General features: G+C 47.2%; 7 protein-coding genes, 3 long non-coding RNA genes and 1 other non-coding gene across 12 annotated transcripts in view; 8 read left to right on the plus strand and 3 right to left on the minus strand.

Moving 5' to 3' along the window:
• The window catches only part of LOC144095286 (putative ammonium transporter 3), an 8,073-nt gene extending 7,785 nt beyond the window's left edge, over positions 1-288 (plus strand). Inside the window, exon 7 of the mRNA XM_077629065.1 lies at positions 1-288. This exon is cut by the window's left edge and continues 33 nt beyond it. Within this exon, the coding sequence (XP_077485191.1) occupies positions 1-288 (288 nt within the window).
• Positions 289-3,930: 3,642 nt separating this feature from the next.
• On the plus strand, positions 3,931-4,885 carry LOC144094723 (uncharacterized). Its single transcript, XR_013306550.1, has 2 exons — positions 3,931-3,986; positions 4,569-4,885. It is a non-coding gene; the product is annotated as an uncharacterized LOC144094723 (long non-coding RNA).
• A 2,747-nt stretch (positions 4,886-7,632) lies between these two features.
• On the plus strand, positions 7,633-24,176 carry LOC144094725 (putative ammonium transporter 3). 2 transcript variants are annotated; one of them, XM_077628637.1, is made up of 10 exons: positions 7,633-8,039; positions 9,259-9,802; positions 10,856-10,927; positions 15,218-15,277; positions 15,372-15,445; positions 16,287-16,606; positions 17,878-18,075; positions 20,231-21,773; positions 21,894-22,421; positions 22,459-24,176. In XM_077628637.1, the coding sequence occupies exons 1-8, from the start codon at positions 7,955-7,957 to the stop codon at positions 20,453-20,455; spliced, it is 1,578 nt and encodes a 525-aa protein (XP_077484763.1). In that variant the 5' UTR covers positions 7,633-7,954; the 3' UTR covers positions 20,456-21,773; positions 21,894-22,421; positions 22,459-24,176. The 2 variants fall into 2 exon arrangements, with proteins under 2 accessions (XP_077484763.1, XP_077484762.1); XM_077628636.1 differs by having other exon boundaries at positions 7,699-8,039; positions 21,894-24,176.
• A 7,620-nt stretch (positions 24,177-31,796) lies between these two features.
• On the plus strand, positions 31,797-66,619 carry LOC144094365 (putative ammonium transporter 2). The gene is made up of 8 exons (XM_077628346.1): positions 31,797-31,926; positions 56,580-56,806; positions 58,219-58,541; positions 60,803-60,874; positions 62,565-62,624; positions 63,451-63,527; positions 65,213-65,529; positions 66,160-66,619. The coding sequence occupies exons 1-8, from the start codon at positions 31,797-31,799 to the stop codon at positions 66,547-66,549; spliced, it is 1,596 nt and encodes a 531-aa protein (XP_077484472.1). The 3' UTR covers positions 66,550-66,619.
• On the plus strand, positions 61,392-62,180 carry LOC144094724 (uncharacterized). Its single transcript, XM_077628635.1, has 2 exons — positions 61,392-61,587; positions 61,643-62,180. Exon 2 carries the CDS (start codon positions 61,645-61,647, stop codon positions 62,071-62,073), a length of 429 nt encoding a protein of 142 aa, XP_077484761.1. The 5' UTR covers positions 61,392-61,587; positions 61,643-61,644; the 3' UTR covers positions 62,074-62,180.
• Positions 66,620-68,620: 2,001 nt separating the features above from the next.
• On the plus strand, positions 68,621-101,488 carry LOC144093537 (glyoxylate/hydroxypyruvate reductase A-like). Its single transcript, XM_077627062.1, has 11 exons — positions 68,621-69,076; positions 69,463-69,609; positions 70,780-70,817; positions 73,105-73,235; positions 76,595-76,677; positions 79,256-79,349; positions 86,687-86,804; positions 90,338-90,405; positions 94,579-94,663; positions 98,436-98,480; positions 101,249-101,488. Exons 1-11 carry the CDS (start codon positions 68,971-68,973, stop codon positions 101,333-101,335), a joined length of 1,002 nt encoding a protein of 333 aa, XP_077483188.1. The 5' UTR covers positions 68,621-68,970; the 3' UTR covers positions 101,336-101,488.
• Positions 79,942-84,609, minus strand: LOC144094366 (uncharacterized). The gene is made up of 2 exons (XM_077628347.1): positions 83,935-84,609; positions 79,942-80,067 (listed from the first exon to the last, which is right to left on the minus strand). Exons 1-2 carry the CDS (start codon positions 84,607-84,609, stop codon positions 79,942-79,944), a joined length of 801 nt encoding a protein of 266 aa, XP_077484473.1.
• A 31,679-nt stretch (positions 101,489-133,167) lies between the features above and the next one.
• On the plus strand, positions 133,168-141,644 carry LOC144094726 (uncharacterized). Its single transcript, XM_077628638.1, has 5 exons — positions 133,168-133,300; positions 136,173-136,245; positions 137,170-137,249; positions 138,385-138,480; positions 141,047-141,644. The coding sequence occupies exons 1-5, from the start codon at positions 133,289-133,291 to the stop codon at positions 141,191-141,193; spliced, it is 408 nt and encodes a 135-aa protein (XP_077484764.1). The 5' UTR covers positions 133,168-133,288; the 3' UTR covers positions 141,194-141,644.
• Positions 141,645-144,775: 3,131 nt separating this feature from the next.
• Positions 144,776-149,901, plus strand: LOC144094727 (uncharacterized). Its single transcript, XR_013306552.1, has 2 exons — positions 144,776-144,864; positions 149,816-149,901. It is a non-coding gene; the product is annotated as an uncharacterized LOC144094727 (long non-coding RNA).
• A 4,641-nt stretch (positions 149,902-154,542) lies between these two features.
• LOC144094729 (uncharacterized) lies at positions 154,543-186,976 on the minus strand. Its single transcript, XR_013306553.1, has 3 exons — positions 186,859-186,976; positions 165,070-165,201; positions 154,543-154,925 (listed from the first exon to the last, which is right to left on the minus strand). It is a non-coding gene; the product is annotated as an uncharacterized LOC144094729 (long non-coding RNA).
• A 5,934-nt stretch (positions 186,977-192,910) lies between these two features.
• Positions 192,911-192,992, minus strand: TRNAS-GCU (transfer RNA serine (anticodon GCU)). Its single transcript has one exon. It is a non-coding gene; the product is annotated as a tRNA-Ser (tRNA).
• Between the last annotated feature and the right edge of the window lie 95,366 nt (positions 192,993-288,358).

The following is a 288,358-nucleotide window of genomic DNA, read 5'->3' on the forward strand; positions in this document are numbered from 1 at the left end:
GAGCTGGAAGAAGTTCTGGGCGCGGATCTCATGGAGCACTCTCTCAGCTACCCCGACTACGACTACGACGCGTTGCTGGCCCAGTTCAGCAGTCGGGGCATCGAAGTGGGCCACGTGCCTGCCATCGTGCACCGTGGAGACTGGGACAGGCGCATCTTCGACGAGTACCTCCTGGGCAAGGGGGGTCGCAACAAGCCGAAGCCAGACGGCACACTGGCAGCCTACGTCAGGAACTACGTCAAGGAAATGCCGCGGAAGTATAGCTATCGCGCATGCGTGATTGTTTGAGCTCCCTGACCTGTAGAGTGCGTACATGAGTCGCATATAAAGCAACGTCATTGCAACGTTATCACCGTGTTGGTGTGCTTTTATTTTAGTCATGATTTCAAATCAGTGACGTTTAATGGCTAGAGCGTATGTACAGTATGGTACACTGTTAAAGGGAACATGCGGTCGCGTGAAGTTGACTTTCCGCGAGGCGCTGCCGCGGAAAGCCGGAAAGAATGCCGAGCTGGTTATGGTCCGGAGTTTTTTTCGGCATTCTGTCCCCTTGCATGGATCTCATTTTTCACACCCACAACGCATCGATTACCTCTTCTCGCTGTTGAATTTGCTTCTTCCATTCTCTGGTCGCGTTTCGTGCGAAATAAGCAACATTTTCTGCGGACTAGATTATGCATTTGTCAGTGCCTTGGTTCATATGCCACTCGCCGTGTACTGTACGCGTTGTAGCTGTCGAAACACCCAGCACTGATCTCGAGTAGGGGCACGCTACATGATGTCAGTATAATAACTCTATGACCGGCATGCCAAACACACAGAAATATATATATATATATATATATATATATATATATATATATATATATATATATATATATATATATATATATATATATATATATATATATATATATATATATATATATATATATATATATATATACCTTTTGCTGCTGATGACGGCAGCAAACAAAATTAGCGCCAAAACTCGTTTTATAAGAGGGACGAGAGTTGATTTATGGTCCCCGATATCGGATATGAAGGCAGGGTTTGCTAAACATGGCTGAAACCTTTCGCGTGGCCCAATCTTGGAGGTCATATGTATGAGCACGATTATCGCCACCACACGAAAGGTCCGCTTCGCGGCGCCAGCTGAGCCCTTTCACGCAAATACCAATCGCGGCAGCATGCTGTATTGCATCGGAGTGGGCCCTGTTTTTGCAACAGTCACCGAAAAAAAAACAAAAACTACAGCGTACCTTATTCGAACTTCGAGCCAATTTTTCGAAAACTATTCGAAAATGTAAGAGTAGATCCGACTGGTTTCGATTATTTCACACACTCATAGGCACAAGCTTTCCCCTGGCCGGGTGCAAGGCTTCTCCAAGATTATATGTTTGAAAAATGAGTCTTCGGCCTTCACGTTGTCTGCACCAAAAAATCTTGATGTGTTCACTGAAGTGTTCACTGATCTGACAACAAATGCGCATTGCGAACATGTATGCACGGCATGCCGAGCAAGTTCATGGTCAACTGGAATACCACGAGCAGATGACGGAGAGTGACAAAGGCTACGTGACGAGCGCGCGTCCCGTGATTTTCTTCGTTGTTCGTCCTCTGTTCTCACTTTTCGCTCCACCACGGACTGCTAACGACTCACCCAAAGGTAAATTGCCCTATAAAGATTACAATATATCTGCAAAAGGGAGGATTGTTGGGCCAGTTGGTTCATGATTCAAGACTGAAAACGGCGCGAAAAACGGGACAAGATAGAGAGAAGCAACACACACAGCACCGAACTTACAACTGAGCGTATTTCATGCGAGAGCGCAATAAATGCAGGAAGTACACATAAAAACTAAAAGAACATCATAATATAAGATTGATGCTATTGCAGGTCAATATCTAAAAAGGCTATCTCTTTTATGGATAAGCGAAGAGACGGCGCGCTCAAGCACTTGTCACACCTCGTGTGGATGACGAAAGCTTCGTACAGTTCTCGTTTTTGTTGTCTTGCGTACGTGGGCAACACTTTGCTTTTGTTGAACTGGGGAGTGCATTTGCACGTTGTCACATGCTTGGCGAGTGTGATCCCTCTGCCTACGCTGACATCATTAGCGTGCTCTCTTAATCTGTCATTTAAGCAGCGGCCAGTCTGGCCAACATAAGTGGCACCGCATGACCGAGGGATTTCGTAGATCACCTTGCTTTGGCAGTGAAAATATTGCGTCACGTGCTTAGTGCCGCACGATCCCCGCTTTTTCTCTGCCCCGTTTACTCTCCTACACAACCTGCGCAACCTGTTGGGTGCCGAAAACACTACACACACACCGCCTCGTCCCGCAATCGTTTTCAGTCGATGGCTGACGCCATGGACATAAGGGATGGCTGCTGTCTTGACCAAACTTCGCTTAGGCTGCTTATAGTCCGCAGGTCTACGCAGTTCATGAATGAACTGCGTAGACCTCGCATGAAATACACTCAGTTGTAAGTTCGATGCTGTGTGTGTTGCTTCACTATCATGTCCCGTTTTTCGCGCCGTTTTCAGTCTTGAGTCTTGATAAAATCTATCGTCCACTCTCTTCTTTCGCTTTCCGTTTCCTTTATCCACTGTGTACAGTGTGCACGCTTGCGTGCACAGTGGACATCTTACATGGTTCGCTTCTGTTTCATACGTGCCTAACCACACGCCATCCTTCCGTGCTATTTCCCAAAGTCTCTGTGGCTTTCACAGCAGCGAGCTTTCCAGTAAGCCTCTGAAAGCGGCTAGGCTGAGGTAGAGAAATTATGTATTTTGTCTTCCGGCAGGACAGTCAAACACAATGACATCAAAATGTACACTTCACACTGACCAGTGTGCACCTGGACGTCTCAGTTTCTCGACTCAGCTGCGCCATTCCTTTACACCGTAGCACGGTCAATGCCAGATCGTTGGCATTTCTTTCCAGAATCCTGTATGGCTGGATTCGATCGGACACGTAGACTAGTTTATTCGGTTCTTCAAGCGGTTTCTTACTACCGAATTTTTAGTTCTCGATTGATTGTACCACGCCAGGATATACTTTTACGGATAATGCACCACGGGCTTGTAGTACGCATGACAAATCCTTCTCCAGAGAGGTCGTCCACGTGTCGAGAAGCGGTTCTGACAGAACGACGTCAGGCGCGGCAATTACGAGAGCAGGTCGACTCTGACAGTGCTGCATCGGCAGGCACGGCCGCGACAAGGGGGCGCCATCGGTGTCGGCGTAATTTCTATCATTTGCCGGGCGCGTAACTTATGCGCCACACGCTCGAGCGCTTTTCTCGCTCACAGTCTGGGGCCGTGAAACAAGCGCTACACGCTTCCTCGGCAGCGCGGTAAAAAAGCTCAGCCGGCGTGTGAAAAGAAATGCAAAAATCAGGAAAAGAAGCGTCACCATGGGCCGCTATCCTTCTTGCTTTTGTGCTTACTTCGAATTCTTTTTGAATCTTGCCACCCACGACCTCTTTTTCTTGTTCTCTTTATGGCTGACGGAAGGTGCGCAGACTATACTTGCGCGATTTCCAGACGAACTCTCTTGCGTTTTGCTGCTTCGTGTGCGCCACGCAGCGTGGGAGAAACGATTGAGTGAAAGCTTGCGACACGAGACACTGTTGTCTGCGAATGCAAGGGCGGTTGTGCAGGACTTCGGCGTGGAACTGGAGTCACGGTTGCTTGAACAAACCTTTTCTGATGCTCTGCAGCTAACTGACAACGGTCGCATTGCGCCCCATTGTCCCTCTGGTTTTCTTGCTACGTTGATGCCGTCGCGCGTGCTGGCTTAGCTGTCAAGTTCTTTCCTACTCGAATATTTGTCTCCAGTCACGTGGTGCACGTCACGTGACTTTCAGGGGCTTCTGGAGGTATATATACCTCGAGCCACGGCTCTGCCCAGCATCGCTCACCTGTCTCAGAGCAGCAACACCTCCACGGGCAGCACTATATCCGAGGAGTTAACATGGTAAGCCGAAAGCCTGGGTGCAGAAATTCACGTCATCCATTTTAAGGGCGGCTTTGACGCGCTGCAGAAACTGCTCTGTGTATATTGAATTTTGGAAACCCTTCTTTCCGGCTGTAGTCAGCTGTATCGCCTGCCGCTGTCAACGAATACTTAAGTTTTAACGACAGTTATGCTATGCACAGTACAGCAGTAATTTTGAACGGCAAGATAGACTAGGCTCTGCGATGCTGTTCGTTCATGCATAATTTCTTGAAGTGTGAATATGGGTTTGAATTAAAAGGCGGGTAAAAAAGCCACCGCTGAGATCGAAACTGCAACGCGTAACGCATCGACTTAGTGAATGTGCTCTAAATTTTCCGATTTTCTAGAAAAGTTGCAGTCGTTACGAAGTTTTATGGAACAAGCGTTTTTCCCATAGAGCTCTGCTGGTTAAGAAACTCAGTTCTTCACCCTAAAATCGTACAGTAGGCTATTCCGGAGGCATTATACTTATTTATATTGCTTATCTTATAGCATTTCTTTACCTTAGTAACCTCAACTATAGACATACCTGAGCTATACTTCACCGCTTATTTCCCACAGCGCTTCATCGTGTACATCGCTGTCCTCGCTCTGGCGGCGGCAGTCGCCCTTGCCGGATACCACGGCCACGGAGGCTACGGTGGATACGGCGGACATGGAGGCGGAGGCTACGGAGGATACGGTGGCGGACATGGAGGCGGATACGGCGGTCATGGTGGCGGTGGATACGGTGGTGGACACGGCGGATACGGCGGCGGCCACGGAGGATACGGCCACTACGGAAGGCGGTGAATCAAATCCGACATGCTCTGTCCGGGCCTCATGAGTGCAATGCGAAATAAATTACAACCTGTGCATGTGGCCAGGAAAAAGCACAACCTCGAGTCGAACTTTCCTTGTTTTTCACGGTGACAGCTGCAAGTGACGTTTTGACCGTGTTAAAGAGTGTCACGCCGTACTATGCCGTAACTGAAAAAAAAAAATGTGGCCATTTAAGCTATGGCTTGACGCGGTTAATTCAGCGAGAAGCTGTCGCAGGGACCTTAGCTTGATATCTGCTTTAGCTATTGGGTTTTGCCTTAGACGAGCAATGTGTGTACTGGTTAAAAAGATGTTCATTCTTCACTTTCCCCCTCATCGTCCACCTCATCAAGAAGCGACTAATTACAGTGGCGGCTATTACCGGATGATGTCTGTTAAGCAGCTTCTCACTGCAAAATTTGCCGAGCTTACCTGCTGTGAAATCAGGATGTTATGACGAAAAAAAAAAGGGGGGGGGGGGCTGGCGAGCGTACAAGAACAGTTTTGGAGCAGTTCAAGACAGCCCAAGCGAGGCCGGGTTGTCTTTCTTTTTGAACAAAGCAGGCACAGTAGGGCCTATTTCTGTCTGCGCGGGTCTGATTGGCGGACGCCAAGTAACGAAGGAGGGCGTCGTCACTATACTCAACTGCTGGAAATCTGAAACGAGCGTAAACCTGGGTACCATAAAAACTCCCAGACTCTCGCCGCCTCCGTGGTGGTGAAGAAACATTGGAAATTATACATACCAAGCAGCGCTCAGCCCATCAGAGCGTCCCCTTCCAAGCCTCGCATTATATACGTCCGCATTAATTATGCGATCATGCGATACACTTCAGTTGGATACAACTCAAGAAAGAAGCGGCAGATGCCCCTCAAAGGAGGCCATCCAGCCAATGGCGTGGAGTCATTTTAATAAGGCCATGGTTAATCAAATTAAGGCACGGTTGTTCCCATTTCATTTTCCGCCCCTGCAAAGTCACTCTAGCAAGTCTAAGGGGATTTTTTTTTTACTTCGACTCTTTACCCAGCAATTCTAGACAACAGTATTCTTCAAAGGGAAATAATTTATGAACGCTACGTTTTCATATATTGTAAGATTTAACTATAACATTACATCCGCACATCTCCCCTCAGCAGTCTTGCATTTTTTTGCTATTCACGGTTTTTGCGATCGTCAGAAACGTACCTCATTGGTTTTCTATGGTAGTCTCAACCACTTGATGCAAGCGATGGAAAAAATTTAGAAGAAAGATATTGCTACACATCGGGAGAATGGATCATTAGCTTAATATTTCCATAACAATACCTAAAAATATTCCAATATTCAAAAATGTTTATCTAAGAAAGCTTGTCTTGTTTAGAACCCACAACATCATGACTCAACGCACAACGCACGAGATAATGAGAATCTGTCGACGACATTGTCTGGAGGGCATCCTTTGAGGGAAATCTGTCGCATCGTTCTTGAGTTGTATCCCACTATACCTCACATTCGTCCGCTTCTGCTGGTTACTCGGATGAAATTATTTTTAGCCGACAGATGAACGTGGCAGTTTTAGGGTTAAGAAATACAGTGACACCGTGGGCGGCGTTCATTAGTGCACAGAACAGCGTCACCGCTTATTCCAGGGATTAGCCCTTTACCCCGGCTTACTGCTGTGGTTGTAAAATAACTGGCTTGTTTTGTTACCGTCAATTGCTTGAAAACTGCTGTCTACGAATGCCGACCGCTCGTTAACTTCGGAGGTTGTAGGTGCACGAATTTGTTGCGAAGCGCTCCTCTCACTATGAGATCTCCATTGCAACCTTTGGCTGACTGATGTTTGCAGTATCGAAAGAACATAATTAGAATATGTAGCTAATTAATTAAAAGTTAAATCAGGGAATAACTGTGTTGCGTGGTGTTCAATGTGGCTGATTTCCTCGCTTATGTCCTTACCGTATTTGCAAACCATGAACGGTTTTTATGGCTGCCGTTTCACTTTATTCAGTAAAATTAGCACCAAGTGATACTCTCGAGCCATAGCATACAGGTGTAACATAGAGGTGTGCACTCTGGACGAGCACAGCCTAAACAGGCTACTTCAATCCTTACGGTAAAGTGCCTCTCAGCTTTTCCAACTTGAACTCCACTTTCTGCGCTCACATTTTGTTTTGGCCTGCATTTTACAGAATGTTTGCTCTCCTAAAATAGTAACGACACCGCTTAGAACAATGAAAACGCACCGGTACCAAAAAGATTTAGCATTTTAGCAGGTAAGCGGTGTTCCTATCTTTGTCGTCGTATGGTATCTCCACTGCCGTGGTTCACGCCTTTGTCCTCGCGAGAATCAGTTCTGGAGGCTGAAAGTCGCTTCCTGGCGTCCGTTTCTTTCTGTTACGCTAATATCACTCCGGAGACGTTATTTGACCATCTCTCCGTCTGGGCAAACCCACCCACGTGTCAGTGAAAGGAGAAAGCCGCAGGAAACGTCCACACTCATCGGGCCCGTTATTGGAACCGCACATGCCGCGCTCCGGCGGCTACGACCTTCGCACGGGTGTGTCATCATTGCGCTGCAGCCTACTCCTTCAGATGCGCGCGCGGTGCTGTCCTAGCAACACCGAGGCCGTGGCGGCACACTTCGCTCCTGCCCGATCCCTTCCTCCTTACTCGCCTCTTACCCCCCATCTCTCTCTTTCTCTCCACTCCCCTATTTCCTCTCCCTTCCCTCGAACCTTGCGAGAGCGCGTGCCGTCGTCCCGCGCTCAGCCTCCCAATATCCCGTTCACTTCCTGCTCCAGCGCACTCGTCGGCTCCCCCGAGGCCCGGAGCCGTCGATGCAGACGCCCGGCTGCGGCGGCAGCGGGCAAACACCACGCCACGACGGCCGGCGAAGGCTCGCCTGTTGCCTCCCGCCAGCGCGCGCGCGTGGCATTACGGCTGCGAGAAAGACGCGAGGCCACACTGGCCAGCACGCCGAGCTTAAGCCTCACAAAGAAAAAGCGCGCCACCGGCCGGGGTCGCCTCGAGCGAGAAGGCAGCTACGGAGGTCAAGGGTGTGCGTTCGTGTTTGCGTATGCGAAATTTTGAATTTTCGTGTTGAGTATACGGCGTTCGAGTGTAAACTGTCGAGTAAACCATCATAGTTAAAACGACAACAGCCATGATTGTGGACCCCAAGAGCATGAAGCCCGACGATGCGACGTGGGTGCTCACGTCGTCTTTCGTCATCTTCACCATGCAGACAGGTGAGTGCATGGGCCGCGCTTTGGCCGGACTGTCGGCTCCAGATGTAGTCCGTGTATGTTCGAAGGCATTGCGTGCTGTTTACGCATTCATTAGCTGGACTGCCTCGTGTTCCCCTCTCATTTGTTTATTGTCGTTCATCGGGGCATTGTCTCGGTAGAGTTTTAATGACAAGTACCAGAGGGGGATGCAAAAGCTGCACGAACGGCACAAGAAATAATCGTTTCTACGAAAGCTAACATATCGCTCTGACGTCTGAAAAAAGGTTTGGCTGATTTGTTTCTCCGCTTTGGTGTTTGCTTACTGTTCGAGAACTCAGTTTTGTTCAGATACCTAAATTAAATAATATGGTAAAAAGCTCGTCAGGAAGCCGACGCAAAAGCGGCAGGTTTCGCATTGTCACTAAAGAACCACTCTGATTTTCCCTTCCTTCTGAATACAAATTTTCTACAAGGAACTTGAGTTGTTTCGCAGACCTAGAGAATATTAATACTCTTTTTATCGTGTGTTTTTAGCTGTCATAATACTTAATTTTGTCGCAACTGCAAGTATAGGAATTGTTTTAATTATCAAACGTGTTCTAATGATGTTGAGTGCGCAGGAACGTACGTGCTGACTTTTCGCATTTTTTTGTGCAGTTTAAGTCTATCAAGTTCGAGAACAAAGCATATCTATTTGTCGGCTGCACATATGGGTGCTCACTTCACAATCAGGAGTTCAAGAAATAAAACTTGAGCCATATGCCGAGTGCCTTAACAAAAGCGCTTACCGAAAGGCATGGACGTCTTCACGACAGTCTTCAACAGGCAAAAACAGACTTTTTAAGAAAGGGTGTGCACGTCTCAGAAATGAGCCTAATGTGAAAGGTAATAAAAGACGCTTACTTTGGCCTTTTCGTGTAAGGCATTTCAGTAAAAGAAAAGGGCGGGGGGGGGGGAGATTGATTACTCGATCTCAGTCGTTAAGGTGTTCGCAACACCTCGTTTGTGATAAAGCCTTTTACTATATTTCATTTTAGTCTAAGTACAGTAGTTGCAATGTGTGACTAATAGATCGTTTGTGTTCTTGCGCAAGCAGCTCTGGGTAAAGAAACCCTCGATATTGCGCCTTGCGAAATGTCACTACCCCTCTGTTCCCGGAGACTTTCTGTAAGGCTTAGTACAACAGCGCGTGTCAGGCCCTTTCTCTTGCGCAACGGAGTCGTCCTCGTTGCGTGCATAGGCTTCGGACTGCTCGAGTCCGGCTGCGTGTCCAAGAAGAACGAGGTGAACATCCTAATGAAGAACGCCGTGGACGTGGTGCTGGGTGGCCTCACGTACTGGAGCGTCGGCTACGGACTGCAGAACGGCCGCGGCCCGGGCACCAACCCTTTCTGCGGCGTCGGCTCCTTCTTCCTGGATGCCAGCTCCGAGGTGATGGGCGAGGAGTTCGCCATGTTCATCTTCCAGCTGTCCTTCGCCACCACCGCGACCACCATCGTGTCCGGCGCCATGGCGGAGCGCACCAACTTCCACGCGTACTGTCTCTTCTCGGCGCTGAGCACGCTCATGTACTGCATCCCTGCCGGCTGGGTCTGGAGCGGACACGGCTTCCTGAACCGCATCGGCGTCATAGACTTCGCCGGTTCGGCCTGCGTCCACCTGCTGGGAGGCACGTCGGGACTCGTGTCGGCACTGGTGCTCGGGCCCAGGCTCAGCTGGGACCGGCACAGCAGACCGCGCATGGGAAACCCCACCAACGCCATGATCGGAGCGTTCACTCTCTGGTGGGCTCACTTGTCGGGATCTTAAGAGATGGGGCTTGAAGCAGTGTTCGCTGATGCTTGCTCACCCTTTGTATGCTTACACACAACAGCTTAGGTGCTGATCAGCATATCAGCAGTTTCATCTACTCATACAGTCGCAGTGAAAGAGTTTGGACTGAATTAATCTCAAAAATTGGTAATTGCTTAACATGATACATTGGCCCGACAACGCCTGGAAAGTGCCTGTTTTGAAAATTATGAAGAATGTGAAATGTAATCGAAAAGATTCCCACCAAGAGTAGAAAATGTGCGGCGAGGTGAACATTGGGGTCTTTCTGTCCGCTGCATCAACCTGACCTCCAGTGTCACCGCACAGAACTGAGTAGCGAGGTCTGGATATCGAACTGGCTCTCATGTGCGCCATGAAAGGAACGTCCTCATCTGTCTGAGGCGCTATGGGGAGAACGAATGACCGATCTTCGCAAGTGCAATAAAAGTGGCCAAAGGCCATCAAGTACAGCCTATAGTTAAACCGAGCGAATTTGAAGGAATTTAAGCGGGCCCACCCTTTCCGAAATAACAAAGATAATGGAGACTGCGTTTGACATTGCTCCTCAATGTGTGCTTTGCAGATGTGAGGGCGGGCGCCAAAACGCTAAAAAGGAAACAAACAGAGCAGACGTGTAAAAAGTGACAACCTCTGCATTACCTTGGTAGAGTCCTCTTCAATAAACCGTGTGGTATGCCACTCCATTCCTCGGCCCCGCACTTTCGCGTAAACACGCTTGGCTGATCTTTGCTGTGCGTTTCACCTGCGTATTTTTGTTTATTTTCCTATTAAGTGTTAGACCCAGAAAAGCATGTTGTTATGATGTCCTTAGAGAAGAGCCACTTTCATAACATGGTATTTCAGGCGTATAGCGAATAACGACACTTCCTATACGTAACCATTATTTTTGGCGAAACAGTCATCAATTTGGGCAATCCTCAATCACAGAACGGTAAATAAGAAGTAATTGTATTCTGATATGGGACATCATCCCATGTTACTTCAACCATCGTTTCTTCCTCAAGGTGGGGTTCCCTCGTCTTCAACAGTGGCAGCACATTCGGCATATCGGACGAAAAATGGCACTTCGCCGCAAGGTATGTTGTCTCACGCGCTGCCACTTTCGTTACGGACGTGTAACTGTGTGTTAATTTCACGGGATTGCGTTCTGTTGCGTCATTTGTGGTCATCGAGTTCGCCGGGCGTCAGCATACATTGCTTTCCAAGCACACGCCAATAGTTAGCTTTTCTCGGTGACGTAAAGGACTTGAAAAACTACACACCGATCGATCCGCTTACTGCACATTACCTGTAAGGTATTTTTTAGGGCAATCGCTAATATAGAGTCCGGAAAACCTCAAAATTCAATCAACCAAATGATCAGGCAGGCTCTAGTAAAGGATATTCCACAATAGATCATATTCACACTATCAATCAGATGATAGAGAAATGCGCAGAATATAACCAACCTCTATATATAGCTTTCATTGATTACGAGAAAGCATTCGACTCAGTGGAAACCTCAGCAGTCATACAGGCATTGCAGAATCAGGGCGTAGAAGAGCCTTATGTGAAAATACTGGAAGATATAATGGCTACACAGCCTCCATAGTCCTCTATTCAGGAATAAAATTCCAATAAGGAAGGGTGTCAGGCAGGCAGACAAAATCTCACTAATGCTATTCACCGCCTGTTTACAAGAGGTGTTCAGAGGACTGGGCACGGAACGGTTGAGAATAAGGTTTAATGGAGAATACCTTAGTATTCAGGAATTCGCTGATGACCTTGCAGGTCACCCAGGAAATGAACTGTAAAGCATGATCAGTAAGTTGGACAGGCAGGGCGAACGTTGGGTATAAGAAGTAATGTACAAAAATCAAACTAATGTTCAACAATCTCGCAAGGGAGCAGCAGTTGACAATTGGCAGCGAGGTGCTGGAAGTGGTAAGGGGATACGTCTACTTAGTGCAGGTAATGACCTCTGATCCGGATCATGATAGAGAAATAACAAGAAGAATAAGAATAGGGTGGAGCGCATATGACAGGTTCTCTCAGATCATGAATGGCAGTTTATCGATATCCCTCAAGCGAAAAACATATAACAGCTCTATCTTACCGATACTCGCCTATGAAGCAGAAACAAGGAAGCTAACGAAAAGGGTTCAGCTTCAATTGAGGACAACGCAGCGAGCTATAGGAAGAAAAGAATAGGTGTAACTTTAAGAGACCGGAAGAGGGCAGAGTGGGTCAGTGAACAAACACGGGTTAATGACATCGTATTCGATATCAATATGAAGAAATCGGCTTGGGCAGGGCATTTAATGCGAAGGCAAGATAACCGATGGTCCTTAAGGGTAACGCACTGGATTCCAAGAGAAGGCAAGCGTAGCAGGGGGCGGCAGAAAGTTAGGTGGGCGATGAAATGCTTTATTGCAGAAAAATTAACTGCTCTTTAACTGCCTTGGAAACCAGCGTGCCAGTAAATTTGTTCGTTTCATCAAAACAAATAGTTATCTATATTACGTCCCTATCGAAAAACACAACAGAATATTTACTTTTGGGACAATAGAATTTTTGTAGTATTCTGGGACATGATCCTGTAGTAACTACAAAATTTTTGTTAGTAATGTGCGGTTATTTGTTATAGCGACAGAACTAGAGGAAAATACTACAGTACTAAAAATATAGTAAAATAGTACACAGAAAAATCATTGATTAAGACAGGAGGACAAAACATTTTTGTCGTGTTTTTCGCATGAATCTGTCGTATTTTTTCACATGGACGGTAAAAGAATGTGCATCTCTCATTAACCTCGAGTTGAGGCTTATTTCCCATAGGCACCAACACCTTCGTGCAAAGGACAACGTACGGGTTTATTCTTGAAACTTTGCAGAAAATATGAATTCTTACAGTAGGTTGCGGAAATGGAAGTAAATTTTGAGATCTTTTGAACTTGTTGTATCGCCTGGATGCACGCAGTGGGGCCGGTACACTGAAAAACCTTTGAAAGCGACCTTGACTGTTAAAAATATGCTTGGCAAATCAATTGTCCAACCTGCATCATTTCTTTCTTTACCTCTGCATATATTCTCAGTTTCTTTTCCACGCCAACATGTATCACACATAAGGTTTCTGTTTGTGTGCAGGTCTGATGCTAGGCCTTTTCTTACGCACATAAGAACGACAAAAGCGCGATTCCGAGCATTTTTGCCTCCCAGTAACGCAATGCTTCATTTATAATTTTTTTCTTGAGGCTGTATATTCATCTTGCTACGTGCTCTGGAAGCCTATTAATGCTCCTTTGGAACAGGATGAGAGCAAAAATGAGCATGCAAAAAGGGCTACGAAGCATTCAACGCTCTTTTGTTAATAATTAACTTACTTTGAAATATTTTGTGACTTCTGTAGCCAGAAGGCGAAGAAATCTATTCAGCGTCGTATTTGCCTTTGAAGCAACGTATGCGTGGGTACATGCAACATGTTTTACAGGACGGTGGAAGCAGAACGCACCGTGCTATGTTTCTAGAGCTCTTTCAACATCTCACGGACATTCTAAGCGAAATTATGCTCAGTAATTATGTTGTTACGAGCAAGACCTAGGGTACAGTCTTAGTCAAAAGTCTCCTGGCCATCCGAAACTGTGTGATGGAAACGTTACGCCACCCCTGGAGCTCCAAAAATATGAAGGGGTGAGGACCACAGTTCACCCCATGGAGACATTGCTCAACTGGAACGTGTTCAGCGAAAAGCAGTTCGTTTTATTTATGGGAAATATAGAAGGATAGACTCTCCAACTGCATTAATTCGGAAGAGTAATTTACAGTTCTTGGCAATAAGAAGAAAAGTTACCCGTCTAGTACTGCTTCATAATTACATGTCTGGAAATCTGAAGGCAGATCTTCCTGATTGTGTGAAGCTGGCGAGCACTAGGAGAACACGTCATGTACATGAGCAGTCATTAGCACCAATTTTCGCGCGAACTAGTGGGTTTAAGAACAGTTTTTTTCCGAACACTGTCGCGGAGTGGAATGGCCTTCCTTCGGGTCTATGTAAGTCTAGGAATTTTGAGAAGGAGCTCAAGAACTTATTGTATGGCTCCCAGTATCTTGTTTGATGACTCTGGTTTTGTGTCCTGTTTACTGACTCGCGGTTTTGTAGCTGGTGCTCTTTTAGAAATTTTTTTTAGTTGTATGCCCCTCCTGCTTGGGCCAACTCTGGCTTGCAGTATACTGAAATAAATAAATAAATAAATTCGGGACCTCGGGGTTGCCAAAAGTGTCATACACTAACTAGCCCAGCAAGAGGTACTGTTAAGTGTCATACCACACGGTTCATAAGCAGATCCTGTGGATTGGCACCTTTTGTTCAAGGGTGCGCATGCTTCTGGCTACGTATTCGTGTTAAAGCTGCAGCGAGGATTTCGGCACACACTGTGACCTGGCATGTGCTTTCGGATATCCTGCTAAATGTTTTCCCCTTACGTTCTACGAACCCAGGACTGCTTATTATGAAGTAGCTGACAGTAAACGCCTGTAAGGACCGTATATTCTTTCATTCCAGAATATCACTACGCGCTCCAGAGTATCTAGGTTAACTCACTAGTGAAACGAACAATGAACGGGCATTTTATTTTCCAGCTTGTTAAATACAAAGTCACACCTGAGACAGCCTGATAACACAGCAAACTTACAATCTGTATCCGCACAATATATTGTGACGAATCCTCTTCCAATTCATTCTTTTCTCCCTCAACCACTGGTCGTCCAACCTTTGATAATGCCTGCGGCTCGCAAAGAAGAGCGTCCTGGGGTATGCATATGTTCGTTTCATAATTGGCAAGTGAACAAACAATCACCTCGTGGAAAAACCAGTAGTTATGGCTAGATTGTAACGGCAGGCTTCACAGTTGCTACTACGACCGTTTTTCCTTGTACACATTGTGCAGTTTGCTTCAAATGTTCATTTCAAATGCTCCATTTGAGGGCCTGGTAAATGCCAGCCATTTTGGTGCCGTACTTCGCCGCCTCGGGAAAGCTAGGGAAGAAGCTTTAACGTGCTGGTGTTGGACCGCAAAAATGAGACATTGGGTCATTCGGCCCCCCGAGTTTCGCGGCCGGGTCCCTGGGCTTTACAAGCGTATCTATGGGTTTTACTGGAGAGAAGGGCCTTTACGTAACCGTTCGCTGTCGTTCGGTTTAGTGTCGGCACTGAAAGTGCCATGAGTGCACAGCCCTTCTCCTCCTACAAGATGATTATACATGAGCCCGTACAATCACCGCTTATGTGAGCACATCTCTCGATGTAGCACTCCGTTCGTAATAGGGGGATCTGTGCCTTCGGCTACAGTGTTACAGGAATAACCGCACCGTTTTCTTGCTTTCTTTAGGTCGGCCGTCTCGACAATCAATTCTTCCATCGGCGGAGGTCTCGTGGGTACAATTGCAACGTAAGATTGCCTTTTTTTAGTTAATCTTTAAGACATTGAAATGACAAATATTTATGTATTTCTACATCAGCATTTTTTTTTATAATTCTTCCAGCTACTTGGTCCACAAAAGCTTCGACATTGAAGACATCATCACTTCTATTCTCGGGTCACTGGTGTCGATAACAGGTAAGACTGGACACGGATTAACTAGCTTACTATAGAAATAACAAAACTGAGTTTCAGCGTGCGTTTCTCATGCTTTTCCACAGTACCAAACCAGCGCGACCTGCAGTTTGCGTGTGTAAGGTTCGACGTATAGAGGCTTCTGGGCATCTTGAAGCACGTATGGTAGTCACCTACTGGGTGGTTTGAGAGCAGAGCAAAAAAAAAAATTGTAGGGGACAGTTAAGCTCCGCCATATGGGTATGAGGCTGTGATGTGATAGCTTAATGGGTTAATTCCCATGTATGCTCAATGTCAATCTCCACTTTACATTCATAGATCCCTGGGAGTCCCCATACCCCGCCTGGCGCAGTGGTGCGGCGGTTAAGCGATGCGCCACTGCACTGCGAAGGCAGGTGCTCCCAGTGGTGGGCCTTGTGCGACCCAGATTGATCTTCCCGAGCAACCAATCATTAATTTAACTGCCGCCTGCAAAGGTGGGCAGGGTGTGGTGACGCCGCAAGGTGTTCTATTTTCTTGACTCACTGGTGCCATATATTTATTTAACAGATTTATGCAGTTTTAAAGAAACAAAGGGTAGACGCGCATACAATGATACCATGTCCCCTCAAAGGTGATTGCCGGAAAAGCTAGAGACATGCCACCGGGGACGTAGGTGGGGTCGTCTCGCTAGGGGGTGTCCTGGGCCTTCGGAGTGATAGAGGAACCCCATGAACTGGTCCCAGAAGAATTATTTCCGCTATCCTCTTTCTCAGCCTGGTCTGGGTAAAACAAAGATACCGTAAGTATCGGTTCAATAAAAGTTTCAATAATCAATCACTATACGATGGCGCGGCCCCCCTAGCCGGCTCGGCCTTCTACCGCTCCTGGGAGGCGCTGCTCATCGGCGCCGTGGGCGGCCTGTGCACGACGCCCGTGCCGTCCCTGCTGCGGCGCTGGCTGAGCGTGGACGACCCGGTGAACGCGGCGGCCATCCACGGCGTGGGCGGCCTCTGGGGCATGCTGGCCGTGGGCCTCTTCCTGGACACCACGCGCTACCAGGGGCTGCGCCATCACCGACGAGGCCTCTTCAAGGGGGGCGGCGGAAGCCTGCTGGGCATCCAGCTGGCCGCGTGCCTCACCATCGTCGCCTGGAGCGCCGGGGTCACCTTCCTCGTGCTCAAGGTCACGGCTATAGGCAACTTATTCGCTCAAGTAGATCGCGAAAGACGGCTCATCAAAGAACTGTACAAAGCATGGAAAGAAAAGACAACCGGAAGTTTAGCTTAAAGGATTCGGAAGCAATCAAACGACAAGATGCAGTGAAAATGATGCAATTCGGTCATTTTGGCTGTCTTTTAAAGGAACAACGTGACCTAGGCACTGCCGCTTTATTTTGCTGTTGGAAACGATTTTTCACCCATTTGAGACGGATCGAGTAGCCCGTAAAATCGCTTAAACTTATGCCGTCGCAATACAAGCGGGAGCTCCAGAGCGTACGCCTTTCATGCAACCGGAGGCACAGATTCCAAGTGTTGCTCTGCTTGTGAAACGTTACGCAGACCGAAAACTTCGTGGAGAACGTTATTCAGCAATGGTTTCATCACTAGTACACTTTGATCGTGCTCTTAAGTCACGCTGCTGTCACAGTATAAGAGGCACACGTAGCACTCTCACTGTTTTCGAGTGCTTGCCATTTCAGCGACTGCTGTGACGATGATGGAGCAGGTTTTTTAAAAGGTTACCTAGAGGTCACACTAACGCGCTTTCAGTAGTTGCTTCCGCGAGCGTTTACACGTGTAAAAGTTGGTCCAGAAAATGGTCTGACGAATTAGCTGCTAATGCAACCTTTCTTGCACCTGAGGTCGGCTCTCTACTCGAAAAAAGTTGCAAGCACTCCAGACAGAAAGGAGCAAAAAAATAGTAGACCGTGAAAAGAGCCTAGGAAACCTGAAACTGAGTTTTGACCAAACGATGATGTCACGACAGACCGTCCTATGACGTCACAGACACTGATAGGCCAAGCCGGCGACTGCAAGTGAGAGCTTGGGCCACTATCGTCTGAAATGACCACAAGCCAGAACGAAATTCTGTCCTTCAGCAAACGTAAAGGGAATATCGACGGTCGTGCGTCCAGTGACGTCACGTACGGAAGGCTGTCCGTAGAATCCTCCCCGATTGAAGCCACGAAATTGAAAATTTTAAAATTATTTTGCCCAATAACAAAACACCGTCCCCGTGCGAAATTTGGCACACAGGGCCGGAAATCTGCCAAGGACGTACCGTGATGGTTTCAGTAAAATCAGAGGAGGCAGAAAAAACGCCGGACCTGACCTTTAAGACGCACATAGCGTTCCGAGGAGGAAAGGGTTACGACCGCTGAAACGAAGCATAAAAGTCTGTGTTATTCTCGTCCGGGATTAACGCGCATGAACGAATTATATTTTCTCCTGCAGTTCATCAACAGAGTGACTCCATTACGGATGCGTCCAGGCGATGAGCTCTTGGGTGCAGACTTTGTGGAGCACTGCATCGATCATCGGGACAGTGCTGAATCGACGACACCCCACCTTCACCGAGACACGAGTGCTGAGACCGAGCCCGCTGATACAAGCCTGCTACCCGCGGAGGATGACTGCATGGCTTACCGCAAGGTGCTTAGCAAATTAATTACCAGGTTTGCGCGTAATAATAATCGGTGCAAGTCACAGACACATTTAACAGGCGCAAATTTGTCCGCTGTTATTACAATCAACAGCCTAGTAATTTCGTGCTGCAAGAAAAAAATCATCCTTAAATCTTTACAAATGATTTCGTCTTACGTTAACCCTCTCTCTGATCAGTATCAACAGAATAGCAACAAGCAATAAGAAAGCATGCGGTAAGTTCACGTAGATCCGTCAGGTTAGCGAGCTGTGTACACATAAAATCGCTAGGCCACACGCTTCTGATCCAATAGGACAAATTTTGCGTTTATAACAGCGGAACCATTGCATTACGTTAACTTTTGGACAATTTGTGCCATTTGGTAGTGGTATGACGATCACACACAAGAGGTCAGCTGAAAAAAAAAATCTTCCTTATAATGCTTTAGGGCAGCGCAAAACACGCATGGTTACGTGTTTTCACGTGCGCTATGTAGAGAGTCCTGAAGGCGCGGGCGTTGCCATTTGGCCAGTTGAGCCTCAAATTGTGCCACTCCAACTGTCCAGCGCTGAATCCCGCGTTACTTTGGCGCAACAGTGGAAACATTTTTTTCTTTTGTTTCTTTTTTCCCCTTCGTACCTCCCTTTCGTGCTAAATTTTCTGTTTTTAACAAAGCGGACGTTAGGGACTGTTTCGTAGGGAGTTTCCAAACTTTTTCCGGCATTCTTTCTCTCATATTTAGAATGTTTTAATGTGAAAGCATTACATGGCTCGTCGGCAACGAAACCCGTTGTTGTTGTTCAGACGTAACAGTCGGAAAACTCTAATGAGGTCACCATGGTTCCAGACTGGTGGCTCTAAAGCCGGGCGGTGACGTAAGGTTACAAGTTCAGAGATTCAACAGACGCCCGAATGTGTACATGGACACCTAAAGTCTTTTAGGTCAAAGCCCTAAAGAATGAAGGCCTTTAGGTCGAATGCCTTTAGGTTAAAGGCCTTCAGGGCGATGGCCTTTAGGTCAAAGCCGTTTGACATTAAAGGCGCACTAAAGAGGAATATGAACTCGCCTTTTTTACCGCGGGAACTTTACACGTTCCGGGCACTCTTAGAAACTTAGAATTATTGTCCTGTGCGGCCAATTGGCCTTATTAAATCGGATTAAACACTCCGGCTCCCGCCTTTTTTTTTTTAACTGAACACGGTAGGTAGGAGGAGTCAACCAACGCGTCAGCCAGCCCCGTGGCGACTTGCCGCTCTGCCATCGGCGGAGTGATACGTAAATCAGAGTCCACGTGAATTTTTACTTCCGTGGGCCTAATTTGCGGCTATATTGTCTGTGACTGAAACTGTTTATTCACGGAAACCTAAAAAACAAAATAAAAGCGAAAGCGAAGCCGCCACTGGACTGGCTGAAATGGACTCCACACGTTGGTTGACTCCGCCTACCTACCGCGTTGAGTTTAAAAAAAGGCGGAAGCCGGGACGTTTAATCCCAATTTAATTAAAGCAATCGGCCGCACAGGACAATTATTCGGAAATTCTAAGAATGCACGGAACGTGTAGACAGAGTTCCCGCGGTAAAAAGACGAGTTCAGATTCCTCTTTAGTGCACCTTTAAGGTCTTCACTCTAAAGATCTTTGACTTAAAGGCCTTTTTCTTAAAGGTCTTCACCAATAGATATTCAACATAAGAGCCATTGACCTAAAGGCCTTTACCCCAGATGCCTTTGAAACGTTAGCACTTGTTACTAACTAGTAATAACTAGTAAACTGATACAGCTAACTATTTAATATTAATAATAATAATAATAACTTCTTTATTTCCATCAGTGATGGAGGAGACTGCGAGTAAAAGTCGCTTTAGATGCAAGCGACTTGACTAGAGCCCGCAGCCTCCTTTACAAGGCAAACAGCGATTGAGCAGGAGATATACATAGCAATTGACCACATGTGAAATTTGCACAAAAAATAAACGCAAAGACACAAATTACCTGAAAAACGTTCTTCAATTATTTAAGAAAGATTGAGTGCCATAGTGTTGACGTAAAGCTCGTACATCAGTTATATCAGTTATATAAATATCAAGACTTGATTTCAGAAACAAATTTAAAAGGGTTGGTAGTGTGTATGATATCTTATACGAAATCTGCCCTGCCCGTCCAGGAGGACAACCCGGCCGAGTGCAAGCGCATGGACAGCGCCTCCAGCACGGAGGACGCGTCTCCGGTGCGCGTCCCTTCGCCCGACTTCCGGCGCAGCGCGGCGTCCCCTTTCTGGGAGGCCATGGGCGCCGAGTGCCGCGAGGCGCTCGACAAGGACGCGCTCGCCCAGCAGGAGATGACCATCCGTCTGGTGGCAAACTACCGGAGCAGCTGCGCCATCGCCTAGCAGGGCGCCGCTGCAGAGGCTGGCTCCGGCCGGCCTCCTAATTAGCCGCACGGTCGCGAACTCGGCTCAGGGCTCCACGAGAAAATACGGCGCTTACCATATATCAGGATTCGTGGGGTCAGGACTAAATTGGTACACTTATTGATTGCTCTTGCTTAAAGGGATGCTGTACTTTATGCTCACCCAAACATGCGTTACTTTAACTCTCTACCGAGCACTCTGTATGTAGTGTCTAGTTGGATTTGGAAGATTATTTATGCTTATCGATGCCCCGTTGTGTGTATTTTCAGAAGGGGGATAGAAGTTTAAGCGAAATAGGCAGCTCGTAAGCAAAAGTCAAGGGCAGAGTGCTTGCAGAGGGAAAGGGAAGAGCGTTGTTCGCTGACGCTGTACAACTTATGAACACGATAGCGATGTTCCGTGTTTGTCAAATATAACCAGACAGCACGATTTGCTTCTTACTTTTGTAGTGGGGCCCTTACGGCGTTCCTGAAGCTCAAAAGGTCTTCAAATAGAAGGGCAAGGATTCTACTTACCTTGCAGAAATTTAGAGCTTGTGGGGTGGCGTAAGTATTCCACTATACCAATGAGAACCAAACCATACTACCCGGTTGTTTTGGAAAACACGGCGCGTGTCGGATAAGGAAGTGCCATAAAAAAAAAAGAAAGTTCAATGCCCAGTGATTTGAAAAATTATTCTAGATAAGACGTACAGTGCACATCTGAGATTTTCAAGCGCAATGCTAATCCTAAACGGCGATGTGCAGCCTAAGCTACTGTCTGGAGCTACAGTTTCTCGCCATTTTCTTTAGAGCAAGCTTTCTCAGAACTGAGAGGAATAAAGAATGACATGTTACGACAGTAATTAAATCAGATGCATCGGAGAGGCCTCGGTCATTAGGTAGTTCTGGAGGCAATCGTTGTGGCGAGACGACTTGTAGCCTGGTACACTTTAAAAGAACTTTTTTTTTTAACTCTCCGTCCACGAAGAGACTGTGCCCTGAAATGTGACACATTGTTGGCAGTGTCCGTGGCTCCGCCCGCGCAATTTGACAAGCTAACTGTGGGGCCTCTTGTGGTTACAAACGCTTGCGAAGCGCGTGGTTCATCCTTAGAGGCGGCTTAGGCCAGCCAGTTTAAACTTTAGCAGCAAGTTATGCGCTCTCCCGCCTCATTTTTCCGTCCAAGAGACATTACGACACTTTGTCTTCCCGCCTTTTTCGACTTCCTGCAGGTTCTTTGTAAATAATTTTTACTTTTATCGGCATAATCTCCTTGTTTATCTTGTAGAATACTTTCTGATTGGTGTAAAAACACCGTAGTTGCCTTTTTTAATTGGTTTTTGGGGAAAGGAACTGGCGCAGTATGTCTCATATATCGTTGGACACCTGAACCGCGCCGTAAGGGAAGGGATAATGGAGGGAGTGAAAGATGAAAGGAGTTGTCTAGATCAAGAATGTTGTTTTGTATATCTTAGAAAAAGTATGAGGAGTGCACTTATGTTTCTTGAATAATCTTAATTTTTTTTGTTATCAGCGGTTGAGAATTTTTGATCATTTAGGCGTCCTGAATTTATTACATTTACTTAACGTAATTACCAAAGGGTGAAATACAGACAAAGCAGATAACACAAATCGCCCTGCTTTTCCCAGGTTGTTTATTTCTGCGCACTGTTACCGATGGCGAATGAAATGTTTGCACGAGTATACCGTAGGAAATTATTGACGCCGCATTCCGCGCGACCACAGAATGCGCAGCAACGACCACAGACAACTGCAAAGGTGCCAGAGCAAACGCTTTGCAAAACTAAATGAATTGTGCGGCTGTTTACCACCTCGCTGTAAGGATCCCTGTAAGCTTCTGAACACCTAAACTAAAGCACATTGCCAAAGCAAATGATAAATTTTGCGGTAATGTCACGACCATCTCTAAGGTGTACTTCGCAGAAAAGCCGGAAATCCAGACTGTACAAAGTAACAAGTAGAGACGGCTGGTGTTCACAGCCCTCGGTGACATGAAGGTTGTGTGCATATTGTGCACGGTGACCTCCATGAATCACGCACTGCGAGAATCAAGCGCAGATCTCTGACTAAAGTATAACCTCATAGCTCGCAACCGCCTCCTTCCCTCACTATAGACTTTTCGAATAGGGGGTCCCTATCGGTTAGGGGACAAAGGAATAGCGGGACGCCAGTGCGCATGCGTAGAACAATAATCCGAGGGCGATTATATGCCTGCACATTGGCACCTCGCTATTCCCCTATCCCCAAAACCGAAAGAGTTGCCCTATTCTAAAGGTCTGTATTCCTTCACCGTCCATACGATGCTCGCCGGAGCACACAGCGGCATGCACTTGTTCCGTCCTTGTCGAACTTTTTCTAGGCCGGACTCTGCTGAAAAGCGGCCTGCTGTTCGTGTGTATTTTGCTCTTTTTATATGATTACGCTGGATTACATGTTATATGTGTAACTGTACGCAGTATAGAATAGCAGCTTCCTGATAATGGCGTGAATTTATGACTGTTTCGTGACTGCTGGCTTCTTTCGTATGCATGCAGTGGAGAAGACAGTCAAATGCTGCGAAAGTTTCTTGAACCAACTTTGTCATGGAGTAAAAGAAAAACAGCTGAATTGACGGTACCGCGCGTGTCTCTCTGAACGGAACGCGTTGTTCTGCTGGTGCTACTTTTGTGCCAACGTATAAACTGCTTCTGCACCGAGAGTTAGTAGCACCCTCTTACTTTAACCTGTTGCCGAAACCGCTCCTGCAGCGTTTGTGTCAAGCTGTTGCACGCTCCTGCAGAGTTTGTTGTGAAAGTGCGTGACCCAGTATTTGCCATTTTATTTACTGCCATTTCCCCATTGCCAGGATTTCGGGACAAGCGCCCCTAGTACCTTTGGCTGCCACATTGTGGCGTATGGTTTTGAGTACTCAAACTGCGCGTTGGCATCGTTGGTGACGTAACAGAGACAATGACCGAGTGGATAGCATGACAGGCCGCGACACTCTAAGCAAAAAGGAGTAAAAGGCAGCAAGCTGTCCTCCAGAGCATTCCCTTTTATATAAAGGCAGTGCGCTAGAGGCCAGCTTACTCCCTTTCTTACTCCCTTAAAGGTGTATTCGTGTTTAGGGTAGGCTTAGAGGCAATGCCCGGGAGCTGTCCCAAATTCCTGGTAATGCTTTAGGAATACTATTATCAGAAATGTGTTGTGTCATCGGTGCAGTAGTTTTTGATAACGTCTGAACCTTTTATGCTATGCTATGTCCAAAAGTACAAAAAATATCAGAACTTTTTTTTTATCTTGCCACAATATGTGCATCACATTTTGTGCACATTATACAGTGATGATCCAAGGTTAAGATAGCACGGGCTAAAGGTGATTTGGCAAAGCCGTGTAAATTTAGAGTTTTTGGACAATCGTTGCTTGACTGTGAGGAAGTTTAAACATTAGCCACGAGTCACGCCATATCATTGTAACTCATACATTTCACCAGTAAATGTATACACGCTGTTAAGCCTTCTGCATGCCATTTATATTTAATGTTCTGACTCCGTATGTTGTAGTTATAGCTGAACGTCCACATGAAGCCCATGCTTTTTTGAACCTGTTCATTAGATATCCAAGTAAAGTGGCGCCCCATAACGTGTTTCCCGCAAGCGTATTTTCTCGTGCCAATATATGCGATCTCAATGTATTTTGCTGTATTAAAGAAAATTACCAAAACAGAGGTGTTCTGCTCACGTTTTCTTGTTATTATGATGACAATCTAAAATAAATGAAAAATACCTCGTGCAACGCAAGCAGCATTACAGTTGTGAGGCGGGGTTCAGTCCAGGGCATGACCCTAGTACATTACACAGTCAACAATGAACTGAACTATGATAACATGCTAGATACGCACAAGTCTAATATTATTTTTGCAGTCAAAATGCAGGTTTAATAAACTTTAATCTGCCGACTACATAACTGATCAGATGTCTATTCGGTACATTTCAGACTCGGAAAAGACTACTGCTGGAAGGCTAAAAATTTCTAAATCCGGAAGGAACTAGTACCCCATTGCTTCTGGCTTCGTGTAAGAAATGTGTCGACACGGCAAAGTGTTCTCTTTCTGAGGTACGCATAGCAATTAACGTTGCAATAACGGGCGTTCACATTCCGCTTGTTGCGGCTGGTTGGCGCATTTTCATAAATTGGTTCAAGCATCAAGCTGTCGTTCGGACGTTTACAACATGCAGGCTTGTCATAGCCTATACCGGATAGCGTGAAAACAAATATTTGCTCAGAATTTATGCTTGCGCCCTGCACGCCTACGGCACAATTTTAGGGAGAGGAAGGAAAAAGCAAAATTTTGAAAGCTTAGTCACTATTGCCACCTATGCAACTTGTCTTCGGAATGTCATAGCGGGACGTCATACAGGGACGCTGAAAATGTTTACATGACCTTGACAACAGAATCGCGTTTAAAATTGCCTCCATTCTAACGACGGGAGACATTCATTGAGAAGCCTACTTTCGAATTAAAGAAAAACTAGCGCCAAACCATGCACACCACCAGAACAGAACGAAGAGACGAGACACAAGCGCTAACTCACAACTAGTTCTTGTGGTGTGCACTTCTTGTGTTCTTTTCTTGTGGTGTGCATGGTTTGGCGTTAGTTTTTCCCTAATTCAAGTATGCACCAACTAGCCCTAAAAAAGGTGGTAATGCAGTATCCTACTTTTGAAAATGCGAAAATGCGATCTTACGCTCTGCAATCTTTTAGTATAAGGTGCTGAACGAGATATTTTACACAACAGCTGGCCTTGTCTTCGGAAATGTTTATTTAATACAGAACTGGAAGGAGGTCACTGGGGACAAGGCACAGAGAATGGGCAAGGTTGGTGCCAACATCAAATCGGCACCCCTGTAGAGCGTGTTGTGCTGCAAAGGGCGTGTGGTCTGTGGAGTCATCAGAAGGAGCAATATATCTGCGCACGTCTTTCGTCGGCCTTTGTCTTTGAAGGCACCATGCAGCTGGATCACCGCTTGAGCACAATAGGGACCTGCTAGTTTTGGTGTGTATGCGCTCAGTCAGAAGAACATACGTACTAACCCTCTAAAAATGTCGTTTTGTCCTCTACTGCAGAGGCGCCATTGAATACAATGGGCCATTTTGGTGTGTATGCGCTCAGTCAGAAGAACATACGTACTAACCCTCTAAAAATGTCTTTTTGTCCTCTACTACAGAGCCGTCATTGAATTCAATGGGCCATTTTGGTGTGTATGCGCTCAGTCAGAAGAACGTACGTACTAACCCTCTAAAAATGTCGTTTTGTCCTCTACTACAGAGGCGCTATTGAATCCAATGGGCCATTTTGGTGTGTATGCGCTCAGTCAGAAGAACATACGTACTAACCCTCTAAAAATGTCGTTTTGTCCTCTACTACAGAGGCGCCATTGAATTCAATGGGCCATTTTGGTGTGCATGCGCTCAGTCAGAAGAACATACGTACTAACCCTCTAAAAATGTCGTTTTGTCCTCTACTACAGACGCGCCATTGAATTCAATGGGCCATTTTGGTGTGCATGCGCTCAGTCAGAAGGATATACGTACTAACCCTCTAAAAATGTCGTTTTGTCCTCTACTACAGACGCGCCATTGAATTCAATGGGCCATTTTGGTGTGCATGCGCTCAGTCAGAAGAACATACGTACTAACCCTCTAAAAATGTCGTCTTGTCCTCTACTGCAGAGGCGCCATTGAATACAATGGGCCATTTTGGAGTGTATGCGCTCAGTCAGAAGAACATACGTACTAACCCTCTAAAAATGTTGTTTTGTCCTTTACTACTGAGGTGCCATTAAATTCAATGGGCCATTTTGGTGTGTATGCGCTCAGTCAGAAGAACATACGTACTAACCCTCTAAAAATGTCGTTTTGTCCTCTACTACAGAGCCGCCATTGAATTCAATGGCCCATTTTGGTGTGCATGCGCTCAGTCAGAAGAACATACGTACTAACCCTCTAAAAATGTCGTTTTGTCCTCTACTGCAGAGGCGCCATTGAATACAATGGGCCATTTTGGAGTGTATACGCTCAGTCAGAAGAACATACGTACTAACCCTCTAAAAATGTTGTTTTGTCCTCTACTACTGAGGTGCCATTAAATTCAATGGGCCATTTTGGTGTGTATGCGCTCAGTCAGAAGAACATACGTACTAACCCTCTAAAAATGTCTTTTTGTCCTCTACTACAGAGCCGCCATTGAATTCAATGGGCCATTTTGGTGTGTATGCGCTCAGTCAGAAGAACGTACGTACTAACCCTCTAAAAATGTCGTTTTGTCCTCTACTACAGAGGCGCTATTGAATTCAATGGGCCATTTTGGTGTGTACGCGCTCAGTCAGAAGAACATACGTACTAACCCTCTAAAAATGTCGTTTTGTCCTCTACTACAGACGCGCCATTGAATTCAATGGGCCATTTTGGTGTCCATGCGCTCAGTCAGAAGAACATACGTACTAACCCTCTAAAAATGTCGTTTTGTCCTCTACTGCAGAGGCGCCATTGAATTCAATGGGCCAATGGGAATTGTGTTTCCAGGCAAGCATTTTTTGTTCGCTCTCATAGTCGCAGTAGTAGATACAGGAAACCTCAGTTCCTAACCATCCATAAAGGCATCTCTAGTCGGCAGTAGTCCTGACAATTTTATGAGAACAATCAACCTGATTTTTTTTTTATTTCAGGCTTCCACAGTTTGAACGTCCGAATTAAGTGAGCTGACCCTGGATATACGCAAAAGCTTCTGCAAGGTTATTTCCAGGTTCCCAATGTTATGCCCGATTCCATAGCAAGTGAAGTATCCCTACATGCCTATTAGCCACAACCACTATGAAGAAAATTTCCTCAGTGGTATTCAACAGAAGCGATATGCTTATTCGTCGCCTTACAAAGACGTCCTGCCGTTAGTTAACACATCTGCCGAACTTCTGACCGTATGGTACGAAGGTGTACTGCTCCCGAAAACATTCCTCATGCACCCACGAAAGCTCTTCGCCATTCCTTCCTCTGTTCTCGTAAACATCACGGCATGATGATGCTTCATGCTGCCCTTCGCTTCAGGTTCTCTCACATAGCGACGTTCAAAGAGATCTGGGCACCTTATTTGCGGAGACGTCCCTATTCTGGCCCCGATCGAATAACACACAAGATACAAATAACCCGCGCCTAGAAGGATGACGTAGAGAGAGAAACAAAAGAACGGAGAGGCAGCCAGGGAGGTTAACCAGGCGATGCCCAGTATGCTAGCCTACACGTGAGGAGGGGAACAAGGAAAAAAAAAAGAGAAGAGCGGCAATGAAATTAGTTTTTCACTGTCCATCGACCACTACGACAAGGGGACTGAGGGCGCACACTTAAAGCTTAAAGTTTATAGTCGGGAACTCAGCCCCGAGTCCTTTTAAGAACTTCGAGAACGCCCTCACGACTGTCCTTTGTGATGAAGGTTTTGTCCAAGGCCCCAGAATCTTGGTTTCTGTAAAAGGACGAGAGTCCAAGCGGCGGAGTGTAGCAGCTGCAGGAAGGCACGCTCCCGCTCAAAACGAGGGCAGTCACAGAGCAGAAGGATGACGTAACATGCAAATAGTGTTGCAACTTTGTCAGGCCCTTGCGTTATGGTTAGGCTTAGCAAATAACAAACGCCCCTCGTGGAGCTCCCTCTCCCTCATTCGCTCAGTAAGCTTCTAACACGCGAGCTCTATCACCCTCTAATAACTTCTAGCAACAGAGCCCCTTGTAGGCACTCCAAGCCAAGGTGGGATCAACCTCCTCTTACTTCCCATCCCAGCACTTAGAAAGAAACAAAGATATAAAAAGAAAGCAGCGATAAGGGAAGACGAAAGGGTCCCAAAGCACACAGGCTGCCAATGTTGTTCCTAGCAACAATCATGCCGAGGTGACTTCCTGGGCGTCGGGGCTAAATCGAGTGCGCCCGCCATCTAGACGTGACTCGGCGGAGGCTCGCAGAGAAGAGGGAGAGGGAGTGCGGGAGGGCGAACGGAGCCCGGGCATCATTTCCGCCGCGGGGGGACCTCGGACGACGCCAGCCCGGCGCGGTGCAATGAACCTGTTGCGCACGTCTCCCGGCCAGTGTAGCGGTACAGCACGGCTACACGAGCCACGCTGCGTCCGAGTCGGCCATTAACGAGGCACAGATCGCTCCGATCATTTAGCTCGTGGGCCGCACCTCGTGTTTAATATAAATGGGGAAGGAATCGGGAAACACATCGGGACGGTGTGGGGAGGTGAAATGAACGCACGAAAGGGATGAGCCGCGAACCGGAGGTTTAGGAAAGCAACGCGGGGTGTCGCCTGGACCTCTAGAGCGAACAAGCATTGCGTGGATAAGGCCATAAAGTTTGCAGTTATTCCCTAGAGGGAAAGCTGGCGCCACCGTCTATGCCAGTTTCTTAAAAGAGCACTTCGTCCGCCGCGGGAATGCCGGGAAGACGATGTTTTGTGTTTGGCTTGGCTAGTGTTTGGCGAAAGCGTGGATTATACCTGGAAATTGGTAGTTGCGCCGCGATTTTCTACACTGCGCGCAGATTAAGTTATTTCAGTACTGCATTTTGCACTTCTTCATAGATTTTAACTCAAGTGAAAGTTGGTGTTAGGTTGGTATGGAAACTTTCACAGCGTTTCTTCGCGGCTTGCTTCTAGCAGAGCCGTATATTTGCGGCCGAATCCGCGTTTTATGCTCAACAATAGCCAAGCTAAGTAAGAAAGCTCGTCTTCCCGGCATTGCTGCGCCTCTCTATGGTGGATGAAGTGTAGCGCATCCAGCTTTCCTCTATTTATACTAAGAAACTCTATGGATAGGGCGGCTTGCACCCGATCACGGTGCAGTAGAGATTCTGCTCCTTGCAAACTAATGTGATAGTATAAAAACAGCCCGCGTCCAGTGGACGTCACGTATGTAATGAACAGTTAAAAGAGGCTTAACTAGGGGGGACTACTCGCCATGACGTGATTATCGCACTACTAAATTAGTGGGCCAACCACCAAACTTTAATGCAGAAAGTTACAATTATCCTGCAGACAGCAATAGTTCCTTGTAACTGCGAAGCACATGCGCAGTTTGCAATTGAAAAATGAAAGACGTTGTCTTTGTGCTGACTAAAACAGCAGGGCCCCTGTGAAATGTTGTGGATGCGCTTGCGGAAAAAAAAAACCCTTCAGCTCAATTTATTGATATAATTTTTTTGCGCAACTATCAGAACTATAGTGTGAGTATGCGAAACTGACGCCGTCATCGCTGAGGAAAAATAGGTGGTATAGTTGCACAGTTGTGCGCGTGAAGTAGATATGTCGAGAGACTATAGCGAGTGCAATTGTTGCTACTCGACACCTAAGCTGCGAAATTGAGGCGGAGATTTCAGGTTCCACTAGCTGAGGAAAGCATCCCTTCGGTTTAAGCATAAAGCTGTGCGGCTCAACATGCGGCCAAACTGAATGAAAGTATTATTGGGGTCTGTCCTCAGGTTCGGGACATTATATGACATATGCTCGTGCCGAATAAACCTCGTAAGTCCAGAGGAAGTCGACCAATTTTTGACAAGTCCCACGTGCGAAGAGTTATAGCTAAGCTCCCCATCGAGGTTCTCGGAACCCAAAGCGGCCGGCCGCGGCCGGAGCTGCGACGCTAGCCCGTGCGACTGTGGAGACGCGTCCACGGTTGTCGCCGGGGCAACCGAAGCCAGAGCCCTCCCCTCAGGGTGCGGCTTCTCCTCGTGGCAACGACTGGAGGAGGGGGAGGGGTATCGAGAAAGAAGAGAGCGAGAGGAATCGTGACGTCATGACGTAGTCTTCGGAGTCATCTAATCAATCATGATCACGAAACAACCGCGCGCGCGGCCCAAGTCCGCGCGATGGCGCGCCGCCGGAGTTGCCGCGGGAATCGCGCGACGGTCCCCCTAGTCGGAGCGCGCTTCTTAGCGTTCCGCCATTTGCCGGCGCCCATCGCGAAAGGAATGTGATCCGAGTTTTGCATGTGTGCTGCATTTCAACGCTGCGCACAGGTGGCACGTCGTCCAGTGGTTTATCGCTGAGAGGCGTCTACGGCACAGGTGTAGACAAGTGCAACCGCGCTCGGAGATTGACTAAAGTAAGTGACCTTTGTCCTGTTGCATGACCGCGTGTTCCGAGGCCCACGCTGAGGTAAAAAAAAAGAAGAAGACAAATGTAGTTACGTCACCCTATACCACCGGGCGCATCTAACTGCGGATTGTGCAGTGATGAGATGTACTTCAATGTTTGACCCCAGGACGTCATGCCATCATAAGAGATGGCATGACATACAGATGTGCGACATTTGTTTATACTTTACCAAACCCACCTTGCAGCGTTGGCTATATTTCCTATTGCCTCATTCATTTTCTCATTTATTTAGCCCTGCACAGTCCATGCCGTCGGCCTCAAAATTTTGTCAAATTTGGCGCTGACAAAGGAGTTTAATTTCTTCTTGTCAAAGGTGGAATGCTTGACTTTCAATGACGCATTGTGTACTTCGGACACTCTGCACTGCTCTAGCTTGTATCTATTGAAGGCTGAGTGTACAGGAAATGATAAGATCCTTTTTTTTCCAATTTCCAATATTCTGTTCTATAAACTTCAGTCTGCAGCTTCACATCACTTAGCGCAAAGTGGGCTAGCTTGTTTCCTCAAAATGCTCGGGCGTTCAAAGCATGAGAAAAGACATGGCTTAAAGAGAGAATTTTTACATAGGAAAATCACCGTGAGCCCCATTTTTTTCGGCAAAGAAGTCCAGCAAACAGTTGGTTCAAATGGGACCATGACCCACAAATCCGCCCGTGAGCGACCAACAACGAGAGACTAGGCTAATCTGCACATATCTAAAACTCAGGTTGCTGTGTGCCTGTTGTACATGTATATGAAAGCTTTTTCCACTTTTGCCAGGAATGCCCTACGTGTGTTATACAGGGACTGGAGCGCTGCTAATTCGAGAAGGAACGACCGCGCTAAACGTTAAGCGGGTATCCCTCCACATCTTCATGAATAACAGCCGTACGACCCTCCTCCCACCTTGGAAAGAGCCATTCCTACAGCTACCGCTTTAAAATGAATGTTCAAGAAACGAACGTTACAGCAGTCCGGTCAGCCACGTACAAAGCGCGAATGTTCGCATTTCTTTCAGATGGTGACTTAGCAACGACCACGAAGGCTTCGCTAGCCTTTGGAACCCTAAACGTGTCTAAACGCGGGGTTCTTCTTCTGGTCACTATTTACACCAGCGCCAGAAATCGCTTGCCTCCACTTTGCAAATACCAATCAAGCATCATGACGTCGTGGGCGGACTCCAACAACGCCACAAGCGATGGCTACGTTGGCCACAGCCACCAGGACATATCGTGGGACGACGCCACGTGGATCATGACAAGCTCGTTCATCATCTTCACAATGCAGTCAGGTGAGCGACGTGGGGCCACTCAGTTGCTGGTGGAAAACTTGATAAGGGACTTGAGAGCCGGCAGTCATAAAATGGCAGAAGTTTCATCATCATCACCACCACCATCATCATCAGCCTGAATACACCCACTGCAGGACGAAGGCCTCTCCCATGTCTCTCCAATTAAACCTGTCCTTTGCCAACTGCGCCCACCCTAAGCCTGCAAACTTCCTAATCTCATCTGCACCCCTAACCTTCCGCCGCCCCCTGCTATGCTTGCCTTCTCTTGGAATCCACTCCGTTACCCTTAAGGACCAGCGACGGTCATTTTGCCTTCGTATTACAATCCCTGCCCAAGCCCATTTCTTCCTCTTGAATTCCAGACGTTTAGCTCACGATTAAAAGAACCGGTTTAGTTGAAAGGATGTTAGAACAATGAAGTTCCAAAGAGCTGTGCTCGTTCACACAAAGACACGTACGTGCACAATGCAGTCCGTGCACGATATGCTATCAACTTAATACCTTCAGGTTGTTGTGGACATTCAAAACGGCCTACAACACTCAAAACGACCGCAGTAAAAGGAAATAGTAATGACAAGTAAAAAAAAATCAAAATGCAGAGCAAGATGCAAGTACTCTGCGTAATCTATTGGAAGGTTATTGATTGCCCCTTATTATTAAGGACTGAACGAAATGAAGTCATGTTCGTGATATAATTCGAAACCAATCGGATGGCGGGCGTCTACTTAATATGGTGTGTGAATACTCTGACTACAGATAAGGCGCACCTGTCTGAGTGGCGTGATTTATAGAATTCTTGGAAATGCATTTGCAACTAAAGAAAAACAAAAGAAGACAGGTGAAGCAGAAGAAAGACAAATTCTAATTCTCTTTCCTGGATTTCGGCTGCTGTTACACAAGCTGTTAACGTTCGCAGCCTGCACGTGTTTTCATTCCAACGCCACAGGTGGGCACTAATTAACTTGGCCTATCTGAAGACGGCCATCACCCCCATCAGCATAATAATGATTGTCATCATCATAATCAGATTGGTTGGGACCACCGACGGATAATTGGGCTTACACTTTGCTGGCTCAGCAGTTGTACATCGTTCGTAAATGCACTATGGATGCATGCATGGAGAAAGAGAAAAAGAGTTAAAAGGTAATAACAATGCTAATCTTGACTTTTTTTGGTCTCGACGAGATGCACCTAGAAAACTGTTTTGTGAAAGTGCGGAAGTTCAGATATTTTCCACTCTTGGAACAAAATTATCAACGGTAATACACAAGATCTACTTGAAGAAAAATCACGGAATTATCGCAGTTTTATTCTCTATGATACGCAAGAATACGCTGAGGTGTACAGCGGTTCAAAAATGAATCATTTTCCGAGACAAAGTAACAAGCATATTGCTCCCCTGACAGAAGCAATCGCTTGAATCGCTTGTACAGGAAGCGATAGCGTTCGTACAGAGTCTATTGATTTAAAAAAAAAGCACTACTATTTTCAATATAAGAATAATCCCAGCAGTCATAAAACAACACGAGATACTGTGTATTCCTAGCGCGTTGCAAACCGCTTCCGCTTAGAGTGCCAGATACCCGAACACATTTCCTTTGGCGTATGTAACGGCTAGAGTGCGCCCTTTAGTAGGCAGCTGAAATCTTTGAGTCTGTTCACCGAAGCGCGTCGATATAAATCTTCTCGTAACGCGTACATTCTCTGTGACCTTCAGCATGAGCACAACCGTGAAATCATGGAGACGTGAGCAGGACTGATGCGCCTTTGGGCGCTTGTTTTCTCCTGGTGTGCTGTGCCTTCTTCCGCACGATTTCGTAGCTTTCTCGGGCTTCCGTTGCAAGTATGCGAACTTCATCGTCGCATCTCTTCCTCATAAAATGAGATCGGTGGGGCAAGTTTCTTGCGTTGTATTTCTGGAGATTTATTCGTTTTTCAGTACGGCGTCTGAGAAGCGGCATATTTTTTTGTTCACGGGTGAATGTTATCGAAAGTTTTTTGTTTGCTCTGGTAGCAAATATTTTCATTGTTCTTCATCTAAACTGAACAGAGCCACTTTTACTGGATTTCGAGCGAAATGGTGAACATTCCTGAAAGGCACGTTTTATGAATCCGATTTGCTCGAAAACGATATGTTGGTCCTTAAGTTCTGTGAGCGAGCGAGCGAGCGCGCGCGCGCACGCGCACGCACACGCGCGCACGCGCACACACACACACACACACACACACACACACACACACACACACACACACACGCACACGCACACGCACACGCACACGCACACACACACACACACACACACACACACACACACACACACACACACACACACACACACACACACACACACATGCTGCAATGCGGGCAACAAAACGCATCCAAGGATGCTTACTGCTCATCAGCTTTATGAACATATAAAAGAAAAAATAAAACCGATTCATTTACTTGATTCCGCTTACTTATTTCGATTTCGGTTCGAAGCTAGGGTTTCAAGGTCAGGCTTCAGGCAAATATCGGCGAGATCGGTGACTGGGGACCTTAGCGGTAGCGCCCTATAAAATTTTGGGACCGCTTAGCGCCCCTTAAATGAGAGCAAAACGGCAACGCGATAGCGGTGTGTTCTAGATTCACTGCACACGGATTACTTTTTTTTTTGCTTTTCGTCTCCATCGAAATGTGACCGCTGTGTTGTGGTCTGGTACGGCCCTTGAAGCAGACTCGTTCTTCACACTCATCTTCCACCAGATTTCACAAAGAAAGCACAGCACCGTCATCTCACATCTTCTGTGTCTCCCTATTTCCACTTCGTCTTTTCCGAGGGTGCAAATTTCAAACCCAACGCGTGCCAGACAGACCTTGCAGAGCGTCACCACACAGGGAAAACTGTCGATAACTTGAACTCTACGGCCCATGCGGATTACGTTCTCTTTGAACAGCAGCACAGCGGTTCTCAAAATTACCCCTAGAGACGGATGGTATGCCACAGTCGACGCGAGTTTCTTGAAGAGCGATTCGTCCAGCGCCGGGAATGCTAGGAAGTATATACTCGGTATATAGCTTTGTGTGTGTGTGTGTGTGTGTGTGTGTGTGTGTGTGTGTGTGTGTGTGTGTGTGTGTGTGTGTGTGTGTGTGTGTGTGTGTGTGTGTGTGTGTGTGTGTGTGTGTGTGTGTGTGTGTGTGTGTGTGTGTGTGTGCGTGCGTGTGTGCGCGCGCGTGTGCGTGTGTGCGTGTGCGTGCGTGTGCGTGTGTGTGTGTGTGTGTGTGTGTGTGTGTGTGTGTGTGTGTGTGTGTGTGTGTGTGTGTGTGTGTGTGTGTGTGTGTGTGTGTGTGTGTGTGTGTGTGTGTGTGTGTGTGTGGCGCGCGCGCGCGAGCCCCTTTCGGTAGGCGGGCCTTGGTACCACGCGGATGAATGTAAAAGGCGCAACTAATATTAATTCCGTTAAATTGAGTCCAGCCGTAATTAAGGAAAGAGTGCCTGACTCCGATCTGTGATGGTACAAGCACATAATTTCTCTCAGGCTGATGCTTGTTGGCTGACCTTGTGCAGTGTGTAGCCTTTGCCACGTATGTGGGTGGTGCTGGGTTTGAATTCAGCGCAGCATAATGCTCATGAACGCATGTGCGCGTGCTTTTATGTGTGTGTAAGTGTGTGTACGCCACCTTTACGGACATTATAACCATTTGTCAAGCACTCAACGCAGAATATGCTGACACAGGAAGCGCAAAACACCAAAACTTGAGATACAGAGAGAGAGAAAAAAATTTAATTATGGGCAAAGGTTGGAGGGAGGTCCCAAGAGGTTGGAGCCCCATTTAGCGTTGCTATATGGGTGGCCCGGGCGATCACTTCGCGCTGGTCGTCCAGGGGTGTTCTATAGAGGACGGCTTCCTACTGGAACGGGGAGTGGTATGGGGGTGTGTTGAGAAAGTATTGGGGCATTCCCATGTGGGATGGTAGAGGATTGGGTGTGCGCCACAAAAAGGGAAATTTGTGGGGGGGTGAGGTGCGCCTAAGAGCAAAATGGGGGAAAGTTGACTAAAGGAGGCCGCCTCCTCTCGACAGAGATTTTTGCGAGGCGGTGACTATGTTGTGCGGGAGAGTCGGTAATGTTAGAGCATGTGCGAATTGGCGAGTTTGACGGGCTCCGCTTCCCCTGGGTTGGTATAGACTTTCACTGGTGCCCGGAGGATAACTTCTCGGGCTGTCACATGAACGCGCTCATTGCCAGGGAGAGACGCATGCCCTGGCGTCCAGACGAGGCGGGTATTCGGATGTGATGGGTTCGATCTGAGGCACCATTCGAGAATGGAAAATGCATGCCTGTGCGTAGTTCTGTAAGTAATTTGCGAGAAGGATGGTAATTATTGATTGATCCGGTGGCATTGTCCGTAGTTCCAGGGCTATGGCACATTCCTCCGTCAGATTTTTAGACGGCGCATGCGCAACAACTGTTGGGACTTTTCTGAATGAGAACGCATGATTGCCCTGTTTTTCTCTATCACTGAAATTCTTTCACGTTTTTCTTCGCAACGTGTCCACTGCGAACAGTGAAATGCTCTTCAAGGAGCTTACTATGAGCCCAATGTAACTGTAGCGCCATTTTTATGCAGTATGCACTAATGATTTTCTTTATTAGACGGTTTTGAGTGACTACGACGTTGACTTGGTTTCAACACTCAGTACTGTGACCAACCACTGCAGAAAGCTACATAAAAACGGGGACTATCTGAAAGCTAGCGTGAAAGGCTCACATGCCATGGATGTGCTCACTCGCAGACAAAGAAGTTAAGCTCTTTAACAGCATCAGGACCGAAAAGGTACTTGAGTAAGAAAGATGTGAAGAAATCCCAAACACAAAGGGCTCACATACATTATTCTGTTCTCAGATGTTTTGTTGCGCTAAAGTGTCAGTGTCTTCTAGTTTCTGTGTCCACGTCTTCTGTCTCGAGTAAGACGCAAGACATTCAAGCGTCAGGGGGCCACTGGGGTATCGATAGAGCCAGAAAAATTGAAATTGGTTTTTGAGGAAAGAAATTGGCGCAGTAATTGTCTCACATATCTCGGTGGGCACCCGAACCGCGCCGTACGGGAGGGCAGGAAGGTGGGAGTGAAAGAAGAAAGGGAGAAAGAGGTGCCCGCAGTGTAAGGCTCCGGAATAATTTCGACCACCTAGGCATCTGTAACATGCACTGACATCGCACAGCACACGGGCGCCTTTGCGTTTCGCCTCATCGAAATGCGGCCGCAGCGGTCGCGATCGAACCCGGGTACTCCGGCTCAGTAGCCGAGCACCTTAACCACTGAGCCACCGCGGCGGGTCACACAGCCGGCGTTGTCGCTTCGGCGGACGCGATTGTTGTGACGCGCGTCTGTTCTTTCAGTCTTTGCTCTCACATCTTTCAACTCTCCTCTGCCTGCACGTGGCAGCGATTGTGGCTCAGCTCGAGCCCTCCACTATGGCACTTCTTCCTCTCTTTCTTCTTTCACTCCCGTGCCTAAATTTAATCTTGTTAGACCCCCTAACTACCGGTAACCACCTCTGTCAAGGAAACTGAGTTACCCAATTTTTTAGGTCATCCTATGCTTGGCGCATGCAATCTGCAATGAAAGTATAGCCAAAGTTATGGCCAATCCCCCTTGTGGCTATGTTTTGTGGGTATGTGTGTATATGTATGTGCCATTTTTTGAGGCAAACAGCAACAACTCCCAGCTTCCTCCCTTCACTTACGGCGCGGTTCGAGTGCCCACCGAAATGTGAGACAATTACTGCGCCATTTCCTTCCCTCTAAAACCAGTTTTCTTGTTTAGGCATAACCTGATTTAAGTGTGAGTCGTTGTATTGGCATTCTGTTGGGTGGTGCAGGTCGCATCGAGCGAGCGCCCATTTCAAGCCTCGTATCCTTTTAACACTGGGCAGTGAAGATTTGCGCAATGTATTGGACAACGTAATCGCAGGCACGACAGTCATGGATGTATATTCAGCGCTGTAATATCAGGAACATTTAGAACCTGTGCTGCTGTCTAGAAAGCATGGCCAAAGTCGTATCAGTTTGTGTTTGGGTTTATGGGGCTTTAACGTCCCAAAGCGACTCAGGCTATCAGGACGCCGTAGTGAAGGGCTCCGGAATTTCGACCACCTGGGGTTCTTTACCGTGCACTGACATCGCACAGTGCATGGGCCTCTAGAATTTCGCCTCCATCGAAATTCGACCGCCACGGTTCCTTTCTTTTTAGGGGCCTTCATACAAGTGTTAATCAGCGCGAGCATTTTTAACCGTAGCGGCAAAAAAATAATGATAAAGCAAACGGATTGACGTGCACTTCAGCAGGCGGCAAAACACTTATTAGCATTTGTGACAGCGCTATCAACATTTTCGTTGAGCCGTGACAGCCCTAATTTTCTTCCATACTCCAGAAACTTCCTTTTTTTAATATTGGACATTTCCCAGCACACAGCTAAAAGCTAGAAGGAATAAAAGGTACTTCAGTCGTGTCTTGGGCCCAAATTATCTTATCCTAAACATTCGAAAAAAAAAATCATAACGCAATTGGCACTCATAGTTTAGAAGAACTTCTATTTGGGCTAGATGGTTCATTGTACTCGAGAAAAGAAAACAACAGCTTCAAAAACACACACATAGCAAAAGAAAGACGTAGGACAAGCGCTTACTTCATCTGACTTTATTCTTTGAAAAGCGAGCAAATATACGGAAAATCTAGGCATGCGCAGGAAGAAATCTTATGCGCGATCAACAAAACCGTTCAAGATATGTAATCCCGGCTTTAAACAGGCTCACAGATGTATCGCTGACACAACCTTTTCCCCTTTTTCTTATGTGGTACGCCTCTAAAACCTAAAGCGCTTGTCCTACGTCGTTCTGTTGCTGTGTGCGTATTTTTCGGCGCTGCTGTTTTCCTTTCTCGAGTGCAATTGGCACTCCAGGTCTCAGGAGGATTTGGTTTTCTTGGGGCAACGAAGTTGCCTAAATTTTCGCTAATTGCATTTGGCCTTACTTTTTCAATACTAATTGTAAGTGCTTCTTCCCCCTACTCGCAAAGCAGCGGAGTCCGGTAGGCAAAGTCGCCGCCCTTTACAACAGCCACCACTTCGCAAGCCCAACGTATATTTGGAGATTTATGGAACCTGTGTATGAATAACGCCCAACAGATGATACAAAGAACTGCACAAGATTCTGGGCTACTTCTCGCCTCTTGCGCGCAGAGAACGATGGGAGTAGCCGTCCTCGCTACACCTTCTCAGGCACTGCTGCTTTAATTAAACCCTCAGACGCGTGAGACATGGAGCGACCAACCACTGCCAATCCAGGCAAAAGATAGAAAGACAAGAATAAAAAAAAAGACCGGGGTGGGGTTGGGGGGGGGGGAGGCAATTGGTTTCGGTGGGTTAAAAGAAAAACAAAACGGGTGCGCAATCTCGGAGCGAGTCGGTACCGGAGGCGATGAAGCGGAAATTTCCCGCTCACTTCCTGGAAGCAACCGGCAGCTGCCGGGCACCACTCGTTTGCTCCCCTCGGTCGACCCTCGGCGAGTTTAGAGTAGGCCGAACCCGCTGTCATCGATTTTCGAAACAAACTGGAACAACGCGGCCGATGCAATGAGCCAGGAACAATAGGACCGAACAGCAGGGCCCAGAGCACCGCTACCTTTCGCTGTTGCTGTGGCATGCGTGAGCTTTTGCTTTGGGCGCGTGGGTTCGCGCGCGGGCGTACGTTTTGTTTCTATTCTAACCAGATAACAATGGCTCAAGGCGGTTGTGAACTTATTGCAGAAAAAAATAATCAGGAAAGATTCGAATTTTCAGCTGCACCGATCCTTCGTTGCGGCTCAGTTGTTTTGGCGTTCGGCTGCCGAGACCAAGGTCTCGGGATCGAATTTTGGCCGCAGCGGCCACATTTCAATGGAGGAGAAATGCAAAAGAGGCCCGTATCCGCTGTGGATGTCGGTGCAGGCTAAAGGACCCCAGGGGGTCGAAATCGATCCGAAGCCAGAATTCACTACAGCATCCCTCATAGCTGCATATTCTCATTCAACTTAATGTGGTAATGTGGTACTGGATGCGGCAGGGGGGAGGAGCGGGGGGAACTTTCGAAGTGATTCACCTAGATTCACCACAGTATCCCTCATAGCTGGGTACTGGACGGGATAGGAGAAGGGTGGGGGGGGGGGGGGGGGGGCTTTTCGAAAGGATTCACTAATGAGGAATTTACTACAGTGTCCATCATAGCTGCTTGGAAGCTATGAGGGACACCGTAGTGAATCTCTCACTTGTGACTCCCTTAGAAAAGTTCGTCCCCCCCCCCCCCCCGCCCCATTCAGTGCCATATTAGGCTGCAACGAGACCGCGGAGTTTGCGAGACCTATGGCACAACGCGATCCTTATCATTAAGCAGAGAATGACCACCTAGCTGTTGGCACCTGCTAAGCCATTGAGGTTGTTTTATGAAAAAAGAGGAGCACAAGTTGGCGGTTGTTAAAAAGAGACACTGGGACACCAACAGAAACAAACTTGCTATATTTTAGTTCTTTCCCCGTTGCAAGGTGACAGCGATAGGTCTGCTGCAACTCTCAACCAATGAGAGCGTACACAGACGGGCCAAATCGCATCAAGTGATTATTGGTGCTCATTCCAGAGACTACCTGTGCACACCAGCCCGCATGGCCTTTACGCCTCAAATTTACCCGCATAATTTTCCAAAAGGCCAGCAGATGAACGGCGCTGTTCGGTTACAGCATGCTTTAACGATGGTGAGTGCAATGGTGTTCAGACCACAGAGACCACATCATAGATTACAGTAACACGGCGAGTTGAGGGAGTTGGTACATACTGGAACAAAAACTTGCGCAGGAACAGGGACAAGAATGAAGATGGGACAAGCGCTGACTAGCAACTGAAGGTTTATTTAAAAGGAACATTTACATTATACTCACCTTACAACCAAGAGCGAGCATGAGCTGTACCAGCAACTCTGATAAGCTGACAACTTCAGCCATGGGGATCGAGATACAGTAGTTCACAGTCATGAACGAGGACGGATGGGACGCTTACGCATGTGACGCGCTTCTTGTGGATATGAAACGCTTCACTGATTTCTCTAGTTAGTTTATCTTTGTGAATGTACAAGATCTCAGAATTGTTAAAAAGGGGAGTACATGGTTCCTCATTAGGCTTGGTGTTACGACGACATTCTTTGTAGTGCAGGGATAGATTTGAGGAAGGGGCCGCCTGCAAAGAAATGTTGTGCTCATAGGCGGGTATTCAGGCACCTTCCCGTCTAGCCTATATAGCCTGTATCATGGAGCCGATATCATATATCATCACATATATCATAGCATATATAATATAGCCTATATAGCCTATATCATTGAGCCATTCTCATTAACGAAGAAAGGACATCGGAGTCAATACATCTGGCTTTGTAGTCAGACTAGTTTACCTTAGACCATCATCATCAGCCTGACTACAGTCACTGCAGGGCAAAGGCCTCTCCCATGTCTCTACAATTAACCCTTACCTTCTATGATCAAACCAATTACCTTAGATGCCCGCAGTCAAAATCCCCGAATATGAACGCGTCAACAGCACCGCAAATAAAGATATACTCTGGCACCTGTTTGCACATCGTGTAGCTCAAAGCAGCATCTTTGCGCTTATAAACACTTTCCGCCGTCAAGTTGTATAATATATACCGCCGAGAACGTTTATAATTTATTAACAGTTCGTTTGTGCCTATGGATTACTCGCTCATTCAGATTTTAACGATGGAGCTTCCGGACTGAGTTACGCAAAGCACCTCGAAGAAATGTGCAGCCCCAGTCAAAAGTATACAGCCCAAGGGGTTTGCTTGTGAGGCCTGCTGCATGCCTCGTTATGCATCTAAGCGACCGTAATCTCTCGAAAGAGGAGTGGCTTCGAGTCCTCAATCCTCCCAAGCTTTGGACCGCTAGATGTGCTCGGGAGCCCCGATAGACAGCTTAGAAGCAATCCCCTCCTTTTGACGAGGGTTGTACGGGACGCCCATCAAAAGCTAGTCTCGCCGGCTCCAGCTTTATTAATGTATAAATCCTTACACCGTAGACAGAGGTTAGAAGGCCCCAAGGACATATACCTGCCTCTTTAACAGTACATCAAACGTGTAACAATTTTTTTGAGTGCATCGTTAAGAAAGAGCTTAGTTCTTGAGTGTGTATGAGTGATCGAAGTTCGGCCGTTTAAATAAAAATCTACGATTAAAGAAGGCAAATAGTAGCTGAAGTATAAAGGAGCGACCCTAATTAAAAAAAGCGATAAAAAAATTAAATAATTAGCAAAATTACTCTATAACTGCCAGAAAGGGATATTGTCCTCGTGGCTATCGCAAAAAAAACAATAAAAAGCTAATTTTCAAGATCCCACTCTTGTCTTCAAACTCTAGCAGACAGTGGAATTCGTAGTGAATTCCTTAGTATGATTACAAAAAAAATGTCATCGAAGCGGCAATTAAGAATTCGTTGCTGTAAACTTCGTTACTGTAAGAGCTGCGTTTAGAACGCAGAAGTGGTTTACTTCATGGTGGATATATTTTGAAACATCTAGAATCCTGTTTAGCCGAAGACAGCGACTTCCACTCTGAGAGAGCATTTGATGACCAGTTCATGCTGCTGTGGAGCAGGAACAACTACTCACCACCAGCACAACACTGGGCATTTTTTTGAAGAAGCATAGGCGGCAAAATTCTATTCAGCAACTCTGGCGCACAATACAGAGTCGAATTCGGAATTAGCCAGCATTACGCTATACAGTTTGCCACTGGCTAAATCTAGATGGACTAATTATCGGCCCGAATGCCGATCATTAGTCTCTTTCGGAAGGGAGCTGTGCTGCGAAGCACGAATTCAGACACTCTGGTGGTCACGCAACGAACGGTGTTCACTGTGGCGTGAAAACTCTATGTGGAGTAAATGATTTATCGAGCAGAATTTCACTGCTTATCAGGTTTGTCAAGTGTGGTGAGTGTAGTGAGTATCTGTTGTAGTATCTGTAGTACCCGTGGTAACTCTCGCGAGTCAGAAGGTATTACTGTAATATTCATTACTAATCATAGCAATACAACCTGTTTCATTCGCATATTTTCTTCCCATTGAAAAAATGACGTGTTACATTTCATTTCGGATGTTGGCTTTAGGACCTAAAATTCTGAAAATTCCGTCATAGTAAAAAGTGTACCCTGTTTTAGGTGGTTAATGCGATCCGTAACAACAGCAGTTGAGTGCTGCAAACAACTGAACTCCAAGTCACTCCATCTATTTGCGCGTGGGATTTGATATAACCCTTCGAAAACAATACCATCGTACTTGAGGTGCTCACTTATTCTTTGCAAAATGATCATAAAAATTGCTCACCGCAACAAAGCTGCGAATTGCTTTTGTAACTCGTTTGAAACAATATTTTATGCCACGTTTAAAAAACTTAGGCTCCGTTTCAAATATCGCGTGTTTCTCTTTTTTTTTATCAGTATACATAGATTTTAGATGGATGTTTTTCACTTTATGAGGTCCATGATAGGTCTGCTGACAAAGACATACGAACTGATAGCTTGAGGCCTTTTTTTTTCTTGTCAAGGCACGGCTGAAAAATAATTTTGGTATCACAGAGCGAGCTGGAGCGTCAAAAACACAGATTCTTCTCCTGTGCAACGAGCGGTCTTATCGACTGTTCAGTGACGCAAAGGAAAGACTACAACATTAGTTTTGCATCATTTGAGAATGCTCAGCCAGCTCCTAAAGACAATTAGCCGGCGCACAAGGCACGCTTGCAGCGAACATTAGGAAACTCCTCTTTGCCTGGCTTCGCTATAGAGACATCGATCCAGTGAACTTCGGGCCACTAATGCCAAGCTATTCTTTCGTCAAATGTAAAGCATCGAAGAAGCTTCTTTATGAAAAAAAATTATACCAAATAAACATGTTCAGAGAAACTCAGCCTTAATATAAGAATAATTTTGATCAGTTCCTGAGTCGTCTGTTTACTTGTTTTTAAGCAGCGGCGCCGTAGATCCCGTTAGCAGTATTATTTTGTTTTTGTGCTATCAGCTGTTAACAGATACAATAAAATACTTCAGCAGATCAATACACATTAGCTTATTAGCTATTTGATTTTATGTTGCCATATCATGTGTTTACTGCCAGTGAGAACTTAAGAATAGCACCAAATTCATTGTCATTTGCTTCATCGTCATCGCCTGCTGCCCTTAATAAGGGAGTAATTACTCATTAACATCCACCCAAGCTCTGCCATATGGCTACAAAGGAAAAGCTATGCAGTTTTCACAGAAACCTCGTGGTTAAAGAAAGATTCGCTCGGACCAGAGTGAATTTTTCTTTAACTATGAACTTTCTGTGGAAGCTGTATACGTTTCCTTTGTAGCCATGCGGCTGCGCTTGAGTGGATGTCAATGAGTAATTACTCCCCTATCACAAACATACTCCACCATGGGGGATTCCCCTATACATTTGTCCAACACTTCTTCCACTTCGAGTTATTGATCAATTCGCTCTCGCCCTACCATGGGCTATCAGTCCCGGTTAGCTCAGTTGGTAGAGCGACTGCTCCGGTGAAGAGCGAATTTTTCTTTAACTACGAAGTTTCTATGGAAGCTGCATAGCTTTCCTCTGTAGCCGTCTGGCAGCGCTTGGGCGGATATTAATGAGTAATCATCTTAAAACCAGCCAAAAGACGCAACACAGGAGAAAAGTACACGAGACAAGGCTAGACAACCAAGTGAAAATTTAATGAAGGGAAGAGGCAAAAGAAAACTCGCACAAAGATGCGCGCGCGCATAACCCAAAGCAGTGGGCTGATAACAAACTGAAATCAACGTTGTGCAAGTACACCAACCAAAAAAGCGAATTCCTTATGGTGAAGGTTACCAGACGGCTTTGTCACGCACGTATACCTAGCCTTAGCGACATAGTATGCCTCAACTATCTCTCTACTACCTTGTCTAGTGTTGTTCTTTTTTCCTGTGTTGCGTCTTTTGGCTGGTTTTAAGATGATCCAGGGCCAACTGGCCCAGTCGTCCGCCTTGTTGACATTCAATGTATAATTACTCTCCTTTTAAAATATACTACATCTTGGGGGATTCCTCTAAACATCTGACCAACTCTGCTGTCCTTCCGTGGTGCCTTATAGCGCTAAAAAAAGTTAAGCTTTCTAAAACACTTGAAGCAAATTCAGCGCTCTTGAATAGTGACGGAATGTGATGGGTGGCATCGACGTCACGAAAAGCAAGGAACATCAATGATAAGAATATTTTCTAATAGTTTATATAAACAAAAAGCCTATCACGGCGTCGTTCCGTCTTAAAGGAGTATAGACACCTAAATTTTGGGTGCGTGTTTCCTTGTTTGTAGGGATGCGTAAGACATCATTATACATAGATTACCACCTGGCATTCTCCTACGATCGCTAAATAATTTATCATCGCATTTCTTTTTCGTGGTGTTTCGGTTTCCAGAGCCGAATGAGCACTGTGACGTCAACATCCACTTGCAGGTAACGTGGGACATGAAAAAAACGTCCATATAATTGCTGTTTCCACATTGGTTGTGTCATTCCTGCTCTTGAGGAAGGCTGACTTCAGCACTGCAGTAAACTGAAATGATGAAGTAGCGACTATATGGACGTTTTTCTATGCCTCACGTGACACAAAAGCACACTCTGACGTCCCAGCCATCGTTCGGCTCTTGAAACCGACACCGAAAAAGCATGACAGAAAAAATTCGATTATAATTGTTTAGCGGTCGTAGCCGAATATCACGTGATGATTCATGCGTAGTAGTGTCTTCCGCATCATTGTAGAGAATAAAATATGCCACCAAAATTAGGTGTCTATACTCCTTTAGGTAACACTTTCCTCATGCTGAACATGCCTACGGCGAGAAATTACGTCACCGCCTCCTGCGTATACCGGGTCGTATCATAACTCGTTCGCCACTTTCTCTTCGTGAGCGAACGCACACAGCTATGCTCTCCTCTACACCCCGCGAAACTAGAGGAAGAAAAAATAGTTACAGAGCTCGCCACGACCCGCTTTACGACGCATGCGCCCTATACGTTACCGCGCGCACTCCCCGTAATCTTCATCAGCGCCGCCCGAAGACGATGTCGTAAAAGGGAGCGGGCAATGTGCGGCGACTGCGGATAATCCACGCATAAGAGAATAAAAGGAACAAGAGAGACCGCAGAAGAAACAGCCACGGGGAAAGGAAGGAGGGCGGTCAAGGCAAACAGCTGTCGTAAAAACCACGGCCCCGTTGTGACTCTCTGCCCACGCCTGGGGCTGTCTTCCCATTTCCCCCTTCCCACTTTCCCTATAAGGGTGCACGACGGGAACAGAGAACCTGCCGGACGACACGTTTTCGGAGCTTTCCGCATATTCATACACATATGAAGAAAAATGGCCTTGCCACAAATGCGCTTAAACTTCGTTGAAAAAAAAAATGAAGGGGGCGTGAAGCCCCTTCTTTGTAACCATAGTTTCGTTACAAGCATACGTATAATACGAACACCAATTATCGCACCAGAGACGCCGCATTGCTAAGGGTAAACCGATGTCGCAATAACAAGCTGTGCCAAGGTTTAGAGACTGCGATCGAGACGAAACTGCGAAAATGAGAATTTCGCTACGCGATACAAGAAGGAAGTTTGGAAATAGTAACGCCTTATTATAAACGTCACTAAATGCGCAGCTTGGCTGTCGTTCTTGGTGTGAGCTCCTACGCTGAAAGATTAGTAATTTTTTTTCTAGTCCAGTCCAAAGCGAAAGAACTCATTCCAAGCAGCGGTTGCTGTACGAATACTTTGTTTACTTAATAATTTTCTGAAGGGAGAGGAGTATGATTAACTCATTGGAAAAGTTTTCGTTCAGAGAACACGGTGTTACATACAGGGTGATCGAAATTAAGCTTTACAGACTTCTTATAATTGTGCACCGGGTGGAGCGTGAAATGGGCCTCTGCACAGACGTTAAGCGGCCAGGGGACTCAAAGGGAGATGATAATTGTCGCCGTCAGGCACGTGATTAACTAAAATGTGTTTATCAACTTTTTAGCCACTGCAGCTAGCGTGAATGTTTATATTAGAAGCGTAGAGGCGGTAATATTTTTAGACTATACTTCATTTCGTAAAATTCTTCTATAGCCGGCGTATTCAGAAATATTCGCCCCCAAAGTTTCCATTGATTTCGCGTAATTACGTATGCATACGTTTGCAGTCGACGCTAAGCTTCTCCCTGTTGTGAAACATTTCTTCATTTCTTCCACTTCGATAGCCGAAAGGGAAAGGGAAACAGTTATCAGGTTCTCCAGTCGCTCGACGTTGGCAGACGAAACACCGCGTCTCGTCCGGAGGAGTTTCGCGCCGATCGTCACCGCCCTTCATGCGAAATTACGCGAATTGAGCTGAAAATTTGGATTCGAATATCTCTGAACGCACGTTTGCTTTCTACCAAATGGAACTTGGTTTATGGTTTATGTGGGTTTAACGTCCCAAATCGACTCAGGCTATGATGGTTTGACAATGTATTGAGAAGAGGAGAGCCCTTCGTATACAAGAAGCGAATGCAGACAGAAACTAGAGGGAACAGAACGTGAGCTGCCTTAAGCAGCAGTAAGGAGACAAGAGGAAGGAAGTAAAGAAAGGAAGAACGAACTGAGAGTGTGCGAATATTCGTAATTTTCAAATGGCGAATAGAACATCTTTATATTCGATTCGCTGAACGAATCAAAAAGTGTATGTTCAAAATTATTTAAAACTATTCGAATGTATTTTGAAGCTTTCGAATATATGAAAAAACTACGGAGGGCACTTAAGACTGCTTAGGTGCGTTGAATGCCAAAGTATTATTTTTATTTTTATTTTTGCTTTAAATTTATTTTTAATTTTTATCTCTTCGATTCTAAAGACACACCTACTCATTATCACACGGGCGTAAGGCAACGCACATACTAGGTTCACCTATTTTCGCAAAAAGAAACGAGGTCCCGTAAAGAGTTCATGTAAATAGCACATATGTTCAGTGTAATAAATGTCATGTAAAAAATAAAGCGGTTCTGTAGGCTACGGATTGCGTGCTCGCCTCGCAGTCTGTGAGTCCTTGGTTCGATTCCCCGCACCCCCGGAAGGAATTTAATTTTTCTTTGATACCACGGTGACGTCATCTGGGATTTTTGAGACCACTGCAGCTGGTCAACGCCGGGTTTCGTTTCCGATTAGCCGTATAATGCACAGAATGCTGCCGCAGTCAGTTTACGCAAGCAGAAAGGTTCAGCGCCACGATGCGATCCATTCGCGTGGCAGCGTTCATAATCCCCATACATGGCCTCCAAGATAGGCCGACACAGCAGGGTTCAGCCAGGTTTAGCTAACCCTGCTGTCGCTCCCGATCTCCGAGGCCATAGCTCATAGTAGTCATAGCTCGCGCCCCTGTCATATACTGACACGTGGTGCTAGTTAATTCGCTGTCCTCAGCAATAAGAAAAGGTAATTTTGCTATCCGTGTCACATGGTGGTCATAGGGCTAATATACTGACTATGTCGCAAGGGTGGCCTAGACCTCAAGCCGTCCGGGTACAGGGCTGTCCCTATAGTGCTCTCAGATGGTTCTACGTCACGCAGCTTGGCCGAGCGCAGCTTGTTGAGTTAAGGATGGCGTCTGCTTCCAAGCTGTGCGATGCGACGCAGCCTGTCTTGTTTTAGCGGAGGCTAGGCTCAAGTCGAGCTGTTCTGTAACTCATCATCATTATCATCAAGGGCAGCAGAAGCAGCAGCATAACTATGCCCACTGCAGGGCAAAGGCCTCACCCACGTCTCCACAATTAACCCGCCGTATATGCGAAATAACAATGGCGTTAGTCTGACCGGTTACTATTATTTCTTGCATACATTATTGGCCCAGCACAAGGACGTCTCGAACAGTTTAAGAACATGTAGACTGTACCAAGGCAAACATTGCTGCTGAGTTTAAACAATTTTACCGCACGGTGGTATGGGATGCAGTTATGCTTGAGGACTAGCTGTCTTGTAGGCTATTTTTTAAAACTTGTCTGTGCTTAGACATGCGCGTCAAAGGTTCTTTCAGCTGCTATTCGAAAAGTGAAATTTGTTCCGAAATTGCATAAAACAGCGATCCTGCTGGCCGGACAGCTTAGCGAAGAATCTAACCCAAGTCCAACGTCAAAGATTCATGTGCCTTCTGTAATTGTTCCCTGAATTAACTTTCAAAGGATTTAGCTTGTTCAGATTCTGATACAGACATACGGGCACCTCTATTTTTAAGCAAAAATTTTTTCCTGGACTTAGCCGTGAAGCTACTCGCAAAACGAACGTTTTTTTCTCGTTATTTTGTTTTCGACAAACAAGTGTTTTTTTTTTTATTCAGGTATGCTTACGTCAATGTTTTTAGGCTCCGCAATTTCGGCAAACTTGTGCACTGAGACATATATCGGAACAATGAGCTGTATCAAAAAGCCGACCCAAAGGCGATCAACGTCCCTTAAGAAACGAACAAAAATATCGAAACAGAAGAAAACGCATCCTTCACTGCCTTATGTGTAAAAATGCGCATCAACGAACTGAAGCCAAATAATAAAATTTAACACAGCGATCTAGGAAACTATAATGGTTAACATAAACCACTGAGGGTTAATTGGTTTGTTCATGGAAGGTTGTGGCCAAGTACTGCATCAGGGTGGAAAATTTCCTGTTATGGTGAGGGAGTGCGTTGTCAGTTCTGGTCACCGAGATCAGGCTGCACCCCAGACCTGCTTATGCAATTTCATCGACGCGCGGAGTTTTTTTTTTTTACAAAACCGGTGGAGAATTGCGCGACACCTGGATTCGAACCCCGGTCCTCTTGCAAGCGAGGCGGACGCTGTGCCTCTACGCCATCGCTACCTTTTCCATGGAAAGGATGAGCCATGGAAAGGAAAATGATAGGTATAACGTTAAGAGACCGGAAGCGGACAGAGTGGCTGAGGGAACAAACGCGTGTTAATGACATCATAGTCGAAATCAAGAAGAAGAAATGGGCTTGGGCAGGGCATGTACTGCGAAGGCAAGATAACCGCTGGTCCTTAAGGGTAACGGAGTCGATTCCAAGAGAAGGCGAGCGTAGCAGGGGGCGGCAGAAAGTTAGGTGGGCGGATGAGATTAGGAAGTTTGCAGGCATAGGGTGGGCGCAGCTGGCAAAGGACAGGGTTAATTGTAGAGACATGGGAGAGGCTTTTGCCCTGCAGTGAGTGTAGTCAGGCTGATGATGATGATGATGATGATGAAACCACTGAAGGTCAATGTACCGCCATGGCCTAGCTTGGACTGTTTCGAGTGTTGCCTATCTTTAAAGTTGTATGGCCTTTTATTTATTGCCTGGTGAGATTAAGGTTATACGATGGAGAATAAGGAGGAATAAACGCCTATTGAATTCGTAGGTTTTCGTCGAAGTTGGCGTCCTCAGTCCATGACTCCATTGGGTCTTGCTGCCTGCATCCGTGGCTCTGAATATCAGATTTCGCTGTGTTTCCAGCTCAGGCCTGGTCAGCGTGTCCTCCCACTGTACAGGTCCCGGATCGTCTGTCCTGGAGATCTGTGGGTTCTCTTGACATGCCCATACCATGTATTATAGGTTTACACGTTCGTGGTAATACTTGCATGTGTCTTGACATTTGTCCAGGGTGATTTTGCTTCTTATGCTGTGGGGCTGGTGAACTTGTGGGCTTGCAGTCTCCTCTGCCTTGTTGAGGTGTTTGTTTGTTTTCTGGTCGATATATTCTTCTTACCTGTCTGTAATGCTTGAGGATGTTTCTGTAAGTGATTAGATCGAGGCTCCCCTAGTTCTCTTCCGTCTGCAGGGACCGTTTGGCCACTTATGGGGCCGCGGTGTGTGCTACCGCATTCCCTCACGAGGAGCAGTGGGTGGGGATCCAGGTGATTTACATCTGCTTTTTAATCTTCCGGGATATTAGATAATCTTGCCTGCAGCTTTCGAGATTCTGCCGTCGCCATAATTCCTGACTGCTTGTTGTTACCTTTCCCTCTGTCGTGATAGGTTCTACAGAAATGTAACGTCAATTTATTCGCACTGCTTACTTCTCTGTATCCTCTTATCTTAACTGATAATTGTTAGTTCTATCGTCGGCATGTACACAGAAATCTTTATGGCTTTATATATATATATATATATATATATATATATATATATATATATATATATATATATATATATATATATATATATATATATATATATATATATATATATATATATATATATATATATATATATATAAAGACGCTGCTAGTCACGTGGATGCTGCCTTCACTGAGCGGGCTTCGGTCTCGGCGGACACAAGATGACGACGTAGCGGTCATCGTTGCGCGACTAATCATTTAAAATTGTTAATGACCTTTTAATTATCAGTGTATGGTGCATGTTGCAACCGTAGCCTTGAAGACCGTGTTGATTCGTGAATAATTCAGTTTGCAAAACTTGCCAAAGTGCAATAGGTCCTGAGGTATCATCAATCAATTCCCTGCTTTTTCTCAGCCTGCACGCTCTCAGTTTCGGCGCTCACTCAGCTTCCTGCTACTTAATGAGGTGCGAAAAACAGGAATTTTATTAATAAATATCTCAAGACCTATTGCACATTGACAGGTTTCGTAAATTGGATTATTCTCAAATAAATACAGTCCTCAAGACTGCATTGCAACATGCAGCATTAAGCGATTATGTAAACAGGTTAATTAACAAATTCCGTCTAATTCGTCGCATAGCCATGACCACGATCTCGTTACCTTGTGTCCACTGGGCCCAACAGGCACTTAGTGAAGGCAGCATCCACCGGACCATTAGCGTTTTTCTTTTATAAAGCTAGAGAGATTATGGACGATCCTCTTGTACATCGGCATCACCGTAAACACATTTAGGGAAGTCAATTATGTATAAAGAAAATTTAAAAAAAAATGTATAGATTATTGTGGCTATCCGAGTGAAGTGCTGAGAAATCGTAGGTGCCAGTTTCTATAAGTGCGCTTTCTTGGAGCTCTCTTCACTTCAAGAAAAAAAAAATTAACGTTGCATCACTAAACCCGGCCACATCCAAATTTCAATAATAATAATTTATGACCACATTATCGAAATCCTTCTATAGGCCTAACAATCAAGCAATCACTGTTCCTTTTGCATGTAAAATATATCGCTTCTGCAATTTACGCGTAAATGACGGTTGTACTTGCCTATTTGCTCGGCCGCAAGCCGTGTTGATTGCGTACAATATTATATTTTAATAACAACTTAGTATTGTTTTGCCAGGCGTTTGACAAACGATAGCAGACACGGCAAATACTTTTCGCAACTTTTCTAACGGGTTTCACCGCTATATTGATATGAAAACGAGATGTTTAGGCTTTTTTACGATTGCCATTCGTGTCAGTGCGATAAGCAGTGTAAAATGCATTTTGTAGGAAAGAAAAGTAATTCTAATCGGATTTGGGAAAGTGTGCTCATACGGCCTGGCATCACATCAGAAAACTTTACCGGCGGGTTCTGAACATACCAGGGACATACTTTACGCGAACGTTACGTGAAAAAGAAAAGTACAAACGCACGCACGATAGAAACCACCGGTAATATTCCTCAGTCATTTTCCACCTCTAGCTTTAATTTCAAAAGTGGTCTGGTGGTTTGGTGGATTCACCTCCCCGCATTGCTGTGTTAATCACGTCCTGTAGCTTTCAATTTTTGTTTATCTGTCAAAGTAATTATATTGTAGTGTGCCTCCTTGCTTCAGCGTAATACTGCTAGAAGTTTGTTCTCGAAAAATTCGGGCTAATTTTTGACAAAAAAAGGTCTGTTCATTTTGAAGCGCATTGAAATGCGCCTCATAATAAGACTAGAATAAATGCTGCAACTGGGTTTGTCTTCTCGCAGTCTAAATTTAATTAAACTGGTCGTGACATACTTGTGACCAGTCAAGAATATATAGCCGAAGACTATTATAACAACAGGATAGCCTGGCTGCAGGATAACGAGGTCAGTGAAGTTAACGGATGCCTGAATGTACTAGATAGATGATTTTCGGTCGCCATTGTTGCTTTACTAAAGTGGCGGCGCAAGGTATTGGAGCAGCTGTAGCAGCGCTCGCTCCCACCTGAGCGATGACGTAAGTGTCACGTGAGAGCAGCGATTGACCGCTTTATACCCAAATGGTGCGAGGTCTATGCAGGTCTATGCTACCCATGTTACATCCCCATAGTAGAGATCAATGCCACGTCTTTTCAAAGCTATAGCCTTAACACTATGAGTTAGAGGGCCCCACCGCAACGCCTCTGCTAGCGCTTCGCTGTTCTGGCTGAGAAACCTCAAGTCGAATGGGACACTCGTACTAAATTCGTACTCGATTCTGTCCTCTCAATATTCGATTTATTTCACTCACTATTCGATTCGTACTCAATTAAATTATTAGCTACGCTTATCCGTATTCGATTCGCCTATAAAGGTGTCATATTAGTATTCGATTCTATTTTAAAAATTGTATACCACCCGCACACCTTAAGAAAGAGCTTACCTTAAGAAAGAGTTAACTGATGGCCTAGTTGGTTTTCAGCCATTATATTAATCTCATTTAGCGCAAAGCACACGCCAGACGAAACAAAGAAACGCACAAGACGAAACACGCACAAGACGGAGCGCTCAAAAGATCTTGCTGATAAGGAACGCACGCACCTTGCGGACCATCGCATGCATTTCTTGCACCAATTGTACACCACGTTTCTGTTGCGCAAGAATCCTAGGCAGAAGTAGGCAACAAAAAAAAAACCCGCTCGCCGAACATTGGAGGCTTATTTTATCAGAAAAGCGGGACAAGATTGTGTCAGTGATACTTCACCAGCTTGCTCACTACGATAGGGAGATAAATTTTCGTTCACATCTCATCTGCCAACTTCCTGCGTACTCAATTCCAAGATCCCTGGTAAGGTGGCGTCTGCGCAGGTCAGCGAACATATATTATATGCTTCGATATTTCCTTGAATAAATCAGTTTTGAGTAGCGCCTGTGTTTTGTCTTGTGTGTTCCTTTCTTTCGTCAGGTGTGTGTTTTGCGCTAAATGAGGTGAATATAATAACTTCTTTAAAGTTCTTGTCTTGATTGATTTTCTTTGTCTTTGTCTCTTGCATCAGTTTCATTTTTCTTGATCGTGCTCTGCAATGTCGCAGCTAGTTTGATGGAGATAAAATATCTGGCGATATATTTTCATTTCGATCGAGCAGCATCAGTGCTTTGCGGCACAATTTTCTCCCATCAAAGTTGCACTGTTTTACACATGAATGCGAGCAGTGGGAAAAACAACCAGCAGACAAGGGATATATAAGAGCTCTCTAGCCTGCACCAGGATCACCCGAGTCGCGATATTGGCTCTGCACTCCCATAAACTATGCGTGAGTCCTGCGGAGCGGGCACGTTTAATTATTAACCTTAACGTGGGTAGACAGAATGTTCTCCCACTTGTTTTTCTCTCTGCTCTCTAGGTTTCCTATTTACATGTACATACCCGACAATTCTGGACAAAAACATTTTTGAATAGGAAAGAGTTTATGAACGCAATTTTTTTCGTATATTGTAAGAAATCACTATAACAATCGATATATCCGCAGATCTCCCTTCGACAGGCTAGCAATTTTGCTGCTATTAATGTTTTTGCTATCGTCAAAAGCGTTCCCCATTGGTTTTCTATGCCTGTCTTAACTGTTCCATGCGATGGATGGAAAAAGTTTAAAATAAAGATTTTGCTACACATCGGAAGAATTGACCATTGCCTTCAATATTTTCATAATAGTGTCTAACAATTTTTCTATGTTCAAATTATTTTTTTCTAGAATGTTGTGCATGAGTTAGGCAAAGCTCGGACCTTATACGCGAGTTCTATCGGATTAAAAAAAAACTTAAATGGGAAAAGGGAGCTGGAGAACTGCAGTTCCTTCATGGTCTTTGACAGCATCGCAGGGGACGAGTCTAGGTATACCAATACTGACTGAATGTGTTTCACTGACATTAAACAGCGCATGTTTGAGTACTTTGTAAATTCAGGGGAAGACGCTCGACAAAAAGCAGATCGGTTGACAAAACATCGCTCACGGCACGCACACCCTACATTGGTCCAAAGCTTAGGGAATCCCCCCAAGTTTGAGCAGATTTGTTGTAAGGGAGTAATTACCTATTAGCACACATACGGTTACAGAGAACAGCTACACAGCTTCCACAGAAACTTCCTAGTTGAAGAAAAATTCATCCTGACCCGGGGTTCTAACCTGGGACCACCGCTTTACCGGGGCAGTAGCTCTGCTAATTGGGCTATCCGGCACGGCAAACATAAGGTACGACGACAACGAACTGATCAAAAACTCGAAGTGGGATGGTATTGGTATTCATCTACGAAGTTTCTGGGAAAGCTGCATAGCTTTCTTTTGTAGGCGCATGGCTGTCCTTTGGAGGATGTTAATGAGTAATTACTCCCTTAATGATCTACATTCGGTGCCGCGCCCTTCATTTCTTCCTATATAGTTGTTGCTTCCTCCAATAGTCTAAATTATGACCTCTCAACTCAAAGCTTGTGTGAAAGATGGGAACAAGTGGCATACAGTCCAGCAACACTGAGCGACTCTCATTATATTTCGTCATTGGTATTTAATTTCGTCATCATACGCCGAGCGCAAAGCACGCGCCTCGGACGTTCGAGCAATAAAATAAATATTGCGCGTGCACTTCACGGGTCTTTCCTTTACTCGCCGTCCTCACACGGTCCTCGATGCACGACACAAAGGAACTCTTCAATTGTGGTTCCGTTTTCACCAGAGAACGGTGGATCTTTATGGTAGCGAGAGAGCAGGGAAGATGCGCCTCTTGGAAAACACAAGATCAAAACAAGGGTAGGGAGGTGGGGAGCCTACACCTGGATTCCCAGCTCCCACTCCTTGTCCTTCTAATGTTTTATAAAAGGCTTTTCTCTGACATCTAATAAGGGTTAGTTTCTGCCTACTTTTTCTTTTTTTTCCTTCAATTACAAACGCGTTTACACAGTTCTTAATGCCAGTTCCACGCTTCGTGTTGTCGCACCAAAGAGGGAAAGGATATGTAACGGTTCGTGCGCGCGCTCTCATCGGCGATATTAAGGAATTAAAGCGGCCCGAAAATGACATCTGTACGTGCGAAGTGCCGCTGCGGACACTGAGCAGCACACATCAATGATTTCAAGAGGCCGGCTCTCCCGTCTCTTGGTGATTACTCCGACCAGGCACGTTGCTGCAAGCGGATTCTCAGTCTGCTATAAGCATTCATTGCTATAATTGCTTTTTTCCCGAAAGGTGATTAATTTCACCAGTCCCATCACACCTGCTCACGCATACGCTGCTAGCAGCGTTGTTGTTGTTATTGGCCTCAGGACGAGTGGCACATACTCACAGTGGGGGATTGGCCAAGGTGTCTTGCACATTGAAACTTATTGAAGCAAGTAAGGTCGACGTGAGCGCAATTTTGTGTGAAACCAAACAATCGGTTAATGATTGGTTCTTTGTCCTATCGCACCGTTGCTCCGTGCCAGGCTTCGGACTCCTCGAGTCGGGCTGCGTGACGCGTAAGAACGAGGTGAACATCATGGTGAAGAACGCGGTGGACGTGGTGTTCGGCGGTCTGGGCTACTGGATGTTCGGCTACGGCTTCAGCTTCGGCCAGGACCGTGGCACCAACCAGTTCATCGCCTTCGGCAAGTTCTTCCTGGACAGCGACGAGAAGGAGATGGGTGTCGTCTTCGCCACATACATCTTCCAGGTGCGAAGGCGATTTTACCAGCTCATGCGACCGCGAACAACTCGCGAAAAAATGCAGCGATACCTCTCGCATGCGCTCCAGGGTGCTCGTGGGAAAAGTCTCCTAAGCTATATACTGACCCTTTATTTGAGACAGCGCGCTTTATTCGGTTACAGTCTCTGCTCTAAGAAAAGAGAAGGCCAACACACTCATGTGTTCCGGCTCAGCCTGCCGCTGGTAGCATCGTTTCTTTTTTTCTAGGAACGCATCTATTATTTCCGAATGTCGAATGTGTTTTGTATCGTTTTCTTTTGTTTTGTTTTGTAAGCCTTGATTTTTCTTCAAGGATGCTCTATTACACTTTGGCGCTTCTGAATTTCTCAGCTACAGAATTGATGGTACAGTGCTGACAACAAACGCTGGCGATAAGCTTGTGTCTTTCACACTGTTGTTGTTGTTGTTGTTGTTGTTGTTAGCCTATCAAACACTGGGACAGCCTAGCATGGGGCTTAGGAACGAAAGCAAGAAAGCAGATCACGCGAGGAAATTTCTTTTCAGTTGGGAACCAACATGCGATTCATAAATTGTCAGAGCCCCATTCGGCTTTAAGCTGCGTCGTCCGCAAAACTACCTGGGTCAGCAGAGTTTTATTATTGCGCTTGCAGAAGAGAGAACGCAATCACTTTGCGTTCGTGCTGTCGCGTTCGACACTGTGCGTCCATCGTATACGTGCGACACGGGGCGGCTTTTTTACGCGTTCGCCATTTTCTAGGCCTAGCATGTGACGCTAAGACGTAATGCGGTTATCTAACAAGCGCGCTTTTTTCTTAAATGGACACTGAATACATATTGAAATTCACTTGATCGATAGACTATACGGCATTATAACGTCAGAGAGACCACTCTTGACGAAAACAGAGCTTTTAATAAGCTACAAATGACCAAAAAGGCAACTGCAGGTGTCGCCATCACCGGCCGATTTCGCAATTTAACTGCGCGCTTAGTAATCGAATTTTTTCGCTGATCCCGGAGGCTATGCGACATCGCCATTCATTTCGAAACGACGTGAATCGAGTGGCCAGAAGAGTTAAGAAATTTTCCCAGCCTTAAATGTTTTTTTTTTTTGGCTTCCAGAAAAACGTTAACATGCTCAGACAGAGCCACAGAAACCAGGTTTTGCTGAGAACACTAACTTGATGGAGTCTTCCTCAGTGTCCCTTTAAATGAAGTTTTCAAGGCTGCAGCTCTACCGTCACGACGCATGTAACATACAGATAGTAGATGAGTCCAAAGAGGTGGACTCCCCGTTCCACTGCTGTACCACGGGTGCATGTAACATACAGTGGTATTAGGGCACTCAACTTTCGCCGCAGCATTTTAAGCCCAGCGTCAAACAGCAGACGGTCACCATGCTTTGTCGGGCTCCGCGGCAGCTGTCGTTCGCGACCACGGCGACGACCATCGTGTCGGGCGCCATGGCGGAGCGGTGCAATTTCGTGGCCTACTGCATCTTCTCCTTCCTGAACACGGTGGTGTTCTGCCTACCGGCCGGCTGGGTGTGGGGTCAGCACGGCTTCCTCAACAAGCTGCGGGTTGTGGACATCGCCGGCTGCGCGCCGGTCCACCTGGTGGGCGGCGCCTCCTCGCTGGTGGCCGCCGCCATGCTCAAGCCCCGACATGGCCGCTACGACCGCGGCACCGAACCGCCACCCATGGGCTCGCCCACCAACGCGCTCGTCGGCATGTTTATGCTGTGGTGAGTGGCGAAGTTCGCCGTCCACAACACCCCGCATGGGTGGGCATGTTGTGAGAATCATATACTTACCGTCAAGGTGACAAATCTCCCCGTCCCCTACGCAAGGAGGAAACCCATGACCGCCTATCTGCCCGCTTGATTGTGTCTGTCCGTCTGAGCCGGACATTGTTGTTAATGTGATAGCATTTAGGCTGTCGTCTCACAAAAAAAATTCCGACTTCTCCGTAACAAAACTGCCTGATTGGTTAGTTACCTGATGACTTCATCGGGGTCAATTGTCCACAATTGACGAATCACACAGCACCGAAAAATTTGAAATTCCCAACGAAATTCCCTGATTGGTCGAGGGAGATTACGTGACCTTGTGACGTAATCAAAACTTGCCCACCGTGCAAGTGGCTACCTGCTCACCGGATTGCGAGCCATCTACCCATCGTTTCCAAGTTCAGTGCAATTGCCACCTGCCCACCGTGGCGCTGCGCATGGGCTTTGCGGGAACTAGGGAGGAGCAACCTGAGTCTCACCAGCCCCACCAGATCATGGCTGTGCATGAAATAGCCACCTGTCGAAGTGACGTATCGCTTAACCGCTGCGCCACTGCGCCAGCAGGGTAGTCCCCGAGATCGTGACGCCATCAACACCGCGTGACCACCAGTGTATCGATCATAAAACACCGCCAAAGTTGAAAATATGGAAACATTAGACACCAACATAAATGCTATCGCATTTTCTTCTATAATAATGTGTTTAAGGCGGCCCCCAAGTTTTTAATTTTAGTCCTTTTTATAAGACCATTCGAAGCTGGCAAAGGACAGGATTAATTGGAGAGGCACGGGAGAGGCCTTTGTCCTGCAGCGGGCGTAGTCAGGCTGATGATTATGATGATGATGATTCTTTGCCTGCTTGCTATGTCTGTCTGTCTGTCAGTCTCATAATGCTTCGTGCTAAGGACCTGCAAGTAAATAATCGGAATGGCCTCAGGGAGCCTCCTTGATCAATGTGGGGACTATTAACGCAAGACTGTGCGCATAGCTAGGCGGCCTGCTTGTTCTATACGCCCGTGCATGTGCATGTGTGCGTGTTTCAATTTCGGCCTGAAGCAGCTTGCAGAGCGAAGGACACGCGAGTGAGTCCCTGCTTTAAAATTTATCAATGAGATCTGAAAAACAGTCTTTTTTTTTCTTCAAACGTTTCCCTTGCTTATTCGTGACGCTTCTTCTTTGCCGGTTTTTAGCACGGTTAGAGCCTGTGTGTTTTTTTTCTTACGACACTCAAAACCCATGTGGCTTAATTTCTAAGAATGCCACGATGTCACCATGCGCGATGCCATGCATTGTCTTCCTGGAACTGCACAAAGAAATATTGCTGTGAACGGACAGCGTTTATTGATTCCCATGTTTCCGAAGGCCATCTTAATTTGTTGAGCAAACTCTTTCAGCTGTCCAAGAGACAGGCAGTTACGCTTTTCCTTCACGGCGACTGTTTCGGGGACAGTTCAGCTCATGAGAGCGATCGGGCAGTGAACTTTCAGGGACAAAAATAAATCTTTAGGGACACATCGATCGGTGAGGCGCCTTTGATGAAGTGTCCTTCGACGATGTGCATTCCATGAAACTACGTCGAAAAGAGCAATCATTGTACGTATCGGTGTTGCATCTATTACCAGAACCCGGGCGCAGCAGCGCCAGTGAATGTTTGCGTCAGGCTACTAAAACTCAGTGTCCAGAGCAAGCAGCGCGCAAAACTTAAGGCCCGTGCGTTCTTTGGAACACCAAATAGAGTTTGAGACGGAAAAACTAAGGCCGAAATAAATCAAGTCCTGCTGGGTCTTTGGCATTGTGCGCCACGCCTATTGATTTACCTGGTTTCTCTATTTTCCAGCTATCCTCAAGGATACATGGAATGAGCCATTTTCAGCGACTCGCGTGTACCGTAAACTTTTGACGCCGGGTGTACATTTCTGCCGATTTTTATCTTCTGACGACCTGTAATAGCCATTGCGGGCGCCCTAGACGCCGTCATAACTTTTGCACTAAGTTACCGCTCTCTACGTGTCCTATAAACGTTCGAGCACAGCTTGCACAGCTTGCATAAGGGGGTGGAGGGGGGGCAATGTGGTACAAAATTTGTCCCCCCCACCTCCCCCATTTCCCACGTCTTTTTATGGGGCCACTTGCTACCTTGCCACCCATTTGCGCACGCCTATATGCTTTCGAAGTTTTCCGCAATTCATGTGTGCCCCATACCTCGCTCTCCAACAGGTGGGGCTGGCTAGGCTTCAACTGTGGGAGTACTTTTGGCGTCTCCGGTCACAAATGGAAGTATGCCGCGAGGTGAGAGAAACTTATTTTCCTTTGTTCCTGCTATTCACGGTCATGCCACCTACTGGCAAAGAAAGCGCAATTTACAAATTTAAGTCATCACGAACGAATTAATTTCCATTATTTTGGGCATCTGTTCCAGCTGCTTCCTTCTGTGAAAAATGGCAATGTTTTCTGCGTTCGTGTGTTCTTTCGTTGCTTAGTGGAATAACTACAATACCAAGCCAATAAACTCCTTTTGGATGAGCCGATATCTTCCTCTTCTTTGGTGGCAGGTGCCGACCTCTGTTGGCTGTCCTCGTCACCAAACTGCTTCTTCTTCTTCTTTTTATTTAAAGTTACTTTTTTAAGCGACTTTTCATAAACGTGATAAAATACGGCAAGCTGGATCCACTGCCATAATTAACTGCTTGCACCTAACTATTTCCTTGCTCAATCTGAATCAGTATTGCAAGACCTTTAGAGGTATGGCGTGTTGTTTTGTCTTTTTTTTTCTTTTGTGGCGCCGGTCGCCGCGCGAGCTCCAACAATTGCGTTCTCGGCCCACGCTCCACGCGCCAGCGGAACATTCTAAACCCGCCGTGGCCTGTTCGGGAGGCTTCCTTTTTAGGCTTACCCATAAGCGGCTCATGTAGGTCAGACGCTTCGCGCTCCTCCGCCGTGTCGCACGTCAAGTCAGCCCCGCAAGCCTACCAGGCCCCGCCTTTGACGACAACAGCCGTTCAGTGAGTCATCCGGCGCCGCTGCGATCACAACTGCTATACTATACTACCAACGCAGCCATGACCGACGCTACGGAAGGCATCGCCCAGGTCGAAGCCCAGATGATCAAGGACATCGGAGACCTCGCAGCGTCGCCCATCAAGGACGAGCAAGGTGACGCGAAGGACACCGCGGCCGACGAGGGTCACATTGAAGGAGCACAGGCCCGCGCCAAGAACGTCCAGGCTAAACAGCGTCAGCCGTCCGGGGAGCTCCAGAACGAGACCGACAAGGCCACGTCCACGGTCGAGGCGGCGCCAGAGAAGGCCGAGGCAGCGGCCACTGGCCAGGAGGGCACGCAGGCCAACGATGCGCAGGGCGAGCAGACGATAAACGACAGCTCGAGCGACGAGGGCGAGTACGACGATGAGGAAGACTCGTCGGACTACACGGAGGATGCGACGGAAACTGACAGCGACGCAGACGAGGGAAGCGACGAGTCGGACTAGTGGCCTCCGCCCTCTGCGCCACCAGGAACCAGGAACCGCGATCGGACTGCGCCTGCGCCCGGCCTACCTGAGTCAAATAAAGATTCTGCCATTTTGTTGTTCTTTCACTGATACGCTCATTTCTTTGTGACCCGTAGTCTTCTTGGAGGCCTTGCGGTAGAACGGCACTATGCAGTATGACTGCCTACCGCCATGTGTCACGCATAGTGTGCAGCGATTTTAAGTAAGCAAAGGCCACCACACTTCACCCCACGCCAGCGGCTTGCGCGGTGTTCTCCAAGCCGCTGTGGAAGCATTAGGAGTCTATTACATGGGCGTTGACGCAGTGACGAAGCCTTCTAAAATGCCAGCTAACGGCGTAATCCTTGTGCCTCGGCTTATTAGCCGGCTGAAGGCAGCAGTTTCTGGACTTGAGCAGTGTATAGTAGCGTGATGTCTGTTGCGGCAGCCGCTGTGATTGTTCTTTACACGCGCGCCCTTTCTTTGTGCAGGTCTGCTATAGTGACAATAAATTCTTCAGTAGGAGGCGGCATCACTGCGCTCATTTTCAGGTAAGAACTGCCTGTTGTTCGCTCCACGTTCTTTCCCCGCTTAACTGCTGCCCGTGTGCCGCGATTGAGGTCATATAAAAGTTAAACCTGCTAGCTTAACCGCCGCATTATACTGATCCTTGTAATCTTAAACGTCACACGTGTTGTTCGTGCTGCCACCAGGCGGAAGCATATTCCAGGTAAAGAAATAAAAGACGAAGGTACACATCTAACTCTAAAGGTCAAACAACAGGAAAGTATTTAGCTCGTGGCATGATGCTCCAGCGGATTGAGGTGGTATTGTCTTATTTTTAACCTTATTGATCTGTGGTGTCGACTCTGGAAAGAATGGCGATTTGATATATCACTGGCGCCTGTAAGACGTGCAGCTTACGTACTATCAGCAACAAATGAAACTGAAAAATACAACTGAAACACAAACAGCGAAATGAGAACATCTTAGCCAGGGGTACCCCGATACTTGCGTAGGTTAATTTCACTTTGAAAGCGCGATGACTGCCCTATAGAAGTGTTGATCAACATCGCTTGTATTTCTTGTCCAAGAGGTAATATATGTTCGTGCTTGTACATCTCAGTTCTCTTGCTCGCATTTCGATTGTTACTAATAGAACATTATTGCAAAGGCGACCAGTAGGTGACGTAAAGGTACGCAAACGCCGTCACATGCTATTCCTACTGAAGCTCCGACATGAGACGCTTCGCTTCTACCTCGTACTGGCGTAAAGGCCCGCCGACATCAGTTATAAGGTCGCGACCGTACTGCGCTACTGCCTGGACGTGAATCAACGACGACGGTGCCCGTTTTTCTTTTTTCTTCTGCCACCAGTTACGCGGTGAACAGCCGGAAGTTTTCTGTGATCAAGCTCATCAACGGGATACTTGCCTCCCTCGTGGCCATCACAGGTGAGCCTTGAGTTGACTTCCAGTTATTCCGGGCGTTACAATAAACGTTTTGCAGCATGCCTTCTAGGGCGTATATGGCAACGATCGCTTGCCTCGTTCGCACACTTTGTGGCTGGTGGATATAATGGCAAGAACAAAAACACAGTCCTGGGGCTTCTTAGAGCTAGACCTATAGCCATACCTATTGGGAGATCGAAAAGACAAATTCCGTTCTTGGCTACAGCTGTCAGATTCTTGAAGCAGAATTTGTACAAAACCACTGCTGTGGGCCGGTATTTTGGTGCCTGCCAGGAACTTTTGCAGCGGTCGAAGCTTACACTGAGCAACGAAGCTATCTACTGCACTATCCACCGTCATATAGCCCACCCAGCTGTTACAGTTGAACCTCGCTGTAACGAAGTTGAAGGGGCCCAGCGATTACTTCGTTATAGCCGTAGCTTCGTTATAGCCGCAGCTTCGTTATAGCCGTAGCTTCGTTATAGCCTATTTTGACCGAGCTTCCAGAGAGAACCGTCACTCTTTCGTAATATCCATTATTTTGTTAAAACTGCTTCGTTATAATGAGGTTCGACTGTATTTGATAACGCCGGTGACAACGATACTTGTATATCTTTTTTTGGTCTTTTCTAGCTTATAATAGCTCCTATTTCGACGACAGTGGAATCTTTGTGATCGGAAGGTGGTACCCAATCGATACGCGCCAACTTCAGTTTGTCATTAGTGTCCCTTTAGAGGAAGTTATTAAATAATCTGTGATACTGCGGCCAAACAGTGTCTGTGTGGCGAGGAGCTCTCGATCAAATAGCCGTCAGCTTAGTTGTAACCATGTTTTAATGTGGTAGTATACATAGCTGTCCCTCGACGACTACCGAGCACGTTTGTTGCTATCGCCGCTCTCGAGTTGTTCAGTTCTTTGTGGGCTCGTCAGCCCAATAAAAAATTCGTTTCAGCGCCACCTTAGTCTGCTCCTCTGTTGTTCACACCGTTGTCACTACCACGTGACACCTGGCAATAAGATGGAAGCCCCTAAACTGACATCTTAAATCTGCCGCGTCATCGGAGAACAAAAAAAAAATTGGAGGCGGCAGTTGAGTAATATGGCGCGATAGTGTTAATGGATTAATGCCTATAATGCACAGCTGGTCATTTTCTACTTTACATTCATAGATCCCCGGGAATCCTAATACCACTCCTGGTGCAGTGGTGCAGCCACTGCCCTGCGATGGCAGGTGCATGCTTCCACCGGTGGTGCTTGTGAGACCCAGGTTGCTCTTCCCGAGCAACCTCTCGCGATCAATAATTAATTTGAGTCACCTGCTATAGTAAGCAGTTGACTCACAATCCAGTAGGCAGGTAGTGATGACGCCACAAGGTCACGTGACCTGTGTGGCCCACCTAGGTTGCTTTTTTGGCGATTTTTTTCGTGGATTCTTCGCTCCCAGCCAACGACGCCGGCTTTCCTGCAGCATGCGACACAGGCTCCTTAACGCTCTCGCGTTAAAAATAACGGCTGCATTGAGCATGGACCTTATGGACTCAGGCACGTGTTCATGTGTTTGTGTGTGTGCTGAGCAACTGACGCCCGTCACCCCTTCCTCGCCCCCTAAAATATATTTGCCGTGTACCTGGAGCCGCGGCGTCAGTATCCCGAGCGTGGCTGTTCAAATGGAACGCGCCCCTTGCAGCCGGCTGTGCGCTGTACCATCCGTGGGAGGCCGTGGTGGTGGGCTCGGTGGGCTCCCTGCTGGCCAACGTGGGCATGCCGCTGCTGGACTGGCTGCGCGTGGACGACCCCGTGGGCGCAATCGCCGTGCACGGGCTCAGCTCCGTGTGGGGAATGCTGGCAGTCGGCCTCTTCGTCGAGCGGGACTCGCTGCTGCGCCTGAGCCGCGGAGGTGCCGGCGTGTTCCGCGGCGGAGGCTTCTACCTTCTCGGGGTGCAGGCGCTCGCAGTGCTCACCATATCCGCCTGGAGCTGCCTCTCCACGTACATCATACTCTGGGTGGGCTTATTCACACGCTCTGCGCCATCGCACGACGGAGCTGACTCAGTATTCCGTAGGATTAACCCTAACTTTTCGTTCTCCCCTGGTGTAAAGAAGTGAGCGTGTTATCTGCATCCCGCCTTGCCCCCTTGTTGCCATGAGGGCACCTACTGCCAAACTCACTTCGACCGCATGAATGCAGATGGATGCTCTCGAGAGAAGCCACCCCGTCACTCGATCATGTAGCTTGCAGATGAAATAAAGAAGCAGTAATGCATCCGGCCATAGTTAAATGAAAGACGCTTCGGAACTGCATGCTACAGGAATTTTAGGTGCACAGGCATATACGCAAAGATGTACAGGAGTGCACAGAGAGAGGAAGCAAAGAGGAAGCAGTATTCCCTAATATAGGCATGCGGGATCACAAGTTTTGTTCTACATTATCCTCCTTTTTCCAGAAGGCACGAAAGGAAAGACGCTTTACCACAAAGGTTGCCCTTCTCACGCCTGATACGATCGAGAACTATAGAAATTTTTTTTACGTTTAGTATGTGGCTTATATCTACATCACATGCACTTTCCATAAAGAATTCATCAACCGACACAAAAAGGCTCTCATCAAAGAAATGTTTTCTTTTTCTCTCGCAGGGCATCAACCGGGTCGTGCCCATTCGAATGTCCCTAGAGGAAGAACAGATCGGCGCAGACTTCGTCGAGCATGGAATCCAGTACCTCCAGAGACCGGAACAGTCAGCGAAGCCCAGCACTGAGATAGCCACAATCAGCAACGGCAAATTCAACACCCGCGCAGAACCGACTGCAAATGGTCCGTCGGAAGAGCTTGTCGAGGCGATTACAAATCGGCAACTGCAGCTGCCTCAGCCACCGCGCCGGGACTGTGAGCGAGCCTCCAGTTCCACTCAAACCGAGGACACACCGAACGGTCGCCTCTTCTTGCCACGGTCCATAGCTACCGGACGTCAAACATTGAGAAGACCTGTGCCCAGAACTGCTTGGTCGGAAACGGACTCCACGTAGCCGCCCGCCCATTCCAGTAACACGTAGTTCAGCGATGTCTTGGAGCACTGTTCAGTGCAACTCTCGTTCAGTGTCGAAAAACAAACGGTGCGAGTTATGGCACGTCTAGCCTGTGGTGCGGAAACATTTGCATATTTCTTCTTCAGTTACATTGTATTTGCTGGAGCGGACAACGTCGGCATTGCCTCAGAAAAGGTATGCGTGATGAGTGCAAGCCAGCAGCCGCAGTAAAAATGCGAGTCTGCATTACGTTGCTTTAGCAAGATGATTGTGCCTTTGAACGAACAGTTTTGGGGGACACTTCATACGTCCAGTGCAACGAACTGAACCCGGTTTCTCTTGCAGAGCATGCTAGCGATCTTTAGAGCTCTGGTATGTGATTGCTGTACATCTAAAGGGTATCCCTTCTCTTGTCCTGGACAGTTTCCGAAATTGTGATGCATCGTTCATTGACTCGAACGTTCCATTCAGTTTTGACACCTGAAGCTGCGATAGTAATGGTTCGAACAACTGATGACTAGCATGTGGCCTTAATAAAAAAAAAAGACAGCCAGAAAATACGCAGCGTGTTCGTATCCTGCATGGCTGACACACGTCAGCAGATGCTTTGTTGATACCATGGAATCTTTTTGGTGCGATTTGCACGCGTCCATGAATGCTGGCAACGATTCTCGCTCCATATACGGTCCGACGAGAGGAGGTGAGTAGGCAGCATTGTACTTTTCTCTTTAGGTTGATATGCAATGTAGGAGTGTCTTTATCATGTTCAAAAAAACAAGCACAAAAACATCACTGTGACCGCTATTCCAGCTTTTCCTTTTTCTTTTTCAAAATCAGAATTGCCTCATCTGTCATGTGATTTCTTTGTCTGTATTGCGTGAAAATGGTTTTTCGTTCTGCGCAGAGTGGATCTGCGTGCGTTTCGATCGTGGGTGTTATGCAGCTACTTTGGTTTTATGTACGAAAGCAGGATTAGCCAGCCACTTCGGAAGCTATTTTTCGGTGGTTCGTTAGAGATATGCAATTCTTTCAGCTCATAGTTCTGAGTTGAGTTTCAAGTGTCAAAGTGCGCTTTGATCGCAGTAATATTTTTACAAGTTATGCCACTAACAGAACTGTTGCGGACACTACGCGAGTACTTGTACATTGGCAGGGTGAGCACCGTCTAGACTAAGTAAACCATACGTGTCGAATGCCGCCGAGATTACGCAGCTAGCATATCAGCGATTTCGTGGACTAGCTTATCCTCAGCGGCGCGTGATTCATTTTAGACGCTGACCAAACCACGCAGTCGCGCTCTTCACGAAGGTGGGCAACGCTCGAAAAATAGCTTGGCACTGGCAGCCACTGTCGACTCAAAATCGAGGTGGGTTAGTAATAAGTAGAAAACAAGCAAACAAACAAAAAGTTGCGTACGCTGTTGTGCAGTCAGTACCTTCGCGGTAAAGTACTGTTTTGAAGCGTCACACTCTTTATTTCCCTTGTGAACCGCGCAGTTGCTCGCGTATGCGTCGCTAGTATTTCGGAAGTTGCGGCGCTGAGCAGCCAGACCCGGCCGCTGTAATCTGCCTGATAATGCTCGTTGTTGCCATGATAAGTTTGCGACTGTAGCGAAAGCCACGCGCTTGACAGTTGCAGCTAACAGCTGAAGGCCTGTACTTGTAAGCACTTAAAGCCTGCACGGGCAGGCATGTTGCAGTTGAAGGCGTGAAAAATGACGAAATAACGGCCACGCTTGGCATATTCGTATTACTATTACCTGAAAGCAATGTTTCTAAACGATGAAAACGTGCGAAAATAACATGCTGTCTCTCTTTTTTTGAGCACCCCATCACTGCATCGTCTTCCATGAAACCAAATTCCGCGCCAAAACAAAGCGAAACTAATACCCCTGTCACATGGGCAATCTCAATGCACATTCAGTCAATGGCCATCAAACTTTCGAAGTTCGCAGTTCATTTAAATATGCAACTTTTGTTCTAATATATTAAAAAGTTCTATTTAGGTACATTTACACATGAGATTTCTGGGGTTTCTTTCAAGCTTAGTCCATTTATTGGATTTAGAAGCCGCAGCAGCTTCAGCCGCTCTCCGCGAAAGCACGCGGGTTTAAATGTATGATTACGTATTCTAGCGTAGATTGCACCACATTGACACTTTCAGTGCCGCAGATTTGCGATGATCCATGCCCCCTTGCGTTTGCTTTCGCGCTCTCCGTGCATCACGCGCCGGCAAGCCAGTGTAGCATCCCGTGTCGCTGGGCAGAAGCGATTTCACCGGGTGTCATATTCTTGCTTCCTGCGACTCGTTCCCTTGTTACAGCCAGTGTAGCATCCCGTGTCGCTGCGCAGAAGCGATTTCACCGGGTGTCATATTCTTCCTGCGACTCGTTCCCTTGTTACGCAATATCAGGGTTCCAAGATGGGACTTCCAGAGATCTATGTCGTTTCAAGGATTCCAAATATCGCCGAGCACCTCCGAGAAGCGGTCAAAGGCCGAGCTGAAGTAGTCGAGATCGTCGCAAAGTGTGCGTATGTTGCGATGCCTTTCGTGTCGTTTTGCGTTACACTGAAGTCATGAATGTAGGGCTTCACGCGATAAGGCATGCAAAACGGCGTCTAGGTTTCAGAAGCCTTCACCATTTGAGCTGACACTGAAGTGATTGATTGGTTTTAGTGACAGGCTGTATGTTATGTACGGTAGCTGCAGCTGATTTGTCTTGTATACAGCCTTATTTCGCTGCTGTACAGACAACTTGCCCTGCTTGTTGACACCTTGCGCATTTTTGAGTGATCGCATTGTAGCTACGTAGCCGATAAAAAAAAAAAAACATACCTACATCGACAAATGCTTGATTTGATGTTTCCAGTTCCTATACTGTTTCATTTTGCCTTTTTTTTTGTCGCTCTTCAGTCACTGTGCACTACGACTGCCCCAAGATCAAACCTGAAGTCGTTCAGAGGCTTCAGAGCGTTGAGATTCTGATCACTGACACCCATATATTGAAAGATGTACTCTACCAGCTTCCAAACATGAAGCTTGTGCAGGTCACATCAGCAGGCAAGTGCGGTCCTGGTTTTGCCTTTTGTGACATTAGTTTTTAACTACAGAATTTGCAACGCTGTGATTCTTCATGTGTGTGATGCGTGTTGTGCTCACATCAGTATACATTTCCAACTTGGCACTGTGATTATTTTTTCTTTCTTTACAATATTTGGTACGATCTTTTCGTACCACCAAATGAACTGTAAATTTTTGGCAATGCCTTTTGTATTGCTTTTCTTCAAGCAGCTTACTTTCCCATCTAATTTGTTGTAAATATGTAACGTGTGTTTCACCATGTTCAGTTTTGGTGCCTTAATTTAGATTGATTTCAGTTTGATTGATTTGCTATTGTTGTAAATGCATAAGTTTTTCATGAACTCTAAAACATGCAGTGTAATTGAGCAGTAAAGTTCCTGACTTGATTCTGTTCTAGTACTAGGCATGAAAGTGGTTATGCTTAGTGCCCACGTATGTGGCACAAAGAAAGCTCTTGTAAGAGGAACTAAGCTCTTATTTAGTTTTGCCCTGTGTGGATTCATAATACATTTACTTGCAAGCAATGTAGTTTCAGCTGTGTTTCGAATTTTACATCTGGCATCTACATCCTCTGTGCAGAATTATCCTTATATGAAAGCTGAAGAATTCTGGAAATGCTGCTATGCTGTATATTGTAGTTCATAGTCATTATTCATTATAAATCTCCATGTACCACTATATATGCTCTGGTAACTCTGTGATTGCCTAAAATGGAAGCTTCACCACAGTTGACATGCAGTGACAGCTGCTGCAGCATGTTTCCCGCAAGAGCAGGGCTTGCCTGTCAATGCTTTTTGCTAAGTTTATACGAAACACTGACATGGTTACTAAACGCTGACACAATATTTGAGAGCATTCTTTTTCTATTTTGCTGCGGAAGGGGTAGTCGAGGGGATGCTTTCCTGACCATAGTAAAAGCATAAATTGATCGAACCAAGAGTGTTCTTAATCTTTGGGCAGTTTTTTTACCACAGAAAGAAGCTATTTCTGTGATGGCTGCGAATTGCAAATAATTGGTGTGGTTTAACGAAAAGGAATAAGTGCCACACAGTGCTACAGTTACTACTGATAACTGGGGCTATTTGGATAGCATCCATTATTGTTGCTTGCAATCATAAATTTTTCATTATCTTTCATTTTTTCCCGCAGGCGTTGAGACTCTCCTTCCTTATATTGACCGATCTTTGGTGAGCATCTGCGCATTAGCACATGATTTTATTCTCTGCGTTGTTTTACTTGTGGCCTCCAAAGTGATGCCATTGTGCACGCTCAGAACTGTAAGATATAAGAGTCACATATGTGTCTTCTGGTAGGTTTGTTTGTCAGCATGCTTTCTGGAATGAGCACCTTATTTATTAAAAATGTGATGCTTTGCAGCACAGATAGCCTGATTAAAATTATGTATACTGTGTAGGGGAAAGAGCATTGGGTACAGATGTGAAGAAGTGCCTAGTTGTCCAGCAGTACAAACCAAAGAGTGAGGCTGTCTTCAGTGAGAAGGCGCTACACCACCATCGTCATCAAGTTGTGCTAGTAATGTGTAAGCACCTATGCCAGAATGCATTTAACAGACTTCACTACTAAGCAAGCACATTATATCTGCCCGACAGTAAGTGCGGGTGCATTGTTTCTTTAAGTGTGGTGCGAACTGGCATGTATGAATGGATGTGGCTTGTCTCGGTTGTTTTTTCTGTGAGTAATGATAAAATGAATCAGTCTGCAAATGAAGTTAGTTGCACCACTTTTCATATCGGTTACAGCTTACCTAAACCTTCCTGTTAGCGTTGTCATTTGCCACAGACACAGAGCATCCCCGAGAGTGCCACATTTGCCTGCCAGTGCTCTAAGGGATGACATAAAGCTATTATAGAGTGGTTTAAAGCCTAGAGTAGTTATACACAGATGAGTCACAGAAACTTTGTAAGGTCACGAACTAAAGTCTTTCAAAAGAAAATGTTGCTGTATTGAGAGCAAGGACTCTATAGGCATTTCGTGCTGAAGCTTTTGGTGTGGGCAGCAGCAGCACCATAGCGCAGTGTACAGACAATAGGTGGCAGATTTTGGGTCAACATGTTGCAGTTTTGTTGTGCCACCCGCCAGTGCTTATATTAAGGTATGCAAATCCGTACTGCGCTGCAGCCACACACAGCACATGCTTGCGTGACAAGGAGACACTGGGCAGAACAAGACAAGGAAAGCTATGAATCAGGCATAGGTATCCTGATTCTGCACACTAACCTCACTGTGCAACCACAGCCTCACCATGCAAAGGAGCACTGGTAGCTATCAAATAGCTCCGAGTAACATGACTGAAAACCCAGAAAAAGTCCCAGGAGTATTAGTGAAAACGGTGTTTTCACTAATACTCCCGGGACTAGCAGATAAAATGTGCTCTGCTGTGTTGCGTTTGTGGCCATCCTCAGAACTCTGTTATTACAAACTGTCTTGAGGCGTATTTGAACCTCTAGTCCGTGATGATGCCGCAGTAGATATGCGCAACAGCAGGGATACAACAGTGATACAACGCCTGCTGTATTGTTTGCTGAAAAAGTCCTGCAGCCCATAGTTGATTAATTAGCAGGAATATCTCCTACAACTTACTCTGTGGGTATTACGGGCAACAAACAGCTACCTGCTAGAAAGTAGTCATAAACTGACCTTGCGATAGGAACAGGAAAGCCTGGGTTTAATATGTTTAAACTTTCTCTGCACCAAACACACACAGGGAGGAATTGAAACTAGTCACACTGTAGTCATCATTTAAGTTAGTTCAGTTTTCCAGCTACACAATATAATTGCCACGTAATAGTATCACATATCATTCAGACAGATCATTGTGCTTGTAATTGGCTTTCACCAGCCTTCAAATTCTTGCAGCACTGATTATGTTAGGCATAATAGAATTCTGGCGTGATGAGCTTATCACTGCAGTTACCGTGGAAGTAGGTTGGTGCACTATGTTTATCCTCATACATGGAGCAAATTGCAGTGGCAAGATTCGAGCTGTTGATCTGCTTCATTGACTGCTCAACAGAAGCGAGTGGAACGGCATGGCAGCATCCTTCCTCTATCATGTGCCTGAGCTCTGGCAGTGGAGGTTCCACAAAACTTCAGATAGATAATTATGTCCCCTCCAAAAGATGAAAGGAGGTAAAAATATCATTCATGTGCAGCTCTTCTTATTCAGCAAATTGTTCAATTTTCCTTCAAGTATATTTTTAATGGTATGCAGCTAAGGGAAATAGAAAACAGTAGCCGGGAATGCATAGCAAACAAACCGATTAGTGTTGCTGAAATGTGAACATCTGTTATTGTTTTTCCTCCAAATATTGCTTGGACTTGAACTTGTTTGGACTTAGAAGACACCTTGTTTTACTTTCAGCTGCCGTCAGTGGTTGCAGGGGTAGCAGTAGTAGCTGCAGGGACATTAAACTTTGTCTCCTGTGTTGCTCACCTGAAAATGTGCTTTTTCAGCCCGTGCCAAAGTATGCAATAGTGAGGGCAAGCTGCTTCGCCATTCTCATGGCTGAATACGTCGTGGCCGGCATTATCAACTTCGAACGAAGCCTGTATAGGTACTTCGTCATGCAGCAGAAAAAGGAATGGTAGGTTTGCTCATCTACAAAGTTTCTTGAGAAACCACATTTTCACATGATACTGTTGTGTGAAACAAATCGATCTTGTTACCCTCACGGCATATGTGTGCAGCTCTTGCAGGTACCATGTGATCGAACTTTCTGACCACCTTACTGTTATCCTAAGGTGTGCGGCAAACTAGAGTCTAATTGCGGCTGGTCTATTACAAGTGACCTGCTACTAGTGTTTCCTACTGATATTGTTTTTGGCGCACACAGAATGGTTCGTTTTAGAACATCAACTTTTAACACGACAGTGCGCACACAGAATGGTTCGTTTTAGAACATCAACTTTTAACACGACAGTGGCTACGATTTGGGCAGAAAATCTGGCATTGGCGTTGACGACGCTGTGAGCAAAAAAGCAGGTGGCCCACCTGCCACCTAGGTCATGTGACCTTGCGAGCAACTTTGGTCTCACAAGCCCCACTGGTGGCTGTAAAAACGGCCACATGCCAGGCCAGTGATGCATCGCTTACCTGCTACACCACTGCGCTAGGAGTGTTATGAGGACTCCCAGAGATCTATGAATGTACAGTAGAGGATTACATTGTCTGCCAAGTGTTTTGCAAAGGGGACCCCAGACACTCATCATCATCATCATCATCGTCGTTGTCATCATCATCATCATCCTTACTACACCCACTGCAGGGCAAAGGCCTCTCCCATGTCTCTCCAATTAACCCTATCCTTTGCCAGCTGCATCCACCCTTTGCCTGCAAACTTCTTATTCTCATCCGCCCACCTAACCTTCTGCCGCCCCCTGCTACGCTTACTTTCTCTTGGAACCCACTCCGTTACCCTTAAGGACCAGCAGTTATCTTGCCTTCGCATTACATGCCCTGCCCAAGCCCATTTCTTTCTCTTGATTTTGACTAGGATGTCATTAACCCGTGTTTGTTCCCTCACCCACTCTGCCCGCTTCCGGTCTCTTAACGTTACACCTATCATTTTTCTTTCCATGGCTCGCTGCGTTGTCCTTAACTTAAGCTTAACTCTTTTCGTTAGCCTCCACGTTTCTGCCCCGTAGGTGAGCACTGGTAAGATAAAGCTGTTGTACACTTTCCTCTTGAGGGAAATTGGTAAACTGCCGCTCATGATCTGCGAGAATTTGCCATATGCGCTCCACTCCATTCTTATCCTTCTAGTTATCTCCCTCTCATGATCCGGATCAGCTGTCACTACCTGCCCTAAGTAGACGTATTCCGTCACAACTTCTAGGCTCTCGCTGCCAATTGTGAACTGTTGATCCCTTGCTAGGCTGTTGAACATTGCCTTGGTTTTCTGCATGTTAATTTTTAGACCCATCGATCTGCTCTGCCTGTCTAACTCATTAATCATGATTTGCAGTTCACCTCCTGAGTGACTCAGCAAGGCAATGTCATCAGCAAATTGCAGATTATTTAGGTATTCTCCATTTATTCTTATTCCCAACTGTTCCCAATTCAGGCCTCGAAATACCTCCTGTAAACATGCGGTGAACAGCATTGGCGAGATCGTGCCTCCTTGCCTGACGCCCTTCCTTATTGGAATTTTATTGCTGACTTTATGGAGGATTATATTAGCTGTGCAGTTGCTATATATATCTTCCAGTATTTTGACATAAGGCTCTTCTACCCCCTGATTACGCAATGCCTGTATGACTGCTGAGGTTTCCACTGAGTCGAATGCTTTCTCGTAATCAATGAAAGCTATATATAGAGGTTGGTTATATTCTGCGCATTTCTCTATCACCTGATTGATAATGTGAATATGATCTATTGTGGAATATCCTTTACGAAAGCCTGCCTGATCATTTGATTGATTAAAGTCCAACATTGCCCTGACTCTATTAGCGATTACCTTAGTAAATACTTTGTAGGCAATGGATAGTAAGCTGATCGGCCTGTAATTTTTCAAGTCCTTGGCGTCTCCCTTCTTATGAATTAAGATAATATTTGCATTCTTCCAAGCTTCTGGTACAGTCGAGGTCATAAGGCATTTCATATACAGGGTGGCTAGTTTTTCTAGCACGATGTCCCCTCCATCCTTCAACAGATCTGCTGTTACCTGATCCTCCCCAGCTGCTTTTCCCCTTTTCATTGCTTCTAAGGCTTTCTTTACTTCATCTTTCGTTACTGGCGGGATGACGCATTGCTGTGCACTGCTGTCTTTCTCATTAACGCTCTGATTACATTGGCTACTGTACAGGTCTATGTAGAACTCTTCTGCTACGTTAACTGTCTTATCCATATTGCTTATGACATTGCCCTGCTTGTCTCTTAATGCATACATCTGGTTTTTACCTATGCCTAGTTTCCTCTTCACTGCTTTTAGGCTACCTCCGTTCTTTAGAGCATGCTCGATTCTCTCCATATTAAACCTCCTTATGTCGGCTACCTTGCGCTTATTTATTAACTTTGACAGCTCTGTTAGTTCTATTCTATCGGTAGGGTTAGACGCCCTCATGCTTCGGCGCTTCTTAATCAGATCTTTCGTCACCTGAGATAGCTTGCCGGTATCCTTTCGAACTGTCCTACCACCTACTTCTACTGCGCACTCCGTAATTATTGATGTCAGATTATCGTGCATTGAATGAACATCAAGATCGTCTTCCTCAGTTAAAGCCGAGTATCAGTTTTGCAGCGCTATCCTAAACTCCTGTGCTTTCCCTCTTACGGCTAACTCGTGCAAAAGGGGATGGTGGGGGATCCTGCTGTTTTGTTAATGAGGCTCATTTAGCTACAGTTTCTATCCAATGTCCATTAAAAGAAACACAACTGTTAACTTGCTTTGTAGGAGCAAATGGCGCATAGGAATTTGAAAAATTAAATTGTTTTGTTGTTTATTATGAACCCATTGCCCAAACATGTACTAGCTGAAATGGGTGGGCTATCCAGTGCTGTGCAGTTAGCCCTTGCACTTTCTTGTTAGATGCGCAGTTTCTTTCGCACTGTGTAGGAAATCATAGAAGATAATTTTTTTATAACGCTTTTTCAGGTAGCATTTTAAAGAGCAAGTGATCGAAAGTGCTTGATAGATCTTTGGGTAATTGAAGTGCATTAAGCAATGCATTAGCTTGTTTTTGATTTGTTTTATGATGCTTGTACTGAAATTTAAAGCTAAGAGCAAGTCTGTACTGTCAGTCACTTCATTTGAGCACTCCTAATCTTTTTGCTCCAAGGTAAAAAATGAGTATGCCTTCTGAGAGGGCACTAGAACAATACTTTCGAGCACACCTGTTCGGTTGTATCATTTCTTTGTTGTTGGTGGGATGCTAGATGTGTATGTTGCTCAATTTATTTTCGCCACAATTCTTTTGATGTCATTACGTTCTTTTCTATCACTAGGGATCATGTCATACCACTCAAGTTTAGGACTCTTTCGGACCTGCGTGTTGGCATCCTTGGAGCTGGCCTTATTGGCGAAGAAAGTAAGTTATCCCAAAAGATAGTGCTAATTGAAATGCTAACAACGCAGTTGCAACAGGGACAGTGAAGCAAGCAAACCTTAGTTGAGGGAGGCTGAATAGTAGCATATTTCATATTCACTTGTATGTCATGCAGGCCACTACTTGGAAGTGTTCATAGGCCTAGCCTATATTTTCTCTTCTGAAGGTAATATTTTCATATCATTGTTTTAGTACACCAGCGCTAAGGCTTCCACTCAGCCGAAAATCTGTTGTCTGTCAGTTTGTGCTGTCCCTGATGGTGCCTTAATGAGCTGGGTGGCTGGGCGCCACCCGTCTGGATGGCAGGTGGGCCACCTAGGCCATGTGACCCTGTGACATCATCACAGCCTGCCCCTCTGGATTGTGAGCTAACTGCCCACCATGGCAGACAGCAGTCCAATTAATGATTATTCATGAGCAACCTAGGTCTTACAAGCCCCACCAGTGTCGGCGCTTGCCATTGCAAGGCAGTAGCTTATTGCTTAACCACCGCGTCATTGCGCCATGTGGGGTATGAGGACCAAAGTGTGAAAACCGAAGTGCAAGTGCGCCTAATTCGCATCTGGCCTAACCGTGCCAGATTGTCTATAATTTTTTCTCATTGCAGTTACTGTGTTCGGATTTCATTTGACACTAACAGTATGCATGTAAATATGTTTTTCCTTAGTAAAAACTGGCAAGTAATAGTATATCTGACACCTGTGCAGATTTTGTACTTGAGGAGTTTTTGATTGCTTTAATTTGATTACATGTTCATCTTGGGTTTTTCAATAAGCCCATCTTCCCTGCTTTCTGTTTAGTATATTTTAGGCATATAAGGCGTATGCTTCTGTAAAGCTGATAAAGTCAAGAAATTTCCCCATGCTCATCTCAGCTGCCTCTTGCCACGACTGTCCACCAGAACGAGCGAAATTTCTTTCTCCTTTCTATGGGATGGATGAAACTCCACCAGAAGTTTTCCTACGAGGTCTATGTCACATGCTTCATCCACATTAATATGTTTGCTGTGTGCCTTCACATATTGTGCTGGGCAATTACTGCAATAGCAGAGCTGTGTAGTGTGTCAGTGTATGAGCAGAAAATTTATAATAGTGCTGTATATTGGCAGCAGCAAGTGCTTGGGAAGGCTTTCATGCACACAAAATGGGATGACATAATAGACATGCTTCACAGAAGTACAAGTTGGCTAGTGATATCCTTTCTATTTTTGCACCAAGACAGCCATCATTTCTGGGTGGCACCTAATCTTAAGGATAAAGAATGAACTGTACCTAAGCTCACAAACAATCTGCAGCTAATTTCAAGCTTTTTTAACCATAGAGTTTCTCAGAATTACCTAGAGGGAAAAGGTAGGAGTGCAGTCGTTCAGCCATCGCAGGAATCCCGAAAGTTGTACACCTCCTTTTGGCTAACATTTGGCAGAGAACGGGGATTCACTTGTAGCAAAATTATGTTTTCAAGGCATACCTTCCAGAAATGCTTTACCGTATGATATGGGCCTAATAGTGAAAATTCAATTACACTGAATTTGTTAAAGAAATGAAAAATGCATTATTAAAAGAATTTAGTCTGTGTGCAGTGGAGAGCCACACAGCTGTCACACAGCTGATTCCACAGTAGAATCTACATCTCCGTCTTATTGCTAGCGAAGCTAAGTATAAAGTGTGCATTTCCCAGAATTCCCGCAGTGTACGCAGCACTCTTCAAGAAGCTCAGAGAGATGGTGATGCCTCCTTTTCCCTCTGGGTAATTTTAGGAACTCTGTTTATCAAAAGTTTTGTGGAAGCAAGGACATACTGCTCAAGTGGACATAGAGCATGGTGCTTATTGCTTGGAGGTGTATTACTGGACATATTGCAGTCTATACTGTGCAGTCTATACTTAGCAAATGAGTTGTGTAGCAGGGTAGGTTGTTTTTTTCTGTAGTATTAGTGACGTGTGGAAGGAACAAGGTATGTATTAGCTGCTGCTCCTCTTTCTTCTACGGCACTCAGTGAAACATTTCAGTTAAGAAATTAAATCTTCAGTTCTCATACATTGTTACACAAAAGCTGAGAATGTGTAAATATTGGGCTCTTGTGGCACTCTGCTGCATATCAGACATCATCCTTTTTCTTATCCTGAAATTGTGCACTTACAACTGGGCTTTGGGTACCTACCTTATCTTTTCTCCTTACGATATCCGGGGTTTAGAAGCTTCTTTATTGATATAGTCTTGGAACGTGCTGCTGAACAGGCATGAAGTTTGGAATTTTGAACAAGAATGTTGATTGTTTTTTTTGTTTTTTTTTGTTAGTTCTAGTAGCATTATAATGTATTTTTAATCACTGCCTACTGTGTTGTTAGTATAACTGTTAGTGAACCTTTGTGTAAGTCTTGCTACATTATGTGCAGGGTACAGATGCAGACTCATGCCCACTACTTTGGGCATATTGCTTTACTTTGTTAGTGGTACATCTCTTTTAGGCAACAGGCATTCATTTGTACTTGGCATGAACATGCTTGTGGATTACTTTTTATTTACTGGGCTTCCTCATTTCTCCGAATTTCCTTACCGCAGTTGCAAAGTCTCTCGTCCAGTTTGGCACTATTGTGAATGGGTTTGCGAGGAAAAAGAGGAGTTCTGAGGAACTGCGGCGCTCATCTTTTCAGAGGTATGTCTGGAAGAATAAAACGCGTGTTCTCTGATGTCATTGTTTTTGCATGCTTGAAAACAATGCTTGCTCTGAGTGCTGTGTTTTAGAGCTCTTCCTTCAGTTGTCTTGAAGACTGCCGTATAATTTATACACAGCTGTGCAGGTTGTAATGCCTTTTTTGAAAATCATTAAAAACATGCAGCTACAGTCAAGATATTGTGCTTATAGTGTGACTGTCAGCTATATGCTCAGCTGTGCAGTTCAAAGATGTGATGTGGAATTTTTTCCAGTGGTGTTTTCTTTATTTAGAAGTGTTGCTTGTTGGGCTTTTTTAGAAGTGTTGCTTTTTTTAGCACAGTAGAATCTCAATGATACGATCATGGTTGGTGTGTATTTCGGGATGATATTGTTACGGGGTTCAAGACGGGAACGACGCAAGAATGCCCCGGGCACAGCAGACAGGTCAAGAGCACAGGGCCCGCACAGAGCACAGAGAACAGAGCACCCAAGCCCGGAGCACGTGCATCTCCGAGGCACTTTGTTCACCTCGTCTTCACCAAGAATATCCGTTGCACCGCCCCCGGTCACGAAAACACCCTCTCAGTGTAGATTAGGGCGTGGCAATGGATGGGGAGAGGTAGGGCTTGAGGCGAGAGACGTGGACAACATCACGCTGTGGTGCACGGGAGGTGGTTTCTGGGAAGGCCGGGGTGATGTCGTAGGCGACAGCGGTGACCTGGCGGAGCACACGGTATGGGCCAACATACCGGGACAGAAGTTTTTCGCAGAGCCCGACGCGGCGTGATGGTGACCAAAGCAAGATGAGGGCTCCAGGGGAAAAAGTTACCATGCGATGGCAGTGGTCGTAGTAGTGCTGCTGTGAGGCCTGCGATGCTTGTTGTCGGTATCTAGCCAGCTGGCAGGCGTGGTCGGCCCGGGCAATTGCATCGTGTGCATATTCAGAAGGCGATGAAGATGTTGGAAGCAGCGTGTCCAATGGTAATTGGGGCTCACGGCCGTACAAAAGATAGAACAGTGAGTAACCAACTAGCAGTGTCATGACGGGAAGAATTGTAGGCGAAAGTCACATATGGAAGGGCAATGTCCCAGTCCCGATGGTCCGGAGAAACGTACATTGCGAGCATATCCGTGAGAGTGCGGTTGAGGCGTTCTGTGAGGCCGTTGGTTTGGGGATGATCAGCGGTGGTCAGCTTATGTTTAGTCGAGCAGGAACGGAGAAGGTCGTCGACAACTTTCGAGAGAAAGCAACGGCTGCGGTCGGTGAGAAGTTGGCGGGGTGCACCATGACGGAGGATGAGGTCGTACAGGAGAAAGTCGGAAAAGTCAGTAGCAGTACTGGTGGGGAGGGCCCGCGTGATTGCATAGCGAGTGGCATAATCGGTGGCAATGGCAATCCATTTGTTTCCGGAGGTGGGCTCAGGAAAGAGACCCAAAAGATCCAAGCCAACACGATAGAAAGGTTCAGGGGGCACATCAACAGGTTGGAGCATACCCGCTCTGAGAGAGTGGCAGGACGTTTCTGGCGCTGGCACTGGTTGCAGGCACAACATAGCGACATACGGACTGGTAGAGGCGGGGCCAAAAGAAGCGACGACGCACGCGGGCGTAAGTACGCGAGACACCCAGATGTCCAGCAGTGGGGAGGTTGTAGAGCTCGTTGACGACATCGGTGCGCAGGTGCTTTGGCACAACGAGCAGGAGGTCGGGGCCGGCGGGGTTCAGGCTTCTGCGGTACAGAGTGTCATGATGCAGCACAAACCGTCGCAAAGGAGGGTCAGATGGGGAGGAATTGAGGCGGTCAATAATAGAGCGAAGCTTGATGTCCCGTCGCTGCTCATCACCAAAGTGAGTAATAGCAGAGAGCGAGAACAGGTCAGCGGTGCAGTCACTGCCATAATGGCCAGAAGAGTCAACGGGATATCGGGAGAGGCAATCAGCATTGGTGTGTAGCCGACCTGACTTATAGACCACAGTGTAGTCGTAGTCTTGTAGGCGTAAAGCCCAGCGGCCTAGCCGGCCAGAAGGATCTTTCAGTGAGGAGAGCCAGCAAAGCGCATGGTGGTCGGTGACAACTGTAAAAGGGTGGCCATACAAATATGGGCGAAATTTTCCAACGGCCCACACAAGGGCCAAGCACTCGCGTTCCTTGATGGAGTAATTGCGAACTGATGTAGAGAGGAGGCGGCTGGCGTAGGCAATGACACGGTCAGAGCCAGATTGCCGCTGAGAAAGGAGAGCGCCGATTCCTTGACCGCTGGCGTCAGTGCAGAGTTCAGTGGGAGCGGCCACATCGAAGTGTGCCAAGACGGGCGAGGTGGTAAGCTTCGTGATTAGAGTGGCAAATGCGTTTTCTTGTAGGGGTCCCCATGTGAAAGTCATATCCTTTTTTAGCAGATCACTGATGGGGCGGGCGATGTCAGCAAATCCGGGCACGAAGCGGCGGAAGTAGGAGCACAGCTCCAAGAAGCTCCATATGTCGTTGCAGGAACGCGGCACCGGGAAGTCTTTCACGGCTCAGATCTTAGCTGGGTCAGTGTGAACACCCGTGGCATCAACGACATGACCTAAGATTGTGATCTTGCGACGCGCGAAACGGCATTTGGAGGAGTTGAGCTGCAGGCCGGCATGACGGAACAGGGAAAGAATCTTGGAAAGGTCATCGAGGTGAGAGGAAAAGCTTGGGGAGAAGACAATGATGTTGTCGAAATAGCATAGGCATGTGGACCATTTGAATCCGTGCAGAACCACGTCCATCATATGCTCAAAGGTGGCCGGCGCGTTGCATAAGCCAAAAGGCATAACTTTGAACTGATACAGCCCATCAGGTGTCACAAACGCCGTGTTCTAACGGTCCTGGTCACCCACTGCTTTCTGCCAATAGCCGGAGCGAAGCTCTATAGAGGAGAAGAATTTGGCACCGTATAGGCAATCAAGGGCGTCATCGATGCGCAGGAGGGGGTACACGTCCTTCTTGGTTATCTTGTTCAGGTGGCGATAATCAACACAAAAATGCCATGAGCCATCCTTTTTCTTCACAAGGACTACTGGCGAGGCCCAGGAGCTGTAGGAGGGTTCGATAATGATCTTATCAAGCATCTTTGTAACCTTGGCGTTAATGACCTGACGCTCAGCGTGGGAGACTCGGTATGGTCGACGACGGATAGGAGAGGCATCCCCGGTGTCGATGCGGGGCTTCACAGAGAGAGCTTGGCCCAGCGGTGTGCTATTCAGATCGAAAATGTCCGAAAAAGATTCGAGAAGGGCTCGAAGCTGTGCAGTTTGGGCGGGACGCAGGTCGGAGGGCATCATGGTCACGAAGGCGTCTGTAGAAAGAGAGGTACTCTGGGGATGGCCTGCATGATCTTGAGAAGGGGCAGCGTCAAATGCAGCGACTTGGCACAGTGCGAGGGGGGAGATGGTCGGTCGCAACGCAAATGCCGGATGGAAGAACTTGAGGAGAGAAGCCGAAGTTGAGGAATGGCAGAGATAGTGCGTTCGCCTTGACGGGGGGATGGTATAGGGCAGAGCAACGTTGCGGGTCAGCAGGAGATCGATACTAGGTGCAACGAGGTAGTCGCCATCGGGAACGGGGGGAGAGGGTATAAAGCAACAAAGGAGGCGAGCATAGTCTGCATTGAACAAGCGGAGAGAGGGATCGACGTGCTCGGAACCGAGTTGTGGGAGCTCGAGTTGGAGGACACCCTGCGAGCAGTCAATCAGAGCTGAATGGTCAGAGAGGTAATCATGCCGAGAATGAGGTCATGGGCGCATGTGGACAAAACGGTGAACTGAACCGGGGTACTGTGGCCGGCAACAGTGATGCGAGCAGTACATAGGCCGTCCACAGCAGGTGTGCCTCCATCCGCCACACGCACGAGGGACGTTGCAGGCTTGAGCACTTTGCGGAGGCGACGGTGAAGGGCAGAGCTCATCACAGATACATGTGCACCGGTGTCAATGAGGGCGCGCACAGGAAAACCGTCGACTGTGACATCCAGTAAGTTCGGTTGGGTGGTCAATAGAGGATTTCTTGTTGGGGTCATTGATGCAGTGTCACCTCCGGGAGCTGCATCAGCTAGTTTTCCAGAGTGGAACGGACATAGGGGTCAGTGACCGAAAGACGGGGTAACTGCAGTGTGAGCAATGGCCTTGGGGCGACGGTGAGCAGGAATTCCGGAAGGAGGAAGCAGACTGATTTGGGCTGGGAAGGGGGCGAGAAGCAGCGCTGAGGGTCAGGTCAATAGTTGGAGAAGCCAGCGTGCGGAGGCGACGACCAAGGGCTGCGGCGAAGTCGAGAGATATGTCCAACGCGGGAGCAGAGAAAGCAGATGGGTCGGTCGTCAGCCGTTCGCCATTCCACCGGATTGTGGTAACGGGACGTGGAGTAGTAGGTGGGGCGGAAAGCAGGGGAAGGAGGCTGGCGGACGTGTGGGCGGCCAATGGAACACACCTGGGGGAAGAGATCCAGGTTTGCCAGTTCTTGCTTGACGACAGCCTGATTAAGCGACACAATGGGCAGGGTAGTATCAGGGACGGATGGTGGGGATATGACAGGTGCGAGGGCCTCCAGTTCACGTCAGACGATCCGGGTGACTGAATCGGTGACGACAGGGGCGTCCGAGGGCGTGCGGGATGGCGGTCGCTGGTCCTCACAGGAAGATGTCGCGGCCGTGTTAGGAAGGCGAGAAAACGATTGCGGAATGCGGCGGCCTTTCACTTGCTCATATCTACAGCACTCCTTAATGATGGAGTCAATAGTGGCACAGTCTTTACAAACAAGCAAGTTGAAAGCATCGTCTGCAATGCCTTTGAGCATGTGGCCCACCTTATCGGTCTCACTCATGGCAGCATCGACCTTGTGGCAAAGAGCCAAGATGTCCTGAATGTAGGCCATGTAGCTTTCTGTCGAAGATTGTGCTCGAGGTGCGAGCTGTTTCTTGGTGGCGAGCTGGCGGTCATCAGGCCTACCGAATAGCGTCCTCAAATTCTCCTTATAAATGTCCCAGCTTGTTAAGTCTTCCTCGTGGGTCTCGTACCACACTCGTGCCATGCCATTGAGATAAAAGATGACATTGGCGAGCATTAACGTAGGGTCCCACCTGTTATAGGTGCTGACGCGTTCGTAGAGGTTAAGCCAGTCTTCGACATCCGTGGCATCAGTGCCGGAAAAGGTGCCGGGGTCGCGAGGAGGAGCCATGATCACGAAAGGAGCGGTAGTGGGGTTAGTGGGTCTCCTTGATTCGCCGGGTGGAGCCATGGTGGTAGACCCGGCCTGACGACCACTACAAAGCTGCGTGGTGTGCTCAGCATAAAATCCGCACCTCCACCAAAGATGTTACGTGGTCCAAGACAGGAACGACGCAAGAATGCCCCGGGCACAGCAGACAGGTCAAGAACACAGGGCCCGCACAGAGCACAGCACAGAGCACCCAAGCCCGGAGCACGTGCACCTCCGAGACACTTCGTTCACCTCGTCTTCACCAAGAATATCCGTTGCAATATGAATTTGTAAAATTCCTTAGCCAGAGTGCATCGTATACAGTGTGCAGAATTCGGGTGTTCTGAACGCTCTCCTGCGCCACTGTGGAGGATGTGAACTTGCGAGCCACTAACACACCCTCAAGCACCAAGTGCTGCCAGCATATTGCTGACGCTGCAATCGCCATTTGCACGGTGCACACCTCAAGTTAGCAATCGCCAGTGTTGTAAGTGGTGGTTCGTGGCTTTTACATCATCGACAACACTATCTCCAGTCACACACCGCCGACATCGTGATTACCAGTCGTATGGTACACACCGTGAGCTGTGAGTGGTGGCCTGGCCGTAAATAAAGCCCGTTAGCCATAACCAGATCTCCGTGAATTCATTTCTTGTGCTTCTGCTTACGGTTTTTGTTTATGTTAGATGATACAAATATTTTTTGCATCCTCGTTAGATTCATGTCATCTTGATTCTACTTAATGCCATGGTGCATTTGTTATCCATCATCACAAAAGCTGTCTGATATTTTATATCAATAGCAGTAGACCCGTTTTAACTTCACTGTATAGTTAGTACTTGTTGTTGTCAGGAGCAGCAAAAAAAAAAATACCCAAGGATTTTGAGATTTCGTCACTCTTTGTTTTGTGGTATAACACTGCATAAAGAGTATGTTGAAATCTCAAAATCCTTTAGTCGTTTTCATTTTCCTTTTTTGCTGCTCTTGGAAAAGGCTTCTGTTTTGTGGCATAGCACAGCATTCATCACAGTGGTCAGTCCGAGGGCATGGGTTCAATCCTGGCTGTGGTGGTTGCATTTCGATGGAGGTGAAATTCAAGACATCTGTGTGCTGTGCAATATTGGTGCATGTTAAAGGATCTCAGGTGGTCTAAATTTATCCTTCGAAGGTCTTCACTACAGCGTCGCTTCCTTATTGCCCATATGTTGCTTTGGCACGCTGAATCCTGTGCAGCACATAGCGCAGCAAGTACTAGTAGTAGTAAGTAGTTTACTAAAATAATAATAATAAAAGAGGAAAGAAAAGATTTTTGCTAGCCCCAGGCATCTGCCATCGATACTGAAGCACCTGAGCTGGGGCAGCAGAAATAAAGGATAGCAGGCAGAATGGAGAAATTAAATGAAAGAGTTGAGGGGTCAGGAAGAGAGGATAGGGGCGCAGCAAGAATGAAACAGCATTTGACCATGAATAGGCGTCTTCATTGGGTTACATAGCGCCTTCAGTTCACTAACAAATATTAAATATGTAGAACTTTAATAATAGTGCACTATACCATGACCTGCATTGTCTTTTTTTTAAAGTGCCTTAGTTCTTCAAGGTGCTTTACGGAAAAAGGGCCTGAAAGAGTGATTTTTGGGTCTAACTGAGGGTATTTTCGGTTATGGCATGGAACACCACTGCGTTTATAGGCATTGTTGTGAACTACTTATACTTACTGCTATTGCTCTTTTATTCCATTGCTTTCTTGGAGTGCATAATAAAAATAATTATGGCATGAATACCTTAGCCAGCTGCATCTGGTTGTCCATTGTTACATGGTGAAAAGTAGCTTGAAGGAAAGTTGATGGATGAACAGAGACAAAAGGACAAGGGCTGTCTTTGTCTTTTTGTTTCTGTCCATCTGTCATCTTCTCTTCATGCTGCTTTTCGCCATGACCATTAACCAACCTGCACAGCTTTCAGTTTGTGTCATACGTGTTAGCAGTTTCCACTGTATCGCCCATCCTGTTCTTCACCCATTCCCCCTCTTATTTTTCTGAGAAGAGCCGCTCCCTGTTCTGATTGAGACGTTGCGCAGTTCTGATGTTATCAACACGTCTCTGTCTTTTTGCTTCAGGATCTCTGATGACCTGCATTCGATACTTGATGACTCCCACTACATAGTCAATGCTCTTCCTAGCACCCCAAGCACCGTTGGCCTGCTCAATGGCAATGTCCTGAGTCGGTGCAAGAACGTAAGTTCAATTCAGCATTAAAGTAAGCAGCAACACTGCAGCTTCTATGCTCTAAATGCAGTGCAAGGTTTGTATGCTATGCTTCGTGCTTGCGGTTGTCCAGCTTCGCCTGTTCCAAATTCACAGTGGATTCTAATTATCTGTGCAAGGGTGCACGAAGCGAGGCAAAAAAGGATCGAAACTGTGCTGTGCAGTTTTAAAAACAACGCTCATGAATCTGCTAACTGCAGGTATCTTACGAAGTTTAAGATGTTTTGGACCGGCAACTGAATCAAGAGCTTCTTTCTTGTCGTTTTGGCTGGCACCCAGTTATCTGGTCTCCAAGCTCTGCCTTACTGGCATGACATTACTTTGCTGTAACCTTTCAGATGCGCTCATTCAGATGGACTTACGTGACACAGGGCTTTTTTTTTCTTTAAAGTGCGCAACGATCTTCCTTAACCCTTGAGAAGATATAAATGTCCCGCTCATCAACTGAGCTGGAGTACCAGGGTTCGAACCAGACTGTGGGGGCCACATTTTGATGGAAAGGAATTGCAAAAGGTCCCTTGTGCTGTGTGATGCCAGTGCAGGTTAGATTCCCAGGTGGTCAAAATCATTCCAGAGACCTCCACTACAGCACCTCTTACTTCCTTTCTTCTTTCACTCCCTCCTTTATCCCTTCCCTTACAGCTTAGTTGGGGTGTCCACAGAGATATGTGAGACAGTTACTGTCTCATTTCCTTTCCTCAAAACCAGTTTCCAATTTTCAGATGTCTTGATACTGAGGTAATGTTTTGACATGCATTCTCTTTGTTTGCCAGCTCAGTGCTGATGAGAGTGCTTGCTTGTAGATTCCAAATTTATAAATATATATTGGCTATAAAATGTAATGATACTTTTTTCCTACTGAAGACTATATGCACATTCAAGTTTATGTTAGGTATTACATTTTGCACTGACATGAAACCAAAAATTGTATATTTTATAGTTCTGTGTCCAGCCTCAGTTTTCAGTATGCTGCTCTCTGCAGAATCATTGTTGGCAGAGTCGTATTGTGGATTTGTGGATGGTATTCATTGCGTAGCTGGTTGAGTTATCAGTGCTGTTCTTGTGCCTGAGCACTCAGACATGCCTAGACTTTCACTGCTGAAGCCTGTGATGAGACTCTGTAATAGATCAGAGTTAGGGTTGCTGAGCCCTTGCTTAATAAAGAAATCCATTACATGTGCCTGGTTGTTGCCATTTGAGGCAGAAAGAGCTTTTGTCTGTAACATGCAATTTTTTCAGACAATTGGTGTGTATGTCAGGGGTGGAGCTACCGTACCATTGTGCACCATATGAATTTTATAGCACCGTGGTGTGCATTAGTGCATGAATTTCGCCATGAATAATTGCTATCACCAGCATGCACTACTGAAGAAAGTTTGCTGTAAAAGTAAGAAAGCTCGGAACATATTCTGGTCTTGCTGCTTGTTTACGAGCGTCCTTGACTTGGCTAAAATTTTGCTGCGGCCATTTCAAGCATGACAGAATTTTGTGTGGGTGCCTGGGTAGACTCTGGGTAGATGCCTTTGCAGATGGATGCCCTCATAGACCAGGCCTCATAGAAAAGTAAGCTGGAGTGCTGTTTTGCCACTTCATTATTGTAACTACAGACAAGCAGCAACAAAAGGAGCTATAGAAGCAGCAATAAAAGGAGCAGTAGAAGTAGCCATTTGGCAGGTCTTGATTGGTGTCTTGGAAATATGAAGCAACTCGAGTTTTTTTTCCCGTGGAGTATAGCTTGCCTCCCTTGTTCTTTTTAACAAGGGAGGGAAAGATTTAAAAGTCATGACTGAGAGTATTGTCTGTGCTCAAATGGTGTCGAGCTGTCTTCAGAAAGGGTTTAATACAGTAGAACGTCGGTCATATCTTTTTTTTGGATAGTGGGAAGGAGGAAAATATGCAAAAGCTGGGAAAATGTAACATCCAGGATCGAAACTACCAAAATGAATGAAATCAAAAACTTAAAAAGCTGTTAATTTTAATGTGATTAGGTATATAAAATACAATATCAAATTAACAGCTTCTACAATCTCCCCCACAGGTTTTTGCTGCTGGCTGCTAAAAAATATGCAGTTCAGAAATGTGCTAAAATGTAAATTGTTTGATAAAGAAAGTATCCAAAAAGGCAGTTTTTTTTCACGCTACACCTAGGTTATTCTATGGTGCCAAGCACAAAATATGACATAACTGCATAACACAAGCCCGCGTCAATGCGTTGATAAACTTCATTTCTTGTTCTGTGGGCCCATTTAATTACTTGTTTATGGATCCAGCACTTGTGTTGATCAGTTGTTGTTTTGTGTTTTGTACTTGTGCTGTAGAATTAACTATGTATATAACCAGCTAGCCCGCATCAGTGTGTTCGACACTCCAAAAGTTATCACTAAAGCTAAAACAACCTGGGTTTACACTGTGTTTTACGGTCCGGAACTTGCCATATTTGATGAAGATTACAGCTACATGTAACAGAGTTGCCATGTTTAGCTTTTTTATAGTGTGCTAGCACTAGAGTTTCCACTCAGCCACTTAGCTGTTGCCTGTGCGGTCCCTTCGTGCCCTTGAAGAGCTGGGTGTCAGGTGGGCCACCTAGGTCATTTGACGTTGTGACGTCATCACAACCTGTCGAGGTTGCAGTTCACTTAATCATTACTTGCGAGAGTTTGCTGTCTATGAATGTAAAGAAACGAATGACCAATTCCACATATATGGGCATTAACCCATTAACACCATCTCGTCAAACCCTTAAGGCACAGCTTAACTGTCCCTTCCAGATTTAATGCGCTAGCATGGAGGCCCCCACTCTATGAGATCGCATATCTTTGTATGACGCTTGCTTGACCTTGAAAAGTGAAAACCAAAATGCTAGCACACCTCATTTGCATTTGGCCTAACCACACTGATTCGGCTGTCATTTTTTTTTTCCGTTAAACTTCAGTGTTGAACTTGTAAAAAAAAAAAATTGAATGCAGATTACACTGCTGGTAATGCTGTAAATTTGCACTAGCTGGCATGCGGTAATGATCACATACAGCAAAATGGCTCCTGCCCCTCCACCCTCTGTCTTGTTCCTCTAGTCATGCTTATGAACACGAACATGCCTTTCCAATGAACCTTTACTCTGCATGTTCGGGGAGGGTTAACACGAGGTGCAAGGCATGGGCTTTGTACGTGGATTGGTCATGTGTTTACGGAGGCACTCCCTCTTTCCAATCACGCTCAGCAGCACGGATGCTTTTTGACTACTATGGCAGCTATGATGACAAGCATGCTTTGCTCAAGAACCTTTGCATTAACAGCTGGAGTTGTAAAATGGAACAAATAGCAAAATACCACATGTTTGTGTTGAGCCGTGTCAGATGCATGATGTCTAGGCTTACTTTTCCCATGCAGCTTGCGTGATACACTTTGAAACAATGTCACTGTGTCCCTAGCATCGACTTGGTATTGCTCTTGTTATTGTAACCTTCTGTTAACATTGCACTCTCCTCGTTTCTTCATTTGTGCAGAGTCCCGTGTTCATCAATATTGGGCGAGGGAACATCATGACTGAAGACAGCCTGCTAAATGCATTGAAGTGAGTGCTGCTATTGTGTGGGAGCCATGGTTTTAAGTGCCAGTTCCTTGCTTTGCACTTAGATATGTTCTGAATTCTTTGTTGTTTCACTTTGGTATTGACTTGTTTTATTTTGTGTTCCGTACCCTATGACCAGCAAAGCTAAACCATCCTAGTTATGCTTTGTTCTGTCTTAACTCGAACAACCTGTTCTCAGCACAGAGCTGAAAATTCCTGATAATATCATACGAGTGCCACTTCTCATCAAAGCTGGTTGTCAGAGTTCAGCCTGGCCATATTGTTGTCTGGGATGTTGAATTATTTTTTGCATTATTCTTGTAAAAAATGCTCTTAAATATGCTTGCAAATGTATGCTGCCACCAAATTGAAATCATGTGGTACCGCAACGAGTGCAGTTTATTTGTAACCTTGTGCTGGCCTCATATGTGTAGATATCGTCTTGAAAGTTCTTGATTCTGAGAAATATTCTCTGCCTTTAGCTAGATATCAGAAGTTAACATATTTTTATTATTCTTGTGAGAGGAACATTCAGCTGTTTTTGCATGGGGCCATATGGTGTGCCCCTGCATCTTGTGGCTCTTTTGTTACCAGAACCAGAGAATCCACACACCTAAATTTTTGGATGTTCGTCAGCGACACAGTTATGAGACAACTCGGGCCGAGCACGGTGAAGATCTATTCAGCCTCACCGAAGTTACCACTGCTTTTTCATCGTTGCAAGTAGGAAAGTTAAGCCTTGTGTTACAAATTTGCGGAACGCTGTGCCTGAGGTATGTGATGGCAGTGCCATCTCTTGACTGAGAGACAGAGAAAGGGGCTCACATAAACCTTATCGACAAAGGTCGACAGAAAGATGTGAGCGACATCACTGCAATGTCTTTCCATAACACCCGAAACCTTCCAGGCTGTCTGAAAGAAATCAGAGCACGAGTGAAGCAGCCAAGGGAATTGCTAAAGCTCAGACCTACATGTGGCACCGGCAACAGACAAGCAAGACTTGATGTGAATTAACTTGGCTTTGTTTGACTTGAAATGTAGCAATGTCGGTGAACTTGGTAAAATATGAAAAATGCTCTGGAGGAAAAAAACCCTCGACAGACAAAAGTTATTAACTCTTTAAAAAAAATTTAATTCTTGTTTTGTGATGCCTTGAGTGCCCACGCTGTGTTAAAGCAGGTTAGGGGCTCTTGCTTGCTTACCATCCTGCCTTGGGCCAACCAAAAACCCAGAGGGATGGAGCCCTCCCACTCACCACACAAGTGTAGACATGATCATGATGGTCGCATTGGCGACTATGCTACTATTCTACCTCTTCAACATTTTCAAGCTGGCTTGAGTCCTCAAGATCCATCTCCTGGGAACTTTGATGACATTTTCCTGTACTTTTTCATGCTCAGGAGAAGATGTGGGAAGGATCCAAAAGATACAGTACTTTCTTCAGGCTTCAGATTAGTAAGAGTGCCATACACTGAAAACGGCTGTCCTAGTCTTGTAATTATGGCGGCACAGATTGCTTTGCCCTATACCCACCATGCAACTGATAGTACCTATAGCCTCCTTGTGTTTCACATGCGCGATGACGGTGCATCTCTAATGGACATTTGAAAGGCCAAACAACACCATCAGCATTTTTGTGTACGATCATGCATGTGCCCACAGCACTCTCAACGGCCTCCCTTCTTTTTCACCAGCAAATTAACTGTCTGTACCAGTCACCGTGTACTATGCCTCTACCAAAGAAATGGGCCACTTTTTTTGTGGCACTCTTCCTCAAGACACCGAAAATGAATTGCTGAATGAATTGAAGTCTGAACATGGTAATTAGTTGTGGTCAGAGGCAAGGAAGACTGCGGCACTATCCTCGTCATGATGAACATTCCCATAACTTCGAAGATTTTTCATTGCATTCTGATGCTTAAGACACACACCTACATACAGCATACTGTCGTATGTCGAAACTGTCGTCTTATGTGGCCATGAAAGGGGCATTTGTCTGCACCCTAACATGTACATGCACCTTTGCAATAACTGCAAAAGCGCAAACTGCAGCAGCCAAGCTCTGTGGTTGTTGACTTGCCTCTTCTACAAAGCTTGCAGCCATATGGTGACAGATCCATATTGCCGAGCTCAAGTAGAAAGACTCTCCTGTCGACCACAGGTGCATGCTTGTAAAGAAATATGGCTCAGAAGCAGCACAAGGCAAGTCTCAAATTATTTCACCCACGAATCCACTGCTATCTGAAAGCACAGTTGTAACTTCAAGTGGGCAGGTACCTCTCCTGGATCAAACAACACATTTTCCCCTGTGGCCGAGTCTAAGCGTGTCACACGCAGGTCTGTCTTTAACAGAGACTCCACTGTGAAGCCTCCTGCAACCGAGGGCAGCTGTGATGACAACCCTGTCACGTTAAAGATCGATGATGCCATTGCTAGGTTGCAATGCCATCTTGGTGTCCCTTATTGCCAACTTGCTGCTCAACCATTCAGTTTGTCTTTAACGACAAGGAGCAGCAGCCTCCTCACAACAAAGGCAGAGTGCCACTAAAAGAGACATGGTGATGTTTGAAGCGCTGGTATGGCAGCATCAACTTCTTAAGCCTGACATCAGCACAATAGTTTCCACATGAACAGGCGCCTTAGTCTCCATGGGCCACTGTCTTTGCGACATGTAGCTTAATTCTTGCAGGCGCAGTTGTCATTAGTGGGTACCATAAAAGAACACTCTGGCTCCTCGGAAGCCTCAACCCGCTTCAACCACTCCACACATTTGCTCAATAGTTAATCTCACTCAATGAATCTTGCCTTTTCGATTTACATGGAGTACAGTAAGGAGCAGGACAGCAGCAGTAGTAGTATCATCCATGCCGACTACTAGCACCAGTAGTAGTAGCACCAAGAGCAGTAGCTCTCTGAATTCATTGGACTTGTCACAGCACAGCTGGGTGAACTTGTTTCCTTCTTGAAGCTTCTTATGCAACACAACAAGAGCTTTCCTTATCAAATGAAGTGTTTGCAAAACGCTGACACCAAAAAACAAGCACAATCACAAGCTCTAGCCATTGAGGCCACCATGGCAGCTCTTCTTAGGACTGAAAGGTTACCATGGAGACCTTAATGGTTTTTCAGTGGAAGAACTTGAGCCTCCACTGCGCGGCAGAGCTCAACGACCCTTTGAGCGGGTCTTCTATCCTTGGGTACTTCAGATTCAAGAAATGCATGGCCGTCTCTCCCTAAATCATATACAGCTAACATGGTGGCAGTGATCACACAGCAGTAGTTGCACAGCGTTGCTTAGATGAATGAGGACAAGTATTTTCATGAATGCATGCATATTGTTGTAGAAGTGAAGAAAAGGAAAAGAGAATTCAGTGCTGTTCTAGAGTGAACCTTTTGCAAAAATGTATGGGCCTTGTATCTCTGCAGGTGCTAGCTGGATGCCTCTGGTTATAAGCTGCTGATTTTCACTTAGCTGTGACTGCATAACTTTGCATTTATCTTGCTTTTACTGGCAGGAGCCAGTTGTCCATATACTTTCATTGCTACTGTAGCAGTCTGGCTTTTGAGCTTGGTTGCAGTTAGTGTTGCAAGGGGAGGAGGTTGTTAATGAGGAAAGACACATGCATTACAGTAGTAGCCTTGTCCAGCGGTGCCAATAGTGCTATGTAAGCGTCCATAGTAGATGAAGTCTCATAAATGCGATGCCAAAACACAGTTCTCTTCAGCAAGGAAGCCAGCAGTCATTGACATTGAGGGAAGTGTAGGAGGACAGTAGCATTTAGTTCGAGTGGGGAAGAGTGCTTAGTCACTGCATGGGCCTTCTTTTAACACCCTCGATGTTGTTATGACAACAGAAAAAAGAAAGAAAGAAAAGAAAACCACTGCACTTGAACATTACAGTGCATGTGTGCTTGCTTTCCTTGCTATTTCAAACTGTTGGGCCATCTGGCATGTTTGTTTTATGAGTGTTTCATCTGTTTCTAGTCTCTGCACATCACTAGTGAAATAAATACCAGGCGCACTGCTATGGTAATTTACTACATTTTGAAAGCTACCTTTTTCTTTTTGTTTTTTCTGTGATAATGCACTGTTTTATGTGCATAATAAAGACTGGCAGTGCAAAGTCATGCTTTACATGTCCAAAAGTGTCCATTGAGCGCATTTTTTTTTCTTTAGGGAGAAATGGATCTCGGGGGCCATTCTTGATGTTTTCGAAGTTGAGCCACTGCCAAAATCCAGTCCTCTTTGGACGACTCCGAATGTAAGTTGGTTGGTGTTTTCATGCTGCTGTGCTTAGGCCTTAACCCTTTCTTTCCAAGGTAGACATTACTATTTTGGAGGCCGCTTTAGTGTAATGTATAGTGATGTAAAATGGGGAGATGCTCGTCATAAATGTGCTGCCCTTAACAGTCTGCTGTGCAGTTTGCTCTTTCTGAAGTATTTTTTAGTTTTGTGATAGTTCATAGGCTCTGTTTTATGCAGTAATGCTTACGAGAAACACTCAATGACTCTTGATGTGAAAGAAGAACATAGTATGTTAGAAAATATTCTGTAAATCTCCTTGGGAGCACAGTGTGCAATTAAGCAAAAGAAATTGACTGCTTTTTCTGATTAATTTAGGGAATTCTTTGCAGCTGAGATTTGTTGCAGAGGCGAAGGTTTCTGGTTTATGCATAGTTGTAGCTGTCAACATCAAGCGTTCACCTTGCTGTGAGGGAATGAAAGGAGGAAAAGAGGAAGAGGCACCATAGTGGAGGGCTCCAAACAAATTTCAACCGTTTTGGGGTTCTTTAACGCGCACTAGCAACACACGGGGCTCTTTTTACATTTCATCTTCATTGAAACACGGCTGCCACAGCGGGGACTGGTCTGGTGTTGTGTCTGTTGTGTCTGGCTGGAGTAAAGGACGGGTCAAAAAATTGTTGTGTGCGAAGAGTGGCGGCACATGCCTGATTCGTAGAGTTATTCTGCAACATGGACTGACCCTCTCACTCTTTTTTTCACGGTGCAGTTCAGGTGCCCACCCAGCGTGAGACTTCTACTGGGTCTTTTCTTTCCTTATAGTCAAACGTCATTATAGCGGAGAGGTAAAAATTCGTAAATAGTTCAATATTACCAATATTTGTAGTATAAAATTTAGCCAAAAACTCATGCAGGGGAAGCGTAATTTAGTCAGTGAGAGGACGACAACTAGGAGTGACCTTTTTCGAAGTTTTAGCACTGTTTCGAAGCCGCTCGCAGCGATTGCGGAGGCTGCAAAATACCGAGCGCCAGATGCCAGTCTTCTCCTCACACAAGAGGCATAGGCAGAGCAAGAACCATTGCGTCCGTGTAAGCGTTTGCAGCCAGAGCAATGGACCGTGAGCAAACATAAGATATGTTTGATCCCCAAGGGGCAGGTGCGCGAGCTCGTAGCTGCCCATGAAAAACTGCAAGATCCTCAAGCATGGGCTTGCGGAGTAGAACGCACCCATCAGACGCCATGACCTTCTGGTTCAGGTGCCTGCGGTAGTGTAGTAGGGCATCCACCATAACAGCACCAGATAGACTTGCTAAATCATGAATGCAAATTGTATAAACCAAAGAAGTAATCATTTGCAAAAGTACGATAGCAAAGCTGCTAGCACTCATCATCCACATTACCATGATTGCAATTGCATATTATTTTTTTAATTATTGGGAAATTTTCCATCATGTTTGCGCTGAAAATTGTCACAACTCCTAAAAGCCTACATAACTCTGTTTTGTTGTATAATTCCGGGGAAGTTATGCTAGCGAGGGCATCCACCCTTAAAACTCGGCCACTGTTCACTCAACTTTGTTGCGGCCAGCTTCTTTGGTTGAGGTGAATGTTTTTGTGACACTGTGACGATGGACTTTATATCATCATCAGTCTGCTTTGCAATTATTCTTGATGTGTTTGATGGTTTTGGGAAGGCTGATGACTGGGAGAGTTGGTACTGATCCATCATAAAGCAGCCAAAAGACACGACACAGCCTCTGTCCTGTTTTCTTCTCTTTTCTGTGTCGTGTCTTTAGGCTGGCTTAAGATGGATCATTTTGGGAGCAGTCAGCTCATGTCATGATTTAACTTATTCTTTCTTTGGTACCTTCTCAGTACCTTATTTTTTCTCTTTTGAAAAACGGGATAGCTATAGGTGCAGGGATCTCCACAGCAGCGCGTGATGCAAACTGTGTTGTAGGCGGAGCAACCAGATTTAATGATTTTCCAGCATTTTGGTTTCTGCCTTAGATGTAGCAATATGCATGATTTTCATCTCTCAAGTTCTTGCATGTGAATATTCAGACCTTGAGCTTGAACATCGATTAGGATGTGAGCTGGCACTGGCTGTCTGGACGCTCGTGCACACTTGTGTTTGCACCAGGGCAGCTCTTCATCTCCACAAAACTTACAGCTGTCTCTCCGTGGGTACAGCAGGAGTAGGAAAGATGCTTTTGGCACGATGGAGGGCTGTCCTGGCCTTTCTTATTCTTTACCCAAGAATAAACGCGGTCTGTAAATATTGATGCCTGTGCCATAGTCATCGTGCATTTGTGGTCAGTGTGTTGAATCCCTTAGGAGTCCTTAATCGCCATCAATATTGATGCCTGTGCCATAGTCATCATGCATTTGTGGTCAGTGTGTTGAATCCCTTAGGAGTCCTTAATCACCATCGAGTTACAGATGGAAGTCTGCGGCATGATTTTTTTTTAGTATTTTGTTCTTTGCAGAATCATGCTTGCTTTCTCTTTATCAATGTTCCACATTGTTGCCAGCTTTTCTGGGAGTTTTTTGATGAGGTACTTTCCTTAGTACGTGGGAATCGTGATATGCACTTTGGATTCTACATCTCAAAACAGGGAAGATTAGTGACATAACTGCAAGGCCAATAGTCAAAGGCAGACAGAGCCAATAAAAGACATGTGACAGGGTGGCAGGCTTGTGGGAGCAGCTGGTAGGGGTAGGTATGGGCTAGCTGGTAGGGGTAGGTATGGGCTAGCTGGTATAAGCAGGAGTGTAGTATTTGCACGATTGTAAGTCGACCTATTTTTTTTAAATTTGAAAATCCAAAGTGGGGGGGGGGGTGTCGACTTACAATCGAAACGAAAACATTGCACTATAAGTAAAGGCGAGACAAACGAGATATCAGCCATGTTACAGTGTGGTTGCATTTTTGCTGCGTGGCTCCGTTGCATCGATCTTGGTGCTGGCCTTGAGCAGCTGCTATGTCAACGCGCAAAACTGACATCCCCTCCCCGCGCGTGCTGGCGGCGGCCGATGGCAGCTATCGATAAACAGCAAACTGGCACCCCACACGTGTCTGCTGACTGCGGTTGCTGATAAGCGGTGGCGGCCCGATAACACAATCGCGTTCTAAGGGAAGCTCAAGCATTCAACAAGTTTTCTGTTGATGATCACTCAGTGCGCTCTTGTTCTTTCTTAGTGTCCTGGTGTTTTTTGTGCGCTGTTTCACGATGAAAAAAAAAAAGCTAGCCACAGAGTATGGTGAAATGCATTTTATTCCCAGAGTGTCAAATGTGTCAACTGTTTGTACGATCATACTGATTGGTAATCCACGTAACTAGTATTTTAGCCAACTCTGCACCAGGGAATCCCCCGACGTGCAGTATATTTCAGTCAGGGAAGTAGTTACTCATTGATGTCCACTTGAGCACAGCCATATGGCTCTAAAGGAAAGCTATACAGCCTTTTGAGAAATTTCACAGTTGGAGAAAAACTTGCCATGGTTCAAGGGTCGAACCCATGGCCACCACGTGTCTGGGACAGTCGGACTAAGCTAACCATGAATGCTAACTTATGGCAGGGCGAGATTGAATTGATGAACTTCGAGTGGGAAAGCCTCAGGTAAACGGGCTGTAAGGTGCTGATTTCTAATTCTTGTCACTTTTAGATTTCAGTGTCATGCATGGTGTAAGACGTTGAGTATGTCGCCTCTCTTTTGATTACCTGATGTATAGGCAACTGCGCCAACCATCTTCGTCAGGTTTGCTCATTTGTTTACCCTTTGCAGGTGATAGTCACACCCCATATGTCTGGTCCGTCTAGGCCCGAAGAGGTGAGTGGTTATTCTGTATGCTTAGTTTTACGAATTTATCGATTTTACATTTATAAGCAAGTTCTAATTCTCCTACCATGACCATTCAAGTTCAAGGTGCTTATGAGCTCAACAGAAAAATAAGTTTAACTTCAAATTTCCTTCAAACAGTTTCCTGTCAAGAAAATAGGCAGAACGAAGATTTGAGAAAGGTATCACAAAAATATTAGCTTTGCTTACACAGAAGCACTAAAATAGTGCTTGATATGTTATTTCATATTTAGTGTACAAAACAAGGATTTTCAGAATTACATTCATTTTTTACACATTCTTGCTAATTTCTGGAACTCTCTGAGTACTATAACCACAACGTTTATCCTATAAACTGTTTTCTGTTAGACGTGTTCAATCCTGGCCACAATGGTTGCATTTCGATGGACGACAAATGCTAGAGGCCCTTGTACTGTGCGATGCCAGTCCACATCAAACAACCCTAGATGGTTAAAATTATCCGGAGCCCTCCACTATGCCGTCCCTCATAGCTTGAGTTGCTTTGGGACATTGAACTCCACAAACACTAAACTGATTACTCATATGTGCAACCGTTTGGCACTATGCTTGTGATGCCGGTGCTGCTATTCAACTGAGTACAGTTTTTGAGTCAGTTTTGTAATAGACCACTTCATAAGCGTGCATATTTGATGCATAGATGTCGTGGCAGTTTCTTATAGAGTGAAGCCCTGCTACAAGTTTGCAAAGTTTTCAGCTTCTCAAACTTTTCGAACTTTCTTAAAGCAAACAGCAGACATGTCGGCATATAAATGCTGCTCACAAGGTTTTAGTACTGCTGAACTTAAGCTAGGTTGGCTGAGGGTCACTTAATAGGACTCTGAGGACAAATTAAAGTTGGCCTATATTGATAGATTACCTTGTTTTAATGATAAAAAGGCTAACTATGTTGAAAACGGAGCTTTTATAAGCTAGAAAGTCCAGAAAAATGCAATCACGCCAGTGGCCATTTGCACAGGTTAACTTAAATGACATGCTTTTTTTTCCTGATTGCGAATTTTTCTGGCTGGTGCCATTTATATCAAATGAGGGATCAGAGAGTCCTTTTTGTCATTGATTTCATGAGTTTGAGTGGAATGGCAAGAAACAAAATGTTTCATTATTAAATCCTATTCTCTCTGAAATGAATGCATCATTTGCTTTAAACGTTAACTTGGCCAAAAAGGGCCAAAGAATTGATTTTTATGAAGAAAAAAAAATTTCATTGGAGTTGTCCTCAATGTTCTTTCGAAGTATCACATTTTGCACCATATAGTTTTTTTTTATCTAGTAACACAACACTGCGCTGGGCATATTAACCCTGCAGCAGCTTCACAGTGTGCAAAGAAAACAGGATAGGGCTTGAAAGTCACTGGGAAAGCAATGATCAACAGTACTTAAGATAACAAAAAGAAGCTAAAGTGGTTGTAATATCGATTTCACTGATCATGTTATGTGTCCTCTAGTTGTACAATGCTCTCTTCTACCATGAATAAGTCCTACCGTCTATATTTTTCTATGTCATAGCCAGTACTCTTGTTATTGCAAGAGAGTGAGGTTTTATGGAAAGAACACAGCTGTGCTTCCTCTCTGCACACAAGAGTAAGACTGTAAACAAGGTGGAATGTAGCCAGCAGTGCTTCGATTAGCCCTTGAGAGGCATTAAGTCTCAAATATATTTTGTTTTGTATATGAACTTTGAAAATTCACTTTGTATGCTAGTTATTTCATTGACGTTTCTTTTTTTTAATGCAATAGCGTTAAAGGTCCTGTTCATTGAAAAACCCGGCGTCGGCAGTGGTGTGACCAAAAAATCCCCCGAGAAACAACTTAAGTGGAGCACCTAGGTCACGTGACCTTGTGACGTCATCACAACCTGCCTACTGGATTACGAGCAAACTAGTTTGCCTACCGTGGCAGGTGGCAGTAAAATGATGATTGGTCACCAGAAGTTGCTTGGAAAGAGCAACTCGGGTCTCACAAGCCCAGTTTGTGTGTTTGAAACAGCCCCCTGCCAGGGCAGTGGCGTATCACTTAACTTCTGCACCACTGCACCAGGAGTGTTATGAGTACTCCCAGCGATCTATGAATGTAAAGTAGAGAATTACCAATTCTGCATATATGGGCATTAACCCATTAACGCTATCACATGAATACCCTTAAGTTTTCTGTTGCAGCATTCAGCATTTCTGCCTTTGATGAAATGGCCTAAGGTTTTCAGATAACTGAAAAACCACATAAGTGACTTCACAGTCATAAACCTTGATCTTTTTTAACTGTGCAACAATTGTAATGACTTTGGTAATAGTAATAAATGCTTGTGGCACAGTTTTGTATCTTCACGCATTTGAGGCCGTATCGGTAACAAAACATTATTTACTAGAATGCACAATTCACTGATTTTTTGCCTGATCTGATCACGATACCACTATATATTATAATTTATTTAAATTGTGGCACAGCATGTGGGAATGGTGTCGGGTGGTACATTCCACTTGAGTATTTAATCCTGGTAGCCAATGGTTATCCTGCTGTGATACTCCCACAATGTCATGAGTGGTGTAACAAAAGCGAGGTGCAGAAGAATGAGTTTTCATGTTGTGTATGCAAGCAACAAGCATTGACAGTCTCGCATTTTCATTTTATGCTTTCGTGCAAATCAGTCGCTCCTTGCAGTGCAGCATCATTTTTCTCTGATTGTACTGATTTTCTTCCTGTTCTTGTACTTTTTTATGCTGCAGGTGGTCAAGAGCTTCATGACAAACTTCGAAAAGTACCTAGCTGGGGAGCCACTTATGCACACATTTTCATTCGAATCTGGCTATTAAGGCAGGGATCACCAGGCCTATTATTGTGGCTACATGCAGTTGTGCTCAAAGCTAGTCACAGTCTTATTAGATGCGTTAATATTGTGTTTAGAATGCAGAATAGTCACAATGGCATCTGCTTTTGAAATCCCAAATAAAAGTATTTTTATATGCAAAGTGTGCTTTTTTCTCTAATCATGTAGGAAGGTCTCCAACATTTGTAGATATGAATTAAGCCTCTGCTATTCTGATTCTTCTGCTCATATTTTTGTCTTTTCTATCTGGCTGATTTCAAAGGCACCTACCATGACATTTTTGATAACTTGGAACTGTACCTGTGGTCAGCACTATAATCTGTCAATTTGGGGCATGTGAAGGACATCTGTGCTTATTAGCTACCTGTGCAGTATTCCTTAATTGCAGTTTTCTTAAGCGTTGTGAACCAGCATTGTAATGCTGGTTTAAAGAATCTTATCAGGATCACATACACCGGGCAACTTTGTCCTTTTCTATACATAAGCAGGCAGCAATCCTGCGTTCCTTTCATTCAGCATAGCCTGCGTAAGTAATGAACCAGGTAGCCATCCTTGAGCAATAGTTCCAGGCAAGGCTTGAATCAGATGGCTTGTTGGCAACTTGCTAAGCAGTAAATATGTCTTTGCTTGTTTTGTTTTTTTTGGTGTGTGCACTTTATGTGCACACTTCATCTTTGGCAGCACATCAGAAAGCAGAAAAGGAACAACACAACTTCTGCTGTGCACCAATGTTTATTAGTACTCTGACGATTACTGGCTGGTATTTGTGTAGCTGACCATCTAAACAAATTAGCTGCGGTCAAAGCTGCAGGTGAAGCAATCTCATGAGCAGCCTTGCGGGAAGTGGAACTCTTAGAGGGCATCACGCAACAGTCCTAAAGCCCGGTAATAGAAAATTAAGGGGAAGGAGTTCGCGTCATGTGATGGCTTGTACTGGGTTTTATTGGCCAGGGCCAAGTCTTGAGAGTTGAACAGCACTTATTCATTTCTGTTGGCCTCAAAGAGAAAGTGGAAAGGGGCTTCAAGAAAGCTCCCATGACGTTGCTCTCCATCCAGATTTTTTATTTTCCTTCTGAGTGACTGGACAAAAGTCATTGCATTTGCTAGGCATTTACTATAAACTTAGCTCGTTACCTCAGCCCTGCATACAAATAGCTTTCCACAATCGCACGCCATTTTGTTCGAAAGCTCAGCAAGGCAGGAAGGATTTCCAACGGAGCCTGGTCAATGTGGAGAAAGCATTTGCACACATTAAAGATCAATGCTGTCTGCTGTTGGGCATGGTTTAATCATGGTCACGTTTCATAATTTCATAGTCTGTTTACAACCTGTACTATACGAATTTTTTCACTCTTGGAGGGAACACAGAAGGACATGGCCGCGCTCTTTGGAGCACCAGCGCTTCCATCACGGCTGCACTGGCAGGCAGCTTGGCAGATGAAACAAAGCCCAACTTCCAGGCCCCTCTGCCCCTGCGCCAATTTTCTTCATTGCATGGTCGCGTTGGGTGCAGTTTTGCTTGCATGTTGAGCAAGAATTTGGTGTCTACAGGCATCAAATTTTTGCTTGTGTGTTTTCTTTTGAATGATGCTTTAGACATTAGTACACACAGATCACCCCATGGTATTCGTCTGCGACTGCTATATAACTATTGTGAAGAAGAAGGGCATCATCCTATATTTACTGAGAAAAAGAAGAAGAAGAAGAGGTAGCCGCACTGTCATCGCTCAGGCTGAGCGCCTGCTTACCTGAACAGACGTGAGACTCAGTCGCCACCGTGGTTTCGCTGCCGCCTCAGCATTAACCTAAGCCCCCGTTACAGTATAATTGAATTTCTTCTTGATGCTGTCTCGACTCAGTTTTCATCGGCCAAATGACGATGTGACATGTATAGTCGGTTACAACTTAAGTCTGCAATGAAGCTCCACCCACATTTAGGACCACCGCACAGAATACCTCCACGACGAAAAAGTAGTCTGTAGTCTGTTGAAATTTTCTTGTTTTTGCACGCTGAAATGTCGGCGCTCCTCCGCCGACCCTTCGCACTCGCCCCCTCCGCCAGCTGCCGACGCGCGCGAACCAATGCTAGCAGTCCGCTGCTGACGTAACGCGCGCTACTTGACGTAACAAGCGTGGATGCTGACGTAACGAGCGCGGATTCGGGCGAAAGCCCGGCACTGTAGGTCGCCGCGAGGCGCGGAAGCGTTAGTTTTAAAAACTGTATTGCAAATCATCGGCTCGCTTTCGAGGTCTTGTACGCGGCATGAACGCTCGTTGGCGTGTACTCTACATAATACGACCATTTTATAGACAACCTCAAACACCCTTTTCAGGGACCCTTTAAAGGGACCAAACTGTCACCAAAATGTGTCGTGAGATTATGGCGGAAATGGAACGTACCTCAAACTGTAAGAATTGAGCTCTGCAATATAAATAAAACGAAGACTTATAATTTTAATTTAGCCCTAAAAATCGCATGCAAAGCCATATAGCGGCGAAACCCGCCATTATCATTGTAGCCCACCACGTGACCACATCTCTGTAAAATATCGATTTGTTTTAAGTGCACAGTGTTGTTTTTTCTTTCAGGAGTGTTTGTTATGTTTTGATATAATAGTTCGTCATATTCGTCATAGTTTACACTCTCTCCAGTGCTCCATTCGACGAAAAGTAATAACACTCCCTTTGGATCAACGTTACTAGACCACGCATTTTTAGCAACTAGATGACGACACAGTGTTTTCAATCTCTTGGCTGGAGCGCAGTGGAGCGGCAACCACGGTCTACTAAATCTTTCGTCGACGAGGCCTAAATCACTGTTCCCTGACAGTTTTGTGTATGGAAACTGAAATGAATGGTACTTCATATACTAAAGATAACTTATTGCTGTCTGTCGGGTGAGATTCATATTAGTTTTTGGTACAGTACTTTTGCCGACCTGCAATCGCCATCGCGCACGCTAATCATAGCTTCCAGCAACGGGACGCATAAAACGGGCGCATACACTGATTTAAAAATTCTCAGTAAAAATTTCCTACGGCGTTTCCAGTAAAACCGTTGCGGAATACAGCACCTTAGAGAGCAAGCTCTCCGCTGTGCCTAAACCAACTGGGTCCTTAACTTTCCTTCATCATGAACTATAATCACGCGCGCAACCTGCACGTATTTATTATTGTGTAAATAGTTATGTATATAACTTCTTTTCCCATTGATATTCCTAGTAAATTAGAAATTTTGTGGGTTTGCATCACATCGCCATCTTCCAAGCATCTTCTTGGAGTTTGTTACAGACCACCAGATAGTCCGCAATCATTCGTCTCTGATCTACATGATAACCTAACTGAAGCAAAAGCTAAATTTCCAAAAGCAAGTATTTGTCTACTTGGTGACTTCAACTTTCCCGAAATTGACTGGCAGAGCTTAAGTTCGAGAACACGTGATGGCACTAATTTTGTTCAACTAACTCTCGATTTCTCTTTGGTACAATTAGTCGAAAAACCTACCCGAGGAAACAATAAGCTTGACCTCGTCTTCTCGTCAGTCCCAGACAATATAAGCCCTATCTCTTATTCTGATGGCTTCAGTGATCACGAACTGCTTAATTTCACGATTTCCTTGCCTTCATGCGCACGTGCACAAACACATAAACGTATTTTTGATTATAACCGCGCTGACTACAATGCCATTAATATCGGGTTACAATCCTTTTGTGACACATATCTTCCGACTTTTTCTCAGCGTTCGGCCAACGATAACTGGGTTTTGTTCAAAAATAGTTTACTGGAATTAGTACACCGTCATATACCACTGCTCACCCTCCGCACGAACGCGTCTAAACCATGGTTCAACAGGATGTTACATGCATTAAAAAACAAGAAAAAGCGACTATTCAAAGCTGCCAAACGCCTTGGCACACCGGCTTCATGGCAGAAACACAAAACCGCCGAAAAAACATATTGTAGTGCCATCCGCAAAGCAAAGCTTAAATATTATTCCCATGACCTTCAATCCCTTATGACACACAACCCTAAAAAATTTTGGAAAACGATATCACCTATTGACACTCCGGTTCATGTTTCGTTGTTGGATAACACTGGTGCTCCAGCTATAGAAGAAGAATGCCCACTTATATTTAATAATTATTTTTCTTCAGTGTTCACACAGGAAGACCATTCCACTACTCCACCATTAGTAGATGCCGATTACCAGTACATGAGTCCCATAGAAATAAGTGTCTCCGGTATTGCAGCATTAATAAACAATCTTAAGATTTCGACTTCTGCTGGCATTGATGATATTAATACAAAAATTCTCAAAAGCACAGTGATCCATTCAAGCAATATTCTCTTCCATATATTTCGTCAGTCGCTATCAACTGGTGAAATTCCAAGGGATTGGAAAATTGGTAAAATCATCCCCATCTTCAAATCAGGTGATAAAACGAACGCGCAAAATTATCGCCCCATATCATTGACATCTGTCCCATGTAAGATCCTCGAACACATCATCGTATCAGCAGTGGCGCAGCATCTAGATAGTAATAATTTCTTTTTTTCTAACCAGCACGGGTTCAGGAAAGGCTTCTCTTGTGAGACCCAACTACTGGAATTTACTAACGAGCTACTACACAACATGGACGAGAACTTCCAAACAGACTGCATATTCTTAGATTTCTCAAAAGCATTCGACCGCGTTGCGCACTCACGCTTAATAGGTAAAATTACTTCCCTCAACCTAGACTCACTAACAACCTCATGGCTAAGGAATTTCTTGTCTTTTCGTAAACAGTTCACGGTTGTTAACGGCCATTCATCTCCGTTTAGCGATGTTCTATCTGGTGTTCCTCAAGGAAGCGTCCTGGGCCCGTTGCTGTTCCTGATTTACATTAATGATCTGCCATCTAACATTACATCAACCATTCGCTTGTTCGCAGATGACTGCATAATTTACCGCAAAATCCGATCACCTGCAGACCTTCTTGCACTTCAAAGGGACCTCGATCATGTAACCGCTTGGTGTTCATCATGGCAAATGTCACTTAACACTGAAAAATGCAAGTTAATGACATTCAGCCGCAAAAAATCTAACTCTTCGTTCAATTACATGCTCGATAACAGCTTAGTCTCTCAGGTGTCTTCTTACAAATACCTCGGTGTCCATTTTTCATGTAACTTGTCCTGGTCCACTCATGTACAGAAAATAACAGCTAAAGCATCCCGGACCTTAGGATACCTAAAACGGAATCTTCATGGAAGTCCTGCTACTACCCGTAAGCTCGCCTATCAAACATTTGTTCGTCCGCAACTCGAGTATGCATCATCCATTTGGTCACCTCACCAGGCTTATTTAATTAACTCCCTTGAATCAGTCCAAAATCGTGCTGCGCGTTTCATCTCCAGAAACTATGACCGTCACTCAAGCGTCACAAACATTAAATTATCGCTCTCTCTTTGTACCTTGCAATCACGAAGATTAATTGCCCTAATCTGCTTATTTCACAAGAAAGTCTATAGCACTAATCTTTCGACTCTCCCTCTTGCCCAACCTCACCGCACCTCGCGCCGTTTAAACAACCATCTCAGCTTCAAACGCCTTTCAGGTAAAACCGTTGCATTCAATTCATCCGCTTTGCCGCAGGCTATTGTTCACTGGAATGGTCTTCCGGAACACATCGTCAATATTCGTGATCCAGCTTCTTTTAGGACCGAAATAACAGCCATTTTTTCTAATTACTGACGCGTCAATAACTATTGTATAATGATGTTCTTACTGTTTAATGAGTACTAACAGTCAATCAGCATTATATAATCATGTCATTCATGCTCATTCATGATCCAGCTTCTTTTAGGACCGAAATAACAGCCATTTTTTCTAATTACTGACGCGTCAATAACTATTGTATAATGATGTTCTTACTGTTTAATGAGTACTAACAGTCAATCAGCATTATATAATCATGTCATTCATGCTCCTGTTATTACCCCTATTTATGTAATCCCCCCCTCACACAATACTCCATGCTTGGAGCCTGTGAGGCAACGTGAATAAATAAATAAATTGCCTCTCCCCCCTATCCTCTCTTCATGTCCCCTCACCTCTTTCATTCAATTTCTCCATTAATTCTGCCTGATATCCCTTATTCCCGCTGCCCGAGCTCAGGCGCTTCAGTATCGATGGCAGCTGGGCTAGCAAAAAAATTTTCCTTCCTTTTTTTTTGTTATTTTAATAAACCGCTTAATACTCACTACCTTGAAATTCAGTGCTCTGTCCATTTAAAGGGTCCCTGAAAAAGGTGTTTGAGGTTGGCTATAATACGCATGCATTGTGTAAAGTATAGTCCACCAAGCGTTTATGCCGTGTAAAAAACCTTAAAAGCGAGCCAATTATTTACAATATATAGTTTTAAAATTCGCGCTTCTACGCCTCGGGGCGACCAGCGGTGCCTAGCGGTGCCGGGTTTTCGTCCGAATCCGCGCGCAACGCATCAGGGTGGTAGCACGCTCCCCCGTGGGCCTTAGCCTAAGCCGAGGGCCCGGGGGTTGGGCTACCGGGCCGGGGACGGTGCCGTTGGTCGGACACAGCCTCGGCCGCCAGGCTGATGAGTTTTTTTCTGCTTAGCGGGTTCCTCGTTTCGCAGCAAATCCTCCCAAGCTGTTTCATGATTGAACTCCGCAGCCCCTGGGGAGCTGCCACATTCTATAGTTATGTGTGCCAAAGGACCTTTAGCTCTTCAGTATTTGCATACCCTGTCCTCTACCTTGTACTGATTCTATATACCTAAGATTTCTGGCGAAGAGTAGGTGTTCGTTTGTATCTTCCTCTAGGCCATTGCTTCCTTTAGTGAGAGCGATTTGTCGGGGGGTGGTAATTTCCTTCCATTGAGTCTCTTGATTTCTCGGTATGTGACTGGTGCTTCTCTTAGGTTTTTGCAGAGTGTCATGCAGCGCTCGTTACGTCAGCAGCGGAGGGCTATCATTGGTTCGCCGTGCCAACTCTTTCTGACTTCACGCGGCTACCCCCCCCCCCCCTCTTCCTCCGGGGAACAAACGCGCATGCTGGCAGCCGGCAGAGGGCCGAGTTTTCAGTGTGGAAAAATTACGAGAGAGAAAGGCGCGAAAACGAGGATATTAAACTTTTAACTGCAGATAACTCGGCTTGCACAAAACGCATAAAAAAATTCTTGCCGGAGGATATTTGTGAAGCGGCGTCCTTTAACATCCAGGGCGTACCACAACATTATTGAGAGCCCCTTTCAGAGCCCCTTTAAGGAAACCGGCGTCAGCTACTTGAATGCTTAAAGGGAAGCTGAAGCACTTTTCGAAAAAATGAGAGCTCTACGTCATTTTGTAGTTTTTAGTCCACTGAAACAGAATATCTAATTCAAAAAGAGCGGAAATAAACGCAAAAAGCTCTTTTTTAGAAGAAAACGCGCCCCATCGCCTCAGGGCGCCGAGCGAACTCCGCTCTTGACCGCGATTGGTCGTTACCGTCGTGACGTCATCCACGGGGATCTCCGGCCGGCACCGACGGCGTTTCTGCGTAGCGCGTTGCTTCAGCGGGCTTTTAAGGACTACGTTCTGGAAATTATGGATAATTCAAGCAGTGCTGAACAGTTTGGACTTTCACCATGCATGTTCTAGCCATCAGCAGCTTCAGCAAACGGCGGAACCAAGGACGCCGCGGAGTGCGCCGGCAGCGAATGTCAAGTCGCGTCATGTTCACGTGTTGGAAATCTCGACTTGATGAATGGGTGGATGACAGCTTTTATTTCCACCGGAAATGGAGAAGCCTTACTACTAACCGCCCCCGGCACGTAGGCCTGGAAGGCGGGGGCCGGAGCCTCCGTGACTAAAGGCTAACAAAGAGACTTTATCTCTTCGCGGCATGAGCCGCCAGGCGGATTGGCTTGTTTCTGCCGAGCGGGTACTTCGCTGCGCAGCAGGGCTTCCCTGATTTCTCTGCTATCAATATCTTCGTCGACTCCGGGGTAGTCAGCGCATTCCCATATTTTTTGCTTCCGGGTAACCATGGAACCGCCGGACTGTCGGAATCTGGACGAGCGCGCGCAAAACTATTCCGAAATCGTTGAGAACTACAGACTAAACAGAAAACTGGCGCCACCGCCTGATAAGAAGCTAATAGAGAAGCGACCGCATGGCGGCGCCTGAAAGCCGGAAATTTCGTTAACCCAGTATGGGCCTTTCACGTCCTACCAGGGTAACACGAAAACCAAATCTCGACTGATACGCATGTTTTGTGTAGATGCATGCGTGTGCATATGTTTTGTGTAGGTGCAAGTGGCAGTAAAAAAAAGTAAATTGCGCCGAAACGATTTTGTGTAAAGCCTGGCCACCAAATTCTTGTAACGCCTGTAAATATGATCTAAATCAGATCACCGGCACGCTTACACGAGTCGCGCGAGGTAAAGCATTTGTTTGTTCATTTATTTATGGTTACTTGCCTAATTACCCCCGAAGGCCTTTTAGAACTACAAAAGAATGCAAAACTGCATGAGTTGGAGGGGGTGCACTGCTGTACTACAGCGCGAAGAGACCAGGCGACCGGGAGGAAGCTCCCGCGTGCGCTTTCCTTCTGTCGCTTGTTCGGGCTACTGTTCAACCATGAAACTTTTGCACTTACCCCAGTGCGTTGTTTTTTCTTTCATGCTGAACACGCTTTTGAAAATAATTATGGCTGCTTCGGAGCTTGCAGTGCTGCTCATCAAAACTAGTGCGCTACGAGATATAGTTGCTGCTGTTGCGTATCGAGATAACCGGCAGAATTGCTTGTGGCAGATATATGCGTACCGCTGCTCGACCACTTTGCCGTTCTGACTCAAGAACAAATTTGTATTGAATTCTGGCCCCATTGTCGATCGTCAGCCATGACCAAGCGCTCATGAATGCAAATGTTTGCTTTGCTCAAGTATACTAGGCCTATATAATCGGTTTTTTGTTCAGTTAGGTGCGGCTGCATGTGCTGCGCGCTGATGAAAGATTAAGAGAGTTGCTTGTGCTGCCATGAGGTGCAAGCAATCAGGAAAAAGCAAAAAGGCGCGCAGTGTGTAACGAGCTCAAAAAGTTCAAGACTGTGTGCCTCAGTAAAGCATTGCTGGAAGTGGCCTTAGCTCAGCATGGATGTGAACCAGCTGGAAAAGGCAAAGAGTTTACAAACAGGTAAGAAAGTAACATAACGAAAAGAGAAATATTGCTGAACATGTTCTGTGCAGGCAGTTTCGGCATGCTGCGTACCACCAGATTGTCTGGGTAACGTGGAAGAGGCTGAGGGAGAACAACCGACGGATTCTGCCAAGCTGTGGGCTGAGCGCTGTTCGAAAGAAGTAGCATGCCAAACCGGTTTATATACAGGCTTCAGGCATTACACGGAACGCCCGAACGAGAGAAAGTAAACGGCACTGGCAGAAGATTGCGTTGATCTGTGGTTCGCCAAAGCGCGGGCCGCCGCGAAGCAAGCGCAGCCGGACGGCCGACTCTCCGTGAATGGCGTCACTTCCGCCAGTTCTCCCGCTCTGCCGTCCCCCCACCCGGCGCTTCCGGAAGCGACGAGGGCGTGCCGGCGGCGGGTTTTTAAGAAGCGATTGCAGCTCCGTTTGCGGATAGAATCGGGAAAAAAATTTCACACATGATTTTAAAGGTCCTTCCTTCCCAACCACAGCGTTTCATGCGATTTGAAAACCGTTTCAGCTTCCCTTTAAAACAAAAAAAAAAGCTAGAAACGAAAAAGTAAGGTGTGGCAGTGCCTACGCCACCCGACAGCAAAATTTTAAAAGCAGCTGTTGTTCGCATGAAATGAATCGATGAGGCGACAAGGGTCCAAATCTTAACCCTTCTTCAAGCAGGTCGGACAAGGAGGAGCGTTGCTGCGGAGGTTGGGTGCTCGCGTGGAAGCGTTACGCGCATTGTTCGGGCTTTTCTCCAAGAGGCAAAGATTGGAGACGCGGTTAGAGATGAGCGCCCAATACGGACAACCCAAGAAGAAGACAGGTTTATTGTGTCCGTCGCCTCTTGTGACTCCTTTATATAATAGCCGAGGAGATATGACAGGAACTTGGCCTTCAGATATCCCTTGCTACCATAAGAGAACGCCTTCATTTAGTCGGGCTCCGCAATAGGATGTCTTGCCAGAGGCCACTTTTGACTCGAAAAAACAAGGCGCTCAGGTTGGAGTTGGCCACTATAGGCATCTTTTGTGGGCGACTGGAAAATAGATTAACGTAGTGTTCACCGACGAGTCTACCTTCAGCAGCAAGTGGGACGTACAGCGCCGTATTTGGCGGCTAGATTGCGCCCGGTAGGTCATGCATGTGCTTCCGTGTCTAAAAGAACAGGAAAGCAGCACTTGTTTACGTGTTCCTTTTCTGGAACACGTCAGGAAAAAAATGGTCGCATGTTGACGGCAGCTGATGCGGTGGTCTTTTAATTTTATGACATTTCTATACGACTGGTAAATTCTAAAACCGGTAGCTAAAGGATTTACTTTTAATTTCAATCCTACTACGCGAATGTCCGAAAAGAACTGCAGAGCTGCTGCGTAAAAAGCAGAACGTTTACTTTTATTGTTACGTGTTTGAGCCCGAGTATACGCAACAAGTCGCCGATAGCGGCTGGTGGTCTGTCAATGTGTGGGGTGTTACAACACACCAAGGGCTTGGGCCTCTCATCCGAATAGACGGAGCCCTGTCAGCGTCAGCCTATGCTGACATACTCGAAAGAAACGTAATACATTTCATGCTGGATGGCTTGTTTCGGATGCTTCATTTTTCAGCATAACAGGAGCCCCATCCACACAAGCAGTTATAATTAATTGTAACCTATATGCACTTGGCACAAAAGAACTAGGTAACTTTTGCTCACAATTTGTAAATGGATGCTATGAATTGATATGAGTGCATTGAAATGGAGGACTGAAAGTCTTAAAAATAACATTCTGAGTTGAGGTTTGGATGCTGTTGGCGTGCTACCGATGCTTTTTGGAGCTAATGACCTTGTGATTGTTGTCATTGAACTTTTTTTTTACTTGCACCCCCTTGCAAAGTTCTGGCCGAACCTTCAAAAAAGTTGTCGTGATCATTGTTTGTTTCTTTAAATTTTAAGCCCCAAGGCTGTCATTCTTGCCAAACGATTGCTTTCGTTCGATATTTAAGAAAGTAATACACCGCGATGCTTACACAGAAATAGCGTTAGCTTTCATTTTTAGCACCCTCGTAACTTGTGCTGTTCTGTTCGTGCAACGCGAAAAGATTTCCAGGCTTTATGATTTAAAAAATCTTTTTTTTTTTGTTTAAGGGTAGTGCGGCAGAAGCTTGAAGGGCTCTTCATTCAGGAGCTTCCATGGCCTCCAAAAGGAGCGGACTTTAATATTATTAAATATGTGTGGGACCGCATCAAGCAACTGGCAAGACGGCAATACACGGAGCGTCACCAGATCTGCTTTGGGAGGCTGTGCGAGATGAATGGGCGTGACTCCAAGGCCTGCCCGGTATCGCGAACACCTTCTATGCCTCACTGCCCGCACGCAACGTCGTGGAGGCTGGTGGGGCGTTCGCCCGTCACTGATTATCCACTAGCCTGGAAGAGCTTCTCCTAATTTATCGACAGTTGTAAATTCATTTTACACTTTTCATTATTTCACGTGCTGTGCTAAACTGATAGGAAATTTGTCATTAAAGACGAAACTGCGAGCCAAAAAGCAAACTCATCTCTGGAATGCGCACGTTCATGTATGGTGACATGTATCGATCTTCACCAGCGCTGACAGCCTTTGACAGCATATCGTCCAGCAAACTGTGGGCTTTGAGGAAAAACTTCGATAAAGAAAATGCCGCTGCTCAAGACGCCAGCTCAAAAAAAAAAAAAGTGGAGTCATGTGCGCACTAACGTTGGCGCATGATTATACCGATAACCAGCGCATAAGTTATCATTTAAAATGCAAACTTTCGGATGGGCTGCTTTCTGTCGGGCACCCCCACTTCTGGAAAGTGGAATGTGCCTGGCACTGTGGCCATCTGCGCATACTGCTACAATAGCGCCGCGTCTTGCAATTTTTCCGCACTGGTGATGAATCACTTGTGCTAATCTTTTTCCGTTGCAGCTGTACGTCACCCTCGCCGCGAGGCCTAGCCTCGCACTCACCTTCGATGCCGGTGGCCTGGCCTGGCTCGGAGATGTATTTCACGGCAGTCGTCGGTCGGTCGGTCGTGAATGTAACGGCTTCTATAGTCCTCTCTTGCGGTCGGCGAAGACGACGGCAACCCACTGGCAACAGGAAGTCACGTCCAGAAGCACTGCCTCTAGCACGGCAAAAATAAGCCCTCGCGGCTGGCGTCGAGAGAAAAATACTGACCGCTCAGTTTTCGTCAGCAAAAGTTGGCCGCTTGCGCACGCACGCTATCGATACTGTCGCCGACAGGATGCGAAGGCCGGGAACAGTGACAGTGCGCTTCGCCGAGCTGCTGCTTCCATGGGCAGACAGCGCGTCGTCGCGTTTACTGCGGCCAGACTTTTCCTGTCTTCGTTGTCTGCCTCTTGCGCGGCAAGATGAAGTGATACCAAGATCTTGTTTTAGACGCTCAAGTTCCGTCATGCATGCGTGTGCTAGAGCTTGACAGTCTGGGTTCTTTTTATCTTCTTCTGCAAGAGGACTAAAAGCAGAAAGATCATTTTCGCAACCCTTTGGGTTAATTCAATAACCTAGTGGGTTCTGACTCATACGCAGTAAACGAAGCGCCTTCAAAGGCCATGAAAACAGTTGAGCCTAATTCATCCGAACGGAGAGGAACTGTACGTTCGATTTTTCCGATTTTTTCTTCAGCGGCTCGAGAATGGTCTTGCTGGAAGCTCTTCTCGCGTTCCTCTTATTTTCTTGACTGATTGTTTCTGTTAACGTCTATGCGACCGTCCTATACTACGGCGGGTAGCTCTACGCCTCGGCTGTCTGCAGTGGGTAGCAGTTTCCGAGCTTCAAGCCGGCGAGCAGAACATCACACCTCCTGCTCGAAAGACATTTAGTACGATGGTGGGTACACCGAGGTAGTGAATTGGCGCCAAAAAGAGAAACGCCGCGGGATTTCGAGGGCGTGCGTGCCTGAATCGCCAAGCGTCAAAGCACTATACGAGTCGCAGTAAGCATTTTCATACACCTTATACGACTGTCGCAGGACACTTGAATTCCTTCAACAGACAGACTCGCATAGTGCGTCCTGAACTGCTATAGCTAGGTCCGCATCAACGCCAAGGGGAAATGTCCTCTCTGTTAACGTGTCGAACAGGGCAACCTTGGACACCCTGAAGGTCGTATGAAGCTTCTATCCGTGGGGTGGTTACTGTGGAAAGAGGAGGGTATGGTGAGAGCAGGGGAATGCGCAGTAAGAGGGTGGGCAAGAACACAAAGGGCGGTTACTGGGGAGGGAGAGTAGGGCGAGAGGGTAGGAATATGGCGCAGGCCGTCTGCGGCGTCTGCAAAACGCGCTGCCCGAGGAGGGCGTTAGCGGAGGTGGCGACGCACGCCTGGAACGGAGGACTGGAGAGAGTGCACTAGTGGGTGGAAGTGCGGCCGCCGCTTTCTTTTATTGTGAAGCAATACTACTTTAGGTCGCACTTAAGCCCGTTCCGTGGCGAGGCGGTGGTAGGCACCATCGACCTTTAGCGTGACCTCGCTGCGTGACGTCACACCACGTGACCTAGAGTGACGTCACACCAGCTGTGTAAAAACAGGGCCCCATCTCACGCCGTCGCGAGGCGAGGCGGTAGCCACCAACGGCGGCCTAACTCCCGCTCCTCTCACCAGGGGCGCTGCGGTCAGAGTGACGTCACACCAGCTGTATAAAACAGCTCCGCTCCTCTCGCCAAGGCAGTCATACAGCCAGATGTTACGATGGTGCCTACGAACAAGGCAGCTCGGCAGAATGCAAAGAGGAAGCATCAGCGAGCTACGGAGACGGAAGAAGAACGACTTTTCTGAACCTGAACCTGACGGGGCCCTAGCTCCGCGGCATCGATGGTGAAGGCGAAGCCTTGCGCGCCGCTGCTGCGACGCTACCTAGAGAGAGGGCGCTCGCTGGTGTGACGTCACGCCAGACCGAGAGACGGGGCCCCAGCTCGCGGCATCGATGGTAGAGGCGAAGCCTTGCGCGCCGCTGCTGCGGCGCTACCGAGAGAGGGCGCTCGCTGGTGTGACGTCACGCTAGGAGGATAAATGGGGCTACAGCTCGGCTCCTCGCAGTGGTCGGCGCGCTGCCTTGCGCTATGTCGGATGATGTGTACAAGGCGAGGCTGGAACGATCTGCTGCGGCAAAGCGACATAACATAGATAAGTCATAACACAGATAAGTCATAAGTGTACGAAGGATATCAATAGCAGAAACCAAGCAAAACAATGTATAGCCATAAGTTTAACAAAGGGCAACCATGTCCACACCATCAGCCGAACCAAGGCGCAGCCAAGGGTATTGCTTTCACAATCTTCCAGGCTTAACCAAGCTAAGCCTTCAGCCAATTTTTGAGGTCCATCAGCGGACCAAGGCTTTTTTTTTAGTTTTAGTGCTTTGAATCGCTCTTGATGTAACAGTAGCTCCACGATACATGACTTGACCTAGTGGCCTGTGCACCTTTGACGAAAGGTGTATATATACATCGAGCACTGCCTCGCCGTAGGGGTGTGGTTGCCATGGCAACAGGTGGCGGTGTCCAAGATTAGTAACAACCGCGCCGTTGCTGGTCGGCGGGGGGTTCGGCTTGGTTCTCGCATCTCGGTCGCCCTTGTCCGACGCGCGGCCCCGCTGCGCGGCTCGACGGGGTGCAGAGTGCGCTTTGTGATGGACAGGCTGGCGGGAGGCACTCGACCGTGTTCGTGTTTTCTTGCAGCGACGACGCGGATAGGGCAAAGCGCGAACGAGCATTGCCGCACACGATAGCCGCCTCTTTGATTTCTGTACCGTTGCGGGGTTGCGCTTCTATGGCTACTGGAAGAACAGGATATCGGAATATTGAGATGCTTAACGTGCGGTATTCTTGTGCACGCATGCATACATCGCCCTCATCAGTCCAGTTACGACCATCACAGGTGAAAGGCCTCTTCCAGTTATCTCCAATCAGCCTTGAGCTAGGTACGCCAAATACTCTACACCATCTCAGCAAATCTTAATCTCATCTGTCTACTTGAAATAATGCCGTTATAAAGTGGAACCAACTTTGTTACCGTAACGGATATCGGCTTTCTGTTCTTTGTATTAAGAAAGAGCATTGGAGATCTCCTGCCCAATTCCGTTTCCTCCTCTCAATTTCAGCTAGGATATTAACTACAGTTCAATCTCTACCCGCCGCGGTGGCTCAGTGGTTAGGGCGCTCGACTACTGATCCGGAGTTCCCGGGTTCGAACCCGACCGCGGCTGCTGCGTTCTTATGGAGGAAAAACGCTAAGGCGCCCGTGTGCTGTGCGATGTCAGTACACGTTAAAGATCCCCAGGTGGTCGAAACTATTCCGGAGCCCTCCACTACGGCACCTCTCTCTTCCTTTCTTCTTTCACTCCCTCCTTTATCCCTTCCCTTACGGCGCGGTTCAGGTGTCCAACGATATATGAGACAGATACTGCGCCATTTCCTTTCCCCAAAAACCAATTATTATTATTATTATTATTATTATTATTATTATTATTATTATTATTCAATCTCTTATTTACTCTTCTCTTTCTGTTCCTACCCCTACCATTTATTTACCACGCATTCTAAACAGAAAGGAGAAAAAGGGAGTAAGCTGTCATCTAGCGCACTCGCCTTTATAACAGCACTCCCTTTTTAGAGCTCTCCCTTATTGCTCCCATAAAGTCGTATTCGTGCTTATGGGGTCTAGCCTGTTGCGCACTGTGCACGTACAGGACAACTAAAACCTCAAGTCGAGACATATACCTATGGTGCAGAGCTGTCTCTTATGGTTTTCAAGCCCATGTACGCTGCAGGCAGCCGCCAGGTCCCAAGGGATCCTGCCAGACCCATAGCCTTAGACGTTGAAACCTCCTGGAATTTGACTGAATAGTTTCTTCTCTCTCTCTCTCTCTCTCAACATGGAGATGACACACCTTTCCCTCCTGAATCCGTTGGTGGGCTGTGCAACAAGTTATAAGCGAACGATACAACTCTCTGGATATATTTCGAGTTATTCTGTCGAATAAGAACGGAGGCTGCAAGGAGGTTTCAACGCGGTATCAATTTTCTTGGCAGCGCGGTGATTTTTCTTTCACTCGAGGGGATTTATGGCCAGCTTCGCCAGTGGAAACGGTCGCCTTACAGGCAAGCCACGCCTTGTGGTCAATGGCCAGCGTGTCCACTGACAACCGGTAGCAAAAGTTCTCCACATCGAGAAAACGGGCAAAAGCCACGTATGAATGCATCATTCCATCAAGGCCTGTTGACAACTGCACGTTATCGAGAGAGTGACTTGTGATGAATTGGGAGCCGATTAGTAAATACTACGCATGCTCGGGAACGCAGTTATTCTTTCATAAATAATGTGCGGACTACCTCTCACTCACCAATGCCCAACAGCAACAACAACAACAAGAAAAAAACTTGGACTTTGTTAATCGAAAGGCGATGCGAGTGACCACAGTCTCCCATTGGGTATAAAGATCACATAACTATGCGCATAAACGTTGGTCTAAACTCCCGCAGGCAGATCCGAAGTTCTACATACTGTCCTAGGTAAGTAGTCAGGAAGAGCGAAACATGCGCATCAGATCCTGCATATGGCGGTGCGGGGCCCATCCCTTGCTCCTGAGATCCCGCCTACTCTACGATGATGGCACATCATCGCCTTTGCCGACCACAAACCTCTTCCAATCTGCACGGGTGCTTGTAATTAGGATCGATACGGACGCGCGCATGGCTGCAGTGAACCATGTGATGTGGTTGACGGATACCATGACGGATACCATGACGGATCCGGAGAACGAGTAGAGCCTGGAGAATGAAAACATGACTACACGTGTCAGCACTAACGCAGCACAGAACGGATATGGCCGATAGCGTGGCAGTGCGTCAACACGTAGAGGCAGCAAGGGAGACGCTTCATACACCGATGCGCAGTCTGGGAGGCAGAACCCGGGCCATGTAATGTGAAAACTACACACACGCACATCTTGTGCCAAACCAGAGAATAATTAAAATTTACTCTAATTCGTTAAAGTAACCACAGCGCGCCGAGAACCTCGCATGTGAATCGAGACGATCTGTAGAATTCAGGAGCAAGCAAAAATCCTCCGTCAGCACGGAATAGCAGTTCAGAAGATGCCCTGGGTACTCGGTCAAGCAGGGATTCCCACAGCATGACTGCCCACGGGACCCTGGAGACGATCTTTGTCCTCACCTCAGGCCCATGCGAGCCGACTGAGCGGTGTTTCCAGTTAACGGATGATTTGAAACCTTTAAAAAATATGTGTTTGTATGGAGCGGCATAATTCCAGGATAAGTTCAAAAAGTATGCTTTTGAAGCCTGAGGCCAAAACACGGGCACTGACAGTGACCACTAAGACGTTTAATTGGCATCGATTATTGTATCAACCACTACCCACACTAACGACCCCCTGATTCGCAGCACTTGTGAGTTTAAAATGATTGCTGTTCCTTTGAATGGTCGTTTTCGTGGTCTACGAACAAAACTAGACAGGCCTTGCAAGTACGCAGAGTTAAGTGCGGGGCAGGATATCGTATAATGTCCGCGACGAAATATTTGTAGTAAATGAGAAAACTGTCTTTTTTTCTCTCCCCCATTTTCATATTGTTTATAAATAATGAGCACGAAATATACCATTGTTTATGCCGCACAAAAAAGCGTGCTTTTTAAACATTCTCTTTTGCTTCTATGACGGGCCCTTAAAAGCTTGAATTATTGAATTTCGTGCTGAATAATCCGATTTGGACCCTAAATTTTCCAGCTAAAAAAAATATCACCTGATATTTATGCTCCCAATTCTGAAAAAAAAAAACAACACCCGGAAACGAAGAGCCCTATGCATGCATGGTGCTTCAAAGCAAACGAAATTACCGTGGTCGGCAGAAATATTCGTACCTTGCCTAACCGGACAATTTTGTTTGCCTTGAAGTAACGTGTATAAGAAGGATTTGGCACCGTTTAGTACAATCGAAAGGCCATAAAATCTAGCGTCGCCGGAACTTCTGAAACTTTCTTTATTTACATCTATACGCACATCTGTAATGGGATTTCTACCACTGTGCTGAGGAAACACAACGGTTATAAAAACATTAAAATTGGTCTGGACTATAGCACTTTTCGTGTGTCTCCAGAACATTCAGTATTGACGAAAATTCCTCTATCTTTCGTATGCGTACGCGTGTGAAGCCGAAACGTGTGGAAAGCTTCTCGTGTAATTCTTCTCTGCCACATCAAAGACTCGTACGAAGAACGCCTATGCCAGTACACTTCTTATAAAAAGCTGTACACGTGGCTCCAGAGATTCCTTTTATAAGACACCAAACATTCCACGTCCGGGGCTGACTCAATACTTCCCTTACAGAAATTGTCTATAGACTTCTTATAGACTCTATTGCCTTCCCCTAGATATTTCTATGTGACTATTCATAGTCTATAGACTGTCTATAGACAAAAGTCTACTAAAAGTGTATGACCATAAATCTATAGATTGTCTGTAGACTGTCTATAGGATTTGTATTGCCTATAGACTGTTTTGTAGGGTTTGTCTGTAGAGAGTCTATAGACTTTGTAGACAGAAGTCTGCGGGCAGTCTATAGACTATCTAAAGAAATTTTTGTGAGGGTTGTCTCTACTTCGTGCACCGGAGCATTTCTCTTCCGCATGTTTAACGGACCCCAAATATGAAAAAAAAGTAGCCCGCCACCTAAGTGGCAACCTGTTCGTGGCGGTAATGGAAGCAAATGTGTCCCCGTAGGGCCCCGGCCGTCGCAAGTTCGGGAGCTGTATCCGGGAGCTGGCGACGGAGCTCCTGGTGGAAGTGTCGTGGTTAAGCCCAGACACGCCGCGGCATGCTCTCGCGCCACCAAAGTCGTAAATTTAGATAGAGCGCGACGCTTGCTATGCAGAGCAATTCGCAGTGGCCTCGTTGGAGCAGCGTATACGTCTCGGTCTAATCACTTGTTTGCCGGCTTAAGTGGTAAGGGGATAACGTACGCGTAAACGCATTTGTTCGCGCGCACTGTTATACCATTTTACGCGGTAGATCGAATAGTTTTCCAGCACTGACAGAGTCGAGAGGGCGTGGTTTCTTTAGTATATGTATACGCATAACCGGTGTGCACGAACCGGAGCGTTTTATTTATTTGATGGGTTAGGTAATTATCTGCTGCTAAAATTAGTGAAGCCTCGTTGCCATGAAGGCACGTGTCGGTGAAAATTCCACTGCACGTAATGGCTGGACAAAACCGGAATTATCGTAACGGACCGCGTCAAGAGAGATTTAAGAAGGGTGAGGTGATGGGTCGAAATCATTCGTGCATGAGCAGCCTCAGCAATTTGAAAGACAGCGAAGTAAATGGCGCTAATATACGAGCAGATAGGCCTCCATGCAAACACACAATTTAGCACACCAAAGTATGATCATGCAGTTTTCTCTTAGTCAGTGGTGCAGCCCATGCAAAGATGCAGAGACGGCCGGGCTCTCAGACCATCCTGCCAGACCCGTCGAGTCAGCCCTCAAAAGCATCGCACGCTGCGTGGGGTTAATGTCGCTGAATGCAGGCCGCAGTTCTTTAAGAGAACTTCGTTGTCAGAATCTGGAACGGGATTCATTGTAACGCTGGTGCAAACGTGAACGAAGCGACGGTAGCGACGGCTGATAGAGGCCTTCAATGTCCGACTGACAGTAGTTTTCATTCCGGCTGCAGTAGGGCTGCACCGCACGCAGCCATTCATTGATCACGGAGTCTACGTTTACACCAGTTTACGTCACTTTTCGGCTATTCGTTCATCCACGAGTCCCGAGTTTGATTCAGAGCGGCGAGAAAATTTTTTTCACTTCGGCTCCAACTTTCTTAGCAATAAATCCACTTTCGCCGTTGTGCAAGCGACAGCAAAGCCAAGCAATGCAGAACTATGGGATTTTTCTAACAAAAAAAATTGATAGAGTTGTCCTCAGTGTCTCTTTAATATACCGGAGCTTTTGCTTAAGAAGTCCCCGCACTAATTATGACCATGTATGCTTTGTGTTTATTTGGGGACAATATAAATTTTTAGACAAGCAGGATTCGGTTTTCTTATAGTGAAGCAGGAGCCTTGTGATTCTCAGCGGCAGTAGCTGTAGTGTAGCTGGCGCTACATGTAGGCTCCCTATACAGGGCCCTGCCTAACTATTCAATCATTCCTCCTGTAGGGGGATGGGCATACACCCGGTAATAAATCCTAGCGGGCTCTTTTCCCGGCTCGGTAAACAAGTTGTAACTATTGTTTACTACAGTAATAGCTTCTACGTCTGTCCTGCCTTATAGAACTGTATTATCTGTTCTACTGTTAAGAGGGTTCAAACACCTAGACCAAAAACCAACTCCGCTTAGGTACATACCGCGTTATCAAGTTCCGTGAATTTACAATATATGGAAAAAGGACGGGGCAGTTTTATATCCCTAACTATTTTAGCCAACTACTTGTAAATTGGTTGTGATTCTGTCAGGGCTGCAAAATCTGCACTGAAAGCTTGGCTTCTGAATTGTGGTCAGAGAATTTGCCGAGCTCTTTCGCATTTTGCATCTGTTCGCGCCACTAGGTATTTCGTTCAGTGACCAGAAATTTTCCTTTACTTTGCTTGTATTTTATTATCAGTTTACTGGTTGTTGAAATATTATGAATTATATGCATTGTATTGTTTTAGTCTATTCATTGAGTTAGGATTGCCGTCAACTATCGGTTGTCATGTATTGAGAGCACATTATTATGACTGTCGTGCCCCGCCCACAAGCGCTTGCGCTTCTTTGGGCACACGCAATGTAGTGCACATTGCGTGCGTGCGTGCGTGCGTGTGTGTGTGTGTGTGTGTGTGTGTGTGTGTGTGTGTGTGTGTGTGTGTGTGCGTGTGTGTGCGCGTGTGTGTGTGTGTGTGTGTGTGTGTGTGTGTGTGTGTGTGTGTGTGTGTGTGTGTGTGTGTGTGTGTGTGTGTGTGTGTGTGTGTGTGTGTGTGTGCGCGCGCGCGCGTGCGTGCGTGGGCGTGTGCGTGTGTGCGCGTGCGTGTGTGTGTGTGCGTGTGTGTGTGCGTGCGTGTGTGCGTGCGTGTGTGCGTGCGTGTGTGTGTCCTGCTAGACGGGAAGCTTGTTTGTTTACTTCTCTCACTCGTACTTTAGGTTATTGAGGAAATCAGTCAGGCGTGAAGAAGCAAGTATGTTAAGAATGGAAAGTTTTTTTCAGTTATGTGAAGAAGGAAGGGATTGCGGAGTAGAAAGAACCACCGACGTCGCATCACATTCAAAATGAGAAACGAAAGATGCCGCAAGTTGGAACGAACTATATAAGGCCAACATGTTTTCAAATGGCTAATGCTTTTAACCGAAAATACATGCATGTAGATTCTAACAAAAGCTTACAAGCTATCAAGAAAGGCTGGAAGCATATTTTGTAAAAAGCTCTATTAGATTTTCTCTACTGCTATATATTACCAAATATTATGTTTCCCATGTTTTGTTGTTTCATGATTGTGGCATTTTCTTTAGAATTATACTGTATTGTTGTGAAATAATATTATTATCCTGGCTGCTCGATGGACATCGCTGTTCTGACTGACCTTGTAGAAATTGGTGATACCAAACAAGTCTGCTGTGTACTGGTCTGTTTTCGGAGTCATCGTGTCCCCGATGCATTATCTAATCATTGTTTTATTTTGTGCCTGTCACTTCATTTCAAAATTAAACCAAGTTTTTATTTATTTATTTTTATTTATCACCTACTGCGGACCAAATACGGTCCAAGCAGGAGGGGCACAGTACAAAACAATAGAGTACAAAACTTCGACATTGAAAGAAAAAAAAGAAACATGACGACGAAACAAGTACTAAAAAGGACGACCAACACTTATACAACGCTAAATAGACACAGGATGAAAGAAACAATACGCAGTGTCAACAACACAGCGCGTCACAGGCAGCGCCAACCGACGGTTGAAATTGCTCAGGGCAGGCAAGCAAAGGAGAAACATGAAGCAGTGTGTTTCAATCAGTAATCGTATTAGGAAAAAAATGAGTACTTATAGGCATTCGTGCGGGCAAAAATGGGTTCAATGTAGTGTTTATGCTTATGACGAGATTTCTTAAATGACTGTTTAGTTATGAAATCCTTGGGGTCTATGCCTAGTTTTGAAAAATACAAACGACCAAGAAATTTAATTCGAGCCGTTTTTCATCGTTCTCTTAAGCATTCAAGCTTTGCTTCTTGCAACAGAGCAGATGAATAGTCCCGGTGTTTGTAGCGGTTGTATATAAGTCGCGCGGCTAGCCCCTGAATTTTTTCAATTTTTTCTATATCCACCGTTGTGTGAGGGTCCCACACAATACTAGAGTACTCCAAGGAAGGTCGTACTAGCGCTTTGTACGCCTTGCTTCTCAGTTCACTTGACGATCTTCCTAATTTGTGTTTTAAGAAGCCTAATTTTTATGAACTGAAGAGCATATGTTATGACATGCGATTCCAACACATATTGGTTCTTTTTTCTATTAGTTCATTATAAGGGTTGTCACAGCTTGAAAATGGCAGACGAACGCAGGAACCAGGCACACACAGTGCTGCGTGTGTTCGGTTCTTTTGTTTGTCTGCCCGTTTCGCGTTGTGACAACCCTTCTCATGTACAATCAACTCGCCCGCACTTCTACCCTTGTGTATCAGTTCCGTCTGCCTGAACCTATGACGGTTGCTTTTCCGAACTTATTTGTGAGATTTTCGTTTAATGTATATTGTGCAGGGGGTCATGGCCCATTGTCAGGCGCGTTTTCGCATTTAGCCTTCGGTCCCGTCTTAGACCGCGCTCAAGAAACAAAAAATAAATACAAAGAAGGAGTGAAAAAAAAGAAAGGAATGAAAGAAGTAAAGGCGAAGTTGAGTTGAAATCAGGCATGAGAGCATTGATTTAGTTCATTGCGCTGTATTTGAGGCAGGAAAAAAAGGTGCAGGGTTTGTGACATGCCTCTGAGCGAGAACATGCATATTGTGCGTGGCTTGCGAATAAAATCTGTATATTAAGCCCCGTTATTTTGTTTTTTTTTTGTTTTTAACTATACACTCTGTGATCACAAAACGCAAATAGGAGTTAAATGCTTTCTCCCACGCTCTGTCCATGCCTCAGTGGCTACAGTGTCAAACAGGCACCCCACGTATTGATTTTGCATATCTCCAATGTTTAGACAACTTCCTTTTACGCTGTTTTTTTTTGTGAGGATTCCAAAAGGAAGGATCGTGTCAATGCACCCCCTTTCTGTTGTGTACTACACCGTCTCCGTTTACAGCGTACTGAAATACAGTGTCGCGTTCGATGACTGGGCGGATGGCTCGTCTCTGTCCGCATGACAGGCTTTTAACTAGCGTAGGTTAGTTAAACCGCGGGAGTGTCTCGTTCTGGGCGATGACCGACAATAAAAGTCAGACACCCCTGTCCTCTCCTCTTTTGCACTGTACTGCGTTGCTATCTAAAGCAGGAGTAGCTGTTATGGTTGTTTGTTCATATGGAAGTTATTTAGATAGTCAGGTAGCGTTACAAGAGCCGAATGCACATTAACACGTTGCCAGTTGAAGCTAGCAACTGATATCAAGGTGGGCGGGGTTATTTACCTTTGCTGACGGGTGTACTGACCGATGAACATTATACTCACCTGCGCTATGCGCCGCGGAAAAAAGCGTTATGAAAGGCGGCAATCAAGGCCTTGCTAACAATTCAGCCTGCAAGTGGGGGTGGATTGAAACTAACGCCACCAACGGGGGAAGCTGGGCGCGCACTCACAAGGTTATATATAGAATTTTATCGACGCCAGAATCCCGGGTGAAAGGTCACAGCTCTTTCGCATGCCGCTTTCGAGTGTCGAGAACTCTGCTTTGAGGCCGTATCGCTCATACAGCTACGGAACATGAATAGAAAGTGGAAACGGTATACCAGTAAATTCATTGTGCTGTTTCTCTTACCGTTTCCTTTGTACAGCTACAGTCAAAAAGGTCGCAAAACGATATTGACGCTGTTTTAGGGTAAACAAAAAATATAATTAGAAATTTTGCAGCTGCGCCCCTAAAGCATTGTGCCTGTTGTAACGAGTCCAACGACAGCTTGCAGAACATAGTTTGAAACATAATTAGAAGCGGCAGCTTGATAGAACAACAAGAACAGAAAAAAAAAACATTGCCCCGCCGCGGTGGCTCAGTGGTTAGGGCGCTCGACTACTGATCCGGAGTTCCCGGGTTCGAACCCGACCGCGGCGGCTGCGTTTTTATGGAGGAAAAACGCTAAGGCGCCCGTGTGCTGTGCGATGTCAGTGCACATTAAAGATCCCCAGGTGGTCGAAATTATTCCCGAGCCCTCCACTACGGACCTATTCGTTCCTATCTTCTTTCACTCCCTTCTTTATCCCTTCCCTTACGGCGCGGTTCAGGTGTCCAAAGATATATGAGACAGATACTGCGCCATTTCCTTTCCTCAAAAACCAATTATTATTATTATTGTGTATGGCTCAGCTGCAAAAATTGGCAGGGTTTTAACGCAGTTAAACCGAGTTGACGTGGGAAAGCATGTGTTTAGCCTGGCTAGCTCCTAATTTTGCTTTGCTGGTTCCTGGACACGTCTGGCTACGATATAGACTCAAGAACTTTTCCTGCAAAGACTGTCAACAGCCATGTAGAACTGCACGGAATTTGCGTCCTATTGCATGCCCAGCCACGTTGAACACTCTCTCACATGCAGGCGTGCCCACACGAAAACGTAAGCTGGAAACGGAAAAGAACGAAGACAACGTGACATCAGTACGACGTCGCTTTCCTTTGAATAACTTAAGGATTGAAATTAATTCTAGACGAAGTTAATTTGTAGGTTATAGCATGCACGCTGTACACAGTTGTGTAAAACATTTGAGTTTGCCTATAATTTGTGGTTTCTGTGCGACACCTCGTTGCACGCGGAAAAAAGAAATAGAAAGAAAGAGACGATCACACATGAGAGGAAAACAACCATTACCTCACCAAGTGTACATAAACGACCAACAGGAGGACATGAGTGCATACCCAAAAAGGGTCGCACTTGTTATATTGTGTAGGTCAGAGGTAGGACTTTCACCTCCTGACATTGATAACAGCCACATATTCATACAAGGCTGTTTTATCACGTGCGTTTACCGTAAACAGCGACGAGCAAAAAGGGAGTCATCTGTCCTCTAGCCGCACCCTTTTATAAAAAGGTGTGCTAGAGAACAGCTTACTCCATTTTTACTACCGTATAGGCGTATTCCTGTTTAAAATGTACACAAAGCTGTGTACAGATATTTACTTCTGCTTCCTTCGCATCCAATAAATAGCAGGCAGTCCGTCTTGCGTGCCTTATCTGTGAAATTGTGTTTTTTTTTTATTGCGATGCCATTGGAATCCTCATGAGCCAAAATGTGTCGTCGGTCATAAAACTCGCCCATTGGCCGAAGTGAAGTGACGTCACCAGACCGCAAGTGACCTCACTTCCTGTAAAGGCATCTACAAATTCTAACGCTATCGCATTGCCAAGAGAAAAGACAACAGGTATAACTGTTGTTTTTTTTTGTGTACCTCACGGGAAACGATGCTGGGATATTATTTGTCTCGTCGGCTGTTCGGACAAAACCAACAGAAATCGCACTAGCGGTGGTGCCAACTCCGACGTCTGCGACTCTGCGCTCCAACACGGGCAGGCGCGCCGTGTTGCCAGGGGGCGCTGGCGACAAAAAGAAAGCGAAGCCGCGAGAGCGCGCGCGGAGATGAGCGTGTGGGGAGCGAGGCTTCGTTATTTACTGCAGCAGGAAGCCGGAATGGCTGGGTCGAAATTTTAACGGCTGCTGCTGGCGGAAGGTATTCCTCCCCGGCGGCGGCCTGCTGATCTCCGCCGCTGCTCGTGTGTGTTTCTCTGCCTCGTTAGCTCGCACTCACCCGTCGGAATCAATAAAAGTTAAACGAGGGGCGCAGTCACCCCATCTGCGCTGCTCCTGTCTTGCATGTAGGCGTATGTGTGTGTATTCCCGCTTCTCACCGTCGTAAATACGGCTCTGCAGCAGCGCTTCGCACGCGCTATGCGCGCGCTTCAGGCCGTCATCTGCGAGCTCGGTCGTGGAGGCCATTAAGAAGAGAAGGTAAGGACGGCCCGCCCTGGAGTCTTAGGCGTAGCGCTGATCGGATTGCACCGTAGGATTGAGGGGCGGTTGATTTTGTTCTACAGGTGCCACTCACTCTGTTCGCGTCGTCATTAAAGTAAGCCGAAACTGGGGTATTCTGTTTAAATTAGCCCCAGTGAGAAAATGGAAAGCGAATGTAACAATATTTGTAAAGTGTATACATGAGGCGAATAGATGACTGAGGTATAATGCAAAGCTTTACGTCGCCGCGTGTGTCGTCACTGAAGGGAGAGAAAACTCAGTTTAAAGGGGTAGATTTAAGCAGAGAGAGAAATAGCAATGCTGTTGGTTCTTGCCGATAACGCAATGTGGAATACATCTTGGAAAGAAAAAAAATGTTGCCGCCACCATCTGGAAGGCGTTGAAGTAACGAGCATTAGCTGTTTCGTTTACTAGAATTGATATGACGTCATAATCACGTGGTTTCACTTCTGTCTGCCACATTGGATTTTGACGTCATCATTGGCACTCGAATTTGGCCGCCATCTTTAATTATGACATCATAGTCACGTGGCGGCCTACGTCGGCCGCAATATTGAATTAATTACCGACGTCATCAATTAATTACCATTATTGACCTACATTTTGGATACATAAGTGACCTCACCAATCAATAACCAATTGGATACATCAGTGACGTCGCAAATCAATCACCAATTCGATATACGCTCTTAAAATACAGCGCGAACAGGGACGACGGACGAAGAAGAGGTGCACAACACAAGGGTTGTCTCGCAACTAAAATTTTATTCAGAAGGAAAACACATAAATAAAAGCACGTGGACAATGGCGCATGTCCAGCAATCACATCAGACAATCAACACAAGGAACAAAATCAAAACGCGAAAGATTGCGCGGGACGTCCTTTGCTATGGCCCATGGTACATCAGATATTGTTCAAGAACCGTATTTTCGCGTCATACGGTGTGATAGAGGGTTGGCTGATGCACGCGCTTATTTTTTTCTTCATAAAAAACGCTTCCATAGCCTCTCTGGTACCCTGATCGCGGTACCGATGTAAAGTACCTCGGTCCTCTCAAATATCGCCTTGCAATCCTATAACTCCGCACTCACATCTGGCGATGTTTTTTCGCGTTCTTTCGGGCAAATATTCAAGCGTCGCCCGGTTTGTCCGAAATACACCTTTTGGAAAGCAAACGGAACCCGCCACGGTGGCTCAGTGGTTAGGGCGCTCGACTACTGATCCGGAGTACCCGGGTTGGGTTCGAACCCGACCGCGGCTGCTGCGTTTTTATGGAGGAAAAACGTTAAGGCGCCCGTGTGCTGTGCGATGTCAGTGCATGTTAAAGATCCCCAGGTGGTCGAAATTACTCCCGAGCCCTCCACTACGGCACCTATTCCTTTCTTCTCTCACTCCCTCCTTTATTCCTCCCCTTACGGCGCGGTTTAGGTGTCCAACGATATATGAGACAGATACTGCGCCATTTCCTTTCCCCAAAAAACCAATTACAAAAAAAAGCAAACGAAATCGGGTACATCACCGAACGCACGCTATCCACAAATCTTGATCTGTGCCGCCCCGGACACGTAAAGTGGTGCATTTTTTTTACCTGCCGCGGTGGCTCAGTGGTTAGTGCGCTCGGCTACTTATCCGGAGTACCCGAGTGCGAAGCCGGTCGCGGCGTCCGCGTTTCGATGGAGGCAAAACGCAAAGGCGCCCGTGTGCTGTGCGATACCAGTGCACGTTAAAGAACCCCAGGTAGTCGAAATTATTTCGGAGCCCTCCACTACGGCACCTTTCTTCCTTTCTTCTTTCAGTCCCTCCTTTAACCCTTTCCTTATGGCGCGGTTCAGGTGTCCGCCGAGATGTGGCACAGATACTGACTACGCCATCTGCTTTCCCCAAAAACCATTTTCAATTTTTCGAATTTTTTCTTTCATTCCTGGACATATGTCCGTGTCATCCCTTCCCTTATGGCGCGGTTCAGGTGTCCGCCGAGATGTGACACAGATACTGCCCCATTTCCTTTTCCCAAAAACCAATTTTCAATTTTTCGCATTTTTTCTTTCATTCTTGGACATCTGTCCCTGTCATCGGACACAGGCGTTGATGAAGCTCTAGGGGTGCTGAGCAAACCACGTCGACAATAAAACGGCGAGCAGCATTCGTCAGATTGTACGCCATGCGATGCACGCACGGAATGGCCACTGCTTTTTTTGTAGCGGGAGCTACACTAGGCTACCAGTCGAGCATTTCACGGTACACGCGAGAGGCAAGTTGTGCGCATGCGCCGTTACGATGGCAACCGGGGAGGAGGAGTGGGTGCGCCGCGCACTTCGTCACGTCGTTCTTCCGGAGTGCCTCCATTATCCCTTCCCTTATGGCGCGGTTCAGGTGTCCGCCGATATGTGAGACAGATAGTGCGCCATTTCCTTTCCCCAAATATTAATTTAACCTTACGGCCGCGGTCCGCGGTGTCGGTCTCCACTCCTTCAGGATAGGCGACAGGCTCGAGCTAGCTATTACACCAAAACATGCAGCAACCGCTCCGATATCCTTTACGTCGACGTGGCAGAAAATTCTAAAGTAGGATTCTTCACAGCAGTCGCAGCCTATGAAGACGGCACTGTGGGGGCCGCCGCCACTATCAGAACTAATTCACCTGCAGAGGCGGAAGGAGCCGCCATCGCACTTGCACTGTCGCGCTCCACCATTGACAAAAACATAACCGAAATTTGCACAGATTCCCAGGCCGCATACCGCCACTACGTAAAGGGCGTGGCGACGCCGGCCACACACCGTATTCTTGCCACAGCCACCCCTCTCGACCGAACGGTTACTCTGTCGTGGATCCCTGGGCATGCCTCGATCCCCGGTAATGAGCGCGTTCATGCTCTGGCCCGAGATCTCTCCTCCCGGACCCCGTGCGATCAGGCACCCAACCCTACGCAAGAGGCCCCATCGGTCCTTTATACATGTCATCAAATCACCGCATTCTACAAACTCAGCCGCATGACATTACCATCACCCCACAGTACTTTGTCGCCCTTATCCAGCGCCACATGGCGACAATTACAGACGGGCTGCACCCCACCTTTCCTCCTCACTGTAACATTGTGGCCGTGCGGGCACGCAGGAATCACGCGGTGAGCGGCGAACAACGTAGCGCACATCCAAAAGCACGTTCACCACGAAGCTTGCGGCTTGCTACCAGTTCGTTCGGCGCGGGAGCTATGCTGGCGTTCGTGGCATCGGGTTTGTCGAGAACGATGTGCCGACGAACTACGACTGCAACTTGAGTCCCGCGCGTTTCGGCAAGGCGCCTGGCAGCGCTTCTACGTGCTTTGCCGCTCCGCGCGTCTGTTTTACCGTACGTAGCAGAGCGTAAAGTTGAATGGCGCAAGGGAACGAACACAGGAAGACACAGAGACTTCCTGTGTTCGTTCTCTTGCGCCATTCAACTTTATGATGAACCAACTAGCCCAACAGCAAGTACTTATGTAGCAGAGCGATTTGTCTAACGGGCAGGGCGTCGCGCCGAACGGGCGATGGAGTTCCGTGGACTCCCTAGCAGTGCTGCAACACGCTGTCGCGTTCCACTCTTAAAGGCGAAGCTTAAGCGTCCTCCAATTTTTTACCTCCGTTCGTGGTTCGGAGACCCCTGAGGTTGGCAGTTAGTTTTTCGCATGCATGTGTTATAAGTGAGAGCGGGAAACCTGCCGCAGTCAGTCGTTGCACCTGCAAGGAAAGACCATCTGCTATGGAGCGCAGATGGAGTGCACCCCACCACCTCCCTTGATAACTACTACCAGCTCCTCTGGAGACGCTTTCAGACCTGCACACTCCCATCCCCCTATATCCTCTCTCGGATCCACCCGGGAGCCTACACTTTCACCTGCTCTTTCTGCACTCACCCACGCGTCACCCTCACCCACATCCTCTTCCAATGTCCGGTGGATCCTCCCCCGCGGGGCCCTGAGAACCTGACCAGCTAGGAGGAATGGGAGGCCCTGTTGCACTCCTCGGATCAGGACACGCAGAAGATCGCGACAATCCGGGCCGCCGACCTCAGGGCCACCATGTACTCATGAACGTCTGAGTACAGTAGGGTCACGAGGGGGCCCAAGGGCCTACGTGCCTTAAACACCCTTCGGTATAATAAAGTTTTTCCTCCCTTCGCAAAATGTCTCCGCAAAATAGGAAGGCGGGGTTGGATGGATGGATGGAAACAACTTTTATTAGAAAAAAAGGAAAGAAAAAATCTTCCAGGGTGGTCTCCTACTGGTCCAGGAGTCCACGTGCTTGTACCTCACATAAGGCCCGATCCGCCAGCCATTTCTGGCCGGCGGACTGAGCTGTCCGTAAAGCAGCCTCCCAGGAAGAATGAGTGGGATTGGGGATGAGGGGTACTACCTGAGGGGAACGACATTCCCAAAGGTGGTGGAAAAGTGTGGATCTGGGCACGCCACAAGTGTTAAAATGAGGAGGAAAGGTGGGGTGAAAGCATGAGAGACGGTAGGGTGAAATAAAGCAGCCCGTCGGTAATTGTCGCCATGTGGCACTGGATAAGGGCGACAAAGTACTGTGGGGTAGTGGTAATGTCATGCGGCTGAGTTTGTAGATTGCGGTGATTTGATGACGTGTATAAAGGACCCATGGGGCCTCTTGAGCAGGGTTGGGTGCCTGATCGTCCGGGGTCTGGCAGGAGAGTTCTCGGGCCAGCGCATGAACGAAGAACATGAACGCTGACCACCTGGGGATCTTTAACGTGCACTGACATCGCACAGCACACGGGCGCCTTAGCGTTTTGCCTCCATAAAAACGCAGCCGCCGCGGTCGGGTTCGAACCCGGGAACTCCGGATCAGTAGTCGAGCGCCCTAACCACTGAGCCACCGCGGCGGGGTAAGCTACCGCTACAAAAACTGTTTTCAATTCACCTCCACTAAGGCACCTCTTTCTTTTTTTATTCTTTCACTCCTCCTTTATATATCCCTTTACGGCGCGATTTGGGTGTCCACCGAGATATGTGACACAGTTGCTGCGCCATTTTTTTTCCTCAAAAACCAATTTTTCATTTTCACCCACCTGCCGCGGTGGTTCAGTGGATAGAGCGCTCGGCTACTGCTCCGGAGTTCCCGGTTTCGAACCCGACCGCGGCCGCTGCGTTTTTATGGAGGCAAAACACTAAGGCGCCCGTTTGCTGTGCGATGTCAGTGCACGTTAAAGATCCCCAGGTGGTCGAAATTATCCCGGAGCCCTCCACTACGGCACCTCTTTCTTCCTTTCTTCTTTCACTCCCTCCTTTATCCCTTCCCTTACGGCGCGGTTCAGGTGTCCAATGATATATGAGACAGATACTGCGGCATTTCCTTTCCCCAAAAGACCAATTATCACCCTCATGAGTGAGCTGCGGTTACAGGAAAGAAGAGGAGCATAAAAACAGCGCGCGGAACGCGCACTTCCGCAAGCAAACAAATAAAGAAACGCACACGTGCCAGTCACCCGCGTGTCGCCATTCTCTTGCAACGATTCGGCGAGGCGCGTCTGCTCTGTTCGCTCTACGTTCGTTGGAGGCTCGTTGGAGAGATTATTCAAGCCTTGGAAATGAGACCAGTGGTAAGTCATCTTATCTTTCGTACGTGTTATAGGGAATATGCGCTGCGATTGTTCCACTGATAGAACTGCCGTCGGCACTCGAGCGGCGACAAAGGCCGGGCCACATATTGAAGTTGAGACAAGCGTCCCGGTGACAGCGTTCTTTGTTCTGAGACTCCCTGCACACGACCTCATATCGCGTATGCACGTCACTTCTAGTTTCTACAGAGCGCGGAAGCTCTTCCCGAGAGAAGTGCTCGGGCAGTGGCTTCGAGAAAGCGCTGCAAAGTTTGTTTCTCCGGTCGCCATGATGTATCGCGTAGCTTAGAACTTCAGTGCAGCTTCCCTGCTCACGACTGGCGTCTAAGGCCTGAGTAACGTCAGGCTCGGGTGCGCGGAGGCCATGAAGCGGTCTCGATTCGGACAAGAACAAACAAAACCTACAGGACGCAACACCTAAGTCACTGAAGAGTGGTCGTAACGGCAGAAACTCCTATCGTTAGAGCGGGGACACTTCGATCCTGGCCACGGTGGTCGCATTTCGATGCAGGCGAAATTCTAGAGGTCCGTGTGCACAATATGATGTCAGTGCATGTTAAAAAACCCCAGGCTGTCGAAATTTCCCTAGCCCTTCACTAAGGCGTCCCTCAAAGCCTGAGTCGCTTTGGGATGTTAAACCCCCATAAACCAAACCAAACTTTTACAGTTCAGACAAGCAGCAAGAAATATTGTGGCCATGAGGACGCCTGGTGCGATTAATAATTTTGGCAAATGCCGACAAACCCAACTGCCACAACTGCAGCACCACTGCTGGCGAGCATTGCTGGCACAGAACAGTTACCAGCTGTAACGAGAATTTGAACGATAATTTCGGCGGCACGGGGTGCTGAATGTTCGCGCCTATGCGTCGTCTTTTATCGAGGTTGGTCAGACGTATTAAACAAGGATCTGTGCGGAACCTTGTCGCGAAGTGCCGCGTTCGTGGCCAGCGTTCCGAGCAAGTTCGACCTCTATTCCATCATCCGCACGTTTCAAGATGTGAAACGCAAATGGTGCACCTCCACTTTTGAAAAAATTGGCAGTGGCTTAGCTCCGCTATGCCAGGATATACATAGCGGGAGGTACGTTTCTCTGGCTGAGCTTGTTGTTGGCACTGTGTGTTTAGCAATGAGAGACATGTCGGCTTGAAATGTCCGGGTCGCAGATGCACTTTCGGAAACTCGAATGGTGTGATCAGTCACACGACGGGTCTTCACATCCTCTTCGGTTGGTTCCCGTTGACTGACGCCTTCCATAGGCTCCATCTCGGCGGCTATGCGCCGTCTATTATGCTCGGCAGTCTGGCGCCTCCATTTGGCAAGGCGTTCCTCTCACTGTTCGGGCGTCTCCGCTGCTCTCCGCCTTCTGACGCTCATTCTCTCTTTGTTGAGTAGCCAACTGCCAGGCGACAACCTCAGGATCGGAAGAGTTACGTTCTCTTGTCTATACCGCCGTTTTAGCAGAGGCTGCACTCTCCTTCTGTGCATCCATATCAAGCGTTGCGATACAGCCGCCGATTATATCTCCGCCTTTTATACGAAATGCTGCACATGCGACGACGCGCGGTTCGGGTGATAGAGCGGCGTGCGGCGAGGCGGTGGTGACGAACGCGGCGCAGCTGTGGGTCTCTCTGGTTACGATAGTATCGGCGCATGCGCACAACTGCGCATCCCCGTGACGTCATATTCAGCTTCGACGGTGGAGCGGGCGTGCGGCCGCGGCGACGGTGGCGACGAAGCGCGCGTCGCACCCACTGCTCCTCTCTGGTTGCCATGGTAACGGCGCATGCGCACAACTGGCCTCCGCATGTTCCGCGAAATGCTCGACTGGTAGCCTAGTGTAGCTCCCGGTATAAAAAAACCCCTTATGCACGGCGATTCGAACCACCATCCTTCCGTTCCGCAGCCGAGCGTGGAAACGAGTATGCTCCTTCCGGCGAACGCATACGTAGTTCTCCTTGGCACGGGCATGGACACTTTATTTTTGTTGCTTATATAGTCTCATAATAATTTTTGTCCAGCGTAAGGATGCACCATGGAGAGTTTCTGCGGAAAGGCGTCGAACCAGACGGATGCCTCCCAAATGCCCTCCAGTGTGTCCAGCATTTAAGATTCATAAACAGTTGTGTACTTATTCAACATCTCAACCACATATCATTGACAGATGAAGGGACATCACGCTAAGGGCTTTCGCCTCACCGCACTTTAGGTCCCCCCTCCCCCCAGACCTCCTGAATTTTTGCTGCAGTGGCGCGTGTCTGCCACAACGTTGTCAGTTCTAATCACGGTGGAAGAAGCTTGTTCTTCCACCGTGGTTCTAATGCATGCAGCCCACATCTCTCTCTACCCATCACCACATACCTCAAAGCGCGATTGAGGCGTCCACCGACCCAGGGAGCCAGTTATGCGCCTTTCCTTTTGTAAAAAAAAAATCATCGGCGTTGAGTACGTTCTCAGCGCCAACGCCAGTGAACACAATGAACGCCGACAGCTTTCGCTTTGTATATCCTGGATTAGCTGAGCTAATCCGCATTCATTTTTTCTTGCTTACAGCTTAGTATTAACACCCTGTAGGATTCTTAATCGTCGTTATACACACAACTAGGAAGTTTATAATAATTAAAATACTACGTAATGATTAATGCAGATCATAAGAGTCGGGGGCCCGTGAAAAGCGAGGTGCAAGTAGTTTAAGCAGCAAAAAATACAATTGAACGCGGATTGCAATGTCGTTTAAAATATTAAAATTACCTACAGGAGACGTGTCTGTTATGCTGGGGCTCGCTTTAATCCAGTGAATCTAGATTGTTTTCAAATGATGAGATATTGAGTGATCAGTGATTTTGTCTTTACAGCGGAGTCATAGCGATCCCGAGGAGCGGGATATGTGGAGGCGAAGACGTCGAGTGATACTAGAAAGACGGCAAGGTGACGAATTCTCTCTTTTATTATTTGCTGGTAAAACGATTTGAGAAGTCGAGTGGCTGACTTTACTGCGCAACACACCTTCTTTTCACTGCTTTTGACCGCTATAGGGAACTCGTGTTAGACCTCCCTCGGCGGCGATTCCTAGCTATTAGCATGGGCAGAGAATTTTCCGCGAGGATATTATTGAGATTGTCAGACAAATAGGGAGAAAACTGTGCGGCTTACGTCAGATTAACCGCATTGGGGACAAAAATACGGACGTGGTGGTGTGAGAAAGGTAGCGATAAAGTGATATAATATTTGCTGCCCTCCCCCAACACCGTATCTTCATCCCTTATAACGCGACAGCGTTAAGGAGCTCGTGTCGCAGAAAAGCCGGTGTCTTCGGCGTCTTTGGCCGTGAGCGAAAAATGGCGCATCTAAATGGCACCTAAACCGCGCCGTAAGGGAAGGGATTTTCCTTCCCTTACGGCGCGGTGCGGGTGTCTAGCGAGAATTGTGAGACAGCTAGGCGTCATTTTCTTTCCTTAAAGCCAATTTTCATTTCAATTTCCTTACCTTACGGCCAGGTTCGGGTGTCCACCGAGATATGTGAGACAGACGTCCTTTCGTTAAAAAAATTATTTTCATTTTCCTTGCTTTACGGCGTGGTTCGGGTGTCCACCAATATATGTTTCCTTTCTTTAAATTGTCAGGGCAATGGGTCGCACCGAAGGACGATGGCGTTCCGTGGATTCCTTGGCAATGCTGTAACATGCTGTCGCGTCCGGCTCTTAAAGGCGAAGCTTAAGCGTCCTCCAATTTTTTTTTAATGAAATGTTTCAGTGTACATTAGAAACGTGACAAAAGAGAGCTTGCTCAATTTTTTGTTGCAGCAGTTAATCAGCAATGCTTTTGAACTATTTTTTTTTCACTTTTTGACAGCAATGAGAACATTTGCGGAGCTGATGGAGAGGACAGAGAAACGAAAGTCCAAGATTACAAACTTCTGTGACCAGGTCAAGGTGAGAGCGCCATTGGCACTTATTCAGAACACTTTTCTTTATTGCGAAAATTCTCCCATTGGCATAAAGCGAAGTATTCGAAACTCAATGTTTATTCAGCAAAGATCGTAGCCTTGATATTTTCTTTTCGATCATGTAGGAACGCGATGTTTCTCCCGTTTTAAACTTGACAGGAGAGAGGAGTGTGGTGTTCGAGCATCCAGTCTTTTAATCAGAAATCACTCATGAAATAGTTTTTCTTCACATGCTGCTCTCTGCAAAGGGGAAGCCCTGTAATACGTGCGATCTGGAGAGTGGTGTAATTCAAGGCAAACGCATGTGAGCAGTAAACGAAGTCTGGACAAAGGCTTAACTTCGGAGAACATCCCTAAGAGAACGATTGATAGGAAGGTACAATGACGTTATGGGGAAATAATAAACAGCGGCTTAGAAAGTCCCGCTAAGGGCACCCACTCTAAGGAAGTAAATCATGGAATGATACAGACGTACCAGCTGTGTTTCAGTGGCTGGCTACTCAATTCTTTAGTTCATTCAACGACATCGTCATTTCACTCGGGGGGTCAACGCTAAGCACGTTCTGTACCATATATAATGGACATGTCATTTCGGTAATTGTACAAATGCAGGCTTTTCCTGTCGTATATTTACTGCAGCGCGGTGGCGAACGAGATTTAACATGCTGTATTCTATTAACTTTGTGATTAACGTGTTTAACGATGGAGATCCATAGGGCATACTGCTATAGCGGTTTCCAACCCTTACAAAAATGGTCTATAGACATTATATAGACTTTTTATAGTCTCTATTGCCTTCTTATAGGTAATTCTTTTTGTCTACTCGTAGTCTATAGGCTGTCTATAGACAAAAGTCTGCTAAATGTGTACGGCCATAAATCTATAGATTGTCTGTAGACTGTCTATAGTATTTGTATTGCCCATAGACTGTTAATAAAAATTCTATAGACTGTTCACTAGAGTTTGTCTATAGAGAGTCTATAGGCTTTGGAGGTAGAAGTCTGTGGACAGTCTATAGACTGTCTTAAGAAATTTTTGTTAGGAAAGGGCACTGAGTACTGCAAGTAGCAGGGGTGGCAGTGGATGCAGCATCTCACCGCTCTGGTTTACGCACTTCCAAGGCCGATGCTGCCGGCCTGCAAAGTGTCTGCTCCCTGCTGAAAGACCTGGTGGACGGCAACGAAGGGCCGTGGAAGGAATTCTTTGATAAGGCACAGGTGCGTGTCGACGAAGAGGTAACGACGCTTGATGCGCGCATTGCCACCTGGTCGCCACTATAATTTAAGCGAGCTACCAACCACGTAACGATTTGGATGTCAGGGTGACGCCGAGAACACCAAATGCGCACTGCAGGCTTCACTCTAAAGCAGGAGCTCACCCATGAAATCACTTCACTTAATCAAGATCGTTGCGCGCGATCTGGAATTCACTGGAAAAAGCAGTGGAGGAGCTCTTTGGAAACGTACCCTATCGCGACTTACACAGACGTTTCCTGGAGTGAGCCAACTTTTTTGTCGTGCGATGGACAATTTAATAAAAAAGCTGGGCGAGTCGGTGGAGATCCACGGATTAAAGGGCATGGCTCTTTCGACAAGCAGTACAAGAAATGACATAAAACAGGCCCATCTTTTTAAGCCATAGATTGTTCAACTTTATCACTCACACATATTTTTCCCTGTATACTATAGAGTATACTGTACTGTGGCGTTCGGCTCCTGAGCCCAAGCTCGCGCTATTGAAACCTGGCGGCGAAGGCTGCATTTTGATGGAGGCGAAATGCTAAAACGCCCATGTGCGGTGTCAGCGCATGGTAAATATATCCAGGCTGCCGATATTAATCTGAACCCCTCCACTATGGTGTACCTCATAGTCGATTTGCAGCTTTTGGACGTCAAATTCCACATGCCATGCCGTGCCATGCCATGCCGTAAGCTATGCCATGCCGTATGCTATGCCATGCCATGCCACGCGTTATGCCCCGCCACGGCCCGCCACGTCACGCCATGCCATGCCATGCCATGCCATACCATACCATACCATACCATACCATACCATACCATACCATACCATACCATACCATACCATACCATACCATACCATACCATACTCTATAGAGCATGCACCTATCATTTTCCGCTAGTACCACTCAAGGCTACACATCCTGTCCCTGAAATCATAGCTAAGGAACGAGAATGGCCTACTATATTAGTGATAATAATATCCACAGAGAGTGGTAAACTTAGTTTTCGACTGCCAAGTGCATTTATATTTTTCATTCCAATTGACGGTGTTAAACTAACGTTCAATCGAGTGCTTTTTATAGCTCATGAAAGGTGCTGTGCACAGCAATGAATATTTATTTGTGAGTGCTTGCGTTCTAAGGTGGCTGCGTGGATGTGTCGCAATTATTTTTCTCTTGCAAGCATCGACCACTGTAACAGGAGAAGCCGATGGAAACCCACTAAGAATGCTATGATAGTGGGATTGGCCTATACAGAAGTGTAGAATTATATTGTAAACTGCCATATCCATTTCCTAGATTCACTTAGATGTGCGAGTTTGTACAAATATTAGTTTCACACACAAAAAAAAATAGAGGGAGGTGTTGCGACTAATATACAAGGGAGTTTTGTCTGGAATTCAAAGTTGTTTGAGTACCTATAAGGTGTATATCTGTGCTCGTATTGGGGCTATACTGCAGCAAATGCGGTGAGCGTGGGCTGTTATTGCATACACGGTTTGCAGGCAGTTTGGGAGAAAGGGCATGCCTAACAAAGGAAACCACAGCAATGTGTAAGTAAGCCGGTCACCAGTTCTTATCACATAAACAGGAGCAATATGCTTCCCACTCAAGTCCAGACTGCTCGTTTAAATAGGTGCTCTCTGGAAGGACACCGTTCTCAGCAAAACTTACTTTCAGGACTCATTAACGTTTATTTTTACAAGCCCTGCTGTGGCGAATGAAATTAAGGCCGCGCTGGCGCTTGTTGTTTCCCCCTTCGTGCAATAATTGACCTCATTGATTTTTCCAAGTCATGCGGCACTACTCGTAAGCATCGAAGTACAGTCAAATTTCAGTGGACCTTTCGCATGCTTGCACTCATGCAAATCCTCATGCAAATGACAGAGAAGCCAACACTGTATTGTGAAGAGAACAGAAAATTTTATTTTTTGCCCAAACCATGCCCTGACTTTTTTCCCAACCAACGGTTTCAGACCTTCCTTTTCATAAATAGCTTTATTCAATTCATTTTTCCCTTAAAGTTCAAGTTCGGCGTCTTCGATTTCGTAAATTTGCAACACTGGAAGTAGTAGGTGGATTTAGAGATAAATTGGAATTTAGCAGTAGTTTTGAAGCTGAAAAAAAAAAGAAACGAAGAGGGTATTTCTGAAAATGTTCCGAGGCTGTGGTTTTTATGTGCCATTTCGGTTTTCTCTGAAAAAGAGAAACCATTCCACCAGTGGTTGTACGGCTGACGGTGAATTTTATAGGACTCCATGAAACGAACAAGAGCGGTTGAGAAATTTGGTTTGTTTACTTATTGAAAATCCCATCAGGGCTATATGGGAGTGGCTGTGCAAAACTACTAGGGGACCTAAGAAGGTGATGGTAATTATACCGAAATTTGCTAGTCATACAATGGTAGCTAATGCGTTATTAAATAAACGGGATTATCATCATACTGTTCCGGTGATGCAGAAAGGCGTTTCCACTCTGTTTTGCCACAAAGGAATTTCCAGGGTTCTAAAACTCTCATTCCCACTGCCTGGATTCGGGTGCAGGAAACCGGTGCCAAAGTGGAACGTGCCTGCGCCTCCCTCATGGACCTCGCAGAGGCGAACAAGAACATGGTGCAGCAGTTTGCACAGGACGTCCAGGCAAGCCAGGACGTCCAGGCTGTGGCGTGTCGCCAGTTCAGTCGCATCTGAAAACGTGCCTTGCTTGTCAGGTCACTGGAATTTATTTATTTATTTATTTATTTATTTATTTAGAAATACTGCCAATCCCAATCGGGATCTTCGCAGGAAGGGCAAAAACAGTATTCAACAAAGCAAGTACATAAAACACAGCGTTGCAACTATATGTGAACAGAGGCTGTTAGGTTTAATAGCAATAATAATAATCGGCGAGAAACAACATGGGAGCAACAATACAAGGGAAAAGAAACAAGAACAACATAAATGCATTACACATTAGGAAGAGCAATTTTCATTAATTCAATTGGAGCACTGGAGCTGACGAAATGGTGTTTATAATGCACATTGTAAAGCTAGTAGGTGCGCTTCATATGTCTCTAAAAATTTTTCTAAAGATGAGATGGTTACACTTGATGGTAGGTTATTCCATTCTCAAATGGCTGACGGAAAAAAGCGAATGTCTAAAACAGTCTGTGTTGAATCGATATTCTTCCGATGTTTGTGAGTGCTTATGTCTCGTTGTTATTGTTTCTGATTTTGAAATATACCTTGTACCATCTATGTTCACAATGTTGTGAATAAGTTGATAAAGTAGTTTCTGTCGTGCAAGCCTGGCGCGGTTTTGTAACGTAAGTATTCCAGCGTTGTTTATGAGTTCTGTGGGTGATTCAGTTAATGTTAGCTTGAGCGCGACGCATTTCTGTCGCATCTGCCGTGCAATTAAGATGCGTGCGAGCCTTCTGGGAACATCACCAAGGACGAATAACGCCTGTTGCGCAGTGCTGTTCCGGGTTGTATGTACAAGGTCCAGCATAGTTGTGCAAGTGAAATAGGAAAGGCCAAAGGAGCATTCAGAGCATACACATCTACTTGCGCGATTCTTACTGCTACCCTCCCTACTCTCTGGATATGATTGAAGGAGAGGACACTGAGATCACTTACAGACCGACCTTTCTCCAAGGACTTAATTTATTCACACGGAATCAAATTCGTGCAGGCTCTGTTTCTCTCGGACTTACCCAGGCTCAGACTCTTTTGGGCCGCCACAGGCTCACACCAGCTCACACTGAATGGTTCTCCCTGATGATACCTATTATGAAGCGTACGAGCTCAGAACCACTTGTACCCAAATTCATCCAGGCTCCCAGTGACGTGGTGTCGTGTTGAGCTGGACTCTATCATGTTCTTGGGTTACGCGGGCTCAGATACGTGCAGCTGAGCTCACTCAGGCTTAACTAAATTATTTCAGAGTCCACAGTACACTCTGGACTCGGTCCCCGCGGTCAGGCCACACCTGTTATACTCGCTTTACCTAATCCAAACACAGGTGAACTAAAAATCACTCAGTATCATACCTTAAAGGACTTGGACACACATCAACTCACGCAAGCACGGCAGAATCACCAGAGTCTCGCACCCTGTCGAGATCCTCCAGCTATGACCTCGGGTGTACTAAGGTTTACTACGATTCGCACCAGTAAACCAAAATTTGACTTTTGGCTCATTTCAGTGAGTAGTCCACGAGCTGGCAGCTGCTTGTGGAAGCAAAACGAGCTAAATCTTTTTTATTTTTATGGATTATCATCTTAGTTGTTGTGCGAGTATTAAACTCCGTTTACTTTTTTCTGATCACCGCTCTTTCTCAGCACCACTTGCTTCATTGTATCGAAATCTAGCCGAAGCTCTTGCACCCGGCGGCAGACATGTTGCTTATTGTCGCGGAAATACTGAACCACCAAGCCCAGTAATCTATGGGCTTTGATGCGTCGTCTTGTGCGAGCATATATGCGAGCGCTAAATTGTGGTGGGAGAGTAGGTCACATTGGTATGATCCCTAATAATAATTCGATGGAAGGTACTCGAACATTCTGGTCCTCAAATTATCAAATTTGGCGGAGCGTGATCACGTCACGGACCTCTCGACCAATCAGAGAATTTATCACAGAAGAACCCGGCAGTTCTTGCAAGACGACACCCTTAATTCTATCGCATTAAAATGTTAAAGTGATGCACCCAAGAACGCATAGAGTCTCGTTGCAGTCCCCTACCAGTGGCGCTGCACCTCTGTCTCGGGTGTACAGTGGTAGAGTGTTAGTCACAGGAGGCGAAACCTGACGAACATCCTTCCCATGTACTGCAACAGCTTTCTTTCCTCAGCGTTGAATGTTGCCGTAGGAAGTTTCTTCTTTTTCGTCCTTGACCAGACAAGTGCATTTGTAGTAGTCCAATTTCTCATACCAGCGGTCAGGTTCCCTAGTTGCGCATTCTTGTATGCATTGTCGTGATCCTAAATCTTGATTCGCATGCTGCTTGCAGTCTCGAACACTTTGCGTAGATAGCATTACAGAGACTATCGGAGGCCGGGTAACGCGAGCTCGACCCATTTAATCGACATACCGTATTTACTTGCGTAATGAACGCGCTCGCAAAATGAAAGCATCCCCTATTTTGGCTATAAAAAATATAATTTTTCCTTCCCTGGAGTAATAAACGCACATCTTTATTTTGGCACGCAGTGTACTGCTGATCATAGTGAATGGCATCAGGCGCCTTTTTTTAAACGGCGAGACAACTACGCGGTACTAAAAAGCTCCAATCCTTGAATGTCAAACTACTAGACCTCACTTCATGAGACGGACGGCCAATAAGGCTGTCTCGGGAGAAATGCGAGAAGCAATACAAAACAACGCCTGATCACAAAAACGTTTCCCTGTTCGATTTTTTTTAATTGGTTTTTTGGGGAAAGGAAATGACGCAGTATCTGTCTCATATATCGTTGGGCACCTGAACCGCGCCGTAAGGGAAGGGGTAACAGAGGGAGTGAAAGAAGAAAGGAAGAAGAGGTGCCATAGTGGAGGGCTCCGGAATAATTTCGACCACCTGGGGATCTTTAACGTGCACTGACATCGCACAGCACACGGGCGCCTTAGCGTTTTTCCTCCATGAAAACGCAGCCGCCGCGGTCGGGTTCGAACCCGGGAACTCCGGATCAGTAGTCGAGCGCCCTAACCACTGATCCACCGCGGCGGGTCCTGTTCGATTTGCCATGTACGAGTTGCAGTTGCGATTGGGCATCGGCTCAAAGCTGTGAGGCGCTATCTAAAGCGAACTCTAGTTGTGTTTTCTTTCTGGAAGAAGTGGGTTCGACTCCCACTCCCGGCCGGCTACCCACCGGTTTCTTCAAATGGGTACAAGGTTATCTCTCGGCCTGGTGCTCGGCTTTCCAGGGTGGAAGGCCTGGGACAGGAGCCCAAGCCTTCAAATCTCGTCACTCTGAGCTTGAACAGGATCTTCCTCCCGAAAGGCAGCCACGCGAGTTATGCGTGCGTGTTTAAAACAAAAGTGTGCTCTAAAGCGCGAAAACAGCGCTGAAAAAATGCGTTTTGGTTTGTTTAAAAGGTTAGTCGTACATGACGCGGTATTTATTTCACTGGCCTATGTTTTCTCCCATTTTTACCGCTTCAATTTTTTGTGAATATTTCGTCCCGCGTAATGAAAGTGTTTTCTTCCTCCCCACCAAATTTCCGTTGCTGTTTTTTTTCCTTGGGGGGGGGGGGGGGGGGAAGTTAATTCCCTGTTTCGCTTTTGCAGGCGGGCCTTGAAGGAGGTGGTGCAGCGATGGCTTTTAGTAAACAAAGAACCGACTCAATGAAGTGGCACCAGTTCCTTCTAAGAAAGGAGAGGTGCGGATGGCAATTCGTTACCGATTCTATTGGCCGGTGTCAACGCAGCCTACGCTGCACGTTAGCGATGTAATGCGATTTTAAACTCGAAGCGTAGTTCCTTGTCATTAGACGTTGCATGGTAACAGGCCTTGACGCATCTGGCTTAAGGGAAGACCGTGCTTCGAAGTTTCCGTTTAAGAAATCGACCTGACCTACACAAATGCGGTGCCGCGGGCGTGCCGAGGTAACTGGCAGAAAAATGGCTAGGTATGAAATTTTCTAACAGAAAGATGAAGGGTAGAAACTTAGCCTTCGGAACGAAGCTGTTAGAAGCTCTACGGTAGATCACGTCCGGCATTCTTGGATACAAATTTTGAGTATTAGAGTATCGTTAGGTTATAGAGGAAAAACGCTAAGGCGCCCGTGTGCTGTGCGATGTCAGTGCACGTTAAAGATCCCCAGGTGGTCGAAATTATGCCGGAGCCCTCCACTACGGCACCTATTTCTCTTTATCTTTCACTCCCTCCTTCATCCCTTCCCTTACGGCGCGGTTCAGGTGTCCAACGATATATGAGACAGATACTGCGCCATTTCCTTTCCCCCCAAAAAACCAATTATTATTATTATTAGTATCGTTAGGCACTGTTATGGAAATATTGAAGGCAATGGTGCATTCTTCAGATGCGCAGCAAAATCTTTGTTTCAAAGTTTTTACATCCCTCACATCGAGCAGTTTTAAGACTGCCATAGAAAGCCAGTGGGAAACGATTTTGACGTTAGTAAAGAAACTTAATAGCAATAAACCGCAAGCCCGCCGATAGGATATCTGCGGATATGTTGAGTGCCACAGTGAAATCTTAGAGTATATGAAAGAATTGCGTTGATAAGGCATTTTCCGTCGAAAAATGCTTCTGTCCAGAATTGCTGGGCATGAGTACAGGGTAAACTGAAACAAGCAATGACCCAAAATTCTTAGCAGAAAGTTTTGTGGAATCTTTTTGTGTGGATGACAATTCGTGCCTTAATATACCGTTTTTAAAACAAAATACTGCTCTTTCTTTCACACTGTCTATGTTCTAGCGTTGCCAATCTTTTCGACTTGACCACGTATGCGGATTTCGTTATCTCCACATTGAGTCAAAGTTACTATATTCGAGTTACGCGGAGCAGAAAGATGAGACTTTGCAGTCCGTATGGTAAGACCTCTCTGCATAGCTGATACCTTGTTCCTCCTACGCTCTCCCTCGCGTAAACTCGGCTTTGTCCATTAAATATTCCTGGTGTGCAAATTATTTTAGGACTGCCCTCTAATCGTATAAAAATGCGAAAACACCCGATTTATGCTTAAATATCGGTGCTCGTTAAAGACCCTATGCCGATGAGATAAAAACTTGAGGGATACCTAAGCTTTGCCTTTAGGAGTAGAACACGATTGCGTTACCGGGCCCCTTTCGCAACTGCTACTCAATACTCACACGACGACCTGATTCCTAAATCGCATACATATAATTAGTCATGCACGCATCAATACACTTTTGTACGACATTTCACTGAGTCAGAGACCACGACGCATTTGCTAGGTCAACCTTTACTGGCGTGCCCATCTCGTGATCCGAAGGTCCTGGGTTTGATGCCCGCCCAATCATATTTACGTAAATTTCTTTTGACCCGCCGCGGTGGCTCAGTGGTTAAAGCGCTTGGCTACTGATCCGGAGTTCCCGGGTTCGAACCCGACCGCGGCGGCTGCGTTTTTATGGAGGCAAAACGCTAAGGCGCCCGTGTGCTGTGCGATGTCAGTGCACGTTAAAGATCCCCAGGTGGTAGAAATTATGCCGTAGCTCTCCACTACGGCACGTCTTTCTTCCTTTCTTCTTTAACTCCTTCCTTCTTTAACTCCCTTACGGCGCGGTTCAGGTGTCCTACGATATATGAGACAGATACTGCGCCATTTCCTTTCCCCAAAAAACAATTATTATTGTAATTTTCTTTTCAGCTTAATTACTTTCCTTTGGTTAGGAAACCTCCCTTTGAAATTCAGTGTCAATCCGACCATTCTGCGACCTGTTTCAAAATTTTATGAATTCTTTGTCTCCATCGTGATTTTTCGCTCAGGGCGAACGACGCCGGCTGTTCTGCGATGCGGGGCCCTTTAACGCTGTGGTGTTAATACGGAGCAGCCTACTGTGTCATGTCTCATATCCAACTATGTTGCTTTGTAACAAAATGACAGTAAATCGACCAATAGGTTAATAAATTAATTAGGCCAGGCTGTGATATATCGCTAGCAGTCTTTAGGCTAACTGGCCCTAATACCTGGTTAGCGTTAAAGGCAGGTTCCACATCATTGCTTGCGAAAAAGAAGCCGCGCCCGTATAATGCGACGCATGTTTCACCTGTAATTACTGTACGCCTTCCGCACCCGTTTACCGCGGGTATAAGAGCGAACGCGCCTGTCACCAGCGTGTAAGCGATATGACGCGCGCGCCAGGAGACAGGACGGGGCCAACAAGAAAATAACGTGCGGGAGTTTCTCGCTCCGATGAGTCCACGCGGTTGCACAGCGTCCACGCGGACTACCTCTTTACTCCCTCTTTGCTCCCTTTTTCTTTTCCCCCTTGATATACAAGGCCGCACAGCGGCGCGCCGTTGTCTTGCGTCCCACGTCCTGCGGGCGGGAAATCCTTGCGGACGCGTTCGTCTTGATTTGTCCCCTACGGTGCGCACCGCGGGCTCGCGCGGGCCCTTGGTCACTGTCCATTAGGGGGCGCGGCGGGCGGCGTGGACCCTGCCAGTAGGCCAACAGGACGTAAAGTCACTCAATCCAAGGGAAAAAAAGGAAGGGAGTGAAGGGAAGAAAGGGGCTGTGTGTGTCCGCGATGAAGGGCCCGGTCTCTTTATGCGTTCCCGCGCGCTCCCGAGGGTGGAATAACGTTCGCTTTCAGCGCTGCGGTAGTGGACGCGTTGTGCGCGCATGCGAGGGGGGTCCGCTTTTGCCTCGTGCCGCGAGACACCCGCTAATGGAAAGTTGCCGCCATAATTCAAGCCCGCAATGAACTCTTCGCTGAGGGACAGTTCTGCGACGTCACGTTTTTATGGAAGAAGGGAACCGGGTGCTCCCATTAAGGGAGCGAGCGAAGGATGTCGTCTTTCGCTTAGTCCCCGCAAGAGGCTGCGGTGTGATTGTGTGTGTTAGGGTCGGCCACGTTTGGGGTTGTCCCGGAAGAGACGGGCGGCGTGTCGCGTCGCTGGTACCATGGCTGTCGGCGGCAACTGTAGTAATACCTTCAGAGCATGTAGAGCGTGAGGCGAAACGTTACATACCTATAGAGTTTTTTTTTAATATTGCCTTGAGGGAAAGCTGGAGGCGCTGCTCTTCATCCCCTAAGGAGATGCGCAGGAATGCCGGGAAGATGAGGCTTCGTGCTTGGCTTGGCTATTCTTGGGCTTAAAACGTGAAAACGTGGATTCAGCCGCAGCAATACGACTCTTGTCAAGGCAAGCCTGGAATAAATGCTGTGAATGCCAGCCTAACACCGAACTTTTACTTGAGTTAAATTTATTCAAGAAGCGACAAACACACTATTGACACTATCGAAATAATTCAATCTGCGCTCAGAAGAGAGGGTCGCGGTGCAGCTACCGATTCCGAAGCAGAATCCTCGTTTTTGGCCCAACACTAGCCAATCCAAGTACGAAACGTAGTCTTCCCAGCATTCCCCCGGGTGATGAAGTGCTCCTGAAGGAACTCGCACAGATAGTGGCGCCACTTTTCCTTCTAGCTAATACTGATAAACTCTACGTTACATAAATCTTGTTGGCCAGGACTTTTGAGATGATAGTCACGCATATGTTTCAGTTTTTTTACAGCCAGCTGTGTTGTACAGTGAAGAGTAATGAGGTGGCGAAAATGAGTAGTTTACAGATGAATAGCACAATTTCTTTTACAGATGAATAGATGAATAGCAGTAGTTCTTTTTTTGTTTTTTGCTATTCTCTTGAATACGGTAGGAAACTAACGTTTTACAACTCTGTGGGTCTGTATTTCACTTAGACTGTTAGCACAAAGCCTTAGAAAATGATAAGGATGATGACTAAATGGTACCGGAAAATAATATTGCAGACGATATCGTCTGGCATATTAGAACGCTGTTGGCGTTTAAGCAATTCTGAAGGATTTTTTAATTCCCAAAATGCAGACATTCGGGGCGATTCCATCTGCTCTAACGGATAGAGTATCTTCACGCCACTATGCTCGTAATCCATTACCCAGCGACCCAGCTAAGCCAACATAGCACCCGGCTAGGCTAATATAGCAGACAGCTTCTGCCGCAACAAATGCTACCCGCAACTCGTTCATCAGTAACCTTCCTGTGACACGATGAATGACATCACCAGTCGTGTTAGACTGCGGTAAATACAAACGGGATCACTAATAAAGCATGCCCTAAAACAGGTCGTAAAATGCACCTAACATGCACATTACAACCCATGATCGTGTTCTAGAAATTCTGGACTCCATCTGCACAAGATAACATTGCCTAACAACGCATAACATGCTTCGACCAATTCTAGAAGTCTGCACTTTTACTCATTTAGTGAAACCTGCGTGCGCTTTCTTGCTCATCTCTAACCTCAGACCGTCGCTCAGGTTGGCAAGTTTGTTGGTAGGAAGTGGAAAGTTATCTTTCGGTATGAGCAGTACAGCGACCGCTTATTTTATTATTCTTCCTGCTGTGTTCGCTATTTTGCTTCGTTCTTGGTGCCAAACACTGAAACGTTTATTTCGTTGAATGTGTAGCTTTCAAAATATTCGCAATGTCGTTGTGACGGCAGAGACTGAAAGTGCAGTGAGACAAGTGCCACTGCGAACCACTGTTGTCCAGCAGCGCCAGGCTTGAGAGAGAGCGAGAACAGTCGTACCTGACGCACATTCTCACGATGAGCTGAGTGTCTGCTCTTTTGCTTCCAGGTGCCGCCCATTGCCCTCCGAGTAGCGTTGACCCTGCTTTGTCAGAGGCGAGAGACAAGCAATAAAGCATTGTTGTTGTCCGCAGAAGTCGGCGCCATGCTGTTTGCTTGTACTGCTTGTGCTTATATTGTTACGGTACGCAGTCGCCAAGCGAAGACGATGTTGTTGTGTCGCTGAGTAGTCGACGAAGACGAAGACACTGCCGCTAGTGCTTGTGTGCTTACTAAGGAGAAGAAGCAGAAGTGTTTGTGTGACCCGTTTCGTGGTGTGTCTTCTGTGTACGGCGTACCGTTTCTGCTGCTGGACTAACCTCGTAATAATATGACCACGGCAGGCGTGTTTTATGCAAGTGTATCAACCCTTTCAGAGTGTGCTTGCTATCTACATGGAAAAAAAGATCAAAAGTTGCCCATATAGGTCGAAATACAATTAACTCGTTTTGCAAGGAGAAGTATTCATGTTGCCCATAGAGGTCAAATTCTAATTTGTTTTGCAAGAAGAAACATTCACAGTTTATTTTCTGCTTGCTGAGGAGACACGTAAGGCTTTGTTTTCTATCTAGCTTTTTAAGAGACGCGAACAGTTTCAGGCAATTTATAACTCCTTCAGAGCATTTATGTTTATAAGCAAACAAGAAGTTCTATCTGATCTTTTGTCTGGTGGCGTATGGTGGACCAACATTTTCCACTGGTAAGAATGCAATTGTGAAAAAAAAGCGTCATGCTGTCACAGATTCATGACATGTGCAAGCATAGAACAAAAGTTATTTTCATTTGATTCTTGTTTAATTATTTGTCCACCTTCCGCGCTAACCTGTCATCTGGACCACAATCAGGGCGCGGAAATATTGGAGCTATTGACTAAGCGTGAAAAAGAATACGCCTGAGAGTGCATTCGTTTTTAATTTAAAAGTTATTTTCATTTGATTCTTGTTTAATTATTTGTCCACCTTCCGCGCTAACCTGTCATCTGGACCACAATCAGGGCGCGGAAATATTGGAGCTATTGACTAAGCGTGAAAAAGAATACGCCTGAGAGAGTGCATTCGTTTTTAATTTTCAATGAACTTTTGTTATTAACAGTCTTGTCTAGACTTTCATTGGACACTTTTACACAACTGCAAACAGGTCCTGTATACGTCCTATGTGAGATACTATAGGTGCTGAACGGATCCAAAAAGCTGAGCGAGAGCTGAACAACGCAGGGCTAAACCGAACCTGTATGCCGCTGAAACAGATTTCGTTTTGCAAGGCTGAGACCAGTTTTTGCGCAGTCTTTTTATCAAGGGCGAGCTGCCAGGGCGACACGAGATTACTGTGGTGTGCAGGCGTCCAAGATTGTCAAGAACGACCGGATCGAACCTTACGCCAGGCTTTGAAGAAAGTCCAGTCTGCGTTGTTTCGACCTTGTGTAAGCGTAACCGCAATTTTTTCTCGAGATATCCCGCCGTGCGTGGACTTTGCGAATGACTACCGATAATGCGCGTTACATTATTCCTCGCAGCACGGGCATGTAACCTTGGCTACATGAGCACTCACTTGGCTGAGGCTGATGATAGGCTGAGGATTCAGCATGACGTGGCGAAAGTTCGAAGTGAAACATCGTCTGCAAGGTGGTGCAGAGCAGAATGGTAGTTCTGCGGGTAGCTGTGGTGAAAGCGAAAAGTAGATGTTCCACGTTCGCGCATGGGTTCTGGCGCGTCAGAATATTCGCGGTGCAGAGCACAACTGATGAAATGTTATGAAGGAGATATCTGCACCGGTTTCGAACCTGACCGCGGCGGCACCATTTTTATGGAGGCAAAACGCTAAGGCGCCCGTGTGCTGTGCGATGTCAGTGCACGTTAAGGATCCCCAGGTGGTCGAAATTATTCCGGAGCCCTCCACTACGGTACCTCCTCTTTCTTTCTTCTTTCACTACCTTCTTTATCCCTTCCCTTACGGTGCGGTTCAGGTGTCCAGCGATATATGAGACAGATACTGCGCCATTTCGTTTCCCCAAAAACCAATTATTATTATTATATCTACACCGCAGCGCGAGAGGCTACTTTAGTTCTGCATGCATGCCCGCGGTGAGGGAGGCTGCGGTGGTGGCCGAGTGGTATAAGGCACCAAGAAGCGAACTTGACCTGTTTGCGCAACCCCGCCGCGGTGGCTCAGTGGTTAGGGCGCTCGACTACTGATCCGGAGTTCCCGGGTTCGAACCCGACCGCGGCGGCTGCGTTTTTATGGAGGAAAAACGCTAAGGCGCCCGTGTGCTGTGCGATGTCAGTGCACGTTAAAGATCCCCAGGTGGTCGAAATTATTCCGGAGCCCTCCACTACGGACCTATTTGTTCCTCTCTTCTTTCACTCCCTCCTTTATCCCTTCCCTTACGGCGCGGTTCAGGTGTCCAACGATATATGAGAGAGATACTGCGCCATTTCCTTTCCACCAAAAACCAATTATTATCTGTTTGCGCCGTCATGGATTCAGATCTCGCTCGGGGCAGATGATGCTCTTCTGGATGCCTTTCAGACGGAAGGTTTCGGAATATTTCGGTCAAGCTCGCCCTCATGTTTGGCCTCGAGTTCTCTGTCATGTTCGGCGCGTCAGTTTCTTCAGCATGATCGGCTTCAGGTTCGGATGATGTTCGCCTTAATTTACGAAGAATTTGAGCCAAAAAGCTTTATTTTCCATTTAGGCAATTCAATTAGGCTTAGCGGTTCTTGAGGGTGGGATACTGCGCAAGGCATCGATCGACTGTTATAGACATTGTGGTTCTTCGAGTAGTACGTAGGCGTTGACAATACATTTAAGCAGCGCCATGCCACCTTTGGCTTTTTGGGATGGAATAGTGTGTGCAGGCATTGACAATATATTGAGGCAGTGCACAATTATGCCTTGCGGTTTTTGAACAGCACGTGTTTCATTGAAAGGCATAGCAACTTACGATAGGGCGAGCCACGGTGAAAGAACTTAGTGCACGAACGCGTGTCGTGTTTTTGTGTACTCTCATAGTTGCCGGTCTTCTGCACTCTCTCTCAGTGGCCGGCGTCAAAGCCACCAGAAATTCTGACGACGTGGTTCATGGCCCCTACATGCAGACTTTCTGGTCGTGAACGTTACATATGCGGCGTCATACTGCGACAAAACAAAAACAGGGTAGTGTAGCCAGTCGTCCCTTTATTGTTTGCCTTACAATGTGTTCTTGCTGGACCCTATAAACGCACACTGTTACGTCTAACCCTGTCTCTCTGCAAGATCATATTTAGCATATCCCAAGGTTCTCAATCTATTTGAACCACAGCGGTGGGCAAGTGGTTGAACATCCGCCTCGCATGCGGGAGGTTCGGAGTTCGAATCCCAGTGCCGCTGGGTACCCACCGGTGATACAATGGGTACAAGCTTTCCCCTGCCTGGCGCTCGACTTCTTTAGGGCAAAATGCTTGGGAAATGTGTCTTTGACCCCACTTTGAGTGGAAAAAACAGCCTTGTGCCATGGCACTTTTTACCCACAGATGCCCTTGCGCCATAAAAACCCAACATCAATATCAATCTATTTGATTCTTACTTTTAAATAAATGTAAATTGTATATATCTCTCTATATTCCTCTCTACATTGCAAAATGATGTCGCCTGATGTCCTTCCTTCGCGCCCGCCGCGGTGACACTGGCTAAGGCGCTTGGCTGCTCAGCCGGAGGACCCGGGTTCGAACCTTACCGCAGCGACCGCGTTTCGATGGAGGCGAAACGCTAAAGGCGCCAGTGTGCTGTGCGATGTCAGTTTTCGTTAAAGATCTCTAGGTGGTCGAAATTATACCGGAGCCCTCCACTATATACGACACACATTTCTGCTTTCACTCCCACCGTCCTCCCTTCACCCGCGGCGTGGTTGAGGTGCTCACCAAGAAGTGAGTGTTACTGCGCCTATAATTTCCTAAAGATCAATTTTTTCCCATTCCTTTGCGTCTGAACGGACAGTGTTGATATCAAGAGTACCCTTCATGATCAGGTTGGGCTGCAGCCAGTACGTTTCCTGCTGCGCGGACGTTAACGGTGTGTGTTAGACATTACAAGAGCCATGAATTAGTTTAGAAGGAGGCAACTGTAAACACTTGTAACTTCAGTAGGCGAAGATAAAACCCACGCAGAGTTCACTCAGCGAGCTCAAGTTTTTAGGCGCTGACAGCCTTGATTAGGTCGTCGCTCAAGTTCCTTGTCGATGCCTCGTCGCGCCAGAGGTGGTGATGAAAGACAAAGGGCGGACTCTGTAATCACGGGGTGCGGGCACAATGGAGACAGGTTGTGACAGATTCTACCAAGAAATGGGCGCGCTGCTGGGGCAAGAGGGATGGAATACGGGGCGAGAGGGACGGGTGACAGGAGGGTACGGGGTTCCGTAACGCGCGGCCAGAAGAATCCACACGCTCTCTCCTCTTCAAGCCGTTGAGTAATGTCACCACAAGCCCTTATCAGTTCTCCGTCCAGGCCTCCGAAAACAGCAGTCTGGACAGTCGAATGATAAGGAAACGTGGAAACGGAAGTTGGATCCGGTCGATGCGTGTTGAGGCAGGCGTTTCCGTTTCCGGAAAGGACGCGAGGCGAGACCACCGCTACCAGTGCGGAGGCCTCGTTTCTCGGCAGGGCGCCCTAGGCAGGCCTTCGTGTAAGGCTGAAGAAGGCGCTGGTGTTGGTTCAAAAAAACGGCAACAGTAGATAAAGCAACGAAGGAAGAACGCGACAGAGCTGCCTCGTAGCGCCCTCTTGTGCAGTGCCTTACCCCTTTCCTCTTGTCTGGATCCCGAGACCGGTGCAGCTAATTACCGGCGGAGGAGGAAGGTAAGAGCTCTATGCGTCTCTCTCTCTCCCTCCCTTCCTCTAGCGAAGGCGCGACGCTGTTTCGCTGAACGGAGGCCGTAGAGCGCGCGCACGCCTCGTTCCGCGCCGTTTCCTGAGTCGCCCGGATAGCGGCGGGTCAGAGCGGCGTTATCGAGGCGCATCCGGCAGTTGGTGCAGAAAGTGTCGCTGGAGGTGCGGCCTCCGTCTCCTGCACGCCAGGGACGCAGACCTCCACGGGGCCTCTTCTCTGGGGCTGTCGGATCCGGTGCTCCGCACTGCTGCCTGGTACTCTGTGCAGTACAATCGAAACGAAAGCGTTCGTTATTTGGCCTCTGAACCGTGACTTGGTTCGCTATATAGAGCTGCGTTTATGCCTTCAAAGAGCGACCTCTCTTAAAGAACAACCAGAGCCTCCGGTTAATCAGGCCCTGGTTGTGTAGTTTGCCTGGGCACTAATAAGATGCTCAGGTGCCAGCGACGAGCATACGACAAAAAAAAAACTGAGAAAACAACAGTGAAAATGATTTCCCCATGGTCTCCGGGTTTCCCAGTCTACAACAAGACGGGTCCGCTCCATGGAGTAGAATTGGTCTTTTCTGAGTCACAAAAATTTTTTTAAATCCGCCGCGGTGGCTCAGCGGTTAGAGCGCTCGCCTACTGATCCGGAGTACCCGGGTTCGAACCCGACTGCGGCGGTCGCGTTTTGATGGAGGCGAAACATAAAAGGCACCCGTGTGCTGTGCAATGTCAGTGCAGGTTAAAGATCCCCAGGTGGTCGAAATTATGCGGGAGCCCTCCACTACGGCACCTCTTTCTTCCTTTCTTCTCTTAGTCCCTTTTTTATCCCTTCTCTTACGGCGCGGTTCAGGTGTCCGCCGGTATATGAGACAGATACAGCACCATTTCCTTCCCCCCTCCCAAAAAAAAGAAAACAATTTTCACATATATAAGAGTTAACAAAAACCAGGAAGACAACGAGGCGGATGCAGCGCGTAAAGTGAATCTGCTGAGGAGTTCTTCGAATACCAAGAGGGTGTAATTTATAAAATTCCCTTGGCGTTCACACTGAATTGAGCATGCGGGGCAAGACAACAACGCTCGGTGGCTCCTTCAAGCAGCGGGAAATATTGCGACGTATTGCACCCACAAAGTTCCTCAAGATTACCTGCAGAGCAAAGAAGCGCCACCTTCTGTGCGAGTTTCTTGAATGGCATTTCATCCACCGCGAGAATGCCGGGAATATGAGGTTCTTCGTACTTGGCTTGGCTATAGTTAACGTTGCGCTAAACACGTCGAGTCTTACGCGATGTGGCTGCGCAGCGATGCTCTCCATTCAGTGCACATAATTTCTTTTTTTTCATTGCAGCATTTTTCCCTTCTTTTTTGATAAATTTAACGCAAAGCGATTATTTGGTCTGGGCTCGTACAGAAATTAACAAAGCATTTCTCTGAGGTTTATTACTTCGTGAGAAGTCGCATTGTTACGATTGAGTTCACAATTTTTTTTTTTTTGCCAAGCCAAATATGAAGCGTGCACTCTCCGACCTTCCCTGAGAGGATGAAGTGGCACGTCGCCACTTTTAGAGCGAAAGCATCGCTTAACACGGTGGATCCCAATCAAGAATCTTGTGTGAAGCCTCTGAGTAATTCGGGTAAGCTCGGATTAGTTCGGAAAAAGAGTCGCGCAAGCTGCAGCCAATGGGAGGAAGCTCGGGTTAGTTCGGAGGAGCATCGCGCCAGCTGTAGCCAATAGGAGAAGGGCGTCGCGCCAGCTGCAGCCGAGAGAAGAAAGGGTGTGAAGGTGAACAGCGAGAACTGCGGTTGCGTGCACTTGCACATGCCAGAAAGAAGAGGCGAAGAATGAACGCATACATTCCCAAGTCTACTGGGTTTAACTACGTTAAAACCAACCCACTTTTTTTTCCTTTACGTAAGTGTGAGAGGAACTCTGATCGCGTCTTCGAGAATGCTGTTTCTGGAAAAACCACGCTAGAGAATCAAATCGAAGCTTATGGAGGTCATTTTTGTATCAAAAACGCAAGAAGAGAGTGTCAGCTCACCGTCACTGATATCTAGTGAGCAGAAATAGAATTTTTCTGCGTCGAGGAGCCTCTAGGTACAGCCTTTGCCAAAAGCAACCAGGCTGGACGGTTTCCTTCTCGGTCGTATATTGAAGATATTATACCAGCCCTCAAGCTCCAAATCTCTGTACGGTAAGGGGAACCCTTGTCCTTACTTTCAAAGAAATTTTTGATCGTTATAGAAGGGCTCTACTATTCGAATGGGAAGCAAACCATGCAGTCTGGTTACTTTTGACAAAGGCAGTACATCAAGGTAAATGGAAACAAGGTTCATTTGCGTGCCGCCATCTTTCCAGACCTCAAGTTGCAACCGGTGTGGTCCAATTCAGAGGTCAAACAGATCAACGACCACTTGAGCGTCACATAATTGTGTTAAGCTACCTCTCGACCGCTGTTCAGGTGTGAAGCGCTTTTGCACTACGCATGGTGCACTGCATTAACCGCAAGACTCAAATCCCCTCCCCCTTTTTTTGTTAACCGTTGCGGTGGCTCAGTGCATAGGGCGCTCGACAACTGAGCCGGAGTTCCCGGGTTCGAACCCGACCACGGCGGCTGCGTTTCGATTGAGGCGAAACGCACAGGCGCCCGTGTGCTGTGCGATGTCAGTGCACGTTAAAGATCCCCACGTGGTAGAAATTATTCCGGAGCCCTCCACTACGGCACCTCTTTCTTCCTTTCTTCTTTCACTACCTTCTTTATCCGTTCCCTTACCGCGCGGTTCAGGAGCCAGCCGAGATGTTCGACAGATACTGCGCCATTTCCTTTCCCCACAAACCAATTTTCAATTTCATTTTTTTTTTCATTTTTCTCTCCTCTAGTTTCAGACTCGAAGCAAGAATGAATGTATTGCGTAGCTAGTACAGCACGCGAAAAAAGTTTTTGTTAGTACTCCTTCAATTGTCAGCAACACTTAAAGGGTCTCTAATAAAGTTGCAGTACGCCTGAGACGTTAAAGGACGCCGCTACACGAATATCCTCTACCAGGAATTTTTTTAATGTGCTTTGTAGAAGCTTAGTCATCTGTAGTAAAAATTCGAATTTCAGCGTCTTCGCGCCTATCCCTCTCCTCTCGTCACCTTTTGCAAGCCGAAAGGTCGGCGCTCCTCCGCCGGCACCACCGCCAGGGGCGGGGCTTCCTGACGCGCCGGAGCTACGCCGCTTATTGGCCGCGGCCATAATAGCTGCCTGAAGTTTGAAATAATCTACCAATAGCCATCTCCTCGCAAGGTGTTTCAGAGCCTCTTTGAGTGATTTTTTGCATTGATATGATATGGCATTCGATGCTCCGATGCACTTTCAGTTCAAGAAACAATCTTTTTCTTTTGCGATGTGCTTTAGCATAGAGTAAACCGCAATTATCAACCACGATTCACTTCCGCGAGAAGTCACCTGCGCATGCGCGCTACCGGGGGGGGGGGGGGGTGCCAAGTACTCATGCGCAGATGATACCAAGGTGTCACGTGCAAGCGCACGTCAGTGCGCTTGTTGCCACTGCACAGGCTGGGTTCCTGCGTAAGCGGATCACTGTTTGCGCAGCGCTAAAGCCAGCTGTCTGTTAACTAGCTTTCAAACAGCGTATCTAGCGCAGCCTTTAAGCATGTTCCAGCAAGCAAACAGAAGCAGCATGTCATCATAAGCCTTCCAGTTTTGTTAACGCGTCTTGCATGCCGCTTGCTTTTATTCTCGTCTCGAATAATACCACACCTAGTGCACAAGTGATTGACAAACGCTTTCTGAAATGAAAGTTGATATTTATGTCTGTCTGTGTCAGTCGTTCTTTCGTCGGTGTAAGAGTTGTTCAGCGCACTCCTTGCCGAAATCAAGATCCATCTGTTCGATGCTGGCGTGATACTTTCTTTTATGCAGCCAGGACATGGGTCAGTGACCATTGGTTAAAGGTAAACTGTAGTGGTTTTAGAATTTGATGCGTTTAAACGAGTCGGATGTATGAAACTTGCAGGTAAAGCATGCGAAATCATTTAGCGCTAGCATTTCACATGGTGACGTAATCACCGACTAAAACGGCGCCGGCATTCAGGCTTCTCTGCAGTGCACAGCGACAGGCAGGGGCCGCAATGATGGCGTCACGTACGGCGGAGCTAAGTTTACAGCCAATAAGCGATTGTTTCAAGAAAGAAAGCGAATGCCGTCGAAGGTGAAGCTCAAGAAGCATTGCTCGGCGGCACCGGAAGACTCACGGCAAGCATGTACATGAGGGCAGCGGACATGTGAAATTTCTGGAGCGATGACGTCATCGCGAGTTTCCCCGCACACCTCCACGCATTGAGGAAAAGCCTGAACATCGTTGCGGTTTTAACCAGTGATTACGTAATCATTTTTAATCCTCGCGCAAAACTACTTCGCACGCTTTACCAAGAAGCTTCATAGATTCGAATTCTTGAATGACCTCGAATTCTCAAAAAGCCATTTCACCTTCCGTTTAAGGGGTATCCTGCAGACCTTAGCGTCAGCGAATGCTAGCACTCGTGTTGTCACTGACCACTTACATTGTGATGAGTGCAAGTTCACTGAGGAACTTGAATATGTTGGTAGTTGGCCCCAGAGCGGAACATCATAGCATGGGAAGCCCTAGGATAGCTCAATGAATGCTGTTCCATTGGCGGTTTATTCATATAACAGATGTCTATCTCATTGAGAAAGGGGATTCTGGCACAGTGCACAAGGAATACAAGAAGAACAATCATCCTGTGCTCCGTGTATTGAACGTTCATCTTCTCTTCTGTGAGTTCCGAAGTGCGTACCGACTACCCCAACCAACAACAGAGGAGCTCGTCACAAGTTCTATGCACGAAAGTGTGTGCTACTCACTTCGCCAGAATGCATCTCATGAACCAAGCATAATCCCATTCCCAAGTTCTCTTATGAGAAAAATTCGTTATGAGAATAAGAAGGGTGTAATAACTGTCTATCAATGGACACCTCAAGAGTGCCGCGAGGGAAGGGATGAAACAGGTGCCCTAGTGATGGGCTTCTCCTAATTAATTTCGACCATCTGAGGTTCCTTAACATCAGGTCTTCATTAACGTCAAGGTTCCTTAGCATGCGGTCCTTCAACGCGGGTCTTTAATCAGGGGTCTTTAAGACCGGTGATTCGTTCTTCCGAGTTCCGGGCCACGCCTGATGCACGTCAGGTCAACACGTCACGCATCGACTTTCCATCCATTTCCAGCATAATAACGCCAAGTAAAATGCACTGGCGCTTCATCACTTCCCGCAGTCTGACGGCCGCACTGCGGACAGAAACTGCCTGCACAAAAAATGCCAGACTATCAGGGAAAGGCTGCCCTTTATGTGTGCGTAAGGGAAGACTTTTAGCTCCTGCAGGTCACCTTTAACGAGTTGAGACGGGAGGCAGGGCGCACTACAGCGCAAGAGAATACGACAAATGGAACTAGATAACGTTCCAGAGCGGGACAAAGAGAGATAAAAAAGGACATACAAAGATGGCAGCGCACCTGAATAGATGCAAGGTTAAGGCTGTGCGCAGAATGTGGCGCTCGTGGAAGACCCGCTGTAGAGAAATAAAGGGAGGCACAGAAGCGCAAACGCGATGGAAGGAAAGAATTCAGAAATAAATTAATGATAAAAAAACAAAGGCTCGCCAACGCGAGATGAAGAAACTGGAAAAACAGAGGGGGTAGGAAAAAAAGTAAGTACGGGAAGGGAGTCCGCCCGAAGCAGCAGCCCGGAGCATGCCAATAAATTGGAGGTCCAATTCGTCGCATCCTCGTCTGCCCGCCGTTCCCCGCTTCCCCCCCCCCCCTCCCCCGCAACATCGGAGCGTTCCCTCGGCCCGGAGAATGTTCGGCCTTTAACGGTCGAAGAACGCAAGGGAACGCACGCGCGACGAAGGGCGGACCGCGGTCGCTTTCACCCAGCAGAATGAGATAAAATACAAAAACGGAACGCCGAAGTTAAAAGAAAACGAGGCGTGGTAAAAGGAAATCAGAGCAGAACTCACTTTTCGATATATATAAAGGGTCGAAATTTTCCGCGCGCGCTAGAGAGAGAGAGAGAAAAAAAAACGCACGCCGTCTAGAGAGAGATGAAAGAACGAAGAAAAGATGAAGAGAAAAACGAAAAAAAAGTACGCTCCCGCACAAAAGCGCACACATAGGATACGCGCACACACACACACACATAGCCGAAGGCGCAGGCATTCGACGCAACGCTAGGCAGAGAGGGCGCAAGAGGCGAGGGGAAAGCAAGCGCAAACACACCACGCCAAGCCGCAGCGGCAGCAGCAGACGGCGATTGAAAGAACTGCACAGGATGAACGGTCAGAAAACAGCCGCCTCTGTGTACGGAGTCAAATCGATCGAAGAGGTGGGGAGGGGGTTTCGTGGAAATCACGCCGGCGTGGCCGCCGTTGTAAGCGTGAGATGTTCCATCGCTTTGTGCCGCTGCCGCTGCTGGTGCTGCAGCGCGACCGCAGTTGCTCCTTCTTTCATTTTCTTTCCTTATTGCTAACGGCCAGCCAGCGGGGAACTCGGCCGGCCCGGCCGGGAGTCCTGTACCGGCGCTGCCGCCCGCGCGGTCACTCCAGCGCGGAAAGCTCCGGGACCGCACGGCGACTCCAGTGAAAGCCGACCGATGGCCGCCTTGTCGTTAAAGCGTCATACGCCCCGCGAAACCGTAGCGGGGGTCCGGCCGGCCGCGCGGCCTCGCTATAGCGAACCGATCGCCCGCGTTAAAATGTAATGAACGATACTGGCGTGTGCCTGCCAGCCGGGAAGAAAGAGCATGGGACAAGACAAGCGAATCGCAAACGCTGCCTGGAAGAAAACAAAGAGACAGAGAGAGAGAGAGGAAGCAAGTAAGCGAGTTAGGAAGATGAGAACGCCCGGGACATGTCAGTATCTTCCTGCTGTCCTTGCTATTCTCATACGTTTCGTATACGCCTATCACGGCAATGTTCCGGGACATGCGATTCGAGCGGGCGGCGTAGGGCCGCCTCCGCCGCCGTGGTTTTGGATGTTTGTATCCCCGCGTGCGCCGTTCTGTAAATCCCTTATTTAATCTACGCCGAGCCAGGAAGGAAGTCTGGACAGGATTATCCTTTCGGCTGTGTCCGCCGAGGCAATAAGCTTAACGTCGCGGCGAACGAACAGCAGCGCAGTATATTTTGAAGCGAGGCAGGGGGCGGTTCTTTCCTCGTGGTCGGCTGCTTCTCTTTCGAGCGGCGAGAGCAGACCGGCTTTCTAACGGGCTCCGCTTGGCCACTGGTCGCCCGCCTACGCAGCTTAGAATCCTTTCTTTCTTTTTTGTGTGCGTCATTCTTGCAGAACGTTCGGGTTTCTCGCTTAATCGCATTTTGAGGGCCTATTCATTTATTTCACCTTTTTGTTCGTGTGTAGGCCGACTTGCGAAAGCGCGCGCGAAGAGCAGGGCATGGAGTCGCTTCTCTTTCTAAAGTGTAATTGTTCAGAAGAGCAAAGTCGGCCGTTGCTCTATCGGAGCATGTCCGTGGGTTCTTTCCTTTTCTTTCTGTTTGAGGCATGCGCTTTTGCTTTCGCGACCAAATCGAGCTCGCCACACGGCGCATGCGAGGTTGTGGTTACTTTGCCTCGCGACGTCTATCTATACTGAACGTTTTTATTATTACTATGTGCTGCAGTGTAGTTTCGAACTGCTGCAGTTGTCCAGTCGCAGGGATTTGTTTTCAACCCCTCCCAGCCTGTTACGAATCCATGCAAGACTGAAAACGGCGCGAAAAACGGGACAAAATAGAGAGAAGCAACACACACAGCACCGAACTTACAACTGAGTGTATTTCATGCGAAAGAGCAATAAATACAGGAAGTACACATAAAAACTAAAAGAACATCATGATATAAGATTGATGCTATTGCAGGTCAATATCTAAAAAGGCTATCTCTTTTCTCGATAAGCGAAGAGACAGCACGTTCAAGCACTTGTCACCTCTCGTGTGGATGACGAAAGCTTCGTACAGTTCTCGTTTTGGTTGGCTTGCGTGCGTGCGCAACACTTTGCTTTTGTTGAACTGGGGAGTGCATTTGCATGTTGTCACATGCTTGGCGAGTGTCATCCCTCTGCCTACGCTGACTTCATTGGCGTGCTCTCTTAATCTGTCATTTAAGCAGCGGCCAGTCTGGCCAACATAAGTGGCACCGCATGACCGAGGGATTTCGTAGATCACCTTGCTTTGGCAGTCAACATATTGCGTCACGGGCTTAGTGCTGCAGGATTCTCGCTTTTTCTCTGCCCCGTTTACTTTCCTGCACAACCTGCGCAATTTGTTGGGGGCCGAAAACACGGGGCAGAGAAAACGGGGCAGAGAAAAAGCGAGAATCCTGCAGCACTAAGCACGTGACGCAATATGTTGACTGCCAAAGCAAGGTGATCTACGACATCCCTCTGTCATGCGGTGCCACTTATGTTGGCCAGACTGGCCGCTGCTTAAATGACAGAATAAGAGAGCACGCTAATGATGTCAGAGTAGGCAGAGGGATCACACTCGCCAAGCATGTGACGACATGCAAATGCACTCCCCATTTCAACAAAAGCAAAGTGTTGCCCACGTACGCAAGCAAAAAAAAAACGAGAACTGTACGAAGCTTTCGTCATCCACACGAGAGGTGACAAGTGCTTGAGCGTGCCGTCTCTTCGCTTGTCGAGAAAAGAGATAGCCTTTATAGATATTGACCTGCAATAGTATCAATCTTGTATCATGGCGTTCTTTTAGTTTTCATGTGTACTTCCTGCATTTATTGCGTTTTCGCATGAAATACACTCAGTTGTAAGTTCGGTGCTGTGTGTGTTGCTTCTCTCTATTTTGTCCCGTTTTTCGCGCCGTTTTCTGTCTTGAATCATGAACCAACCGGCCCAACAATCCTCCCTTTTGAATCTATGCAGCAACGAAAGGAGCTTACGGGACAGTCCAGACTTGTCCACATTGCAACTGTCAGCTGCCGATGAAAAATAAAATTGAATTTGTTGTGTTTGCTGGGTTTGCAATGTGTGACCGAAATGACGCTGTGTTCGCGCTGCGAAAGCGAAGTGCTAACCTCGAAGGTTTGGCGCTGTCAACAGAGTAGCGAATACGTCGTGCTGATGGCAGGCACAGTTGACAGCTAAAGTTTGTAAGATGCGGGCCTACGGGAAAAAAAATTAATCAGGTGCAGCCACGCAAGCCAATCGCCTGAAATGCCTACAGGTATGACGGAACGATTATGATCCATTCGCTCGTATCCGTACCAGGCGACTAGGTCGCGAGGTGGCGATGCAATAAATTTCTTCCCGAGCGCACACGTCCCGTAAACTTTTCCTCTCGACTGCACGTGATTGCGCGGGCTGCTTAAATGTCAACCTTCCGATGACAATCACATAATTGCAGACAAGCTCGAGTTATTGCTTTGCTTAAGCTATATAGTTTACAACTTTCGCCGCAGGAAAAGTAGCTATCTAAGCATTATCATTCCCAAACGCTCCTGTCGATGCATTAGACTCCAATGGCGTACCTGTAAAGAATATGTTCCGCCAAGGACCCAATTGCCTGAATATTAAGTGCCGTTATTGTTCATCTCAATTTGTGAGCGTACAATATTTCAGGCTTTGACTACTGAAAATAGCATTGGTGGGTCCGTGCTCCAGTTTATCTACGATCTCGCATTTAGGTACTTTCGCACGCCTAACAAAACTTCCTCAAGGTAAATACTGTCCTTTTCACTTTAGAAGTACGCGCTCAGTACGTCTATACGCTAATTAATGAATGACAACAATGATTACGACTGTTTAAGAATAAGCCAGCATGTTATGTGCGGGTACAAAGTGTTGTTCATTAGTGAAATGTTGTACGCGCACTGACAATTCTGCGCGCTGTCCTGGTTGACAACATGCGGCGTCTGTTACTCGGCAAAGAAACACGTTGCAGCTTTCAGTACACGATGCACAAAGTGCGTTGTAAAAACCTCAAGCGCTATTAATAGGGAACCAGCAGAACATAGGGACGTCAAGCAGGAAGCATCACGACACGCACCATGGCGTGTTATTCTACGGAATTGACTATTGGGTCTTTCACGTTCTTGTTCCAATTCTACTAATTAGGAGTAGTTACTTTTTCTTTGCGTCGCATTAGTGACTCGGAAGGCGTATATATTCACCGTCAATTTAAATGAAGTTCAGTTGCGAGTCAGAGCATGTTCTTCCCTGCCTAGGTCTTCGTTTTTCGCGCTGAGCGTCTTTTAGGCTGTCACATATGCTGTTAAAATGAGATGTTTGGTTTTTGCCGTTATTTTATGAAGTTTACGGGCGACTTCTTTGCCGGCTGTTGCGCGGTGAAAAGGCTGTATCATAATAGTCCGAAAACTACCTCGAAACCTGAGCAAGGCGCAGTACTCCTAGGACGCCATCTGTTGGCGGAAATATCTTCATCCGTGAACGCTAAACGCAGCAGGATCAGCGCTGCAGCTTCCACGTTTCCGACGCCTTCCACGCCGGGCAGCTGCAAAAAGAAACAGAGTGGCGAAAGACAGCAGTGAGTGACAGTGGCGCTCCGTGTCACAATATGGCGCACGGTGCAGCTCAAGCTGACGGTACGCGTCCATTGGATACAATATGCGTTGTCTTGCGGGAGACTACGTTTTTTCACCGTTAAGCAAATATAATAGAGAGTTTTAGCACAGCCGGACAGCCAAACGGCAAATATGGTAACACCTCGCCGTTGCTACCGCTGCCAGGCTTGCCTGGCCACATTTGCTGTACGGTCTCTTATCGCATACAGTTAACGTGTTTACGGTACGACGGTGCTCAAACTCTCCAATATCTGTTCCAGAATTGCACCGCGTTTGCTACTGATAACGATTTTGGGCCTTTGGCTCTCCTTCTGTATTTTGATCTACACTTTACAACCACGCATTTCTATAGGGACCGCTGTTCTGCTTCTGTTGCGTCCCATTCTTAAAATGTAGCGCTTGGCAGTTTTGTTTAATGCTTGGTTTAGATAATGCGCCAAAGAGTGCGTGCACTCGGAAAATAAGCGATGACATCACAGGACACGGAAACAACGGTGAAGACAAGCTCCGTAAACTACGACAGCACAAGCCCGTAATTCAAAATGTGTGCAACGCTCTCAGTTTTGTGGAGTTTTCCTTGGAGTATCGCGTTTTGACGAGAAACTATCAAGTATACGCAGTTAGAAAACGCTGTGCGCAGAAACCTGCCGGTGTTATTTGCACCCTGCAGCGCATTATTTCATTTCGTTTCATCGACCCTGAATAGCAAGAGCTTCGCAGAGGTACGGGATAATTGTGAATGGCACGCAACTTAATCATCAGGCTGAGAACCAACAATGGGAGCAAGTCAGACAAAAAACACCAAAGCACAATAAAGTCAAGAATAGTTACAGCGCTGGGCGGAAAGCAGTTCAACTGAACAGAAATGCGTAGAGTGATCATTTTGCGTAACGGGTTAGAAGAATCGTATGAGGCTAGCTAGAATTTAACGCTTCAAACGTAACGCGAAGGCATCGGCCTCACACGTGAGAGAATATGGCTATAGCTCGCAGAGAGATGTGCTGCATTTCGAGATGACTTGCACATTAGGACATCCTTGGAATCTCGACGTATACACTCATATGCTCGTTAGTCGAGATCCGTGCTGAGCAAGCGCTTTCGCAAGCTTTAGCATTACGAGGACAGCGCGAAAGCACAAAAAAAAAAAACGCAAGGACACAAGTGACTCGCCGCACCCAAGTAAAACGCACCAAGTGCATCGATGGAACCGAAACGACCCAGCTTTTCCGCCTCCTTTCCACTCCCTGTCCGCCTATCCGGCCCGTTGGGGCCCCAACGAGTGGGGCTGCCGTCTCTAACGGCTCATGCTCGATTGCGCTGTGCGCGCGGTGGTGGTCTGCGCAGCGATCCAATATTTACGCCGCAGTACGATTAACGACCGAGAGATGGCGCCTCCTTATTGATCGTTTCGCCGCTTTGTGGCTCTCGCCTTCGGTGCGTGCATCCTTCATTCAACGACGTCTTTTATCTTTCTAGCAGATTTGTCGCATTCTCACCCTCCCTTCCCCCACTACCATTTCCTCTACTTCAGTAGTCCCTTCCCCTCGCGCTTCCACGGCAGTTCTTAAAAGGCCGGAAGCTCTCCCCCTCTGCGCGCGAAAAGAATGCAAATAAAAAGAGGGAAACGGTGAAAGGAAGGCGAGGGAAACAAAAGGAGGGACTTCACCCATTAGAAGCTACGGCCTGCCGCCGCACTACCGTTTTTCCCGCCTCCTTTCCCTATGTTCCCTCTTAGTAGGGAGCACAGGCGCGGTGACGAAACCTCGGGAGGACGGGCGGGCGCGAAAGGCGCGAGAGGAAAGAAGTGCTGCTGCGCGTCTATATATACCCGAACAAATTATTTGATTAGCGCCGCGCGCGAGCGCGCTTCTCCCACTAAAAGGACAGGCGGGCGGGAAAGGCGCTCCCGTCACCCTCCCCCCTCATTTTCCTATTCCCCACCGTCTCCCCCCTGCCCGGCCTGACGTCGTCTTCGCGCTCGCGAGCCGAAGTCATAGCCCGGCTGCTGCCCTGGCTCGTATGGCCCCGAGCTCGCGCCTCCTTTTATGGGGGGGGGGGGGGGGGGGAGCCAGCTAGCCTTTTCCTGTGCAGCTCCCTCCCTCCCGCCCACCACTCCCCAAGTTCCCCGCATCCCTCCCCCTTCATTCCTCACCATGGTTGGTCTGCCGATCCACTCTTTTGTTTTCCTCAACGCTTCCCTTCGTTTTGACGATTTCTTTTTGCCCCGTCTGGTGGCTTCCTTTACGCCTCCTTGTTTCGTCGAGCAGCGGACGATAAAAATGGGCCTCCAAAGTGGAGAAATGGCAGAGGTTGGAGATAAAGGGCTCGATGAGGGGAAGAAGGCTTCTAGCGGTTCCCTTCTGGTTTATTTTCTTCCCGTCCTCGCTTTTAGGTTCTCTTCCTCTCGCCGCTAGCTACTGTTGTCTTTTTTTTCCCCGCGGATATCTTGGCGGGTGCGGCGCAGCCTTTCTCTTTATTCACGCTTTTACGACTGTTTCTCACTTGGCCAATGACGACATGCGAATTGGCTTCGAAGCTGCTGAAGGACAGGAAGTAAGAAGATGGCTGAAGGGAAAAGGAGGGAGAAAATGAAAGAACAGAGAGACACGGGAATAAAGGCAAGTGCTGGGAAGGCTAGCGCGGGCCACCCTAATTCCCGAGAAGCGGGAGAGGGGCGGGTAGCGGGGGAGATCGAAAAATTGACGAAAGTGGCAGTGAGGAATGGGGCGAGGCAGAGAGGATAGAGCGGTGAATTATGAAACAAAAGGAAAAGGGGGATGTGGCTGCAAAGCGGGAAGCAGTGGCATGAAGAGGACCATAATCCCAAGCCGCTGCTTATCATTTAACCTATTACTTTCTTTTTGCGTTCGCCTACGACATTGTTATATATAGAGTGACATTTGAGAGCTGAGAAGTGGTGGCAAGTATCTCTTGCGTTCATTTTTTTTTTCAGGAATGACGTGAGCTTATGAGGTGTGGTCGCGAGCAACGCTGCTTCGATTCTCTTTCCTTTGCAGGCAATGGCGCGAACACGCAAAGGTACACTGCGTATCTCGATTACTACTTCTTAGGTACAGCCCTGTTGCGGCAATGCGCTCTTTCCTCACGAATAAAAAAGGCTGCACATTAACGTTCTTTTTTCGGGCCATTATGCGGATGCCACACTTTGCGAAGAATTCTTAGCACTGCCGATTGTAATTCAAGGCAATGAAGCACGTCCGATGGACATAAACGGCTTGGTCTACTCCGGGACGTCACGCTAGGGAATGCGTAGACGCTACGTTCTGACTATAAGTGCTATAAGCAATACACTATAGAAGCCCTTGCACTGGAGCTGCGAGCTTTGACAGCGCAGCTCGGAAATGAACGATAGGCGCTTTGAGGATGAAAGACTGATGCTGAGCGAACCACGTAACGCCCATCCGCGAGCAGGTCGAACGCACGGGCCTCGTAAAAGCAGCCCGCGTGCCCTTTACACGCAGAAGCCGCTGCCACTCATCCATCGCACGCGTTGTTTTCGAAGAGCCTCTTCTCTCCTCCGGAGTGATTAAGAAGTCGGGAGAAGGAACGGAGCGTCCTGGAGAAGGCACGCATTAGGTAGGTCTATGCAAGAAAGAGTGCAATGCTCGAAAGGGCGAAACTTCGAGGCATCCACGCCGAACGAGGTGGAGGGGAGCGCAGCGAACGAACGTTATGCAAATGAGGCGCCGCGGCGGCTCCCAGACGGCCAGGGGAACGGTCGGCAGTGAAGCCCAGCAGCGCCACTTTATGGCTCGAGCTTAGCGCAGTAAAATGTGCAGCGGCTGCCGACTCGCGCATGATGGGATGAGGCAAGGAGCTGCGCACTGAGCTTCGCCTCGCCTCGGCGCGCTCTCGCCTCCCGGCCCCGGCAAGTCCACTGGTCCTGGTTATAGAGCAATGAAGTGTGCGCTGGTCTGTTTGCTCGCGTTGGAACCGAGGTGCGGCCGCCGAAGGGGTTATGACATTGCGGCAAGCTGCTCCCAGGATGTAGGCAACCCAGTGCTGAGGATGAAGTGAAATGATAAGCGTCAGAGAGTGCATCTTTTTTCCCTCCTCTTCAAATAATTCGCTCTTTTATATATATATATATATATATATATATATATATATATATATATATATATATATATATATATATATATATATATATATATATATATATATATATATATATATTCCATCGCACCAGCGAGGCAGCGAGCGAGTGAAACAAGATTAGTGGATGGGTGAGTGGGACCGAGCAAGCGCCCGGACGCGGGAGTGATTAATGATTGAATTGTGTGAGCTTGTATAATCTGCGGGCAATCCTGGGATTACACATCACATCAACACACAAGTTCGTGCTAGTCCCTGGTGCACATTTGTGTGCTGATATGCATAGCATTACGCCTGTGACATTATTTACGGCTGCTCGTAAATATGTTGCTTCTCTAAAGTTCCCGTTTTCCAGCCATCAGATGAGGACGTCAGTAAAGCAACAGGCAGCACTTTTTGTGCGAAGAAATTAATAATGTTCCAGTTGTCATATGCTCAGCGGAGAGGTACACATTAAATGCGTTGCCCTCAGCAGAAGTTGTTCCGCGTCACATTGGTTCCGAGAATTCGCCACTCCGCTAAAGACGCAGACTTGGAACGCTGCGGTCCCTAATGCTCCACATTGTCGAGGCCCAAGAGAGGCGTTGTCTCGAGAGGCAGTCGCGGGCGCATTATGGTGCGGGCGAGTTGCCAGAAAACGTCTGAGCTGAGAGTGCGGCGTCCACTAAAACAAGGAAAAAAGAAAGGAATAGAAAACCCGCGCGACTAACCACTTTGGTCACGGTTTGAGAGAAGCGCTTAGTGGGATTCTAATTTGCAACCGTGGAGACATCAAGGAACAAACACGTGGTGCTCTCGTTTCGCGCCTTACGTCAGGAGGACGCACTAACGGATTACGCAATGTACGGCTGTCGGGTGTGGAAAGGAGGCGAATGGTCCGCTACACGGGCGTAAGCTGAAAACTCACGGACACATAATTACATTATGGGTTGGCAACGCGATAGCATTTGAAGGTGTTGAATCCTTTACCGGATGTGACGTTTCTCCCGGTCCTCTGACGTAATTTCCCGTCTGATGACGTCATTGTGACGTCACTTCTATTTGTAACACGGTCTGGCGACTCCGTTGTGACGTCGCACCGTCTCGCCACGTGGTCTGATGACGTAATTGTGACGCCACGCCTCCTCGAACAAATAGCCATTTTTATGAGAGACGACGCCGCCACTTTTCTACGATGGGGCTTGTAATGGTATTGTATAGAAAGAAAATCGTAGGATGTATGGTTGGTACCCGGTAGGTCGGGGCCACGGTGCAAGAATACACCGTGGTCGGGGCATTCCCATAGTGAGTAGACGAGTGTGGGTGTAAGGCTGCTGTATGCGGGGCAGCATCCAGGATATTGTTGGTGGAAGGAGAGGTGTTTGTGGTAGAGATTTGGGGAAAGTGTGCGTCTGAAGCTGGCGCCAGGCTATGGCGTCCGCTCTGTGTTGCTGTTTACGAGTATCGCTTATACGGCTTCTTTTCTCTGCGCCACACCAGGAGAAAGAAAAAAAAATGGCGGTAAGCTTGGTTTCTGTTTTCGAGCGATGTTTCGTGAACTTCGAGAGCAACGAGTGGCCGTGTCCCGCGTCAAAGCTTTGTTCGTTAACGCGGTACGATCATATGAAAGAAAACACTGAGTTCTCACTGAAAAGGAAAGCTCATTATACTTCGGCAATGGACTCCAGAATGCATTACGGAATCATGCGCCTGAGAGATACTACTCCGGAAGGAAGAAAATGCCGGGTGCGGACTCACGCTTCGCGATTAAGTCTTGACTACATGCCAATTATGCATGGCTTTCTGCACTGCTTCGACATGTACATACATATGAGAACGGAATGAGCACTGCGCGGTAAGTACAAAGTGGCAAATAGCTTTTTTTTGTATGACCGCGGCTGTTTATTATTTCAAGGCACCAGGAGGTTTGGATTCAACTGGTCATTTTTGGCGTTGGGCGAATTAGAAAACTTCGACCAGTCTTTTCTCTTTTCCTTTTTTTTTACAAGAGCATCGTTTTCTGGCGATGTAAAAGACGTATGCTGAGAGAGAGACAGAAAATAACTTTAATTTGCACCTGTCAGAAATGACGCGGGGAGAAGGCTGTAGCATAAACCACCATTAATTCCCCTAACCGTCTGCCGGAATCCCTTGGAACTCGGCGGCGGTCAGGGAGAGACCGATGACTTTGTGTTGTTCTTCTGCTTCGTGGTTGAGCAATAAAGTCTCCCAGGATTGTACATTTCTATTCGGGTCGTTAGAGAAAGGGAAGGTTCACACCATGTGGACTAGATCTGTAATGCTATTGCAGTGCGTGCATCTAGGATTAAAGACTTCTGGACGCCATTTACTGTACAGTTGGGAGTATTGCTGACTATACAGCAGAAGCAACCTATAGCTTCAGCAGCGTATAGGCACTGGATATAGGGACTGATGGCGAAGTTTGTCCAGTTTCGGCGCAAGTTATACAAGGGCGAGCCTCTTATTTTTCCATTATAAGGTACTTCCCAGCTGCTTGAAGCTGTCCAAGATTTTCTCTTCGTTCAAGCTTGAATGTCTCATTTTCTCTCTCTTTTTTTTTTCTTTCATACGGGGCTATATCTTTTCTAGACACCAGCGTACTTGGGCAACTTCCGAAAGCGTTCATATGCTCAGCGAGAAAGTTTGCTGAGTGGAAACAACGACGACCAATCAAAACCTTAACCAAAAAGGGAAGTAGGGAGAGTAGGGAGTGGGTGGGGACCATTCCGAAATGTGCAGACAAGTTGAGAAAGCCGGATGACGTTGTTGGAGGTACAAAAAAGGGACTCGCGCGGGGAAAGAAGTGAATTTACATTATAATAAAAGGCGCGCATCTAGGATAGAAGGCAGCGAGCGAGAGTTTCTTGACGCCTTCTCTTTACATCTGCTTCGCCCCTTCACTATGCACGGTATACAAAGCTTGAACACACACGTTCTTTAATAAAGAAAGCGCCGCAGCCTGACAGAGCATGTCAAAGAAAGCGAGAGGAAAAGAGGAAGAGAAAAAAAAAAGGGGGGGGGATCGGAACTGCACTAAGGGAAGCTCGCGACAGCTCTCGGACCATCACTCGTGCTGCGGCGCCGGTGGAGAGGAGTCCAAAGCAAACAGCGTACCGCAGGCAGCGTGAAAGCGGCCGCGCTGGCTTGGCTTGGCTTGGCTCGAGGAAGCCCCTCTCGAGCGCGGCGGCGTGCCGACACACCGGAAGTCAGAAGTGGCGGAAGTGACGACAGCGTTGGGAATGGGGGTAGGGAAGGGAAGGGAAGAAAAGTGTTGCGGGAGAGGTGGCGAAAGGTCTCTAGCTGAAAAGCCCGAAGACAGCAAGGGCAGGAATGGCAGCAAGTCAAGTCACCTCTGACCGCCGGCCGCTTTCAGCTTCGTTCATGCCTTCTTCCCCCACTTTTCCCCTTTCGGGATGGTCTGCAATTTCCTCTCATCCATCACCACGCGCCAACAGGGTTGCTGCGGTTACCCGACTCGTTTTTTTTCTTCTTTTCTTTCGTTTTTGCGTTGGCGTAGATTTTTGCGCAGGGCACCCACCAACGTGTGTGGAGGGACTGCGGCCTCGGCTCACCGCCGTGCGGTATTACTACGGGTCGCCGGTGTCCGGTCGGGCCGACAGGGGTCAACTGGAGTCGAGAAATCTCTCCATCGCTCTGGCGCGAGCGCCAGGGAAGGAATTACACGTTCACGCGCAGTACGTGACCTAAACGGGCTTTCCGCGCCCGGAGGTTATCTAATGAGCGGAGAGAGCATCGCTCTACTCCCCCCCCACCCCACCCCCCCGCCCGTCCAGCTCGTTCTGGTCACTGCCCGAAGTTTCCGCGCCCGCGCGCGCGAGCTCACAGAGAAGAGCGTCCATTAATTTATTCCGCGCATGCGCTGGCACAGTTAGGAGCGCCAGTGCGGACAGTGGTGGTGGTGGACAGTTCGCCGCAGGCTCTCTGCGACGCTATTACCGCGACGAGCGTTTGGGCGCTAGCTGTCTCCTTGAGCTCTGCTTCGCTGCTTGGTTCGTTTTTCACGTTAATGCTGCGTACATTTCACGCGGACGTAAACCAGTCAACGGCGCCCGAGCATGATCTGAAAGAAAAAAAAAATCCTTGACAGCGGCTTTCGAAGCTAGTAGCGCGGGCTTTTCGGTCACTGCATCGATTTATCGATATCGCATATATGCCTGCCTGCTTCCGCAAATTGGTGCGGTAGTCCTGGATTATTATTTCAACCACGACTGCGTTGACGAAGACACTTGAAAATGCGCGGTACTGGCGCCACTTTCTTAGGAACTGCAAAGCGAAATTGGAACGCCGCCTTCCGTCGCGGTTCAGAGACATCAGATCTACTACACAACGCGGATCGACTTAAACTTATATAGCATGCTGCGGATTGACAGTCAAGAAATTTTTGCTGGGCTAGTTGGTGCATTTTTTATTGCGGAAAGAAGAAGCGCCACACGGACCAACACAGGAGACACGGACAAGTCTCTTTCTTGTGTCCGTCTGTGTGGAGCTTCTTCTTTCAGTAACAACAAAAAAAGTACATACTGCGGACTGTCGCACGGACACTTTGCAACAGTTAGTTTGGCCTTACGACTTCCGTTGATGCACAGGCTTGCGAACGTGAACGACTTTAGGAGCAACTAATCTTTGCACTGCGTACGATAGCGGTGAACCGTTCACCCAGGCTTCTAGAGGGGCGCTGTCAGAACGAAAATATCATTTCGCCGCTGCGGTGGCTCAGTGGCTATGGTGCTCGGCTGCTGACCCGAAAGACGCGGGTTCGAACCCTGCCGCGGCGGTCGCGTTTCGATGGAGGCAAAGCTCTGAACACGCCTGTGTGCTGCGCGATGCCAGCATGCACGCTGAAGAAACCTAGGTGGTCCAAATTATCCGCAGCCCTCCACTACGGCATCATTCATAGACTGAGTCGCTTTGGGATGTTAAACCCCATACCCACGCTATTAATTATTAAGGGCATTACTAATTACATCATTAACTTCCCGGAAAGGAAAACATTTAGTTTTACAGCGCACATAAGTGAGCACCTGAGTCGAGGCCCTGAAACGAGGCTTGAAGACGCAGATTCCCACCTTATGCAGGCCATAAGTCTCTCACCGTGCAGAAATATGTTGCGAATTATGCACGGTCAAGAGCCATCCTTCCACGGCGCACCCTCGACGGGTGGCTGTGTTGCGTCTGCATCGAAAAAAAATTTGGCCTAAACGGTTTTAATCAGAGTATACGTATGAGCCCTTTTGGAGCCCCGGTATGCGACGGTTGGGCTCTGTCGGTGCCCTAGGCATTACCATGCATGTACTTTACAATCCTGTCCAATGCAGCAAGCAAGAGCGACGTACAATTTGTTCTTTTTTTTTCGCAGGCAAATAAGGCCGTTGAAGTGCAAATTTTGGGGCTAAAATCAGAATAACACAACGTGATTGGCTTTCAGGTTTCGCAAAGTTGCCTAGAAGCGCTTCAGAAAAGCACACCTCGAAAACAAGCAATGCCCTGATCGCCTAGCAAAAAGATGTGCTTCTCGAAGACGGTTTGAACATTGAATAAGCGAGGGTTATGTTTAAGTTTCGATGTGGCGCAAGCCATGCTTTAAAAAAGCAAAAAAGCAATCAATGCCATTTTTTGCGGTGATATAGCAGACATACTTCAGTGCTGTGCTAGCCTTTGATGAGGTCGGTTATTTCATTCTCTTCAGCGCCCCAGAGATGACGTATAGTGGTTTTCTGGCGTGAAAACTGCGCCACGCCGCCTCACAGCTCTTGAGAGGCAGAAATGCCGCTCTTCTGATCGACAGAAGACGACCGCAGTCGTAAGTCAGAACTGCATCCCAGAGCATCTTGCGTGTCGAGCAAGTGGCATGGCCAGCATGGATTCCAGAATATGCACTCGGACAAAGGCTTAAATTTTGAAGGACAGGTGTTCCCCTTCCAGTAAAAAGAAAAAAAAAACATTTGGTTGTGCGTGCTGCAGCACATCATTAGATAAACGGAGAGTGGTAAAGTAGCCACGCCATAGTGTTAACTGGCGTCTCAGGTTGCCTGAGGCTGTACGCGCACAAGATTGATGGAAAGCCCCAAACGGCACACACACATCAACTTAAAGCAACTGCCTTAAGCTGCATTAAGTGGGGCCCAAAGGACTGACTAACAGCATTTCACCGGAGCTTTGAAATCTAGAGTGTGGGGCTGCATCTCGCCTATAGCTCCAATTTACACAGGGCCTCAAACCCCGGTGTTTCTTTTTTGGTGGAAGTGTTCGAACTACGCTTTTCTGAATATCGCCATGGGAGCTAACCCAAATTGATATCTTTAGAGAAAAAAAAGCGTTTCCCGAAAAAATAGAACAAAAGGCGGGTACCTTAAAAAAAAGAAAACTAAAAGAAGAAAGGAAAGGAGATAAACATATGGTGTGGACTTTTACCTTTCATTATGTACTGAGTTGAGCTGAAAGTCCTTTATTAGCTACGGAAGTCGCATAGACATGGGGGGGGGGGGGGGGGGGGGGTAACGAGGAGTACGCAGCGTCCCCAATGATTGCACGGTCGTCAGTCGCCTCACATTGCTCTTATCAGGCCACTAAGGGAGCCATATCTTCCAAATACCAGTTGTACGTTAGAGTCAGTCGTTAGAAGGGAGTAGCAGTTAAAACGGTATTCATATTAGAAGCCCAGCGGAGTTCCAGGGCGAGCCCGACCCCTGCGGTGCAGTCATTGCCTGCCTGCGTTCGACGCAATTCTTTCTCCCCGGCGCGTACTACGGCGGCGCTGCAGCCTCCTGCTCTCGCCGGCATCGCGGCGAGATGCTTCTGAAAGGCGCCCGGAAAGCGCTCACGAACGCGTACATGGGCTCTTTATAGCGCCGAAACGCGCAAGAACCAGTGCTTATACAAGGACCGATCCGTTCCCGAATCCCCACAACAGACAGACGCACACGCCTATATCCGGGAGCGAAACCCAGCCGAGCAAAAAAGGGGGAGGAAAGGAAAGAGAGATGGGGAAAGAGGGCGAGCTACAAGCCACTTATCCACGACGGCCCGGCCAATAGGGCAACACGGGCTCCTAAGGAGAATAAGAGCGGCTCGCGGAGCGCTGCTTTAGGAGGCAGCAGACGTCCGGCGGCGACCGTTAGGAGCCCACCGGCACCGAAGTGCACGGCTTGCTGGCCGGCTGAGCGGCGGGCCAGCTAGCTAGCTAGCTAGCGCCCTGCCAACAGTTTACGAGTGGCCGCTATCAAGACGGACGGCCCTGATCGAATTAGCCCCCCCCCCCCCCCCCTCCCCCCTTCTCTCGGCAGAAAAGGGATGTCTGGCGGCGAGGAGGACCGCTGCTGCTGCTTAGGCCTAATGGCGTCGCCCTCTCGCCGAGCGCGACCGTCGGCACATTGGTAACGAGGCTTGAATGAGTGCACGGCGGCACGGCCGATTCGGGCCCGGGCTTTCCCGATAGTGGGCGCTCGCGCTCGACACCGTCGTCTGTGCGGGCACATCGGCCGCCACCGAGTTAGCCGCGTCATTTAGCAAACTCGTTTCGGAACTTGGCAGATGTGTTGCCGTTTGTTATGTGTAGAGAGGCGCCCCCTATAGCGCGCCTGATGAGCGCCCGTTACGGACGTGTATACGGCGTGCGTCGCATACGCGCCCGGGACGACGAGATTGCGCGAGATCTCCGGCGCTGCAATGTAGGGGCCAGTAATTATGAGCCTTTCGATTGGACTCGCTGCGCTACTAAGTATCGCCACCGTCGATGCCATGCATTCGGGGCTACACCGAGCAGCCTGAGAGCGCCGGGGCGGTCGGAACCTAAGAGGACGCCGTTGGGCGTGTTGCTTTTCTGGTAGGCGGTTCAGAGGACGGATTTCCTGCGCCCCTGTGCTGATGCCAAGGCGTTTGCGTTCCGGTGTCATCTACCAACAGCGTGGTTTGCGTAAACAACAGCGTTATCCTACGTCTGGAGCAGCTCACAGCTAGGTACGACGGCATGTGTTCGTCACAAACTCAGGGCCGCGTAGTCTTGTTGCAAGCTTCGCATACATTACGCCAAAGAGAAACCATGCTTGATATCATCTACAATAGTTGCGGCTTGTCTTCACGTCTTGAATGCACTACGTCTGCTCATCGAGGTACGTCACCTCAACCCGTGTCGATCAGACAACTATGCTTAGTGACATCAAGCTAGGCGTGCAGCAGGCTTCTGCTGCCATATGTGCACAACTTATTCAAGCCTGTTGAACGGTTCACAGACAGCGTAGCTATACACAAGTAAGTATATAGGCTGCTCAACATTCAGGGTTATCACAATCGGTGTATTATATATATTGTTCTTCCCTGTTTCGAAGCCACAGGATTATTACCGAAGCAAGCGAACAGGTTACTCAGTGTGTTAACCCGGATGAGATGCCAGCTGAACAGAAAGACCACACTGCGCGAGCAGGCTGCTTCAGTTCAATTTAATAATGCCCTATTTTTATAAATAGAGAAATATAGTGACTGTCAACAGGTTTCAATCGCATAAGGACGACTTGACTAAGCGCCTTGACTAAGAATGAAACATTAAGGTGCGCCTTAACTGTACCAGGTTAATTTGTTATTCGTTAGAGAACTTGACACCTTTGCCTCCAACCTGCTACGTAACTCTCACTTCGCAAGAGCGTCGCGAAAGGCAGCCGGCAATTTCTGTCAGCCGGAAGTGGTGACGCATCGCGTCGCTCTGCGTTTCGGCTCCACACGTGGTTGTGACTCGATGCTCACGAACAAAAGTCCGCATGTGCAGAGTTCAGCTTGCTCCGTATATGCCGCAAGCTGCGTGAGATGTTCGCGGAGCAGTGCAAAAAATTCACGCTATCGTATAAATTTCTGCGCGTTGTGCAACCTGTAAAGGCGGTTTGTAGGCACCACATACATTCGAGACTGTTCGTTGCTTAATTTTACTGTTTGAGGCGTTACAGAACACGGCAGTTCGCGTACCTTCTTTATTGCGTGTGCGTGCACCTCTGTGTGACAGGTTTCGAATGAACTTGGGCACTCCTTGAGGGTTCTGAGATAATTCCGTTATCCTGTTTGAAAAGGTTTCATTTAGTTTCATTCGCTCAACTAAGGAAATTTCCCTGGACTGCAGTTCACGACGTTCGGTGCTTTAAGTAAATGTTGACGGGCAAGCACAGCGCTTAGCTGGTCCCTATCGCGAACGAGGACCATGTTCCGGCTGAACAGTGTCATGTTTTTGCCATTTATGCTACATCTCAGCGATTTCCCCGTCCGAAAACGAAATCGCTGTCCAAAGAACGCTAACGGACCGCGATATACAGTAGCGCATGTTAGTAAAACGTGAATCCTTGAGTAAATCACATTGGGCAACAACAAAATACGGGCCCGGATTCTCAGAGGTGTCGGCACTTCACACATAGGTTCCTGATTAATAAACGCCTTGTTTGGCTCTTGAACACCGGACTAGCATAACTGCCGCGGTCGCTGGTAATCCCTGTCAATAATTCCAATAGACAATCCCTACATTCCCTGCAGGTGTTCTATGGACCGGCGAAAGAGGTTTTTGCACGGAGATCGAGCCAATCACGAACCGCCCCTGTACACCAAAAGACGGAGTTGGATTTCTTGGTCATACACAGACAGTCCGTCCGGTCGGTAGCGTTTGTTTGTCCTCGTATATAGTCGGATACAACTCAAGAAAGAAGCGGCTTTCCCCGTCTAAGGACCCCCCTTCCAGCCAATGGCGTCGGCCGATTTCATCCCCCTGCCAACGGGACAATGTACGGAGGGGACGATTTACGACCATAGAGATAGGGGCTATTTTCCGTTTGATATGCCAGTCCCTGCATTGCCACGTTAGCAGAGTCCCGAGAACCGGCCGACGCCATTGGCTGAAAGGGGGTCCTTCGACGGGGAAAAGTCGATTGTTCTAGAGTTGCATGCGACTTTAGGTCACGCTACCTCACTCTGTCACGTTTTTACACGCTAAAGTAACTTTGAGTATTCGGCCCCAGATTCGTCGACTCCAGCTGCCGCGGTTTTAGAGAAAGAAAACGCACTAGTGAGCATGCGTATTTTACCGCCAGCTCGTTAGAACAGATGCTTTAGACTGGAGTTCGTCAGCAACGACGCCATTCTTGAAAAGTGGCAAAACATGCGTATGTTTGACAGGATGTGCCGCGCAATCGCAGCGCCGCCTGTCACATTGAATACAAATGAAATAGGAACGGATCAGTTCAGTCGTAAACGAAACACACAAAGAACATTGAAAGCGGAAAAAAAAAAACTTTAAGCGAGGTCTCCTCGACACTTTCGCAGAGGGGCCATATATCGCACTTTCGCGCTGATAATTAACCACGTATTTTCCCTTTCTGATCTTAAATCTTCCCATTCACCTTTCCGGGCGAATGCGCGGTTTCTACTCTGCGCACATCGAGCTTGAGGCAAGCATAGCAGCTGCACTCTAAACACGATAACCTTTGGGTAACCTTTGTAAAGGTGCACATTTTCACATTGAAGTATACCTATAATTTAAAGGTTACACGATGTAACCTTTACACTTTTAACCTTTCTTCCACCGGCGCTGGTGGAAGAAAGGTTTAACATACATTTGGAGTTGTGTTCAAAATGTGTGGGCGCCTTGTTTCTGAGCTATACGATGCTAATAATAATAATTGGTTTTTGGAGAAAGGAAATGGCACAATATCTGTCTCATATAACGTTGGACACCTGAGCCGCGCCGTAAGGGAAGGGATAAAGGAGGGAGATAAAGAAGAAAGGAAGGAAGAGGTGCCGTAGTGGAGGGCTCCGGAATAATTTCGACCACCTGGGGATCTTTAACGTGCACTGACATCGCACAGTACATGGGCGCCTTAGCGTTTTGCCTCCATAAAAACGCAGCCGCCGTGGTCGGGTTCGAACCCGGGAACTCCGGGTCAGCAGCCGAGCGCCCTAACCACTGAGCCACCGCGGTGGGTCTATACGATGCTAATCAAGGAATGCGATAATGAATTCGATCGAGCAAATCGTTTTAATTGAGGCTGTGCGCACCATTTCGGCGGAAGAGATGAGACCTTCCAGAGTGACGTCTACACATTTCGCTGTGCGCTGAGGACGGCGGTGCGAAACTTTCGGCACTGAAACACAGCAGATATTTTCACAGCGTGTTGTTGCCTGCGCTGCCATGACTATTCTTTTCCCTACGGTCACACCGGAAAGTGGCAATCGCTGACAGGTACAGTCGGGAACAAGAGTCTCTGGACTACGTGTTCCTCAAACGAAGCCGAGAGCTCTGCTATTAGACGGCAGCTGGTGTTCACAGTCGCAGAGATGAAAGAACAAATTTTTTTTTGTTTTCACCTCCACAAGTGTTGCCTCCAGCCTCCGGCTAATAGCAGAGCTACCGGCTTCGTTTGAGGAACGCGTGGTCCAGATACTTTTGTCCCCTAGTGTGCGTACCATGGTGTGATCACTGACATTCAACTAAGGCGAAATTTTTCTTTCCACACGAACAGTTAACGGCATATGCTCAGTGCGAGCAAGCACTTAGGATCCCAACTGTCGTGCGTGTCTTATTAGCTCTGCGGAAAGAAAGGTCTTTCAGGTTGATTGCTTTAGACACGCTATATGCACTATCAGCAAGAAACCAAATGCGAACAAGAGAGTTCAGCCCCGACCATCAAAATAACAATATTTTAGCCAGGGGAATCTCAATACTAGATCAGGTTATTTTAGTTTCGAAGGCGCGAATACTCTCCTTAAGAAGTGTTAATCAAACTCACTTGTATTTCCATTACAGGAGCTAATATGTTGGTGTTTTTAGGCTCCCACCTCAATTTTCTGGTTCGCGTCTCATTCGTTGCTGAACTGTCATCAAGTACTAACTTGGCACCATTGCACGCCTATGTTTTAGTGCGATTACCGCGTATGCACTTAATTAGCATGTACCGTAATTCAATCGCCAAAGCGAATACATCCGCCAGTCTTCGCCTCCGTACAATAGTATACTTATTTGCTCGCAGAACGTTGACTTTTTCTAGGCCAACTTCCGCTCAGCGCACGCACCCACGCTCCGAGGTTCCTGCTTCCACCGGATAGTGAGCCGCCTGCTGCTTCGAGATATAAAACTAAAAACACTGAACGTGGCGATGTTAGAAAGAGAGAGAGAGAGAGGGAACAGAAGAAGAGCAAGAAACACAGAAAGCGGGAGAGAATGAAGGAAAGAAATGAAGGGTCCCAGAGAGGGCAAAGTTTTTGTGGAAGCACGAACATTGAGCACTGTACTGGCAGTTAAAAAAGCACAAACATGAGAACGCGAGCACGGACTGTATACGCGGCGCGGGAATGGCACTGATTGAACGAAGGGGGCCAGTAGCTCAAACGCTGGAGAAGGAAAGAGGAAAGAAGGAGCAAATAAAAAGAAACACGCATATACTAGCTCGCGATTGAGAGACAGAGGGGGGGGGGGGGGGGCGTGAAAGAAAGGGAAAAGTAAAATAAAAGTGGAAATGGAGAGCGAAGACGACGGGCGAGTGGGGGTGGTGGGGGGGGAGGGGGGTGTCGGAGACGGGACATGGTAGGACGGGCGCAGTGTGTTCCAAGAAGATAACTGGGCCTCCATGCCCTATCACTTTACGCAGAGGGCTGCGACTGGGGGCCGCAGGAAACGCGACCCTTTTAGGCTGCTCTCGCTGGCGCAACGGCTGCCGCCAATGCATGGACAGAGCGCGCAGGCAGGATAGGAAAAAGAAAACGACAGCAAGAAAGAAAAAGTGAAAGAAAGAAACGGACAGCCTGGAAGAATTTCCCCAGATAAGAAATCTTACGTTTTTCCTTCCTTTCTTTAACGAAAAAAAAATAAAATCTATACAATCTGTGCTGGAACACTGAAGCGACATAAAGGAGAAGGCTGAGAGATTAAAAAAAAAGCAATCAAAAATTCAGGCCCGCGGCCCGCGAAAAACAAGCCTCGAGGCTTGTGGCATTGTGCGGCGAGAGCTATCGGGAGGAATTAACGCTCTCGAGCGCTCAGGCGACCGTCCCTATGGAAACAGGGCCGTATAAAGCGAGGCGGGAAGATGAGTGCCAATAACAAGAGCGCCGAAAGATGCAGACCAGTGCGGGCGCAGAATCATCCGCCGCCGACGACGATGACGCCAGCCTGGGAAAAACCCTCCAGAGGGGGGCCCTGCCTTTCTTTTTTTTTTATTATTGTACCTCCTTTTCTAGTCTGCAACGAGCTGCGTTGGACTTATCGGAAACGGCTTCTCAGAAACGGAAGAATAAGTTTTTGAGACACACGTCATACGGAGGACACAAGATGCTGTGGCGAGAAAGCGGGTGCATGGGCCTGGAAATAGAGGCGTATGTGATTTAAAATTTGCAAGACGGAAAATGAAAGGAGTGTAAAAAGTGAGTTAACACTGTGAATTCCAGTAACCTGGTTCGAAAAATACGGATCAGCGCTGACAGAGACCTTGAAGGTATTGGTGAGCGCTACCAAAATACGGAAAGGGACGAACACACAGGACAAGCGCTTTCAAGCGCACACAGGACAAGAATGTGAAGAAAACGTCATTTACAGCACTCCACTTAGCTGTGAACGAACCTACGTGGAGCAAACGGGTAGATGCCTGAACAAGAGGCTCAGAGAGCACGAAAGATTATGCGAACAAGTAGCAAAATCCGGGAATCTGGCACCACATTGCGCACACTGCAAATTCACCCCAATGCAAAAAAAAAAAAAAACACCAAGGTCGGGCCAGAAACAGGCGGCAACGCGAAATGATCGCAGCTTTCGCTATGCATGTTGCTCCAGATAACCAATGCGTCAGCTCCCCTTCGGTGATGCTAGGCAGTACTAAATTAAACGACCTCAGGAATAGTATTCTTCGGCTGTTGTAAAGGCACGTGTTGATCTTTTTATTATATATTTTTATTATTATATATTTTTTCCTTCATATCGCTCTTGTCAGCGTCGTGTGCTCTTCGCTCTTCTGTGTATGATTTGGCGTTAATATGTGTATATAGTCATGCTTCTTCAGAGAATAAACAGTTGTTATAGAGCGCTTGTCTTGTGTGTTCGTCCCTTTCCGTATTTTGGTAGCGCTCATCAATACCTTGAAGGATGCATTTCCTACTAGCCCCAGTTGTAGCTCTTTTGGCTGACAGAGACGATACAGACATTTGACTGCTGTGTAGAATCCGTGCATACTATAAAGTCACGTTGCTGATGTTGCAGAGGATTAATTTGTTGACACAACACATACGTCGCATTCTCATCAGCAAATCAATTTTTCGATCATGACACGCAAGCTGCTTGAAAATGGATCTTCGCAAGGCCATTTCCAGGCATTCTACGATCAGGGATATCGGAAGAAGTCAGCAGAGCGGAATCCAGAGGTGAAAAAAATTAGGCGAGGAAGCAATATTACCAATTAGAGGTGTTAATCGAATATAGATTATCACGATCATGCTCATTTTTGGGCACCGCACACCGGACAGTGTGTAGTAGTAAAGAACACCACCTGCCAAGCTATTGTTTCCTGGTCGTAATCATGCGAATAATTCATGGCGCACAAGTTGCTCTGGTATTAGGATGGCGCCATGTTTTTTCTATTTTTTCCCCTGATTATCAGGCTGCACAGGTGCTCCTCACCTGTCTTTTTTCTTGTACACTTAAATTCGCCGATATGACATTATAGGCTTTAGAGAAAACTGACTCCAGCTAGCAGCGTAAGCTCGGCATGTTGGTGTACATCTACAGGCAGGGAGGAAAGATAAAAGTTCCAATAAAAGAACAAAAAACTTGAAAAAAGCATCTCGAGGTCTCACAGGGGCACGCGCACAGATAAAGCGGTATCGCAGCATAGCTGGAGTGAGGCGCGGCGCACGTTGCTACTCTTCATAGCGCCTCGACAACGCCAAAGCCGGCCCTAATAATAATAATAATAATAATAATAATAATAATAATAATAATAATAATAATAATAATAATAATAATAATAATAATAATAATAATAATAATAATAATAATAATAATTGGGTTTTGGGGAAAGGAAAAGACGCAGTATCTGTCTCATATATCGTTGGACACCTGAACCGCGCCGTAAGGGAAGGGATAAAGGAGGGAGTGAAAGAAGAAAGGGAGAAGAGGTGCCGTAGTGGAGGGCTCCGGAATAATTTCGACCACCTGGGGATCTTTAACGTGCACCGACATCGCACAGCACACGGGCGCCTTAGCGTTACGCCTCCATAAAAACGCAGCCGCCGCGGTCTGGTTCGAACCCGGGAACTCCGGACCAGCAGTCGAGCGCCCTAACCACTGAGCCACCGCGGCGGGTCCGGCCCTATTCAAAGCAGCTGAAAACGCCGACGACGCTCTCCCCACCAAACGAGGACTCCGTGCAGTGACTGGACGGCACTGGTCACGAAATATCTCCGTGACGTCATACACGGCGGGCGCACGGGGCCGTTTACCTGCGCGCACCTAAGCACTTCTTCTCGGTAACAGTGTTGCCTTAAACAACGGAAACGGCAGGCTGCGGATAGTGCTATAAAATATATGCTCCGCGCGACAGAAAAAGAATCCCGGGATCGCGCTGCAGTGACGGTCGGCGGGAAGTAGTGCAGCGCGCGCACATATACACACACATGTGCGCGTATCTGCGCCTGCCGTCGCCGCGTATAAACCACCGAGCGACCGGGGCGAGTCAGCGAACGCGCCGCTGCCTCGCCAGACAGCAACGAGTCCAAGGCCGGCGGCCGAGCGGTTCTCAATGAGCGCAATGAGGCTAAATCCGCCGGTCGCAATGTGGGCCCCGCGTGTGCCGTGCTTTCCGCCCTACAGGCCGCGCTCGCTCTCTCCTCCCCTGCCCATCTTCGGGCGCCTCACTTGCCTCGCGCGTACGCTCGCAACGAACGCTTCTTCTCACGTTTTGCTTTCTTCGGTGTTTTAGAACGCTTACAACGGAGAATGGAACGCAGTGGAAGAAGGGAGAAGGCCGAAGCGGAGCCGGGGCTGAGGGGTATTTTGCGACTGGCGTCCCAGTGGAAGGAGTTGTGTCGCGAGGTGAGCGTGCAGTACACGTAGTAAGTCGAAACTCGTTATAGCGAATTTGAAAGTGCCCGGCGATTACTTCGTTATAGCCTTAGCTTCGTTATAGCGCGTGTTGACCGAGCTTCCAAGGGAATAGTCATTCCTTCGTTATATCCGTTATTTCGTTATCAACGCTTTCGTTATAACGAGGTTCGACTGTATTGAGCACTTGAGTTGAGCAAGCAAGTAATGGAATGTGACGCGCCGTCTCTCAGTGACGTCAGGCCTTTCGGAAACTCGTTCCGGTCGGCGAGGTAGCGATCACAGGTGGCCGTATGCTTCGTTGGCCCGTGAGTGCAAGACCGTGTGAACTGCTCCAGATTCGTGCGCCGCGCAGTCGCTCGCGTCGCGGCCCCCTAGCGTTTGAGACAGCCAGCGGATACCGGCTTCTTTCTTGATCTTGTCTTTATGTGTTTTGTCACGTGTGTCCGCGTTGCGTACTTAGAGGGCGGAACCAGTCCTTGAAAGCGCAACTGCAAAACGAAAATCGATGTACAGGTTTGCGAGTGAATATATACTGCGTCGGGGTATACAAGGTTGCGTAAATTGTTATACCGCACTGAGCATAGGGTCATATTCAGACGTTGAGGTAGTAAAATTCTCATGAAGCCCTTCATCCGGCTCGGCAATTGGGCAAAGCCGCACGCTGGCATCCTTAGTTGAACGAATCGTGCAACTTCAGGCGTAGCGTTTCAACTGAGTTTAGGCTAGATTCAGACGTTGTCAGCTCAGTGACGCTGAAGATGCGCTTCTCACGTGTGAAGCATCCTGCGCACCGTGCACCTCTTGCGCAATGACAACAACGTCATTTCCGAGTGAAGGACCTGAGCTTAGGAGGCTCGTACTCTTGAAGGAGGTTTGTGCCTAAGCAACAGTTCTTCACTCCTTCAACGTCAACGGTTGCAGGCCGGCTGACTGTTTCGTTTAAGCAGAGCAATTGTTTGCCAGCCGCTGGAGCTTCACACGGGACGAACTGGGTTAAATGTTTTACACTAAAGGAACACAGTACTAACGGTTGATAAGAAAAGCTACACAGCGATGACTATTGAAAGCATTATAGTTTCAGACGTTAACATTTATTTCCTAGTTCTGCTGTCGTTTCTTGGTCAGTAAACTCGAGGAAAACCTTTCTTTCTTCTTTTACTAATTACCATAGCAAGCTACTTAATCGTCACACCTGCTCGTGTTCCCGAATAAAAAAAGAAAGCGCTCCTCCCAACTTCGACGACAATCCCAACTTCGTCCCTTCAGGAAACGTGGCCGCACGTGATCAGGGTTACACATAGCACGCCTTAAAAAAACAGCGCGAATCCCACAGATCGAACTTTCATCGCCGGCACACGCGAGGGAAAGTGGATATAAAAGCAGGTCGTACACGAACCTCAAGAGTAGCCGCAGTGGTAGTAGTGGGTCAGTCTCCCTCCCGTGAGCGCCTTCCGTCCGGTCAGAGCGAGCGGTGACGCCTGGGCGGATCGGGCCATCCGGCCGACTCATCGGCGTCGACGAGGGTGGGCAGCCAGGCGGCGGCGACGGCGGTTCAATCCCCGCGGGAGTGCTCAGCGTCTATCCGACCATGCATGCTCGCGTTCCTTGGGCCGGCCACGCTGATGAGAGAACCAAGCAAAACAGAAGGGGGCGGGGACATGGAGAAAACGAACGGTAAACGTGCAGGAAACATCACTTTCTCGAGTGTCCCGAAGTGACCGGGACGATGACGAGACAAGAAGCGTGCCGCACTGCGCGCGCGGGGGGTTCGCCTCTCCGCTGCTCCGGCTTACACGCACGCACACACTTTCGCCGCTGTTCGTAACGCGAGCCCGAACTCTGATGCAAGCTCGAGAGAGAGAGGAGGCCGAGAGAGGGAGAGATGTACGGGATGAACGAGGGCATGAAGTAGCTGGCACTGAGAGAAAGAGAGAGAGAGAGAGAGAGAGAAGAGACGGTGAAGGAAGAAAGAGAGACGGATGGCTAGCGCGTGGGAAGTGCCACGGACGATCCCTAGGTGGCGCTGGGAACTGCATGAACACCACCCCCCACTCGCCTCGTACTGCTCCATTTTATTTCATCTGTAATTTTTATTTTCCAATGTCATCGCTTTGCCCAGCGACACACGTGTGCCTTACGCTCGCTCTATTTTTCACTTGTCTTCATTTTATTCTCTTTATTTCTTTTGTAGTGCGAGCTCCTCATTCAGCGAACGCGCCAGCGCACAATTGGGTCTCTTTTCACGTCCTCTCAGTTATTAAAGCTGGCGGGAAGGGAGCGCACGGCTGGCCGAAGTTGTGCAAAGAAAAGGCGGGAAACTGTATCAGGTTTTTTTTTTTTTTTCTCTGAAACGGCACAGATGGCAGCAAGCACTGACTCGCGCGTGTGGATGATATTGACTGCGTGTATTACCAGAAGCGAGGAGAGAACGATATGTTGTAGTAGGTGCAAGGTACTCGGAAAATAAACTAAGCGACAAGAAGCGAAAACATGGTGCTGATGATGGAGTGACATCGACCACGGGTTCGCGTTGTAGAGTAATCTGCTGGACTATTCGACAGTGCTCCAGAACTGTTTCTTGGTTACTTTTTTCCTCAAGCGCTTTTTGACAGCAAATGGCATTGAAGGAAATCGTAGTCCCCGTTCTGCCTGTCGCTTTCTTAAATTTTATTTTGTACAGCATCGTCCATGCTCCAGGAATTCAAAAATTTCATCTTTCTTTCTTTCTTTCTTTCTTTCTTTCTTTCTTTCTTTCTTTCTTTCTTTCTTTAACGAAGAGCACACCTTATGTTGCATTCTCTCTCGTTGCCCGCGCCATCAGCGATGCCGAAAGGCAGCAGTGATTTCACGTGCACTACCACGAACCGAGCAGGCTGACAGGATATTCGATTGCCGCTTGGGCAGCTTCCTTTCTGTGCGATATATTGGAGGCGGTATATCACTTTGCGCACGAAACAACAGGGCGAACGAGGTCGAATCGGGGCAGATATGATAAGGGTACACGGGTCGCTACGCCCAAAAGCATCGAACGTGATATGAGCAGCTACCTGCAGAGCTACTGATGATTACATACCCCCCGCACACACCCCAGTTCTTGGCATTGCGAAAGGAATTAGTATTGGAACGTTTACGCAACGCACGGTGACCTACACGCGGACTGTTACGCTTTCCAAACAAAGCCCGCAACAGCGACTGTGAGCGGAGCAGCAACATAACGGAGGGAGGGAGCGTAGCGCCAGAGACAATAACGACTCGACGATCGGTCTGTCAGCGCGCTAGGAACGACGCGCAGATCCAAACAGATGAAAGGGGAAGAAGAAGCGAGACTTGTCGCACGCGAACACCGGCACAAAAGAAGGTGGTGTCGCTGGGAGGGAGTCGAAGAAAGGCACTTAATCACCGCGCACCGCAGTAATCATCGATTACGGCTGCAACGAACCTCTGCGGCGGACGCACAACCCCCTCCTCCCCTTCTTCGATGACGTTGGCGCCGAGTTCTGCCGCCGCCGCGTGGGGTCGATCCGCGTTTCGCGATCCCCCGAGGCACTGCGGACGGTGGGAGCTTGTCATCCAAGCGTGTGTACAGTACAGGCTTGATCAAAGGTCTTCAGGCCACAAGGTTCGTCTTCCAGTCTTGCATCGGAGAATTTACGACAACCAAACGAAATCTACGGAGGTTACCTTATTTCGCTCACTTCTTAGGACCTTGATAGCTTGATAGGCGTCATTACACGGAATGAAAACAGACATTGTATCCTGAAAAGATTTGACCATACATTTCGCATGAACATGTTAGATGCTTATTTCACTCACTTCTTAATTATACGGAACGAAAGCAGACATTGTGGTCTGAAAAGTTTTGACTAAAGCTGTACATTTTGCGTGGACATGTTAGATGCTTTATACAGTAATAAGGAGCTTTGAGCAAGCAAGAACATTGATAGTTCTAGGGATGAAACGATCCTAGCTATAGTACATCTTTGGTTAAAGGTGTGAAACACACACAGACATACGGAAGGTAGACTTGACAGAGCTCCTCCGTGTCTGTCTGTGTTTCGCGCCTTTAACTAAAGATGTACAATTACCAGCTAGCCCAACAAGACGTTCTTTCCAGCTAATTTACATGGATAGAGCTGTTAGGTGAGAAGCTTCAAGATTTTTCTCCACGCAAAACAGACAGGCGTTTAAAAGCTGTTATGGGTTTTAAGTGTGTGGAACACATTAAGTGCAATCGTCGCCTTAATTTCCTTGTTTCCTCATTCTATTTTGTTCTGTTTTGTTCCGCCTCATCTAACATTTGCCCTAAGTCTTGAACCTAACCTATCCTAACTTATCTTCTCGTGCTGCCTTTTAGCTTTTTGTCGCTTGTCCGGTCAACGCCGACGCAACGTTGGTAGGCTTCGGCAGCACTTACGGTAGTGCAGTCCGGTTCTAAGGCTCCATAATATTACTGAATGTTCCTTCATGGTCTGCCTCCTTGTTGTGTGTGCTTTCGTCGCGATCTTTCCTTGCACAATTTTTTGTTTTATCTTCCTACGATTTCAAAATCAATTGCCTGCAAGATGAATGTGAGAGGCGTATGATTAAAAAAAACAGTTCATCGTGACTTGTGAAGAAGGGCTATAAAAAATTCCGTTTAAATCTCCAGAGCAATGCAGACATAAAAAAACGACCTTTAATAGACACAAGCGTAAACAGGTGCCAAAGAACGTCTCCCCAAATTTAGCACGATGCCTTGTCGAGACATGACCTTGGCGATGACCGTTCAAGTACAGTAACTTTCACATTCACTAAGAGTAATTGACAGTTGGACTGCCCAACTTATAAGAGGCCAGACCGACAGTTTGGAAGACAAGGATGCCTCTTCTTGCTGGACAATAAATAAAATAAAAAGTAGAATCTGTCAACAAAAGCTTGCACAAAGCACAAGCTATAGCATACTCACCTGGATCTATACGCCGACTACACACGCAGTTGCAATGCGAGTAACGCTCCTAGCACCTATAATACAGTAGCATGAACTGACTGTGAACAGGCGCGTATGTCGTATATAGCAACAAAGGGGCGTTCTCCTGTATGGCCTTTGAGCCACGATGTAGGGTATTCTTCTTTATCAGCGCAACAGTCAGTTCAACACTGACTCTACCCCAACAACTATGCAGGCTGGTGTTGTTTAGCGTTACGGCAATACCTAGTGCATAGTAGTGGTGTATGTGATCAGTTTTTTTTTATTTACAACGCTCAAGTTACTTGCACGAGCGATTTTTAAAGTTTTCTAAGAATATAATCCCACGATATTTCAGCGCACTTCTGATCCGAACCTTGTTAATCCCTCATAAGGGGGAAACTGCATCGCTCTTAATGTGTTCATTCCTTTCTCGGCGGATCGTCACAAGACTCATTCTTGAAATTTAGTTTCAGTTTCGGTGCGTGATTTCTGAAACCCCGCTTTAGGCGAACCGCTACTGGAAACGTATGATGAGACAGCGAGGAAGATACGTCTCTGCCTACGATGGCCATTAGGCGGCTACGAAAAGAATCAGTCTCCGTGCAGAAGGGGCTCCACTTGACCGGGTCTAACGAGGGCCGCCTCATCGTATGCCTCCGCGTCCCCCTCTAAGTAGCAGTTCATAGCCAAGCCTTCTCCGACTCTTTATCGTGCTCTTATTGGATGTTGTCTTGGAGCCGCGTACTGCTCTCGGAATGCGCATATCAGGACCGCACTAAACGAGGACTCTTTCGCCCGGCCGTTTAACAACAATATAGTTTTAACTACTACGCGAAGCTTGACAACTTGCCGAAGGCATGTAAAATAATCGGGTCCGCCTTCTAGTACTGGAAGTATCCCCTTATACAAATGGTATATAGACAGTCTATAGCCTTCTTTTAGACTCTACTGCATTCCTACAGATATTTATTTTTGTCTACTGATAGTCTATATACTGTCTATGGACAAAAAAGTACTAAACGTGCTTGGCCATAAATCTATAGATTGCCTATAAACTGTCTATAAAATTTGTGTTCCCTATAGACTGTTCTCTAGGGTTCGTCTATAGAGAGTCTGTAGACAGAAGACTACGAACAGTCTATAGACTGTCTAAAGAAGGTTTTTTAAGGGTCTAGAAAAGAAATGTTGAGAAGAACATTCCCGTCTCGCACCAGTTGGAAACAATATAGCATGACACACGGTATAGTCTTGATGAGAGCACTTAGCTGGGCCTGCCGCCTAGTTAGCGCTGGTTAGGTTTAACATACGGTTACAGGCCGACGCGGTCGCATTGGTGGAACATTGTTCGTAGATTATAAGGTTATGTTCTCCCAGCTCATGTCATAGCCAATTTGGGAGCGAGCATTTCGGGGGAACTAAGTTAGTGCCCTGACACGAAAGCAGAAGAAAAATAAAAGAGGGACAAGACGGAACACTGTAATGCACTCATATTCTCGATCATACCCTCGGACAGGTGACTCGAAGAGCTTGATGTCGGAGACGGTAGCCATGGCGTCGGTTCCTGCTATGACAGCTGAACTTAACCTCGATGTTTTTCTATGTGCACAGCTGACGAATACGGCGCAGGGATTGCTGTTACGCACGCAAATAATAGCCGCGTAAAAAAAGACCGTAGTATTCACCGACTGTAGCAGTCATACCATGGCAATAATGGAGTATGTATTATGATACCAGGGTCATTGTATGAGTAAATTGCACGCTGGACTTTTGTAAGTGTCAAGAGCTGAGCGGAATTGCCTGCTGGGTCCCGGACCGCTTTATGATTAAGAGAAACGAGCAGTCTGAAAACGCTAGCCAAAAACAGATAATTAAGGCGGTATAGTTACTATTTCATAAAATTATATACATTAAATAAGCAAAAAGAATGTTTGAGAGTCTTATTGGAGCACCAAGGAGAGCAATGTACTGCGCCTTTTAAAACCATTACTACATCAGCTGAAGAAGCGCGGACTGATGAAGTAATCCTAGCTAAGCTAAGGACCTAATCTTGCCAATCTTACACTAAGAATTTTACATACGGTTTTCATATCCAGAACACGGATCTCCCTACCTACGAGAAGTCTGGGAATGTGCTCTTAGCTTTACATTTCTTTACTTCATGCCCTTCTCATGAGCGAAACAGATTCCTCTACTTTAGTAAAATTTACCGAGAATGCATCCAAATCCATCCGTCATATTTACTGGGCGATGGGCCACTTAGTTAATGTGTACAAACTTCACATTACAATGGCATCTTTCAACCAGTTTGGCTGCATTTTAGCCAACTGTAGACACTTAAGCGCATGTGCTTTAAACTGGCGTTACTTATTGTCCTAGAAACTATTTTAAGGCGAAAGCCTTTTTTGCCTCATCAGTGTGCGCAAGACCTGTCCGCAGGAAACGTGTACAAGAAGTGTCCGCTCCGCCTGTCAATCAAACCAAATGAAAGGAAACGAAATTTCGACGAGGATGGGATTCGAGCCCACACGGGCAGAGCCCGATCGATTAGCAGTCCATCGCCATAACCACTCGGCCACCTAGCCCGACGAAGCGAGAGTGTTTCAGAAGGCATATGTCGTAAGTTGAAACCGTATATAGCGAACATATCGAATATAACGAAGGTGTAACTTGAAACCGCATGTAACGAACACACTGGATATAACAAACATGTAGTATGTTATATCTTGAAACCGAAACTAAATCGAGAAGCGTGAGGCGATCGTGTTGAGTTAGAGAGCTCAACAGGACGACACAGGCTTTCGCCTTGATGCACATAAGGTGACTTAAGTGTTCCTCTCAATTTTTTAGCTATAGCTAGCCTCATCACCTTGTGTTTGGTTCATTATGGCCTCAGCTAAAACATAGCTACTATGCTGTTAATGTTTACGCGAAGTCCATCCACCAGGTGCAAATGACCCTAATTTCAATGACGCTTCTTGCATCGACTGCGTACTTCACGCACATATTTCTCCCAAACGAAAGGGTCAGTTGCAAAGAAGGCGCGGCGCATTCAGTAGAGGCATCGTGGGATGATTACATCTCAGAAAAATACTATTTAAGTATTTTTCTGAGATGTAATCATCTCACGATGCATCTACTGAATGCTCCGCGCCTTCTTTCCAACTGACCCATTCATTTGGGAGAAATCTGTGTGCCCTCCCCCCTAAAGCATACAAAAGCTGAAGCTAAGCACACGAAATCAGCTTTCTATTTTCAAGCATCGATCCTTCACCAACCTTGATTCTGCCTGGCTGTTGTACTGCACTGAACACCGGCTCTCTCCCGGCTCTCGCATTAGTATTGTTCACGTCTAAACCTATGTATATGCACTTTACAGTTCGCCTAATGCGGTCTTTTGTCCTTCCTTCTTCTATGAAGTCAACATGGAAAAATCCAGCACTTTGGATAAGTGGAATGGGCAGCCCACGCGTCACCGGGCCCATCAAGGACTGTCTAATGCGGCAGTAACTTTGAAAGCTTCCCGTAAAAGTGCAAAAAAAATTTAAGAAGAACGACCGATTTCTAATTGTTGGAGAATTTTAGAGCAGCTCAAGCAGACAGCCGTCTAGTAGGATTTACTTCGGGCTATTCGCTCCTACACTTTATTTCGAACCACTCCTGGCTTTGTGCGGACCTTTCTTAGCCATTTTTATTTTCTATTTTTAGCGACGAACTTATTTCGTCACTAACGACACTCCTACGGTTGTTCTTCTTCTGCTTTTAGAGTGCATAATTTTGCTTTAGTTTTGCGTACGTGCAACTCGTGCCCCTTGGGAAACCCTCCTGTTGCAGATGTATTTCGCTCATGGTGATCAGCAGCACTAAGTCTCTGTGGACTTATGTGCATGTCTGTAGACTTATTTCCAAACATAGCCGCGGGTCTCTCACGACTTGTTACTGCTACTGGACCAAGGATTAAGAGCCAACTGCAGTTGCCTGCAGTGAGCTGACTTTTTCTGTTTCACAATACCTCTACCTTGAAGGCATAGCAAGTTATGTTCAGCCATCTTAGAGTGGAAAACACAGAAGACGGTAAACAAATGTGAGGATTTCTAGTCTCCATTTTTCAGCAGCACCTTTGATGTAATCGCCGACGACTGACAATGCTTGCTATTTATCAGCTGTGAGGTCACAGGCGGCACTGGTGGTGTCAAGTGGATGAAGCTAGCAAAATATATTCACGAAATCATCACAAAATCATCGAAAAATACGTCCCCGGGTGAACGCGTTGCCGCCATCATCTCTGAAGTTAGGAGGTGCTTTGATCTTACAGATGAGCGTCAATTTTTATTGATGTTGTTTTAGGTACGTACGTGTTACAGTCATGCATGGAAGATTCCTTGTTTCATGAAAACGTCATCTCTTTCATGCAAGCGTAATTTCATCGCAAGTCTGCGGGCGCCGCCGGTGTGGCTAAGTGGTTATGGCGCTCGGCTGCTGACCCGAAAGACGTGGGTTCGATCCCGCCCGCGGCCTCGGCGGTCGAATTTAGATAGAGGCGTAATTCTAGAGGCCCGTGTTCTGTGCGATATCAGTGCATGTTAAAGAACCGCAGGTGGTTAAAATCTCCGGATCCCTTCACTCCGGCGTCCCTCATAGCCTGAGTCGCTTTGGGACGTTAAACCCCCATAAACCACTATTCTGCGGGTCTCGCGTATTAACGTTATAGCTCCGCCCAGTTATTAGATACGAAAAAAAAACACAATTGAAACTGTCTTGAGATTACTCTAACAGAATTAGCTGGAAGGAGTTTAAAATCGCGAACAATGTCTACATTAACATTATGCTAAGACAAGAGCACCTGTACATTAGATTACGACGTAGTGACGTAGTGACGTAGTGAAGTAGTGAAGTCGGCTATGACGCGGTGGGGATGGTGAATTAAACGGCGGACAAGGAAAGCCGGTTTTGACGTTAATGATAGGTACTGCGGATTGTTTTACCGCGAACGCAGTTTTTATTGCACAAATGCGTAGTGAAAGGCTCAAATTCGTTACCACAATTAAGAAAAATTTAAAAAGAAACCTGTGGCAACTCAGTTTTTTAGTCTTTGGGATGTTTAACGAAATGAAACAGCTGTCACAGGCCAAGACTTTCCAAGGTTGCACAAACATTCGACGCATTTCGTTGTCACGTCTCAATGCATGAGGTGCTTTAGAGCATTTGAAGGGGTCGTCGAACCTCCGAACAGTTATTGAATACCTGACTAAAAAAAATAACAGTGATAACGCTGATAAACGCTGGTATGCATAATAAACCTCTATTGCTTAAACTTCATTCTGACCTTACTGTAGACAGAAGCCGTCTGCACCGCTTCCACCATTGCCGATATCAGGCATTATCTTAGCGGCATTAAGCGCACCTACATTCTCTATTGATGCCTCCGTCAGCAAAATGGCAATCAACAGCATCTTTCGGCTTTGTACCACAATCCTGCACTGACATAACGAAGCCAAGAGTCACCAAAACCTTGACACATAGTTGGTGTTGTTCGGATCCCACTGGCGGCATGTGGTTGTTGTTTTTTTTCTGCTTCCTTATCAATTAGTATCTGTAAGCCATAACATAATAACACTAATTTTGCAAGTAATCACCCCCACAAATAAAAAAAAATTTCGCACGCTTCATGGTTTCGGCGACTATCGGGTTCCGTCATGTATGTTGCAACTAGCACCTTTGTTCCCTTCCCTTCTCTGTTCAATCCTGCACTGACGCATTCGAACCTAATGCTGCTTACCTGTGCTGCAGCGTCTGTCGTTTGCGCAGTTTCCACGTGCACTGACTAGCACGCAACAAAAGGCTATGCTGAGAGGTGTCTTGCAGAAGAGCGGCTTTATCGGCTTGCAAGTAATAGCGGTCTTTTAGACATGTCCCTTACAATGGCAGTCACCAACTTCTCGTAAAATTTCCGCATTACCTCGTTAACAATCAATTCAAAGTTGGCACGTATTTGTGTAAGGGTTGGAACTGTACCCATGTATTTTTTCTTCTTTTCCTGCAAGTATAAATGCGACGATGCGTAATTACTTTCAATCAAGCTGCTTCATTTCTTTCTTTCTTATCAACATTTCCTCTTCCCACTCTCCTCCGTCCTGCTGTTCTGCATTGTGCTCCTTACCGGTGCGTCGAGATTAAAACTAACATATTTCCTCTATTAAATGGCATCTTTCTTTGACTTTGCAGCAATTAAGCAACTAGATACTTAGCCAGTTAAGTTTTTCAGCGCTTTATGCTGTGAGCTAAAGTCTAAAGCGTTTTTTGTATTACACAGTTATATGTTCCTTTGAAACTGCAATAAGATTCAAGTTGAAGACGCGACGGCAGCTGGCAACAGCAGTCCACAATCCACGGTGTGCTGTATAACTCCTTTAACCAATCACAACAGGGATCAAGTCCACATTTCAACGTTTCCCTCCATTAAACGTGACATTAGGATCGTTCCGACTATAATTTCATTTTGCGCTTAGTTTTTTGCTCAGGTAGCAAGGGAGGCTCTCAAAACGAGCTATTTGTATTTGCGTGTCGCGGAGGTTCAACGGTCGGTTACCGTGGATGTAGGCGCAGCTTCGCTGCATACTTGAGCTGCATTTGACTACAGCTGTTTGAATATCGTTTTGAGCGGGACGTGCTGCTCCATAGCAGGTTTCGCTCACAATTAGTTAAGACCAACCAGCCTTCTTTTCCTTCGCAATGCATTTCAACGTTATACTCCCGAAAGAGCGATAGGAACTGCGTCATGTGCGAGATCTGTCTTCGTGACGTAAAAGATAAAAAGAATAAAAGAGAATGAATTGGGGGAAAAGCAAAGATGATGAGAAAGAATGGAATAAGCGGAAATGACATATTGATGAAGTGTAGTCCCAGCTGCTTATTGCGGCAGACGGCCAGACATAGCCATATATACACGCCTTCGGAGGGGAAAACATCGACGCACTGCCTGTCACCGTGGGGGCGGGTTTCGCGTCACGCCCAAATTGCTCTCGCACTCGCCCCCGGCATTCATCATCCGGGGAAAGGCAAGGGACCCTTGTGAGGGGGCGTGCCTGCTACCCTTGTTCCTCCGTGCTTAGCAGGTGCGACATTCCCGTTTGGGGCGCTAGTACTCTCGTACATCATTTCACTTCTCACTACGTCGTACGAATCTGCCTTTGTCTCGCTCGATATAAGCAAATGACTGAATGGAGCAGCGGTTATGGCATTCGGCTTCTGTGGCGTCCTGCTAGAGTGGCGTGCTGCTGTTGCATCGTCCTGCTGGCCGGCACGACGTCCCAAGTCCTATACTGCGCCATGCGGGGTGTTTGGATAATGGCGAGATGCCAGGACTCTTGTGTCTAGGTTTCGGCGCACGGTATACAGAACTTCAGCTAATCGAAATTAATGTGGCGCCTTCCATTGTGACCTTTTGTAGTGTACGCAAAACATCAGAACGAAAACAATTAGTTTATTCCATTCCCTGTGCCGTTTCGGCGTTACAGAGATTATGCAAGCCGAATCAACCCCATATGTTCTTTAATAGCTGCTTAGTGTCAAGGAGGTAACATATGTGAACGATGAGAGCCTAGTGCGCGTTTTAAAAACATAGAATTGCTTGTATGGAAGCGCTGCAAAACACAGCACTACAACCGAGAAAAACTGCAAAATGTCAAGACATTAACTCAAGGTTCATGGTCGTTGACTGCTTAGCTTAAAAGACGCTTAAATTACAAACTACACACAGTTAAACTGCCCTTCGGCACCTTAATGTGTCGGTCTTGGAATGGTGGAGAAGGTAAGGCTGCAGTCGATGACAACTACGACAGCAAGAAGTCTCAAGCGCCGCAATTTACAAACCACGCCTGCCCTTACGTCGCACAAAAATGGAGATAATGCAATTCTGAAATCGCCAAAGCTGACTCCACTAGAGCAGTATTGGCACTAGACATCTTTCTATACTTCGGCTAGCAGATCCAACGCCAGCGGTTCAAAAATCCTTACGGCTCTACGCCAAGAAGCAAAGAACGAGAGGAAAGAGGACCGAGTTCTATATTAGCACGACAGCTGAGAAGTAATTTTAACATCAGCTATACAGGCTGTTTCACCTTGGACTTAACACGTGTTTAAAAACAGGATTTTTGAGTTAGAAGAGCGCTTTCATCGGCATAGCATTGTGAGTGGTGTAACACATCAGAATACAGCGAAGACGTACTAACTAGGAGGCAGTTTAACTAATATTGAATAGTTATCTTCTTAACTATTACCTTAGGCTTCTTAATTATTGAGAGGGTGTAGCCCACCGTAAGCAATAACCGTATCAGCTTTTAAAATTTCGAAAACGCGGTTACCCTAGGCGCTGTTGCCCAACAAATTCTGGCCACATCGCGCCAAAATTCATGCGCTTTCGCGGAGCTTGCAGGCAAAGCAACCTCTCCACTGCACGTAACTCGTCGAAACAGCCAAAGCTTACTGGGCCACAGTACCGAGGGTAACCCCATTTTCGAAATTCTAAAAACTGATATGGATATTAATTACAGTGGGCTACAGCCTTTCAATAATTAAGAAGCCTAAAATAAATAAATAAAAGTTAACTATTCAATATTAGGCAACCGGCCTGCTGGTTACCATGTTTTAGCTGTATTGGGATGATGTACAGTACTCACGGATTGAAATAGGACATTCGGAGCGCGTGGCCGTCGCTTCATGGAGCGCCGCCCGTAGACGCTCATGGAACCAAGGTGGTGCATTGTGGTATGGCGTGAGAGGGAGAACATCTACAAAGCAGAATTGTTCCTTCCAGCCGCCAACGAGCCGGCCTGTGGTTTACCACATGCCTGCGTGGCACTGCAAGGCTTGGCTTCGAATGTCCTATTTCAATCCGTGAGTACTGTACACCGCTGACAACGCTATGCCGAGCAAAGGACTCTTCTAACTAAAAAAAAAAACGTATTTTTAAAAATTGTGTAAAGCCTTAGGTGACATTCTCTTTATACTGCAAGGAAAGGACAGGACCGCCCAGCAGACAGCATCACTTGGTTAATTTTCCATGACTCGCGAACTTCCATACATCCTGCTTCATGTTTCCAGCTCCTGTGTCACATACTGCGTTAGTCAGAGATTCCAGTTACGCTTGTATGTCGTTGGAGATTCTCCACATCGGATTCCTCATTGCCTATAGGCACACAACAGTGCTCACCGTCTCCAAGGAGAGCGGGGCACAAATTCATGCCAGCCTTCGCCAGTTGAGAAGCACTCGGAAGATACCGATATGTAATAACGCTCTCCCCCTTCGTGAGTTACCGCGCTAAGCCTGGTTTTGAGTATCGGTCGACGCGAATTACGTCATCGATCTGCGCCGAGGAATGCTGAGCACGCGGCGCGGGGCAGCCCCGGGTCGCCTTCGAGCGACAGGCAAAAACAAAGAAAGGAAGCAAAAGCAGGCCACAAAGTCAATAAATGCTTAATTACGCCCACCGGCAGAATGCGGGATTGAGCGCAGATAAATGTACATACCACGAGGGCTCAGCTGCTGCCCGCAACGGGTAACAAGAAAGAAAGAACGAAGGGATGAAAACCGAGGGAACGGGACTCAGTGCGAGAGAAAGCGAGGCAAAAAAGTGAGGGAGAGAGAGAGAGAGGCAGCAGGCAGGCAGGCAGGCAGGCCACATCCGACCGGAATCTGCCGCTAATGATGCCTGCTCCGCATAATCTCGCGCGCTCCTCTTTTCGCCAGCTAAGTGCCTGTAACTACGTCCGCCTGGCTCGACGTACACACACACACCGCTCGGTTGGCGTGGCCTGGCGTCGTGGCAGAAGCAGTGGCGCTCCATGCAGAAACGACGGTGTGTGGCGCGCTTTCGCCGATCGCGCCGCTGCAGTGCGTGAATAAAGAGGCGAGAAAATAAACGAAGAAGAAAAAAGTAAGAAAGGTGCGCGCGCGCGCGCGAATTAACCGCCGTCGACAGCTAGCCAGCGCTGCTTGGTAAACGCATTGACATTGATGCCCCCTCGTGGGATGAAAAAAAAGAGAAGAAGGAATAAGCGAAAAGCTCTCGGCCCTCCAGAGTGGGGACTCGGCGACGTCAGCGGAATGGACGGACTTTCGCCGCACGCGGCTTCTTCGTGCTGCTTCTGTCTTCCGAAGCTTCCTTTCTCGGTTAGCCGCTTATTCTTCTTTTTTTCTTTTCGCTGAGGGGTTTCTTGAAATCTCACCCTTCTCAATGCACAAGCACGTTCTTTTTTGTTCTTTTGATCCCGACGTATCCTTGACTTCAGCTTTTATATATTTGCTTTCACTCTTCCTTATTTTTTTCATGCAGATCACACTATGCAGTTTGCGATATACCTTACAGGCAATTCATGATTTAACAATGGGGAGAGACAGGACAAGACGAATCATGAATCAGTACCGGCTTGCCCAAATCGCAGCCAAAACTAACCGACAATCCCAGTAGAACACGTTCTTGGGCAAGTTGGTTCACAGCTTGAGTAGATGAAGCGCACACAGCACACAGGAAAAGAAGACACGAGACAGCCGCTCGACAAGACACGAGACAACCGACAATCGCTTGCTGGTGCATTAAATTTATATAAACTCAAAAAAACCCCTTCTATAATTTCCGGCTACGCTTCTGTGAGGTTTTAGCGTCACCTCTTTTCGGTGGGAAGGAAATAAGGCTATTCGCTAAAGTGTTTCATAGGTCAGCGTCGCTTCTTACAGCACTGTTATCAGGCAGCATCGAATGCTTTCGGTGTTTCTTCGCGGGTGCGGTTGAAAAGAAAAAACCAATAGCGAATGCAGAGACCATCAACCGATAAAAAAACAACAACCATCCCGAACGTTTCTATAAACGCTGTACTTCGCCCAGCAGCCAGCCTGGCCTCCCTGGCATCACGCATTCGGCCGCAACATTCGTAGGGCTTCATACAAGCGTCCCTCGAGATTCGGTCGCGCCATTCGGCCGTTCTTTCTTTCGTGCCATTCATTCGGCGAGCATCGCGAGACGTACGCAACCACATCCGGAGGAAGCATACGTCGATTTCGCCGCCTTCCGACCGCAGCAAAGTGGGCCTTTCTTTCGCCCCGGCATTTCCGATGCGCGCCAACTGTGGCGGCGGCGGCGGGCGCGAGTTGGCAGGCAGGTTAGAATTCCTCGCGCTTTTCGTCCTGTCGGCTGCAGCGCCAGCCGCGCGCTCCGTCCGCCGCTCACTCATGTCGACGTCGAGGAGCGCGCGGCTTTCAAGAAGCAGCAGGAACAGGAACGCGCGGGGGTGGACAAAAGAGTGGGCTGGCGACGTCCCCCCCTCCTCTTCCACGGGATGAGGAGCATGGAGAGGAGCGCGCGCTCGCGCACCTTTAGTTCGATAAGTTACCTCGAGCGAGCACGAGTGATAAAGAAAGGCGGCTCGGTCGGGCTCGGAGACGACGCCGGCAAGAAGAGAAGAACGCCATGCTTGGGATGGCTTCGAGGGGGAAGCCGGTCTTGAAGAGAACAGATCGAGAGGTGGGCGGAGGCAGAGGAGGGGGTGAGGCGAAACCAGAGTTGCTCGAAAAAGAAAACGAATTACATGCCCCCACTCTTCACAGATGTGGAAGCAGCTTTTGCTGCCCTCGACGTCTCCCGGATTCTAGAAAGAGAGCCAAGGATGCAGCGGAACGTATAGCGAAAAAAAATAATATAAAGACGCGCACGAGTCAAAAGCATTGGAGACTGAAGCTGTGAGTTGTGCCTGGAGATTGTTCGCGTCATACTCCCTGATTTTTTCACTTTACTTTCTTTTTTTCTTAATCTTGCATCGTGTTCACCGTCTCGCCTTATAGCATTTTTTTTCAGGCCTATTTTTTTGCCGGACGTCCTCCTCCTGTGCTTCTTTTGTATGAGGCAGTGATTCTATGCTCGTTCACGAGCTCCATAGTTGCATGCAGCGTGGAAGACGCATTGCAATATGGAAGCCCAGTGGATTTCATACGCGCCCCAAGAACGTTGGGCGTGTGGCGCGCGCTATTTCATGCTGGCATCGCCGCCACCGTCGCATCATCCCAGACACGAGCGGGTGACATCACGGCCTGCTTTCGGGTTAACATTTCACGAGCGAGTCTCCCGCTGCGCTTTCACATTACCCCCCCCCCCTTTTTTTCCTCTCTTCCTGGTTTCCTTTTTCTTTTCCCCAATCCGCGCTTTTTCTCCGTAGAAGTGTTAGTGTTTATGGAGTCGAGATTCTTTTCGCGGCGGGGGAACATCTCCTGGAGATATCTCCCACTCTTGCGTCGCCATTTTTTTTGCATTCTGTGCGTTGCTGTTTTCTTCGAGCGGGCGCGCTGTTTCGCTTACCCGATATTTTTATCATGTCGCGCAAACGAAAAGAAAAAAAGAATCTCGTTCGCGCGCGAGAACTCGCGGGAAGAGATGAACACCAGCAAGATCGGCGACAGGTTCCGCGCGCAGTCTTCTCGGCGTACTTTACGACATGATGCATGACACCGCAGGAATTCTAAGTCCTCCATCGCGAGGACAAAAAGCTGAAAGGAATTCGAAACGAAATACGTCATGCCTGAGCAACAGCGTCTTCGGCTTCTCTTCGATCATGGACTATTGGCTGGAAGCGCACTTGGCTTTGGAGTTCTGCAAGTAAGAATAAAAGCATGGTAAGAATTCACTGAAGTACCTAATTACGTTAAGTGTCGGTAAAGCGATAGTATTAAAAGCCGTTGACGCCTCTACCTAAAGTGCCGCCACTGCCGGTTCAATGAGGTCGCTTTCCTCCAGCCAATGAAAATTATCCGCTGTGGTGACGTCATTAATTCACAGCAAATGGGCGAATTTTATGACAGACGACAAATATTTTTCACCCGACGAAGCTTCTATGCTATAGCACTAATTTTACACCTTTCTAGCCTATGAGTGCTGAAGTTCAGAATAATCGACTGTTGGGCGAGTTGGTGCATGACTGAAGTTTCTTCACCTGGCCGCGGCTTCACAGGGAGTTTGCTAAATGGCGGTTGCGTTGGTGATCTCAGCCGTCAGTTTACTGATTCGAGTCATTACGTGCAGATTATAAACGCAGTCCCAAACGCGCCTCAGGCGCATTATTTTATACAAATACAGAAAGAAAGCGAATTTATGAGAACGGATTATCTGAGCCTTTGTTTTCTCACAACGGACGCTTGTGAAAAGCTGTACAGACGACGCCTTTCAATCCGAACCTTTTCCAAAGCATAAAGGACATCTACAAAAGGTGAGGAACCGGTCTTGACACCGGAGATTCGCTGGCCGATGAGTGGAAGCCATTTCCTGAATGGAACAAAAAGAAAAAGTTCATACGAGGAGAGCACGGTCGTACTCCACCCCTTCGTGTCCGGGAGTCGAAGCGACACCTTGCGCCTCCTGTACGAAACTGGGCGCGTCCACTCTGTATTATTATTACGACTACCGGTTATTACGAAGACCGGTTCGATGAAAGAACCGAAGCCCCCGGGGGCTAGGGTTACATCACGACGAGGAAGTGAAGAATTGCCGATGCGTGACAAAGCCGAGTTCTATACGGCCAATCCCTCGCTTCGCGCTCCTCCGATTGATCAATGAATCGGAAGCTTTTCGTATTCGCACAGACGGAGAAGCACATGTGGGGAACCGGATATGTCAGACCAGCTCGGTGCTGTATTTGCACATACACGTGTCGAGTGGACTCAGAATGAAAGGATCGTAGACCATGCACGTTGGGATGTGGTATAGCAAGCTCTTTCGGAAGGAAGTCTCATCAAAGGTGAGCCCCTGAAGGCTGATGCAGGGATAGGAGGGAAAACCATCGGCAAGCATCACGGCAGGCTAAGTTTCCTATCGCCGTACATGAACCCGCCATGTTCCTTCTTGAGGCGTTATGGGAAACGCTAAAGAAATGAACGCGCCCATGACCCAACTTCATTGGTGAAAACTTTGTCTCTCTGAAGCGGGATCAAGCCGCTGACGTGTTGACAGTTGCTACCACGTGAAACACTCAAGTTGCATGATGGTTGTTAGGAATTGCTACATTTAGAGGTAACACGGGAAGGAAGCAACGGTTGTCTCTCCAAAGTAAAGTGGATGCTCTGGTGTCGACCTGAATAATTACTGTCGACCGCAGCTCGAATCTTTGAGCTGGCCGGCTGCCACAGCAGAGGATCCACTGGGCGGAGGACAAACCTCTGTGTGCGCACGTCACAAACACACGTCACACGTCACACACGTCACACGGTCCAGAAGAATACTGGGTTTTTAGTCGCGAACGTTTCATATGCGCTTGTATTAGAAGACGACGTTTGTAGATGCCAGTTAAGAAAACTAAAAACAAAAGCGGAAACGCTTGTTTCTTCGCGGCAGAACGTTGGGTCCGTGCAAAGCGCTGTAGTTAGGGGCAGTGACTTTCGCAGCAAATTGTCCGACGGGCGTACACAGCGTCTTCGATGTTGCAACGTTGCTACGCGGTGTCGGTCCTTCAACTCAAGGTAAAGTTTTTGTGCTGACATTAGAAGACAGGCTACAAAATAACGGATGCTGCCAAGTGTCAGTTAGCGTAGTCCGCAGCGGCAGCTCGATGATCAAAGCGTTCTGCGGGCCGTGAGAGCGCAGGAATGATTAGTACCCGCGATCACAGCAGCATGCAGCCACCTTTATCTGTGGTGTATGTATACCTGGGCCTGCCTTCCATGGCAGCGACTTTCATAGTCGCATTGATGACGCTCAGGGATGTGACGACGAGGGCATCATACGTCCATCATTCCGAAGTCTGGTACCGCTACAGCTAAGGCAGCGAAAAAGGTCGTTTGAGAGCGTATAACGCAAACCGTTGTTCGAGACAGGCTGAGGTTCGTCAAGAATAGGGATTCTTTGACACATTTACACTGCCACGAAAGACAGAAATATTAGAAGAAATAATGCTGGGGACGCCAATTAGAACAATGTCGTTTTTTATAGCCTTCCTGGGAAAGGGGCAGAGCTAGAAGACAAATGCGAATAATAACACGAAGGCATCGCAAATACACGTAGTCTACAGAAGTCAGCAACAACAGCGAAATCTTTTCGAACAGGGCTGTCGGATTGGGGTAGCACAGCAGTGCATTACGATCCTTCCTTGTGCGCTGACGAACGGTGCGGACGCCATTCCAGTGCCGTCTTTTCAGGCAGAAACCACACGCTCAGATGTTCCAGTACGATGGAGGTCGTTAGAGGTCCAGGGCAGAGGGAAGCAAGGCTGCCGATGATGTCTTCGAAATCGCAGTGTCTGGGCCATTTCTAGGCGCACAGAATAAGTTTTCGCGACAGCCACTATGAGTTAGGATCTACGAAGAGTTGCCTAGTTCGCGTCAGACTAGTGAACTCACAAATGATGAAGCTACAGCGAAGGAGGTTAAAAGAGTACAACCTGGTGTGTACTAAATTTGGCCTGTCTCACGTATACACAATGGATTCTTATTTACCCGCTAAGCTATTTATCAATGACTATCCGAGTGTCGTCCGGCTCGTATGTGTCTGCTTTGTTTTGTTGTAAAAGACTACCTTGTTGCTTCACTGTGTCGAGAGTGCTTCACTGTGCCAGTCCTAAGAATGCGGTAGGGGAGGACGGTTCAAAAAGCCCTGTGGCTTGCAAATAAGTTACTTTCGTTTTCGACAGCCAACTGTTGCGTCCCGTGTGACTAAAAGAAGTCAGTTCCATTTGGATTCGCTTGTTGTACCGATCTGCTTGCTACTCTGCAACAAAAATTAAAAATGAAAGAAGAAGAAAAAAAAGACACGTCAAGGCAATGCAACGATACTTGAAGTATTCTTATGTACTACATATCCCGAATATCACCAATGAAAATCTGTCTCTGCACTCGCTTATCCTTCGAATGTTGAAGCCGTAACGTTGTTTTTTTGTTTATTCTCGGACGAACCCCGGAATGAATATGGAGTTCACGGACGACTCTTTAGCTTACACGGTGACCTATGGCTGCAAGGTCGCCTCCCTGGCTTGCTTCAAAAAGCAACGGCGCAAAGCAAGCAATACACGTCCTACAGAAATGTGTTTGAGACTTCATATCTCGGAAAGTCAAGGACATCATTGGTATTATTAATCACGAACTTCTAGGTATGACAGTGGTTTAGACAGTCTCTGACATATTCTTGCCATGTCACGACCATGCAATTTTTGGCACCACTAATAGCGCAAAGTTACAGCAATGCGGCGGCGGCTGAGCGGCGAATGGAATGGTTGGCTTCCCGATTCCGAAACCGTGACCCGTAGCGGCCACCTTCGGAGCAGCTGGTGGCACAGCGTTCGCCAAGATTCGTGAAGAAGATTGGCAGGCGTACCAGCATGAGAGGAGATGATGGCAGAGATGTGCTCGTGATGCAGCTTGACGTTCCCATGTCGTGGGCACGGGACCTGGATTGTGAAACTTCGGAACATGATAGTAGAAGCATCTTCCGCTGTTTTACCTACCCTAAAAGACACAAACATCAGCATTCAAGCTTCTTCACAGAGACATTATTTCAGGTTTCTCACGCCACATCGGCTCTGCGACCAGGCAGTTCTGTTGCAGAGCAGGAGGTCGCGGGTTCGGATCTCGCCGAAGGCGAACCGCGTATTTCAGGTGAGGCGAACTTCACAGAAAGCTCTCGGCGGGCTATCTTGGCTACAGCTGTCGTCGAAATTCGGCCCCCAGAGCTCCACTCGGTGTGCCTCATCTAACGCCGGCGTTAGCTATATGTTTGCTAAGTAAAACAATCCACGAATTTAAGAACTTCCAGTGTTAATCCTTTCCGGCGAAAAATAAAAAAAGGAAGACTATGGAGAGGTGTAAGGGCAAAACCGAGCAGTGAAGCATGCCCTCCCATGAACTCTCTCATTTTGCGAATTTTTATTTTTTTCTTCCCCTTCACATTTCGTTCCTCTCTGCGTATCAGTGGGCGCCCTTTGTCTAAACGCTGTCACAACCGTGTTTTCCGTTTCCCACACCCTTTACACGTATCGCGAGCCACGAATCTCGAGGAGGAGGAGGATGAGGAGGGAGGAGGAAGGAGACGACGGTGGTGGCGCGTACGCAGAGCGCGCGGCCGCGCCGGTTGCGTCACGGGGCGCGCGCTTTTCGAGCCGCGGCAGATGCAGAGCTTCCCACGCTTCTGCGGCGGTGCTTAATGTATGGCAGGTCCGCCGAGCAGCCCGGCGGCGGTGGCGGCGACAGCGGCTCAGCTCCTCGTGGTTCCACATGCCGCGCACAGGCGAGCGAAGAACATGCTCGGAGCGTTCCCGCCTTTCTCACCCCCCCCCCCCCCCCCCCCCGCCCTATTTCCTGCGTGTGAGACCTCGCACACTCCCAGCGCTTCTCCGTTAGGTCGTGTCGCAGTTGACAACGTCGGCCGAGTAACGTGCAGTATTGCAAATCACGCCAGCGTTATGTAAAAAGACTGATGCAAAAGAAGTGCTCTCTATCCGTGGAGTCGCTGCTTGTACGTAGTCGTACGGGCTGCCCAGACGCCACCCACGACCAGGAGCCGGCCCACCTCTGAAATTTTGGACTATAAGGGTTCCGCAAATAATAAAGTTTTTCGTCACCACCACCACGGCGCGCAAGACACTGAAGAATGCCGCATCCAGTGCTCCTTCTTAGGAGCGCGTAGTTCACGCACTAATCTGCAGATTATTACTCGATTGCTGCGTTGCAGGTACACAGGGAATGTGAACATATACATAGTCGGATACAACTTCAGCCTGCAGTGAAGCTCTCGCAGTTTCACGAACACCACACACGCTCCTTCCGCGGCAGGGAAATGGCCCGTTAGCCAAGCGTTTATCACCTGAACAAAAAGATAATCGCAAGACGCAATTGTAAGCGTAAGAATCTCGATGGCTTTGAGTTGTTTAAGCGAACGATGAATTGAAGCGTTGATTTCGTTTGCAACTGTGATTGGTTAGAGGAGTGATGCAGCAGCCCCCGCGGGCCATAAGCTCTTGTTGCCAACAAGTGTATTTTTTTGGCTGTATCCTACAACAGCCGCTTTTAACAAACGGTGGTTAATGCCCGCGTTTCAGGTCGATCTGCTCTTGTTAAGCATCTACTTCGGAGGTTCGGAAGCTGAAGATTCAAATCCGTCTAAAATGATGTCACACGCGAATGTAAGCTCAGTTTAGCTGCTTGAGAATGACGTGGACTTTCGAACTGCACACTGGCACTGTATAGCAGTGCCTGCTTAGTACGTGACGCTGGTGCTCGCGGTCAACGACGCCAACGGCGACGCGGGATTTTCTGCGACACGAGCTCCTTAACGCTGTCGCGTTAAAACAAGATTGCGAGTCACTGGTTATCATCAAGCATGTGTTCTTATTAAAAACTTCCCTTGACCGGCTACATGCGCCATTCGAGGGCAAGAGCACAAGCCGTGAGCTGAGCATAAGGCGTATGTTGTGGCTGATCACCGCAGGAATCTTCAGCGGCATCACTGTTCAGTGATTCTTTACTCTAGGCTTTCTGCAAGCGGCAAAAAAAAAAGGAATGTGGTCGCAATTACGCGACATTAATTACACGCGCTTGAACTTTGCAAGTCTTCGCTCAGGATCCTTGAAAAACCAAAAAAATACCGGTGTGCAATGCGCGCTACTCCCTTCTTACGCGTGACTTTGATGATGAGCATCTCCGGCGATGTGTGACACTGGATGCCTCACGTGCTATGTTCAGTCCCCCCCCCCCCCTCCCCCTAACCCAATGCGAGCGAACTGGCGGCGCCTCCCGGGTTTTCGGTCCTTCTGTTTCCCTTTTCCCACGGCTCCGGCGCAGCTCTGAGGAAGGGAAGACGGCGCTTCACACGTGGCTTGCCTCGCGTGATCCGAGACCCTCCTCCTTCTCTTCTCTCGACCGCATCTTCCCCAGCGTTGTCGGGCAGCAGCCCCTGATTGTAAACTGGCTGCACGTACCCGGCCAGCCGCAAGAAGAGCCACCGCCGGGCCTCATAAACAAGACGGCGGCGCTAAGGCCCCCACCACCACTGCGTACGCCGCTCTGGTGGAAAGGAAAGAAAGACATCGCTACCGGCGCCCCACCGGAGGAGCCACGACCGCTCGCAGAGACAAAGAGCCCGCGGCCGTATACGATCGAAAAGACAGCCTCTAATCTCGAGGTGGCGGCGGCGTCCCCAGCAAGGAGATAGGAGAGGGGAAAGAAGGGGAGAAGGCACGGTGGCCTGCATGGGGTGGAGGAAGAAGCCGCATCTATAAGAGCCGCGCACCGCAGCCCGAACCCGGACCGACCGGAGGAGGATTTATGGAGCGTGCTGCGGGGTTATGGCGACCGCGTATCGACGGCCATGTTTATGCGATTCTCTCTCTCTCACTCTTTCTCTTTCGCATGCGCGCGCTACCAAAGCCAGAGCTGCTGCGGCGTCTTCCCGTGGCCGTTCAAGCCTTCCGCGACGACGATAGGAGAAGGGGCGATGGGGTTGGGGGAGGTCCGGGGAGCGTGGGGTTCAGACCCGGCGCAAAGCTGGCGGCAAAGGTTGATGGAAATGAGAAAGGGGTTGGGGAGGGAAGGCTAGGGAAGGGCTGGCGATAAGACGGCCTCCCCTCTACCCTCCCGATCTCCCGAGCCGTACTTAACCCCTCCTCACCTCCTTCGCTCGCCCCCCTATCGGTTCCGCTCGGCCTTGTCTTGCTGCCCCTCTTTCCCTCGCCCAACACCACCGCCATCTCCTGTTGCTGACGCTTCTCTTCCCCCGTGGCTGATCGGCTCTCGACCAACACATTCGGTTTTGCATCTGCCCCGGCCGCCCTTCTCCCTCTGGGTGATGCACGCATATACCATGCGAGAGCGCTCTGGAAGCTATCCGTGACGGTGGGCATTTCGGAGCTGCCCGTGATGCTTTATTTCTTCCATCTTTCTTGAGACTATCTCCCTCTCTCTCCCTCTCTCTCTCTAGTTTCGACGCTTCACTTTCAGTGTTTGCTAGGGCTATCCTTCACACTATCTTTCTCACGCGTTCTTTCATCCATAAGCGCGCTGTTTATCATTCTGGGGCGAGGAATTTAACGCAGGGCTTTACTGTGCTGCTGCTGCTGCGCTTTTTTGCTTTGTTTTTGCTGTGTAGCGCTGACCGCTGCTGCCTCCCGCTTTCACCGTCTCTGTCATACGTGCGCGTCTTCCCCCGACGGCCTTAAGAAATAATAAAATTGTCTGAATATGCTTAATCTCCAAAATGTCGGGCATCTGTTTTTTTAGAAAAAGCAGGTCACAGAAAGGGATAGCGCACTTAAAAATAGTTGCTTTATTTTTGGCTTCTTCGAAGCTATTCCTGATCTGCTCAGTTATGTGTACACAGAAAGGCAGCTTTGAATTACGACAGTGAAAGAAAAAACGAAAAGAAAAAGAAATAAAAGCTCTGAAAGTCTCACACAAGACTTGCGTGTCATCATTTCTGGCAACGTCATTGTTTAATTGCAGAATTAATGAGTGCAACCAGTAAAAAAAGTTCGCCGCTCCCCACTTGCATGGAATAGCTTTCTTGCGATGCTTCAACGCCCACTTTGTGCGACACCAAAACACACAGGTGTTTTTCTTTGCTCGTGTAACTTGCATCACGGCTCGGAGAGTCTCGCCGCTGAACGACTGTGTTTTCGTTCTCTCTATGTTTTTTTTTTACAGCGCGTAGAACTGGCGAAATCTAGCCGCATGATGTGCTCTGACTGTCGTACGGTTGCGGAATGTGTGGCGCAATCACTCGCTACGCGCGGACGGGAGGCACTGGCTATATACAGTAAGCCTTCGTCAGCGAACTTCCAACGGGACGGCTATGTGGGCGGTATTTCGCTAAAACGAGACGTTACGTTATTGGAATGTATTCTGAAAGGATGACAGAACTCGAGTATTAACCGACAGTTTGGACAACTGAAACTCGCAACGAGGGACATCACTGCCAGATTTGTGTATTTTGTGCAGGCCTTCTATACGCAGGTAAAAAGTGGTGTCATGAAAGCAGTGCTGCGACGGAGATAGGAATGTATGTTCTAGCATGGGATCTTTTTAGACAGCGATGTTTCCTTGTTCACTCCGAGCGGCATATGGGGGGGGGGGCATCCTCATAGAACGTCGCTGTCTCAACTCGAGACATGTCGATGAAACTCTTAGCAAACACATTCGTTTTCACGGCGTGCACCGGTTCGCTCAAAGTCATGAGGTTTCCCACGTGCTCGGTGTAACCAATAGAAGTGTGCGGACAGTCGGGGTGTTCTGGCCGGACATCATCGTTCTAACATGCGTGTGACCAGCTATTCTACTCGGCGTCGCACAACAACGCTGTCTTCGGGATGGGCGGATGGAGCATAAGGTCTGTGACTTTCGATATAAGCGCATACATTTCCCGGCTTTGACAATGATGATGATTATGATGATTTTTTTTATGGCGCAAGGGCATCTGTGGCCAAAGAGCACCATCGCGCAAGGTGTTTGCGACTACTCAAGGTGGTGTCAAACACTCGTTTATTAAGCATTTCAGCCTAAAGAAGCCGAGAACCAGGCCAGGGGAAAGCTTGTACCTATTGTATCACCGGTGGATAGACGTCGGCACAGGGGAGCGAAACCCGCACCTCCCGCATTCGAGGGGGATGCACAAACGACTAGGCCACCGCAGCAGTAGAGTTTGTATTGAAAACTCTCGGCTGAAAGGTTTTTAAGAGCGTTAGCTCTTACTCATCACGTTTCGAGATTTCGTGGGGTCTGCTACCACCCTGCGATCGCAGCGCCATCTGTGGCAGCAACTAGAAAACAGCACATCTGGCATTGAGACTTGTAGCGCCATCTACAATAGCATTGTAGAAACAACCACCTGCCGCGTGCCAATGATCACGTCACGGTCCAATGTGGTGGATAGAGCTGGAGCTATGTGAGTATGACGTCAGGGGATGAAATGGCGTGACTGAGGTATACTGCAGTAGTTGTCATAGAAATCCGCAGGTCTAGGCAAACCAATCAGGAGTCAAGACAAGCCATGAAGGAGAAGAAAGGAATAAGCAAAGAAGAAAAAGACAAGGGCCGAGCCAAAAGAGAAGAAAGTATGAAAAAGAAGAAGCAGAAGAACGAAAGGCAAAGTGAAGAAGCAGACCGAAGACAAGCCAAGAGAGAAGAAGAGAGAGAAACAGAAGAAGAAGGAAGGAAAACCGAAGAAGTCATGAGGAAGAATTCACCGGTGTTGCGCTCCCACGTGCTTTTCCTTTTTATTAACTGCGTTCAGGTGAATAGCCACCCGATTCTTGGCCGATCCCCCAGTGTGGGTATGTGCCATCTTTTGATACGCTAACAACAACAACAACAGAAGGCCACGCTAAGCAAGGAGAGAAAAGAAGGAGAGAAGAAAGAGAGAGAGAAAAAGAAGAAGAGGGCGATGAAGAAGAGAAGGAGGAGAAAATGAAGTGACATCACAGCTCTCACTGAATTTTTAACCAGCAGCCTAGTTCAGTCAGTCTTTTTTACACCTGTAACCAGCAGCCATGGGCGAGTCATGAGACGCACAACTGGTACCCCGTAATGGGTCGTCGTTAACAAGAACGTACGTTACAGTTATTTGTTTCATTACTGTACGACTGTATAAACTAAATGAAATGGGGTAAATTTTTGTCTCACTTGTTCGGAGGTGGCCATTCACAAAGAAGCGGTAAAGGTACGAATTTAACAATGGTACCCAGCTATGGAAGGTGGGAAAAGTATGACTGCATTTCTTGATGTAGAGATTCATGGGCGCATGAATGAGATGCAAGAAAATAAAACGAAAAAAGAAAACGCCACTAAATAAGAAAATAAGGCCAAGAAGATCACGCACAATGGCTGACTGAAGAGTATAGCACTTGATGCGCAGAAATGTGTGCATCGGCTACCTCTCAGAGGGACTGTGTTCAAAACCACTGGACTAGGCAATAGCCTTACCTTCTTCACACCAACATTAAGCGAAAGTGCCCAGACAGTGAAGGGGCAAAAGCCAGCCTTACTCCCAAACAGTGACATAAAACATCAGCAAAAGGAAAGCCTAGAGGACGCTAGAGAAGAACTAGCCGGAGATTTTCTCGTTTATTCTTTAAATTCTTTGCGTACGCCAGAGACACCTTGCTAGATCCTGAACAACGCATTTAGGCGTAGAACCTATTACTCACAAAAGAAAAGAAGCTGAAGAAGCTAAAAAAAGCACATCGTTTTTTTCGCAATGGGTCCTCCTGATGACAGCGGTAGGAGAGTGGGGAGGGGGAGGAAGTATCCTGTGTGCTTCTATGCTTTATTGCCTTCTATTCACAGGCTGTTCTGCCTTCGCCTTGCTTCCCTTTTAACCTGGCGGGCACATCCCAGTCAGGCAGCGAACCATTTGCCATTCTAAGCCTTCACGAAGCCTTGGTAAGGAAAGGAGACTATGCAGCAAAGGGGGGAAAAAATCTCCACTAATGGTGGCGAAGATTTTGAAGAAGGAAGCAAGAAAAGGCGAAGTCAAGACCGAGGAATCCAAATCACGGCTGACTAGGGAGCGAAGTAAAAAAAAATAGCCAAGAGAGAAATAGGCAAACATCCGCCGGCGCACGAATGGTTTGATTCCTGATATATGCGGAGCCGAAGGAGCGCTCGGTGTTGGCCTGGCGGCGTCGGCGCTTCCTGAAATTGATTCTAAACGAGAGCGCGGCACGGATGAAACAAAATGCGCAAACTGAGAAAGAAGTAAAAGAAGGGCTAGGCGCCGCCATACTTTCATAAAAGCGCGCTTTCATATTTCGCGGTGGTGGCGGTGGCAGGGTGCGCTCATTTTGCTCGCATGCGCTCTAAAAAAGGGGAGACCTTCAACGATATTTCCCCATCTCCCTTTAATTTTCTTCTTTTCGGGCTTCTCTCTTCTTTCTTCCTCTCATGCTTATGGCAAAGGGAGTCGAGACGTATGTACACTCGTGTCATGTATTTCGCAACCCACGGCCTTCACCATTAGCTGGAACAGAAGTGCACGTCCAAATTGACTCGCACGCAGCCAGTTGTGTTTCTTGATCCGTTAGGCAGAGATTTAATAAGCTGCGTATTTAGCGATGGCGTCGTTTTTCGGGACATCCTGAGCGTGTCTCCCTCGAGCAGAAGCGGCTCTGCAGCGACACCTGTTGCACACGGCTTGCATGCAAAAGCTAGCGCGAAAGAAGAGAATTACAGGAAGCGCCAATTTTGATTTTCTCGCGAGAAACGGGAATAAGTGCGCTATTATTAGACAGAATATTCCGAGATGTTATTCACTGCGAGCTATGTACTTTTTTCTCTACTTGCTGTCTGGAAGCGGTTGGGAGATGACACGAAGGAACTACGTAAAATCAGGAAAAGCATTGAAACGGGACGTTGTGAAAAAAAAGGACAAAAAAAGTGATGGGAAAAATAACGGTGCAAGAAAGTCAGAATGTCGAGAAAACAGAAAAAGAAAAAGAACTCGCGATCTTTTTGACTTATACAGAGCGAGCAAGGAAGCGATCCGGAGAGAGCCCTGCGCGGCGGTTCTCGAGCACGTTCGCGGCTCTTATCTCGCTAAGTCCTCTTCGAGCTGAGGACGCTGGCTGAAAACAGAAAAGAAACGGACTTACGAATAGGGCGACCAATAGAGAAACGTGGAATAAAATGGTGACATATAGGGACGGCCGCGCGGTCTGACATTGCACGCTTCCGAAGGCGAAAGATGACAATTTCGTGAGTCTGGTCGCAATACACTTTGCCTTCTTGCTGGTGTAACTCACTTGTATTGCTTTTGTCATCCTTGCTTATAGGAGCGCCTTTAGGACAGAGCCAATGTACGGGCCTGCTGCCATGCTGCTCACCACCACATACGCAGAGGGCTTGCTGCCTTTGTGCATCTCCACGCGGCGGTCGAACAATGAGCCAACGGGTGAATGGCAACCAACACCGCATTGTGTGAGAGACAAAGGCGAACGTACGCATAAATACGCCGCAAGCAATGCGGGAGCCCCATCGGCTGCTTTATTTTTCTTTGGTTTTCATCTTTGACTTGCGCTGTACGGCGTCGTCTGCCGGTCGAGTCCGGCGCTAATACTGACTACATTCGAGACAGCGAACGGCTAAGCCGCTTAAAAGTGTAAGCGTTGAACAAGCAACTGAAGAGTGCAGTCTTTGTCAAGAATATACAGCCCAAGAGGTTTGCTTTCAAGCCGTGTAAGCACGGCTGTTAAGCACATTTGACAGTCCTAAGCTTGGGAGGGTTGAGGACTTAAGTTCCTCCCGCCTTTGTGAGATTATAAGGTCCCTGAGTATGCAAGAGGAGTTGCGCTGCAGGGCTCAGAAGCAGGCATCTTGGGCTGTATACTTCTGACAGAGACTGTAGTACATCTAGCCCTGACCTCCTTGGTGTACGCTCGCGGTAGGTGTTGGAGCATTTCGTATCAACAAATTTTTAGTCGGTGTAACTGCGCCGACCAGTGGTTACGAGGCCATTCCGCGTGCGCACGTGAGAAAATGGCACAGGTAGCGGAAATATGAAGGGCATACGCAACACGGTTACAGCCAAGTGCGTGCATTGTTTTCTTTTCTCTTTTGATTTACTTTCATTGAATCAAAGTTGTGACTGTTGCGATGTTCTGTGGGCAAGTAAAAATAAAATACGTTTCCGTATGCGAAATGCGAGAGATGTTCTGAATCGCTTGCACCATTACTTCGGTGGTACCGCAGATCTTGCATACGGGCGTATTATTTGAAAAAGAAACACACAGTAAAGCCCTTTTCTTGCGATCTGTAGGTAGTTCGTCAGGAACAGGGGATTAATAGATAAGTGCAGTAATTATTACATATATCCATAATTGTACGAATGTTGAAAAGCAGTGGATATAAGCGAACGTATAGTTTTTATTTATTTCAGGAAGCCTGGTGGCAATACTTTCCATAGTAAGAGAGGAAGCAGGCAGAAAATGACTTCGCTTGTTAAACATTTCGCCTTTTTTTTCTAATGCGTAAATGAGCTAAACATTCTTGGTTGGTTAAGGTAACGTGCTACAGACTGAACGCAACTTTCCTTGACCTCCTCATGAAACGGATCGCATAAGCCCAGCACAAAGGAAGCAGTAAACCAAGCTTAAACATTAAGTACCTGCTGGCCTTTGACTACAGCTGGTCATAATATACACTAGCAACAAAAAGAAAAAGTAACAAGTGCAAAAGGCGCGCAGAACGGCACGCACTAATGGCGTTCGTTAGAATGCGACGCGCATGACAATAAAGACTCTCGACAAATACGCATGTCCAGGAAAAAATATAACATCTCCGTAATAAAACAAGGAAACGTAGGAAAACACAGCCGTCGCACTGAGCTCTAAGAGCACATCTTCGCCATGCTCTACAATGCGACGACGCAAGCAGGTGGTTGCGCCTAACTGTAGAGAGCAGTGCAGTGTTACAGCTGCGCTTCTGTTGGAGCGTGATGATAACGTTAAAGTTAAGTTACGGTAACCAGTCAGCGGACACTACAACGCAGATTAAGATGCTGCACACTGCATCGGATAGTCGCACGTATCATTATCATCATCAGAAGAGTTCAGTTCCCTGCAGGACGGAGACGTTTCTAAATGCACTTTTAACCGCACCGCGCCGCATGAACTGATCAGTCATTCCGCCTAAGTGCGTAATGTGTTGTAGAGGCTGGAGGGGAGCGATTAATCAAGTATCCATCACAAGAAGGGCGCATGCCGTTGCATAGTAACTAGCGCTGCAGCAAAGCCTAAGCACGCTGGTTTTCTTTCTTGAAAAAGCAAGAACAAAAATATATTCCATACGGCTTGCAAAAACGTTCCCTTCAGTGCCCCCAGCAAGACCTCAAATGGAGTATACAGTCAGCATATGGTGCCGTATTTTGTTACCTGAGGTAATGAATCAAAAGCGTCCTAAAGTCCGTCGAACGGTACATTCGCTGGTGAAGACCTCAGAATAATTTTTTTTTTCATACACTAGGTTATTTTTATTTACTACGTTTCTGTTCGCGTACAGTACAAGAGGGAGGAATCCGGGATATTTCGTTTGAATGCTGTTTCTTCATTGCCGGTAATACCTTTAGTCTCAAGAGAGCCCGAGATAAGACAGGCAAACGCGGTAATCACGCTTTCGGTTTCATTATTAACGAGGCACAAACAAGGGCATCACCTAATACATATATGAAACCAATAGAATCCGACCTCTCACAAGCCGTTCCGTTTGACTGTGAGCTCCTCACGTGCTCGCGACTTACAGATGTCTCCATTACTCTATGCATAAAGATATTGCACCGCTCATCTCCACCGATCCTCAGCGCGGCCGTCACGAGATACATTTAGGCAAACCAGGCCCCAGTCACCATAGGGCACCCGGCAGCGTAGTTCCTCCAGCGGCCCACGTTGTCGCTGCGACGAGCGCCCGAAGACGGCAGCGCCTATTGTGTACGGACGACGGCACTTCCCGCATACCTGGGGAAACGGCCGCGAAAACGCGGCGTCCCGAAACGCACCTGACGCTCGGCGGACGCGAACGAGTGGGCTGGATCCGAACGCGAGACTGGTTCTCTTCCGCCGGTGTCAAAGACAAGGTTCGTGCTCCCGCGTTTGTGCGCGGACAATGAACCCGGTTTCTCCAGCGCGCACCCATCCACGCGGGATGCTCCCTCTTCCCGAAACGGGAACGTGCAAGAAACAGAGCGTGGCGAAGCGCTTACCGTCGTCGACTCCGAGCAGCAGCAGCAGATGCGGCGGCAGGCCCGGGCTTCTACGCCACGGCGGCGACGGAGGGGCCCGGGCGTCGAGCAACGGACACCGGCGGCGGTCGAAACGGCCCCAGCAGCAGCAGCAGCAGCACCGCAGCACACGCAGCCCTCCCGGTCCATGCCCGATCTGAACTCCGGCCTCGGCTAAGATGGCCGCCGCTCCGCGAGACCGGGATGGCGCATGCGCCGTGGATGCTGTCCGCCGCCTCGCGCTGCTATCTTCCCGCAAGGGGGCGAGGGGGAGCAATATGGTGGGCGCGGCGCTCTCGCTCACCGGCTCGCCGCGCCATCGATCGCTTTCGCGCGGGGCGCGCGCGCGCCACGCCAGAGGAGTTCTTGGCCGGGACGCGAGGCGGCGGCGCGCGTCCCGTCATCAAAGATGCATGACTCGCTGTTGGCTCCGCAGCCGCAGCCGCGACCCCCCGGCAGCGCTGCTGCCAATTGGGATGGCCAGCCGCGACGCGGGATCCCCCCTTCTTCTTCTTCCCAAACGAGCGGCGCTGATGCCGCCGCTGCTCTCTTGGAGTGCCGTGTCGCTTACACTGCCCCTTGGCGAAAAGCCCGGCGCTTCGAGGCGCGCGTCGCGCTCCGGCGCAACGCGTGGGAAGCGCGCAGTAGTGCCGGCGCGAGCAAAGGTCACGTTGCGTCGACGGCTGCGCTGACGAGTTTTAAGGTTGCGCTCGCGCGCAGGTAACCTCCGGCTTGACGACGCTCACCCGTCTTTTGTTCGGCGTGAGTGTCGCGTGAACTCTTCGCACTCTACTACACTTGTCGTGCACCCGTTCCCAAGGTTTTGTGCCGTTGCCGGTATGAAACTTAATCCTTGTCACAACTAGGAGAGCAGCTTAGAAAAGGACTTCGGAATCGGTGGTGTAGTGACGGTGAAAAGTATTTAAGAGTGGTTTCACTTTCTTGGAAACTCGAAAGCAGCATCTTCCTTAAGAACTTCTTAATCTTTGATCGACGTGTTGTTTCGAACTTGGGTGTTACTTGGAGCTATTAAAATATTGCGTTAACGTAGGCAACACAACCCGCACTAATCGCATTAAGGATAAATAGCGTTAAAATGCGTCCTGTTTTGAACTCAGAAGTGCGCGCTACTGCATCTAGATGAATTGCATTTTTTTTAAGCTAAGACACAAAATAGCTAAGGCAGAGGCAGATTGTCTTGGGGATTGTAACTCGACATCAGTGCGCCTTATGGCTTTTTTTTTTCCCTCAGGTATAATGGTCCTGGGAAGAAGTCTGGTAGCAAGAACAGCGGCTTAGATCCACCTTGAGACGTGCGGAACAGAAATACATCATTCCCTCCTAAATTGATCGATGAAGGAGAGATGTTGCAGAGACCTGCCGCACGGGGCTGCTGTTAGTGCCCGCTTGGAAGGATGATAAAAGACGCTACGAAAGCGAGAAAAATGGCCACCCAGTAATACGCGCTTTCAGCTGAACGCCCTTCGCGCTATCCTTGCCTCTCGAAGAGGCTGCCGGCCTAGATGGAGACGCGCACTGCTCGAGCACATGATATCGCACGAGAGGCCTTTCAGCTTGTCTCTTTCGCTCTTCCGCTCTCTCTCTCTCTTATTTTCACTCGCGTACTGTGTCTTCACGAAATGTGAAAATAACTTTGAAATAAATAACCTTAACGCGTTTTATGCGATTGCTTGTGAAAGACTACTGGACAGTAAACACTAAAAAGCCTTGGATCTCGTCGGAGGCGCAAGCAGCTTGCGCTAGCAGCGCCACCAAGCTGTAGTAAACGGCCGTTATATCAGAGGTAGGGAAGTTTGCTGAGATGAGGTGGGTGGGGCTCGCTAGGACAGGACTCACTGAGGAGAACGTTGGGAGGGAGAGGCATTTATCGTCCAGCCCCCTAAATATATATATATATATATGCCCACTAAAGCAGCAGATTGGACAGCAGTCGCCGTAGCTCTGGTAGGACGCGATATTCGGAGGTCGTGGGTTCGGATCCCGCCGGCGGCATCGTTGTTTTTTCTGCTGCTCTATAAGCAATTTTCTTTAAACCAATCGATTGGCGCTACAAATTAATATATATATATATATATATATATATATATATATATATATATATATATATATATATATATATATATATATATATATATATATATATATATATATATATATATATATATATATATATATATATATATATATATATATATATATATTAAGGAAGCCAGCAGTCCCTGAAACCAACGTGCATACGGGAATGTTTCTATGCACCTTGGTTTCGGGGACTGTTGGCTTCCTTAATATGTTTGTCAAACGAGCCTCTCATTTCATTTGCATATATATATATATATATATATATATATATATATATATATATATATATATATATATATATATATATATATATATGTGTGTGTGTGTGTGTGTGTGTGTGTGTGTGTGTGTGTGTGTGTGTGTGTGTGTGTGTGTACACGCGGGCATATCCTCATTGCCACTACGCCTTCCACTACGGCGTTCCTCATAGCCTGAGTCACCTTGGGACGTTAAACCCCATATACCAAACCAAACCAAGTGAGCGTCGCGTATGCCGTTCCTATTACCCTTTGCTAACCGTACTTTAGGATCTAATTTTTACTTCTTTGTTGACCGTGCACTGAAGCGTTGCTTTTGTGCAGCAACACATCTTGCAGAGCAGAAAACTAAGGGTGAGATTAGAAAACTTCAGTGTAGTTTTTATTTACATATTGCACGTTGTTAATTCTTTTTCATGACTCGATATCTTTTCCTTGCATACCACTGACAATGGTATCATAACTAGCCAGGACAGGTATGGCAGTAAATCACATTCTCTGCTTACGTTACAAGTTTTCTATTTTCTTGGAGGCGTCCGGTAAACCGGTATACGTCTCCGGTATGATAAAAACGTCTATTGGAGGGTTTTAGCGTAGTCTAGACGTATAGCGGTTCAGCGGACGCCTGCTCAGCATGCGCATTGGCAAGGGCTGGACAAAACTCATTCAGAGCCGGCCTCTGGTAAACCTGTATGCATGTATGTCAGTACGTCTCCGCCATGCTAAATGTCTCTAACCCCGCTTCTAATGGCCAGTTTGAATTTAGTCTCTTCAATTTAATACGCTTCTTTCTCTTTATTGATTGATTTCCTACCGAAGTATTCATAATACTCTATTCAGCGGTTGTTGACGACCTCGCAGCTGAGATATCAGCAAGAGCTCAAAGGTCGAGAATAATGGAAACCAGCGTATGGCACCCAAGATGCCTCTCGTATTATGTACATAGCGTTGTATAAACCCAAGTTTCTAACTGCAGCTTCTGGCTCCGAGTAAGGCATTGAGCTTTACGCAACATGTGCTGCATGACTTGCATGTGCCTAGAGTGTCTAGATCAATGAGAAGAGAAAAGAAAATAAAAGAGAAGAAAGCTATTTTATGTGATGAAACGAGTCGACTGTTTTGAAATCAGATTTTAGTCATCACCTAGTTCTCCATATGTGACCACTGTGCGTATCGCAGCTATTCCCCATTAGCTTCAAGCTTTCGGAAGGGATGAGAAGCATGTTTTTTATGCTTTCAATCTTTTCTTACCGTCTTTTTTTTTCGATCATTATCATGCATGCAACTACAGTGCGCTACAGCATACAGACTGGAACTCTCATAGGAGACCTGTACGCGAATAGTTATTTCTACTTATACCTTATTTGCCAGCGCAGTTCGTGTGAATGCGATCCTCATACACCGTTGATATGTTAGTAATTATCCTCGGTATTGTTTCTTACTATTTCTCCTGCTTTCATTTAGTCCTATCTCAGCCGCCAAGCCCAAATGCTATCCCATTTATTTCCACCCGATGCAGTTACGGTGTCCGAGAAACAGACGGTAGATTCCGCTGCCGGAAAACGAGTTCTATCTTTCCTTCTGTTGCTATTATTATCAACAGAGTTACTGCGACCCCTGGTTTTGATGACAGTGATGATATGACTTTAATGGACTGAGCGCAGGTAGGTCGAGGTGGGCCATGGCTGATGTGTCCGATCGGCACAAGGTGCGGTCAAATGACCCATGACTATGGATGCATGAAATTACTAAGCATTTCAGCTCAGAGAAGCCAATCACTGTGCCTTGGAAATAACGCACTGAGATAAAAAGAAGACCTGGGTATTTATAGTCGCCAGTCCACTTTCTATTTGCGTTATATTCTGTACTCTGTGGGCATTGCCTAAGGCAAGCCATCGCAGCTACACATGATAAATAAAGGTGATCAAGCAGAATCTCTGGGGGCCGCAAATGCAACCGCAGGCAGGGTAGGATGTTGCGCATTAGGTGACGCCTTAAAAAGTGCATAGGCACATAAGAGGTGATTTGATTGGAACAAGAGGAGCAATGGGGCACTTTTAACGGTAGTTTTCGCAAGGCATGAAGAGGCCCAGACTTTCTATATCTATACTTGCAAAGCCCTCTTCCCTTACTTCTTAATTCGATTCTTATTTACAGGAGAGGGATCACTGCCCGGCCCACATAGGCTACGGGGTTCGGGTCAATTGAATGGCATTTGGACTAGACTACTTAACTTATCTTTCTTTACATCAATTAATAACTATTGGACGGAATGTCTAAAGGCAACTGCAGAGAGATCGTTTTGCGACGCGATTGCGTAACCACGTTTTGAAAATATTATTGTTGTTTTACATGGAAAAGAAAGACACTCTAGATTGTGCACTAATGTTTTGAGTGTACTGACGTAGTAGTATTTGTATTTAAACAAACAAACAATCATGGATCGCAAAATATCTGCTTGGACGGACCACCAAGCTGGATCATGTTCATTGATTAGGAAGGGCATCGCTCTTTCAGATACGTGTCGATAACTGCCCTGGAAGCTCAGAAAGCAGGGGACGGCAGAAAGTTAGGTGGGCGGATGAGGTTAGGAATTTTCCGCAGATAACGTAGCTCCAGCTGGCGCCGGACAGGGTCAGTTGCGGAGATATATATGAGAGAGGCCTTCACACTGGCGTAATCAGGCTTATGGTGATGATGTTGAGACTCAGAAAAATGAAACCCTATGATGTACCATTATCGAAATATAAACATAAGAATCACGCTACTGTTTCCTGCAACACTCAGCTACGTCACTGCTTGCACATCAATGTACTATAAGACAACACACGCTTGTGTCGGACCTGGCTGTGAGAGCCTGCCCAGCAACAGTGCATCCTGTTCCCTCCGAGGCTTAATTGCAAGGAGGAAAGTCATGAGCAGTGGTTCACTCTAACGAACATCAGAAGGCCTAAGAAATTTTTTGAGGCGACTATTTCTTACCATGCTTTTATATCGAGTGCCAGAAAAAAATTAGACCGGTTTAACTGCGTAGCTCATGAAGTAAGCACAAAGGTTTGCCCGGCGTTGAAGTCGACGAGAATTCAGCACCTGGCGGCGGTGGGTCTCTCAACGGACAATCCGGATTCCTATATTGCCTGGGCACAGGGTCCATATCATCGTTCACTATTTGATTTCATTAGATCAGCCCACATTTTTTCATTTATTTAAGCATCTTACTCATCTCTCATTTCATAACATTTATGCCCTGAGGCAATAAACATCGCTTGAAAAAAAAAGTAACCACAAACTTCTGCTTTGTTCTCTTCGGCTTGGCACCAAATAATTCACCACAGTGCGCTCACTCATTCAGGAAAACCAACAAAGAGGCAAAGAAGATGACGTATTCGCACCATCCCTAAGATAAAGCCCAATCCTTAGGCTCGCTTCTTCTTTCCGCCCTGCCATGGGCGTGTCGGGGACAAGGCCCTTTACGTAAGCGGCCACCGGAGCGGTACGAGTGCGGGGTGCTGGGGAGGGGCAGCACTTGAACTCGCGCTAGCTGCTGCTGCTCGCCCGCCCGCGGCGATGCTTCGCCTATTCGGGGAGTGCTCCCGAGGCTTGCGTAATCGAACGCACGCACGCACGCAGTTCCCGCGTCGCTCCCAGGACCCTTTTGCGAACGGTACTAGGCGAAAAGAGAGGACGGGGGAAAAGGGGGATCCTGGCGCTCGGGCGAGGAGCGGCGGCACCACAATAACCGCGGTTGCGCTTCGTTTGGGCTCCCCTTCTGCGTGTGCGAGAGTCTGTTCCATTGCCACCATCCTCCTCGCCCAGTTCCCACTTCCCCACCTTATAGGCTGCCGGGGCCATTGTGCCGGCTCCTTTCAACGCTGGATTGGTCATCTTTTCCTCCCCACCGTGCGTACCTTTCCTCCGGACTCCCACCCTCCTCTCCCCCAGCCTGCCCCAGCTAGCCGGCGGCAGGGACGAACGACGACATCTGTGCCTGGGCTGGCTGGATGGCCGCCCCGCGCGACTCAGCTCGGCAGCAACAGTGTTGGCGATGCCGAGTTCTCCTTTTTCCTTTTCTTCTCGCGCTGCGCGCTTTCAGCGTCTCCGCGCTCGTCTTTCATCCTCGCGGCAGACGTGACGCAGTGTGTTTTGTTTTCCTTTCCTCCGAACTTTTTCTTTGGGCGGGTGGTTGCTGTTTAGTTCACTTCTCTTCTTTGCCGCGCTACTTGCTTGTTCCTGGCCACCCCGACTCTCTCTCTCTCTCTTTCCATCAACCCTTTTCCTTTTCCTCCGTCCTCCGAACTATACCTTCCTTCGTGAGCGGTTGGTGTGCGATGGAGAATTCGAGGGCTACACTAGCGATCCGCCGATCGAAGCTACGTTTTGATGAGAGTGGATTATTTAAATGTTGCAGCGCTTCCCCCTCCGGGTGGCGTGCCGGATGACACGCCGAATCTCGCTGGCCGGATTCCGAGGATTCCTGAACTGATGGATCCGCTGACTTTGTGGTGTGGGGAAAAGAATAGCATCGAAAGACAAAGATGGATTTTGCTAATGGCTAATGATTCCGTAAGAGTATGCTTACAGAGGCAATATAGGCAGCCAGTGTTAACCGATTGTAGCGCTGTAATTTTAGAGCAAGCGAGATTGCTTCGAGCGGAAACATTATTTCTCAAGGGCATGCATAAGGTAACTCGGTGGTTAGGGCTTCACATTTTCTGGATATTTTTTTGATGGCGTGTCTGCTCGTCCAAGAGCGATTGGAAGTTACGTGACGATAAACCGAGCCAAAGAAGAGGGAAAAAAATGTGATCACACAAAGCTTAAACATCAGCCAGACATGTTGGGCTGGCTGCTAAGCGCTGAGAACAAAAATGAGGAATAAAATGTTAGAATGACGGCCACGAAAATCAATATGATGATGATGCCGCTGCAATTTAAGCAAATGCACTATTTCGAAGCGTGTGACTTTAGGTGGTTTCCACATCTTCAACTAAGTGTCCGAAATGTTCCATGTCTCGGTGAGAGGTTGGCCAATGAAAGGATATTAACTGTGAAGATGCAGGGTCAGAAGTAACGCGGAATTTACAATATAGGCGGCATTTATTTCGGTCTTATGAAATTCACAGCAGGTGGTGTTCGCACTGGTACTTAGTCCTGTCTTCGGTCTGAGCCCAGGTATTTTACTTGGCTTCTAAAAAAAAAAGAAGGTAATAAAGAACCTTTAGGGCCTGATATGTTACGACCAATTGCTACGAGTCACAAGAATGTTAGCTACGATGCAAAGCGAAGAGAACAGTTGTCGTGATAACGTGATGATCTTTTATTTAAAAGTTTGTTGTTCATGCTTATAACAGTGTACTCGGGACAATTTAATTCTCCTTGTGTACTGCGACATCAACATTTTTCAATTTATACCGTCTACAGACGTGAATGGTATGCGCAAGAAATGGAGCAAAAGCGCTTTCATGGATTTGTACAGTCTTGCCTTTTTTTTACACAACTCGTACTACTAGACCAGTTGCAGCAGACAGGAAAGGAACATAACTATTTTTTTTTTATCGCAAGTTGTGTCTCGGTCGGTTTGATAACTTCAGGCAGGTATTCAATTGGTACACGCGTCTGTCAGCCTAATCACACGTATATCTCTTGTTTGGAAAAGAGAAGTTCTGAAGGTCCACTCAGTAATTACATGCTTCGTTCAGAGTACGCGCCTCAACCGTGCCGCCAAGAAAAAGTTTAAAGGGGGAGGGAGATAAGAGGAATCGGTAATGCAGGCATAGGGACACCCATTGCTTAAGGCTTGGTTGGAGGGTCGGAGCGACAGGCACTTGAATCCATGGTGGCACAACGCAATACGTTCCTTCAAACTGCCGACGCCCGAGTTCAATGGACGGCGGAAAAGAAGATGGCGGCATTTGGAGTTCATGCTGAGTAAAGATCCGAAGAAAGCCAGGCGCTTGCGAGGGTGGCGTTTCGCCAACCACCCTGGCACATGCGAGTAGACAGACAACCTATTGACAATGCTGCCTCATTTATTGGCAAAAATGGGTTCGCTGGCACACATGAATGAAAGTGACTACGCTCCGGCTTTTGCCTACATATCTGTGACGACATTTGCGGCGAAGCTGACCTCGAAACCTACTCTTAGTTACACTGCGCCTTCGCGACAGCAACACAACTAAATGTCCTAATTGGCCCATGCAACCTTCCAGGCATGAAATGGGCATTATCATCATCATCATCAGCCGGACCACACCCACTGCAGGGCAAAGGCCTCTCCCATGTCTCTCCAATTAACCCTGTCATTTGCCAGCTGCGCCCACCCTATGCCTGCGAACTTCCTAGTCTCATCCGCCTACCTAAACTTCTGCCGCCCCCTGCTACGCTTGCCTTCTCTTGGAATCCAGTCCGTTACCCTTAAGGACAAGCGGTTATGTTGCCTTCACATTACATATCCTCCCCAAGCCCATTTCTTCCTCTTGATTTTGACTAGGATGTAATTAACCCGCGTTTGTTCCCTCACCTACACGGCTCTCTTCCGGCCTCTTAACATTACACCTGTCATTTTTCTTTCCTCCTATCATTCCACCTATCATGAAATGGGCACTTCGAACCAATCTCTTTGATGTAAGAAATCAAGGTTGCCAAGCCTTTCTCTAAAATTTACAATTCGCCTGATGCGGATGCTTAACACGAGCGAGCACGTGTCTTTTGTTCAAAATGAGATCTCTTTTCAGTGCATACGTCGCACCTGAGCTCCACCGCTTGCACATGCGTTCTCCTCCATTTGGTTTCACACTCATAACGAGTTGCTGGATATCACTTCCTGCTTGAGTCGCGAATTACAAATGTGCTTGTGTTTTTAAATACAAATGCGGGATAAGTTTTTGTCAGCATTCTGTTCTTAGGTTTCCTTAATTTGTCTTTATTCTCCTCTCCAAGCGAAGGGCATCAAACGGGGAATAATGCCTGTTTAGCTACCCTATATTTCGTTTTTTTTCCGGTCCTCTTTTTCTCTTCGCCAAATTCTTTAGCCACCAGTAATCCTTGTTGAAATTATATCAACATTTAATATTCGAGCAGGTTCAGAAATCACTCAGAATAATCTAACTCGACGTGAAAAAGTTAAGCGTGGTCCGCACGTTTTCATACGAAGACTTACATTCTGATGTCAAGATCGCGAGCAACGTTTTGATGTTTTTTACAATTCCCAGCACTGTAAAAGTCTGCATAAAGATCAAATATTACAGAATGTTCCCAAAGTATTTGATTTCATCTCCCGCAGAGGTGTAGACAGTCTACAGGCGTTTTGCGCGAAATTTCGAAGCCACCCACCGGACAGGAGCCATCTGCTCACGCCCTGTAGCCTGTGCGTAGCCTTTGCGTCTACTTTTTACCCTTTCTCTTTTTTTTTTCATTTAACGCATCTCGTCTTCAATGGCGCAGTCAATTCAGGTGTCCACTAAAAGTGTGTGGGCGGTTTTTTGAAAACCTCTTCCACCTGTTTCCTGCCGATTATTTATTTATTTATTTATTTAATCATACTGTAGGCCAGTACAGGCCCATACAGGAATGGGTTGACGTAGATGCCAGCACGGAAAGTCAACAACTGAAAATTCAGAAATTGAAGAGAATTCATACGAATCTACAGAACTCTTCAGTCTTGCTTTTAAATTCTTTACATGTAAACCTATCACCAGTGATTTCGACTGAGACAGATTTACCAGCTTACGCCTAAGCAGAAGTCTGTTCGACTTCCTCAGCGCTCAAAGCATAACCAAGCCCTTTCCCAGATAATCAGCACTCTTGCGAAAGTAAGGAGGAGGAGGAGGAGGAGGAGGAGGAGGAGGAGGAGGAGGAGGAGGAGAGACTTTAATTGAACAGGAAGGTCTGCCTGCGAAAGTAAGGGCTGTCCATTGAGGTAGGCTGCAGGACAAGGATTACCATGAATACAGGCACCCGGATTTATCATGAGCTCGCTTTAATGCACACTTTGCAGTAGGTAATTTTCCCTTTCCTGGCCCTTTACACCACTCTTTACGCATGCTTAATACATGTTTAAGCCGCTCATTTCTTACTACTGCCCTGCGGTAGACATAACATAGTAGCGGTGACTCTCTTTCGCCAAGCTTCCCTTGCGTCACTGAAATCGTCGTTCTCATCATCATCATCATGAACGCTCTTTCCCTGCTTGCGAGTCGATCGTGTATACCCGTGCTATTACTTTCATGGAAAGAGAATCTTCGTCGCAACAGCCTAGCGTTGGAGATACAGGCTTCCGAATTCGGAATAGTCTGTGGGTTAAAATTAATCTTGCAAGGTGAGAAACATGACATCACTTTGTGATTCTGTGCGTACTCCGACCGCGGAGGCTGTTCACTTTTCGGATGTCTTAGCCAAAACTCTAAATGTCACTTATATGTTCGTATTGATGAGAAAGCACGAACTGTGTCGGTGCAAGTTTTCGTGGCATCAAGCGTTTCAGACCAGGAAACCTTACATGGTACGAAGTTTCCCTTTGGCTATAAACCATTGAGGGTGACACATTGGCTTAATGAACCAATTATTATAGAGAATAAAGTTGTGGTCATAATTTCGCGCGTAATCACTTTTTTACTACACCTGTCCCCATCAATTTGCCTCCTTTTTTTTTCGCTTCTTAAGAAGCACGGAGCTGGAGGACATGTCTCGAGGAGTAAAAATTCTGGCAACGAATATGAAAATTTTCGAAATATACGGTTGAGAAAGAAACAGCGGAATCATCTAGCAACTTTTTTCAGTGCTTAAAATCAATTCTATTTTCATGAAAAAAAAAAGAAATCCAGTTGGCTGAGTCAGCCTTAGCATCATGCAGACTCGTGCTACCCATGAGGCAGAGCCTGAAAAGTCTTTTCGATTACCGAAGCAAGAAAGCAATACATATGACGGAGTTGAACTTCTTCTTACTTAATGGCTAGTCTATGTCGCTGCCAGAACACGGGGCGTTTTTCTTTAACCAGCAAATATTGGACTGCCTTTAGGGACCGAATATAACGGTGGTGAAAAGCAATTCCCTCGGTAGATATATAATTGGTTTTTTGGGGGAAAGGAAATGGCGCAGTATCTGTCTCATATATCGTTGTACACCTGAACCGCGCCGTAAGGGAAGGGATAAAGGAGGGAGTGAAAGAAGAAAGGAAGAAGAGGTGCCGTAGTGGAGGGCTCCGGAATAATTTCGACCACCTGGGGATCTTTAACGTGCACTGACATCGCACAGCACACGGGCGCCTTAGCGTTTTTCCTCCATAAAAACGCAGCCGCCGCGGTCGGGTTCGAACCCGGGAACTCCGGATCAGTAGTCGAGCGCCCTAACCACTGAGCCACCGCGGCGGGGCACACATGGTTTTCAGCGCCTATTTCCTGCTTTAGTCGCGCGTGCATGCCCCTCAGAAAACGGTCTTCGCGTTGTGATGTGTCGCTAGCGACAGTGAGGTACCGAAAATCGCAGCAGCACGCATTAAACGAGGTTTTTTTTTGCGTGGGATTACATTTGGTGAGCGAAAAAGTTTGCCTCAACTGCAGAACAACTTGAGTTTATCTTCGCTGGCACCATGTGCGGTAACCGTGCTCTTTTCCCGTCTCCGAGCGGTCACACCTGTTGCTTGTAGTTCTGCAGGCAGGAAAGGAAAAAAATGCTAACGGCCGTGTGTAATTTCCGTGTAGTGGCTGGAAACTTAGCTCAAGTATTCTGTGTTTCTCGGTGAAGGACAAAAAAAAAAGTTGATCAGTTAGCAACCTGCACGTGAAAGCGCTCAGAAAAAAAAATAAAACCCGCTAACCTCGACCACCTGTTATTAGACGATATTTATTGCCTGTCTTATCTACTGGAGCGTTAACTGCTGGGCTACTTGGTAGTCTGACGTCACATTAATCTCACTTAGCGCAAATGACGGGACAACAGAAAGCAAGATGAACATGGGCGCTTGTTAGTTTTTCCTTCATGTTGTGCTATCCTTCGCGCTAAATGAGACTAATGTGCTGTCTTTTCTAAGTTAGCTATGTGAACACTCGTGCATGTTCCGTTTATAATTTTGATTTGTAAACTGTTTGCCTTTAGTGCTACAGGGAAGTCGCTGGCTTTCAAATAAAATACTGCCTGGCTTAGCGATACAAACGACAAAGTAGGGCTGTTTTCGTAACGTCAGTAAGTTACTCAGCTGCATTTATGACTTTTTGCTTCGTTCAAGTGAACTTCGACGCAATATGGAATCGTGTAATAAGTGAAGCGCACTTCTCATAAAGTAATCTGCGACTAAATTGTGCGGTCGCAGAATGGGAAATCATCGCGAGACACATTCATGCAGCTAATAAAGGCGAGTAGAGTTTTGTTTGCGCATAATTCAAGTTGAATGTACCCTCATAGGCAAGGATTGCGCACACACATTTAATGAAACTGAGTAGCAGGCTGTGGTGCCTTGCGCAAAGTTAAGGCAAATGCAGTATAGTCGAAACAATTAATCTTTCTTTGCAGAATGCATCTGAATTAATTTTCTGCATTTTCTCGAAACACTAGTGGGAATTAGAACACTGCTAGGACTAGTTGCAGCAGAATTGAAGTCCGAAAATCTTCGCAATTCGCCAACATAATTCGCTTATTTGGTTTCAGCACATTGAGGACATAACGAATTACTTTATTTTTGTTCCGATAGTACATCTTTCTCCAGCACTGGTGCATTATTCTGTCTCTTTATATTGCCCTCGTTAAAGTGGTAGTCTTCGGTATTAGGGCCAAAACTAGTCGGCTGAAACGAATTCAATTTGCCCATTACGGGGCAAAGCAGGGATTCCATTTGCGAGCAGGGTAGTTTACTTGATGCCCGATGCGATGTTCAGTTATGATCACCCGATTCGAAAACAATACCGTGCCGGAAGTAATCTCCTAAGCGAAGATTCCTTGCTTTAAATACTTTCTGCATTACAATCGACCTACCGTAACCACTGAGAGAAACCCTTACTCACCTGCTTCGAGAAGGAGCCGCAGTTGGGGCTGGCAGCATCCACAGCTGTTACGAGGCACGATGTTCTCGAAGAAGTTTGGGCGTGCCCGCCCTTCAGCCACGCCTGCGCCATCAGCGAGCTGCCGTCGAGGTGACGTCAGTCCTTGCTTGTTGTCGCTTTGGTGTAAGCGAGCATACGCCAGATCGAAACGCACTGCGCCAAGCATTTTCAGGTCGGCTGCTTGAATGTCCATATACTGAGCCTCGCAATACGAAGTCCTGCGCACTGAAGCATGGTTATAGTTCATTGACCTTCTGCCCTGAGCACTTCTAACTAGAGGCTAACACGCGTGCGACATATTTTACTGTCGCTTTCGCGAGAAAACTACCTGTAATAGACGTAGGTGTCGGCGTTCGAAGTGGATTGTTGGAATCAGCCGTGCCTCATGAAAATGTGCCTTCAGCCCCGACTTCTTGAAGGGGAGTGATCAAGGGTTCTCGATGATCAGATCCCTGAACTTCGGTCCGTGTGTCTGGCACGGATATTCTGTCAGAAAAGAGCACTGAATATCAACTCAAAAGCGCGGATGGTTGGCTCTCAGGTAGTCTTTAAGGCGAAGTCCCTCTCCCCACTGCACAGTTCCTCCTCGCACCGATGCTCACGTTATTCGTAGCGGAGTCTCCCGCTCGTCACGAAGAAAGTTCCTGCGACGTCACTAAACGGTCACCTCCGTCTATAAAAGAGATGCCGCTGTCCTCCCTCTTCCATCTGGGGCCGCCTCTTGGCGGACGAGAGTCGCCGTCTTCGAGTGGAATCGCGGGGTCGCCGCGGCCGACCATCGACGTCGTCCAGATCATGAGGCAGACGGGGGGCGACAGGTCGACAACCTCGCGGCCGGCGCGCTCGCAGACGCTCTGGTGTCTGAGCCGCGGGAGCGAAGCCGTCCGGGCCCTTTCCCCGCACCCCCTCGTCGGATCTGGAGAGGAGGAGGTGGGATCGCGAACAACGCGTTCCGCCGCACACTGGTCTCCATGGCGACCGCCTTATTATGCTAATGCCAGTCAATACAGGGAGCACGGAGCTCTCCCTGTGTTCATTCCCTTCTCGTGCTCACTTCTTCGTTCCTCTTCCCGGCTCCTTTATTTCCTTATTCCTTTCATTTTTCCGTCCCCCTCCCGAGTTTCCTTTTCGACGCGCATTCTTGCGCTTTCTGTCAGCAAAAAAGGACGAATAGAAGGAAGGAGAGAGCGCGCGAGAAGAAAGGACGGGGACTCGGGCGATGAGTTTGGATACTGCGCGCGACGCGCCTCCGAGCTTCGGGGGATGGTGTTCACGGTCTGTTCGTGAGCCGCGCGTCGGCTGGAGGTCGGTCCCCCCCAGTCTAGCTGGCCGTCGAGGCCGCCGCCGCCTCCTCCGGTGCGGGGAGCTTGATTCGGTTACGCAGAGTCTCTTTCGCTCCAGTCTTTAGCCCCGGGCGTCGGCAAACAAGAGCCGAAGCCTCGCTCGAAGCAGCTCATCGTGGTCACAAAGTAGGCGGCGTGCCAGAAGCATCGAGTCAGCGGCGCAGCCGGTGTTTAAACCTGCGCATCGCGCTGGTGTCTGCGGAATCTGTTTATACGGCGGGGAGCCTCGGGAAGTCCGAGGCATCCTCAACGAGGGTCTCGGTGGGTGTGTTTTGTGCGTGCGATACAATGGGAACGCTCTCGTTTCGCCGTGCTGCCGTGCAGCCAAGTCACCCCCTCCTCCCCGCCCCCCCCCCCCCGCCTGCCCCCCGTACTGACCCCTCGTTCTTTTTCTATTTTTTTCATGTCCTTTTCGTTGTCCCCGAATTCGAAAACAGTACATAGTGACGAGTTCGTTCGCATACCGATATTCGTACTTGAAGAGTGTTTAATCTATCTTGTTGATGTCACGTGGCGACGAGCAACTGTCAGATGCACCATTCTTCAAGTCAACACAAGTTGCGTCGGCTTTAACGTGTCCTGCCAGCTGTTACTGCGGGGAGAGAAACGCTCACCTGTTAGGAATGTGGAACACAGAAATCAAACTGAGCTCGGGCTCGGCGTTGGCACCAAATGTCAGAAGCTTTCCGCCCCCTCCCCTGCTTTGTTTTCTTTAAGTATAGTACACGAATTTTTTTTTTTCATTCCTCCGATATAAGCAGAAGTTATATTGTACTGCACGAAGAAGAACCGGTCGTAGAGGGTGAACATAACTGGGTTGTTTGAATCACTACGCTTGTCGCAGAATATACCTACCCTTGAAGCAAAAGTAACACTTGAATAAGGGCACTGAGAAACAAAGCACTTAGCGAGGACAAGAGCACGCTTCACGACTCTCCAGATTCAGTGTTTAACGAGCATAAACAGCCGTCGGACAAAGCAATTAGGCCTCGAAGACTGAACCTTTTTTTTCTTTTTCGTTTTGCGCCGATATGTCAAGTGCGCTATTTCACGGAGAGAGAGATATACCAGAGAGGCTCTACGCACGGAACGATGAAATCGACAGTAAAGCAGGAGCGGGAACAGAACAAGGGCGCACCTTTTTCGATGAAGCTTTAAGAGCAGGAAAGAGAGAAATAGAGAGAAAAAAAAGATACCGAGGCGCATGGTAATGGGAGTAAGACAGGAGCGGCGCGCGCTTGGTTGCCAGTGAGAAAGCCACAGATGTCGCCGAGCTGTTCCCCCCGCCGCGGCCGTGCTCTCGCCTTCTTTCTATGTCGGTGGTTTTCTTTTTCTCTCTCGCTTTCGTGTTCGTTTTTGCTTTTGCGTCGTCTTTGCTGTTTAGGTTGCGCAGCTCTCCCGTCCGCGTGAGATTGCGGGCTTGCTGGATTGAGAAGAGAGGGAGGAGGGTGAGGGAGATAGAGACGCACCCCTCCAACTCAACTCCCTTTTCCAGCTCCTTCGCGTCCCCTCCAAGCCGTGCCGGGTGCAATCACACGGAGCGAGTGACTGGCTCACGCGAGAATCCACCGCGCGACGGGGACGCAGAATGGGAGGAAAGGTACGTAGAGCCGCTCCCGCGCAACGTGCGCCACGACGTCGCGCGAAACAAAACCGGGCCAGAGCCGGGATGAAAAGAAAGAAGGAAAAAAAAAGGAAAAAGTGTACCCCGCTTGTTCTCTCTCTTTCTCCAGCCTTCCCTCCCTCCGAGCAGTCTTCTCAACACATGCAGGAGCACGGAACACGCTGCGGCGGCACCGGGACGAGCGTTTTGATTCAGAAGCTCCCTTCTTTTTTCCCTCTAATGCCCTTTTGTCTCGCTTTGATCGCGTGTGGATCGGGATGCGATGAACATCGGGGGAAAGCGGGTGCGGAAAAAATATGGAAGAGGTTGATCCGGAGTGAGAACGGAAGAAAGCAAAGTGCGTGGGTAACGGAGGGAATAATGTCGAGGAACAAGCGGGTGCAGTGCCATGTTGTGTACGAAGGAGTCGGTGGATGAATTTTGCTTTCTTTTTTTTATATATATCCGTGTTCGCTACTGCTCGCCGACTTGTACCAGCGCGACTCGGTCGGTTCGCGGCGTGTCACGAAACGCTCGCAACCTTGCGGCGGCGACTGCTTGCTGTGCTGCTGCTTGAATGCGACGACTGTGGCGACTGCTGCTACTGTTGCTGGTGCCGCGACCGTCCTCGCCGACGTCAGCGTTCTTTTTTTTTTCTTCTAATGTTTACTTACCGCCTCGCCGCGCTGTCGCTATAACGCGCAGAATACTGTTTCTGTTTAGCCGCCGAATCTGCTCTCCTTTTTTTTTATTGCCAGCTCGCTCACATGCAGCGTGACGATTCATTTGAGCCGTGATGATTCTTCGAAAAGCTCATCTCAGATTTCTTCCTCCGCTTTCTTCCATTCAAACATCCGACCCAGTACTTCGTTTCTGAAGTATTTTTTCTGCGTGTTTTTGTTTCTTTTCTGCGTTTCGCTCGCAGTGTTGCTTCCGCGCCAGTTTTGACGACTGTTTAGAAAAAAAAAACACGCTTTTGTTTCTAAGGCCGTTCTGTGAATGGAGAAATTATTGCTCGGGCTGCTTGTCTTCCCTCTTGTCCGACTTTGTTCTTTGGAAACCCGAATCTCTTTCACCGCTGAGACAATGGAAACTATGCGGAATTCTTTCTTCCTTCGTATTCTTGCAGATAGTTCGGTCGAATTTCGCTTTCTTTGATTGGATTTCCTTTTCATCTCGTTTTCTGTAGCACTGATGCATGAATATCTGCTTCGCGCTCTTTTGTTCGGTTCCCCAAGCTGTGGAATGTGCCGGGGTTCCTCTTGCTCTAAAAGCAGAGGATAATTGATGCCCGACATCTAGGTGGTTTGTTCCGGGTGCTATCACGGCGAGGAGGCGGTTAACATTGTACGGACGTAAAGCATCGACAGATGTCGCCTTAGAAATTACGCCCCGGGCCTCGTCTTGTTTAGCGCTTTCTCCGCCTTCTGACTGAGTTTGCTTCGATGGGCTTCTGAAGCCAGTTTCCGGTGGAGTTCGGGTCTTTTCCCGAAAAGCTGTGACGACCTTTCATAAATTAAAGAGGAAAGAGAAAGGCAAGAAATAGCTGCTTTTGTGAACGTTTTCATGAAGGTGCGTTGCCCCAAAGTAAATTTCAGATTGACTTTAACACTAGCTGTTCACACAAAAACTTTATACTTTGCAATAAATTAAAAGAGCATATTCCTTATAAAAAGTGGTCTATAGTCTGTCTATAGACTTCTTATAGACTCTATTGCATTCATATAGACGTTTCCTTTGGTATAGTCATTGTCAAATGACTTTCTAGAGAAAAACGTCTACTAAAAGTGTATGGCCATAAATCTATAGATTGTCTATGGACTCCTACAGGATATGCATTGCCTATGACAGGACTATAAGATTCGTCTATAGAAAGTTTTTGACTTTATAGACAAAATACTATAGACCTTGCCTATTTCAATTGTGTGATGCGTACCTGTCAAACTTATATATGCCCCTGTTGCTATAATACCGGATGGGATTGACAGTATCTGTAAATAAATAAATAAATAAATAAATAAATAAATAAATAAATAAATAAATAAATAAATAAATAAATAAATAAATAAATCCACTGCTATTTTGAATTGATGGTAGGGAATAATTACACTAATTTTGGGAGACAAGCAAAAAACATTCATTGCTTGATTTTTCTTTGTTGCGCTCAACTTGAAACATGAGTATTGCACTGAAGTTGTTGAATGTAGCTTTAAAAACTTCCTTCTTCATGGTTTTGACGTAATTTTCGATAGGCTGCATGATTGAGCACAGCATGAATTGGGAAAACTTCCCCTTGAGAAAGTGGGTCCTATCTAACGCACCAACTATTTCCGCTCGACTAATTTATTGCAACTGGCGGTTGGACTCTTTGGGTTTCATTTGTGCAGAATTCGCGGAATTTTTTCTGTGCTTATTTCAGAACGCTACTTTCGGCTTTTTCGGCGAATAATATTTTCTACGAATGCATTCTCGATTTTCTTTTTTCGGTGAAATATATGATGTCCCTGTGCGGTCAAAAGTGACGCAGAGTTTATCTTGTCCTTTCAATATAACAGGAGATGCTCATGCACCTCGAGTAATTAACACACAGATGGTCATATTAAAAGCTATCCTCGATGAAGGAGGTTTACAGTCATAAGAAAATTTTTTTTATAAAAATGTCGAAGGTAAATGATCGGGGCTTGAGAAAACGCGTAGGCTTGATTCTAAAAACTGAGTAGTAGTGATGTGGTCGCTCTTTTGTTGAACGAGAGAGCCGTGCATCATGTCGTCCACGCGCTGACGACAGCGATGGAACTGTCGCTTAACTGTCGCGGAAGCCAGAGCAAGATACTTTTTCGTGCCGTTGATACGTGATTTTTTGTACCGTTTTTCTGCTGCACATGCTACGGACAAAGCGACCGAGCGTAGGCGCTAAGCCTATAACAGTCTGAAAAGATGGCGCTGAGCTAGCCGACAGCGCTTGTGAACCCCATAAAAATGGTCTATAGACAGTCTATAGACTTCTTATAAACTCTATTTCCTTCCTATAGATATTTCTTTTTGTCTATTCATAGTCTATAGACTGTCTATAGACAAAAGTCTACTAAAAATGTATGGCCATAAATTTATAGATTGTCTATAGACTGTCTATAGGATTTGCATTGCCTATAGACTGTTCCCTAGGGATTGTCTACCGAGACCCTATAGACTTTATAGACAGAAGTCTATGGACGGTCTATAGACTGTCTAAAGAAATTTGTGTAAGGGAAGCCTTCTGATCTGCGGTGGCGTATCTAAGTTTGCAGATAAGTGCCTCAAAACTCACAATCATGGTGCAGCGTTCCTCGTTCCAGCACTTAATCTTCTCCAGTGACCCATTTTAACTCGTATTCAACAGCCAGATAGTAGTGACATGCATGAATACTGACCTGTTTCGATTAAAGTTGAATTTCAAGAGATGAATACTGCGTGCTATTATGGGTGTTTTTAGGTTTAAACTGAAGAGTCCAACCCCGGATTATAATTCACGGCATTAATTTTACACTGCATAGTAAACAAAAAAATTCAAACCCTGGCAGACGTCATCAGCGATGCCTCATGCTGCACGCGGTAAAGTATCAGGGCTCAACTTACACTGCTTTAGAATTCTCCTGTGAAGCGCGGCATCCAAGGAAAATTATTCTCGTTGCAAAGACGCGCATGTTTTAAATAAGGAAAAAAAAAAAACATCTTCCGTTTATAAGACAGTGATCCCTGTTGAACTCTTTGGTAAAGTTCGTGGACATTAACGACACTGCTTACGTGACAGCTGTGTGTTCGTGTTGTAACCTTCTGTCGCCTACAGGACAACAAAAATCTCCAGAAGAAAGGACGATAGGCAGAGAGGATTTGAATATTGCCAGCTATGCACTTTGAAAATGTGTTTATTAAGTGTGCCTTGCTGCCACGATAAATACGGAAATTTAACCACATCGGCTCACCTTTGCCTAGCGCGACTTCAAGTATATCTGCGGTGGCCACTTGCAACGTTTTCATAATCGGAGAAACTGCAAAGTTCTAGTAAAGTCCCTTGTTGAAACACAGTCCCAAGATGTTCAGGCAAAAAATATTTCTGTGGCAGTCAGGTAAAAGCTTGAGGAAACACTTTTAACTATTGTTTATAAAAAGCAAGTTTATATCTGCAGAATAAAATGTCGGGAGTGGTTTCATTCGTTTCGATGCACACGTATATGCACTTTTAACCAAAAGGTGCGCCTTACCAGCTTTTAAATTAGCTGCCCCTAGTGGTCGCATATCCAAACACAGACGCGCAAAAAGAAACCTTTAGGCTTGTAACCATCCTTTGCGGAGGCAAGGCTACGACGGTAGGTGTTACGCAACCAGCCCGATGGCCTCTTTATCAATAAAAAGATCCTGGCCCCGGACTCAGAGATCCCTGGTTTAGAGCACTTGACCGTAACTGATCACAGAATCTACTCAAACATCTGGTGAACTTAGCAGTTCTCCATTCATACGGGTCATAAGCTGATGACATTACCCAGAGTGGTGACGTCGCTGAGTGTTCCGGGTCAAACACCACTACAACTACTATTACTACTACCGCTGCTGCAACTCTACTACTGTTACTACTACTGCTACTTTTTCCTTTACTACTACTACTACGACGACGACCGCGGGAACTCAAGATAATCTACCTGGTACGGGCGTCGTTGTAAAATTAATAAATATGACTGCAGTGAGAGGAGTCAATCGTTTTATCGCTAGTTGGGTGCTGCACGGTGTACACGAACCCTTTGCACTTCACTGGTCTAGCCTTACTCTCTAACCTTACTCTTTTATCCAGATTTTTAGTGCAGGGTAGCCAACACACCTCTGGTTAAGACCTGATCAGGCGAAAACTATTTATGTGGCAGTCAACTAAAAGCTTGGGCTCTAACCTTACACTTTTATCCAGCTTGTTCTCTTTCCCCTTCTCTCTTTCCCTTTTCAATCCCCTCCTCTCTTTTCCGCAGTGCAGGGGACACCTTTCGGATTAACATCCCTTCCTTTCCTCTTCTCTCTCTCCCTCTGCCCTTCTTCAGTGCTCTTTGCCAAGTAACAGTGCTGGTTCAGACAAAACCGACGATTTTGGGAGCTTAGCTCGCGAAAAATAAGTGTGCTGCAAAACAACTGCACCTGTGCGTGGCGGTGATATCTGCTGCGTCCCGGCATGCACGCCACAATAGGCGCACGGAGCTGGTATTACAGGGCAAATCCTTGTTCGAATTTAATTTCGTGCTGGTACTTACCCGTTAAACACACAAGTTATACCAAGAAGCTACGAGGTGGTTTCACTTAGAACGTTTCTATCTTTTTACACGGGCAGCAAGCTGTGAGTTTGCTCGGCACCCGTGCAACCGACTTCGATATAAATTCTATGACAGACTTTACAAGCGGTGGAAGAGAACGCCAAGGTGCCAGCTATGAGTGCTTTAATCGCTACAAGAAGTACGTTTGGATAAATAATCGTGTTTTTTATACTGAATTATTCACTTAAAGAAAAGAAACAGAACTTTAATAAAGTATTCAGTTTCCATTCATATGTAAAACAAAATGATGGCTCCAAACTGATATTCCGCGACTGTTTATCATTGGAAATTAAATTATTTTTGTGCGTGTGTGTGAGAAACATTATCCGAATCGGTGCAACGATGCTCTGATTAGGGCTGTTCTGCAATGCCCGCTAATTTGAGTAGAAAAACCTGGGCTGTCGTCAAGCTGTTACTTCTTTTAACATTCATGGCAAGTGAGGCCTCTGTATTGATGGTAATGAACAACAAGGCCGCCTTGTCTCTTTCTAGGAACGCCTGCTACGAATTTGCTTTGTGCGTAGGTCGCTACAATGGTAAAAAAAATTGGTGGTTTAGCTCTGGTTATACCTGGAGTGACGCGATAGCTACAGCTGGCCGAGTGGAACTTGGTCACGTGACCAACCACGTGACGAACCACATGATCAGCCACGGCGCCGCGCCGCCGGCAGCTGCTCCGCACCACGTGACCAACCACGTGAAAGCGTGGCGCCCTGCCACAGGGTGGCGCCCTGCCACGTTGAAGGCTCCAAATGCTACCGTAATGTAGCTATCGCTACAAAAACATACGCGGCAGTGTTGATGAAGTCATGTTACATGCCATGCCCGCCCTTTGTGACAAACAATAACTGAGCGGGATGTTGGAAGAAATTGCGGCCGAGCATGTAGCCGGAAGTGGAAGCAAGCATGGAATTTCTGTTACGTCACTGCGAAGATCGGCGTACATCTCTGCTCACCTTCTGCGTCCTCATCGACAACACTGTCGTCCCTCTTTGGCCTACAGTATTAGCTCCTTGCAGTGCGCGCAGGCACTGAGGAGTTGGTAAAGCTCGCCCGCCTGAATTGACGATTGGGTGCGTGCTTGCTTTTATATATGCACGCTCGCAGCTGTAAGCCGCAGTTGTCTGTAAAGAAGCGTCAATCGCTCATGTTCTGCATTTGTACTGAAAAGAAAGCGGCTTCCTGCTTAACGTATCTGTGATGCTTAACGTATCTCGTAGTTCTCATGGAGTGTTGTGTTGGTGTATGTACAAAGCGTTTCTGCCACAGTCATTATGGTCATTTCGCGCCAAGCGTACAACAACTGCGTATGCAGCATAGGTGCGCAGGAGTGGTAAGCGAATGAGATTTTATGAAAAGCAAGAATAAAATAAATATAAGAAAAGTAACTCACTTGGTAGAACAACTTTCTTAGATCCGAGAGGCTGAGGGTTTCGATTCCGGGCTCAATCAGCTCTCATGCTTCCTGTTCTTTTTGTTTTGTGGTTGTTCACAGCCTGATGATCGCTGATGAAATGTCTGTGGCAATGCTTCGCTCACTCTGGGATGCTCTTGGTTGGAACGTAGCTCACGTGTCCTAACCGCCTATCATATGCTTCAAATAGCGTCATCAAGTGCGCTATTGTATTGCATGATCAAGATAGTTCGGACGCCTGAACACTGCGTGATTACGCAACCAAACTGATGTTTTGCAACCGTGTGGGGGGAAAGCAGTGCTTTACGCTCTCAAAGTGGCATACGTCAGCATATCCATGGCTTCAGCGCGAGCCTCGCTGAAAAACAGGCAAGCATGAAATTTGTAAACTTGCGTAAATAGTGAAGAGCTGTCTGATAGAATCCAGATTCAAAACGCGGAGCATTTGTTGGGTCGAAGCTTTGTGCTTACCTGATGGGTGTGTGCGGTGAGCCTCTAAGAATACAATGTCATTCAGGTGGGTCCGAAAGAAGAACAGTATAAGGGCGAAGGAGAGGAAAGGGAAGTGGAGGAAGAAGAAGACGACGAAGAGACATCGAGAGAAGAAGGGGAAGGCGATAAAGAATAAATTGATTGATTGGATCCCTTTATTGCGACCAGAATGGGCCAGTGGCCTAGTTATTGGAAAGGAGAGTAAGGCAGGAAATAATGTATAAAAATGCTCAGAATACTTCCCTTGTGTGCCCTAATGCCCTATACTACGCTCTCCCTTATAGGTGCCGCTCCTAGACACCCTCTAAACACTAAGGATTTAAATGCCATTGCAATATGCAAAAAAAAAAGACATCCAGTTTCTGTTTTACAATGCGATGTCGGGAATTATTAACGTGGGGTGCTGCCCTTAACCTAGAAAATAGTGTTACAGGTGAATATAAGAGGAGCAGAGTCCAGAGCTGCGTCTAAAATGCGAACCGTCCCACAGGAAACGTGCCGTGAGCGCCAAAACATTGCGGAGTGCCAGAACCACGAAATGCCCCAATTGCCAGTTAGCCTGGACAGGCAGTCCACAATGGAATGGCCGAGACTGAATGCGCATGCGCGGCTCGTGCAGCGAACGCGTTCATTCCAGCCAATTCGTTGCTGCTTGTTGAGGCTGTGTGACGATGGACATCTTTTGGGGATGCCGCGCCTCTAACATTTGTTGTTCCCGCTGGTACACTGCACCATTCAGCTTCGCATTAGACGTCATTAAGAGACTCAGATGTTCCAGAGGTGGCTAGTCAGATTCTCCGCGATAAGCAGTGAATAATAATTAAAAAAGATCACTATATGAGTGCTGTCACGCGAGTTAGAGTCCTATTACGCATTTATGTACGGGGCTCTAATCAAGTGACACTGAAGATGAACATAAACTATGCAATAATTTGTTTAGTTTTAATTTTAAACGCATTTGGGGTGCCACCTATGATTAGTCTTAATAAAGTATGCTTAGGCAGGACATGTAATGCGAAGGCAAGGTAACCGATGGCCGTTAAGGGTAACGGACTGAATTCTACGAGAAGGCAAGCGTAGCAGGGACAAGCATAGAAGGCAAACGTAGGAGAAAGTGTAGTGGGTGAATGAGATTAAGAAATCTGCACGGATAAGGTGGCCGTGGCTGACACGGGACAGGTTTAATTGGAGAGGTGTGGGAGAAGCATTTGTTCTACACTGGGCGCTGTCCGAATGATGGTGGTTATAATGGGTAAAACATTGCCGCCAATCATTGTTGCACTGTTTTGTCTTGTTTGTTGCTTACCGCCAGCGCAACACCTTATTGTTTTTTGGACTTCGATATGGAGGTTGAGATAAGAGACGTATGTGGCATGGCTCCATTAGAATATTTGCGAACGACCACTCAAACAGTTCTCACACATGTTCTAGATGACATACGTCGACTCTCTGCGTCATGGTTGAAGGGAACGAGGGAACGCACCCGAGAGACTGCGTCAGTCATTGGTATCCCGTGTCGCACACTCCGCTGTGAAGTTGCTTTCTTTTTGCGGGGGGGGGGGGGGGGGGGGGGGGGGGGATAAGTTTGTCCTATAAATGGCTCGCTTTCGAATTCGTGCTGCAACTGTTAGAGTGCCTGTCTGTGTTCACCATTCCGTGACAAAGTTCGAACTTGTGTTGAAGGAAGATGAGTCGATAGTGGTAGAACGGTTTTACATGCTGAAAGCACTACTTACTATGTGTGCGCAATGTTATCATCGCATACCATCCTAAAAACGTTTTCTACCTGCTAATTCAGATTTGGTAAGGCTATTTGCAGCCGCTGAAGTTTAACTGCTGTTAAGGAATGACCTAAAGCACGGCAAATATTAAGGAGTCAATAAACTTGGGATAATCATACAATCCCTATTGGTTTTACGTTTTCGAATCAGCTAATAAAAGTGATGCAGTAATATTGGAGGCATTGGCAAGCGCTGTTATGAATGACAAAGCCAAGCTGGTATTGAAAAGCGCCGCGTTTTTACACAAAGAATTGTATTAGAAAATACGCCATGCTAATAAGGGAGTAATTACTCATGCCAATGAGTAATTGCTCCCTTATTACAAATTTACTCCACCTTGGGGGATTCCCCTAAATATTTGACCAATATGCCAAGCTGCTTGCTACGGTCACTGCGTTGAACATGAAAGGAGGAAACTGAATCAGAGACCACCTCGTCCTGTTCTGCAAAAGATGCATGCCGCGCTTCATGCAACTGCAGCTGAAACGCTTGGGTGCGGAGGACTTGCGACAAGCACAATTCTGCAGCTTTATTAAGAAATATGACAGACGAAGTTCAGGAGACAACAATTGTAAATTTATGAGACAACATATCCCTCAGAGTCAGACACTTGGAAATAGGTACTTGCTCGTGTGCTCCGATACTTGAGTATGCTTCCGCGGTTTGGGACCCGCATACAAAACTGAATATTGAGGAGCTGGAGCGCGTCCAGAAACGGGCTGCTAGGTTTGTGTCCGCCGATTACAATTTCCAAAAAAGTTCTTCTGGTTTGCGCGAGAAGTTGGGATGGCCATTACTTGAAAACAGGCGCAAATATTTGAGACTCTCTTTCCTTTATAATGTGCTTAATAATAAAACTGGAATTCCAAAAGAGAAATACATTAGTGAACCTAGCTACATTTCCGCCCGCACTGACCACCCACTTAAGGTGCGCGAGTACAATTGCCGTATAAACGTATTCAAATATAGTTTTTTCCCACGAACAGTGCATGATTGGAACTGTCTTCCTTCACGGGTCGCTACCGCTCCTCCTACATCGTTTCTGACCGATTTGCAAAGCCACCTGTCAATATAAGTGCAATAATTCTTGTCCGAGTGTATTATGTTTTAAGCAGTGCTGTATTTTAAAATGTATCTTTTTTTTGTGTGTGTATGTGTGTGTTTAGGGTATGTTTGCCTTTCTACAATGGTTTTTATTTTGTTTGTTTGTTTGTTTGTTTTTGCTTCCGTGTGCATGGGTTTATTGTATTTTCTGTGTAGACCGCATCATTTGCCTAATTTATTATGTACTAGATGTTTGTTCTTATTTATGATGTTTCCCCCCTACAATAATGCCCCAATGAGGGCGCTGTAGGTACTGTGTATAAATAAAAATATAAATAAAAATAAATATAAACATGACTACCAGGAACTCTAAAAGACGATTTTACTTGTTGCATCTACATTTTAATATCCAATTAACCGTAGCCTTGAACGCAAGCTTGATGAGGACTTTATGAACTTGCACACGCAATCAGCTCCTAATTACTTTGCGCGGGGACCTAAATACGAAGTGATGTTTTTAGTGGCGATGGCAAAAAAGTAAAACACAAGCAAGGAGTCTGCAACAGGAATTCACCGAGCAGTGAGCAGCATACATTGGCAACCGAGGTGACCGCAGAGCTCTCGCATCTCGCAAGCAACATAGAATCGGTTAAAAGCGCACGATGCATCGCTGGTTTATCGCAAGGCAGCCTCATCCTATTCAGTGCTCCCGATACCTAAAGACGCCGGCGTTCTAAGCCCGCTCCTTGAGTGCCTGATTTCTTTAAAAACGGAGTGTTGTGAAACCGAGTTTCAACTGCACGCCTCTTGATATACACTAGCAAGACGCTGTGTACGAGTCGCCTGGGGCGTAGGAACTTCGAAGTGCACAGTGCGAAGCTGTTCACTTTTCTCTTATCGGACACACGTCAGGCGCCGTTGGCAGGTCGACTTACGTCTGGCGACCTCTGTACTCATGATTGACCGTGCATCCTATGGCGACGCGCGTAACGTCTCTTCGTGCCTGCTCACCCTCTCCCTTTTCCGCCTCGCCCGTGGGCGTTGTACGCTCTTCCAGTAAGGAAGCGCGTATAAGGCATCTGCTTTGTCTCTCCAAGAGGAACGCAATTAGTGTCCTGCTCTGGACAACGACTGGCGTCGGCTGCTGACAATATCGCGCAGGCCAATTGCCTCCCGCTGCTCCCGTCTGTCGGGCCACTCGCTTGACTGCCAGCGAGGAGCCGGCGGTTGGGGCGACGCCTGAGCAGCACGCCGAGGAAGTTCAATGCACGATGATGAGTTTATCGGAAATGGGAGGCGGTAGTTAAATGAAAAATACAAGCTCAGCCGTGGAAAAGCAGGAGTGAAGCTATGTGGCGAAGATGGAGAAAGGATACAGCAAAATAACTGTCTCTTTCCCAGGCATGTGCGAAAGCCGTTCTTGACGGATATCACTGATAAATCTTCCGGGACCTGCATCTACAAAAGGAACCTGTGTGATAGACGTACCAGCATAGATCTGTTATGACTATTTATTCCGGTGTACAGTCTGCGTCCCCCTTGTGTAGAGCACTCGACCGGTGCGTACCTACTGACAGAAAATAAATTAAAGAGCAACCTCTGATTTCTAGGCAAAGTGCTCGTGTCTACTTTGTTTGCGGGTCTATCTGGCACTACATCAGCGCAAGTGTTGCCTCTGGACCCTAGACGCTGCGACAAGATCTGAATTTGTTTGCTGGGAAGTGCACCATCCGAGCGCTCTACGCAAGGGTGACGCAGACTTTACATGTAATTTAGAACGTTAGCAGAAGTTGAGGAGATAGAAAAGGAGGACGCACGCTTTAATGTTCACTACAGGAGGCTAATAGGGTCCGTTTTCGAAGTCCTCTTTTTTCCTTTTCTTCTACCTTTTCATAGTCTTCTTTACGGCCAACCTAGATAAAATTGCGTTTTGTTGCGGCTACACCAAATTTCTGAGAAATGCTAAGGTTAGCACTGAAAACGCTTCGCATTTAACTGCACAAAGCTGAGACGTGACTCTAGGTGAAATCGAGAGCTGTTCAAGCAAAAACTGCGAAATGCTTAAATTTCATTGCGTAATGCTCAAAAACCAGCGAAAGCTCACAGGCCATGTGTTATACAGCGCCTTCTTACGTAGAATTTAGAAAGGCCACCTTGTGGTCTGTTAAACGAGCGCTCATGTATGCTAACTGTTGTACAACGTCGATTCCCAACTGTCCAAATCTGAGTCAGATTCGCAGTCTGTGGCCTTCGGTGTAATATATTATAGATATATCTTAGATGTACTGCCGTGGTCGTTAACTAAGCTTCAGTAACATCCAGTCAGGCTAAGCTTGTAACACTTTCAAATGCAGATCATTATGAGTGCCCCTCACCACCTCCGTCTGAGCCGCAAAGAATACGTAGCGGCCACAGGCGCACGATGAGCGCTCGGGCGGCTCTCCCAGCTGTGTTTTCAGTTTATACGGGGAGGCACCGGCAGGTTGCGCTCCGTGCGACAGCTTTCAATGTAAAAGTGGCGCGAAGTTCAGGCCTAACCAGATGGGAAAACTGTGGCAAAGCTTGGAAGGTACGATATGAGCTACACGGGAGATTAACTGGCAAAATCAGCCGCTTCAGCTGACAAGTCGAATACCCTAGACTTTATGGTGCGTTGAACATTTAAGCATAGCTCTTCAAAAGTATTGAAGGACTCTGATGTGATCAAGCACGTTTACTTGAACTCTGCATTCACGCGCAAATACTTGCACTTAATAGGACAAGCGGACTCCCCGGAATGTACCACATGTGGCGTGCTAGAGACTATAGAACATGTTTTAGTGGCGTGTCCAGCGTATGCACGTGAAAGACTCATACTCGCATCTGCTCTGACGCCTATGGACACATCGCTCCTCTCTGAGGATTTGATACTCGGTGCTTGGCCAGATAGCTTTAGAACTGTAAAGGCAACGCGAGCGCTTTCACGCTTTTTGAGCGACACGGACCTGGTCTCGCGTTTGTGATGTCAGAAAGTGTGCCTTGTTTTTTTTTGTAGTTTTTCATCTGCCTCCTCCCATCATCATCGTCCCCATCGTGACCTTCTTTTATCTCCTTTTCCCGTCCCCCAGAGCAGAGTAGCAGGCCAGATACTTATTTTTCAGGCCAACCTCTCTGCCTTTACTATAGATAAAACCTCTCTCTCCCTTTGAACTCTGATAAAATTCTAATGCACTCTTTGGCATTCTCAGCCAAAAAGATTCACGATCTGAGCCAAGGGGGTTCACTGTCGTCACTGAGCTGTTTTCGTCCTCTACCGACGGGAGAGAGAAAGACAACTTTGCTGCCGTTCTTAAGCACGCAGCGCACCTATGCCCTTCGTGCACCTAAGCGCTGCGCACCTAACCATGGTGTGGCACGGTGCGATGCAGAGATTGCACTGGACGTTTTTCGGGCAACAAGCTCTTATACTTTTTCATGACAGTGAAAGTAAAGGAGACGGATGGTGGAAACTTGGTCTCTAGCTTGCTACACCAGAACCACCAGCACGAAGCGACATTAGGCGTGTCTGTAAACACAAGAAAAAGGTTTCAGAGGATTGTCTCTTCTCGGCGCGCCACCATGCTTTGAATGGTTATGTCTACCTTACAGTAATGTTGCGAGGCCTACGTGCATAGGCTTTTTCCATGAAATGTTGAAGTAGCCGTGCCCATTCAATGTCTATTTGCTGTCATGTCTCATGCGCATGGGTGCACAAGCTACTTTTGTAGCATGGTGCAAAAAATATTTTCCTATTTCCGCTGAGGCACGGTATCACCTAAGTAGCGATGCTCGCTACTTGTGTGTTCAACTATTTATGTTTGTTAACGCCATAAAAGCGTTTAAACTGCACACGGACACAGTGCAGCAAAAAGAGTTTTGGTAGCGTCCGCAATACTCCTTGCGCATTCAGTGGCATGCAGATAAGGAATGTAGTACTCTGACAAAGCGTTTCAACCTAATCTTGAGCGGTCAGGGACAGCGGCACATCACCAAATACTTGAAATATGGAGCAATATGTCTTCGTTCTTGGTTGCGAAATGCGCATCAAGTACTAAAGAGGCACTTATATATATATTTTTCGCTAGCTGAATTTCTCCGCACTATTTACTTACGTATTTGGAGCAAGATTTCGTCGCCGTGGAGGTGGAATGTGTGCACCCACCGATTTTAATATGCTGAAGTATCTTTCTTTATCGCCATGAGCTTGGGCGAGTTTAATGGAGTCATCTAGACTCCAATTCCATCGCGAAAAAAAAAGGTCTACGCGTCCAGCTTACGTTGCAAGCCAGGTTATTCTGTAATGAACTTCTGTCTCTCGCTTACTGCGACCAAATGTGGAACAGGTTGAGACCACATCAGTGGTTTAGGAAGAAAATCTGATGGAGGACTTCGCATCTTTGTGGCTACTGGGGACAAGTGTGATGTGAAAATTGTACCATGTATATGTAATGAGGAAGGAAAGGGGCGAGGGGAAGCAGGCACTTTAATCTGGTTAGCCTCCACCCCACCTTTTCCCTGCACAGTGGTATAACATGCGCGGCAAGTTTGAGGCGCCAGCTGTGCATTCTTTTTTGTTTATTAAGCGGGACTGACTAGACATGTTATGGCAAAATAGATTAATCTATCCTCAATGTCGATACAGCAATATTTGTTACTTCGAATAATTTTTTTCGGTTTGCTTGGCAGAACATATTTCACTGTTGCTTCAATAGTTTGACTAATGAAAAGCCTCAAGGCGGAGTAGAACTGAAAACACGGAGTTAATTATCACTGTCTCTCGTGACCTGCCACCGGGGTGACTTTTTTTTTAATTACTAACATTTTAGAAAACCACATACATTTGCTTTCTAACCACATGACAGCGCTCAGACCGTTAATTATTGTAACTATTTCCCGAGTAGATTTATCCGATTTTTTCTCTTAGCTTGGTAAACATAGCCAAAGGGTATCAAAGCCGTTCGTATACAGGGTGTTTCGCGTAAGACTTTACACAATTTGTGAAAATAGGCTTTTTGAGTTAGAAGAGCGCTTTTTTCGGCACAGAATTGCCAGCGGTGAAGTACGTCAGAATACAACTAAGACGTGCTGACCAGGAGGCTGGTTAACTAATACTGAATGGTTAACTGTTTAACTAATAACATTAGCATTCTTAATTATAGAGGGGCGTGTAGCTCACCGCAAATAATATCCATACTCATTTTTAGAATTTCAAAAACATGGTTACCCTTGGTGCTGTGGCCCAACAAATTCTGTCTACACTGCGCCAAAATACACGCGCTTTCGAGAAGCTTGCAGGCAAAGCAACCTCTCCAGTCCACGTAACTCGTTGAAATAACCAAAATTTGTTGGGCCACAGCACCGAGGGTAACCGCGTTTTCGAAATTCTCTCAACTGATATAGATATTAATAACGATGGGCTACATGTCTTTCGATAATCGAGAAGCCTAGCTTTAATAGTTAAAAGGTTAACTCTTCAGTAACTCTTCAAAGCGCCCTTCTAATTCGAAAAGCCTATTTTTAAAAATTGTGTAAAATCTTAGGTAAAACACCATGTATATTATGCGTATAACGCACTGTGAATCTTCGTTTATGATCACTACTTTTACTGAGATGACTTCGCACTGACTTCTCTGCGAGCTGATAACGGTGTGGGGGCGTAAATGTTCACTAACATTATGGGGCTTCGTGTCGCACCTTTTAATTGTGCACGCAATATCGCAGCCGCAGAGTAAGTTCACAGTAAGCCAGCATTTTCTGTTCTTTCAAGTTGTGTCATGAATACTTGATAGACCTATTTATAACCCTGTCACAAAGCGACAGGAGAGCTAATTAGAATGTGAACACTACTAAGCGAACGGTTCTACAGTAAGCCCCTAAAAACGACTTGCAATCTTGTTCGTGTTTATACAGCGCTTGAAGCTGAGTGACTATGTTCCATTCGAAAAATATATTTTTTAGAATCTCTGGCCAAAATTGGGCCCGAAGGAAACACAAAATCTTCGTTTGATTTCAGAGAATTTTAGGAATTAGCAGGAAAACAAGGGAAATATTTACGGCTGAAGATAGTTTTGGCTAGATAGAAATTTCGCTGGGGGGCCTGGGTAAGGTGCAAACCAGGCTGCAAGCGCAGAAAATAAGGCACAGAGCGACTTAATCAATGCCAGTGCACGAAGACTTTCCCCGTGGCCGCCATCAAGACCTCTCAGAGTACGAAAGTTGCTCCCCCTGGTAGTGCACAAAGGTTTTAGTCGCTTCCTTCTTGTAAGAAAGCCGCGAAAAAGACTCCGCGACAAGGCCGACACGGGGATCAGCACCGAGCCTCACGATGGCGTTACCACTTCGATAGCGCGTTCATACTGTCACTGCTTTCTTGCTAGATAAATTAAGGCCGTCAATTTGCTACACTGCTGAGGGCTTGAATGTATAGCTTGGCGGCAAAACATTAATACGACGAGAAGAAAGCAGTTCCAGTTCGCGTATTCTCTTGAATTTCCTAAATATCCAATGTCCTTAGGGTATTTCTCCAAGATTGAGGAGGTTTAAAATAAGAGAGCAATTAATGCTTGACATGCCCCCTCACCGTAGCCATACGACTACGAAGGAAGGCTACGGCTTTCGCATAAACTCTGTAGCAGAAGAAAAATTTGTCCTGGTAGCGGGATTAATCCCCGGACCACCGTCTGTCCGCGGAAGTTGCTTACAAGATAATCTAGCTACGGTTACTAGCGAGCAACAGCTCCCTTGTCTAGAATCTGCTTAAACTTGGGGGGACTTCTATGAACACGTTGGATTCACGCTGTTCCTTCATCGGGCTGTTGATCAATCCGCATCGCCCTGCCATCTGTTAGCAATACTGCTTAGCTTATTTGGTCGAGCGACTGTCTAGAAAAAGCTGTGGTGCCGTGTTTGATCCCCAGACCAAGCTGATTTTTTCTTCAGCTTCAAAGCTTCGGCGAAAGCTGTGTAGGCGTGTGGCTGCACTTGATGGATGTTAATAAGCAATTACTTTCTTATTTCTCCAATATGTTGCGTCTTTGCCGTGTGTCTTTTCGCTGGGCGTAATTGCAGCTCCGTCTCCGGTGACGTGTTTCGCATGTTGCCGCTGCGTCAACATTATGCGGCGCGCTGTGTCAGCCACCTTAATCACTTGTTGTCGATTCTGAGAATTCGCTGGGCGACGTGTACGACATTTCAGCGTCAGATTTTTTTCTCCATTTCCAGAAGTTAAGGTGGCGACCTAAAATCAAAGTTCTGAGTTAATCACTCCGCGTTTCAAGCAGACTTTAAGAGCCACGTACAAGGTACGAGTTCATGCCATTTTCATTTGCGGGGTTGGTTCCTTTTTTTTTCCGTTCAAGAATGCTTTCTGGTTTAATAGAGTTTTAAACTGGATTCCGAACCTTTTCTTAAACTCTTAGTTTTATGTGGTGATAACAGCAAACTTTTCTCACGAATCGGCCCTGCTGGAAGTGCATGACGGACTGCGGAAGCAAAAACATAACGCAAGCATGCTCAAAGGCTACTGAGCATCATATACCTGCATTCTTATCGCAATCAATTATAACGAATCGTTAGGTGCACTGAAAAATTACTGCCAATAGCACAGGTAAAAATGCAAGGATTTTTGAAATTCATGCAGGGAAAAAGAACTCAAAGGAGGGTTTTTTTAGGACTATTTAAGGGAATTTTTGGTTACGGCGTGGCATATTCCTGAGCTGAGTCACCAGGGTTAGATAGGCAGGGCGCATCGCATGCAAGTTTGATTCGGGATTACCGCTGGCTATAATCGCAACTGCTAATGGCATATTTCAATAGGCGGTCTCTGGCGCAGCTCTCTGATTCCGCAAAGGAGCAAAATGTCTAGGCAGTCTATAGGGACCATACTCTCGCGGTAGAATTAGAAATCAGGATATGAATTCAAATAGCCCATTAAAAAACGCTCTTCGGTTTTGCGGAAACTTGCTTCGGATCGCCGACTGGAATCCTCAATATGTGATGACTATGAGATGTCCGTTATGTATCTAGTTGGATTTTAACCCTTTAGCACCAACTCCGAGCTCTACTCGTCATGGCAGACTGTACTAATATCGCCAATGACGAGTCACATTCGTCTGGCCCAATGGTGCGTTCCTCACACTGCCAGAGACGTGTCACGGTCGAAAATTGCGTTAGTTGTATTTTCCCGAAAAAGGGCCGGCAGTAGTTCACGAAACTCGTTTTGCGTCTTTAACGCATGTTTTAAGCCTGACAATAGTGATTTCGGCCAAAAATAGGTTCCTTTTTTGGGAGAAATAAACAGCTAACGTCCCGAAGTTGTGCGTGAGCTACAAGACAGACCGTAGTGGTGAGTTGCAGGGGTCCTATTTTCTATCAGTAAATTTCTATCCCATTATATTCGGTCTTCTGCCATTGGTCGCTGTTCCCAGTGACGTGGACCGCGAGAGAAGACGTGCCGCTGGTCACAGCAGAAACACGCCCATGATGCCGCTCGCACATACGCGTTCCGCGTCCATGTCCCACTGGTGGACCGGTGACGACGTACTTGACACGCCTGTCGAGCTTTATGGGTGATAATCCAGTCCGTGAAAAGAAACCGGGCGGTGGCTGAGCGACGAATTGGCGCAGAGTGGTCCGTGTGAATCTGCTGGTCTGGACGCGATGGCTGGAGGGTGGACACCGGTAAAACCGCAACCACACCGGCTGTGTCTGTGATTAGCCGTTTTCTTCCAACCCGCTGTTTATTTCTTCGCAAGATGACATCAAGGTCGTATTAAATGCGAACGACATAAAATGTTACAAATTACGGGTTCAGAATTTCTTCCGCCTTGGGTTTTTCGTGCGAAAACACTAATGCCGAGGTTCAGAGCCTCGCCAAGCCGTCTCTTGCCGACTTCATGTCCGCGAAGCGCGAGCTGTCTGTCCCTGTCGCTGTCTTCTACGTAACACAGAGCCGTGATTTCCACACCGATTAGACTGTAGTATCTGTCATTTTTTATGTGCACTGACATTGCACAACACACGGGCATGTTTCGCACTTTTTCCGCATTGAAGTTCAGCCACCGTGGCCGAAATTCGTGGAGGTGTTGCATACATTGCGTGTATGTAAATATTACGTGCAAAGAGCTTTGTTCTTTCTCCCCGGTATCCGGAGCGCCAAGAAAGATATTAAATCTGCATAACTTAACAACCGTGTCGAAGTTGCTCAGAGAAAAGGGCGCCTAAGCAAGAAGCGGTGACAGATTTCATTAAATGTAGCGATTATATAGTTTTAGGTGATTATATACTTGTAGAAGTTTTTCATTAAGTCAGGCGTCTTTCTAAAGGTTTTTGCTGATGCTACACTGTTCTTTTAGATTGTGATTTAGATATTTTGCTAATCTTTTTTGCATTGTTTTTCTTGTTTCTGTCTTCTTGCAATATGTCTATATATTTTCTGCTTCCCCGCCGCTCCTCTTTCTCCTCATCAGTGTCATATCCTGTCATGACGGCCTTTAGGCCATTGTGAATAAATAAATATGTGTAGTTTGTTTTTGTTCTTGACATTCATGAATTAACACGTGTCATTGTTCTGTTCCGACAGTGACAGTGGGCGGAGCATACTGCAGCGATGAAATGCTGCAGAAGAGCTTCCTTGCAAGCTCATAAATACTTACCCCCAACCCGTCATGTGAAAATACGGTCACGGGAACTCAGTTTTATCAACTTTATTTTCACTACAAAACACAACTAAAAGAAAACGGTACCGTCTTCAGTGGTGAGTACGTGAAATAATAAATGAAATGAGGAAATAAATCACGCGGGAAGTCCTAATAAGTGTTAACGTCACAAATGCTCCTCCTTTCACGGAAGCTACGGAGGAAAGCACTTTACATTCCCCCTAGAGCAATGATCACTACTTTCTGGGCTGCCCGTAGCATGTGGGCTGCACGTTATCTGTATAACTATTTCGCCATTTTTCAATCCTGCGATGAAGACTGAAGCAAAGAACAATATTGCACCCTGAGACTCCCCTTTCCTGCGGCTCTCTTCGTATCATTTAGCGGTGTTTATTTTCAGCTTTCCTTATAAATGGCCCAGGCCTGATCTTGAGCAGTGAAAAATTGACCCCGGAGCAGGTGTTCCTGAAGTACGCTTGAAAAAGTGGGCCCTGATGCGCGGGCAGTCTCCTCCTCCTTCTTCTTTCCCTCTCTCCCTCTTTTCTTTCTTTTTTTTGGAGGGGGCGGATTTGTTGATTGTTATTTTTTGTTTCTCTGCAGGTAGTATGTTGGGCTTATTTTAGAAACCGGGGGTAGCTAGTGGTTTAGTGGTTCATATAAAAGCGCTCAGACACGGGCCAAGCAGGCTCAATATTAGTTCTTCTGGACATTTAAAAAAGCGGTGAGTTTGGCACCGATCATTCATTAATGCGTCATAAAGTTGCCCGGTACAATACCGCTTTCACACGAGCGTCAGACAGATTGTACAAATAGAGAGTTACTTTCTGGAAAAGGAGCCCCATTGAAGACCTCTTGACGCAACCGCACTTGTCTGTGGTCGACGCAAAAGCGGGAGGGTTGAAGTTTTATTGGGACTTGGAGACGATCGAACTGTATGTTTTGTTTTCTTCGGTTTTTAAATGGAAACAAAAGCGTGAGTTGATGGTCAGGGCTAGTTATTAGATTGTGACCAGGCAGTAAACATGCAGAACTGCTAATAAAAACGGGATTGCAAAATTGAAATGAATAAATTGTAAAATTATGGCTTACCCAAGTAGAGTATATTTTACTGCAGATGGTAAAGTGCGCCCTATTAGTCAGCTTGCGCGGCCATAAAAATATAGCATAATTCTGGAACTCCTGACAGTTCAGCAGCTAATAAGTGACCAATGCATCAGCAATCAACAGGTGATTGGGAACATATCAATAATAAAAAATTCTGACTTACTAACATAATATAGCTTATATTTTATGTAAAGAATAATTATCACTAATATTATTGGTAGGTTTTTCACAATGTGTTGTTATTTCCAGAGGCATCTTATTTTCGGTAGGTCTTCATAGCCTTGGTATGACGTACTGTGATGATATTAGTTCATTCTAAAAAAACAAAAATATGCCTGTACACATGCCAATATAAGGCGCACTTTTTATTGACCATTAGAAGCGCCTGTACTTACAGTTCATCAAACACAGCTAGGATCGGTTTACATACACCTTGTGGCTGAAGCTTTTTGTCTGTAGCCGAGGTTACACGTGGAAGTCTTCAGCGCGTGGCTGTTGCATTTCATTGCGGCAAACGTTCCGTTACGAATGCAGTGGCTTGGCTCTTCCGTACCCCTCCTCCCTGCTCTGCAAATGTACCATTTTAGTTTTAATGCTTCAGTAGCCATTTTGACACGATTTGGTATCGGAAGCTGTTGCGGTACTTTTGCAGTTACGGCTAGTAGCGTCGATTTAAGTCTAAAAAATGCTTTTCTTCTGAGTACAATGGCTAACCACATACTGTCTTGTTCCTAGTTTCCACTCTCGCAATGTTAAGTCCATTGATGAACAAAATAGAAACCCGTCTAACTCCAACTGCAGAAATAGAAAGGCCGTTTTGCTGATGCTACTATTTTTACCTGGCGAACACATTCTTTTCCTCACAGCAGCAATGCCTTGAGAAACGTTTACTGCGACAGAACAGACGCAAAAATCACTACTAATTATGTTTGCATACTCTAGATTGAAAATCGTCTGTTCCCCAGTATTCTACTTTGATCGCCTCTCCATTTTATGCAGAAATCATTTCGTATACCACATTGAGCTAATTCTTTTTTATTTCCGCAGTTTCTGAGAACATGTCGTGCATCGTTAGCGGCCCTGTGATTCGACATCTGTACTAAGCGCGCGGAGTCGTCCACGCTTTTTGCCGCCGTTTTTGAGTGCGCGAAGTAGCTCTGAAAGATGTAGACGTCTGTGGCTCAATTTCTCGACGGCGCAGCCAGTTGTGGCAACGTAAAAAAGAGGAAAATAAACACTACAGCCTTTACAGACTCCGTAAGGAAAACTAAATAAAGACAATAAAGTAAGGAAATGTGCAGAGTGTCAAAACGCTGAGAGAAACTAACGTAACGGAAACGTCATTAAGTCACGTGCCACGGGCGGGGCTTCCTAATGGCCCGGGGGCGGCGTCTACGGTTCAGCATGCGCGTTTTCCTTTCACACACATGGCGCGCGCGCCTTCCCGAAATGACTGCTGGTCCCCACAAACGCCGCGCTTCAGCGAGAGGGCGCCAGCGTCGAACGAGACGCACAGACAGGAAAGCATCAGGCAGCCGAAGAAATAAAAAATCCGAAGCCAGTAAGAGCACTACAAGGAAACAAGAAAGTAGATGGTAAGTGAAGGAATGGAGCGTAAAGCAAAGCTTGTTTTACGCGACTTGTACAACTCGTGTGCCGAACAGGCTAAGAGGAAGAGGAGGAGAAAGCCTCTCCCTCGTTTCCCCTTTCCCGTGAGCCGCTTGTCCCGGTTTCCCTCCCCGCATCCGCGCACTCTTTCCCGCGGTCCCTAAAAAAGTCAACGGGATAAATGTAGCCCAGGCAGCGGAGTAAAGCATACACGGCGGGCTCCCGCCCTCAGGTGTACCGCAATAGGCGCCCTGCGAAGCTGACTCCACCTCAAGGCACTCAGGTGATGTCATCCGGACGGCCAATCAGAGGAGAGGCATCTTTTTTCCCCTCTCCCAAGTCGTTAAAGGTAATGTTTCACGAAACAGCTTACGGCCGCCGCGGCCGGAGGGTTATGCCATATAAATACACTGGTAGCTGCCGCTCGCGCGGGCCCCACGAACGCGCTCGCCCTGAGGCTGCTGCGGCTGCTGCGGCTTGCGCTGCTGCGAAAGCTGTCTAGAGGACGAGAGCCGAGAAGGAGGGGGAGAGGGAAGAAACGGGAAAAAGAGGAAAAAGGGAATGACGGCTGCAAATGCGAGGTTAGTGCGCGCAGAGATTGTGCGGCGAGATTTCAAAGCGAAAGCTGGCGCCGACAACAGTTTTTTTCGGTCGGCTATGTCGAATCGTGGCCCGTCGCGTCTCTGCCGTATCTCCCGCCAGATGCCTGTACAAATTCTGCTCTTTCTTCTGGCGGGAAGAGTAGGAAAGAATAAGAAAGCGAAGGGGCCGAGAAAATCTCGTTCCTTCGGCGGTAATGTGAACTCGAAGTTCCTTGCAGCTTTTACGTCTTTGGGACGCCTCAACGCTTTGTTCCGGTTATGTCGGCTATGACGCTCGATAGCTAGCTTTGCGGGGGGGGGGGGGGGGGGGCGGGGGGGGGGTAATAGGTATGTGACCCCTCACCGAAAGAATTGGCAAGGTTGAAACTTCAGACATTTTCGATAAATATAAAGTGGAGTATATTACGGCCGAACGTATGCAGGATTCAGCAGTTTGGTTGTTTCCAACATGGCTGCGTTCGCAAAAACCATATCGCAGGAATCTCAAAAAAGTTCAAGGAGACGGGCTTATGTCGTCAGTTGCAAAATAGTCATAATAATAATAATTGGTTTTTAGGGTAAGGAAATGGCGCAGTATCTGTCTCATATATCGTCGGACACCTGAACCGCGCCGTAAGGGAAGGGATAAAGGAGAAAGTGAAAGAAGAAAGGAAGAACGAGGTGCCGTAGTGGAGGGCTCCGGAATAATTTCGACCACCTGGGGATCTTCAACGTGCACTGACATCGCACAGCACACGGGCGCCATAGCGTTTTTCCTCCATAAAAACGCAGCCGCCGCGGTCGGGTTCGAACCGGATCAGTATCAGTAGTCGAGCGCCCTAACCACTGAGTCACCGCGGCGGATGCAAAATAGCCATACTGGGACCAGTTTTTGTCCGTCTATATGCAGTTCAGAAACATCGACCGATTACTGGTATTAGTCGAAAAGAGTATATGTGAATTCCACATTTCGCAGTAAGTAGAGTCTGGACATGAGCGAACTACAACACTTGATCACTGCACGTGAACTGTTCAAAAGGGGCTATGCTGATTTTCTCACGTAAGCTCTTTTATCCGCGGATAGATGAATAGATTCAGATCAAGAAACTGGGCAAGCCCCGACAGTTTTACCCTGTTTATGGTTACAAGCAGTTTACTCAAATAATCAGCGGCTGGTGGCGAAAATTCGATCGCAAATTTTGAATTTTTAACAAAGGGTAACTTTCCTTTGGCGTTTTGCGCAAGTGCACGAAAAAAGACATTGACAATAGCGGGAAAGAAGGAAGCGAAAGTAGGAGATACAGCAAAGACTAATCTACCACAGGTTGTGCTTGTTTAAGTTGCATGAGAGAAAGGGGAGCCAGGATAAATGTTGGAAGACAGAAGGAAAAAAAAAAAGGATGAGTAATGCACTGAATACACTGGCGGGAAAAAATACACGAGGTTGGCTTACGTTTCGTGCATGTTGACCACGAGAGATACGTAGTGTATCAAAGCAACTCTTTAATTACGACGGCCACCGGAGCTGTCGCCCTAGGAGCCCTGTACACTCCGAGAGAGCGATGGGGCTGTCATGCGGCCGGCGCTCATCACCTACGTAATACATAACCTTGACATGCTTCCGCTACTACAGTCTTAATCTTTGATAGATAACTTGTTTGATAAATTCCACCTGGTCGCGCATGTCAGTATATATGGTTATATGACGTTGCCCATGTTGGCAATATAACCATATATCTTGGAACCACGTTCTGCTCACTTTTGACTCCAATTTACATTTTAAGGGTGAAGTGCTGCACGAAAAACGGGAGTGATTCTTCATGTACGTATGCCGATGCACAAAGAGTCTGTGCAACGCATGCTTGCGAATGGGTGCGAAAACTGAAAATTGGTTTTTCGGTTTGTGGTTTATTGGTTTATGGTTTATGGGGGTTTAACGTCCCAAAGCGACTCAGGCTATGAGAGACGCCGTAGTGAAGGGCTCCGGGAATTTCGACCACCTGGGGTTCTTTAACGTGCACTGACATGGTTTTTCGGGAAAGGAAATGGCGCAGTATCTGTCTCACATATCGGCGAACACCTGAACCGCGCCGTAAGGAAAGGGACAAAGGAGGGAGTGAAAGAAGAAAGAGGTGCCGTAGTGGACGGCTCCGGAATAATTTCGCCCACCCGGGGATCATTAACGTGCACTGACATCGCACAGCACACGGCCGCTTTTCTGAGTTTCGCCTCCACCGAAACGCGGCCGCCGCGGTCGGGTTCGAACCCGGGCACTCCGGATCAGTAGCCGAGCGCCCCAACCACTAAGCCACCGTGGCGGGTAGAATCGTTGCGAAGTGAAGCCATTTTTATCCCCTATCGCGCCTACAATTTTATCCCTACAGTCTGCACATCTGCTCAGGAAGTACGGACAGGAGTGAATCTTGGCGTTGCACAGCAGAAGCCTGGCTGACCTGCCGCATTCGTGTCACCGCTCCGGACGGAAGCGTGCCCGCCGACTGGCAGGCCCCGAGGGATCGGGGAGGGTACGGCGGCTGAAAGCGACGTAGCTCTCGACGGCGTACCCACCGACCACGGACGGCTGGCTCGGCGTGGCGGTCCCACCTCTGGAGAGGCGACAGCGGTGGTCCTCCCCTCCCCGGCTGGCCGGCGTTCGTCGCCTCCTCGGAACACAATTAGGAGCCTCTGTTGACAAACACCCTTGTTGGACAGCGGAGGCGGAGGGGATGCGGCACACTTCGCGCAGGTCGTTGGCGGGGAAAACCGACCCGAGAGCCATTCCGCGTCGGGGCCCCCAATTTATCGGCCGGCAGCGGTGACTGCCCAAGATGCTTCTTCTTGCGGGGGGGTGCAAAGGCACGGCCGAAGGGCAGGCCGAGAGCGGGTTAAATAGGAGGTCCAGATGAGGAGGGGGGCTGTTGTGAGCACACAAGGCTGGAAGAATGCTGGAGGAGGTCGAGGGTGGGCGGTAGTCTTGGGGAAGGGGAGTGGCAAATTCAATTAAAGTGCGCACGCCTCGGCGCGTTGGTAACCGGCATTACCATAACGTCGCCTCAAACCGCGCGCGCATCGCGTTCCGTCTTTCGCGCGGATTCTTTGGAGAGGCTGTCCGCGGCCCTTTCTTTGCTCGGAATGACATCTGCCGACTCACAGAATAGCGAAGAGGGACGGGAAGAGGGAATGCCGCTCAGTTATTTTCGTGAGACGGGCTGGTTTAAGGGCAGGAACAGGCATTGTAAAAAAAAAAAGAATTGAGTGAAATTTTTCTAGAAAATAAAGAATCAATTAAAACGGCTTTAAAAATATGGCGCGTTCTTTGGTTCTTTATAAAGAGAGAGAATGACGTTGAGCGATCAACCCTGTAGGGCATACGTTTTAGCAATAAACTCAAAGGCGCCTTAGTGACAGAAACGAATACACATGAGCCCCATATCAGGGGCCTTTGAGGTATCAAATAAAAAAAATGCGGTTCCTTCATTTACATTATAGTCTAGGCTCTAACCACATAAAAGCAAGACGCGCTGGTGTGCAAAGAAGCGCAGACGTACTACGCATGAGGTCGAAAGATTTTTGGTTTTACAGCTTTATTTTCTGAAACCAGTCCAGCATAGGAGTCTAAGGAAAAAAAGAGAGGCAAGATGACGTGCCAAAAGCCGGCCTTTAACTGGGTTATCATATACAATTATTACCTCACCAAATATTAGTGTAGTGAAATAACAGGAATTAAGCGCCATGCGCATGCTGCATCCGTAGTTTAAGAATCAGATAAAACAAATCTACGCTGGTATTATTTCTCATGTCGTTCCCGGACCGTTGTGGTGGCTGTCGCGCAAAAAAAAAGATAAGACGAAAGACGGAATGGTAACAGGATGGCCGCGGAAGCATGACCTATAGTTTCGTATTTGTCCTTAACGAAAAGACAATGCCGCTTCTGATGACCACAGCCGAAAGATGCCTAACTTGCCGGGACACTTCGAGCGGTCAGCAGTAGACTGCTACGTGAATAAGCGTAAAAAACTGTCCCTACAGATGCTGTATTCCGCTGACAGAACCATGCTTAAGAAATTAGTCTTCGATTGCTCCTTCATATCGGTTCCGCGGGTGGAAAGTGCAGATGTTGGTAGAAGACTTTCAGAGATAATGAAAGCCATATCTATCCTTTAGAAATAGTTGTACTTACGAACAGCAGCACGCGAGTTATAAATTGGGGAGTATACCGCCCTGATGTGATACATGGGCTGTGAGGGATGCCATAGTTGACAACTCGTGATTAATTAAGACCACCTGGGGTTCATTAACGTGGTGGTGGTGGTAGTGGTTTTATTAAAAATAATAGTAAAAAGGAAGGAAAAGATTTTTGCTAGCCCCGGCATCTGCCATCGATACTGAAGCACCTGAGCTGGGGCAGCGGAAATAAAGGACAGCAGGCAGAATGGAGAAATGGAATGAAAAATGTGAGGGGACAGGAATAGAGGACAGGGGGAGAAGTAATATGTACAAACTATTTACACAATAAGAAATGTGTCCAGGTTGTGCGCGTGATTAGTTCATTTTAGAGGAATTAAATCACACACGCGCACAGCACTGTGTAGGTTACAACTGGAATGGGGCGTCCGGTTATTAATCGTTCAAGGTAGAACTCGCGGAGCGTTCGGTCACTGCGTGTAACTACCTGACGGAGAACAGACAGGACGTCAAGCCCGTGTGTTCGAGGAATGCACAGAGGCTCACCAAAGTTCGCTCACGAGTGCGCACACTGCCCTGCGGCCACAATAGCGTCTTGATGGAGTCTGGTAGTATGCCCTGCGCCCTATAGGCCGCGAGCATATCGCGACGAGCATCGGCGAACGCGGAGCAGCGAAGGAGCAGATGTTCTAGTGTTTCCACTGCACCGCATCCGTCACACACATCACTCGTCGCGATTCCGTGACGCACCCGTCGTTCCCCGGGCCACACGCAGCCAATGCGCGCGCGGAGGATCATTGCACGTTGTGACCGTGTAAGTGCGCGACAGCCGGTGACACTGTCGTTGCGCTCACCTCCCGCGATGCGTGGGTCGGGGTGCTGCTTTCGGAGATGGTCGTGAATGGCCGCACGCACGTCCTCCAGCGCAAGGGGCAGATCGCTGGCAGGTAGTTGGTGTGCAGCGGTCGCGAGGTCGTCAGCTTCTTCGTTGCCGGCGATGCCGCAGTGACCGGGCACCCACTGTGTACGCACGGCACAACCTCTCTGCGCGAGGCGCTCGATGCGCGAGCGAATTTCCCGCACTAGTGGGGTACCGCGGCCGTTAGATTGCAGGCGGCTGAGGGCGGCGCGGGAGTCGTGCGCTGACAGCGCATATCGGACGGATATTTTCGTATTTCGCCTTCATCGAAATGCAAAAAATTGGCGGTGGTTTAGCTTTGGTTAAACCTGGAGTGACGCGATAGCTACAGCTGGCCGAGTGGAACTTGGTCACACGACCAACCACGTGATGAACCATGTGATCAGCCACGGCGCCGCGCCGCCGGCAGCTGCTCCGCGCCACGTGATCAACCACGTGACAGCGTGGCTGCCACCGCCACGGCGTCGCCACGCTGAAGGCTCGAATTGCTACCGTAATGTAGCTACCACTACAAAACGCTCGTTCGATGTGGTTCATCGAGATGCGGCCGCCGCGGGCGGGATTCACTCCCGCGACAAGATTAGGAGCCGAACGCCAAAGCCACTTAGACGCCGTGGCAGTCACGAATAAAGCAATGGAAACGGCAGTTCGCCGCGCTGTCCACCCAAGTGCTGAACCCGCCTCACATCTTGTGACCGACTCGACTTTACTTCCGCAAGCTCCGATGTCTCCAGAAAGCTTCGTCAATGGAGTTCATGAATGCAGTCGCTGCAAAGGATGCCAAACCAATGACTCAGTGGAGAAAAGCGCATTTAGCTTTCACCAGCCTGACTAAGCTGTATGGAGTCGTCGCTGAATGGCTCGAATGTGAAGGGGAGCTTCAGAGGAGCCCAAGCAGATGGACTTCATTGAAACTGTCCTACGTGAGGTACGAAGAGTTAAGGACGGTCAGATGAATCCCAACGAAGGTGTCCAATAAGGAGCATGCGATTATATAACACGCTCTTTGCTGTTAAAATCGGTATCCGGTGTCCTGTTTAGCCTCAAAACTACGCCACAAGTATCCCAATTAGTCGAACTGCAACAAGAGCAGGGGGACTCGTGACCTAAGTGGTGGCGACAACGTTACTCTTGTGACAGCTGAGACGGGCGGAAGCTACAGTCGCTCATAGCAAGCATTCAGCAAGGCTAACAAAGAGGAGGACTTACTGCAGGCAAGAAGGCGCTTATCCAGGGAGGTAACCCGGCAGAACTCTTGAAGAGTTAAGGAGGCAACTCAAGCTTCTGATGGATCGTCTTATGTGTCGGTACTCAGCAGTGTTTATTCCCCCTCTTCGCGCATGCGTTGTTTCCACAACTGAGTAAAGCAGGTCCGAACGGTGGACGCCCATTTGGCGCCCACTACAGCTCAGGAAAGCTACAGCTCACGGAGCGCTTGAAATGAGTCACTCGTTGGAGACTGACGGAACAATGTCCGTGTGTGTGTTGTGTATGTGCGTGTGCGTGTGTGTGTGAGCGCGTGCATTTGCTGCTGATTTGACTTGCGCGACTGCTGCCACTGCGGTGGCTGAGTGGTGAGGGCGCTCGGCTACTGTCTCGAAAGATGCGGGCTCGATCCCGGCCGCGGCGGTCGAATTTCGATGGAGGCGAAATTCTAGAGGCCCGTGTACTGCGCCATGTCAGTGCACGTTAAAGAACTCCAGGTGGTTGAAATTTCCGGAGCCCTTCACTACGGCGTCCCTCATAGCCTGAGTCACTTTGGGACGTTAAGCCCCCATAAACCAAACCAAACTAGCGCGACTGCTGCCCTAAGATGAAAGAATTCTTGCTGCTATGTGAAGATGGCCGCGCACACTAAACAAAATTTTAATGGGACGAGCAGTTTGTAACTGGCTAATGACGACGGCATAAGCCGGAAGAACTGCAAGAATAATAAAACAAAAATTGCGCACATAGCCGTTTATCAAATGTTATTTTCTGCGGAATACAGAAGCCTGTTCAAAAGCGCACGGTATGATTACATCCGGCACTCCATGATCAAGTTTATTCCCTTCAGTCATGCATTAATATTCAGTGCGAAGGAAACTTGGAAGTTCTTAGAATTCTGCAATGGACATGTCACGAGTGCGCAAAGAAGAAATTTCCATCCGCCAAGATTGCGGGTGCTCATATGTTCGCATCGTAACCCAAACTGCCTTCAATACCTCCATTATGTATATACTTGTTGTAACATACTTTTTTCATTAGAGGTTGTTTTGTAGACAGATCAGCACTCGGTGGGCCTCTTAAAGCACTCATGCTTGCAAACAAGCATACGAAAAACAAAACACACACTCATCGACTTAATAACATAGGCCCCATAAAACGTGGAGACATCTATTAATACTATTTCAGACCAAATTAAATATAATCTAATCTAATCTAATCAATTCTTTATTTCAACGTCGAGGATGATTCCTTCGTTCCTTTCGTACGCTAGTTTGTACGCGGCTTGCCGCAGAGAGTTCCAAATATAAGCTCCAGCCATTCGGGGAATATTATTTTGGATGAGTAGCAGAAACCAGCACCATACAAGTTACAGGGTTACGGGGACAGCTTGGCCAAGACGGGCTTTCTGATGTGAATAGGAGAAAGATGGGATATTCAAAACAGAAAGAGAAGGAGTAAGAAGGAAAGCACACTCTAAACACGAATACGCCTGTCAGGGAATAAAAAAGGGAGTAAGCGGTCCTCTAGCGCATATCCTCTTTATAAAAGGCAGTGCTCTTGATGACAGCTTACTCCCTTCTTAATCCTTTATGAACATGTTGCAGGGAAGTTAACCGGAAGGGTGTTTCGGTTCGCTACCTTGCTCTGGAGGGAAGGAATCACGGAAGTAATAGAAAAGAGTAGAAAGAAAGAAAGAATAGAAAGGCTTAGTAACACAACCACAATCTGTCGCACGAGCACAACGTCCTCAGGCAACGTCCTCAGGCACTCTTTCAGCAGCTTCGTATCTTACCCCTATCAATGGCATATAAACTGAAGATAGCTGAAATAGTAAACAATGTAATAAAATCTAACAACCCCCTGCCCCTTAGTTTATTTAGATTACCAATGAAACAAACAAGAGCTGCAACTAACAATCTATTTAATTTACCACCTTGTTACAATATGTACGGCCGGAGACTCCTAGAATACAGTGGAGCCCATGTGTGGAATGAAATCCCGAATGAAGTTAAAGAAAAAAATAACTTTTCAACATCTTTAAAACACTATTTAAATTCCATGGAAATGTAGGAATCAATTGTGTGTGTTAATCTTGAAGTTTTTTATTTTACACGGTCTGCGGTAGTATTGTGCTTGTGTTGTATTTGGACCCCTCACTAGCCGTAAAGGCTATGGGTCCAACCAACAGTTTGTGTACTGTTTCTGAGAATAAAGAAAGAATAAAAAAAAAACAGTGCTTTGTACGTCTTGAGGGCCGTCAATTGCTGCGGTCAGTCCGAAGATCTAACGCTTCGTCAGTGGCCGAGAATCGAGGCAGTATGTGGCGCAGCACTGCTGATGTCTTCCATCGCTAAACACACGGCATTCACATAGTAGATGTTGTGCTGTCTCCTTAGAGCCACATGTGTCACAAGCAAGGCTGCTGGCCATGCCTCAATGTGGAATGAGTACTACTTTATAAAAGCAACGCCGACCAGTAGCTGACAAAGAAATGCTGCTGGACGTTGCAGTAAGTTAGGCGGAAGATGAATGCACAGTTCATGGTTCAGTGCATTAAGGTTGTGATTTTAAAGCTGGCTCGTATTCAATGCGAGAAATGCGAGCTCCCGCTCCAAGCTGCGGAGTCTTCCCGCTGCGTCAACGCTTGGTACAGAAAGGTGACATGAAATCTCTCTTTGCGGGCAGAGAGAGCAGCTTCGTCCGGTAGGTGGCTTCCTGTGGTACCTCGTTGTCCTGGCAGCTAGTGGAATAATATATCGTTGCCTTTTATTGTTGAGCCATGATCAACTTCTCGGACTTCTGAGAAGGGCTGTTCATGCGATTCTCGGCGTGCTTCAAAGCTTCGCCGGAAGATAAAGGGTATAGTTCAGCTAAAGAAGTATCAGGCTCCAAAACTCGGCGACCAGCTGTATTAATATTCGATAAGTGCGTGTTTTTAGCCACTCGTCATCTCAAGACCAGTATAAATTTTTATTTGCCTGATTTGTTAACTAAAAAAATCAAATGGGCAACTTTTTTGTCGTTAACTTCAGCAAAAAATATTCAGCGTAAAAGTTGTAAAGCATATTGGGTAAGGCATGACGGAAGCCAACAGTCGCCAAAACTAAGGAGCATAGGGGATGCCTTTAAAAAAAAAAACATCCCCTGTGCTCTCTGATTTCGGTGAGTGTTGGCTTCCGTGATGCAGGTCATAACAGCGCCTCTTTTCATGCCATTGTCTGCTGAATGTTGGGTAATGGGTATTTCAGCGGTTCTGTTCAAAGATACTTGAAGAAAGCAAGAAGAAAACACTCAGTTACTTTTCGCAAGCTTAAAATAAAGCCCGATAGGTTTAAAATAACTCACAGGACGGTTACGACTGTGTAACACGGGGCTCAGCGATAGCTCTTTAGGCGTTCAGTTTTGGGGATGTTTTGCTGGCGTACTGGTGTAGTGGTCACGTGGCACACCCCTGCAGTGGAAGGCGAGTGTTGCAAACAGGGCCACCCTTAGGCTTATGCGACGCAGTTTAACCGGTTACGCCGACGGCGACGACGGCGACGAGAAAGCCAGGGACAGGCACCTAACAGCTATCGCTGTAAAATTGTAACACTAATACGCACTGCCGCATAGACTTGTTAAAACCCTGAAACGGGCTCCGATGAAAGGAACTCGGTTACACAAAGCTGCAATGGTTCTGCGACGAGTGCAAACGCTTTACTTTGACGAAACCACAGGCGCGCATCACCAGAGAGAGAGAGAGAGAGAGAGAGAGAGAGAGAGAGAGAGAGAGAGAGAGAGAGAGAGAGAGAGAGAGAGAGAGAGAGAGAGAGAGAGGGGGGTTTATTGATAAGAAAGGCAGAGAGGTTGGCCTGAAAAATAAATATCTGGCCTGCTACTCTGCTCTGGGGGACGGGAATCACCACAGCCGCGACTGCGCTGGACTGCAAGAAATTCTCTCTGGTGTGCCGTGAAAAGGTAGTAACGTGGTCACGCTGTTGAGGCTATTAACATCCCGATGCAGAAGCGTATATTATCGTGACAATTTTTAAATCTCTATGACTTACTTTAAGCCAAAAATAAACCTAAAGGTATTCACGCTAAACTTACTTTCCAGAGAACGACTGAAATCGGCGTTTATCAACTTGCTCCCGACTTTAACGTTGAAAATTGTGTGCTGATACTAACGATGCAAAATTGTGTAATTTGCCTTTTCTAATTATCAGATTTGATGCACGTAAAAACCACGACGGCCTGGTCAATACGACTGCCTACAACCTGCCTAGTCGTGTTTTGTAGAGCACATTGTCGTTTTTAAAGCTTGGTAAAGCACAGATGACGCACCTTACGTATTCGTTGTAAATAAATAAAGAAAACGCACTGAACGATAGTGAACAGTTGTGACATTTTTTTTTATAGAGAAAGAGAAAAAAAAAAGATGTTAGGAGGCACCTCGCACGCTTTGTTTCAACGACCTCGGCATCAAACACTGGTTCTCTCGGGTGGAAGCACATGAGAATTCCGAACCACACTGCTTAAGTCATTTTGTTTGTCATCTCGCACGCCTTTGCGAATTCTCAGCAAAGCAAGGCGGGCCGTTCATGTTTGGAATTAAAACTGAATTTATTTCAACTGCAAATAAAGCAGCTGCATAAAAGAAAAGCTGGCTGTGCCTTATGTAACCGAGACAAATGATTCCTTGAACTGCTTCTATCTGTACTCCAGCGGACGACTCCCTTCAGTACTTAGTCTGGTGCTTGGTCATTTATGTAGCTTCTTTTCCCTTTGGTGTACTTTAGCTCTCGAAATACTGCCAAATCTCCGCCTACTTTTTGCTGAATTCTTTCTTTAAACTGTTAAATTCGGCGCCTGACCCATGATAACGCTTGTGAGAGTGATGACATCGGTATTCAAAACGGGTTATGCCGTGGAGGAACGGCACGCAATTATCAACAGCGTAATTGTGTAAAATCTCTCGTTATTAACGATCACAGAAGACAACTACTTTCCAAAGGGATTCAGCACCAAATTTCGAATGCAAACAACCGACATGATTTGTTTCATGGGCGTTTCACTCGCAGCAACTGGGAGGCATTGTGTGCATCATAATTTAATTAAATTTTGTCCGTGAAGCCGCTCGACATTTCCACTCTCATCAAATGATGTCATGGTGCATTTGCCGCAGTCATTGTGTCGTCACCGGACCAAGTGGTTGTTGTCAAGAACAACAAGTGCTTACCGGTGACGCCAACTTCAAAAATGTGGTAGTTCAGGTTGGCCGGTGAAAAAATAGATAGAAAGATAAAGAGGAGGAGGGAAAGACAGGGATGTTAACCAGAAAGGGGTTCCGGTTGGCTACCCTGCACTGGGGAAGAGGGATTAGGCGGCTAAAAGGAGGAAGAGAGAAGGGGAAAAAGGCATAACACACACGCACGCACAACGCTGTCACAATTTGTCACTCAATCCAGTCGCTCTCAAGTAGGCAAAGAGTGCCTTGTATGCCTTGAGGGCAGTCGACTGCTGTGGCCACGGACCGAGGATCTTTTGGTCGGTTAATGGGCGAGGATCGAGGCGGTCCAAGGCACAACACAGTGTATGTCTTGCACTCGCAAATGCAGGGCACTCACAGAGAAGATGAGCGATGGTCTCCTCACAACCACAGCTTTAACAGGCAGGACTGTCGGCCATCCCCATCCGTAAAGCATAGTGGTTGGTAAAAGCAACTCCGATCCATAAACGGCGTAACAATGTTGCGTCGCGACGAGCTAAGTTACGTGGAAGACGAAGGCGCAGTCCAGGGCCCAGTGCCTTGAGGCGGAGGTTGAAAAACTCTCACGTGTTCCACGCTAAAAGTGTGAGCTCCAGCGCCAAAGGGCGAAGCCCACACGCAGCGTCAGGTCTTGATATTGGGATCCTCACTGGAAGTCCGTCGTTGTGAGCCGAACGCGCAGCCGCATCGGCCTGGTGATTACCGTTAATACCACAGTGTCCTGGCAGCCATTGAAAAATGATGTCATGACCTTTGGATACGGTGCCGTGGTACAGTAGACGGATCTCAGCAACAAGTTGTTCCTGCGACCAGCGGCGTAGCGCAGCTTTCAGGGCTTGAAGGGCTGCTTTAGAGTCAGTGAAAACCGTCCAGTCATGTGGAGGTTCTTGACCGATGAACTCTACCGCAGCCCGTAAGGCTGCGAGTTCCGCACCAGTTGAAGATGTTGGATAGGTCGTCTTCACTTTCATGAAGATGGATCTGGCCGGTATCACCACCGACCCCGGAGAACTGGTCGAGTGAACTGATCCATCTGTGTAAACATGTATGCGGTGACTGTGGTAAGAATGCAGGTGATTCAATGTCAGTTGTTTGAAAGCGGGTAGTGGTACACCAGCTTTCTTCGTAATGCCAGGAATATAGAGGTGAACCTGAGATTCATGAAGACTCCATAAGGGTGAGCACGGTCTTGACGCAGGGGTGAACTCCGATGGAAGATATGCGCGATGAGCTTCAATGACTTTGGCGAATGCAGTACGCGGCCTAATTATTGAGAATGTTGCGAGGTGATGACAGGGAACCCGTGTGAGGTGCCGAATATGTGTTCTCATGGTGTCAACAGCAATGTATGTAGTAACAGGATGTTCCCGGGAAACAAGAACAGTTGCTGCTGTTGATGCACATTTAGGCAGTCCAAGGCAGATACGGAGAGCTTGCGCTTGCACACTTGACGAGTCTTGATATTTGTCTTTCTAATGGAACTGAATATCGGAAGACTGTACCGCATGTAGCCCAGAAATAGGGAACGGTACAGTTGTAGCATCGAGCGCACTGATGCGCCCCAGGACTTTCCCCCGATGAAGGAGAGAACGTGGACAATCGCAATTAGTCTCTTTCTCATGTCCTAGACATGTGGGCTCCACGAGAGGTTCCTGTCGTTGACAATACCAAGGAATCTGTGGCTTCTCTCATAGGGAATAGCTTCACCATTAATGCGAATGGTGAACCGTGAACCGTGAACCGGTGAGCCGGTGAACCGTGACGTTAAAGTGCATTATGGCGCTGGCGCCAACTGGGACCAAAACTGCCTGCACAAAAATCTTTTGTAATTAATTATTTAGTCTGCGCAATGTTATTTCGATTTCGTTTTAATGACAATTAGGCTCGTAGGCCTCTTACAAGGCATAAAATACGCGGGCACACAAAGCTTTGTGCCTGTGCCCCTTTAAAGATGTTGGTGTGTGAAGGTTAATTGGGTAATATTTTCAATGCGACATAATTTAACGCAAAGCAGAAGAAAAGACAACGACATGCAGATGGTGGGAATCGATCCCACGAGGTCTGCATGTCGTAGGTGCGATGTTCTCCCAACTCAGCTTGGCGGAGACGACTGTCGCGCATTCTACTTTCGTCTACGTTACCTGTAGCCTAGCCTTAAATGTGTTCACCAGCACTGCGGCCGTGGGTGTGCTACGTCTAGTCGTACCACAAGTGAATCACAGCATTCATGTGTTAACGTCAACAGCGATCCAACAGCGCGTCTAACTCCGTCTGACGGGGGCAGTCTGAAAGCGTGATGTCTCTCGAAGAACGGGTACGCTAAACTTTCATTCCTCCCTCCTTCACTTCTTTTCTTTCTCCTTCTTTGATAGATGCTTACCCAGCCTTCCTCTGCCTTCCCCGCTTTTTCTCGCAGTGGGTTTTCCCGTCTGGCGGCAGAGAGCTCGCGACGATTTCTCGCCGCCGTTTCGAGAGCGAGGCACGACATGTCGGCGAGCTTGCGCTTACACATATTCGACGCGGCTAATTAAAACTACCGCCATTAATCATCGGCTCGAGCAGAGCGGCACCGGGGGAAACCGGCGGCTTCCCGAATAGGGCTGCGCTGCGCCCGCCGAAGCAGCCGCGAAGCGCTGCCGCTCGCGTAATCCCGCTTCCCTCGTGGGCTGCTGAGCCCCATCTCGCGGCAGTCCGGAGGGTGTACTTGAAGCTCCCGCGGGGAGAGTCTTCCCCAGCATCAACCCCTTCCATCCCTTTCAGCCTCCCCCCGCCCGTCTCTCCCTAGACTTCTCCGCTGAGAAGCAAGGCTGTCTCCTGCCTTCTGGCACGAAATCTGCGCATTTATACACCTACGGCTTTCCTAATTTTGGTCCCGTTCCCGAAAGGGGTTTTCGCGTGTTTTGCATCAGAGCCGATATGCTGACGGGCACGCTTGTACGAACTATACGATATAGAAAATGGCTTCTTTAGAACTGGCACTTTTCTCGCTAGAGACAGCATTAGTCTCACATATTACCTGGCAAGCTGATACATGTAATATTTTCATGTTGACTAACGTTTCATTCGCTTTTTCTAGTTCAACGAGTGCATATTAAATATTACAAGAGTAAATCAGAGTGCTAACATAAAATAGCCTATGCCGTTTTTTAACACCTCAATCCAGATGAAAATGTGGTGGCGTGGAAACATGTTAACGTTCTGCGTAAACCTGCACACTGGCCTTTCGTGAGAGGTGTTTATTACCTGAGAAGGAAGCTCAGCCCACCCAAGCAGTGGGATGACAGAAACTATTCAAAGGTAAAGCGCTGGAGTGCGGTTATACAGCGTAAATCTACACAGTGTCATACCTGTAAAGTTCTCTAACGAACTTTTGGGGATTAAAGGGTGCTCGAAAATTTCTCTAATCGTTGTCAGCGGAGGTAAGGTATGGAAGAAGCTTCTCAGCAAACTCGACTGCACTAAATACCGCCGATTAAACTTGTTTAATTATCTAAGTATTATAATGCGAGCTCAACTACATGCGCGCACAGAATTCTCAACTTTGTCCAATTAAAGCGCACTTTTAGAATGACGAGCCAAACTTTCCCTCTGACCGCAAGCTGTTCCTTTGGAGATGAACATCATCCTTTGGGCGTTTCATGATTAGTTTCTTAACTGCCTCAGGAGGATGTCTGGTGGCTTGACGGCGCCTTGCTGGCAAATGGCTTCTAACTGAGCACAGTTGCGGCGGTCAAGACGCAGGATTTGTTCGGCGTTACGTCAAGCAGACACCGGCGCCCGGTGTCACTTCAGGGAGACAGCCCTCACCGTTTCAGAAGTTTCCTCCACTTACTTATGGGGTAAGCGAGTGCCCTCTGATTCAACAGCAGAAGGCCGAAAATCAAATGGGGAGAGCAGGTTTGGAGGGGAAGGAATTAGCCGCTGAGATTCATCCTGCGCTGCCACGCTGCAACTTCGAGCATAGCTCTGTAAATGCCTGCATTTCGCAGTCCACTCGCACAACGACGACGCGACCGCACAGCACGGCACCGAAGTTTCGTCAACCGTAGGTGCTAACGTGTTTCTTAATAACCTGCGAGGCGGGATTCGGGCGCAGGGAAAATGCGGTCGGAGCCGATGCTCGGCAGCCCTGCTTATCCCCTCTTCCTTCCGGCTTTCCCTATTCCCCAACACGCGAGCGCTGCTGGCTGTAATTACCACCGCTCTCCCCATCCCTTCCCTTCGTCGTCGTCCGGCGGCGGACGCATGTACTGCGACCGCGTTTCTTTATTGAGACTCAGAGTAATGAATCGTGATTAAATTTGATGAAAAAAACTGCTGCCCCACGCAAACACGGCGCGGCTGCCGAAAATTGCCTCTTTCCTGCCGCGGTCGTGTTTAAGAGCGGCCGAGGGAGGAGAAATGAATGGCGCCTGTCGGAGGGAGGCGAAGCGGCTGTTTTGGAGCCTCGCCTCAACCTCAACTTCTCGCACCTCCCCCCCCCCCCCCCCACCCTCCCTCTCGTCGCTGAGCTGCGCGTGAAGTATTGTAACAATTGCGAGGCGCAAGTGGCCGACCCGCGCGAGAAAGAGGTGGCGCTGCAGAAGCGCGTAGGGATGATGGGTAATAGCCCGATGCGGCTGAAGGAGAGCATTCCGAAATGAGCGAGGCATTCGTTCTGAGATGTCTCTTGGCGGTACTGTCTCGCAGCCTGCGGAAGGCAAGGAAATGTTGCCCGGGAAATTCGGGAGCGAGTTTTGGGATATACTGAATGGAGTGAAAGAAAATAGGGTGGTTAGACATCGTGTCGTCATCACAAGTTGCTATTACTTTTCCTTACTATTACTTAGTTTTTCGTTGTTCCTCGAAACAGCGGTACGTTCTAACTTAATACACTTAGTGCTCCAGTATCTCATACGGGGGCAGTATGTAATCGTTGTAAAACTGCAGGTAAAAACACTTAACTAAAAAAATGCACAATTTGCACGGGCAGCACCCCGGAGTGAATTGCTCAATAGCCAATGAGTCAATACAATTTTAACTGGTTCATTCTTAGGGTAAAATGTTAAAAAGCGCATTTAATTTCATTTGTTCAACCTTTGCGACCCGTTACCTCAGACGCCCGTGTGACGGGCAATTTTACCTAACCTACCGCTAATAATTTATGTTGTCGAGTATTAAAAGGAAAGGTTGACACCACCAAACGCTGCTTCAGCTTGTCCATGACGCAGCCTTCATGACGCCCTGTGAACGTTCTGTGCTTTATGGAAACAATGTTTCTTTTTCAGGGAGAAGTACCGTCTCCATAACTTTTTTTAGGAACAGAAGGAAACAGCGCGGAACGCTTCCCACAGAGAGGACAAATTAAAAAAAGCAGAAACTAAGTTAGAAATGCCAATAAGAGTTTGATCTGCACTTTTCATTAAAATGATTTCCTTTCTCTCGGAGATTTATATGGAGTGATGCAGGGAAAGAAAATTAGGAGCCACCTCAGTAGAAAAGTCTGCATAAGACAACACGATGAGATTGAGACGGCCTCGAATTAAATTGATTTTGGCGACAAGGACCATCAGATTGATATCAGTGACTGAAACATCGCTTTCTATTTCGACAGTATAGGACATTTTTGCCCTACACTGAATCAGGCAGGCGGCGGTGGTGGTCGACTGCGCCGCGGCTGCATTTTGACTGAATAGAAATGCAATTACCGTTGTCGTTAAGACTTCTGTGCGCTGTGATGAAGCGCAGGCAGTTCATTTAATCCGGGGCCATCCACCGCGGCTCCTTTAAACACAAGTGGAGCCTCATAACGCAAAATTATACTAAACGTATCTGATCACAATTTAGTTTTAATGCAAGCATTTGCTTGTTTACTCGCTTTAGCGTGTCTTTCTCTTGCGCCAGGGAGCGTGTTCGCCCGCGTGACAGACGATAGTGAGAAATAAATAAAAAAAAGTGTGAGCAAAGGGTTATTTTGACGCAAGAAGCGTACCCTCACTGCTGCTCAGAGCATGTGGACCACTGTAGACAACCTAACACGGCACTTGATCTCCTTGGTAGCTTTACGAGAAAGAGCTTCCACGACAAATGGTTGATCAATCTTGGTGACTGACAAAAATGCCAAGTGTAGATGATCGATACGTTCGTTTTCTTGCATTACTCTGATGCATATTCCGGCTGTGAAATTTTTCGCAGGAGCCAAATGAAAAAACTATTGGATCACAGATGGCACTTGAACAGCCTGAAAACTTCTGACGCCGTTCAGAACGCTGTCGCGGCATTTGTTACTTTGGTGATCGCATTTTGAGCAAAGCATCGCTTAAATAGATCTGATTTGAATTCTTCTTTGTCTGCAGTACATTTTTGGTGGCTATCAAAACAGTGTATGAAAACAAAAAGGAAATATTTTCCTCAAAGAAGAATTTCTCATCGTTTTATCGAATAAAAATCGTATGTTGCTCAACGCCTTCGGAAAATATGCCGCTACGGCAGAGGTCCCAAGTAATGGAGTAAATCGTTGCCTTAGAATATACTATACATAATATGGTTTGGTTTGGTTTATTAGGTGTAACGTCCCTAAGGAACTCTGGCTATGAGTGAGGGACGCCGTAGTGAAGGACTCGGGATAATTTCGACTACCTGGGTTTCTTTTGCACGCACTAACAACGCACAGTACACGGGCCTCTGGCATTTCGCCTCCATCGAAATGCGACCGCCACGACAGGGATCGAAGCTGCGTATTTCGCGGTAGGTGGTCGTACGCAGCAAACACTGAGCCGACGTGGCGGCTTGTACATAGCATCGTTCGGAGTCGGTCCATGTTCACTCCCTTGGCTTCGTACGCATGCTGACGACTCCGGAGTACTTAGCATCATTTGCAAATGCTGCTTTTGCGATGTGGCATTGTTAAAAGAAGCGTAATTCACCCGTGATCCCGGAAGTTATCTCATTGACGTTGATCATCGAACAAAGAGCGCATTTAGTTACTAAATTCGGAAGATTGGTCACGAGCATTTTCTTACTTATGCTCGTTCTGTACTAGTCGTGCACCTTTTCTGGTTCGTGCTTTTCTAAGTGATGTACGTGCCCCGTTTCTTTTTTCTCCACCGGTCCTCCCTTACCCGCAATAAAAGGTTTCGGTTGTGAGCCACCAAGGCAAATTGAAATTTTTTGGCGTCATGGAACATCCAGGCAGAGGAGAATTGAAAAGCAACAAAGAAAAACTGCAGACAGAAAGTTGAGGTTTGGTTTGGTTTATGGGGGTTTAACGTCCCAAAGCAACTCAGGCTATGAGAGACGCCGTAGTGAAGGGCTCCGGATATTTCGACCACCTGGGTTTCTTTAACGTGCACTGACATCGCACAGCACACGAGTCTCTAGAATGTCGCCTCCATCGAAATTTGACCGCCGCGGCCGGGGTCGAACCCGCGTCTTTTGGGCCAGCAGCCGAGCGCCATAACCACTCAGCCACCGCGGCGGCTAGACAGAAAGTTGTAAAAAAATCAGCATTGAAAAGTCGAACCTTTGAACCATCTCTGCCACTGTGTATCATCGAAGACATGTCATTATGAAAATGTGGGATTTTTCCCCGCGTACAAATATGCAAAGGTCAAAGCAGTTAGTTTCTAGCAAGACCAGTGAGGCCACCGTTTGGCTTCCACCCTGCGCAGTGGACTCTTCTAGTTTATTGCATCGATCACACTTGTTTCACATCAGCTGCCATAGAGCTGTGGAAATTTCGTGTGGTTCTCACGAAATACAGTCATTCAGAGCTGACTAGCGCCATAGCTTTGGCTGGTTATTAAATCTTCTTCTTGGATCTCTTTTTGGATATGATAATCCACCCCCCCCCCCACACACACACACACATGTACGCACGCACGCTCATGACCTCTTAACAGCTGACGTTGAAGCTCACGTCACATTACTTGAACGCCTCTGCTACTCGTTTCTTTTCTTTCTTAAAATTCGATAGAAAACCAATGGGCACGCTCATAGGAGCATAACAAGCGTCACAAACGTGAATACATTTGCGCACTTTTGTGAGAGACTGGACTGTTACAAACAGAATGTAGCACTGGAATAAGAAGTGTTTTGATGTACCCCAGATAACATGCAATTAGATGAGCTTCGCAGAAAGTTTAGTGAACGCCGTCACAAACATGTCGCTACTCAAATGTAGATTCCCTGCAGGATCGCTGTACAGGTTTCAACATTTCCACAAATGACGCACAAGCATCGGCCCGCCTTGCAGCCAGAGCCCCGCGACGGTGCCCATCGCGAAAACGGATGAAAATTGAGCCTGCGGTATCTGTACTGTCGGCCGGAGTGAAACGTGTTGGCTCCTGACATAATCCGCGCCCTCTAGCAGCGCTCGAGATAAATTGCTCACAAGTGCACAGGGTCCATGGCTTGGTTTCCTGTCGTCTTGCGCGATGCCATCTCGCGGTTTGTGCCAGTCACGTGTTCCCCATCCAGCCCCCGCGTAGCGCTAGACGCCTATGCTTTCATTATGACGTCCGCCCTGTCTGCGAGTAAGACGAGTGGGATGACGCAGTCATTTTCGTCCACTCTGCTGGCCGCACGACGAAAGTCTGATAAAGCGAAGTGACAGGCGTGTGCAGGAAGACTAGGACGGAAGCCACGAACCCGGCGCACACGTAGTAACTTGTCGCGGGCTCCGCTAGATGGCGCGAGCTGTACCGAGAGCTACGTGCTCACGTGTTCGCGTTTTCATCCGGCATGATAGTAATGGCGTCGGCACATTTTGTGACACCCCTCTCCTCCGCGAGCTGTGACCTGCTTACGCTTCCAGCACTTGGCGCTACGAAGTAATAATTGTAATCAGAATGAATTGCGGTGTGCCTACGGGCACGACTAAGCGTGCGAATTCGGCTCGTAGTCGCGAGTTCGTGCTTACTTCACCGGAGCCATTCCATTACACCACTAAACCGCCGACGCAGCATTGCGGTCGGCATGATCGTGGTAGGTTATTGAAGGATAGAAAATCTTTCGGCATCCTGATAAGCCCCTAAGCGCCAAGAGCATGTTCTCGAGGCGTTCAGCAGCACGTCTTGCTTCGAAGCTGTCTGGGCGAATGACGAAGCTGTCTGGGCCGCCGTGTCAGACACGCGGCTGACCGTCTCGCGAAGCGGTGCCTTAAGTTATTAGTTGCCCCTGCAAGCTTTACTCACAATTCTCGGCCTCTGATTTTGTGCATGAGTAGAACTTGTCGGGCCAGTTGGTTCATTATAGATGCGGATAAAGAGCTGCGCGAACGAGGCACGGACGGCGAAGAGGCTGCGTTTCTCTGCGTCTTTGCCTCTTCGCCGCCCGTGTCTCGTTCGCGCAGTTTTTTCTTGGTATCTTTGTGCAGGATTCGAGAGCGTCTCGCGGATTACTCGACGTGCTCTTCACCAGTGCGACAGGAAGGGCGATGAAGTCGAAAACAGTATCCCAAGTGGCTCTCGTTGTGACCAAAGTGTCGGTATTTTTTGTGTGCTGTAAACTTGTTCCGAGGCCCAGGAAGAATCTTTCGCCGGGAAACGCCGTTCCTGCTCGACAAGGTTGCCGTTTTCGGGTGCTGCCGAGCGCACTTCAAGCCGCCAATGCCAACAGGATGTCTCCGTGAGTGAGTAACAACACACAGCCTGTGGCTCCGTACTATTTGCATTACTCTGCTTATTACGCTTCTGACACCGCGGAATTATGAATTGTTGAAGTCGGGACTACTGGGCCTTTCAGACGCCACGTGACTTTCTCTTCCCGCAGTCGACCGGTGCTGCCCGTTACCAGCGAGGTGACTTTAGAGGTGCGTCACCCCCCCCCCCCCCCCCCCTTTTCTTACAAGTTCCGACCCGTGCCACTCTACGTGGGGGCGCTGCCTGACAAACCATTTCTTGGTCCGAGACCGGCGCAGTGGGCACGTCTCGACACTCAGGTGGCGCCCCCACGCACAGAATCACGGGCCTGAACTTGGAGGGGGGGGGGGGGGTAATGTTACTTTTGCTTACGATAGTACGTAATTAATCAGCTTGGGGAAGTTTTAGCAAAATAGGAAAAAGAGATGGCCAGGAGGACAGACCAATCTGCATTTATCTATTTGACGGGCAAATTTTTGGATGAGTGCGCCAGAAGAGCTAGCGCTAACAAACATTTCCTTTTTTGCAGCCTGCAATTAATCAGGGAAGTTGCTCCCTCGGTAAGACCCGCACAGAGCTTAGAAAACCGCTGGGAAATCAAGCACTACGGAGAAGGCTCGCTTTTAGTCGTACATGTATTTTTTTCTAGCTTCAGTATATGTATGTCGTGTATGCTTATTACTTGCCAACGTCTCATTATGTTGGGCTCAGCAGGAATGCTTTGTGCTGTACGTAAATTTAAAATGGCAAACACATTGACGGCAGTGAATGCAGAAAACTCAATATCTGAAGTGTTTGATGGATTCGGTATGCCGAAAGAAAGACGAAATCGTCAGGTATGCGTAATGTGGAGGGGTAATTTTTTTTCTTCATAGTAGCACAGGAAGTTCGCGTTTTTTGATTGAAGGAGCATGCGAGGCAGTGCGACAAATTGACTTTTCACTGCCTAAAGTTGGCAGGTACTTATAAATTTATTTTGGCCGTACAACCTGCGGAGTTATTTATTTTATTATGAATTTCTCGAGACACGTTTCGTTGTTCCAACATGTACGTAAGTCTAATTAAGATCAAATTTTTATGACATTGCTGTTTATTTACAGGGTGACCTCTACCTGTATAATAATATGCATCTGCGCAGGCACGGCTGAAATTATGTTGCTCTTTGGGTGTCGTTTGACTGAGTAAAAAATGGTTTTCTTTTATTTCATGAGACAAAGGGGGCAGATGGGGTCCAAAACGGCGAGGGAGATGGGTCACACTTAAGTAACGCCTCGTATGTCGACGGCAACAGAAGTGTGTCCGGAGTGGACTACTTTATACTGTGAGTGAATGTGTGTATGGAGTGTGGCACTACAATGGCGTATGTTCTACTGTGACTGAATATGTGCATAGATGGTGACTTCTGGAGTGGACTGTGATGTGAACTGTGTGGATTGATTGTGTGCATAGATGGTGACTGCGGGAGAGAATGTGTGCTATTATAAGAGACTGTGCGCATAGCGGGGTAGATGCGGCATTGTTAATATCGAAGGGACGCTGCGGTGGAGCAATTGCCGGCAGTTAAAGCAAGGCTAACCCCACCTGTAGCATTCAACACCTCAACCTCAACAGCTCAACTTCAACCTCAACAGAAGAGTGTAGTTTAATGCAGCCGTTCGAGGCTTATTTTGTTAAATTGCGTTTGTTTGATAAAGGAGAATAAAAAGAAGAATCGCAGATATCACATTAAATAATTAGCGTTTTAGTTCTTCCCTCCATCGAATGTTCATAAAATTGTGTTGCATCTGTCACGTTCTATTCCTTGCACGCAAAGGACGTTAAATAACAGTGCTTAGTATGTTAAAGCGAAGCCTGTCTAAGTAGTAATTAAGAATCGGGTGAAAAAGATACTTCTGTATTTTTTTTGCTTTTTTTTATTCGTGTCTCAAAGGCAACTGCTTTATTAATACATTCAAACACATTTTATGCGTTTTTAAGCTCCACTTTTTCTAAAGCGCCCTGCCAACTAGGGCCTACATAGAAGGCTTCGTTCGGTGCTCTCAAGTACTGTTTGCATCCTCACAATGTAACCACTACCATGAGTATATTCGGCCCCATTCTGCATCATCTAAGTTTCCAGTGCACCCTGAAGTTTTCGTACCAAGGAAGCCACGAAATACTCACATTTTATCAACACCACTTAAGGCATGGCCTGGTATTTGAGGTTTCAAAGTGCAGGTAGCGTTGGTCAGTGCGGATCGCACCCTTCTGTTTGTGGTTGCATACTTAGAACCCAAGAAAGTTAATAATTTTGGTGGATTCTATATACCTAAACGTCTGCGAGAACCAAAAAACAGAAATACAAATCTACGCCAAAGGCATTTTCAAACTGATTGGATTTCGTGGTTGAAAACCCAACAAAGCGTAAAATGCCAAGTGTATTCGCAAAAAATGGCTTTGCCGCAGAGCAGTAGTGTAGAGTAGTGCACCCTTTACAGTGGTTCTTTGGAAAGCAAAGAGAGGTAGGATGAAAAAAAAAAAAATGTTCGAAAATCATAATGTTACCTCAACTAAATAAAGACTTTCAGAAGCACTAAATATAGCCGGAATAGACCACAAAGCAAAATTATATCTGCGGGGAAAAGTCGAAAACAGAACATTAGGTGCAACAGGCGGTGACAGGTGCCCATATGTTTCCAATTATTCAGTACAGGTTTATCTTTGAAAGAGCGTGAATGGTACGTTGGTGCGGTTTGTTCAGGTTGATTGTTCCACAAGGTGTACATTATTTACCTAACAGGATGAAATGAAAATACAAATAATTAACTAATAAATTCCTAAACCTCGATTTTAGGGCGCAAGCTAATGTTGCAACATTTAAGGTCATGGACGTGTAAGGCGAGCCGAGTTTATAAAATTTCTCGATCAGCATCTTCCTCCGAGATATCGAACGTGAAAACTAGGCTTTTCATAGCTCGTTAAGTTGTTTTTTTTGTGTTACGTATTGGTGAACAGGCGTCATTGGGCGTGGTGTCGTCACAGGAACCACGTCAGCATTTTGTATGTCATAAAAGTCGTAAACAGCGTTTACATTTAAATCAAATGTCGCCATTCCATCCATGTGCAACGTGGGAAAGCCAACTTGAAGAGCTGTCGAAAGTTTCTCTCTTCTTTTTTAGTAGGATTTTCCACGGCAGCTGTATTCATTACTGGCTTCCTTCTTGTATCCGCGGCGGAAGAGGCAGAAGAATAGTACTGCATATTGCCACAGTCCCAATCAATCCAGTGGCGCCATACCGCGGCCAAACTATTTTATACGGGACTTGCCATGCCTTGCGCACTCGCGGGGCTAGAGGTTTTCGTCTTCATCCTCGCACGAGCTCCCTGCTGTCTTGTACGCCTAGCACGTCTTATTAAACCTGGTTTTGAGTGCTTCGACCGTTTATCGGTGACAATATCATGCACTGCGGTTCCTAGTGACTCGCAGTCTTGAGTACGTAGCTTTCCCAAAGGCCGGGTTTCCCCCACTGCTCTTTCCATCCTTCGGAGAGTCCCAGTCGATAGCCGCAGCATTGCCATCATCTGGATCCCCGCTCACACTGCACACGCAACGGGGAACAGGGCCGCACACGGTGCTGTGCTCGAGGTATGCTTCGCTGAGCAGGGCAGGACCGGTTGGTCACGTACCATTACCGACTCGAACGACTCATTTTTCTATCGGCTCATAAATCTCTTACAAAATCTTAAACGGTCATTTGGCGACTGCTACAAACGCTGTATTTCCCTATGTCAACCCAGTATGCCTCCGTGTTTACCGGTAGCTGTAGCCCCGACTGCGCCTCCTGCGGTCAACGCGCCGATAAAGGCCACGTCCTATGGGCTTGCCCCGCTGATCTGATCTTCCTAAACCAGAGCTGCCACTCAGTACTTTTGAACAGTGGGAGGCGGAGCTGCTCAGCTCGGACCTGGCTGTCCAACGCCGGTCCCTCAAACGAGCCACCGAGGCAATCACGAAGCAACGTCTTCTGATCGCCTAGCGTCGACCTCACGTTACGAACTAATAATGTTTTTCCTCCACCTCTTCTACGTAGGATATCTGGAACCACAATGCCGACTCTGAAATTCTAAATGCTGGGCTTGCATTTGATTTTGATAACTTCAGTTTCACAATATAACCTTGGTTCTAAAACAGAAGTAAAAAAGGTTGATTGGCTATATCGAATTATTATTCGTCTTTACACTGCACTTTATCACGTGAGCGATGTCAAAATTAGCGTAAAATCAGAATGTTCAGACTCAAAATATCTGCTCAAAATCGAAGGTATCTTTTACGGCTTTTAAAAGGAAAATATACATTGAATAACTTGAAACACGGGATATATCGATGATACCCTGGTTGTAGGTACCATCAATGCTTCGTTAGAAGCAATCAATCTCTACAGTAGAGAGGGAAAAGCATTGCATAGGCATCGTTTTTTTTTTATTTTAAGAGTAGGGATACTGCAAAGGTACCGTGGACAGCTAACCAGACGTCATATTTGTTGACATTCAGCGTTTTGCGTCGGGATGCGTAGCATTTGCGCCACCCCTTAAGCAAACGCTCACCTTTCCACCATTTTAAGGCTACTACTGCGCGGCGGTACCCACGATGCTTTGTCGCTGAAATCACACAATGGCGCTGTTGTCTCGTTTTTTTTTTCTCTTCCTATGTGACCAAGCCTTAGACGAGTTTCTTTTTGATCTGTATATTTGCCGCCACGAACTTCGGTCGAATAGGAACATTTTAGATTTTTTTTCCGACATACTTTTGACATACGGCAAGTCGACATGCCCTTTAGTTAGGGACCATCATATATCTACAAGTATCGGGTAAAAGCGAGCGTTTACAATTTTATGACTTTTTAAGAAAAAAAAACTATATCGGTTTTTATGCGCTGTGAAAAAGATGCGGCGAGATTTTTATGTGTATTCACATCACGTGCTGTTGTTTATGCTTTATCAATGTCTTGTGGCGCGCAGCTTTTAATGAAACTGCACTCGGTGACCTCAATCAGCCTGTTCCGTGAACAAGGTGTAAGCGCCGATATAGCTTCCAACTTTGCTGTTAGGTGTTCAGGTACAGAGTGTTAGATGTTCTGCACAGTGAATTTTTATAATGAAAGAGTAATGCCTAATAAAGATGGGTAAAAAAGCTTCGTCACTACTGTTCAAAGAATAATAATAATAATAATAATAATAATAATAATAATAATAATAATAATAATAATAATAATAATTGGTTTTTAGGGGAAAAGGAAATGGCACAGTATCTGTCTCATATATCGTTGGACACCTGAACCGCGCCGTAAGGGAAGGGATAAATGAGGGAGTGAAATAAGAAAGGAAGGAAGAGGTGCCGTAGTGGAGGGCTCCGGAATAATTTCGACCACCTGGGGATCGCACAGCACACTGGCGCCTTAGCGTTTTTCCTCCATAAAAACGCAGCCGCCGCGGTCGGGTTCGAACCCGGGAACTCCGGATCAGTAGTCGAGCGCCCTAACCACTGAGCCACCGCGGCGGGTGATTGAAAGAAATTGAAAATATGAATTGTTTATTAAAATATTATACGGAAAAGCGTCTCGTTCATTTTATCCCGGTACGATGATACATGCTTACGATTAAGTTTTAACCCGCGCTCGCCTTCTCCGTAAGATTATTTTTTAAAGAGTAAAACTATTTGCCTGAAAACGTGCATTAAAACGCAGTTGTATCTCCGCCTTTTAAAGCTGGGAGGTTAGCAGAATCAAGTAATATTCCAGAGAAGCCAAAACCAAGAAGTCTAAAGTAGCGCGGGAAGATAATTGTTTAGTGGTTTTTATACGACACATTCTTACTATAGGAAACTTCGCAAAGTTAGTTACTTTCGTTTTGCTTGTTTTCAAAACCTTTGATTTAATATATTATATGCATGCAATATAAGTCACCGCATAGTTCCGGGTGGCAGCTTCAGCTGATGAAGACGCACTTAAAAGTTGTTAATGAAGAAGAACTGAAATTTAAAAGTTTCTGCGGTTAGCTTTAGTTAAGATGATGACGATGAATTTTTATGGCGCAAGGACACCTTTGACCAAAGAGCGCCATGGAACAAAGTATTTTTCTTCTACTGAAGGTTTGGGTCAAAAACCCATTTCCCAAGCATTTCACCCTAAAGAAGCCGTGCACCAGACAGGGGAAAGCTTGTACCCATTGTATCACCGGTGGGTACCCGGCGGCAGTGGGGATCGAACCCCGCACCCCCCGCATGCGAGGATGATCTTCAAACCCCTAGGCCAACGCTGCGGTATGCTTTAGTTCTAGATGCTCGAATTACCTTGATGAGAACTGCTAGCTCAGTACTTGAAGTAGCTCGTGCGGTAAATTTCAGCTTCTGTGAAGAAATATGAAAAGCAGTTTATTCGAAATGTCCATGTCCATTGCTATTATTCCAAACAAATCAATGACGACTGAGGAAAAAAAAATTCTACAATAAGACTGAAGCCAAGACGACACGAGGAAACCAACAGAACTGTGGAGAATTAAGGCGAACGTTTCGTATTTTCTGCGTATGGCAAAACGGCAACGTTAGTTTGTAATGATGCGGTGACAACTCAAATATCGTGCATCTGACACTAAGCGCCTCAGGTATTTACTTGACCTGTAAGCAATGACCTTATTAGGCAATGCGCTACAGTGATCTGTGCATTCAAGAAAAAAAAAAGTACGTTGTACTGACTGGGTGTTCATACTCAGACTGAAGAAATACATTGCAGTAACATGCGTTGCCTGCTTCAGACTATAAAGAAGCCCCTGTTGCGTTCCATTCGCCCGCGTCAAAGCGGCGAAAAGGCCTCCAAAGCAGAGAAGAAAACAAATTATACTTTGTCTCCTCGCCGAGAGTAGATGTAATCGCGAATTGAACTGCAGGAAAGGTGTGGCGCCTTCGAGGGCGTCTGATATATAGCGGTATCCGCACCGCCGGCGTTTTCCTAAGATCAGGCGATTTCCTAAGATGGACAGCGCGCACGGCTTTCTTCGCCGCTTTTGGTGGCCTACGTGCCGCTGCGCTGGCCACTTCTTTATTTAGTGCTGGGCAGAGTGTCTGTTCCAGCTGTCGCTGTTTAACGCGCATTAGCGGTCGCTCGCTAGTCTGCGGCTTTTCGAACATTTGTATCTCAGAACGAAGGCATGAAGGAAGACGAAGTCGACAATTCCGACAGTTTCGATGCTGTGATGACCGAGTGCTTTGTAAGGCATCGGGAAAAGAAGCTTCTCTTTTTGTACCATCGAAGATTCCAGTACTTCTGTTAAAATTCGGACGGAAAGTTTTGCAATGTTTCGGATAAATGCTGTTTGCTTCGTGTTCGTCGAGGTTTCCGCATGTTGTTCGCCATAGTTTTCTGATGATGACGATGACGATGAAGAACTTTTATGACGCAAGGGCAGTTTTGGCCAAATATTGCCACGGCACAGGGTATTTTCGTCTACACGAGGTGAGGTCAAAAGAGTCATTTCCCAAGCATTTCTCCCGAGATGCGCCAAGCACCAGGCCAGGTGTACCCACTGTATCGTCGGTGGGTGCTCGGCAGCACGGGGATCGAACCCCGCACCTCCCGCATGCGAAACGAATGCTCAAACCATGAGACCATCGCTGCGGTGGCCCTAGTTTTTCGAAGATGGGAGGTGGGAGCAGTTAATGCTTAAAATGCGTGGAGGAAATATGACGTCACTCCATACATTCATACGATTCTTGAAAACCTTTCAAGGGTTACCGGAAAAATTGTTGCCCAGGTCATTCTATCCTCTCTTTACAAAGTGTCAAAATTTTGCGCCTTTTGCCGGTCCTGTGAAAGTCAAGAAAAGGGACTACACCAGCCGACACGCGAAACAATACGTCCACTGCAGAGCCTCCGCCGAATGTAAGATTTTGTTCAATTGTTTCCAAGTATATGTAGGCTATATTTTGGCTCGGCAATTGTCTACGCGAGCACTTGGTATCTTTTAGTTAATACTATGGTGCGCGCCTGGCCGCGCACAGCCTCAAACATTGATATCGCATTTTTTTTAAAAATGTGCGCTTGGACGCGCCAAAGTAAGCTAGATAGGAACATTGTTGAAGAGTGGATGATTGCAAGATTTGAAACTGGCACGGGTTTTAGTATCCTTTCTATGCACGCCATTGATATAAAGAGACGGTGCAATCTTATGATTTTCTTTGTCTATACTCCACTGCATAAAGTTCGCATGCTCATTGTTGCGCACGCAAGAAGTGCCAATCTGATCGTACTCTCTCTCCTCAATTCTCCTCCGTGTTGTCTAATAGCGGCGTTTCCCGTCTTGAGATGGTTGAGCTGTGTTTTCCTGAGCTGACAGCGCCGAAACCGTACACAGCAGGACTTCGATGCTAAACGTCAAGCTGAATAGAGTTAAGGTTTGGTTTGGTTTGGTTTATGGGGGTTTAACGTCCCAAAGCGACTCAGGCTATGAGGGACGCCGTAATGAAGGGCTCCGGAAATTTCGACCCCCAGAAAGAGAGGGACAACCGAAAGGCGGCGAGTACAGGCTCTACTCACAGCTGTTTGATCGCACAGAGCATATACATATATGTGTCCGATGCCCCATTGAACTGTTGGCTAAAGCTGGCACCTTAAAGACACCCTTTCATGCATTATTTTTGTAGCAGGCGCTCACAGGTGCGCGATGAAGAAAGGAAAATTTATAGGTGTGTTCTGGGCAAAATAATTCCCAGGTATTTCGCACTGCACCAAGCTGAAGTGACACGAGGGGCCGTAGTACTTCAGTTTTCTTCAAGCTCTGCAGCAGTTTAAATCGCGTAGCGCGACATCTTGAAATTCGTTGTAACCACGATGTCCCCCGAGCTTTTCAATTAGCCCCAACTACTAGCCGGATAATGTCAATGCAAGCTTAGAAAGACTCGTGTCGTACCTCCACGCATCGCTTTGGCTTCTGCTTCGTAGGCAGCTATCAAAGAAAAAGCCAAAAAGCAACTACACCAGTTTTTCCATCAAACAGCGACCCGCAGCCTACCTCGCCGGGATTGTCTCTCCATCGACAGGCATTCCCGACACGCCGTCAGTGAAGAAGAGGAGACGTTAACTGGGAAGCCTCCCAACATCTGCTGGGCGGGGTCGAGCTCGCCGCACCTGTTGGCGGCATGCGCCTACTTGGAGTGAAATCTCGCTGCTTCTCCCCCCCCCCCCCCTCCCCCCGGCAACGTCGCTGTTAGCGAGTGGCGCCGATGCCTGTCGCCAATGCCGCCGTCGCCGCCGAAGCGAAACGAGATTCTCTCTGAAGCTCGGTCGGTAGCCGCCGCTCCCGAACGCTTCAATTCCTGCCGGCGCTCGCTCACGGGGGTCCCCTCCGTCCCGGGGCCGCGATTGACTGCTCGACGTGCATCGACTGCCCAAGGGTCTGTCGGCAGCGCCGAGACGAATGCAAACTGCCTCTCCCCTCCCCTCGGGCGCGCTGTGGTGTTGTCGGATGCAGGGGTAAACGTTGCTTCAATAACGTGCGGGACCTCGCTGTCCTAGCTGGCAGCTATACGAGTGTGAAAGGAAAAGAAATCGCAGTGATAAGGAGCGTCTGCCGGCGGGAAAAAACAAAAAGAAAAGCCGTCAACAGAGGCTCAGATGCAAAGCAGACCCTTGCCCCCATCCTCCGTTGCACGC

The sequence above is a fragment of the Amblyomma americanum genome, chromosome 6, assembly GCF_052857255.1.
Source record: "Amblyomma americanum isolate KBUSLIRL-KWMA chromosome 6, ASM5285725v1, whole genome shotgun sequence".
In the NCBI taxonomy this organism is placed as follows: Eukaryota; Metazoa; Arthropoda; class Arachnida; order Ixodida; family Ixodidae; genus Amblyomma; species Amblyomma americanum.

What these genes read in the sequence shown, in the direction of transcription:
- LOC144094366 (XM_077628347.1), bottom strand. Translation starts at nt 84,609, where the DNA reads ATGGCTCCACCCGGCGAATCAAGGAGACCCACTAACCCCACTACCGCT. An exon ending in CCGATTCAGTCACCCGGATC is followed by an intron (nt 80,068 to 83,934) that starts GTCTGACGTGAA and finishes GTGCTCCGCCAG; the next exon opens with GTCACCGCTGTCGCCTACGA.
- LOC144094724 (XM_077628635.1), top strand. Translation starts at nt 61,645, where the DNA reads ATGACCGACGCTACGGAAGGCATCGCCCAGGTCGAAGCCCAGATGATC.
- LOC144093537 (XM_077627062.1), top strand. Translation starts at nt 68,971, where the DNA reads ATGGGACTTCCAGAGATCTATGTCGTTTCAAGGATTCCAAATATCGCC. An exon ending in AGTCGAGATCGTCGCAAAGT is followed by an intron (nt 69,077 to 69,462) that starts GTGCGTATGTTG and finishes GTCGCTCTTCAG; the next exon opens with TCACTGTGCACTACGACTGC. An exon ending in AGCCTGCTAAATGCATTGAA is followed by an intron (nt 90,406 to 94,578) that starts GTGAGTGCTGCT and finishes TTTTTTCTTTAG; the next exon opens with GGAGAAATGGATCTCGGGGG.
- LOC144094725 (XM_077628637.1), top strand. Translation starts at nt 7,955, where the DNA reads ATGATTGTGGACCCCAAGAGCATGAAGCCCGACGATGCGACGTGGGTG. An exon ending in CATCTTCACCATGCAGACAG is followed by an intron (nt 8,040 to 9,258) that starts GTGAGTGCATGG and finishes TTGCGTGCATAG; the next exon opens with GCTTCGGACTGCTCGAGTCC. An exon ending in ACTGCATGGCTTACCGCAAG is followed by an intron (nt 18,076 to 20,230) that starts GTGCTTAGCAAA and finishes CTGCCCGTCCAG; the next exon opens with GAGGACAACCCGGCCGAGTG.
- LOC144094365 (XM_077628346.1), top strand. Translation starts at nt 31,797, where the DNA reads ATGACGTCGTGGGCGGACTCCAACAACGCCACAAGCGATGGCTACGTT. An exon ending in CATCTTCACAATGCAGTCAG is followed by an intron (nt 31,927 to 56,579) that starts GTGAGCGACGTG and finishes GCTCCGTGCCAG; the next exon opens with GCTTCGGACTCCTCGAGTCG. An exon ending in GTCGGCATGTTTATGCTGTG is followed by an intron (nt 58,542 to 60,802) that starts GTGAGTGGCGAA and finishes GCTCTCCAACAG; the next exon opens with GTGGGGCTGGCTAGGCTTCA.
- LOC144094726 (XM_077628638.1), top strand. An exon ending in ACTTCTGTGACCAGGTCAAG is followed by an intron (nt 137,250 to 138,384) that starts GTGAGAGCGCCA and finishes CGCACTTCCAAG; the next exon opens with GCCGATGCTGCCGGCCTGCA. An exon ending in AATTCTTTGATAAGGCACAG is followed by an intron (nt 138,481 to 141,046) that starts GTGCGTGTCGAC and finishes ATTCGGGTGCAG; the next exon opens with GAAACCGGTGCCAAAGTGGA.